General features: G+C 45.6%; 3 protein-coding genes across 18 annotated transcripts; all 3 read right to left on the minus strand.

The window, feature by feature from the left end:
* Window positions 1-2470: 2470 nt before the first annotated feature.
* On the minus strand, window positions 2471-30184 carry CLIC4 (chloride intracellular channel 4). Its single transcript, XM_029619935.1, has 6 exons — window positions 30032-30184; window positions 20014-20123; window positions 14889-15014; window positions 13239-13345; window positions 5136-5317; window positions 2471-2747 (listed from the first exon to the last, which is right to left on the minus strand). Exons 1-6 carry the CDS (start codon window positions 30098-30100, stop codon window positions 2583-2585), a joined length of 759 nt encoding a protein of 252 aa, XP_029475795.1. The 5' UTR covers window positions 30101-30184; the 3' UTR covers window positions 2471-2582.
* Window positions 30185-51011: 20827 nt separating this feature from the next.
* On the minus strand, window positions 51012-169668 carry SRRM1 (serine and arginine repetitive matrix 1). 15 transcript variants are annotated; one of them, XR_003859197.1, is made up of 21 exons: window positions 169551-169668; window positions 165115-165204; window positions 157452-157574; window positions 154899-155069; window positions 145164-145244; window positions 128889-128998; window positions 120401-120595; window positions 119599-119793; window positions 113968-114087; window positions 108156-108433; window positions 101515-101592; window positions 100958-101044; window positions 100303-100444; window positions 94911-94952; window positions 88818-88919; window positions 87706-88185; window positions 86790-87006; window positions 82989-83174; window positions 80448-80542; window positions 76088-76192; window positions 51012-52281 (listed from the first exon to the last, which is right to left on the minus strand). XR_003859197.1 is itself a non-coding variant. In XM_029619829.1 (20 exons), the coding sequence occupies exons 1-19, from the start codon at window positions 169569-169571 to the stop codon at window positions 76088-76090; spliced, it is 2823 nt and encodes a 940-aa protein (XP_029475689.1). In that variant the 5' UTR covers window positions 169572-169668; the 3' UTR covers window positions 51012-52281. The 15 variants fall into 15 exon arrangements, 13 of the variants coding, with proteins under 13 accessions (XP_029475689.1, XP_029475688.1, XP_029475692.1 ...); XR_003859196.1 differs by having other exon boundaries at window positions 76058-76192; XM_029619829.1 differs by lacking the exon at window positions 80448-80542.
* Window positions 169669-177368: 7700 nt separating this feature from the next.
* NCMAP (non-compact myelin associated protein) lies at window positions 177369-202179 on the minus strand. 2 transcript variants are annotated; one of them, XM_029620020.1, is made up of 5 exons: window positions 202123-202168; window positions 189455-189489; window positions 183107-183182; window positions 179705-179789; window positions 177369-178099 (listed from the first exon to the last, which is right to left on the minus strand). In XM_029620020.1, exons 1-5 carry the CDS (start codon window positions 202151-202153, stop codon window positions 177958-177960), a joined length of 369 nt encoding a protein of 122 aa, XP_029475880.1. In that variant the 5' UTR covers window positions 202154-202168; the 3' UTR covers window positions 177369-177957. The 2 variants fall into 2 exon arrangements, with proteins under 2 accessions (XP_029475880.1, XP_029475881.1); XM_029620021.1 differs by lacking the exon at window positions 189455-189489 and having other exon boundaries at window positions 202123-202179.
* Between the last annotated feature and the right edge of the window lie 21097 nt (window positions 202180-223276).

Raw genomic sequence — 223276 nt, forward strand, 5'->3', positions numbered from 1 at the left:
AAGCAGACTGGAGTTAGTTATCTAGTTTTGGCAAGCAGCAGCCCTCCTTCTGTTGGTGTTTGTATTTTTTCCTTTGAGGGAGGAGCTCCAGGGTCACTCAAGGATCCCAATCACTCCCCCCAACCACAAACCCTGGGTTGCACAATGCATGGCAGTGGAAAAAGCACACTCAGCATTTCTTATGATGAAAATGCCCATCCCCCAACCACCGACGCAGCACCAGCAAAGCCACAACGATTTTGGACCTGGTCACGTTATTGGAAGAGCCGTTTCGCAAAGGGGCTAGCACTGTTGACCTGGCGAGCCGGCCTTCTTCAGCAAATTTGGAAACGGTGCTTTTATTTTATGCTCTTAACATGCTTGAAGGTAAGGAAACGCTCACAGCCCTCCTGAAAGTCTGCAACTTTAAGCAGTCGTTGGCCTTAAAATAAAAAAAAAATAAAAAAAAGGTGGATCACCACTGACTTAACCGGGGACTGCGGTGCTGTGGAGCAAACCCTGGACAGGTCACAAAGGCTTGGGGGGTTCTAGGAGGAGCCGTGGCCTGTGCCCCCGGCAGAGAAAGGTCACAGACATGAGAGGCGGGCGCCGTGAACAGGGGGGGGGGGGGGGTGACATTAAAGATAAGAGAAAAACCCCTTGCGGTTGGTCCGAGGTCAGCAGCTCGTGATCTGAGAAACCGTGACTGGAGCCATCCACGGAAGAGCCGCTCGGAACCCAGCAGCAGCAGCCCCCTGAAAGCAGGGGACCCCCCCGAGAAGCTTCCCCACTGCTGACACCACGCGGCGTAGGAAACAGGAAAAGAATTCTCTCTAAGGAGCTTCAGGAGACCTTGGCAAAGGTGCTACGAGGGGACAGACGTCAGTAAAATGTCACCAGTGCTTGCCAAAACTTGCAGTTATAATAAAGGGTTAAGGTTACTGGGGTAAACCCATCCAAACAATTTACAAGGTACACTATTCACTAAGAAAACCACCTATTTTATACACACACACACATATATATGTATAAATATGTTTATGGCCTCTAAGGATGCTCTTGGACATGCTATTTAATGTCATTTTCAAATATTTCACTCGTTTGTTACGCAGCTATACGGTTTGTCTTTTTTTGGCTGGGGGGGGGGGGGCGCGGGGGCAGAGTTCACCTAGAGCTAGAGAGTAAGTTTTCAGTCTGGGTTAGAAAAATGCTATTAAAAGAAATCCCAACCAATCAAATGACCAAATGCTGCTATAATGCAGACAACCTCCTTCAGGGCTAAAACAACAAAACCCTGCTGCTGTTCCTAGACAAGGACGCAGAAAGGGGGTAAAGGAAAGCATTATTTGAAGAAAAAAAAAAAAAAAAAAGAGTCCTCATTCCAGAAAAGCAGCCACACAGCCTCTTCTGGGGAAAACCAGGCTCCATTAACGTGAGCACGATTTGTTTAAAAAGTCACTTACGCGTAGCTCACGAAAGTAAATATCTGTTTGCTGTCTTTTCTACGTTGGCAAATGTGACACCTCCATCTGCATCTAAAGCAACGTCCGGACCACAAGGTTTCATATGATATCATTAAAAATAAAATTAAAAAAAAAAAAAAAAGGGCTGATGGCAGCTGCCGGTTTAGAACTGGAACGGCTGGGCCTCACCGTACTGCAGAGACGGTGACGCTGCCCAAAGCAGCATCTGCCTCCGGCCCGCCGAGGGTTACCATCCGGGTAAGAGAGGGGAAGCCTCTGACGGATGGAGAACATGCAAAAAAAAAAGAAAAAAAAGTCAGAACAGACTTTTATCCCTTCCAGCTGTAGCAGAAAATTACTTTTTTTTTTTTTTTGCATAAAAGATGTGCTCTGCCGAAATAGCGTGGGCTAAGCAACCTGCAGACTTTTACACCTTTTGTTGTTGTCCAGAACGTAAACCTGGCCCTCGCTCTGTTGCTGCAAATTCTCCTTTAAGAAATTTGTCATTCAGTAAAATTCTCTGCGGTTAAAACGAGAGAGAGAACAGTACGAACACGAGGCCCGAACAACAGTGACACCGAAATTATTAAATCTGCACACACAAAGCTTCTACACCACAGGCGTGCGTTGTCCGAAAAACCCAGCAAAGAATAATGGCCTTTAACAAGTAAAACTGATAAAATGACAGGATGGTGCTCTCGATGCGGCTCGGCTGGTGAAGATCTTTCGGTTCAGGGACCCGGGTGCAGGTACCACCCAAAACGTAAGCCAATCGTTAAGGATCTCAGCCCGCGCCCGGTCCCCCCTAAGGCAAAAACGCCCCAAAATATTAAACCCTTTCCTCCTCACACACCACAGGGAAAAAGGTTTTGCACCAGCAAATGAACAAAAAAAAAAAAACGTTCATTGCAGCTCGCCGTGGCACGCATTACACACGGAGCGGAGAGACGACCAACCGGCGCGTACAAATGTTAAAATCCTGCCTCCCTCCCCCCCTCCCCCACACCACGTAACCGCCAGCTCCCCCCCCCCCCCCCCCCGCACAGGCTAAGAATCCAAACGGGAAAGGCTCGTGGACCTGCCCCCAACGTGACAGCGGTTCTGGTGTCTCCCGTGGATCGGGCCCCCAGGGCCTCTTCGCTACTTGCTGAGCCTTTTGGCCACATCCGCGTAGGCAATCTCGATCTCCTTCTCCCCGGGGCAGGTGCTGGTGAATTCATCCCTGCTGTAGGCGTTGCTCAGGTACCTCCAGATCCCGGTCATGTCCTTGGGAATTTCAAAGTCGCGATATTTCTTCACCACCACCTGAAAAGAAAACAAACAACACACAACAAGCAGCCGTGAGAGAAGGGCGATAGATTAAGAGCAGGAACTCTCACGCCTGGAAGATTTAAAAAGTGCTGGGAGGCTGAGCCACTGAAATAGCTGGAAATAGTAAAAAGACTACAACCCAGCCTGAAAACGTTTAAGGAGGAATTGAAAACCTGGTTATTTACCAAAGCCTAACGAGACGCACAATGTCACTCCCGTATCTCCCCCCTCACTCCCTTTAAGGAGCAAATACCATTATTAATGATCTTCGCCGTGATCGCCTGTACATTGCACCACTATCTTTAAGCGTAATATGTGTTAGGCTAACTCTATGATCCGGACTGTAACGGGATCTCACTTTTAGTGCAATGTCTGTAATACGCTTTTATGGATGCCAACTAGATTGGAACTTGTAAACCGTTGTGATGGCAAATCCAAACGATGGTAGATAAAACTCAATAAATAAATACAAATAAAAATAGTAAAAAAACGAGTGAAGGGAGCGGTAATGGAAAAGCAGACCTCTTTTGCAATTTGTGGATTCCCTTGCTTCAGCATACAGAAATTAAGAATTATCATCGATTAGCTTAAATATCAGAGAAATCTTCTGTGGCTGAGATGACACAGGGTAAATCTGTAAAGCAGGAATTGGATGGAAACCTGCTGTACGGAAAAGCATTTGATGCACTGTTCCACAATTATAACACCACTTACTCACATTTGGGATAAGGACCTGGACCTAAGCAAACCATTTCCAGGCAAGCTCAGCTCATTCCCCCCAACAAGATAAACTCCCCCCCCCCCCCCCCCAACCTTCTGCACATACAAAGACCTGGGCGAGTTTGCCCCCCTCCCCAGCTGCTGAGGCAGCCATTTTGTCAGGAGTGGTGATGTCAGCAGGCTCCGCCCACCATGGGAAGGCAAATTCCCAATGAATTAATGATTCGAGCAAATCACTTTCCTAGGGTTGCCCAAGACAATGGGGGAAGATATATTTGGCCAAATGCTCCATTAACACCTTCTGCTTCTGCCAAAAAAACACCCAGCTGCCTAAATACACAGGTGCCTTTTATTCCCCACAGCTTCCTGGGGGAGCGATACTGATCCTGCTAAGGCTTTCGGACCCTCTGGGGTTAAAACAGGAAAGCGAACAAGAAGGAAGCCTCCTATTTCACATCTCGTAATACCACGCATGCCGCACAGCAATAATCAGATCATCCAGGAAGAGACTCCAAACAAGAGACATACGAGGCGGAGTCGATAAGTAAGGTGACTCTCAAGCATTGCTCAAAACTCTTCAAATTCTCCTTATCCACTCCCCTCATACAAAGCAAAAAATCTAATTTACAGCAAAACAAATACAAAAATAAAAAGTCACCCCCTCAGCTGTGTCTGGGTCTGTGGAGGGGATGGGAGAGGCTGGGGGCGCAGGGTAGGCCCCTCTCCTTTTCTGGGGCTGCTGGAGCCGAAGGGAGCCAGAGATATTTCTCAGACAGAGATTTGAGTGAATGGAGCCCCTGCGGACGCACCTTACTTAATTTCTAAGCATTTGATATCCTTGCCTCTTCCTAAACTTAAGCCCAAGGCGGATTAATTAAGTAAGGAGGCTCTGAACGCATGCGCAATGGACACACAGACAGGACAGACAGATGGAAGGTAAAATGTAAGTAAACAGATTAGGCAGGAATAAGGAAGGGACTGCATTCGATATAAATCGGAGGGATGGGCATTTGTTTGAAACAAAAAAAGTCAAAACTGCAACCAATGAGGCCCATTTTTCAGTTTGTTCCGAATATAAAAAACAAAAACAGCCTCCCATGAAATAAAAAAAGAACACATAAGAGGTCTCTGGTGGCCCGGGCTGGACTTCCTGGGCCCAAAAAGAGCTGCAGAACCGGATTTGGGGCCTTGCACAGGGGTTAGGACAGGGGCCGGCCGCCGGGCTCCGTGCTACCTTGGCATCGCCCCCCGGGCAGACGCCATCGGTTTTCACGCACCGGGACCCAGGCGGGAGCAGCTGGAGGGCCCCAGCCCAGGCCAGGGCAGTTTTGGGGCCCGGGAAGGCCCAGCCAGAGCCACCAGGAGCCTCATTTTTTTTTTTTTATTGGCCTTTTCTTTGTTTTGGGGAGATTTTTTGTTTAATGTTTATTTTTTCGTTTCACAAACAAACAACTAAAAAAAAACAAACAAACCAAACGTTAAAATGAACTGAATAAACTCCCCCCCCCCCCCCACCAGCAGCAGCAGCAAAATGGAAAAACCAAACCAAACACTGCACTTATATATTTCAGAAGTGATTTAAGCGGCAGTGGCGCCCGGCGAGTTCCCCACCGAACGCTTTTTGCCGCTGCCTCCAGGCCTGTGCGGGACGCGTTTCGCTACCTTGACAATGTGCAGCTTGGGCAGAAGGTTGCAGTCAGCCAGCGTCATCTCGTCCCCGTCCAGGAACCTGCGGGTGGAAACCCCCACGTCGTCAATGCTGTTCTGGTCGATCTCATCGGGAAGGGGCGTGACCAGATACTCGTCCAGTTTCTGCAGCGTCTTCAGCAGATTCCTCTCCAGGCCTGGAGCAAAGAGAGAGAGAGAGAGGCGCAAAAAAAAGTGCATTTTGAAAAGCAGCCCCAAAAATACGTAACTTTTTTTTTTTTAATTTTAAATATAAGCTTTTAAGTAACTTTTAGCTTTCTTTCTACCAGTCAACAAGTTCCATCACCGATCCCCAATACTTGCCTGCTGCCTTTTGTATATTAATATTTCCTTATAGTTTTTTCCTCGGTGTAAATAAGTAATGGCGGCAAGCGGAGAGCACGGGGAAGACGGAAGGCAGCTTTAATGAAGGAGCAGCGTAAGTGGGGGGCTGGGGAGAGACAGTCTGGAAGGAGAGAGAAGAATTCAGTAGCCCCTTTACATGGGTTTACGGATACAAGAAGGAAGTTTAAAAACCGCCGCACCGCTGCTTGCTCGAAATAACTTGCTTCTTAAGTCTAATGTAATCTTTTTTTTTATCATTCTTAAATCTCCTTTTTTGTTTCCCAATCTTTATTGCACTATTTTTAAAATGCAGAGAGGTCAGGACATTTTACTGCATCCATACAGAAGATAAAATTCCAGTAACAAACCAACAAAAATCCACCCTGCAAAAAAAGTGCTTCTAGAACGTAGACCGTGAGGTCCATATTCAAAAGCCATTTAGACATAACTCACAAGTTATCCCAATAAGTAGCAAATGTGACATAGTCAGCCACTTAACCGGCTAAAATTATAGCGAGATAGGTAGTTATCCGGATAAAAGGGTCATTTCAAGGGAGGGGCTGAGATAGCAACGCAAGTGGGAGGAGTTTGGGTGCCGTTCATGGTGATGAGCAGCATCTAATGTCAAATGTGTGAGAGAGAGAGAGAACAAATCTCTTTTCTATTCAGAGCACTGTAAGAGGGGGCACTTTTACCTCGAAGTAGGGTTTGGGGGCGGGTGGTTTTACATACACAGTAAGAGGTGCGAACAGCAAAGTTGACACCACTGAAGATTTTCTGCTCTTTGAATCAATGAAAGGTACAAGAGGAGTTGAGGTAATTCGTACCTCCTACTCTGTATGTAAAAATGCCCCCCCCCCACCCCGAGTACAAAGTGCCCCCCTCTTACAGTGATATAAATAGTAGAGTGAGATACTGAATATCAGGGCTGTGCAAACTGAATATCAGGGCTGTGCATGTCTTTCTTCTGTTTTGGCGGCCGACTTTCTAGTACACATGGGAAAATGGATGTTATGCGTGTATCTCATATTAAAAATAGACGCATACTGGTTTTTTTGCATGTACTAGGCAGTTGGTGAGGTAGGCGTGTACCCGCTGAAACAGATGTAACGAATGCTCATTCCGACTGAATATTGGCCTCAAAGTATTTTTAAAAAAAATAATTTCTTATAATTCACCAGCAGAGGGCAGCATTGCGAATTAAATAAACAAACCCTTGCCTGCCCATCAGGCCAATGCTCCCTTAACGCGTGCCGATCCACCTCTCCCGGGCACCAGATTTAATATTTACACAGGTGCCGCAGGAAGTAGGAGGCGCGGCACAGGCGTTAATTTTGGCGACTAAAAGTGTGCACATTGGGTGCATTTTTTTTTTGCATTGGGGGGGAATAGATAATAGCCTCATAGACACGCATTTACATGTGCTGAGCGCTCTTATCTACGCACGTGATTGGACACGCTAACCCCCGTTTTGCATCGGGGGTTATGGACGCGCAGCCAATTGCGCATTGAGCCATGTGCTGTGGCCAGCGCACGGTATCGCACTGGCCTGATTATTAAGATGACCCCGGGCTTTTGTCCTGTTAACACCTCCCTCTCCTCCCCCACTAACCAGTCCAGCAAATTTCTCTTAATGTATATTTATTGGGTACCTGCTAAAAACCTGAATGGCAGGGTCACCAGGACAGGTTTCTGAAGCCCTGGGCTAAGCAACAATAATAAAACAGAAGGCTGGACTTTTGTTTTATTTTACAATTTTAAACAGGGATATGCATGTGTCTTCCATTTCAGCGGGTACGCATATACCTCGCCACATTCCAGTACACACGAAAAACCAGATATTCTGTGTGTATTTTTAATAGTGTGTTATGCGCATAATATGCGGTTTTTTCATGTACCCACCAAAACAGGAGAAATGAAACAAATGCACATCCCTAAATTTAAATACTTTATTTTCTAGTTAATTTTGTGCTTCCTGTCAGCAGCTGTGAAACGAGAAATCCTCCATTCCACCACTAAACAGGTATATGGCATGAGCAACAGCAGATGCTCGAGCACTATAATGCATAAATCTTGAGGAAGACGCAGGATGCACAACACACCACAAGAATGGTCTTTCTATCATCCACCAGGACTTAAACGTGGAAACCTGAGGACAGATCAGGGCCCTGACGCCCACGCAGTCGGCCCAACTCGCTTCCTTCTGCAATCCCACAGACCCCAGCTCATCTCTAGTGGTTCTTTCTAATCATAGTAAACTTTTTCTGATTTATCTGCTAACTATTCTGTCCTTCCTCACGTGTACTCAGTCATCTGCCAGAGCCCATGTGCATTTTAGGGGTGTGCATAAGTTTTCAAACAAAATGAAAAAAAGTAATGAAAAACCTGAGATTTCATTTAATTTAAAAATGAAACAGAAAATTAATTTCTTTCCCCATTCGCTTTTGATTTGGAGAGTCTACAAAAAAAAACAAACAAAAAAAACTAACCATAATTTTTTTTTTTTACACACCCACAACCTTCCTCTCTGAAGGCAGCAAGCTCACCCTATCTGTGAGGTCACGGCAGGCCAACTGGCACAGGAGCAATCACCAGTCCCACCTACCCCACCAAGACCTGTGCTTCAAAACGGTGGCGGTAAGTCTCTACCTGTGGGGAGGGCAGGGGGATGAGAAAGGCCCAGAGTTGGGGGTTTTTTGTTTTTATTTGCAGCAGCAAAGGGTGCTGGGGGGGGGGAGGGAGAGAAGGATTTTGGAAGGAAGCTTATTTTTCTTTTTTAGATTTTTTTTCTTTCAATTGTACATTTATTTCGTCTCAATTAAACGAAATGAACATAGACTAAAACGAAAATACAAAGTAAAACAAAAATTGCGTGCATGCATCTCCCTCGTGCATTTACAGCGCTACATGAGACCCAAATCCATGGCATATGGAATAAACAAAGGCATGGTCGGAAATCCCCCTTAATCCCTGCTCCAGAATGGCCCTGGGAGTGAGCGGCAGAGAGTGAGCAAGGACCGGGGTGGAGAGCTCCTTCGCAGCTCAGAGGGAAGCTAAGAAAGCTGTACTTCCGCGAAACAGGGGCAGAGCTCGACAGCATCAAAACTGAGCAACGAAACTGTGATTTCATTACCACGCTCTAAAAATAATGCGTGGCAAGAATTCATTGCACTGGGATGGCAGAACAGGGCAGAAACTGATCTCAGGTGCACGATGCAATTAGCAAAATGGGTTCCTGTCCTGCCAGGGTGATGGAAGAGGCTGCACTCTGCTGAGCTGGGATCTTTGCAGACGGGAACATTTTGAATAAGTCATTTTGCTAATGGAATATGACCAGGGCTTGCTTCATTTATTTATAACACTTCCTTCTAAGGTAGACCCTGGCAGCATGCCAGAGGGACAGATGTAACAGCCTGTGTCACATCTGTACTGCAACCCACAGCCAAGTTATAGATTAAAAGACAAAACACGAGAAAAATAAAGAGGGCCAAGTTTCAAATAACTATTCACCCAGGTTAAAGGGCTCTTTGAGAACCCCTCGCCCCCACCCCACACTGCGGAACTGAGCGGAGGAATCTCGGGGGACGGGGGAAGCAGCAACGCCCTCGGTTTTTGCATTTTCACAATTACACGCGCTGCTTTGAAAAGAAAAAAATAAATAAAGGTGAGGATGTGGTTGCACAGCTCTGCGGATCTCCCTCCACCCCCGAAAGAACGCATGAGAGCTGCTGAGAAGGAAAGGGCACCCCCGGCTATTCCTCCCCGAGTGTCTTGTCCGTGCTAAAGGTCGCCCCGGGAAAGACTCCGTATTTTCTGCGACTTCTACACAGATCTGCTCGATTTTCAAGCGCACCCATCCTCCTCTGCTGAAGATTACCCACGACAGGGAGGGACTCTGCTCTCACACCTTATCTCCTCCTTACGCGCCACTAAAAAACACCGGTGCTTAATTATTTTTAACACGATTTAGGCACAGCAAAACCATTAAATATCCAGAGTAACTGTTGGAGTGCCGTACCGGGTGTTCAGTTGGCCAGGCAGGGTTGATGCAGGAATTTTAAGTTGACTGTTCAGGGTCATACAGAGCCCTTACGGTGATTATCTGCAAAGTGACTTGCGAAAACCCCATTTCAATCTGAGCAGCGAATCCCCTTCCCCTCCCAAAAACTGGATATGTGCGAACCTAACCAGCGTAAGCAGGCCTGGCTAATCTCTTCTGGCTTGAACGCCAGCCATGGATGTGAATCACCCAAGTTACTGCTCATCCTGCCGATCAGTGGACTTCCCCATGATCCCCACTTGCACTATGACGACAAATTCGACCGTCGTGCCTGCTGCGGGATCTCTGCATCCCGGCCACCCTAACTCCGTTTCCGCCAGTCCTTGGCTTCCTGATTTTCTCTGCACCGTAAAGGAGAAGGAAGTAGGAATCCCAGGACTGGCCTAGCTAATCTCTCGAGGGAACGACGTTGGGGTAGAAGGGGTGCTCTGATGCTAACACCGCCTGGGCCTTCCGAGGGCCCTCGTACCTATAGAGATCCAGCCTCAGCGCCGAAGTTACCCACCCCGTCTGCGGCTCTTATGCAGGCCCTCAGAATAAGAGCAGCACAACGCAGAACAGGGTGGAAAGTTTCACCTTCGCACTGAAAGGAAGAAGGATCTCAATGTGGGTTTTTCTGTCAAATGACGCAGGCAAAATCTGATGCAATGGAGTCCGATTGTCGCTTTGGCAATCTGGATGCTTCCTTGTTCTTCATCCTCTGAATCCTTTCTATCTCTCCCCCCCCCCCCCCCCCCCATTTATTGAAATTGAGCTCTGGTTCCCTCCAAGAGCCAAACATAAGAAATAACATGGACTAGAGGAAAAGACACAGGAAAAATAAAAGCATCGCTCTGAATCTTGCCTGTCCCAGGTCCCAGAGAGTGGCGGCTGCTTAGCAACACAGAGTTTCTTTTTTTTTTTTAATTTACCATTGAGGAATGTAAGCCCAGACCGGCATGGTTTGGGCTCAGCGGCCGCTCATCACTAGCGGTGCCCTCGTCTCACTGTCTGAGCAGGGCTGCTGGTTATCCAGACGATGACAACTCAAAAAAAAAAAAGATCCGTGAAACGAAAAGGATCCGCGTAAACGAAACCGAGTGAGCGTTAAGGCTACAGAATCCTTCGCAAGAGTGGGTGAATGAGGATAGATCCTCGGCGCCGAGACTTTCCAAAAACCGGGCAGACTGGATGGAGTTTTTTTTGTGTCGACACAAGGGGGGGGAGGGGCAGGAGACAATTTAAGCTGCCACTTGCTTACTGCCTGCCTTTTAACCCCAGTTCCCTCACCCCCAGAAATCCCTTTGAAAATTGCCCTCAAAGAGTTAGAAGCCACAGGGCTGTGTCCTAGAAGAGCATTAGAGGAAACCCCTCAAAAAGTACCTCACACTTGTTTAAAATTATTATATTGGCACTTAAGCTTTCTCTCTTTTTATTTAGTTGTCTTTACTTTATAAAACGGTGGTTGCAGGGTTCATAAAAGGATAATACTGGACTCCTAGGGTGAAGCAAGCTCAGCTGCCAGTCCCGCACTGACCACCCTTTAAGATCCTTTGCCTTCCCCAGACTGGCAAAGTACGTTCCTAACGCACATCACAGGCCAGAAAGTGATTGCTTACCTCGCGTACCCTGTGGTACCGAGGGTGTACAAGCTGATCTAGATCGCGGACCTTTCATGCACTGGCAAAGGAGCTGAGCTGAGAAACATCACGGGGCATTCAGCAGCCTTTTTCCTGAGCATCTCTCAGCTAGAGGTCCCTCACATTTAGTTCTTAGAATTCAGCTATCGAGGGATTTCAATTTTCTTTATTGTTCCTGGGGGGTCTTATAATATGATTTATTGTATCTGTAGGACTCTCTATTGTGTAACTGCACTCAGAATTTGGCACGTTCTTATGTTGGAGGTAACTTCTAAAAGCATTTGAACACGTAAAACAGTGTTTATGCAGAAAAATGGGGTTTTCTAAAAAAATAAAAATAAAAGTGCGCTAAGTTTAGATGGGAAAACGTACGCGTGCCAGACAGCAGATATATAAAACTCTATCAGGTGCTCTTGGTGGGATAATGTTCAAAGCCAACACTGCCCACTCACGTTTTCTTTGAAATCCAGGATAATTTATGGGCGTATTTGCTGCACAAATTACCCACCCTACTGATACCGCGTTATGATTTCCATGCTTGTGCACTGACTGGGGCAAGGGACAGGCGATTATTTATTTAGTAAAAATGTTCTAAGCCTTTGGCAGTAAACTCTCTCAGGACAACATTAATTAACATGCGAGGTCCTGCCGTAAGGTTTAATTATGATCTCAATGACATCCATGGAGGCATTAGAGGGTGAACACAGGGGTACGAAAAAAAAGCATCGATCAGCGGGCGGGCAGACAACTGAAACATGGACACATCGTCTGTGCCACAAAAGTCGCAGGCAGGAAAATATTCCCAGTTTCAGATGATCTCCGGTTTTCTGTTTCACCTTTCTGGGGCATCGGGACATTGATCTCTTTAATTTTTTTAAAATTTGATTACCTCCCTTCTGTCAAAGATCATCAAGCTGGGATACAGCACATGGCTGTATGACCTCTCTCCGATTCCTCCCTGCCTGCTCCTGATAAGGCATTAGCTATTCACATTATTGCATCTACTGGAGGAGGGGAGGATGGAGCGCCGTGGGCAACTCTTTACCAAAGGGGAATAAACCATAGCTGAAACGTTATTTCAAGCAACTCTGGCTGTGCCAAAAGGATCAGGAAATTAGAGAACAAGAGACAGAGCGAGTCACAGTGCATAACGCATTGAAATCATCGGCTCAGTGTGAAATTGCGATCAAAAAAGCAAACAGAATATTAGGAATTTTTAGGAAGGGAATGGTGAATAAAATGGAAAATGTCATAATGCCTCTGTATCGCTCCATGGTGAGACCGCACCTTGAATACTGTGTACAATTCTGGTCGCCGCATCTCAAAAAAAGATATAATTGCGATGGAAAAAGTACAGAGAAGGGCGACCAAAATGATAAGGGGAATGGAACAGCTCCCCTATGAGGAAAGACTAAAGAGGTTAGGATTGTTCAGCTTGGAGAAGAGACGGCTGAGGGGGGGATATGATAGAGGTGTTTAAAATCATGAGAGGTCTTGAACGAGTAGATGTGACTCGGTTATTTACACTTTCGAATAATAGAAGGACTAGGGGGCACTCCATGAAGTTAGCAAGTAGCACATTTAAGACTAATCGGAGAAAATTATTTTTCACTCAATGCACAATTAAGCTCTGGAATTTGTTGCCAAAGGATTTAGTTAATTCAAAAAAGGTTTGGATAAGTTCTTGGAGGCGAAGTCCATTAACGGCTATTAATCAAGTTTACTTAGGGAATAGCCACTGCTATTAATTGCATCAGTAGCATGGGATCTTCTTAGTATTTGGGTAATTGCCAGGTTCTTATGACCTGGTTTGGCCTCTGTTGGAAACAGGATGCTGGGCTTGGACCCTTGGTCTGACCCAGGATGGCAATTTCTTATGTTCTTATGGGAAAATGCAGGAAGCTAGCGGTAAAAAACCAGGTCAACGAAGGCTCAACTTCATCTCAAAGAAAAACAGGCAGAGTTAAAAGGCACCAAGCAGCACAAAAAACGAAGGTGATTAAACGTCCTGGCTAGATGCAAACAGTGACACTTGTGAGGCAGTGGACGGGTTACCTTCGTTAGCGTCAGGCTTCGAATTCTTGATGTACGCAGAAAATCTGGCAAAGATGTCCATTCCAGCAGTGTTAGATTCGGGGTGCCTCGGTGAAAGTTTTAGATACCTAAATGGGGAAAAATCAATTGTGAAAAACAGGGAGAGGAGGAGATGTTTTCATTATTTCCTTGGTATGGAGCATACTTTAAGCAGAGAGACTAATTTATATCTGCATAAATAATTTGTATTTTTAGCCTGCCTTTCAAAATAATGCTCAAGGCTGCTGACAGCATTAATAGTAATTCAGATACAATAATTTGTTGCCAGAGGATGTGGTTAGTGTAGCTGGGTTCAAAAAAGGTTTGGATAAGTTCTTGGAGGCGAAGTCCATTAACGGCTATTAATCAAGTTGACTTAGGGAATAGCCACTGCTATTAATTGCATCAGTAGCACGGGACCTTCTTAGTGTTTGGGTAATTGCCAGGTTCTTGGGGCCTGGTTTGGCCTCTGTTGGAAACAGGATGCTGGGCTTGATGGGCCCTTGGTCTGACCCAGTATGGCATGTTCTTATATTCTTAATTGCTCCATAAAAATGTCATTTATTCCATCCAGGAGCTTTATATATCTAGCATGTACCGATGATACATTTACCCAGTCAATGTTGGGGTAATTGAAGTCTCCCATTATTACTGCACTACCAATTTGGTTAGCTTCCCTAATTTCTCTTAGCATTTCACTGTCCGTCTCACCATCTTGACCAGGTGGACGGTAGTATACCCCTATCACTATACTGTTCCCCGACACACAAGGGATTTCTACCCATAAAGATTCAAGTGTGCATTTAGTCTCATGCAGGATGTTTATCCTGTTGGACTCTATGCCATCCCGGACATAAAGTGCCACACCGCCTCCCGGGTGCTCCTCTCTGTCATTGCGATATAATTTGTACCCCGGTACAGCACTGTCCCATTGGTTATCCTCCTTCCACCATGTCTCTGAAATGCCAATTAAGTCTATGTCACCATCATTCATTCACCTGGATAAAACTTATCCAGCTATGTCTGGTGGTGCTGGAGAGCAGTCCTGTGGAGCACCTAACCGGCAGTACAGTGTTACATGTCCAATACATCTGTCCCCTCCCCGCACAATGTAATATTGACCTCAGGTTGTACAATCTGGACCCTGATAAAACTCTACTCCTCTCTCCCCCCCCCCCCCTCCTCCTTAAGATAAGAATAATTAATGCACCTTGGATAAAACAAAAATGCTAAGAGAAAAGTATCTGCTCTTCATAGAGCTCGCTTGCTCGCTCGATGAGACCGAGATCTTTAACAAAACTGTGCCTCCCCAGGACAGACTGGGCACTAAAAAGCTCACTTGTAGGTCCCAGTAACCCCTCCAGCTGGCGAGTCAGGATCAGGCTGGCGCAAGGCCCGGCTCACCTCCGGCTGGACGAGTAGGGGTATTTCACCCCCGCCCCCGAGCATGCTGCGTTAAGGGTCAGTGCTTCGGGCCAGCTACATCTGCGTAAGATATATAATCGCAGGTTCGGGGACCTGTGCGGTCTGTCGGTGTCAGACCCCTCCCCCCCCCTCAGAGGCAGCGACCTCTCGGCACAGGCCCATCTTTTATGATGCAAAGCCTAACATCTGTCTGTCTGCGGCACCTACTTGGGAGGACGCAGAACCTCCTCCAGGAACTCCTCTATCTTGTTCACATCTGTCTTCACTTCGTGATTGTAGGTGATGAAGGGCGGGTGCGTCCCGGGAGCCAGGTTCTGCAGATCCGCCGGCTTCCTGATGGGCAGACAGAACACAAGTCAGCGAGCGCGGGTTTCCAAACCCGACCGAACCCAGATCCTGCAGAAAGCGTTCACAGGCATATCCGGCTGCCGCTGCCCACGTCACACACCTGTCCTAAAGCTGCCTGGATACAACTTACTTGTATGTATTTGAGCAGTACAAGACAGCAGATTCATGACCTCACTCGTAATTTACAAACCTCTGGCTAAAAATAAATACATTAAAGGACAGAAAATGCCAAAATATGCAGCAGTCTGAGTTTTCTGTCCTACCTAACGTGACAGAGCAGATCTTCAATTCTCTGCAGGCTCCATCTCTTTAATGAGTTAACAATGGAAACCAGGCAGAAACGTTCCTCGGGAGCTTTCAAGATTATACAGATCCAGTTTCAGATGTCATGATAATCGCATGGAACATTGGTTCCCCCCCACCCCCCCAGACACAAAATAAAAAAAGATCCCCCCCTGCCCCAACGGCCTATGACCGATCACGCCGACGGTTTCCTCTCGGGCGTTAGGAAAGGAACAACCAACTGGCCCGGGCATGTGCTGAATGCACAGCCACAGCGGCAGCAAGAGGAGCCCCCTGTGCGTTCCCGGAGGCCCTCGCAAATGAAACTGAACTCCAGGAGGAAGCTCTCTTGGGGCGCAATGCAAGACTTGAGATCGCATCCTGGCTTAAACGCCAGACTCCTGCCCGGCAAGGTAACGCACAGAATTAAACCATTCGGAGGCTTCACCCCGGCATGCACAGGGCCATAATTAGGGAGGGGGCTAATCAGGGTGACAGCGCTGGGTCCCGTGCACCAGCCCATGGCCACAGCACAGCCCTCCCCCCCCCCCCCCTGCCATCCCGTCTCCGGCAGCAAGCTCGCGGGCGCTGGGACAGTGCCGTCACAGGGAGGCTGGCAGAGGACTGGCTGCTCTCCCCGTGCCCACAGGGGACAAGGGGAGAAGATCACGTCAGCAGGGAAAGGGGGAACGGAGAGAGAACAGCGCCAGTGAGGGAGGAAGGGGAGAGGCATCAGTGTCACGTGTTAGGTGGGCCTCCCATGGGAAGCAGGAATGATCTACACTTATTCTCAAGGCGTCATGAAATGCTATAAGATACCGGAGAGGGTCATTTTGTTAAGGAGCGATCTGCATTGCCCAGCTTGCTGTGTCCTGTCCTGGCATTCAGCAGCTTGCTACCATGACCTTTCCACTGCCCACACCATAACTAACCAGCCACCGGCTATTTATTTAGGGTTTTTTCTATTCCAACTTTCAGGCGCTTCAATGCAGATTACATTCAGGTACTGTAGGTATTTCCCTATCTGCAGTGTGGAGGAGCAGCCTAGTGGTTAGAGCAGTGGCTACGACCCAGGAGACCAGGGTTCGAGTCCCGCTGTCACTCTTTGTGACCCTGGGCAGGTCACTTTACCCTCCCCATTGCCTCAGGTACAAACTTAGATTGTGAGCCCTCTGGGGATAGGGAAATACCTACAGTGCCTGAATGTAATCCACTTTGAAGCGCTGAAAAAAGTGCGAAAAGTGGAATATAAATCTAAATAAATAAACACACAGCTACGTGGCCAGCCTGGGAGGCACAGCTGGCTTATTGGGTCCAGCGGCATTTCACACTGGATTGACCACCGGAGACAGGATGCTGGGCTTGGACGCTCTGGTCAGGTTTCTGGCACAGGATGCAGGACAGAAAGAATGGAATCAGAGCCGAAATTCAGCCGGCGCCCTGCTGAAATGACTCAGTCGGTGGCACCAGAGAGCAACCGGGGTCCGGCGTTCCAGCCTCAAACTCTGCATCCTTTTAAGGGCAGAGAGATCTGCAAAGGAGGACGAGGAAAACCCTTCCTGAAGTGCAGGCTCGTGAAGCGGCAGCTCACCGAGACACGGCGCAGCCTCGAGAGGCCCTACTGGCGCCAGATATTAAAACCAGCAAGCCCAGGAGCGGGGTCCTCTCGGGAAGAGCCCAGCATTCTCTTACCCCTGGATTCATCCTGGGGATCTTTTCCAGGCACCTCTGGCCCTGAGATCTTTCCTTCCTGGCAGCTTCCATGACTTCCATGCTGCTGTTTTTGGTGGGATGTGCCCGCCCCAGATGTGTAACTCAGCAGACTCCTGCCTGGGGCAGCTGGGGGCGGCCTCCTCACTCCCAGCCGTGGCCAGGAAGTGATTTCAGTGCTTCTGGCTCCAGGCCCACGTCGCTGACCTGCTGTACGGCGCATCGCTCGGCAGGAAATTCCTTTCCGTTTAACAAACCCAGCTGAAGCCGCTGGACAAGGCTAAGTGCTTTAGACTATCTTGGGAAGTGTGGCTAATCTAGGGAGCAGACAGATGGAAACACTTGTTAGCAGAAAAACTGGATGAGATGTAAAAAGCAGCGAGGAGGCAGCCCTGACGCTCACAGCAAGGGCCTGCTCTTCACCTTCTCTGGAAGTATCCCATCCCCCAACCAACACACACACTCTCTCTCTCGCACACACACACACACACACACTCTCTCTCTGTCTCGCACACACACTCTCTCTGTCTCGCACACACACACACACACACACTCTCTCTCGCACACACACACACACACACTCTCTCTCGCACACACACACACACACACTCTCTCTCTGTCTCGCACACACAAACGCGTGAATAAACTTCCCCCAAAGTCAGAGAGTGCAAAGTGCTTTAAAACAACAATATCCTATTCACGTTTTGGATTTCCTTTATAGTGCACAAGAAAGCTTCCAAATTTGGTTACACTGAAGCTTTTCCAGACTTCCAAAATGCACGTAAGCAAACCCCTGTTGAAAGCCTCCTCACTCGAAACCGGGGTGGGCAGCTTCACCCCCGGCCAATACAACTGGCCACCTCCAGCAAAAAAGAGAGGGGCAGAGACCCTTCCCGGAGGAAGCGGAAGAGCTGCCAGAAGCACCGGGAATAAGCAAAGAAAAAGGAGCCGTGAAAGGAGACCCACAAAGCAGAGAGGAGCGGTGGTGACATGCGAGGAGGAATCCGTATCGAAATGCACGGGGGTATCAGAAAGTCGGAACCAACGGCGCGTCACAAAATCCTAAGACACAGTCCAGCCCATTCATTCGCTTACCCAACCTAGATACAGAGTTTGAAAGTGAGTTTGCAAATTTATTTAACTCTGAGAACTAGACGATTACCCGGATAAGCCGAACACTGCTCTCCCCCCTCTGACAGTGAAAGCACCCGTGCTGCTTCGCAGCTTAGCCCCTCTTTAAAAAAATTACCCCCAAAACACGAGGGGGGGGGTGAATTTTCACAAGGTTTCAGCGTGCAAAAGTGGAAGTTGCACGTGTCAGCGGCAACGCGCACAGAAAAGCCAGAGATACACGACCACTAGCAGTGTCGCGCGGACACGTAAACAAAATGCCCCAGAAAGGCAGTGTAGGGGTATTCCAGGGTAAGGGGGGAGGGTCAGTAGTTGCTGCTCCCTCAAAAAGCATGCAGTGTGGGCTGGAAAGGGCTGTTTTCCACAAATTTATAGAAAATAGCTATTGTAATGTGCAAGATTGTCGTAAGCTTGCCTGGAGCGCCTGCTGCGGTGAAAAGGCGCTCTGAAGCAAGTTGTTGATGATGATGAAATTATTCTTTAATTTCAGGGAAAAAAAAAAATCAGACTTCTAAACACAAAAGTCCAACCCTGCCAAATGTGTGTGATTGGAATGTCGCCTGCCCCTCCCCCCCCCCGAAAAAAAAAGCCTGAATTTAAAAATAGAAAAAAAAAGCTCTCGCAACGTTCCTAACTGCAGTGGTCGTCAGTTCTGCCACTTTGCTGCTCAAGACCTCCTCCTCCACAGAAATATGCAGACAAAAAAAAAAAAACCCACACCCAGCCGTCATCCAAAACAGATGCACAAAAAAAAAAACCACCCCACGAGACAAGTCTGAGTGAGTCTGTGCGCGAGAGGAAGGCTGTAACTGAACGACCTGAATCACCACTTAGTCTACCAGGCGGAGGGATGTCCCGTGGGTCTTATGTCCGCCGTGTCTCGACTTCTGAGGAACCCAACGCGTTCCTTCAGCCCAGGCATTTCACCAAGTGCACATCTTGCTTGCATCTTCGGCTGGCACGAATAACCCACAGTAAACAGTCCACCGCTCTGTGCCAAGTTTGATACCGCAAGTCTGCGCTCTTCCACGGCCTGTTTACAGGACTTCCTGCTTTGCTCATTTGCATTAGGTCAAAACCCATCACGTACCCTGGCTGGCTGAAAGGCAAATTTTGTTTCGAGATGGAGGCTGAGTCAGTTCAGCCAATTTTGATTTACACCCTGCTCCAAAGAAATTCTGTGTGGTTTCATAGGCTGTTTTATCTTACTTATAATGACAGCTGGCTTTCAGCTATGGAAAGCTTGCAAGAGCATAGAGCTTAATTAGAATCAGGCTCTTACAGCTTCTGTAATTGTAAAAATAAATAAATCAGGTAATAAAATCATGCATCAGTCAACAAGACAAAAGGAGTAAAACTGAAATAGATTCTTCTGCTTATTTTATATTTGAAAATCAAGACAACAGAACTGCGACTGCCTCATATGCATCTTATATTATTTTAATCACATTTTAAAAGTCATCAGAAATGTTGTATATTAAAACCAGGGTTTCTGTGGCCTCCTTCCAGCAAACTATTAGCTATAGAGTCCTTCCCCATCCTCTCTCTCTCAAAGCCAAACAATTCAGCAAAAAACTTGCTGTGTTAAGGGGCTGTTCTGATTCTTCAAATTAAGAATTAGGATGTGGAAAAAAAAAAAAAAAAGACACAAAACAAAATTTGTTTTAAGTCATTTCCAATACGAAATGATACAAACAACTAAAAATTTCATTTCAGTTTTTCGTTTCAGTGTAGGCTAAAAAAAACACAAAACTAACCAGATTAAAAATAAAAAAATTAAATTTAAAAAAAAGATACAAAAGACAAAATGATCCTTTTTATTAATGCACACTGCTAATTAAAATGTTTTCAAGCCTCTTACCTTTTCAAGTCCACTGTTGTGACGTTGAAGACGACGCCCTTCAGCCAAAGAATCATGAAGAGCCTCTGGGAGAAGGGGCAGTTCCCGATGCTCTCGCCATCACTCCCTGCCTATAGACAGATACAGATAAATCGCAGTAAGTGGCGCGTCTTCAGCATTCATTTTAAAATCCATCAGACCTCAGGCACTTCCTAAATCACGCTTGTCCAGTCTCATTCTGCAGTGGGCAGGCCCGCCAACCTCAAACTGGTGCGTATGCAGAGAGCGCTATAACGGCTGGCTGGCACTAGACGCGCATTTAACCACTCCTTTCTTACACCCCTCCCACAAAATGTACACAGTCCATAAAAGGTGTTTTAGTTCACAGCCAAAAAAACACATGTCGAACAGAAACATCCTGAAGCCTGCACCTTCCGAGCCAGATGTGCTCGACGGTGGCGCAGAACACCCCCCCTCCAGCACCAAATCACATCACGTCACTGCTGCCACCGTCACAAACCATAGGCTGGCTAAAAAAAAAAAAAAAAAAAAAAGGGAATAATAATAATGGCTGGTGACTTATTCTAAGCTGTTTCCAAAGAAGCATGGCCCAGTTATGGTCCTTTAGAAAAAGCTGCATTTTCTCCCTATTCAACTTCTGAAGAAGGTGCCTGACCAGCAGTGCCATCTTGTTTGCTGAGTCAGTGAAATGCATTAGAGCCCACAGAGACTCCATCAGCAAGAATTCCAGTGCCTTTACAAGCCATATAAAAAAATAAAATACATGTAGGTGTGTAAAAGTCACTGAAAATGAAGACATTTCTAACCTGATAATTTCATTTTCCTTAGTGTAGACAGATGGACTCAGGATCAATGGTTTATGCTGCCCTACCAGCAGGTGGAGACAGAGTCAGGTTTCAAAGCTGACGTCACCCTACATCCACCCCTGCAGTGATCTCAGCTCTTCAGTATTCTCTTCAAAAGCCACTGTGGACATACTATCGAAAAAGCTTGATTAAAAATGGATAACCGTAACTGTACTCAACCAAACACTGAACCCAGTAAGATTATAGACGCCCTGATCTAGGGACTGGATGACGGCTTACCTGTAATCTCCTGGAATCGATATCCACTCCAGGGGCGAATCCTTGGACCTGTTCTTGGGCAGCCGTGAGCAGGATGAGGAGCCCATCTGTCTACACTAAGGAAAACAAAATTATCAGGTAAGTAATTTCTCCATTTCCTAGCGTGTAGCCAGATGGACTCAGACCAATGTGATGTACAAAAGCTACTCCCGATCGGGAAAGGAGGCTGCTTGCGGTCTGTTAACACCGCCCTTGCAAAGATTGCGTTCTCCCAGGCCTGAACATCCAGGCGATAGAACCTGGAGGTGGTGTGTGAGGAGGACCACGTCGCCGCTCGGGAGACCGCAATCTAGCTTCTGCCCATGAGACTGCATGAGCCCTAGTGGAATGAGCTTTAACCTGAAAGGGTAATGGCTTTCCTGCCTCCACATAGGCACCCGTGACCATCTCCTTAATCCAGCGAGCTATGGTCTCCCGCGAAGCTGGTTCACCCTGCTTCCTCCCACTGTGAAGGATTAACGGGTGGTCCGTCTTTCAGAACGGTTCTGAAACTTCGCACCAAAAGCCTACTGACATTCAAATGACTGAGAGGACGGTATTCTTCCGGGTCCTTGTGCTCATCTAGCATGACATGGACTGATTCAAATGAAGCTCCAAGACTACCTTGGGTAAGAAGGATGGAACGGTAGGAAGCTGTAGCACTCCTGGAGTCATCCGGAGGAACGGTTCCAGACTCGACAATGCCTGCGGTTCAGAGATGTGATGTGCTGAGCATACAGCCACCAGGAACATCGTTTTCAAGGTAAATAAATGCAAGGAAAGACTGCGCAGCGGCCGAAAGGAGGGCCCAGCCAAAATCTCCAATACTAGATTAAGATGCCACAAGGGAACCAGACATCTTAGGGGTGGCCAGAAGTGCTTCACACCTTTCAGAAAAAGGGCCGTGTCCGGATGAGCCGACAGGCGGGTTCCGTTCACCTCGTCCCTGAAAGAGGAGAGCGCCGCTACCTGGACCTTCAAGGAGTTAAGGGTCAAACCTTTATTCAAGCCGTCCTGCAAAATTAGGGGGATTTTGACCGTCCGAGGCGAAACACTGCGGTCCTCGCACCAGGCCTCGAATACTCTCCAGGCTTGCAGATATGCTAGGGACGCAGATGACTTCTGTGCGCAGAGTAAGTTGGCAATTACTGCCACCGAATATCCTCGCTTCATCAGGCGAGCCCTCTCAAGGGCCAGACCATAAGACAGAATAGAGTTGAATCCTCGTGAAGGACCGGAGCTTGATGTAGCAGGCCCCTGTGCGGTGGGACGTACAGGGAGGTCTCCACCAGGAGTCTCCGCATGCCCGCATACCATGGATGCCTGGGCCAATCTGGACCAAGCCTATAGTGGGCCGCTCAACCCACTCAGAAACCCACTACCCCTTACCCCAAAAGGATTGAGAATGACGTCTGTTCGGCACGTCAAGCAAGGAGACCAGAGGAAGTCTTATCGAAACCCCTCGAATGTCTCTGAATCGGGAAGAAATCCTTTTTTTTTTTTTTTTTTAACTTACGTGGGCTCAGCGCTTACCGACTGAGTACAGAGACGGTCTCCAGCTGCGAGGGAAGAGGGCTTTGGCAGTCACCGCCGCGCTCGGGCTTCCTGCACCTGCTGCCTAAGCAACAAAGTCTACGCTGGGAACCGGCTACCGGACCGAGGCTCACCTCTGAGGGATCTCGGAAATCACCTCAGGAATTCTCAACTGGGGGAGGGACCTTTAGGTATCACCGCAGGAGAGCGGGGATCAATCTTTTCTCCAATTTAAATGTAGAATTTCTTCTTCCAAAAGGTACAGCAATCTCCACAGGGAAAGCATGTCCACCATCTACTGGAGACGGAGAAATACTGAAGGGCTGAGGTCGCTGCAGGGGAGTATCTAGGGCGACGTCAGCTTTGAAACCTGACTCTGTCTCCATCTGCTGGCAGGGGAGCATAAACCATGGGTCATGAGTCCATCTGGGTACATGCTAGGAAATTGTATTTCTAGATCCATTTAGGAGCATAAAAGTCAAGAAAAATATGGAATGGCATTGGAAACCATTTTAAAAAATGCAAAGTCCAGGCCTGGTTTTGGCCTCTGTTGGAAACAGGATGCTGGGCTTGATGGACCCTTGGTCTGACCCAGCGTGGCATGTTCTTAAGTTCAAAACGCACAGGTGGCAGAAGAGGGGCAGAATTATGGGAAAAACTAAGGGAGGGCAGACATGTAACGGCTTGGGGATAGCCTGCACATAGCGGCACTTGCTACTACCCTTAAAATAATAATAATTATTTTTTTTTAAAGAAAACTTGCTGGGCCAACGGAATGGACCTTTTTGGTCATCATCTGCCGTCATTCACTAACAGGCCGATACAGTAAAAATCGCGGGAGAGCCGGCGCGCACTCAGGCCACTTCTCCTGTGCGTGGAATTCACAAAAAAAAATTATTCAAATGAGGGCCCGCGGTAAAAAGAGGCACTAGGGACACTAGCGCGTCCATAGTGCCTCTTTTTGGACAGGAGCGGCGGCTGTCAGCGGGTTTGACAGCCGACGCTCAATTTTGCCGGCATCGGTTCTCAAACCCGCTGACAGCCATGGGTTCGGAAACCGGACGCCGGCAAAATTGAGCGTCTGGTTTAAAAATTTTTTTTTTGATTATTTTTAACTTTTGGGACCTCCGACATAATATCGCCATGATATTAAGTCGGAGGGTGCACAGAAAAGCAGTTTTTACTGCTTTTCTGTGCACTTTCCCTGCGCCGGCAGAAATTAGCGCCAGCCTTTGGGTCAGCGCTAATTTCTGAAAGCAAAATGTGCGGCTTGGCTGCACATTTTACTTTCTGTATTGTGCGTGAATAACTAATAGGGCCATCAAACTGCATTTGCATGTTGCGGACACTATTAGTTTCGGGGGGGGGGGGGGGGGGGGGTTTGGACGCGCGTGTCGAAATGCGGGTTAACAGTGCGCTCCACCGGCGCGCACTGTACTGTATCGGCCTGTATGTTACTATGGCCTAAAATAAAGAGGAAACCGCCCAATTGAAAAAAAAAAAAAAGGATAAGACCGAACTTTTTTTTTTAATATAAAAAAAATGTATAAAGGAAGAAATGAAAACCCAAAGGGGAAATCCACAAGACAAACGGAGGAAGTGGGATTTGTGAAGAGGGGGAGCGGCAGAAAGCTTGCATCTTTAAGTTCTTTTGCTCAGCGTTTACAGAAGGGGGAAGGCAGCGGACCTAAGGCAGGAGAAGGCGGTACTGGAAGTCCTCCCGGGCCCTGATGGTTGCATAGCTCCAAGATAGCGAAAGGGCTCAAAGTGCCGACTGCCCCTACAGCGATTCGTCTGAAGGAGTACAGGAGAGGGGATGTGGTCCTGCTGTGCAGAAGTGGGGACCAGGAAGAGGCAGACCCGTTGGTCTCAACTTCAGCAGCCGTGGAAACAGTTTGCAAGGGTAAGGCCCGGTCACACAAACCCGCCCACGTTCTTTAATGGGCTGCGTTACACGCTGCCCTACCTGGACTTCAGTAAAGGCTTCCGACACACACGGATCCACACAGAAAGGTGGCAAGGAAGCTGCAGACTGGGCGAAGGTCTGGCCGAGCACCGGAGCGCAGACGCATTCCCCCTGGCGAAGCCAGCGAGATAGCCCCTAGGATCGAGGCTAGACTCGTTTCTATTCAACCTTATCAGCGGCACCAGGGGGTCAACGTGCTCGCCTGCAGCTGATCCAAGTATCTGTAAGCGTTCCTACGTCCAAACGGGCGAAAAAAATAAAAAGGGGATTGAAAAAAAACCCAACAAAAAACAGCCTTGAAGAACTGTCAAGATGGAAAGTGCCTGGGTTACGTGGGCTTTAGTGAGGGAAGGCACTGAGTGAAGGGGCGACGTTCATACAGATAAAAACTGTCTTCAGAAGCACCTCTGCTTCACAAAGAAAGGCTTTGTAGGAATGCAATGGCATCTGGTTTGTATCCACTGAAGGATATACTTTTATTGCCTGGAATCAAAACAAACAGACCCTATCTGTATGAATTGTTTGCAAGAGGTCACCCACACTGACAGGTTACAGGGGTAGGTTCAATCACTCAGTTATGTGCTTTTCTCCAAAGAGACAGTCGCCAGGTTGGGAGACCACGAGGAGACTGAACAAAGTGGAAGGCCTGCCAGTCAATGTGCGAGGGTCAGTTTCCGCCCTGCAAGTGTCCAGAGTGCCTCATATTAAGGACGGCTTGATGCTGAATAGAGGTCCTAGAAAATACTGATAAAGTGAAAAAATCTCCGCTTGTTTCATTTTCCACGGACCAGACTGCTGTCACCTCGGGATCTGTTCAAGTAGCAGTTAGGAGAAGTCTTGGAAAAACTCAAAGAAGACAGGAGGTCTTGGTCTCTGGTGCAGAGAGAAACTGGAGGAAGGAGCCCACGATACCATCACTACCAGCGACGGCTTGGATCCGTGGCCTTTCTGCTGGCGTCCCATGACGAGATGCTCACATGAGCTACCCTGCTGCTGGTGGTCAAATCCCACTTCCCCTTCTGACACCGTATCTGACATTTCTTCAGGTTATCCGCTTAGATTACAGGCGCTTACTCTACCTGAATTCTCATCATGCTATGAGCCACCTTAAGAATTATTTGGAAAGGTGGATTAAAGAAACAGAAATGACTGTGTCTCAGATAATGAACAGCTCCATCCATGCCATTCTGACTTGTCCATACCTTAAGTCCACTCACACTTCAGTCCATGTATGTGCGTGTGTGTGTGTAAGTGTGCAAAACAAATGTGACCATTTATATCAGCAGGATGGACACAGCTCACAGTGAGTAAGCAAAGGATGTGAAACAGCTTTTTTAGTTTCTAATGTACGATGAGCTTGCAAACTTCGCAGAGATGACCTCAGTGGCTCATCCTCCCGCCCTTCAGAAAAACCTGCCCCACCTGGAACTCCGTTCTACGACGCCTGTAAAGCAGTCTGAGCCAGCGCAGTGCACAGGTACAGTAAGCCTCTCTCATAGCCAGTTCCCATGTTTCAAAATGACATGAAAACATTGACGCCATAAACTATTGTTTTGTTTCCCATCCAAAATGACATGGAAGAAACCCAAAATATCATTTGATGTTTTTTAGTGCAAAAATATAGCACGTAAAGATGAAGCAAACGATACACACGGGAAACCAAAAATAATATAAACTTAAAACCAGAAAGAAAACATAATGAGACAAAATGATTTTCCCCCCAAACACACATCCCTATTGTTTTCTCATTGTTATGGGAGCTAAGATACGTTCACAGCCTGTAAATGTCCTGTTTGCTGGGTTTTTGTAGTCTGGATTGGCCACTGTTGGAAACAAGATGCTGGGCTTGATGGACCCTCGGTCTGACCCAGCATGGCAACGTCTTATTTTCTTACAAAATATCACAGCAACCATTTTCCACATGACGATCCTATTTATAAAAAAAACAAACAAAACAGAACACTGGCCCAGAAATCCACTGTAGCAAACTTGCCTTTAGTTTTTTTTTTTTTAATATGTGTTTTATTAAAACTTTATACCCCAAAACTGCATACGGGCCTGGAGATTACAGTGAATGTCAGTCCCAAAATAAATTTTTTAAAAATGGAAAGGGAGCATTATATAAATACCGACTGAGCTGATGAGCTGTGCTGGTGAAAGTTTACAGATGTGACTTCACTCCTGGATCGCTCTTCTGTATTTAGCTTATCCCTAATATGGGTATTGAGAGAGCAGACAGCAATTTCCTTTCCCTGTACGTAGCTGCCTCCCAATTCTTTAAGTGCAATTGTTTTACAGAATTAATTGCTATTGCAGCTGTACTGGACAGATTCTCAAAGGGAGAGCTGTAATTGAGAGCTCAGATTACACTGCTCCGGCATCAACTCAAACTCAGTGCTGTTTGGTGATGAGAAAGAGAAAATGTCAACTGGTGTATATAATTATCCAATAAAACTAAAAGGACACATAAGTGTGGTCTGTTTTAGGTCTTCAAAATGTACACCTGCATTTTTCTTTCTGATCTGGCAGGTTCCTCCTGCTCCCTTTGGGGTTTTAGCTTAACCAGAACCAGGTTCTGTTGGGCCATGGCGCCGTGAGCCTTTGTTCATAACTACCTGGTGATTTTTTTTCCCCCATGTCATATCTTCTGCCAATTCAGCGCATTCATGGCAACGACTCCCTCACTTTGACCACTAGGTGTCATTATTGTGCAATGACTGGAGCTTCCTACGCCCCTCCCCAGGGTGTAAATGTTCTTGCTGGACTAGGAATCAATCCTAGAAACCTTTTTCTTCAACACTGCCACTGCAACCCATCCCTATAAAAGCATGGGGGGGGGAGGCAGCGAAAACTGAGTTGGGAGGATGGATAAGGCATGGGGAAGGTAGGGATGACCTGGGTGTTTGTTTTAGAGCAGGAATCGGTGTGCTTGTCTACTCAACACATAATGGCAGAAGATGAACTAAATCTAAGATAAGGAGCGATATTACTGCAGGTGGTCAAGCCTGTGCATCTGAGAGCTGGGATGTACCCTTAGCTGGAGCAGTGTCGGTGGCATACGCTCCACCCAAGCAGCCCCTGTAGTGTGGAAGGACCCAAGGGAAAAGGTGGTCCAGGTGGGTCCAGCACTTTCCCAACTGCTGTACATCAGATGCGAGCTTCATTCCCTGCTCCCGGATCTTCGGAGATGGACAGATTCCCCCTGGGCTGAGCCTCCAGAACTGCAGCGAGCAGTGCAGATGGGAAACAAAGCAGGCGGACTGGAAGGGTCGATCGATCTTTTATCTGCCATCGCCTGCTGCGCTACTGCTTACGTAACCTTTTCGCCAGAATGCAGTTACCTGCACATTGGGTTACCTGCACATAACGGCTTTCACTCCAAAAAAAAAAAAATCACCTTACAGCCAGAAGGCGGGGCTGCATCAATCCATAGTGTAAAGAGATACAGAAAAGGGAAGGAGGTACTGGGCGGCAAAGAGTGACTAATGATGGAAGGAATGGGTGAGCAGTTTTTTTTTAAGTGGTGGTGGGGGAATCGCAAATCCAGAGTAGAGTAAGTAATACTATAAACCTTCAGGGCACTGTTTCAGACTAATCTTAAATATGGTTTTGTCTATGTACTGGTAGGTTTACAAATAAATGCTTCTAGTTCGGAATAATTTGCAAGGTGTGCATTTTTGTCTAAATCTGAGCAAGGTCAGAAGAACATTGGCAACTGCTAGTGATTTAAAAAAAATCTTCTAATGACCCTTGCTCTCCAGCTGGCTCTACAAGACAGATCCTCTTCATTACATTTCAGTGCCCGTACTGCTCTCTCTCTCTTCGGCGTTACCACCAGGGGTGTTTTAATGGATGCCGGTTAAACAATGAAAGCATCTCTCTCTCTCTCTCTATCAATAATGCATTCTTCTAGCATCCTCAGTAACAACTCCCGTAGGCGCATGGGGAACACACGGCGCGCACCAATGCGACGTCTGAACTGGTGAAGGAAAGAAGCATTCAGGACAGGCAGAAAAAAAAAACCCATTGTCGTGGACAGATCACAATCACAAGGTGTTCCAGAACCCACCATACCTGCTACATATCTTATATTATTAATGAGCACTAACTAGAAACAATCGTCAGTGGGAACCTTCCAACTTAAATTGCCTGAAAAGGAAGGGAAGCTAGGGGGGATTATCAGAATCAGTTCTTATAGTTACATTTATGAGGGCGATGCCATTGCCCTCTACCCTTCCAAGTGAAGGGGTTAGGGATCAGGGGAAGCTGGAGAGCCTGCCATTAGGAATTACATGGGGGTCACTGTAGGAAAAAGTCAGGGGGTCCTATTTGTAGCTGTTCTACTAAAATTAACATCCAGTACGTTGAAAGTGTTTTGTCACCTCATAGGCAGGTAGAAAGCATTTTCTCTCGGTACATTTTTAGCGCTGGTTATACCAGCACACACTCAGCGACTGAAACGAGTCAAGAGAGAAACTCAACAAAATACAGGAAGACAATAATCGGACAGACAGCATCACTGGAAGCAGAAGAGAGAATCTCACCTCAAATAACCAAGACTAGAAATGCATCAGCAAAAAAGTTATAAATGAGGGGCGTGAATAAGAAAAGCAAGAACATGGCCCATTTCTGTTCTGGGGGTGCGGCTGGTACTGACAGGCTTAGGACAAGGTGGATACCCAGGGTTACTCTTTATCAAGGAACTGCTAAATGAAGGGGTGACACATTTAGGGGTGTGCATGGAAAGTTTTGTTGCATGTTATGCTTCTGTTTTCTGACCTTTTTTCTGGCTTTGTTTTACTAGCTCTCTCTCTATATTTACCTAGATATGCTTTGTTTTAATGCATGCTATTTTTTTTTTTTTACAATGCACGAAAATGTAACTAAATTTAGCAAACAGCAAGTGCTGTATTTTAATTTTTACGACACATCCTGTATTAAGCTTTACTCCAATACGTGTACTTCGGAAAGTTTTGCGCGCAGCGTGTGCTGAAACGCTTTCGCTGAAGTTATTTATTTCCTTAGGGGTTGTTTTTTTTTTTGGGGGGGGGCATCGTTTTGGATAAGAAAGAAGTGCTTAACACGCCAGCGCTTCCCGGGGAAGCCCGAACCGCCGCAGGCTGCTGGGATCCCGGAGGCCTCGCCTTCCAGGAAAGGAGCTGGAAGTTTCTCCAAGAATCTCACGGGGACGGGGCGCAGCCACCTCTGGGACGGAGCCGGGCCCGGGAGGGGGAGGCTCTGCCCGGCCGAGAAGCAGCGGCAGCCGAAGGGCGGGCGCTGCCCCCACATCTGGAGGGGGCGAGGGGCGAGGGGCGCGGCTCCCTGCGCTTCATCTCCACCCGCCCGCCTCCGACTAACGGTGCGGGGGGGAGGGGGGGAGCCGTGCCGTCCCCCCCCCCCGGGGGGGGTAACCTACCTTGACGAAGAGCTCGATGAGGGGCTCCGTCTCCTCCCGGACCCCGTTGTGAGGCACCGACATAGCCATGGCGGCCGCTCCCTCCCCGCCCTGTAAGACGGCAGCGCGCTTCCCTCTCTCTCCCTCTTTCTCTCCCTCCCTCCCCCGGCCTGGGCGCGGCGCTTCCCACTTCCTCCCTGGGGGCCCTCCCAGCGCCAGCTCCCGCCACTTTCAGCCGCGGCGCCGCCCTCGCCTCTCCTCCCTCTCCACTCCGCACCGCGAAAAAACAAAGCCGCACGGTGCAATCCGGGGAGGGAGGGAGGGAGGGGGCTGCAGAACAAAGCAAAAAAAAAAAAAAAGATAAAATAAAAAGGCGGTGGAAACAGAGAAGTTTATTAAGTATGGAAATCCTAAAACCAGCAGGGCTGTGTGAGGACCCCCCCTCCCCCCAATATATCATGCTGCACTTTCATAAACACAGGTTAAACTATTTCAAACCTGCAGCCACCTGAAATAACCCCCAATAATTACAACTAATAAGGATTAAAAAATCCCCCACTCCTCTCTATACCTGGCAGCCTGAGATTGTCCTGAACTGGGGCTACAGAGACACAAAAATACCCTCCCTCTGTCTCACACTCATACAGGCTTGGTGAGAGACAGAGGGAGCTGGAGTGAGTGTGTGTGACAGACACCCACACTCACACACGTTTCCTCCATCTCTCCCACATACTCACACAATCACTTCCTCTGTATCTCACACACGATTCCTGTCTCACATACCCACACACACAGGCACACTCACTGTCTCATATACACACAATCACTTTCTCTGTATCTCACACATGATTCCTGTCTCTCATCCCCCCACACAAGCACACTCACTGTCTTATACACACACAATCACTTTCTCTGTATCTCACACATGATTCCTTTCTCACATACCCACACACATGCTTCTTGTCTCTCACCCCCGGCACACAGGCACACACTCTCATATACACCCACTGTCTCATACACACACAATCACTTCCTCTGTATCTCACACACGATTCCTGTCTCACATACCCACACACATGCTTCCTGTCTCTCACCCCCCCACACAAGCACACTCACTGTCTTATACACACACAATCACTTTCTCTGTATCTCACACATGATTCCTTTCTCACATACCCACACACATGCTTCTTGTCTCTCACCCCCGGCACACAGGCACACACTCTCATATACACCCACTGTCTCATACACACACAATCACTTCATCTGTATCTCACACACGATTCCTGTCTCACATACCCACACACACAGGCACACTCACTGTCTCATATACACACAATCAATTCCTCTGTATCTCACACACAATTCCTGTCTCTCATCCCCCCCACACACAGGCACACTCACTGTCTCATACACACACAATCAATTCCTCTGTATCTCACACACGATTCCTGTCTCACATACCCACACACATGCTTCTTGTCTCTCACCCCCGGCACACAGGCACACACTCTCATATACACCCACTGTCTCATACATACACAATCACTTCCTCTGTATCTCACACACGATTCCTGTCTCACATACCCACACACATGCTTCCTGTCTCTCACCCCCCACACACGCACACTCACTGTCTTATACACACACAATCACTTTCTCTGTATCTCACACATGATTCCTTTCTCACATACCCACACACATGCTTCTTGTCTCTCACCCCCGGCACACAGGCACACACTCTCATATACACCCACTGACTCATACACACACAATCACTTCCTCTGTATCTCACACACAATTCCTGTCTCACATACCCACACACATGCTTCCTGTCTCTCACCCCCGGCACACAGGCACACTCACTCATATACACTCACTGTGTCATACACACACAATCACTTCCTCTGTATCTCACACACGATTCCTGTCTCACATACCCACACACATGCTTCCTGTCTCTCACCCCCCCCACACACGCACACTCGCTGTCTTATACACACACAATCACTTTCTCTGTATCTCACACATGATTCCTTTCTCACATACCCACACACATGCTTCTTGTCTATCACCCCCGGCACACAGGCACACACTCTCATATACACCCACTGTCTCATACACACACAATCACTTCCTCTGTATCTCACACACGATTCCTGTCTCACATACCCACACACATGCTTCCTGTCTCTCACCCCCGGCACACAGGCACACTCACTCATATACACTCACTGTCTCATACACACACAATCACTTCCTCTGTATCTCACACACGATTCCTGTCTCACATACCCACACACATGCTTCCTGTCTCTCACCCCCGCACACACGCACACTCACTGTCTCATACACACACAATCACTTCCGCTGTATCTCACACACGCTTCCTGTCTCACATACTCACACACATGCTTCCTCTCATCCCCCCACACATAGGCACACTCACTGTCTCATACACACACAATCAATTCCTCTGTATCTCACACACGATTCCTGTCTCACATACCCACACACGCGCTTCCTCTCATCCCCCCACACATAGGCACACTCACTGTCTCATACACACACAATCAATTCCTCTGTATCTCACACACGATTCCTGTCTCACATACCCACACATGTGCTTCCTGTCTCTCACCCCCCCCCCCCGCACACAGGCACACACACTCATATACACTCACTGTCTCATACACACACAATCACTTCCTCTGTATCTCACACACGATTCCTGTCTCACATACCCACACACGCGCTTCCTGTCTCTCACCCCCCCTCCCCGCACACAGGCACACACACTCATATACACTCACTGTCTCATACACACACAATCACTTCCTCTGTATCTCACTCACGATTCCTGTCTCACATACCCACACACGCGCTTCCTGTCTCTCACTCCCCCCCCCGCACACAGGCACACACACTCATATACACTCACTGTCTCATACACACACAATCACTTCCTCTGTATCTCACACACGATTCCTGTCTCACATACCCACACACATGCTTCCTGTCTCTCATCCCCCCTTCATGCCTATGAAGATGTTAATTGGTCCGTTAAAAGACTGAGGGGTTAAAGGGGCACTTAAGGAAGGCAAGGCCATAGCAGAATGGCTAAATCTACCCTTAGCAGAAACATGGAGGTAACCTGTACGAAGTGGCAGTTACTATCAGGCTGATACAGTATAGTGCGCTCTGGTGGAGCGCACTGTTAACCTGCGTTTTGACACGCATTTTTGATGCGCTAGCTTTACCACTTATTCAGTAAGGGGTAATAGCATGTCGAAAATGCGTTCCAACCCCCCCCCCCCCCCGAAACTAATAGCGCCCGCAACATGCAAATGCATGTTGATGGCCCTATTAGTTATTCCCGCGCGATTCAGTAAGTAAAATGTGCAGCCAAGCCTCACATTTTACTTTCAGAAATTAGCGCCTACCCAAAGGTAGGCATTAATTTCTGCCAGCGCCGGGAAAGTGTACAGAAAAACAACTGCTTTTCTGTGCACCCTCCGACTTAATATCATAGCGATATTAAGTCGGCGGTCCCAAAAGTAAAAAATAATTAAAAATTTTAAAAAGAAAATTTTAAATCGGCCCGCGGCTTGAAAACTGGACACTCAATTTTTCCGGTGTCCGGTTTCTGAACCCGTGGCTGTCAGCGGGTTTGAGAACCGACGCCAGCAAAATTGAGCGTCGGCTATCAAACTCGCTGATAGCCGCCGCTCCTGTCAAAAAAGAGGCGCTAGGGCCACTAGCCCTAATTTGAATATTTTTTTTACTGAATCGCGCGCACAGAAGAGTGGCCTGTGCGCTCGCCCACTCTCCCGCGGCTTTTACTGTATCAGCCTGTATATAAATGAATTCTCTGCTTTGATGTTTATTGAAGAGGATGTTTGGGAGATACTTGTGCTGGAAATGGTATTTAATGGAGATTATTTGGAAGAACTGAAACAAATCACAGTGAACCCAGATGATGTATTAGGTCAGATTTTACAAACTAAAGAGTAGCACGTCGCCTGAACCAGATGGTTTACACCCCAGAGTTCTGGGATCCAGCAACATAATCCTTCATTTACAACTACCTGGGGATTTTCTTCTCTGGTTTTATATCCCCTCCCAGCTCATCTAGCCAATCATCATGGCAAGAGTCCTTCTGGAACCCTGCCCTCATAGGCCTAAATGTAGCCAGTGGGTGTGGCTGCGGCACCATAGGTGGGACTCCCCTAGGGGCTGAGACCATCGCCTCCGTGGCATCCCTGGGAATCAAGTTGAGGTGCTCGGCGTGGCCACAGAGCCACTGTACCAGCCCCTCTTATGTACCTTTTGATTCAGAATGTCCAGGGAAATATTTCAGTTCATTTGTTTTGGGTGGGAATCTTTTTCATATTTTGGTTCATTTAATGTTTATATTAGTTTCATTTCATGAACCTGAATTAATATTATATTTAAAAAAAAAACCAACCCCAATAAAATAAACTGTTTCCCCCACCTCTCCTCTGTGCTAAAACATCAGAATTAACCTCCCCAGGCCTTTTCCATAACTGTCCAAATGCCTACCCCTCCTTTGAGTTACCTTACTTCTTTCTGGGGTCTGAGTGAATTTGCTATGTAGAAAAGGGATCCCCAGTTGCTCCTGCCCACTGGACCCCAGTTACAAAATGGCACTGGCCTGCCCTGAGACCAACACCACTTTGTATGTACGGGCACCAACCTCTGGGCCAGCCACTCCCATTCTGGAACTGGGATCTAGCAGGCATCTTGTCCCCTTTTACCTTGAGAAGTCTGCGCCAGACCCAGAAAGAGATAAGATACCTCGGGCAGGGGGATGCCCATGGAAAGCGTTCATTTTAATGTTTTGACGGCTCTTATTGTTTTTTGGGTTTTTTTTTATAGTTGTTGACTTTCCAAAATGAATTTGGGGCTTTTGTCACATTTTTAATTTTGTTAAAAAAACAAAACAAAACAAATAGGTATCTGTATTTTTGATCCTCTTGACTGAATGAGGAGGGGACTCTTGAGACTCAGCTGTGAATATTCTGGGACCCGCCAGTTGGTGCAGAGCCACAGTTTGGGTATCTGCACCCTGCATTGCACCAGCTATGCAAATGCAGGCAATTGACATTCCTGGCAGGGAATATCTAAGCGCTTAACCTGCTAGGGATATTATGTGCCATGCGTCTAGCCTGCAAGGTACCAAGGGATTCCCCATCTTAAACCCCTCCCCTCCCTCCTTGAGAGAGAGAGAGATCAGTGACAGTGTTCAGAGGCCTTAAGTGGCGATCGGAGCCCAGAGGGAAAGAAGAAAGCCGTCTTTCTGCTCATCGGACAGATCCTGGGCTTTCTTGCAAAGTTAATATTTAAAAATAGGCTGGAATGGAACCGAGTGCAAGTGGCTGAGCAAAGACGATGACGAAAGGATTGTGCGGCGAACTTTCTCAGTCGCACGGTCCTCTGGGATCTCTGCTCGCCTGCTGCCATGCGGTGACTCATGGAAAGAGTTCCCGCCAGCACCAAAACTGGCTTTGCTTTTTTTCTTTTTTTTTTTTTTTGCAAGTATGCCAAGAGAGATCGCAATGCTCCCCTCCCTAGGCACCACCGCGACTCCTTTCAAAAGGAAAGAATTGGGGGTCCTCTGAAACACCGAAATGTGCCCACATTTTTAATTATAAATGCATCTTTAATTCATCAGGGAGAGCTGAGAGGTCTACAGAGAAATCACAACTGCAAAGGGAGGAAATTGTATTTTTACAGAATATTAGAACTACACTCAGGCAATTTTCTGCCTGCAAATACAGGAGGAAGAGACCAAGCACTTATCAGGCAAAAGATATTTCATATATATATATTTATATTTAAAACTGTAGTTCTTATAGCACAAGTTGAGGAAAACTTGAAGGTTGTATTCGATGTTAATTTTCTGCTGAACTGCAATCTTTTGGAAGTGGAGCGAGTTGCTTTCAGTTCCTCACTGCAGCCAACGTGGAAATTTGAGGTCACCTTGACCCCAAAACTTGTATTTTCTTTTCTTTTTTGAAATTCACCACTATTATATGAAATCGTGCTCAATGGCACGTCCCATCTCCTTGTGTTACCGTGAGCCGTATGATTTTTTCAGTAAATAGGCTTTCCAATGTTAGGTTTTAACCGATTAAACCACCACTGATGCAAATACAAGATGTCCAGAAAACGGTAGAGAAAACGTTTACTTTTAGTTTGGTGATCGGAGTATGTGTACAGTATCTTATATCTTTCTATTTTATTCAATATAGGAGGAAATATATTTCTTTGCATTGGCTTCAGGTTAGCTGGTGCCATTTTGAAATGCCCACAGAGCAGGGAAAGAGCAATTAGGGGTAAGGGGCATCTTGGGGGGGGGGGGGGGTGGAGGCCCAGGCCGTGAATGGCGCGGGTCCCGCAGCATGCTGGTGAGAATGTGTGTCGGGGCAGGGAGGGTGAGAGAGAGCGGGAGGGTGTGAGAGAGAGCATGGGGGGGGGGATGCCGGTGTGAGAGAGGGGGGTGACAGAGAGCATGGTTGGTAAGAGGGGGTGGGGAGGGTGTGAGAGAGAGCATGGGAGGTAAGACAGGGTGGGTGGGGGGGGGATGCTTGAGTGTGGGTTTCAGAGAGAGGGAGCCTATATGAGGGGAGGGGAATGCCGGTGAGAGAGAATGTGTGTGTGAGAGAGGAGAGAGGGGGTGTGGGGGAGTGCGAGAGCCAGCTTGGTAAATAAACTTTGCCAGCCCTGGCTTTAGCAAATGTGTCTCCACGTCCCTTGCCCTGGGTGAAAACAATTTCGTTTTTCCTTTTCAGCTAACGCTTCCATACAAGAGCAGATGTGCCAATAAAAAGGCTCGCCGCCCGGGCGTAGAACGGGTACAGTTGCTAGTCTATAATGGTGCCGTAGGGCAGGCACATATGAATCCTCCTAATATTATCCTACCTTTTCATGTAGACTTTCAGTTGTAATTAATGTTCCCCTTTCCAAAGAAGCTGAAATGTGTTGATGTTTAAAACATTATTGCCGCAGGACACTGACTCGTTCATCAGTTCACACCTTTCCTCCTGAGTTCACAATTTAGAAAATATCCCCTTTTTGTTGAACATCTATAGTTTGTTTCATACAAAATGTAGAGGCAGGGTGAATCCTCCTTTGCCCTCCAAAATTTCAAATCCTGAAGTTGAAGGCAATGTAGGATTGCAGTAGACTCTTTCATCAGTCCCCTGCTTCCCTTCGAAATGAAGCCTGACACACCATTCTCTGTGTTTCGTGACTGCACTACTTGCATCCAACTGCAATGTGCATCCTCTCTCTCATTGTGGGTCCTGCTGGGAGAAACCCTACCCTACTCTCTGAAACCCTAACTGTGAACCTCCGTGATGCAGAGAAGGTGGGACACTGCAGGCAAGGTCTATTGTTCAGCATACCAGAATGGCCCGGTTAGAGGAGATCTAGTAACTGAGCATGAAAGAAGATTGGAAAGGTTGACAGAGGACAACAACCCCTCGAATTTGAGAATTTTGTGCTTTTCAGCTCTGCTCCCAGTAAAGGCCCATCTCATGCCTCTCACATCCGTTCAAGTCCCCAGTTGCTCTCTGGCATTCCTTCACCTCTTTGTCCCAAGCATTCTTGAATTCTGTTATTGTTTTTGTCCCCACCACCTCCTCTGGGAGGCTCCTTCATAAATCCATCACCTTTTTGTTTTAACATCGGCCCCTGAATGAATCTACATCCTTTCAGCCTTATTTACAGCTTCCTGTCCCACCGAAAGAGATCTGCGTCCTCTGCCTTATGTATAATCTTTAATTTAAGAGCCTTGGGATGGCGCATTGGACGTAACGACGCATTCATGCGTGATGGTCGGTGATTGGATAGTCTGAAGTGTGGGGTGTAGTATAAGGATGCCAGTAATGTTGACAAGTTTCACAGCGTCTTGAAATTGAAACTAGAAGCACTTGGAGCAACATCAGAGATGGTGACGAGACCAAAGGAATCAGTTAAGTTTCCGACGGCATGAGTCAGGCTGACATCCCCTGAGGAAAGACCGTTAGGTCTGAAACGTGGCCCTGTTGGGCAGTACGGTAACTGTATCAAAGAGACATCTATTTTCAATGTTTGCATTGGATAAGAGTTTGTGTAACTAATATCAGTTTTTAGCACGATTGTGGCAATACTATCTGACCAGTGTAATCTAAATATTAACATTCTACAAAGAAGATAAAGAAAGGCATTTTTTTGACAAATTATGTGAAGAGTTTCTATTTTTACATTTTGTACGCTGAACAATTATATAGATAAAAAAAAAAAGGGTCGGTGGTGGATAGCTCGTGATTATAATGTGAATGCACATTGCCGGTTGGTAATGGTGATTAAGCAATGTATGAAACTTTCCACTCATAAAAACATGCCATACTGGGTCAGACCAAGGGTCCATCAAGCCCAGCATCCTGTTTCCAACAGTGGCCAATCCAGGCCATAAGAACCTGGCAATTACCCAAACACTAAGTCTATTCCATGTTACCATTGCTAGTAATAGCAGTGGCTATTTTCTAAGTCACCTTAATTAATAGCAGGTAATGGACTTCTCCTCCAAGAACTTATCCAATCCTTTTTTAAACACAGCTATACTAACTGCACTAACCACATCCTCTGGCAACAAATTCCAGAGTTTAATTGTGCGTTGAGTAAAAAAGAACTTTCTCCGATTAGTTTTAAATGTGCTACATGCTAACTTCATGGAGTGCCCATAGTCTTTAGTCTTTCTATTATCCAAATTTGTTCCCAGAGGATGTGGTTAGTCCAGTTAGTATAGCTGTGTTTAAAAAAGGATTGGATAAGTTCTTGGACGAGAAGTCCATTACCTGCTATTAATTAAGTTGACTTAGATAATAACCACTGCTATTACTAGCAACGGTAACATGGAATAGACTTAGTTTTTGGGTACTTGCCAGGTTCTTATGGCCTGGAATGGCCACTGTTGGAAACAGGATGCTGGGCTTGATGAACCCTTGGTCTGACCCAGTATGGCATGTTCTTATGTTCTTAAATAACTGATTCACAACTACCCATTCTAGACCTCTCATGATTTTAAACACCTCTATCATATCCCCCCTCAGCCGTCTCTTCTCCAAGCTGAAAAGTCCTAACCTCTTTAGTCTTTCCTCATAGGGGAGCTGTTCCATTCCCCTTATCATTTTGGTAGCCCTTCTCTGTACCTTCTCCATCGCAATTATATCTTTTTTTGAGATGCGGTGACCAGAATTGTACACAGTATTCAAGGTGCGGTCTCACCATGGAGCGATACAGAGGCATTATGACATTTTCCGTTTTATTCACCATTCCCTTTCTAATAATTCCCAACATTCTGTTTGCTTTTTTGACTGCCGCAGCACACTGAACCGATGATTTCAATGTGTTATCCACTATGACGCCTAGATCTCTTTCTTGGGTTGTAGCACCTAATATGGAACCTAACATTGTGTAACTATAGCATGGGATATTTTTCCCTATATGCATCACCTTGCACTTATCCACATTAAATTTCATCTGCCATTTTGATGCCCAATTTTCCAGTCTCACAAGGTCTTCCTGCAATTTATCACAATCTGCTTGTGATTTAACTACTCTGAACAATTTTGTATCATCTGCAAATTTGATTACCTCACTCGTTGTATTTCTTTCCAGATCATTTATAAATATATTGAAAAGTAAGGGTCTCAATACAGATCCCTGAGGAACTCCACTGCCCACTCCCTTCCACTGAGAAAATTGTCCATTTAATCCTACTCTGTTTCGATTTATTTATTTATTTATTTATTTCAAAGTTTTTTATATACCGTGGCACGTTAATAACATCACCTCGGTTCACAATTAACAGTAAATTAGCAACAAGCTTTACAATCGAAAAGAGAATAAACTCGTGAGTCTTTTCGTGGATTACAAACTGTCTTTTAGCCAGTTTGTAATCCACTAAAGGACATCGCCACCTATCCCATGACTTTTTATTTTTCCTAGAAGCCTCTCATGAGGAACTTTGTCAAACGCCTTCTGAAAATCCAAATACACTACATCTACAGGTTCACCTTTATCCACGTATATTAACTCCTTCATAAAAGTGAAGCAGATTTGTGAGGCAAGACTTGCCCTGGGTAAAGCCATGCTGACTTTGTTCCATTAAACCATGTCTTTCTATATGTTCTGTGATTCCTTCCTTAAAAACGTTTTTCATAGTTTTTTCTGATTTATGAAGTGTAATTGTAGGGTCTCACGTGTCACGGGGTTTAAGGTAATAAGACATAAGGAATATTCAAGGGAGGTGCTAGAATTGAGGCATTTTTTATGCGTATCTTTGACATAACTGAATGTCTCTAGAGTATCTCTCTTCTCCAGAAGAGGATGAAGCCATTGAGTTTGATTGAGGCAAACAGCATGATCAGGAGCTTCTTTTGGGGTGTTATAAGCAATAATGGGGTGTTATAAAGCAGATCACAAATAAAAAGTGGGTGAGCCCCAAAAGTTAAATAATTTAAGAAATAAAAGGAAAAGTGCCACATCTTAGTGCTATCAAGCACTATTATGAGCAGCACTAATGCATCCACTATAACCATACATCAGGTATGTGCACGGCCAAAAATTTGTTTTAATTTTTGGTTCGTCATATGATTTTTTTTCCTGCTGAAAATGAGAACAAAAGTGTTTGTGTTTTGGGGGTCAAATTCACTTCGTTTGATACAAAACAAAAAATGGGCTCATTTTACTAATTTTCCATTTTTGTTTCCAACAAATGGACATCCTTACCATACATCTTACATAGGTTCATAAAACATCCCTCCATTCTTCAGCCTTTAACGAAAAACAAAATACCCTACAAACACACTTCTTTTCAAATAACTGGAAAGCATAAAATCAGAGAAGTTGGCTGTAGAGGCAAAAACTCACAGTAAAAACTTTTAAAAATATATCCGAAGCAGAAAGCCTGTGAGGGAGTCAGTTGGACCGTTAGTTGATCGAGGGGGTTAAAGGGGCACTTAGAGAAGATAAGGCCATAGCTGAAAGATTAAATGATTTCTTTGCTTCGGTGTTTACTGAAGAGGATGTTGGGGAGGTACCCGTAATGGAGAAGGTTTTCATGGGTAATGATTCAGATGGACTGAATCAAATCACGGTGAACCTAGAAGATGTGGTAGGCCTGATTGACAAACTGAAGAGTAGTAAATCACCTGGACCGGATGGTATACACCCCAGAGTTCTGAAGGAACTAAAAAATGAAATTTCAGACCTATTAGTAAAAATTTGTAACCAATCATTAAAATCATCCATTGTACCTGAAGACTGGAGGATAGCCTCTCAAATCCATCCATAATCTTGACTCCCAGAAATCCTTCCATAGCCTGCACAGTGAAATACAAGAATCCAATACACTGGCCTGAAGTATCCGTATAACGCTGAAAAGATGTCCCTTAAAGCCATCAGTAGTTGGATGATGCAGTCAACGGATCTTATGCCAGCATTTTGGCAAAGGAATTACCTGCTTTGAAGGATTGCCTTCAACAGCTTTACCAACTTCAACAAAACTCAATTCAAGCAAGACACAACTTTCACTCCCCCTCTGCTTGGTACAGATAAGACAAAATAATGTGGCCCTGTTTAAAAACAGTTTGCCCACCCCTGAAGTATGCAAATCAAAACCCGGATATGCCTGAATCATTTTGGAGCAAAGTGCATTGGACTACTGAACCTAAAATTTAATTCAGCCACAACCACACAAGCTACATTTGGGGGAAAAAAAACGAGTGAAGCATTTGAAGAAAAGAACAGCTCACCAATTGTTAAGCACGGGGAGTGGATCTCTTATGCTTTGGAGTTGTGTGGCACTGGAAATATTGGACGGGTGGAAAGAAGAATGTATGCAACCAAATATTAACAAATCCTAGAAGCTAATGTCTCACAATCAACCAAGAAACTGAAGCTGCAGAGGTTGGATATTTCAGCAAGACACTGATCCATAACGTACTTTAAAATAAAGCATGAAGTACTTACCAGTCCTCAGAACTGAATATTATTTAAAATCTGTGGGGAGATCTCACACATGAAGCGCATGCATGACTTAAGAATGTTTCTGAGCTAGAAGAGATCTGGAAGGAAGGCTGGGAAAACATTTCAAAAGAAAAGAAAGACTACAGGAAACAACTGGAGGTTATGTCTGCCAAAAGGGGGTTACATACAAAGCACCACCTGAAACAGCACACAACTGTTTGCATGTGAGTCACTGCTTTCTTATTTTGAATTTGTAAAAAACTGCAGATAAATAGTAATTATGCATTAAATATTTGCAGAAAGATATCATATTTAACGTTGTGCCTTTGTCTAGGTTGTGTCAGTTTCTGTTCAATTAGAGATTCACTGACCAGAGTGCCTGAACTTTTGCACACAACTGGAGGCATCTAATAGGCCTTTGTTGGCTTCTCTGGACTCCACTGTCAGACAATAGCTCGCTCCCTCAGTCACAGTAATCTCTTCTTTTTCTGGAACACAGCCCTCATCTTGTGGTCTTGGCGTTTCTTGCAGCCAGGCAGCAGTACTCGCACAAACCATCCATGAGAACGATTTTTCCACAGCCTGCAGCTGCCGCCCGTACATCCTCGCCGCTGCTGCACAGCCATGGCAGGCACACGTGGCCTGACACACAATGAGTTACTCATAGGACACTGTGAGCAACTCTGAACAAAAGGAGCCAGTTACCAGGAGCTCAGTCAGTACTCATTTTATACACAATGACAAAGCAAACAACCGCTTGCTCTCTCGCTCTTTACGAAACAGAGATGACCACTATGGCCAGCCCCTCTGACCATTGCTGCCACTCTCCTTTGCCCTGCTAGTGGGTTCCATTTATGGCCATTGCACACGTGCCTGAATTCTGCCATAGATCTCCATCTGCTTTGCTGTCATTTCTCTCCTTTTGGTTCATTAACAGCCATGCAATAGCTGTGTGTGGAGCATTCTGCTTCTGAATAGCACCTGGGGACTGTAACCCTCTCCTGTTTCCCCACAGGCGATGGTTCCGACCGCAGAGGCATCTCGATACAGCATTATATAGAGACCTTGCCACTTCTGCGCTCTGACCCAGTGGCTTAAGTTCCAATGAGGGGGACCCTGAAGTGAGCATTTCTAAAAAGGCCCCCCCCCATCAGAGGTGGGAAGGGTTTCATCGCAGATCTGGGAATAGCTGCACTGCAGGGGCTGCCTGGACAGAATTTACATCGCTGCTCTGTCTCACGTGGTTTCCCAGCACACTGCAGACTTGTTCTGGACTGAGTCAGAAGTCTCTCTCGCGCAGAGGTAGAGGGAGATGGCTCACATCAGCAGCTTTAGTCATGGAGTGGAAAGATCAGCTCTCCGTGACTTTGTATGCAAAGATCTCTTTCCAGCAAGGAATAGGAGATCGCTAAGGAAACACAAACCACAGAGCGTTGGTACTGTCATGACTGCTCAGAAATTATAGTAAGGTGTGTCAGGGATGCTACCCCTCTTAAAAGTAAGATTTCCTTGCAGTCTTCTTTTTAATGCATTTCGGTGGAATAAAAATACCTTAATAGCAATAACTAGGGGTGTACATCAATAACTTTTATTTTGAGTTTTTTTTCTTCTTACATTTTTTAATTTACTGTATACTGAGTTATACTAGTGTGCACTAAATAAAAATAGTGCACAGTAAACAAAAAAAACCCAAAACATTTCATGAATTATTTATCATTTCAGTTTAGAAACAAAATAGACAATGTCTTTAAAACCAAAAGCACATCTCTAGTAACAATAGATTGATGTGGGCCAGGTTTGATAGCCTCCTCCAGCAGGGCTGGGCATGTTGCAGAGATAGCTGTGCTCAGGCATTTGGAGGAAGGGGCTGTGGAAAGAACCAGCTGCCAACCAACGAATGTATGAGGGACGCACCTTGGGCCAGCAAAGGGGACATCCTTTAAAAACTAAGATTGTTTCTTATAATATACAAGCCTTTCACTCCCACTGCTGCACTGCTCATAGCAACCATGCCTGAAGAGTGGTTCTGCTTTTATTGACTGGCCGGCCTATAGCTTAGAACTCAAGACAGTATTCCAGATCACAGCTGGAGATGTCCTGGTTCTGCTCCCTTCACACCTCACACAAAGTTAGGGGATACGAAATGCAGGCAGTCTAAGCTTGGCTTTTGGTCCATCTATTTCCCCATCTACCAGTGAACAACAAATGTTCTTGTTTTCAGAATTTCTATCAGTCTGATCTGGGGGACTAGGTTAGAACCGTGCTAGGTTCCAGCACAGGAGGAGGTGCTGCCGGTTCTGCTTAAGATTTTCTATCAGTCTGATCTGGGGGACTAGGTTAGAACTGTGCTAGGTTCCAGCACAGGAGGAGGTGCTGCCGGTTCTGCTTAAGATTTTCTATCAGTCTGATCTGGGGGACTAGGTTAGAACTGTGCTAGGTTCCAGCACAGGGGGGAGGAGCTGCTGGTTCTGCTTCATTGCCCAAATCACATGGTACAGAATAGGCAAGTGGCTATGGGTAGCCACCACAGAAATAAAAACAAGATCCAGAAGTTTACTGAAATAGGAAAACATGCCAGGGATGTACTTTCTAATGGTTTTCAAGATTTCTTTCTCAAGTTCTGCTGCAATTGGCAATTATGTTACATGAACTGGGCTCTCAGACAGTAAAAATGAAATAATCAACATAAAAAAAAAACATCTGATCTGATGATGCCTTCCCTATTTAAGTATGCAGGAGTAGTTGAATAAAAACATGTGTGTTCATAAAAGGGGGAGGGAGGAAAAGCACTGGTGGTTATAGGATGGACTGTAATGAAATGGGAAGGGATTACTTTCAGTGACCCATGGGGGGGCTTTTGTACAAATAGAAAATGCCAGAGAATGACAGAGAATGAGACACACGAAACATTAAAGCAGTAGCAATATTGCAACCCAGGGCAAAAGGTACAAAATGTCCCCAAACCCAACTCAAACTCCTGCAATGAAAAATCTGGTGGGGGAGGGTGCAACACCTCTGGCAAGCGAACGGTCTATCACATAAACAGCAGCTTGGTTACGCAAGGAACCCCAAACCAGGACATCGCTAGGGTCCTGCCACACATATCAACACTTTTTTTTTTGTATTCAGTAGGTTCCTTGGTTAGGAAACGCTGCAAGTAATTCTGACATCTAAATAAAATATGTTAAAATTCAAAGTCCAGCGTTATTGATGCTGCATACCCACCCGGAAAGGCCATGGGATAAATAGACCATACTGGGTACGTCTGCCAAGGTTGTGCAGAATTACCAAGGAAACTAAAGCACAACAGACCCAGAAACAGTGGCTCATTTTAAATAATAATGCATGCTCAGACCTTCCATTATGTTGTTACTGAAATAAAGCTAATTAGTATAATAATAGGAGTTTGTTTGCAGAAAAGCAACATAGAGTATTAGAAAAAGATGGAGCTGTATTTACTGAGTCCTTCTCCCCCTCCCATCTCATGCCCATGGGAAAATCCCGAGTAATGCAGAGCAGTGGTGCCATGAGGCAGATAGGAGGAAACTGTTTTAATCAGGCAGCTGCTACCACCGTATTTCTTTACCATGTGATTGGTACAAGATGTTTTCTGAAGACCATCACTTGTATTTGTATGTTTCCTTCTCATTTTGGAAATACGTTCCCCTCACACCCCACTATAGTGCCTACACCCACACACAAAAAAATTAAATTGATTCTTTTATAGGGATGCAAATATAACCATGTCATTAGGAAGAGGTTGAAGCAGTGCTTTTGCTACCTCCATTTTTTTTTTAGGCTATTGAAGGCTTCTTACAATGCTTATCTACTTGTTTACAGATAAAAAATGGTACTCAGATTAGAAGCATTTATTGGTATGCAAAATAAGAGAGTATGGGGAAGGAGAGACAAATGACCTGACCGTCACTGTTTGAGCTCCTTCAGTTTTCTGCCTGCACATTAGCTGTTTATATAGAAAATCTCTCTGTTTACCAGTTTCCTCTTAGCTCAGCATATCATGACAGTTGGACCTGTTTCTTTTCATCTTAGCCCACTATTGCTCTAACAGTATCTGTTCTGTTCCCACAGGTTATCTCCCTTCTATCTGAGTTTGTCTTACCACAGTGCCAGTGGTTTCCACCATGAGTCTCTTTTGTCTGGTTGTTAGATCTCCCCACTGGCAATGTTTCTTTTTCTGATATGGATCATGGGCACCACATCTGTAGTTCTGTGCATCTGTATATCTCACTCTGCAGATATACACTAGCAGAACTGCAAGTCCATGCATGAGGGGGAAGATAAAACCAGGGTTGGATTAGGTTGTCCCTAATGATATGTATTTATCAACAACCACACTGCCACTTCCACAACTGATACTAGAGGAGCATAAGTCAACTTGAGGCAATCTGCCTTTACTTGGTAGTACCTCTCTTGTAGTGTAGTCACCACATACCTGTCATAGGATGGTGATTACAGGATTATCACATTAGACAGCTGCTGCCTGTATTTGTATAATAAGGAGAAAGCAGATTCACATCACTCTTGGGGTGATAACTGAAAAGTTATGAGCATAAATGTTCATAGACTGGGCAATAAAATCCCAGACGTGCAGGCTCTAATGGTGGAAGCGAACTTGGACATGGCTCACAGAGTCACATGACTGATATGGCCATCTCGGGCTATAATTTATTAAGGAAGAACAGGAAATGGGGGGGGGGGGGGGGGGAGAAGAGTAGTGCTTTATGTTAAACAATATCCCAGCAATTGAAATGCAAGGGACATTGAGTAGGGAAGAAGCATTATAGGCTGTCGTAAACAAAACAAACAAAAAAAAAGATGCTGCTGCCATTTACATTGGTGTGGTCTACAGGCCTCCAATTTAGAGAGAAGAGCTGGATAGAGATCTGAACAAAGACATCTAAAAGATGGGGAAGAAGGGAGAAGTGTTGCTCAATGGAGATTTTATCTGCCGAATGTAGACTGGAGAATCCCTTCTGCGGAATCTACAAAAAGTAAGAGATAGTGGATGCCCTCCATGGGGCTCTGCTCAAACAAATGGTAATGGAATCCATGAGGAAGGGTGCGATACTTGACCTAGTTAGTGCTCACAAATGGGGAAAATATCTCTAATGTCCAGGCACCTGAGCACAAGTAATCAGACGATGGTATGGTTTGATATCACGAATAAGACACAGAGAAGGCCCACAAAGACCTGATTTTTGAATTTCAAAAATATGGACTTTGACAAAATGGGGATGTACTTGGAGGAAGAATTAGAAAACTGGGAGAAAATGGGTGAGGTAGAACAACCAAGGGTTAAATTAAAAGGAGCTATTACAAAGGCAACAAATAAATGTTAGAAAAGTAAACAAAAATGCAAGGAAAAAGAAACCAATTTGGTTCTCAAAGGAGGTGGCTACAAAAATAAAAGGCAAAAAGAGAAGTGTTCAGGAAGTATAAAGGATCCCAAAAAGAGGAGCACAGGGAAGAATACCTAGTGAAACTGAGGGAGACAAAGAAAGAAATCAGAAAAGCAAAAGGTCTAAGCAGAAGAAGGAATTGCCAAAGAGATAAAGAGGTGACAAAACATTTTTCAGATGTATCAGAGAAAGAAGGAAGGCCCAAAGTGGTATAGTGAAATTGAAAAGTGATGAGGAGCAATGCATGGAGAGAGACAAAGAAATGGCGAAAATATTAAACAAATACTTCAGTTTGGTATTCACTAAAGACGACCCTGGAGAAGGACAGTTACTGATTGACAAGACCGTAGAAGGGAATGGGGTAGACTTTTCAAAATAGAATGTATGGGAAGAGCTAGGAAATCAGAGAGGACAAAGCCATGGGGCCTGAGGTATACCCCAGGATAATATGGGAACTCATATCCTGGCGGGTCCGCTGAATGACCTTGTTCAATAAATCCCTGGAAATGGGAGTGGTGCCGCAAAGTTGGAGAAGAGTGGTTGTGGTCCCGCTTCATAAGAACAGCAGCAGAGAGAAGACTGGAAACTACAGGCCGGTTAGCCTCAATCTCAGTAGTAGGAAAATTAATGGAGACGCTGCTGAAAGAAAGGATACTGAACTAGCTACAATCTGGTAACTTGCTGGACAGCAGCATGGATTCACCAGGGGAAGGTCCTGTCAAACCAATCTGATAGATTTTTGTTTGATTGGTGACTAGAGAATTGGATTGAGGAAGAGTGCTTGATGCACTCTACTTGGATTTCAGCATGGATTACAAACTGGTTGACTGATAGGAGACCGTGTGTAATGGTAAATGGAACCTACTCTGAAGAAAGAGCCGTGTTAAGTGGAGTGCCACAGGAATCAGAATTGGGACTGGCTCTGTTCAATATCTTTGTGAGCAACATTGTGGAAGGGAGAGAAGGTAAAGTTTGTTTATTTTCAGATGATACTAAGAACCTCAACAGTGTGGATACACCTGAAGGAGTAGAGAATGAAAAGTGATTAACAAAAGCTTGAAGAGTGGTCAAAGATTTGGCAGCTGGGATTCAATGTCAAGAAGTGCTGAGTCATGCATCTGGGGTGCGGTAATCCAAAAGAGCTGTATGTGATGGGGGTGCAAGATTGATGTGCATGGACCAAGAGAGGGATTTTAGGGTATGTCTGGCAATCTGAAGATTTCAAAGCAATGTGACAAGGTGATAGCTAAAACCAGAAGAATGCTGGGCTGCATAAAGAGAGTAATAACCAGTAAGAAAAAGGAGATAATTCCCTTGTACAGGTCCTCACCTGGAGTACTGTGTTCAGTACTGGAGCCTATATCTCAAAAAGAATAGACAGGATAGAGGCGGTCCAGAAAAGGGTGACAAAAATGGTGTGGGGTTAGTATAGGAAGAACTATGAGGAAAGGCCTAAGGAACTGAATATGTATACCCTGGAAGACAGGAGGGTGTAGGTGAGATAATACAGACCTTCAGATACCTGAAAGGTTTTAATGACGTACATGCATTAAACCTTTTCTGTTGGAAAGAAATTAGTAGAACCAGGAATCACAAAATGAAAAGTCCAGAGAGGACATCTCAGAACCAACATCGGAAAATATTTCTTCATGGAGAGGGTGCTGGATGCCTGGAATGCCCTTCTGGAGGAGATGAAGACTAAAATAGTGAAAGAATTCAAAAGGGCATGGGATATACACTATGGATCCCTAAAGGCTAGAGAATGGAAATGAAGAGTGCATGGGGTAACTTACTGGTGCAGCTATTACTATCTTTAACCAATAAGCCTTGATACCTTTAATGCAATTGCAACATTGCACTCTGCTTCAATGGCAAGGGGAAAAGGGGAATTGGATTCAGACAGCAACCAACAAGAGCCCCAACTTTTACAGCCAGGGGAACTGATGTGCAGACAAAGGAAAAAAATACAGGACTGCTTCTATGGCCAAGTCCATAAACAAAGCATGTCAAGCAGCACCGTCTGAATGTTCAAGAAGGCTCATCACGCAATAAAGATGTTTCTAGCAGTACATTTTTATGGGTTATCATAAAGCTTGTGGATAAGTGCACAGAACAGCAGTTGGAACACTTAAGAGAAAGATGGGGTAACCTACATGGCAGATACTACCATAAGCAGGCTTGCTGGGCAGACTGGATGGACCATTTTAGAAATGACAGAAAAGAACCTAGGTTACTAAGTTACAACAGAAACAGCTTCACACCATTAAGGCTAATACAGGAACTAGGATGGCAGTATGGCAACCTTAAATACATCAGACAGGCTTCTTGTTTGGGAAATGAATTGATTCAGCCAACTGCAGGGTTCTATATTCTGTTCAGCAAACCCATTTGGAAACCAGGCTGCTTTCTCTCAGCTGCCCTGACGTTAAATAGCATCTTGAGACACACGTTTTGCTTTCACATTGTGCAAGATGCTGTTTCCTCTGAGGACCATCAATAAAGATCCTAGAGAGCTTAGGTGACAATCTTCCCTTCTTTCATGGCAACATACTACACCACAATCTTTTTTTATTTTATTGCAGGACCTCTACTCAGGGCACTGTATAAAAATCAGTTAATATAACCAATTACCCAGATTCAAATAGTTCAGAATTTAAGGTGTAACTTTGAAAATATTAATGCCTGTAAGAGTGAAATGTCATTATCTGGTAAGGGGAATCCCCGCCCTTCCAGCTGTGCACTTTCATACAAGGAAACACTTGCAAAGTCTACATCCACAGATATTTATAGATGTTGCATGAATTTTTATAGGAGATATACTAGGTAGAGAACTGAATTTCTTAAAACAGACCAGGGCAATGCTTTCAGCAGTCAGAACAGTTTTATTGGCAGAATGGTCACCGTTTTACATTCAGTGCTGTTTTGATGTAGACTAACTAGTTAGTTATTATACATCTTGGTCTTTAGTTTGCAAAATATGGGAATAGCGTTTAAAAAACAAAACAAAAAAACACTGTCCATAAGCACCTTTGGTAAAGCACAACTCCCACCCCACCCTGAAAATAGTACACCAGGCTCAAATTTTCAATCATTTACACAGTTCAGGAATTTTGAAGCACACAGGCCTTGTGTTTTATTTTTTATTCATATTTAGACATATTTACAAGAAAATATTACACTAGTAAACAAAAAACATTCAGCAAAATAAAAAAAAAAGAGAAAAAAGTCTATGTATCTTGTCAGAACCAAATAAGCAATATAAAGAAAAAAACCCCAAGCATCGAGTATTACAAGAAATCAAGAAAGAAAAGTGAGAATGAGGGACAAGTATCAAATTGTATACATAGACTAAACACTTCAACACCATCGCAACCCCTAAACTCAAGACACATCCAACTTTTCAGAATCCAAGAAAAATCTAAGCTATGATAGCTCTAAAACCCTCCCCATATTTAACATTTTGCATTAGCATACTACATTTACAAGGAAAAACCACCACAAATGTTGCTCCAAGAACAAGTCCTTCTTAGTGCATTTTAAGACTTTTTTCCTACCCTCCTGCATGGATCTAGAAATATCAGAAAAATAAAGCTCTTGGCCATAAAATAAAGCTCGCCTATTGTGGGAGAAGAAACAAGGTCACAATCCTTCAAGAATACAAAGGTAACAAGGAGCATCCTCCTAACTAATTCTTCCTCTTAACCCGACTTTTCCAAATGACCCGTAGGGACTCCCTGTGGCCCACCACTTTTCCCAGATGATAAAAAAACCAAGGCTTATGAGCAGTAAGCCCTCAGATGGTACACTTAGGACCTCTAAAAGATATTTCCTAAACAGATCCAGGGGCAAACTGGGGTGGATCTTAAAGTTCAAGACACATGTCCGTGTCGAGCACAGCTCTCCAGACTTTCCACTTTCTGTGCTAGCAGCCAACTGCTCTGATGCAGGTCCCTTTGAGATGGAGATATCTGGGTTACATGTTCTACAAGCCCCATCTTCTCCAGCTACGTGCTCCAGGAGACTTCATCCACAAATGAATGCCTGTGCATAAAGGAACTAATGAAGAAACGCCTGACGCTAAGAGTGTGGGAAAATGAATCTAGAGTTATACTGGGGGCTTTCTCCAAGGTGGGTACGGGGGACAGTCCTGCAAGCACTGGGGGTCCACAACTAGATCTCTCTCGAGCACTAACACTGGCTCCTGTTTGCTCCATCAGTTCTATCCATGGGGCCTTAAACACCAAACTCACGTGCTCATCTTGCTTCTAACCTTGCATTCCCTGAGAACTGGTAGGGGCGCTCCCCCAGGCATCACAGGCAGCCTCTGAAACTCTTACAGACATGCTCAAGGGGGATGGCATTTTAAAAAGGATTTACCAATTGTAGAATATTTAGGGCTCTACCTCTACACAATATCCTGTAGAAAAATATGCTTACAATAAGATGCTGAGTTCTGAACCCAACCCCTGCTGTGCTTTAATACAATTTAAGCATCATGGTTGATAAGGACTGTACCATATGCGAGAGACACCAGGGACCTTAATATGTATACCTTACTGGAAAGACAGAAATAATGCACACAAACATTTTGTCAGTGGAAATGAAGTTCTAGAACAAGGAGTCATTCCTGTATTTATACCCCTGGACCACAAGGAAAGATTTCTTCAGAGAAAGGGTGCTGGATGCATGAAACAGCTTCCCAGTGGAGGTAAAGGCAGTATCAAAATTCAAAAAGCTTGGGACAAGCACAGTGGATCCTTGGTGGATTGAAAATCAGTCTTGGCTTGCTTTGGATTCCCATTCCAATGCAATCTGCAGGATAGAGAGGACCAGAATGCAGTTAGATGAGATTTAGCAACTCAGGAGTGGAACAGGAATCTCAGGACACCATGGGCAAAGTCAACAATGCTGTTATAAGGCAAATGTTATGATCACTTTTTTTTTTTTTTTTTTAACCTGACCACTCTCTCTTCTACCTTTGTACTTTCAGCTCAGTTGAAAGCAGGGTGGGATTTGTCATCACGACACTTCATTCGCAACTACATGAGGGTTTTCTTTCCTCCTATTTTGTATTTTTCCCCTTCCTCAACATATCTAGTCTGGCCAATGAAGTAAGAGTCCTGGCACAGGGACCATGTAGCAGGGCTCCTTCCAGAACCATGGACCCACAAACCAAGCACTAGGTGTCAGCCTTACGCAATGACCATAACTCCCACTCCCCAAGGGTTGTGAACGCTATTTCTGCGATATTCCCAGTCCCAGCAGAACCATGGCACAGAAGACCCAACTCAGGGATCAGTTGGGGGACCTTCCACATGGCACTGTATAGCACTTAAGAAGGTCAGAGTGAACAGCACACACAGAAAGAACATGCAACGTGTTCGCTGCACTGTATAGCACTTGCCAGCTAAGGCACCGGGCCGACAACTGTCACTCTTTAGAGCCAATTTCAGAGAGCAATGTGCTTAGTAAAAATATTTTTAAAAATTTTGAACAGAAGCATCTGACATTTTAGTGCCTGTGTTATACCGTCCTTCCAAAATATCTAGAAGAGTTTCTGCTAGATTAAATTTAAACTTTGAAATACAGTGTTTCACACATGCAGGAGAAATTTAATACTCTCTGATAATTTCCTTTCCTTGAATCCTGCCATTCCAGTCTAGACAAATGAATTACACCTCACTGCCAGGATGTAGAGACAGAACTGGCCACCAGACAGTACATGAGTTGGTGCAGTAGTAAAACCTTGTCCATATATCTTTGGCAAAGCTATCAATTGAACAATCAGAACAGCCAACAAGTTACTTTTATAATTATCTTTTAAAAGATCTGAGTTCTCCTGGCCTTTTATCATCAGTCCCTTCCCTTTCCTCATGTATCCTTTTCCCCCTCCCCCTCCCTCTCTCTTTGTCTTGTGTACCTATATACCTCTCCTCCCCACCTATTTATCTTGTTTATTGCTATGTTACTGAGTTTATTGTTACAAACTGTTCTTTGTAAAGGCTTTGCCTATATATCCTTGTTTGTAAGTTATCTGTAAACCGGCACGATGTGCAAACGGTTGCCGGTATATAAAATAAAATAAATAAAATAAGCCTTTCAACAAATAAAGTGCTAAAATTTCTGTACTTTCACCAACCTGGAAAGGTTTTAGATTGTTTTTAATTTATTTAAAATTTCTTCTATTCCACTGCTTCCTGGTATCTGTTCAGCACGGGTTACAATGTAACAGTCATAGAAACATCACTAAACAAATTCCTTACATAAATAAAAGAAAAGTTAAAAGCACAATAGAAAACTGATTTAAGGAAAAGAAATCATAAGGTAAGAGATTGAGGGAGACTGTGACAGTTCTCTTGCACTCACTGCACACTAAAATGACATCTGCAATCAATAAATAAATAATGCAAGTCCCGTTCCCCCCCCCCCCAGTGCAGCTGGCTGAGCTCTGACTCCTACTCCCAGTGTAGGCTCTCCCTGTGCTTCCCCCATCTCCTGCAGATGCTGCACACTCCAAGCTCACGGAGGAATCCCTGTGGCAGGCTCCACCCATGCACCACTTACACCCTCCATGCATCCCCCAGAACAGCCACAACAGTCACCAGAAAAGCAAGTTTGCTTACTGTAAACGGTGTTTTCCGTAGATAGCAAGATGAATTAGCCATGCCGTCTGGGAGCGCCCCCTGGCGGCTTGAGGTGGGAACTTCTCCTAGCACTAGCAGAGCTTTGCTGCTGCACGCCTGCGCGGTGCCTTCCCGTGAAATTACTGGTCTCAAAGCACAGAAACGGAGTGCAGAATAGTAAGGTAGAGCAGGAAGGAGAGAGGGAACACATAGCTAATTCTTTTCCCCATCTTTTCTCTTAAATAAGGGAGGGAACAGAACCAGAGCCTGCAATATTAAGGGGGGGGGGGAGGGGAGGAGGATAAATCAAAAAGGCCCCATTCCTGAGAGGAAACTTTCAACCTCTAAGGAGCGATTGGAGTCCCTCACAGTTTCAGGAACCCTGAGGTTACTTGCTCAGCACATGTGCTCTACTGGGACCCCCCCCCCCCCCCAAGGACAGTCAATGGGAAGCCCACCAGTATGTCTGCATCTGCAGGAGAGAGGACTGACAAGGTTTACTACTGCACAATCTTGTGTACTGTGAGAAATGTAATGGAAAACTTGTAGTTCGCTCTTCACCTGTTGGCAGGAAGGCATAACCCACCTGTCTGGACTAGAATGGAAGGATAAGGGAGGGAATCGTTTCTGATAAAGTGAAGTTGGTTACCTGTAAAATGTGTTCTCCATGGCCAGCAAGACAAATCAGCCATTGTATGGTGTCAACACAAAACTCAGACATTTACTCAGTCACTTTATAGCTAAGCTTCAACTCCATAGGGAAGAGGATGGGATTGTGTGGCTCATTTGTCTTACTGTCGTGCTTGGAGAATACTTCTTACAAGTGAGCAACTTAGCTTTCTTTACAGATAAACAGGACAAATTCAGCCACACAGATGAGGATTCCCAAGCTCAGGGTTGCGTTGAGCAAAAGGAACCCAGATGAAGGGAGGACTGAAGCTTTTACTAAAATAGTTTAAGAACTGCTTGGCCAAAACTTATCATTGCAAAAAGTCTTCCTCAAGACGGCAATGCTTGGTAAAAGTGTGTACAGATGACCAAGTAGCCACTTTGCAGATATCTTGAATTGATGAGCTGCTGAAGTTCTAGTTCTTCTTACATGATGGATCATAACCTTATTAGGAATGGAATTCTAGGCTTAGCACAGCAATAGGAAATGCAGTCAGAATGCCATGGGAGAAAGGGTTTTCTTTTTAACTGGTGAACCTTGCTTAGCTGGATCATAAGAGAAATAGGTGAGGTGATTGTCTGAAAGGCTTGCATCTTTCCAGGTAAAAGAACAGAGCTCTTCTATAGCCCAAGATGTGAAGTTTGTTCAGCTTTACTGGAATGAGGTTTCAGAAAAAACACTGAAGTACAATGGTCTGATTTAAATGAAATTCAAATACAATCTTTGGTAAAAACATAAGTAGTGTTGAGAACCTGCCCTATTTTTACAAATTTGTGTGACGGGAGCATGGATTCTTAGAACTTATCACTCGCTCAGTCTAAATAAGAAGGTTACTACTACTAGAAATAACACTTTCCAAGATAGAAATTTGAGATCAATTGTTGCTAATGACTTAAATGGTGGACTCACCTATTTAGGAAGAACTAGTCCCATTAAGTAGACAGAAGTTTAGAGGATGAAGATGGTAGAGCCTTTGATGAATTTAGCTACTATGGGATGGCAAGAAACTGGATGATTTAATTGTTGGTGGTATGCAGCAATAGCACTTAAATGGACACTATTGACAGAATTAATCTTTCTAAATCAGGATGGAAGACTAAGATAGTAAAGTAGCATGGAAGTAGAGCAGATGAATGTATCTTCCTTCCTTGACCCATACCAAATGGAGAACCTTGTCTATTTAAAATTATGTGACTATCTGGTAGAAAGCATTCTCTCCACTATTTCTTTTGCCTCTGGGGATAAGGGTAGTTTGCGCTATTTCACTTTCAATACATGCTGTTAAGTAACTAGAGATTGAAGGCTGGAATGATGCAGCAATCCATATTACATCAATAGAATTGGAAACATTTGAAGACGTACTAGTAAGGCTACAGCTAGTCTTTGTAGCCCTGGAAACCAAATTTGATGAGGCCAAACAGTGCTATGGAGGATCATGTTCCCCTTATGCTAACTTTAAAATTGTTTTTGATATAAGATATGGTGGAAAAACATACATTAGGTCTTTGATCCATGGAATTGAAAAAGCAGTTGACACTAGTGAGTTGGGCACTGGTCTTTTTTGAGCAGTAAAGAGGAAGATTGTGGTTGCAAAGATAACTACTTATGGCTTTCCCTAGAGTCAGAAGATAAAGTGCATGATGTTGAGATGGACAGACTGTCCAGGAGGTTGAAGGTGACAACTTAAGGGAATCTGCCAAAGTATAATGCTTTCCTGGGAGATATAAAATTTAGATCAGTGGTTTGCAACCTGGGGTCCGCCAGACCATAACAGGGGGTCCACAAGCTCTGGAAGAAAGAAAAAGCCCTCCACAAAGAAGAGACCCAACAGGCTGCCGCTGGAACCCATCCCTTGGCAGCAAAAGAATAGGCCTGAGAGGCCGTCAACGCATCCCATCTCGCTGGCAGCTGAAGGTGGAAGAAGGCCGCAGGCTGCTGGCACACTTCATCTCACCAGTAGCTTAAGACTCAAGGAGGCCATGTACTGCTGGGTGCATCCCATCTTACCAGCGGCTGAAGAAAAGACTGAAGGAGGCCGTGGGCCTCTGGCGCACCCCATCTTGCTGGCGGCTGAAGAGAAGACTGAAGGAGGCTTTGGGCCATTGGCGCACTCCATCTTACTGGCAGCTGAAGAGTGAAGAAGGCTGCCAGGCCACCGGCAGCTTGAGTGAGGAGCAGGCCATAGGACCGTCTCTCCCCTGCAGACTCCAGGAAAAAGATGTAAATCCTTATTAGTTTTAATTATTGGCTTTTTGATGCGTCTGATGTTTTGAAATACTTTGGAAAATTTAAAAATAATTTATATTACTTTTATATTATTGGATATTCTATGCCAGTTTTGAAATATTTTTTGTATTGTTTTAGTATGATTTTACTGTTATTGATGTTTTACATTTCTTGATTGCATTTGATGCTATGAGGAACAGTGATCTTTCTGTTTTTTTTTTTTACAATGTATACAGTAAGGCTTCTTGCGGTTTCCAGCTCAGTTTGTTTGCACGATGGATTTATACTTTTGGTCTCTGTATTTGATGAGGGTCTGTGTTTTCTGTGTGACTTAGGTGAGATATTCTGCTAGCATGTAGTTTCTACATAGGGATCTATAGCAGTCTGACTTGTTCTGTTTTCCTAATAGGAAGTGTATTGGTGTTTTAAGGCCTGCTGTAATATTTGCAGTGTTGCCTTGTCATAGGAAAGGCAGTTACTGTTTGAATCTCATAGTTAGGGTATGGCAGATTTCCTCAAGATTGAATACATTTTTTTGTAGAATTTTGTATTATACAGTGTTAGAGGTAGTAGGAGTAGTTTATGAGGCGACAACAGAATTTGAATATTTTTTTGTAGTAAGGGGAAATATCCTTGTGTTGTTGTCACACGTGATTTTCTTTAAAAATAGTAATAATTTTCAAAAAAATACCATGTTGGGGGGTGGGGCTGGGAGAGAAATATTTGCACCAAATCTCTCTCCACATCTCCCTTTTAGTAATGTGGGTCTATCTCAAACATCCCTCACTCTATGATCCACAGTACATCCCAACCAGTCCTCCTCTTTCCCTCCACCAGGTTCATCCCAGTCTCTCCCTCTTCACCAATCCATCCCTGCCCCTTTCTCTCTCTCCTTCCACCAGTCCATCCCCACCTGTCTGTCTCTCGCTCCACCAGTCCATCTCCACTACTCTCTCCCTCTCTCCCAGTCACCCACCAGTCTCTCTCTCCCTCCATTAGTCTATCTCCACCTGTCTCTCTCTTCCCATCTTTCCAGTTACTCTCTCCCCCTATTCGCTTCCATCAATGCATTCCCCCAGTCGCTCTAGATCCAGTTCTGTGGGTACCTGTAGTTACAACGTTACAAAATAAGAGTACATTCTTCTATAATTACTGATGTGCTTTGCAGTTATATGTATTGTTTATATCAGTAAACATTTAATATGTTTTATATATTTTGAATCGTTGGTTCAGTGTGCTGCAGCAGTCAAAAAAGCAAACAATGTTGGGAATTATTAGAAAGGGAATGGTGAATAAAACAGAAAATGTCATAATGCCTCTATCGCTCCATGGTGAGACCGCACCTTGAATACTGTGTACAATTCTGGTCGCTGCATCTCCAAAAAGATATAGTTGTGATGGAGAAGGTACAGAGAAGGGCTACCAAAATGATAAGGGGAATGGAACAGCTCCCCTATGAGGAAAGCCTAAAGAGGTTAGGACTTTTCAGCTTGGAGAAGAGACGGCTGAGGGGGGATATGATAGAGGTGTTTAAAATCATGAGAGGTCTAGAACGGGTAGATGTGAATCGGTTATTTACTCTTTCAGATAATAGAAAGACTAGGGGGCACTCCATGAAGTTAGCATGGGGCACATTTAAAACTAATCGGAGAAAGTTCTTTTTCACTCAATGCACAATTAAACTCTGGAATTTGTTGCCAGAGGATGTGGCTAGTGCAGTTAGTGTAGCTGGGTTTAAAAAAGGATTGGATAAGTTCTTGGAGGAGAAGTCCATTACACCTCCTACTAAGTTGACTTAGAAAATAGCAACTGTTATTACTAGCAACAGTAACATGGAATAGACTTAATTTTTGGATACTTGCCAGGTTCTTATGACCTGGATTGACCACTGTTGGAAACAGGATCCTGGGCTTGATGGACCCTTGGTCTGACCCAGTATGGCATGTTCTTATGTTATGAATGAGCCTGGTGTGTATATAATATCTTTGTTCGATATGGCACATAACTGCAGGTCAAAATGAAAGAGAAGCATGAGGGGGGTTCACCAAAATTTTGGAACTTGAAAAGGAATCCATGCTCCGAAAAAGGTTGATAACCCCTACCTTAGATATATTCTTATGACTACCCAATTACATATTTTGATTGCCTCTTTGAAAAGCTGTGAAGATCCTGTACCTCCTTGTTTATTTCAGCAATACATCAATACTTGATTGTCCTTCTGTATGTGAACTACTGTTCCTTTTAACTACAACTCAAAGACAGCTTTGAATATGGCTCTCAATTCACGAAGGCTGATGTGAAGACATTTCTTTTGAACAATCCAAATTCCTTGGGAACACACTGTGTTAAGATGGGCTCCCTCATCAATATCTGCCAATATCTATGAAGTATGAAAAGTCTGATCACAAAGAAGATTTGAAGACTGAGTCCACCTTTATAAGGAACAGATGATGCTTATTTTGTGAGATATTGACTGTTCATGCTGGATCCAAAGAAGCCTCAAATGCCACTGAGCTTCCTTTATATGTTACCACTATGTCACCTGGGGACATAGTAGTAACATATGAGTGACATGTTACCACTATGTCACTGGGGATTAGTCATTATCTTTATGCGGACGATAGTCAATTGATTTTACAAGTAATGGATAACCTAGACAAAATGTTGAAATTGGCAGCTATGTATCTAAACATAATTAAACAGCTTTTTAACACAGAGGAAACTCACAATAAACATCGAGAAAACTGAATTTATACATTTAGAAAGAAAAGCTTCAAAAATTATTCAAACACCAATAACCATTAATGACAATCTAACAACCCAATTGGCTGAAAAGGTACGGGATCTGGGGGTAATTGATAATGAACTGTGCTTAAAACAACATAACACAAAAGGTCAAAGAAAGTTACGGAAAATTAATGATTTTAAAACGATTAAAACCGTTAAGCCATCAGGAGTTTAGAACCATCCTGCAGGCACTTATATTTGCAAGTATTCACTACTGTAACACACTTTTATTGGGCTTACTGGATTGCACTACTAGACCTTTACAAATATTACAAAATACGGCGGCAAGAATATTAACAGGAAGCAGAAATAAAGACCACATTACCCCTATACTAGCGGAGCTACACTGGCTCCCTGTAGAATACCATGTACAATACAAAGTGCCAAGTATACTACATAAATTGATATATGACTAAAATGCTAGCTGGCTTAATACCACAATACGATCACATACTCCACAGAAGGCCCTACGATCGGCAAACAAAGGCTTACTACCAATCCCGTCAATAAAAACAGCCTGTCTTACTCAGGTCAGGGAAAGGGCTATTTCACTAGCCGGACCAAAAGTCTAATGTAATGCCAACTAATCCGAGGCTGCAGCAGGATCATGAGCAATTTAAAAAGAAGCTGAAAACATGGTTATATACACAGGCATTTAAACAAATGGAAGGAGAATTAAAAAGCAAATAAATGGCAATTTACCAGGTTTTTTTTTAGGATTTACAATGTCATTTTATTAGGATTACTTTCTTTTATATTTTTTAGAGATTTTATTTTATTATGAATTAAGTTTTATTTGGATATTAGTATTTAAATGGCTATTTTTACTATTTTAGTGTTATTTTACAATTATTTGATTGATAAGATTGATATTTATATTTTTATTAAGTGAACTGTAAACCGTTGTGATGGCATCCCATACAACGGTATACAAAAATTGTCAAATAAATAAATAAATATGCAGATGTGCCAAGAGTATAAACATGGACAGTGGATGGTATATGGCCTAACATTTCCATAAAGGTCCTGGCTGCCACTGATGGTCAGTTGGACAAAGATTTAACTATGTGAATTAAAGTAGTCATCCTTTGACAGGGAAGAAAAGCTTTTTAGGGTGCATCCAGCTATGCTCCAATGAACTCCCATAGACATGCTAGAGTCAGGTGGGACTTCTGAAACCCAACAAGAGTAGGATGTCCCATATAAAAAGATGTGGTTTGCTTTGCCACTGGAGCAATGGAGAGAGGTGCTTGCCAAGTCTGATGGAAGATCTTGAACTGCTTTGTGTATTAGGTCAGCCAGAGCTTTGCTTAGGCACTTATCTATTAGGAAACTCTTCTTTAGGTTGTATTTCTTCCTCTAACTTACAAATGGTAGTTAATGAAGATAGGGTAGGACATGCCCTCCAGTGCAATACTACTCCACGCTGGCTCTGGTGAAGGGTCAGATGGCAATCAGATGAGCTCTACAAAAGACTTAAAGGAAGACCCAAAAGAGGAAACAATCAGAAATTAACATTGAAGCCTCTTTTAATGATGGTCTGTCTTTGGAGAAACAGTTAAGTGATTACTTGAAACTTTTTCTAAGATCGGTTCTTGAGTAAAGGAGTAGTAGATGTTATTTTCTTCACATAATTATTAAGTAGGCAATTAGTAGCAAGACCAGTGCAGAATGCTTTCTAATAGTAGGATTAAAAACAGATTTTCCATGCTGAGTAGTAATATTGATGTCAAAAACAGTTGATGCTGTAAATCTGACATCAAGGTAGCTGCGGTGGATGACAGTTGTGAAGTCTGCAGTGCCACAACGTCAGCATAGGAAGCAGATGGCACCATCTTGCTCTGCGCTAATGGAGATTTGCCACAGTATGTTTTGATGGCTGATATCACCGAAGGGGATCTTGTCTCCCTTTTAACATGGGAGCTAACATGCTCAGGAGACACTGACCTCTTCTTTTTAGGTACTGGTCTGTCGGAACCTTTCCTGTTTTCTGACAGGGGGGACAATACATACTTCAATGTACACTTCCTATATTAAGGTGTCTGGGGTGGACATTCTTACACATGCTATGCAGTTAATTATGTCATGAACTGGGCCCAAAACAGGGAAGATAGCCTTCCTAAAGATCAAGACTGGACTTCTTGTGCCAACATTTTGAACAAGTTTTAAAAAGTGTTTACTGACATAGAACTTTGCTCTGACATGGTAAATGGAAGATGACTAAGATTTCAATTTTTTTAGGAGACTCAAAATCAGATAAAGAGAACACTAAGGAAAAGAAATAAAATATTGAAAAAAATCCAGCAAACAACCAACTAGAAATAGCAAAAAGATCTTTTTGCTTTAATGGAAGTAAAAATGAAAGTCTTGCACAGCATTGGCTGTGTGAGAACAGCCATGCATGTTCAAAAGACTTCTAGGTCTCTCTGAACTGAGAGCGAGCATGCTGCGTCAGCACCGTATGATTACATCACCCAGTTCTATGGCTGAATTCATTCTGCTAGGCCATGGAGAAAAGTTGTTACTGAATACAAATGCCAGCAATCCCTTTTAGAAGTCACTACATGTTCAAGAAAGGTTATAAGGAGCAGAAATTAGCTCTTACCTGATAATTTTCTTTCCTTGAATCCAGTCAGACCAATCCAGATGAATGGGTTATGCATCCCAACCAGTAGACGGAGACAGAAATTAACAGGCTTATTGACGTCACCCTTTCATGCGCCTGCGTGCTGACCTCAACTTGCCAGTATTACCTGTAACAAGCTAACGGGAAAAACTAATTCCCTTAATTCATAACAAAATGCTTTCCCCCCCTTATTAACTAGAAGGCTTCCAAGTCTAAGAAAGCCCTACCAAAACAAAACTTACAGCTGTATCATAACATGCTTGCTTGTACATCAAGTACACAGTCTCTTCTTGTACTGTGACTATAAAAAGAACATACGTTTGGCAGTATGAGGAGGATTCAAGGAAAGGAAATTATCAGGTAAGAACCTTTCCTTCCTCTTCAACCAATCAGATCACTCCAGATAAATGGGACATACCCAAGTTACTCATGAACAGGGCAGGTCACTGCCAAACCCGCTCTCAAAACCTTCGCAGTGAAGGAAGCCTCCTGCCTGGCCCCTATGTCCAAATGATATTTAGAAAGAATGTAGTGTGGACCAAGTTGCAGCTTTGCAGATATCCTGCAGAGAAATGAATTGTAGCTCTGCCTAGGAAGCTACCTGAGCCCTAGTGGAATGTGCCCGAACTTGCTTAGGTAAGAGCCCACCACTAGCCACATATGCTGCTGTGATGGTCTCCTTAATACAATGTGCTATTGAAGCCTTAGTTGCAGCCCCACCTTTCCAAAGATGATCTGACTTTCTGAAAGCATTCATGACCTTGAGATACAACAAAAGTACTCCTTGCATGTCTAAACAGCACAGTAACCTGTAATCTGCTTCTTTTGTATGTTTATTAAACAAAAAGCAAACAATCTGTTTCAAATGAAAGGCAGAAATCACTTTTGGAAGAAAGGAAGGGACTATATGAAGTTTGACCATATCCTATGTGAACTCCAAACAATGCTCTCTGCAAGACAATGCCTGCAGCTGCAAGATTGTTTTGGCTAAACAAATAGCCACCAGCCTTCAAAGTAAGGAACTTTAGCAAAATATCCCTAATAGGCTCAAATCTTGGACCTAACACAAAGGACAATACTAAATTAAGAATACAAGATGGACGACATCCTTACCGGAGGCCTAATATGCTTTACTCCCTCCAGGAAGTGTAAATCTGGATGAGATAACAAGGGTTTACCCAATACCTTGCCCCTGTAACATGCAATTGTTGCAACCTGCACCTTCAAAGAATTAAGTGCCAATACCTTAAAAGTCCCTCCTGCAATGATGTTTTCATAGGATATAATTGCTTACTGGTGCAGTACTGTTCAAATACTCCCCATATCTGCACATACACCAAAGAACTGGAAGGCTTCCTAGCATTTAAGAGAGTATTTGGTACCTTCTGGGAATAACCTTGCTTAACTAGATAAGCCAAAACCAAGCTAGATCCTTGTGAAGAGCCAGATCCGGAGATTGCGATTCTCTCAGCACAGAGAATTTCTATGGTTTGTTGTGCAACAAACGCATTAAATCCGCATACCATGGATACCTCAGCTAATCCGGAGCCACCAGAATTATGAGACCCACATGCCCTGATATATTTTTTTAATTGCTTACCCTATCAATGGTCATGGAGGAAACATACAAAACTGTCAGCCAACTCTACACACTCCCCTTTGGCTATAAAATCTGCTTCCCTTTCATATTTGTGAAAGTCGCCATCAAATCCATCAGCAGAATTTACCATCTAGGTACTACCTGATCAAATGCAGTCTGAGCAAGCCCCACGCCTCTGGAATCACTGCATGTTGACTGAGGAAGTCCAATTGAACATTCTCCACTCCTGCTATATGAGCTGCCAATATTACCATCAGATTCCTTTCTGTCTAACAAAGCAACACTTCTACCTCAACTGCTACATGGTTCACATATATTGTCAAACATGACCCCAACTGCCTGAGCCTTTAAGAGTGGGCCAAAATGCAGCAGAACCAGCCAAATAGCCCTGGTCTCCAATCGACTGATAGATTACTTTGATTCCTCCTCCAACTACTGACCCTGAGCAATTTGTTCCAGACAATGAAGGCCACACACCCCCATCCTGCTAGCGGGCATTCGTCACCCACTCTGGGGGCTTGAGGTCCACAACTAACACTAAATCCTTGGAATGTAATCACCACTATAAGCTTAAGAACATAAGACTTGCCATACTGGGTCAGACGAAGGCCCATCAAGCTTTGCACATAAGCAAATTAAAACCGGCAGAAGACCTCTACCAGAACCAGATACTCCTCAGTGCAAGTGCCTCTCTGCACCTCCACAGGACGGGGAACCGCCGGTGATAGTAGAGGAGGAGGTTCCCGATTCTCCCACCAATGCTGCTAGAGAATAAAAAATGGCTGCTGTTTCCGCACTGAAGGGACCCCTGAACGCCATGCTGCTTTTGCTGCATGCATATGCTGTTCCTCTCCGCACCCACAGCACCACAGGCACCTTAACGACAAGGGAATAGTCCTTCAGCACCATGGAGCCATCATCCGGTCTTCTCCGCTGGCAGAGAAGCTGCTGAAAAACCCCATCGCTGAGCTCCCCGAGCTAATGTTTTTTTTTTTACTCTGAGAACAAATAAAGATACATAGAAGTCAATACTTTCCAGTTCCGCATGGCAGATCAGAAGAGAGCCAGACCACTGGCTATATCTGTCTCCTTTCCCAAACTTTAGCAACCCACCCAGGGCAAGCCATATAAAAGGGATATTTCCTTCCTCCACTGGGCTTGCTGCTGTCTCGTGGGGAATGAGAGATATGAACCACCAGATGTCCACTCCATGGACCTCTGGACCGAGCTATCAGAAGGGTCACCAACCCCCTGCTCATCTGCCTCAAACCAGGAGGGGATGGCTCCACCAGGACCTCAAAACCTCCCGGGAGGATCCAGAAATTAGTTCCTCTTTCTCCGGACTGCAGGTTTTATACCATCTACCATCTGCTGGAGACTGAGAAATACTGAGGGACTGCACAGTGTCAGTGAAACTTTCTCTGGCTCCATCTGCTGGCAGGGAGGCAAAACCCACGATCTGGGTACGTACAGGGAATCAAATTTGCTTTTCCATGGTCATTTATTCCATCACTATTTAAAAATGGGAGCCAGCTTCACATTGTGCTTTAAAATGTATCGTGTTGTGGTTAGTTTCAAGCATAGGAATTATCAGGCAATGTATTTACACCAGGTAATTTAGAAGAGAAAGAAATCATCAATTTAAGGATTATTGCTAGAATGATCAGGTCATATTAAAAAAAAAATTATATATATATATATATAATTTTTTTTTTTTTTTTTTACAAAGCAGCTAATCATTAACTGGTGATAGCTTCACACCAATGTGCAACAGCAGCTTAAGGCAACTTGTCAGGAAGTATACTGTACTCAAGAGCTCTCAAACCTCATGGAGATAAGTTATGAAATATGCATTATTTCACAAGACCAAGTCTATTAATATGAGATGAAAATACCACTAATTCAGGCTTGGCATGGACGTCAGTAGGGGAAGGAATTCTATTATTTAGGTTCCTCTGCCCATAAAAAAAAGGTTACACTGTTGTGTGATCCTACTGACATCTACTGTCATTCAGCCTGCATGAAACAAAAAGCTATTCCATTTCATAAATGTAGAGACAGACAAAACCCAGACATTCAGTTTTGTCACACAGGAAGTGTTCAGCATGAATTCTGCCTGTCTTTAGTGAGGCATGTACATAAAACCCTGGAAAACCATGCTGGTGTCTGTTGGAAATAGGCAACAGTTGATGCAAGATAGCGATGATTCTTTAAGCTTGTTACAGCTTGTGCATAATCCTGGCCTCTACCAGCATTTAGGAGCAACTTTCAACCAAGATGGCATCAGAAAAAGCTTGAGCTCTGTATTCCATTTACAACCAATAAGCATTTTAAGGCAGGGAGGGAAATCCAATTTAGGTAAAAACCCCATGACTTAGCCCAACCTGCTTTGTAATTTGTTTTAATATGTAAGCTCCATGTTCCCAGCAATCATTTAAGAGAGGATTGCTGCCATTTTGTGCCTTGAGTAAAACCTTCAACAACTACTCTGAACCGCACAGGAAAGTCAGTAGCGGCCTATTGCTCTGGATTTAGTTCTGTGCCTTTCCATATCTATGCTCAAACTAAATTATAATTCAGGTACACTAGGTATGTCCCTGCCCAGAGAAGGCTTACAATCTAAGTTGACTTGTCCCAAGGTCACAAAATGTCAGTGGGAGTAGCAGAATTTGATCCCTGGCTTCTGTAGTTGTCAGCCTGCTGCTCTAACCACTAAGCCACTTCTCTTCCTGAAACTTGACATACAAACTGGAGTGGGGAAGGCAGAGGAAAGGTACTTGGCTGTTCAGAGTAATAAGCATGTGCAGTCCTAGCACAGAAACCACAGACACAGTCCAACATTACATTTTACTGTAAAAGGAATCTATTAAAATTAACTAGAACATACCAAATTTAAACAGCAAACATGTCATACTCCCATTCCTCTTCCCTGTGATAGCCATAAGAATCTCAAAAGTGCTCTACTCTTGAGCATGACAATGGCCAGGGTGGACTGGGTATTGTCAATCTGTCGGGGTTTGGCACCTTCTCATGGTACTGTGACTTTAAATGTGCTTTTAAGGTAGGAATGCCTCCTATTTTTGTTCCTCAGATATTGTGGTTGCCATCCTCCCGGATGTCATCTTGTCTAGTAATTCCTTCCACTTCTTGGTTTGCTATTGATAAAAAGGATAGGGATGTGCATTCGCTTCATCTGTATCCCCTGCTCGTCCTATACCTTCAACCAGGGAGAATGGTCCCACCAGGACCTACCAACTCCCTAGGAGGCTAATATCTTTAAAAAAAAACCAAAAAAAACCCAACCCACATTATTATTTCTTCAACTTGGGTTCAGAACTGTAGGTTTTGCACACCTCCATCTGCTGGAGACAGAGAAATACTGGAAAGTAGCAGGTGGCACACCGGGTTGAGGCAGTACCTGTGAAATTCTCTCTGTCTCCATCTGCTGGAAGGGAGGCAAAATCCAGGAGTCTGGACTGATCTGGGTACATACAGGGAAACATGCATACTATCCATTTTTACCCATGTACCATAAAAGTCGGCAAGATCATGGGTACCACTGAAACGGATATAACGAATGCACATCCCTAAAAAAAGATGGCCATTAAGGCCTCAATAATGAACAATGGCCAAGATGTCATTTCCTGCCCCAGGAGCTGTGAAAGGAAATTTGTACTTACCTGCTAATTTTCGTTCCTGTAATACCGCAGATCAGTCCAGACAAATGGGAACGCAAGAGGAGTGATTCAGAGGTTTTATTCATCCCTAGCAGTAGATGGAGGTAGAGAACAAAACTTTGGGCACTGCCACATATCCGAGAGTGCCACTTGCAGTCCCCTCAGTATTACTCTACCCAATCCAAGATAAGTAACCCTAATTGAAAAGGCAAACGAGGGTCCAACTGGATACCCCTGACCAAAAGGTAACAATAATATAACAGCAAAAAAACCTGAGACCAAAAACAATGACAACTCTGCTTTGCAGTCAATATACAGCAGTCTTTCGGTATAGATCCTCAGGGCGGGCCTCTGGACTGATCTGTGGTATTACAGGAACGAAAATTAGAAGGTAAGTACCAATTTTCCTTTCCTGAACATACCTAGATCAGTCCAGACAAATGGGATGTACCAAAGCTTCCTACAGTGGGCGGGAACCCGAAAGACCCGCTCGAAGAACACTCTCCCCAAAAGGATTTGTCTCTGGCACCCGCACATCCAAACAGTAATGTTTGGTGAAAGTATGCAACGAAGACCACACTGCAGCCCTACAGATCTCCTGTGGAGACACTGACACTCAGCCCACGGCGTTGCTTGAGCTCGAGTTGAATTTGCTCTAAGACCCACTGGAACTGCTCTTCCTTTGGAAACATAAGCCGCCAAAGATAGTCTTTCAACCATCTAGATAACGAGGATTTAGACTCCTTCTCTCCCTTTTTTGCTCCCCTGAAAAGCACAAACAAATGATCAGAGCGACAGAAGGAGTTAGTGACCTTCAAGTACCGTACCACCACCCGCACATCCAAAAGATGAAGCTCACAGCCAATCGAGGGATCCGGAGTCCAATCTAGAAACCCCGGTAACTCCACTGTTTGGTTTACATGAAAACTTGACACCACCTTGGGGAGAAAGGAAGGCACCGTTCGCAAAGTCACCTTGTCAGATGAAATCTGGAGAAACAGATCACGGCAAGAAAGCGCCTGTAATTCCGAAATCCTCCTGGCCGAGCATATTGCAACCAAAAAGACAATCTTCAGAGTAAGGATCTTCACAGACATGCGACTCAGAGGCTCAAAAAGGAGCTTCGCAAAGAGCCCTCAACACGATATTGAGATTCCACGCTGGACAAATGCTACGCAAAAGTGGACGAAGATGCTTGGCTCCCTGCAGAAACCGAACCACATCCGGATGGGAAGCCAAGGTCCTCCCCCTGCACTTTACCTCTGAGACAACCCAAGGCTGAAACTTGGACTCGAGAACTGTGGGCCAACCCTTTGGATAATCTCACTTGCAAAAAAGACAATGTGGGAAACAGAAACCTGAAGAAGCTCTAAACCCTGTTGCCCACACCATGTCTCAAAGACCTTCCATACTCTGAAATAGGCCAAAGATGTAGAAGGACGCCACGCTTGCAGAAGGATAGCAATCACTGGCTCAGAATACCCTTTTACACATAATATCCTCCTCTCAAAAGCCAGGCCGCGAGACAGAAGCGATCCTCCCAATCCGAATATATGGGTCCCTGCCAAATGGTTCAGATGCAGCGGCCTGTCTACCACCAGTAGATCCGCGAACCACGGACGAGGCCATTCTGGTGCCACCACCACCACGGATCCCAGGTGCGCTTCTATTCGTGTCAGTACTCTTGCTATCAGTGGCCAAGTGGGGGAAGACATACAGCAGAATGCCGGTTGGCAACGGACACACTAGGGCGCTCTAGTTCCACCGCTCCGGACTCCCGACAGCTGAAGAATCACTGAGTCTTGGCATTGAGACTCATTGCCATAAGATCAAACAAAGGAGATCCCCACTGATCGCAAAGGAGTTCCCCACCGATTGCAAAGGAGATTCCAGGCTCCCAGAGAGAGTTCCCACTCCCCCGGATCCAACTGTTGCCGGCTGAGATAGTCCGCCTGGACGTTGTTGACTCCTGCCATGTGTGACGTGGCAATCCCCTCGAGATGGAGTTCTGCCCACTCGAACAACAGTTGAGCCTCCTGCGCTACCGCTGGATTCTTGGCCCCCCCTGTCGATTGATGTAAGCCACTGTGGTCGAGTTGTCCGAGAAAACTCGCACCATCCGATGGCGGACCAAGGGAAGGAATTCCACCAGAGCTCTGCTTACCGCTCTCGTTTCCAGACAATTGATGGACCACGCCGGTTCTTCTGTCGACCACAGGCCCTGTGCAGACCTGCCTAGACAAACTGCCCCTCAGCCCCGAAGACTGGCATCCGTGGTCACCACCACCCAATCCAGGACATCGAGAGGCATTCTCTTCTCCAGGTTGCTGCATGTCATCCACCAGGCCAGACTGTTCTGTGCCGACTCAGTCAGGGATAGAAAGTACTGCTGCGACCGCGGACTCCAACGAGACAGCAACACTCTCTGTAGGGGCCTCAAATGAGCAAAGGCCCATGGTACCAGTTCCAACATGGACGCCATAGAGACTAGGACCTGCAAGTAATCCCAGACCTTTGGCATCGGCAGACGCAGGAGACGAGCAATTTGTTCCTGAATTTTGTTCATCCTGTTATCCGTGAGAAACACTCTGCCCTGAGTGTCGAACCAGGCCCCCAAGTACTCGAGGGACCGAGAGGGTGTCAGATGACTTCTGCATATTGATGATCCATCCCAGCGATTTCAGGAGGGACCGCACCCGGTCTACCACTCGTACACACTCTTCTAGGGACTTCGCCCGGATCAGCCAGTCCAAGTAAGGGAGTAACAACAATCCCTCCTGTCGCAGGGCCGCAGCCACCACCATCACCCTTTGTGAAGGTGCGCGGAGCGGTGGCCAGACCGAAAGGAAGCACCTGAAACTGATAGTGCTGCCCCAGCACCATGAACCTGAGAAACTTCTGATGTTCTCGCCGGATGGGGATATGGAGATAAGCCTCGGTGAGATCCAGAGACGCCAAAAACTCTCCTCTCCTTACTGCTGCAATGACTGTTTGCAACGTCTCCATCCAGAAGTGCGGTACCTTCAAATTCTGACTTACCTTTTTTAGGTCCAGGATAGGCTGGAAAGTGCCCTTCTTTGGCACCACAAAATACATGGAATACTGGTCTAGTCCCCGCTCTGACGCTGGCACTGGTACCACCACTTTTAGACTAACCGAAGCAGCGTTTCCTGGACAGCTGCCCATTTGCTTCGGGAAAGACAACGCGATACCAGAAAGGCAGGCCTCAGGGGACGAGAAAACTAAGGCATAACCTTCGCTCACTACGCTCAACACTCAGCGATCGGACGTAATCTTGGTCCACTCCTCGTAAAAATGGGCTAGCCGGCCCCCAATTATCAGAGACGAAGAGTGGACCTGCCGGATCTCATTGGGAGGACTTACTGCCACCCGCCCCCTGGGCGGCCCTGCCTGTTGAAGACCTTCCAGTTCCCCGAAAGGACTGCTGTCTATACGAAGCCTGACATGGCACGGAGCCTCCTGAGGATCTCGCCGGACAAAAACACCTGGCCTCCTGAAAATGAGGCTGAGAGGAAAAAGGCTTGCGACCCGACTTCCGATCTTCCGGCATTCGATTGCCTTTAGTCTCACCGAGAGATTTCATCAAGCGGTCCAGGTCTTCACCTAACAGCTTCCCCTGAAAAGGTAAATTACAGAGCTGCGACTTCGAAAGATCAGCCGACCAATTACGCAGCTACAAGTGACGTCTAGCCACTACCACCGACACCATACCACGGGCTGTGGCACACACCAGGTCAGGAAGTATTTCTTCACGGAGAGTGTGGTGGATGCCTGGAATCCCCTTCCGGAGGAAGTGGTGAAGACAAACCGAAGGATTTCAATGGGGCATGGGATAAACATTGTGGATCCATAAAGTCTTGAGGATGTGAATGAAGAGAAGAGGCATGGGGTGACTTGCGGGAATGACGGCTACTACCTGGTGATTAATACCCTTATTCAATAAACATACACACGGTTAATACGACTCCAACATTGCTCTATGCTTCAACGGCAAGAGGAAATGTGGGACAAAGGATTTGCCTTCACAAATAAGTGTGGGAGTAGCTTGCTTGTTGCGGCGATTACTACACTGAACCAATTAAGCCTGATACTTCACTTTGAATACATAAACAGCACAGCTCACTGCTTCAACGGCAGGGGGGAATGAAGATAAGAGGATTTGCATTCAGACAACTACCAACTAGGGTTGAATTGCATAGTCTGGGTAAACAAATAAGCGTGGGAGTAGCTTGCTTGCTGCAGCGGTTACTACCCCTAACCAATTAGGCTTGATACTTCACTTTTATGCAGCTCCTGCACTGCTCTCTACATCAATGGCAGGGGTGGAATGAAAATTAGAACCTAAAAGTTACCAATAAGGGCCCTGACCTCAGCGGTCAGAGTAACAGATAAGTATGAGAAAAATAACTGTGAAAGCTTGCTGGACAGACTGGATGGGCCGTTTGGTCTTCTTCTGCCGTCACTTCTATGTTAATATAATGCATCAGCTCCATAGGCAATCCCCGCTTCCAGGCGAGCCGCTTGGATCGGGGACAAAGCCCCAGAGGCTGACTGCTGCTGCGGCTTCTGAATCCAACACAAAACAGGCTCGCTGCACGAGACTTGCATAGACCGCCACCCGCAGACTGAGCCCCAGAACCTCGAAGGCTCACTTGAGGTGCACCTCCAACTTCCGATCCTGAACATCCTTCAGAGCGGAAGCTCCAGCCATTGAAATAGTAGTTTTCCTGGTAACTGCTGAAACTGCCGCATCCACTTTCAGGGCCTTGAGGACATCCAAATGTTCCTGCAGCAACGGATACAGCTTGGACCTTGCTCTGCCAACTCGCAGCCCCAAGTTGGGGGTGTCCCACTCCCTGGTGATCAATTTCTGGATCTTTTTTGGAATTGGAAATGCACTGAGAGCCCTTCAAAGGCCATCCAGCACCAGATTAACTCCCTCCGCGTCCGAATCCTGCAGAGTAAGCTTGATTCTCTATTTCTCCAACACCTGGGGGATGAGCAGGCGAAGCTCCTCTCAAACAGATAAATCACACGTGGATCACCACCTTCCGCCTCCGGAATGTCTGCTCACCCCAGATCCAATCTAGTATTTAGGGGATCCAGCGGAGGGTCTCCTATCTGATCTGCATCCTGATCGGCTCCCAAGGAAAGAACATCCGCCTCCTGAGAGTCCACTGAATCAGACTCCTCTTGCGTTCCCCATTTGTCTGGACTGATCTGGGTGTGTTCAGGAACACTACCTTCACAGCATCCCCAGGGAACTCTGGGAGCAGAAACCCGGGCCCAAGATTTAAATCCAGGTACTCTTCAGGGCAAAACACTGCCACCGAGTCACCAGGCCAGCCCTAGTTTTGTTAAATCAGAGCTTGATTTTCAACAGGAAAACATGCGACCTTTTATAATGCTTCAAAGATGAAGGTAGTTTATGGGTCTTTTCCTTATTCATGTTGGCATTATTGGATATTTTGGCCCTTTCACTGACCTGATGGTAATTTAGGGCATATAATGTTCAGTTCAGGAAGAAGCTTGTAGGACAGGAAAAGGATGTAACTGTCACAACATGCAGCTGGTGTCCAGAGAAGAGAATCGACAAGCAGTGGCAACAGAAACTGCAGAAGATGCAAGTCAAGTATGTGGCCAGTGCTGGTACCATTCAGAGCTTTACAGCCTAGGGACTTGCAGATTCTGGAGGGACACTTTTAGAGATGGGTTACGTGGGAAAGAATAAGGAATGAAAAGAAAACTAATAAAGAGTTACATAAGAAAATCAAGTGACGTCATTCCTTAAGTAATGCTTTTTTATTTTTTGATTATAAAACAGAGGTATGCATATCTACTATATTCAGAGTTCTACAGTCTTATCTAACTGTATAGACATTTGTTATTGGGAGTTCCCCTGTTGCCCAATTTCTAAAAATATTTACCTTCCATAAGGTACTAGAAGGTAGCATTTTCCATAGAAAACAAAGCTCAAGGACAAGGAGATCACACTAGGACGTTAGGATGACCAGAAAAAATGAGACTGCTTCAAGAAGAGAGCACAGGAGATGTCTGGAATCACCTACCCATAGAAGGAGTAGCAACCAAGACTATGCCAGAATTTAATACTGCATGAGAGATGCAGAAAACGTAATAAATAGCAAGATTGGGGGGGGGGGGGGGGGGGGGGGGAGACGAAGACTAGAGAGCCCATTGAAGTTTCTAACAGAACAGCTAAGAACAAGATAGGCCTCCACAGCTAAGGCAGGTCAGCATCAAGGGTGTATCACATACACTGAAAGTGCTAAGACACTGTGAATGAACAGGGCAAATTTTGTGTTGGGTAGATGTCAGAACTCACACATTCCTTCCCAAACTGGGAATTTCCCAGTGCTCGGATTGTGCTGAAAGTCACAGAAGTGATTTTTCCTCCTTCCCCACACGTTCAATACACACGCTAAATCACCCCACAAGTGGATTCATTTTAAAAGCACCAGCTTTCTTTTGTAGGAGCGATCCCAACTCTGAAAAGTTGCTTTAATTGCCTCCTGGGACCTTAGAATACATCAGCGCACATCTTTTGCTGGAATTAGAATTGCTCAGTAGTGCCACCTCCTGAAAACAGAACACTAGTTTACTGTATCCATTCCCCTCATGGAAAACAGTCCAGTCCCAGCTAGTGAGTTAAATATCCACTACATACAGTAACTGAGAATGAAAGCTAAATCCAAATCAGCTCTCTCATCACTATATATCTTAAGTAACAGATATTTGCCACTCTGTTTTAAATGCCTTAAAAGAAAAAAAAAAAGTTGGGTTTAATTTTTTTTTTCAATTAATAAAAAAAGGATTCAAGCATTTCCAAATGTTACTACTATGGAACAAAAAAACCCCCAAAAAAACAGCTGTTGCACAAAAGTGATGCTCTGGAAAACAATCTGCTTAGAAATTAACATGTTTCTTTTGCAGTTATTACAGAATAAAGAATCCGTCTGGGTCTCTTTGTATCACATCTCAATACCAAAGCACAGAAGCTGCCGCACAGTAACGGCGAGGAAATTCTCCTCTCAACAGGCATCTTAGAATGCGAAGAATACAATGGAAAGTCAGGCCACAGGAATAAAGTGGGAAGGTTTTTCCCCTTTACATCTATAATATATATTAAGGAAGCACTGGCATGAGGAGATAAGATCTCATCTTTAAAAAAAAAAAAAATAGATGAGTGGTGGCATGGAGTCCCCATCTCAGTCAGCAACTCCTTTCAACAGGTTGCTGTGCTTGGGAAAGAAATGAGAAAAAGCTACTGAGCAGATTAGGAACTGCCTCAGAGATCCGCAGGAAATCAAGACAGGACTCTTAATGCACATGGGGCTGCAGCCACAAACTACTGAAGCTCCTAATCCAGGAGAGGTCCATGGCTACAGCCAATCTTGGACTGCAGGAACAGATAAAGACCTAGATGGGAAGTTTCACGTATAACCTGAGATCAAAGGCATGAAATAGACTTGCACTAGAAAACAGAGGCAAAGAAAAATCATTGTTTAATCCACAAGGTTTTTTTTTTGTTTTTTTTTTTATAGCCTTTGTTTAAAAAAAGAAATTAAAAAAACAAAACAGTGGAATAAAGATGACAATATGCAAGAGTCATGTCCTTTGATCTTGCAAAAGATTACTTCTGAAAGACACTTATAGCATCCCAAAGAACCATGAGGCGGTAGAATTCACACAACTGAAGGAACATTTCTTTGGGACTTTCAGGCAAACCCCTTTTTCCTCCCTTAAAAAACCCCCATACTCCTTTAATAGAATACAAATGAAATTCCAGTGTTCCAAATCAATGTGTTACATTAATACAAATCCACAGTGTCCTGGCAGACATGTATCCCCCCTTCATATAGTCCTACCTAGAAGCAAAATCTGGATTCACTTGAATATAAGCAAGTTAAAAAAAAAAAGTGTCACTGATATCCATAGGCAGTCTTCCAGGTACTGTAAGCAAGGGCTTTACTGTAGAGCCAGATGATAAACCACAAAGATAAGAGAAAGATGTAGTGCGGTGGGAACTGTCAAAAAATGAAATGAGCAAAAGGTGTTTAAATGCATCTTGGTATTTTTTTTTTCAATAGGGCCTGCAGAGTTCTTCAGTTTTTTGTTTTTTACAATGGTCCAAGTTAATGGGGAAAAAAATGTCAACTGAACGAAAATGTCACAAACACACTGTGGACAGCTTTGCAATGTAAATCCATGCCCTTTCTGCTTGTGTCACATGGTGAACCTCAACCTAGCAGTTATTACAACAAATGTTATATCCTAAAGCTCAAACACAGTTTAGCAATTTTGAAATTGAAGTCAGAGTACAAACCAAATAAAATGTACATTATAGCAAGTGTTCCGGCCAGAACGTGCCTATGACTGCGGAGAAACTTGAGCCTTCCTCATTGACCGCAATGCCTTCTCCCGCAGGTGCTTCTCCAAATCATCTAGGTTCTCTTCTGCCTCGCTCTCGGACTCCTGCAACACGGATCAGAGGCTGCACTTACACAAGCAGCAGACAGCTTCATACTGCAGAGCAAAGGTTGCCTCCTCACACAGTTATCAGCACCAAATGCTGAACGCTTAACACAGAGAAGTTGTTTTTTGTTTTAAACAGCAAATGACAACCAATGCATTAGGCCTACAACGCTATTCTGATCTTTCAATTGCCGTAAAGCAGAGTTGCTTGGTATTCCGAGGACAGCAGGATGTTAGCCCTCACACATGGTGACATCATCGGATGGAGCCCGGCCTGGAACTTCTTGGATCTCAAAGGTTCTAGAGCTTCCAAACATGCCCCACTGAGCATGTGCAGCTGTAGTCATCACCCTGTCCCCTAGGCTCAGTCCATGATATAGCTCATACATGGAGAAACCAACTCCCAGGGGAGGCGGATGGGTTTCGTGAGGACTAACATCCTGCTGTCCTCAGAGAACACCTGTTACAGGGTAAGCAACTGCTTTCTCCTAGGACAAGTAGGATGGTAGTCCTCACACAGGGGTGAATCCGAAGCTATAGACTCTGAACAGGACAAAGCAGGAAAACGCACCGTGCTGAAAGCATCACCTCTCCCTTTTCCTGTGAGGCAGTCGACCCACAAGAGGGTCTAGATGGGAAACGAGTTGGGTTCTACAAAGAGAAAACCATAGAAAAGACTGAGACACAAAACCCTGATGGGTAGCAGAGGCCCCTAAGGCAGGGGAGTGATGAGAGTGCCAAGAAGAAACATGCTCCGCATAATGGATCAGTATTTTGGATCAGTAAACCCCAACAGTAGGTCTAGAACCCCGTGGATTCAGGAAAAAGTCTAGAGATGTAAACAAGAGAACAATTCTTGGACAAAGACTGCACAGTTTTCAATGTTACAAGACAACCAAAAAACCAACTGGGGCTCAAGAACTCCCCAGAAAGAAACTGCGGGCCACTGACATCCAAAAGACAGAATGCATCTGCAGAAGTTGCCCATGTTTGGCTAATAGGCACAAAACCCAAGCAACGCAAAAATGGCAAACCTACGAGCCAAAGCATCAGACACAGCTAACCAGCAGGACAGCACCAAGAGTTTAAGGGAATGAAAGACAATCCCTGAAGGGGATTGTTAGTCTAAACCCCCGGGCAGGGAGATACATTAGGCCTGAAGCTCACCCACACTGCACCCTTCCAAGGGCAGGGCTATCCATCCTGTCTGCAGGATAGTTCAGGTGAGCAGGAAGGCACTATGGACAACCTAGTGAAGGAGAAAAGCTAAAGGCAGTATTGGCCTGCAGGTATACACTAAGATATACCACGAATGCCTTAGCTTTTCTCCCCTTCCACCTGACAGGAGAAATTACTTACCTGATAATTTTGTTTTCCTTAGTGTAGACAGATGGACTCAGGACCAATGGGTTTATGCTGCCCTGCCAGCAGATGGAGATAACTCAGATTTCAAAGCTGACGTCACCCTAGATACAGCCCTGCAGTGACCTCAGCCCTTCAATATTCTCTTCAAAAGCCACTGTGGACATACTATTGATTAAAAACAGATAACTAACTTTACTCAACCAAAAACACTGAACCCCAGTAAGATTATAGATGCCCTGATCTAGGGACTGGATGACAGCTTACCTGTAATCTTTTGGAATCAATATCCACTCCAGAGGCAACTCCTTGGCACTGTTCTAAGGCAGCTGTGGGTGGAATGCTCAATCCATCTGTTCTGGCCCCTGATGCGGTCCCGACATCAATGCATCCGATCAACAGTGCGCTGGTCACAAATGTGCATGGGCAACTGTTATTGGGCATGGCAATGAAGGTGCGGCAGCAAGCTGCTTGCCCAGGCTCCTGCTCACCCTCTCTCACAAGGAGACTGCACTGCCATACACTGGCAAGGAGGGGAGGCTACGTCATCCAGGGCTTCTGCTCATTGAATGTGGGAAGGATGAACTCTCCCCCTACAGGAACAGTGTGGTCCTCGATCTCTGCACTGTCAACCTCCATTCCAAGGTTTTTGTTCTCTGACTCCATCTGCTGGTAGGGATACACAACCCACTGGTCTGGAATGATCCGAGTATGTACAGGAACACAGATACTGAACCGCGGGTGCAGTTTTCTCAATAGCAGGCCCAAGCCTCTGGAATTTGCTCCCAAGAGATCAGAAACTTGAAGGAACTCAAGTTTTTCAAAAGAGCCCTAAAGTCTCACCTCTTTAAACAAACCTATGAAGGCTAATTTGATTTTGTGTTCTTATTCTGTTTTGTTTTTTGATTTTTCATGTTTTAATGTGGTCTGATAATTTGCTATATAACCTTTACTTGTGTTTTGATATCTTTATTTGGTATTATTTTATGTAAATTAACTATGAAAATGATGCTGTAATCTGCCCTGAATATAGCAAGGGCAGGCAAGAAATGTTTAAAATAAATAAATATTTAATAAGGGATAGAAATAGACTCTGCCAGACTGCACAGTGACTAAGGCCCGCAGAGGAAAGAAGAAAAACAGAAAAGAAATAAAAAAATACCATAAGGTAAAGGAAAGAAAACAGTTACAGCTCTAGAAAAAAACACTTACAAAAACTGTGAGGGGAGAGCAAAGCTGAATACCGCGAGACACATGGCTCCGTGTCTGAGCCTAGGGGGCAGGGTGATGACTACAGCTGCACATGCTCAGTAGGGCATGTTTGAAAGCTCTACAATCTTTGAGATCCAAGAAGTTCCAGGCCGGGCTCCATCCGATGATGTCACCATGTGTGAGGACGGCCATCCTGCTTGTCCTCTGAGAATATGTAATGCAACAAGACCAACTAGAAAAAGCACTATCACTACCGCAGGTAACTGCTTTAGCTATGTTTTATTCTTTATATACATGAATCATCTAAAACTACAATACTTTATTTTATAATTAAAAAACCACGAGACCTTGACATGACCTTACAGAATGGATTAGGTAGATTATGTACTTTTGTTTCCTATCACCAAAGAGTTAACATATCCTTAATGGAGTTTGCTAGAATTGAAGTTAAATTAGAAAAATAAAATGCAATGCTGAGTCAGACCGTAGGTTCGTCGAACCCAGCATCCTGATAGTACCCAGATGATCAACTCCTTAAATGCTTATTCCCAGGTGTAGGTGGTGACAATCCCTCAGGGTTGATACTAATGTTTAGCATATTCAGAAGCAACAAATTTCACGATTTAGTTGTACAGGGAGTGCAAAGTACTCAAAATTTGTTTTCAACCATCTACCAGTTAGGACTAATGCCATGCAACTATCCGAAAGGGTAAATAGCTGTCTCTTATTTAACTATGTCACTCATGATTTTATAAGCCTCTTGTATCCCCCTTCTCAGTTGTCTATTCTCCAAACTGAAAAGTCCCAGCCTGTTTTAACCTTCCTACATAAAAGGACTTATCTCCTTTAACAATTTTGTTGCCCTTCTCTGCACCTTTTCTATTTTCAGTATATCTTTCTTGAGAATGGGCAACCAGAACTGCATACAATACTCAAAGTGTAGTTGCACCATAGATCAGACATATTGTGATCCTCAGTTTTATCCTCTCTTCCTTCCTGAATAATTCCTAACATTCTATTTATTGGTTTTTTTTGACTGCACATGGAACTGAGGATTTCAGCATATTGCCCACTGTGACTCCAAGATTTGTTTTCCATCAGGTGATGCCACCTAGTGGGGAGCCCAGCTGGTTTCTTATGTGTACCACATTGCACTCAGCATTGTGGACATACAGTTTGGATTTTTCTCCATGTTCCCCCACTCTTCCAAAGTCCTTCTGCAGTTCCTCAATCTGCTTCTACAGAAGTGTCCAGTGATATCAAATCAATCCAGTGCCACTTTTGCAAGTTACTGTACTACAAAACAGCCCTTGCTGGAGTTGGCTGACCTTTTCTCACCATGAACCTCACACTTTCAACTTTCCTCTAATAATCTGATATAGTAATGGAGAAATTACTTACCTGATACTTTTGTTTTCCTTAGTGTAGACAGATGGACTCAGGACCAATGGGTTATGCACCCCTGCCAGCAGTTGGAGATGGAGTCAGATTTCAAAGCTGACGTCACCCTAGATACACCCCCACAGTGACCTCAGCCCTTCAAGTATTCTCTTCAAAAGCCACTGTGGACATACTATCAAAAAAACTTGATTAAAAATGGATAACCATAACTGTACTCAACCAAACACTGAACCCAGTAAGATTATAGATGCCCTGATCTAGGGACTGGATGACAGCTTACCTGTAATCTCCTGGAATCGAAATCCACTCCACGGGCGAATCCTCCACATCGTTCTTGGGCAGCCGTGGGTGGGATGTTGAGTCCATCTGTCTACACTAAGGAAAACAAAATTATCAGGTTAAGTAATTTCTCCATTTCCTAGCGTGTAGCCAGATGGATTCAGGTCCAATGGAATATACAAAAGCTACTCCTGATCGGGGCAGGTGGCTGCCCTCGGTCCGGTTAACACTGCCCTTGCAAAGGCTGCGTCCTCTCGGGCCTTTACGTCAACACAATAGTGGGGCTCAGGCGGTCTCAGCTTTAACCTAAGGTAATGGCTTTTTTGCCTCCACAGAGGCTCCTGTGACCACCTCCTTAATCCAGCGAGCTATGGTAGCCTGTGAAGCTGGTTCGCCCTGCTTCCTCCCACTGTGAAGGATGAACAGGCAGTCCCATCTTTCGGACCGGGTCTGAAACTTCCAGATACCGCACCAAAAAGCCTGACATTCAAATGACGGAGGCAGTGGTATTCTTCCGCGTCCTTGTGCTTATCTAGGATGACAACAAAATGGACTGATTCAAATGAAACTCCAAAACTACCTTGGGCAAGAAGGATGGAACGGTAGGAAGCTGTAGCACTCCTGGAGTCATCCGGAGGAACGGTTCCAGACTCGACAATGCCTGCGGTTCAGAGATGTGATGTGCTGAGCATACAGCCACCAGGAACATCGTTTTCAAGGTAAATAAATGCAAGGAAAGACTGCGCAGCGGCCGAAAGGAAGGCCCAGCCAAAATCTCCAATACTAGATTAAGATGCCACAAGGGAACCAGACATCTTAGGGGTGGCCAGAAGTGCTTCACACCTTTCAGAAAAAGGGCCGTGTCCGGATGAGCCGACAGGCGGGTTCCGTTCACCTCGTCCCTGAAACAGGAAAGCGCCGCTACCTGGACCTTCAAGGAGTTAAGGGTCAAACCTTTATTCAAGCCATCCTGCAAAAATTCCAGAATTAGTGGGTTTTTGACACCCGAGGGTGGAACACCGGTCCTTGCACCAGGCCTCAAATACTCTCCAGACCCATACATATGCTAGGGACGTAGAGAACTTCCAAGCTCGGAGTAAGGTGGCAATTACTGCCGCAGAAAATCCTCGCTTCATCTGGTGAGTCCGTAAGACAGAATAGAGTTGGATCTTCGTGAAGGACTGGTCTCTGCTGTAGCAGGCCCCTGTGCGGTGGGAGGCATAGGGATGTCGCCACCAGGAGTCTCTGCATGTCCGCGTAACACGGATGCCTGGGCCAATCTGGAGCTGCTAGTAGGACTAATCCCCTGTGGTGCTCGATTCATATAGCAACTTTTCTTCCAGTAAGGTCTGAATGAGAGCATCAATCCCCAGGGTCAACTGATCTCTTCTGCAACTGAAGAATTGGGGAACCTTCGCATTATGGGATGCAGCCAGCAGGTCGATGGAAGGGAGACCCCAGCGATCTGCTATCAGCTGAAAGGCTTTGGCTGTCAACGCCCACTCGCCTGGATCCAGGCTCTCCCTGCTTAGAAAGTCTGCTCTGACGTTGCCTTTTCCTGTGATGTGGGAGACTGAGATCACCTGCAGATGTATTTCTGCCCATTCCATAAGGAGATCTAACTCCTGTGACACTTGCTGGCTCTTGGTTCCAACCTGGCGGGTGATGTAGGCTACCGTCGTAGAGTTGCCCCGCTTGACCCTGCAGTCTGTGGCTGAATTGTAGACATACCAATCAGACTGCCCGGGCTTCCAGGCGGTTGATGTTCCAGAGGGCCTCTTCCTTGGTCCAACGTCCCTGGGCTCTCAGTTCCTGACAATGAGCTCCCCAGCCCCTGAGGCTTAAGTTTGTTGTGAGGACCAGCCAATTCGGGGAGGACAAGGGTACACCCCTGCTCAAATGAGCTTCCTGCAGCCACCACTGGAGCCGAGAGCATATTCCTCATCGGTAAGTGGAGGCGCCAGGATTCCTTCTTTTCTCAATGCTGCCATTACCAGCACCATAATTATGGAAAATGATCTCGGGGTGGTGGCTAGGCCCGGAACTGATAATGGCGAGCCAGTACTGCAAAGCATAGGAAACTGTGTTCTTGACAGATAAGGCACACCTCTGAAGGATCTCTGAAATCGCCTCAGGAATTATCAATTGGGGGAGGGACCTTTAGGTATCACCACAGGACAGCGGGGCTCAATTTTTTCCTCCAATTTAAAATGTAGAATTTCTCCTTCCAAAAAGCACAGCAGTCCCCATAGGGAGAGGTACATCCACCATCTGCTAGAGATGGAGAAATACTGAAGGGCTGAGGTCTCTGCAGGGGTGACATCAGCTTTGAAACCTGACTCAAGTCTCCATCTGCCGGCAGCGGAGCATAAACCCATTGGTCCTGAGTCCATGTGGCTACACGCTAGGAAATTACCCATTGCCAGTGTCAACAGATTGGTTCAGTCCTTCACCAAATGCTTTTCTGACAGCTTTGCACTCAGTCTGTCGACACGGACATGGCTCAGTTTTACTTAGGGAGTACTATTTTGACAGTACTCACCTTTTTGGGCACTGCCTCGGCTTCCTGATCTATCTGTTCAGAGTGCGTTACTGCGGCAGCAGCAGCGGCAGCAGCAGCCGCCTTCTCTTTCTTATGCTTTTTGTGTTTCTTGTGCTTTTTCTCTTTTTTGTGTTTCTTATCTTTCTTTTTCTTCTTCTTCTTGCCCCCACCTTCCTGGTCAGAAGTCTGGAAGGAAAACCAAAATTTTCAGATCACACACAAAGCTTTTGCCAGCATTTTTGGCTTCAAGCAAATCCTCAATGGTACATTAGCAAAATGACATTAATACCCAGCCTGGCAAATTATTTTACATCATGAATAATATATCACTCAAACCCATCATCATCCTAGGTGACTTCAACATACACTGACTCACTCAAAAACCTGCCAAACCATCATTGATGCCCTAACACCACTACATCTAAAACAAATAATTGAAACTCCAACTCACAAAGCAGGTCACACCATCGACCTCATATTCATCAACAACGAAGATTGGCAAATAAACACAATCCACACCACAGATATACCTTGGTCTGATCACCACCTAATCCAAGCCAATTTAATTATCAACTTCAACCTCAAATCACCTCAAAACACACTAAGAAAAATATCATACAGTCGTCCTCCATTCAACACTGAACTTCTACAGAAAACTCTTCAAACAAAACAAACAGATTTATCAAACTCAGAATATGCCACAGCATCATGGCTAAACATCACAAAAAAAGTAGCTGAGAGCATCAACCCCACTGTTACAAAAACATTAAAGCAATCAAAACACATCACCCAATGGTATAACAATAACATCAGATCAGCCAAACGTATACTCCGGAAAAAAGAAAAAGAATGGAGAAGGAACAAAAATGCAACCACACTAAATATATATCAGAGCTGCCTTGCTCAATATAAAAACACCATCAACAATGCAAAAAAAGAATTCTTCTCCAACAAAATCACCAAATTTCATCGCAAACCCAGAATGTTATTCTCCATAGTACAAAGCCTCACTAAAACTGCCCAGGAAACTACATGCACCAAACACGGAAGTAATGACTTTGCAGAATTCAACAAGAAAATATCAAACCTAATACAAACCAACCTAATTGACAACAACCAAAACATCAGATTGAACATTAAGGTAACCTCAACATGGAAAAACTTTGACACCGCCTCCACCCTTGAAATTCAATCAATCATAAAAAAAATGAACCCCGCCAACCACCCCTTAGACAGCATACCCATAACAACTCTCAAAGCTATCGAACCCACCATATCTAAAACTCTCACTAAGATCATCAATTTATCCCTGACTGAAGGTAATTACCCCAAATGCCTCAAGTATGCAGTAATCATACTAAAAAGATACTAAAAAAAAAATCACACTAAAAAGATAATAAAAAAACAAAACACCCAACTTGGACCCTGAAATCCTAGCTAACTCACGCCCTATTTCAAATCTACCTTCATAGCCAAGATCATTGAAAAAGTCGTACACTCCCAACTTGATTACCTTGAAACAAACATCCTATCACCAACCCAATATGGATTCAGAAAGAACCTAAGCACTGAAACTCTCCTACTCTCATTGAACAACCCAATACTAAGAGGATTCGACAAAGACAAAAGATACCTACTCATACTCCTTGACCTCTCAGCTGCCTTCGACACAGTAAACCACAATATACTCCTAGAACTGCTGACTGAAATTGGTTTAACTGACACCACCTTACAATGGTTCTCATCCTACCTATCAGACAGAACCTACCAAGTATCAATTAACAACCCGTCCAAAAAGATTAGCCTCAACACTGGAGTTCCCCAAGGATCAGCGCTATCGGCGACTATTTAACATATACCTTCTTCCTATATGCCAACTACTAAAAGACAGTGGAATCACCCACTTCCTCTACGCTGACAACATTCAACTTCTAATTCCCATCCAAAACTCAATTGAAGAGACGTACAAAGAAACATCTGCTCTACTTGTCTCAATTAAACATCTTCTAACATCCCTGAAACTCAATCATCGACAAAACTGAAATAATCCTCATGGATAGAAAACCCAATCCAACACCACCACTCCAACTCATACTCGGCAATCAAATGAACCCAATACTCCCTGTCACCCACACCAGAAACCTAGGAATAATTATTGACAAAGAACTTTCATTCAAGAACCATATATCAAACAAAATCAAAGAAGGATATGACAAACTACTAATCCTAAGACGTCTGAATCCATTTCTTAACCCTTATGACTTCAGAACTGTTCTACAGCTACTCATATTCTGCAACTCCCTACTGATCGGAATACCATCTACCAATCTCAAGCCTCTCCAGATTCTGCAGAACTCAGAAGCCACAATTCTGACTGGAACGAAGAGGAATGACCACATAATGCCAATACTGATTTCACTACACTGGCTTCCAATTAAATCCCGAATTGAACACAAATCCATGACCATCATACACAAATTACTAAACAATGAACATCAAGGTCAAATTGGTTTAAACATAACCCCCCAGAATCCCCAAAGAAACTTACGTTCAAACACAGGCCGCTTAACAGTGTCCCCGTCCCCCCCCCCATCAGAGATGCTCACTTGACAGCAACCAGAGAAAGAGCATTTTCCATCGCCTGCCCTAAAATATGGAACTCCCTCCCAAAAGATTTAAGAACCCAACCTAACCTCAAAACATTCAAAAAGGATCTAAAAATGTGGCTGTTTTACAAAATCTACATTGACCATCAAGCATCACAACATCCAAACATCCACGCAAAAACAAGTCATCAACCAGCACCAAACAAACCCTTCTCATTCAAAAATGATTTTATTCTGGACTATAAAAAAGAATAACTTTACGTTTATAATATGTATCTTGTTATACCCTTAATTCACATTTGTTAAGAGAATGCCTTTTGAATCTTGTAAACCATTGTGATGGCTTCACCGAATGACGGTATATAAAACTCAAAATAAATAAATACATTTTTAATAGAAAGCAATTTAATTTGCTCATTTTCTGAAACTTGAGACTTGTAATAACTTAAAGGACAACTTTGGCTATAAAAAATACCAGAAAACTGGAACAATTCTTGTCCAAAGCAAGAGAATCCCTCATTAATTTAAACAATTTTGGGGGTTTCTTTTGAATCCCTGTCACTATTTTCAGCAAATACAGTAACTGCTTCAAAACAGCAATACCAGCAACAGAAGGTCGTTAGGTAAACATTCTTCCCACTTTCCCCGTTTCTGAAAGCTCCTACTTAGCTGCTCCTGCCAATAAGGATTTTTTTTCCACTTTAAATACTCACCTTACCAAACCCCTGCTCAAAATGCATTATAGCTAGGATACAGTGGCTATTTCCCTGCCTCAGAGGGCTTACAATCCAAGTTGGTACCCAAGGCAATAGAGGGTGAAGTGACTTGTCCAAGGTCAGTGGCAGATACAACATTTGAACTCTGGCTTTCCCTGTCCTCAACCTGCCACTGTAACCACCAGGCTACTCCTCCCACTCAAGGTGGAGATTTGAGGTGGGCCCCATGGCTCGGCAGCATATTTATGACTCGCCCCTCTCCAAAGGCCCAAAGCGAGTACATAAACCATCAAATACAACCCCCAGTCCAGTTCTGCTCCTTGGACCAGCTAGGGCAGGGGATGCTTCCCCAGACATTACTCAACATCAAGATGGATGCAAAACCCATTCGAATTCTTGCAGTGGATCAAGTTGGATATTTCTTCCCTAATAATAGATGCACATTCAGACAATTGCTTTACTTAAGGAATTATACAGACCCTCACAGGAGATGGACTTGGCGAGGCGCTTTTGGCTTTCTTCACAGGGGCTGGAGGGGACCAGCTGGCTGAATGAGAGCAGGAAGGGGATGCTGCGGAGGGAGGTGGTGCTGGCAGCTGCTGCTGTGGTGGCGGCTTTTTAGGTGCTGGCTCGGGTGACCCTGATGGAGACCTTGAAGAGGACACTCTCCTTACAGGTGGTGGACTTGGTGATGTCCTTCAAGAAGAAAAAAAAAACAGCTTTGAATGCAGATTCAAATTTGTATTACTTTACTGCAAGCATTAGTACAGAGTTTAAATTGCCTAAAATTATTTTCATCAATTTACAGGAAAATTCATGTACCACTTGATTACATGTAAAGAAATGCAACATTATATTCACTAGCTGTAGGTACTGATTTAACAGGCTATACAGTGGATTTAATTAGTCTTCAGGGGAGTAGGGGTGGGAGAGAAGTTTTGAAGAGAAGGCAAAATGTATCACTTTCTCCAACATGGCTATAAAATAAAATAGATAGGAGTTTTATTTGTGTGTGGGATTATGTGACCTTATCAATGCACAATTATCTACCTTATTTTATGTAATATTCTCTATCTACCTACCATGTATATGCAATATTGATAATCATTTTTTTTAATATTTAAATCTTTATTATCTAACAAATAGGTATTTATGCACAAAACTAGTCACTCCCGCTGAGGAGCAATAGGAGATTCTATACAGCTCTCATCCACTCTGTACTAAGATTTGCTAATATCACTAAATGTATAAGAGCGCACATTTATCCAGAATGTACAACCCTCCTTTTAAAATAAATAAATAAACTTTGCTGGGAAACCACACAAAACTTAGTTGAGGACCCTCCAATTCCAGGTGAAGAGCCACTTCTAACAAATGCATCTACAAATATCTTACTTGTTTGTCTTCTTAGGCTCCGGAGTCCTCGACACTCTGCGGATAGGCCTGGTGCTGGGAGAGGGGGATTTCTGTCTTCGCGGTGGGGATGTGGATGACCCCCGAAGTGGTGGCGGTGTTGCTGAGCTTCGTAGGGGCCTAGGCCTTGGAGAGGGTGAATGCCGTTTATTCTGGGGTGGAGAGCGAGTTTCCCGGCTGGGCCTGCTTGGTGGGGACCCTTTCTTATGCTTTGAGGACACAGAGGGGGAGCGTCTCTTTGTCACCGGAGGGCTTCTCTGCTTTGGTGGTGGTGGTGGTGAGTGTGAAACACGGCGCTTGGCTGGTGGAGAGGGAGATGATCTTCGCTTAGGAGGCGGAGGAGGGTGATGCGGAGGTGAAGATGTTCTTCTCTTAGGAGGCGGGGAAGGCGAAAACCTCCTTTGAATTGGAGGAGAGTATCTCCTAGGAGAAGGAGAGCGTCTGCGTGGAGGAGATGGAGACCTATAGCACCAGAATTCAGGAGTCAAGAAGGGAGAAAAATACTATTTAGGAGATTTTAGTAAGGCAGAGAAAGAACGCAAAACTCAAAAGTTCAGCAGTTTTTCATGAAAAAAAGAGCTCATACACAGCAGAGGAATTCTTCTCAGAAAAATACAAGCATCATGCCAAGTGAAAGAAATTTGTGTTATGTAAAGAGACTGCACAGCTATTTTCTGCCCATTTTTCTATCTAAAAAAAAGTTTCACAGTTGTCACAAAACAGTGAAAGACTTTGGCAACAGGGGAATTTCCATTAAAACCCCTGCAGTGCACTACACTGTTCTTTAACAGTGGATGTGAACTTCACTAACTGGGACAAACAGAGGTTCACTTGAATGCTCATTTATTTTCATGCAGGCCACAAACAATATTTTCCTTAGCAGAACATTTAAGTAACTTGAGCTATTAACATGGAGAAAAGCAGCTTGCTAAATAGTTTCTTTAGGAAACTATTAGGTTTGTTAAAAAGCAAATTTTATTTCTCCCATGTACCAGATCAATGCAAATAAAAACTTTTCAATCTGCATTAGTCTTCTTAGGGCAATGCAACAGTATGCAGCCAAGGTTTCCAGTACGGACGGTAAAGGCACTCACCTGCGCCTTGGTGGCGAGGGCGTTCTACGTCGCCTAGGAGGAGGGGCAGGGGAGGGAGTGCGCCGTCGTCTGGCTGGAGGGGGCGACGGGCTTCTTCTCCTCCTAAAGCACACAAATAATGGATGTACCACTACTTAATATTCTATTGCAAGTCAGCAAATGTTGCTTACCTATAACAGGTGTTCTCACAGGACAGCAGGATGTTAGTCCTTATATATGGGTGACTTCACAGGATGGAGCCCAATCACGGAAAACTTCTGTCAAAGTTTCCAGAACTTTGACTGGCCCCTACTGGGCATGCCCAGCATGGCACTAACCTTGCAGCCAGCAGGGGTCCCTCTTCAGTCTTATTTAAAAGCTACAGGTAGTGCCGAAAAATAAAACAAACCCAACAACGCGGGGTGGCGGCAGGGTTTCGTAAGGACTAACATCCTGCTGTCCTGTGAGAACACCTATTACAGGTAAGCAACATTTGCTTTCTCACTGGACAAGCAGGATGGTAGTCCTCACATATGGGTGAGTACCGAGCTGAGGATGTCCAAGTATGCACCAAATGTACCAAGGTGTGCAAGGCACTAGGACTGGGGTGAAGTTTGGCCGAGGGCATCCTGAACCCCATTGGGCAGGCAGAAGGGTGTTGGTACGTCATCCTGTAAACAGGTTACGAAGGACAGACTGGCTGAAGATGGAATCTTGTCTTCCGGCTTTGTCCAAGCAATAGTGGACTGCAAAGGTGTGGAGAGAACTCCAGGTGGCAGCCCTGCAAATGTCAGGAAGCGGCACCGATCGTAGGTGCGCTACTGAAGTTGCCATGGCCCTCACAGAGTGCGCTTTAACACAGTCTTGAAGTGGAATGCCCGCTTGCTGATAGCAAAAGGATATGCAGTCCGCCAACCAGGAGGAGAGAGTCTGCTTACCCACAGGCTTCTCTATCTTGTTAGGGTGGAAAGAGAAACAATTGAGTGCTTTCCCTGTGGGCAGTTGTACGGTCTAGATAGAATGCTAGAGCCCGTTTACAGTCAAGGGTATGCAGAGTCTGTTCTCCTGGATTGGAATGGGGCCTGGGAAAGAAGGTAGGTAGTATAATGGATTGATTAATGTGAAACACTGATATTAACTTAGGCAAGAACTTTGGGTGAGTGTGGAGTACTGCCCAGTCCTGCAGGGAGTTTAGTGTAAGGCGGATAGGTAACTAGGGCCTGTAATTCACTAACTCTGCGAGCTGAAGTGATTGCCAAAAGGAAAATCACTTTCCATGTGAGATGGCGAAGATCACAGGAGTGAAGAGGCTCGAATGGTGATTTCATGAGCCGACCCAAAACCAGGTTGAGGTCCCAAGAAGGGGCCGGAGGACGCAGTGGAGGCTTGAGGTGAAGCAAGCCTTTCAGAAAACGTGTTACAAGGGGTTGTACTGATATAGGAATACCGATACCTTTATGGAAGCAGCTACCGCCCTGACATGCATTCTAATGGAGGAAGTTTTTAGACCTGACTGATAAATGCCAGAGATAGTCCAAAAACTTCGTGATTGGACAGGTAAAGGGGCCAAGGGACTGAGAAGAGCCCCATGACGTGAACCTGTTACACCATTTGTAAGAGTAAGCTTTTCTTGTGGAAGGCTTCCGTGAAGCAATCAAGACACGGGAAACTGGTTCAGAAAGGTTAAGTGGCTGAAGGATTAACCTTTCAACATCCATGCCGTCAGGGACGGTGGAGGCACCAGTCATTTTGAGTAATCAGAAGCGGGTCCTTTCCCAAGGGAATGTGCCTGCGAATGGAGAGATCCTGAAGTATTGGAAACCACACTTGGCGTGGCCAGTGAGGTGCTATCAGGATCATGGTTCCCTTGTCCTGATGTAACTTCACGAGAGTCTTCGAGAGAAGAGGAAGTGGAGGGAATGCGTAGAGTAGACCGTTTGCCCACGAGAGGGAGAATGCGTCTCTGGGCTGAGAGTGTTTGCTGCGAATGAGAGAGCAGAAGTTCTCTACTTTGCGGTTTTGAGGAGACACAAAGAGGTCTGAGGATATCCCCATTGTTGGAAGATGGAATTCGCCACCGAGGGGTTGAGAGACCTCTCGTGCGGTTGAAAGATGCGACTCAGCTTGTCTGCCAACACATTGTCCATTCCCGGCAAGTAGGTGGCCCTGAGGTTCATCGAATGTGAGAGCACCTCCGCCCATATCTGTGCAGCTTCCTGACACAGAAGGAAGGAGCCTGTGCCTCCCTGTTTGATGATGTACCACATGGCCACCTGCTTGTCTGTCTGGATCAGGATGACTTGATTTGAGAGGCAATCCATCGGTGGTGAGAATTAATTGAGGGTCTGCAGCCTGAAAGGGCAAGCCGTGGAGGAGACTGATCTGATTTTTCCACCAGGCTAGAGATTGACGGATTGAGTCTGTTATGTGGACAATGGTCGACAGGGGCTGAATGCTTTGAGTCCATTGAGACCTTAGAGTCCACTGCATGACTCATGGCCAAAAGGGCCATTGGTGTGACATGAACTGAGGACGCCATGAGTCCCAAGAGGATGAGAAAGTGGCGTGTAGTCGCGGAGTACTGAGACTGCAGCTAGTGCGCAAGAGACACGAGGATGACAGCTTGCAGTCGAGGCAGAAAAGCCTTTGCCTGCAAGGTGTCCAAGTCTGCCCCAATGAACGACAAGGTTTGAGATGGGACTAAGTAGGATATGTCGTAGTTGACTAGAAATCCTAATGAAATTAGAGTGTGTAAGGTTAGATTGAGGGACGACAGAGCAGTTTGCTGAGTGGGAGCCCTAATTAACCAGTCATCTAGATAGGGGTAGACATGTACATCTTGGGTCCTGAGGAAGGCTGCAACTACTACGAGGCACTTTGTGAAGACTCGTGGCACAGATGCTAGGCCGAATGGAAGCACTCGGTATTGTTAGTGCTTGGGGCCTACTAGAAACCTCAGGTATTTGCAATGAGATGGCGTTATCGCAATATGAGTGTATGCGTCCTGGAGGTCCAGAGAGCAGAGCCAGTCTCCTCTTTGTAGAAGAGGAAGAAGTAAGCCTAAGGTTACCATCTTGAACTTCTCTCGCTGGAGGTACTTGAGGGTCCAGAATAGGATGAATGCCTCCTGATTTTTTGGGGATTAGAAAGTACAGGGAATAGAACCCTAGGCCATGCTGAGAGCAGGGTACGGGTTCTATTGCCTTGGACTGGAGAAGGAGGGAGACCTCTTGATCCAGAAGGATGGAGTGATCGGAAGTTCTTCACATCAGTAGAGGAGGGGAGTCCGGTGGACGGAGAGAAAGTTCAGATGGTAACCCTGAGCAATTATCGCCAGTACCCATTGGTCTGAGGTCATTGAGTGCTATATGTTCTGGAAGTGGCACAATCAACCTCCCACTGGGGTGTGAGGCAGTGGAAGCTGGCTGCTGCTCTCTAGGTGAAAGTCAAAAACCTGAAGCAGGCCCTGGTTGAGGAGCTGCTTGTGGTTTTTGTTTATGTGTTTGACGAGACTGTGCTTTTTGGAAAGGTCTCGTGGCACGGGATCTGGTTGGTGACGGGTAGGACTTCTTCGGGCGGAATAATGACTTTTTAAGAGTCCTTTCTGAAGGGCTGTTTAGAAGAATAGTCAGAAGGCATCAGAGAGCTGTCTTAGGGTCTCATGATGGTCCTTAAGTTCCGCCACCGTCCATTGAATCTGTTTGCCAAACAGATTATCTCCTACACAAGGCAGGTCGGATAACCTGTCTTGTACCTCAGGGCGAAGGTCAGAAGACTTGAGCCAGGCCCACCTTCTCACCGAAATAGCAACTGCAGATACCCTAGTAGCAGTATCAAAGAGATGTCGTTGATGCCGGACGGTCACCGACCGGTGAATGATGCTGGCGAGAAGTTGACTGTGCCGGTTCAGACGACGTCGATGCAATGGACGGAGTCGGGGTTTGAGCCCGGAAGAGAAGTTCCATCTTCTCCATTCTGGCCTTGCGACATTTTGGTGTCATTAGGGCACATTTGGAGCAGGTCAAGACATCGTGCTCTCGTCCAAGACACATTACACAGACTTTATGGGGGTCTGTGATGGACATGGTGCGACTACAGTCCGGGCACCGATGGAACCCCGATGCCATGGCAAAAAATTGAGCCGCGGTACGGTCGAAGACCAGTAGGCCGTGAGGGCCAAACTCTATGGTAATAGACGGAAAAACGGGTAAAAACTTACCGGAGTACCGCAGCTTGAAAAAGTTAAGAGGAGGGACCCCTGTGGGGCAAATTAACTTTTAGTAATTCCATGAGGAAAATTCCTGTCAGGAATCTCTGCAGAGCTCCTTAACCGCGAGGCTACTGCTGCGTGGAAAAAAGAAGACTGAAGGGGGACGCCTGCTGGCTGCAGGGTTAGTGCCATGTTGGGCATGCCCAGTAGGGGCCAGTCAAAGTTCTGGAAACTTTGACAGAAGTTTTCCGTGATTGGTCTCCATGCTGTGATGTCACCGATATGTGAGGACTACCATCCTGCTTGTCCTGTGAGAACCTTATAACAAGATCACTCAGGTAAAGGCATCAACCAAACATCAAGCTAGAAAAGCTATCAGTCACTAAATTCTGAATCAGATCCAGTTTACATGGCAAAAGGGCTTCAAGTCTTTACACAAGGTGTGGCCCCTATGGGAGACAGAGGTTTGATTCCGGGGACCAGCTTCAGCTTCTCATCAGCTGGGGATGCCTTAGAGGTGTTCATAGGCCTCTTCCCCTAGTGGATAGAGTGGGAGAAGGGAGGGGGTAGAACTTGGTGGAACAGCAACCACCCCCTCCCCAACCCTAAGCACTTATCTGCATATGAGGAAATGATCTCCTTCCACACCAATATACTACAGGAGGTTTTTTTTTTCTAGAAGTTTCTTGCGTTTTCATTCTTTATGTTGTCTTTTCCCTCCAAAAACAATAGTTTTGGGCCCATGACAGCTTATTTTAACTGAAGGTTGAACTCTCCTCCCTAATATTTTTTTAAACTAATTCCTAAAACCCACTTGGGAATTAATACAAAATCACCAGACAAGAGAGAAATGGAGACATTACTTATCTGATAATTTTGTTGTCCTTAGTGGAGACAGATGGACTCAGGACCAATGGGTTTATGCTGCCCTGCCAGCAGATGGAGACAAAGTAAGGTTTCAAAGCTGACGTCACCCTAGATACACCCCCTGCAGTGACCTCAGGCTTCAGTACTCTCTTCAAAAGCCACTGTGGACATACTAGTGAAAAAACTTTATTAAAACAGTTAACCGTAACTTTACTCAACTAAACAAACACTGATCTAGGGACTGGATGACAGCTTACTCGTAATCTCTTGGAATCAATATCCACTCCAGGGGCTCATCCTACTCAGAAGCCCATTTCCCCTTACCTCAACGGTATCAGGAATGTTGTCTGTATGGCACGCCAAGCAAGGAGACTGGAGGAAGTCTTAGTGAAACCCCTCCAGCATCTCTGAATCAGGAGGAAATACTCTTCACTTTTTTTTTTTTTTTTTAAACCTGGGCTCAGCGCTTTCCTGGCTGAGTACAGAGACGGTTTCCGGCTGTATTGGGAGAGGGCTTTGGCCGTCACTACAGCACTTGGCTTCCTGCACCCGCTGCCTTTCAGCAGCAAAGTCCACACCGGGAACTGGCTACTGGATCAAGGCTCACCTCCGAGGATCTCGGAAATCACCTCAGGAATTCTCAACTGGGGGAGGGACCTTTAGGTATCACCACAGGAGAGCGGGGCTCAATCTTTTCTCCAATTTAAAAGTAGAATTTCTTCTTCCAAAAGGTACAGAGATCCCCATAGGGAAAGCATGTCCGCAGATGCTGGAGACGGAGAGAGATACTGAAGGGCTGAGGTCACTGCAGGGCTGTATCTAGGGTGACGTCAGCTTTGAAACCTGACTCCGTCTCCATCTGCTGGCAGGGGAGCTTAAACCCATTGGTCCTGAGTCCATCTGGTTTCATGCTAGGAAATTGAGGTTTTTGCCATTTTAAGCTTCAAGCAAAATGGTTTGTAAGAAACTTCTTTAAAACCAAAGGAGGTCTAAAAAAAAAAAACAACCCAAAAACAGAAAACACATCTGTTTCTAACCTTTTAGCAACAGGTGACTGCCATCTCTTTCCTGACTGCATCCTGAAAGCAAAGAAAAATGAAAGTCTATGACAACTTATGATGAAAAAGGAAAATTGGTTCTTACCTGCTAATTTTTGTTCCTGTACCTCCACACATCAGTCCAGACTCCTGGGTTTTGCCTCCCTTCCAGCAGATGGAGACAAAGTTTCATAGGCACAGTCTCTTAACCCCGTGAGCCACCTGCTTCTCCTCAGTATTCAGAACCCAAACATAAAATATTTAACAAAAAACTTTTAACCAATTAACTCTACTATATCCCCAGGAGCAAGCACAGGACAAAGGAAATTCATAATTAAATTTAGAACATTTCTTAAATTGACTAATGGGAAACCTATGCCATTCTTCAAAAGTAATCAGAATTAAAGTAGAAAGATCGCACGGACTCTCCAACACTCCTCTCCACCATCGTGCGGGACTCTGGACTGATCTGTGGTACTACAGGACCAAAAATTAGCAGGTAAGAAAATGTTTCCTTTCCCTGTATGTACCCAGATCAGTCCAGACTCCTGGGATGTACCAAAGTGGGACTGTGAGAGTCCCGCTCAAAGAACACTTCCATCAAAATTGCCAACGTCTGGGGCCTGGACGTCCAATTGGTAGTGTCTGGCAAAGGTTTGTAAAGACTCAAGTAGCCGTCCTGCTAATCTCTTGCGGCAAAACCAGCAGGCACTCTGCCCAGGAGGCTGCCTGCAAAAGGGTAGAATGAGCCCTTAACCTCTCCAGGATGGGCCGACCGCAACAGATTTTTGTGGAACCAATAGCCTCCTTCAACCAATGCGCTATTGTGGCCTTTGCCGCTTTGTGACTTTTTTTGCACCACTCCATAGCACAAAAAAGTGAGCCAACAACCTGAAACTGTTAATGACCTCTAGATACCGCAACAAAGTCCTTCTGACATCCAAACCTCTTAATTCCTTTGCATGAGGCTAATCAATCTCCAGATTTGTAAAGATTGTAAGCTCTACTGACTGACTTAAGTGGAACTCTGAAACTACCTTTGGCAGAAAAGACGGAACCGTCCTCAGGGAGACTGGAATCTAAAATCTGCAAAAAGGGTTCCCTACATGACAGGGCTTGAAATTCAGACACCCTTCTGGCTGAACAAATCGCCACCAAAAAAACCACTTTCAAAGTCATATCTTTTTTGTGGCCCCCTTAAGAGGCTCAAACTGTGCTTTCCACATGCCCTTGAGGACCAAGTTAAGGCTCCAAGAAGGACACCTTACGAACTGGGGGTGCAAATGCTTCGCTCTGCGGAGGAAACGCACCACATCTGGATGCACTGCCAGAGTTGTTCCATGAACCTTGCCCTGCAAGCAGCCCAAGGCCGACACCTGAACTCTCAGGGAACTAGAGGACGAACCTTTTGTTAGGACTCTCTAAAAAGGCCAGAATCTACGCCACGGATGCTCGCCAAGGATCAACCCCCTGGCTCCATACACCAAGACTCGAAGACTCTCCAAAACCGGGACATATGCCAAGGAAGTAGAGGTCTTAACGAGCTTGCCACAGAGTAGAAATAACATCCTCTGGATATCCTTTCTTCCTTAATTGCTTCCTTTCAAAAGCCAAACCACCACAAACAACTGGACCTGGTGAACTCTGCATGCGGTAGCAAAAGATGAAACTGCTCTGAAATCAGATCCCATTGGGAAAGCAACGCTTTCTGTAGTGGTCTCATATGAGCAAACACACACAGGACCAGCTCCAAGGTCAAGGCCATGGAACAGAGAACCTGCAAGTAATCCCAGACCCTGGGCACTCGGGTGTCCAAAAGGTTCCAAACTTGCACCTGCAGCTTGATAATCCTTTCCTCCATAAGACCTTGCCCACATGGGTATTGAAGAGTGTGCCCAAGAGCTCCAGAACCTGTGAGGGAGAAAGGCAACTCTTAGCCAGAATCACAACCCAAGGATCTCAAGAAGTGCAAGACTACTTCCACAGCCTGTCTGCAAAGGTCCTCCGAATTCGCTTGGATGAGCCAGTCGTACAGATACGAACCAGCATACCCTCCCTCCTGAGGGCTACCACTATCACCACCATTACTTTGGTGAAAGTCCTCGGAGCAGTGGCTAGACCGAACAGAAGAGCACAAAACTGAAAATGCTTCCTGAGTATCATGAATATGAGGTATCTGATGATCCCGGCAGATCCCAATGTTTAATATGCTTCTGTCAGATCCAGGGAAGCCAAGAACGCCCCGCTTCGCACCGCTGCTATGATAGACCTGAGAGTCTCCATTTGGAAACAGGGAACCTTGAGAGCCACTATTATTTTCTTCAAGTCCAGAATTGGACAAAAGGTCCCTTCCTTCTTCGGTACCACAAAATAAATGGAACATCCCATCCCCTCTCCTCCTGGGGGACAGAAACAATGGTCCCCAGCATTCTTAGTCTTTGGATGGTCTGCTGAATAAGTTTCTTTGCTGGCGAAGCACAGGGAGATACCATGAATAGGTTTCTTAGCAGCCAAGCAAATTCTAAAGCGTTGCCTTGTCCTATCACACTTAGAGAACCCACTGGTCTGATGTGATCTTGGCTCACTACTTGTAAAAAAAAAAAAAAAAAAAAAAAGTCATCCATTCCCCTATGGCTGAGGAGTGGGTCGGCCTCACTTCATTGTGCGGATTTGGCTCTGCTAGACCCTTGGCCAGAGCCTTCTCTTCAATTCGCTCTGCATCCATGAAAGGACTGGGACCAGGACTGAAACCTCCCCGAGGTCTCCCTCTGAGCCTGCGCCCGGAGCTCTGCTCTGATGGCAACACCTTTGGCCTTGAAAGTGAAAGCGAACTGGCAGAAACCCTTTGGGCTTGTCTTCTGGTAGCCTGTGCACCTTATCTCTGAGCAGCTTTATCAACTGCTCCAACTCTTCTCCAAAAAGGTGCTTGCACCGCAAGTTGAGCCTTACATGAACCAGTTTTGCAACCACAAGAGCCTCTTAGCCGAGACCGCAGACACCACTGCCCTAGAAGAGGTGTGAATAAAATCAGATAAAGTGTCGGCCCCATAAGCTACAACTGCCTCAAAGCGTTCTGCCTGCTCGGCTTCCTGGGGTGAGAGATCCCTGGCACTAACTGCTGCACCCATCTCAGTCTTGCCCGAAGCATAAAACTGCTGCACACTGCAGCTCAGATGCCCGGAGCAGAAACTTCAAAAATCTTCTTGAGGTGCACCTCAAGCTTCCTGTCCTGCAGATCCTTCAGAGCTGCCGTGCCAGCTACTGGAATGGTGGTTCTCTTTGTGACCACAGACACAGAAGCATCTGCCTTCGGCACCCTCAAGAGCTCCAGGGTCTCCTCAGGCAAGGGATAAAGTTTATCCATAGCCCTACTAACCTTAAGACCAGTCTCCGGAGTGTCCCACTCCCTGATCATCAATTGCTTGACCATCCTATGGAACGGAAAAGTCCTGGCAAGGCCCCTCAAACCAGCAATGACTGTATCCACTCTTTCCTGGTCCAGCTCCTCCTGCGGAACTGCTATTCCAAACTCTGCCAGGACATGAGGGATCATAGGTCCCAGCTCCTCTCAAACAAGCAAACAACCTTAGGATTGTCCCCTTTCATTGAAGGAATCTTCCCAGGCTCCCCCCCCTCCTGATCTGGACCACTGTTGGGTGGATAATCCTCACGGTGTCCAGCCTCGAGGGCAAACTCTAGTCGGACTCCTCCGAAGAAAAGTCATCTGCGGTTCCCTGCACCGCTGGATCTCTGGCCTTACAGATCCTTGTGGTCACTGCGCCTGGGGGAGCAACTCCACTTGACCTTACTGGCCAGATATGCTTTATGCAATGAAAGGATGAAATCCGTGGAAAAATGTAAAGGACCACACAAGATGCCAAACACAACAAACAGGACCGGGAGCCACGGGACCAGTTTGGCTTGAATGCCTTATCCCCAGCGACGGGACAAGTGCCAGAAAGCCAACCACTTTTTTTTTTGTAAAATCTTTACTAACAATAAAAGTTTACTTTCCTGTAGAATGATGGCAGAGGCTTCCCACAATCCTCGCTGAAGGGGAGGGAGCTGGACCACCAGCTGTCACCCCTGGCGTTTCCGAAAAAGCAATTCTGGGGTCCCCAACCCATGCTCGTCCTTAACCTACTACCAGGAGGGATGGTTCCACCAGGACCTGCCAACCTCCTGGGAGGAAAGTCAAAACAATGTTCAAAAAAACAATTCTTTTTTTTTATTTTTTTTAACTCCGTTACAGAGCCGCAGGTTTTGCACCACTCCATCTGCTGGAGATAGAGAAATACCAAGGAGATGCAGGTGGCACACCGGGTTAAGAGACGGTGCCTATGAAACTGTCTCCATCTGCTGGAAGGGAGGCAAAACCCAGGAGTCTGGACTGATCTGGGTACGTACAGGAAACAAGCACTATTAAACGCTGTAGACTAAAGAAAGGGATGCTCTTATAACAGAGAACACAACTGCAAGGCCCAGCCTGACTGTGCATTCTGTTTTCCTACCACACACAGGACAGCATCCCACAAAAGTTTCTCTTTATTGGTTCGGGCTTTTCTGAATTTTTGGTCTAGCTGTTCCATGCATCCACCACTCCTTTCTGTGAAATGTTTAAAAAGAAAATGTCCACCGCCCCCTTCCCCCAGCTAATATCAAAAGCCTTGCTCTAAAAACGTCTCCAGTGAAATGTGTTTCCCATATCTGCATTATTCATATCTGAGCGAAGCAGATAGGTTTATTGTACTTCCCACTCTAATGCATCAAGCTAAAGGCTACAGAGCCAGTAATAGGGCAAGACTGGAAGTCTCTTTACTAGAAATATTCAGAAAATATAAGAATGAAACTGCTGGGTGCTGATGTGGAGGATCAGATTTTTCTGTTCCCTGGACCATCAAGAGGCACTGAAATGGTGACACTAAGAGGGTCAACAAGGCCCATGGATGCAGGGTTCCAGGATCCCTGCCTGTCGCCCTCAGCCAAGGACAGCTGAAGTAATGTCTGTGCTGAGTGAGTAGGGAGGGGGATATAAAATGAAGGCCAATACCCCTAGTAATTGCAAAAGAAAAGCTAACAGTGCAATCACCCAAAGAAGCAGGAGAAAACTGCAGGGTCAGAAAAAACAAAAAAAGCTTTGCATTAAATTGCAAAGTTTCACCTGTTCCTGTCAAATAGGATTTTATTAAAATCTCCACCCATATGGTTAGTGTACATCTAGAATCAGATTAAAGAGAAGCTTTTCAGTCAATATGCTTGCCAGTATCAAACTCAATGCTAATACAGTGCACCTCCCCAAGCATCGGTCAAACCTCAGCTTTCATTCAAGTTAACACAAGACTAATATTTTGGACATAAAGTGACAGACATGCACATAAAAACACCGCATTACCGAGGAGAAGGCTCTTTCTGCCGTTTGCGCGATGGCGATGGACTTCGTGAGACGGAATGCCGTCTACGTCTTCCTACTTCACCATTCTTCACGTTTGATTTTTTAGGTCTCTCATCTTCTGAGGAAGACGTTGAACCAGAATCTTAAAAAAAAAAAAAAGAGAAAGCAAAACAATTAAGTTGGAGAAAGTTTCACTGGAGTTTCCCAACTGATGAGAAAAGAGGTAATGTGAGGCACCTCTCAGTGTTACAAACAGACAAGCTCTGTTAAAAATTGCCATTTTCTTTTTCTGAAAAAGAGCCACAGGTCAAAGTGCCTGCAGTTTCAGAGTCCTTCATGCTGCATTAATACTCAGCAAAACATTTGTTTGTCAAACTAATCAAGTGATGAGGTATCTTGTGTTGACTTTTTAATTAATCAAGCTATAACAACTGCTGTCCCCCGAGGCTCTTTTCTTAAATACTCTGAAGTTGTTAAATTTGGGAGCTGAAAAATGTTCAGGAATAAACCCAGCTTTTACTTTGTTACCCTGTACATTTTTCTGGCTTCTCTAGTGGTGCTAATATATTTTTAACTGCACTTCAGATCAACAGTGCAATGTCTGCTGTCTACCCGGTCACTTACAAAGCAAACCCCATAAAAACTTATCCCTTACCAGAGGAGGACTGCTGATTCTGCCTTCTGTACTGTCGCCTCTGCTGCACAGAGTCTGCTGCTGCCATTTTGCCACCTTTCTCATCTTCTGAAAACCAAAATTTAGGAAACATGAACTATTTTAATGTACTATCTACAAGCTAGCACCTATTACACTCACTGTTGCTGTTATATTGACGTCCAATTACAACATACTATCCGTGATTCACAATATACTATCTATTGTTTAAACTTATGATTGGTTTTATTGTTACTGTTAACATTATCTAATGTAAAAGTTGTTACAACTGTAAACCAGCGTGAAGGCTTGTACCAAACCTCGGTATAGAAAAACTCACAAATAAATAAATGAACTGCAGAGTAAAAAAAACAGCAAGAAGAGAAGCGATGTATTTGAAGGGAGAGCTTCAGTAGGGCTCCATGCTAATGTCCCCTGCTACCGTCACGTGATAAAACATCCCTTTCTAGAAAAGCAACACAGCTTGCGGAGCTTTTCAAGTTCTGTCTGCGGTAAGCATTCACTTCCTTTCATTTGAAGTAAGTTTGGCAGTGTCTTACCAGACTCGGAGAGGTCAGCCTTTCTAAGTTTTGGGGCCGGTGAAGGAGACGCCCTTTTCTCAGTAACTCTGTGTTTTGCTGCAGAAATGGATTGGTAGCACAGATAAGAATCTTCCAGGGCAAGGTATTTATTTTATTTAAAAACTTTTCTATACCGTCGCTAAGTTATATACCATCGCAACGGTTTACAAATAGGCACATAGACTAAGGTAAGTAAATGTAGGATATCGTACATTCTAACAGGTGCCAATAAAGTTCGGTTACAATTTCATAAATAAAATCATTATTTGAGTAATGTTGGTCAAGTCCAGGTATATTATTGAGTTACTATCGCTTTGAAATATTACTTCTTAAATGTAGGATTGAGTAAATTCATTCTCATCTGCATTACCCTGTACTTTCATTCTCTACCCTCCAGACTCTTTAGTGAAGGCTTTTTAAAGAGCCATGTTTTTAGATTTTTCTTAAAAGTTTTGAGATTATTCTGTAATCTGAGTTCAGGGGGCATCGTGTTCCATAGTATGGGCCCAGCCAATGATAAAGCCCTTTCTCTCACTTGGGTTAATTTTGCTGACTTTACTGAAGGAACGGTTAGCAGTGCTTTGTTTGCTGAGCGGAGGTTTCTTTGTGGAACGTGTACTCATAAGGCTGTGTTTAGCCAGTCTGCTTCTTTATCATATATTAGTTTGTGTATGGTGCATAAGGCTTTGTATTTTATCCTGTATTCGATGGGTAACCAATGTAAGTCTGCTAGAGTTTCGGTTATATGGTCCCTCCTCTTTTTTCCCGTCAGTATTCTGGCTGCAGTATTTTGAAGTATCTGGAGTGGTCTTATCGATGTGCTTGGGAGTCCTAGTAAGAGTGCGTTGCAGTAGTCAGTGCTAGAAAAGATAAGTGTTTGCAATACTGTTCTGAAGTGGGCAGGTGTGAGTAATGGTTTCAATCTTCTGAGGACCACAAGTTTTGCGTAGCCTTCTCTTACTTTTATAGATATGTGTTGCTTCAGGTTGATTTCTGGGTCCATTATTACTCCCAGATTCCTTACTTTTTCGGCTAGCTCAATTTTTTGGTTATTTCTTAGGGTTATCGGTGTTTGAATGATTTTAGTATGTTTTCTCTCAAGGTGAAGGAATTCAGTTTTGTCAATGTTGATAACCAGTTCCATCTGGTTTAGTAGTTGTTTAATTATGTCTAGGTACATGTTAGCTAGACTTAATGTTTTTTAAATTGTGTCGTCTATTGGTAGAATTGAATGTTGTCTGCGTAAATGTAACGTATTATCCCTAGGCCTGCCAGCAGATGACATAAGGGTAGCATATATATGTTAAAGAGGGTAGCAGACAGCACTGAACCCTGAGGTACTCCTGTTTCAAGTTTAAATTTTTCTGATAATGTGTTTATCTGGACTTGAAAGAACCTGTTGTTTAGGTAGGATCTGAACCAGTTTATTGTTTTGTCACATAATCCAATTTCTTCAAGTCTTTTTAGTAGTATTTTGTGGTTTACTGTATCAAAGGCTGCAGATAAGTCGAGCATTATAAGGATGTAATGTTTACTGTTATCAAAACCTCTTAGTATGTTGTCTGTTAGTGAGAGAAGTAATGTCTCAGTGCTGTAGTGTTTTCGGAAGCCATGTTGTGAAGGGTACAGTATGTTATTGTCTAGGTGTTCAGCTAGCTGTTTCTATACTGTTTTCTCTATTAATTTAGCTAATAATGGGAGGTTTGAGACTGGGCGGTAGTTAATGAGGATTAATGGGTCACTTTTTCTTTTCGATGATTAGCTTAATGATTGCCCCTTTTAGTGTATCTGGCATTAATCCTTCAGTTAGGGATAGGTTTATGATATTAGTTAGTGTTGGGGTTACTACATTGGTAATCTTTTTTATCTCAGTTGTTGGTATTGTATTGATTTTGTGTGGAGCAGGGTTTATATTTTTTATCGTTGATTCAACTTCTTGTTCTGATATTTCTATAAATGAGGACCATATGTTAACATCTCTTTTTTGCATTACGATTGCTTGTTTGCTGTTTTTTGGGAGTTTGTTTCTTAGGTTTAATATTTTGTCACTAAAAAATTTAGCTAATTCATTGCATTTTGATTCAGGAAGACTGAGGTGATTCTTGTTTGTCATTTGTGAGATTCGTTACTATGGAGAATAAGGTTCTTGGGTTATTGGCAAACTTTTCTATTTTATTGGAATAGTATTCTTTTTTAGTATTAAGGATCAGTTGTTTGTAGAAAGCTAGATGTTTCCTGAATTTGGTTAGGTTTTCAGTTTTGTGTTTTCTCCAGTTTTTTTCAAATTTTCTGAGCTTTCCTTTTGCATCTTTTATTTTTGCATTATGCCAGTGGTTATTTTGTTTTGTTTCTTTGACAGTTCAGGTTATTATGGGAATAGGCACTTTGGATAATTTATTCCACAGCAAGTAACTTCACAACCTGAGCTTTGCACATCTGGAAAGTCCCTCACTACTTAAGATAAATTTAGAATGATCATATTCTGACTGTACAGGATATATTATTCCTCCGTTCTGAGCATATTTGGGGTTGATTTTTTCAGTTATTTTAATTTTGCAAGCCACAGAAGCTGGAACCACTGGTGTGTGCATGCAAAAAGGAGAAAGAAAGGTGTGCGCAATAAATGTATTTTGTGTAATTTGGGGGGGGAAAAATAAGCCACACACTTTGAGGGGAACACATAGCAGCTTCAAAACAACTTAAAGAATTTCTTTCCTCAAGAACTTCAGATGGCTATGCTTTGCATCTTCACACCGATCCTGCACTTTAAACGGATCTCCCTTTCACGATCTTCAACAGACCTGAGCAGTGTTCACCCCTGCCCATGTATCACTGGTGACAGTGTTCCAAAAGTTAACTTCAGTTTTGGAACATGATCTATATTAAGCAGGGCATTGCCTGGGGCAGACAGCATTCTCCTAAAGCTGCACAGCAAGGTTAAAAGCGTCTTAAACAAAAGTCATCATTAGCACATAAGACCGGCTAACATCCATGTAAAAACTGAAGTGCAGGAGTACAGATGTGCCCTCAGCTCTGTGCCCCTTTGCTGATGTATCGGAGGAAGAAGGAAGGATAAACCAAGGATGTAAGTAGTAGCCCCTCAAGAACACAGAAAAGGGAAATGTATTCTTACCTGTTAATTTTTGTTCCTTTAATACCACAGATCAGTCCAAACAAGTGGGTTTTGCATCCCTACCAGCAGATGGAGACAGAATAAAAACTTTTCAGGCACTGCTACATAACAGAGTGTGCAACCTGCAGTCCCTCAATTCTGACCTGTACCCAAGCCAAATGTCCAAATCAAACTCCAAAAAATCTCTGGGCGAGCAGAGACTCAAAGTTGGAGCCCCCTCTAACTAGGACCTCCTGTCTCGAACAAGGAATATAGTAACAACCTATGTACACTTAGTAATTCTGCACATGATAACACACTGTCTCATCCACATCCACAAGCGAGGAAATCTTTCAAAAGAAGGGGATGGGTCTCTGGATTGATCTGTGGTATTACACGAATGAAAATTAACAGGGAAGAACAAATTTTCTTTTCTTGTGCATACCCCGGATCAGTCCAGACAAGTGGGATGTATCCAAGACCCTCTAATCTGGGCGGGAACTCAAAAGACCCATATGCAACACTTTCCCCAAAACCGTCCTCCTCTGGCGCCCGCCCATCCAAGCGGTAATGTTTGGAAAAAATGTGAAGAGTCAACCGTGTTGCTGCATGACAAATCTCTTGCAGAGAAATTAACTCTGGTGGAATGTGCCCGCAACCCTTCCGCACAGACAGACCCTTACAGATGTAAGCTGTATTTATCGTTTCCTTCAGCCATCTTGCAATTGTGCCCTTGGAAGCCTTATTTCCCTTCTTTGCTCCACTGAACAGGACAAAAGAATATCTGATTTTTGAAAGGCATTTGTTATCTTAAGATATTGCAAGAGGATTCGCTGCACATCCAATAAGTGAATCTCCCTCACCAGAGGAGCATCTGGTGACAAATGAGGAAAAGCTGGAAGTTCAACCATCTGGTTAAGATGAAACGAGGAAAGAACCTTAGGCAAATGACAGCTTCCTCTGAAATTCATAGGAAAGGGTCCCTACAGGACAATACTTGCAGCTCCGATATCCTCCTAGCTGAACAAATGGCCACCAAGACAAGTTTAGATACTTCAAAGAAGCCCTTGCAACGCTCATCCGGATGTGCCATCAACAGTCTTCCCTGCACCTTACTTTGAAGACACCCCAAGGTGGCCACCTTAACCCAGAGGGAATTATAAACCAATCCCTTAACCAAGCTGCATTGTAAGAAGGCTAAAACCTGAGGAACATCCACCTTTGGTGGTTGCAACTTGATCTGCAAACATCACAACTTGAACACTCTCCAAACCCGAATATGAGCCAAAGATGTGGAGGGCTTCTTTGCCTGAAGCAGTCAATCACAGGTTCTGAGTATCCCTTCAAGCAGAAACGCCGCCTTTCAAAAGAGAAACTCTAGACAAAAGCAATCTGCCCGGTCTGAAAAGATAGGTCTCTGCCGCAACAACCCACGCAAATGGGTCAAGCAAAGGGGACAGTCTACCATGAAATGAACCAGGTCTGCAAACCACGGCCAGCATGGTCACTCTGGTGCCTCCAGAATCACCCTGCCCAGATGAAGTTCGACATGACGCAACACCCAAACTATGAGAGGCCGCAGGAGAAATGTACAGCAACAGCTTTGTTGGCCACTGCTGAACACAGGCATAGATGCCCTTGGAGCAGACCTCTCCTGCAACTGAAAAAAGTTGAACCATCTTCGCATTTCCTGGAACCACCATGAGATCCAACTCTGGCCTGCCCCATCTGGCCTGTATAAAGGCAAAGGCCTCCACCAACAGCTCCCATTCCCCTGGATCCAGACACTGCCTGCTGAGAATCTGCTTGCATGTTGTCCACTCCAGCCAAGTGTGACGCTGCCAATCCCATTAGATGGCTCTCCTCTCAAACAAACAGTTCCTACGCCAATTGACTTCTTTCTGCCTTGCTGATTGATGTATGCCACTGTCGTGTTGTCCAAGAACACTCGTACTGTCCGTTAAATGAGATGGAGAAAGGCAAGCAAGGCTTTGCAAACTGCTCTGGTCTCCAATCAATTGATTGACCAGGACACCTCTTCTGGTGACCACCTTCCCTGGTGAGTTTTCCTTTGACAAATCACCCCCACTCAGTTGGGTACCTCCAAGGTCCATCCCTTTCTCAAAATTGGGATAAGAGAAACACCATGAGAGACGATTTTGAAGCGGTAAAGGAAGCTGAAATTCCACTGATAGCGGATTCCAACAGGATAAAAGGGCCCTCTGAAGGGGGTCGCATGTGAGCAAAGCCCCCATGGAACTAACTCCAGCACAGACACCATAGAACCCAGGACCTGCAAATAGTTCCAGACTCTGGGAACCGAAAGTCACAGAAGTCGGAGCACCTGATCCTGCAACTCGATCACACTCTCCGTGGTCAGAAACACCTTCCCAACCCGGGTATCGAATGGAACTCCCAGATATTCCAAAGACTGAGTCGATTCCAAGTAACTCTTCACCAGATTCACCCAGCCCAATAAACACCAAGAACTGCATGACCCAAACTGAATGACATTCCATTTCAGACTTTGCTCTGATGAGCCTATCATCCACGTACAGGTGTGCCAGGATTCCTTTCCTGAGTGCCGCTGCCACTACTACCATCACCTTCATGAACATCTGCGGCTCTGTCGCCAACCCAAAGGGAAGGGCCCTAGGACCATGAACCTCAGGAACCTCTGGTGGTCGGCTCTTATGGGAATGTGAAGATAGGCCTCCATCAAATCCAAAGACGCCAGAAACTCCTCCTTGCGCATCGCTATCACCATTCAGTTTCCATGTAAAAGCGTGGCATCCGGAGGGCCACATTGAACCTCTGAAGATCAAAGATGGGGGCTGAAAAGTCCCTCCCTTCTTGGGCACCACGAAATACACTGAGTACTTTCCCTGTCCCTGCTCCTGAGAAGGAACTAGAACAATTGCATGCAGGCGCTGTAACTGCTGTAAGGTGTCCCGCACCACCTCCTGCTCGGACAGGGAGATGCAATGGGAGACCACAAAGGCTTCCCTGAGCGGATGAAAAATTTCTAAGCCATAACCGTCTCTCCAGAATCCATTGGACTGACGTGATCCTGGTCCACTCCTCGCAAAAGAGGGACAGTCTCCCTCCGATAGCCTCACTTGTCTGGACTGATCTGGAGTATGCACAGGAAATATAAATCTGCAATTCAAAGTTTTTATGGATTATACTTGCAACTTTAATTCTCCCTCACTGGTGCAGCTGTGCCACAGACCGTAAACACTTAGTCACTATTATGTCTGTATTTTAAAATGAGGCATCAAAATTGCACTTCTCAAATGAATTTATATGAAGCTTGAGTTACAAAAATTCAACATGCATAGAAGGCAAAAATATCTAACAAGTTGTAATTATATTTACAAGACTGTCTCCACGTTGCTTCTATTAGCAAATTATAGGGCCTATGTTCTGCACCTACCAGCATAGAATGAACTACGTGTGTTGTGCCAACATAACATTTTACAGGAAACACACAAAATAAAAAGAGTACCTGGGGCTCTTCCTGGAGATACTGAGCCCCGACTTTTCCTCATTCGATTTGACTGCTGTGGAGTCGGAGAGCGGCGTGCTTTTGGAGGTGGGCTTGCCGGTGGGGAGGGCCTGTGCCTTCTTCTGGGGGGGCTGACAGAAGGAGAGGAGCGGCGAGGCTTGCGGGGTGGGCTGGAGGAAATTCTCTTGAGTGGTTTCTTTGGGGGTGGGGGAGTCCGTGAGCGCGAGGATGAGGAGGAGCTGCTGCTGCCAGACAGAGATGCTGACGAACGGCGTCTTCTACAAATGGGACAAACATTTGTTACCATACTGAGAAAAGTAACTTCTTCAAAACATGTATATTCTGCAAAGCAGTTGAACACAAAATATTTAAAATTTTGAACTGCCCCTGCATTTAAGCTCAGTGTCCCACCCTAGTCAAAGCACTCCCTAGAGAACTGGATTCAATAGGAGAGGCATCTTTCAGAAAGCAGCTAAACTGCTTATCCTCAATTTATTGAGCCTGTATTTCATTAATGCAAACAGGTCTGAGTGTTTTACCTGGCTCGAAACAGCTCCAGATACATTTGCCTTTGCTAGAACTTGATGCCACAAACTTAGTTGCAGTGCCTTGAGAAGTTTTTTCAGGGTACTTACTACTTGTGTACCCTAAAGAAAATGCCCGAGAAGAACTGCAGCACTGGTTAATGCCCTGCTTTGTTTATATGCTAGATCCTTGGCATGCTAAAATGTAGCACGTGCCAATTTAAAAACATCTACATTATAAAAAGACAGCAAGTCAACTTATAAACACGGTATTTAATTTGTGTACCACACTGGAGTGATGGGATAGGAAAAGTGGTTCTTACCTGCTAATTTTCATTCCTGGAATACCTCAGATTAGTCCAGACAAGTGGTTTTGCATCCCTATCAGCAGATGGAGGCAGAGAACTAAAAGATTTTCAGGCACTGCTACTTAACCGAGAGTGGTACCCTGCAGTCCCTCAGTACTGACTTGTACCCAAGCCAATAGGGAGTCAACTACCTCAGAGGGACATCGTGGGACAAGACCTATTTCTGCTAGCACTGGTGAGCTTGGCGCCCTTTTCAGACATCTTCCGCTGCCGTTGCAGTGTCCGACCCGCCATTTCGCTCCCGAGACAAGCGTGAGGAGGCCCCGACCCAGCCGCCCCCTCCAGGCCGAGTTCGGGCCTACCCTTCGAGGCCCCTGCGTGAAGCACCGCCGGCATCCGCCCAGTGCCAGCCCACAGCCTATCGCTGCCCTCCTACCTCAGAGGGACGTCGTGGGACAAGACCTATTTCTGCTAGCACTGGTGAGCTCAGCGCCGTGCAACTAAGGAGCGCAACTAAGGAGCCTGCCCCTTGGCACACCCCTTAGCATGTCCCCCGCACAGAGCTCAACGCAGGCCCCGGACTGGCTCCTATTATTACCTGATCCTGCCGGGACCCCCTCGCTCCCTGGCAAGAAGACCTCCTCCCCCTTCCTGACTCATATTCCTCACTGAGGCCTACCGAGAACCATTCGACTCAAGCTTTAACTCTTACCTCCTACCAACTGCCAGGATCAGAAGCCTCCAGGATCAATAGCCTACTGACCTCTTGTTCCGACAAACGGGCCCACCTCTCAGCGTCCCCTGTGCTGCCCGCTCGCAACATCTAAAACTCTAATGCTACATCTAAGACTCTATGCCACTTCTACAATCTAGACACCATTGTCACCTTCATAATTTAATTGCTAACCATCAAAAAGCATTAATAGACAGTTTAGCTCCCTTCTCATTGCCCTTGCCCGATTTACTCTCTCTCACCCCCTCCCCGCTAACTTCGGCCTTCCAGCACTAGGTATCCCTCTCCCCTTACCACCACCCCCCCCCCCTCTCTTCACCTATCCACAATGCTTCCAATCCCCACCAACATAAGACAGGCCATAGAACCTACCACCTCATTTACAATGACACACCCAATACCAACACTCAGATACCACCAACGAACTGCACCCCCCCTTACCCACTCCCACTATCAGGCCAGATCACTATTACCGATCATGCTAAATCCTCTCACCCAACTCCTAGGCCTTGCAACCTTCACACACATCCTAGTCAACTCACAATCCCTAACCAAAAAAACCCCCCTATTCTCAATGACATACTACTCGACGAAAAACCTGACATGTGCACCATAAAAGAGACCTGGCTTAAGGACACAGACTCTGTTCTACTAAACCAACTCCCTAACCATCCTACGATATATCTTTTCTATACACAGACCCAAGAAAAGAGGCGGAGGCATTCTACCCGCACTACCTGTCCATAAATAACCCAAAAGTAAGGGCCTGAAACTGAAAATGCTGCCCCAGCACCATGAAGCGAAGAAATCTATGCTCCGCATGTATAGGGATATGCAGATTGGCCTTCGTTAAATCCAAGAAGGCCAGAAATTCTCCCTGGCAAACACCTATCACTGTTCACAATGTTTTCATATAAAAACACGGGACCAGCAACATCGCATTGACTCTCTGCACGTTGAGAATGGGCCAAAAGGTCCCCTCCTCCTTGGAAACCACAAAGTAAACTGAGTACCTTCCCCATCGCTGCTCTTCTGCCGGAATGAGAACGATTGCACCTAACCTCTGAAGCCGGAGCAATGTTTCCCAGACCGCCTCCCACCTGCTGTGGGACGTGCAATGAAACTCCATGAAAGCTTCCCTGACGGGGCGAGAAAATTCTAAATTGTAGCAGTCACTTCTAGAACCCACTGGTTTGAGGCAATCTTTGTCTACTCCCCATAAAACCGTGCAGACATCCTCTGATCGCCTCCCCGAAAGAGCGGACTGATCTGGCTTTATTGTAATGACTTGGTGTTTCTGGTCCCCTGACTGCCCCAACTCTGGCAGCTCTTCGGTGACCCCGAAAGGGCTGCTGCCTTCCAGATCCTTGCTTCAGTAATGCCGAAGAACTCTTGTTGGGACAAAAATGTCTTACATCCCGGAAACGTGAGCGAGGGGAAAAGGTCTTCCTGGCACTTATCCTGAGGCAGCTTGTTTCCCTTTGACTCCCCCGCTTCATTAACTGCTCTAGGTCCTCTCCAAATAGTTTTCCCTTAAAGGGGAGATTGCAGAGCTACAACTTGGACCACATGTCCACCAACCAATTCCGCAACCACAGCAGACGGCATGCCGAAACTGTAGATACCATACTCCTAGCCAAGGTCTGTATCAAATCATACAAAGCATCGGTCATATCCGCGATCCCAGCCTCTAACTGGGTGCAAATTGTCAATGGAGTTCCCAATCTTCTCCTGGGATTTCTATATCCAGCACAAACAGGTTTTTGCATCAAGCTAGTAGAGATGGCCGCACTAAGGCTTAAGGCCGAGACCTCAAACATCCTCTCCGACTGTATCTCCAGTTTCCGATCATGAACGTCCTTTTAGTGCAACCGGGATGGTTGTCTTCTTGGTGACTGTTGACACCAAAGCATCTACCTTGGGCAGCCCAAAAGCAGCAAAACATCCTCAGTTAAAGGATAAGTTTCACCATTGCCCTTGCCACCTTCAGCCCTACTTCTGGAGCATTCTATTCTCAGTCCACTAGCTTTTGAACCTTCTTGGTAAGCAGGAAGGCCTTAGGGGGACCTTGAAGGCCATCCAGCACCAGATCCTTTCCATTATCAGACTCCTCCTGCAGCACCTTGACCCCCAGCCCCTTTAAGGATGTGAGGATTAAGAAGTCTCAACTCCTCCTTGTGGAAAATCCAGACCACCCCTCGGGTCATCCCCCTCCACAATTTGAATCTTCTCTGGTTCCCCGACCCAGTTGTTTGTTGTATCATCCCCAGGATCGTCTGCAGGATCCGTACCTGCAAGATCACCCCCTGGATCATCCTGCAAATCCTCAGAATCCTCTGATTCACCAGTCGAGTGCCATCAGAATGGCTAAGTCCCAACTAGCAGAGAAGATCCCCCGAACCCTTAGCTGGGGATGCTTTTGACCTCTTTGGGTTCTGCTGCAATTTGTGACTCAGGGACTATTTACCCCCTGCACTTTTCCTGGCCAAATAAGCCTTGTGCATGAGTAAAACAAAATATGTGGAGAATTCCTCCCCATCACTGTCCCTACAATCAGGCACTTCCAAGGAGGTTCCTCCTTCTGATCCTCGATCCCGGCCTGACCACCAGTGAAATGGGGAGGGGAATCTTGAGACTCCTGTTGGCTGTCATGTGTAGCCCTCCTGCCTGCCACAGCAAAATCTCCCCTGGCGGCTTCTGACAAGTCCTTGGGATCAGGTAGCCCTCCTGTCAGCTAAAGACCCCGAGGCTCCCCCTCTCCCCCCCCCATGGCACAATCAGTACAACTCGCAGCCAAATAAAGCCACAAACGGGCGCCACCATAGACCAGACAGATTAGCACATTAATAAGGACATGCGGCGCGGTCTGCTTGCCGTGCCAAAAATACAATCAGCCACAGCTCAAATCACCTCAACTAGCATCCAATGCAGGCAACCCAGGACACTTCTCTCCCCTTCATCTAGCAGCAGCTTGTGACGCTGAAGACCGGTCAGCTTAGGCTGTCAGAATTTTTTTTTTTTTAAATTAAAAAGACAGCCCAGAAAAAGATCAAGAAGAAATACTGCCCTCCTATAGGCTACTGACTCCTTGGGGGAGAAGACCTCAGAGGAAGGAGGGAACCAATACCCTATGCTTTACCACTGGATGTTACCGGCTAAAGATGAATAGGGATTGTCAACACCCCCCCAACTCGCCCGGAGGCATGGCCAAAAAAGGAACCTAGCAGCCTTGGGAGCTCTTCTAATCTTTTTTTACTTAATTTCTAACTTTTTTTTTTTTTTTTTACACACACTAGACTGCAGCTTTGCACCTCTATCATCTCCTGGAGACAAAGAAATACTTTGGAACTGCAGGTGGCACTCTCAGGTAGCAGTGCTTAAAAAGCTTTTTAGTTATCTGCCTCCACCTGCTGGTAGGTTTGCAAAACCCACTTGTCTAAACTGATCTGTGGTATGAGGAGGAAACCTGTTTTTTATTCTACAAGGAACATGGTTATATTTAAGTAGCACAGTTCAGATTCAATTTTAAGACTATATAGAGAAGGCAGAAAATAATGCTCCCATTCTTCTTCTCTCACAATTAAGATAGTATCTTTACACATCTGACAGTTTTGCCACACATGCTAGAGTACATTCACTGTACTCCAAGATCTTCCCCATACATCCTTCAAGTAGTGGGACAGACCTTAGTGAATGCCACAATCAGACAAGTGAACCAGACATGTAGGCCATTGAAATATCCCAATTACAATACAATTTTTGCAGGAATCAAAATCCTGTGTGCCAGATCTGTGCTTGAGCACCCCCAAATACTGAGCAAACTCTGCCACTGTCTCCAGGGAGGGGTAATTTGTGTTGAGTTTGAAAAGTTAGCACCTATGAATAAAATAAACTTTACAATAAAACAGATTGTCCATTGGCTGTTATAACTGTTCCTAAATCATCTATTTCTGTAAAAACATTTTTTTTATACAACCATCTATCATCAATTTGGCATTTTATAAAACCCTCTAAAAGGCCACTTTCTGCCTGTCTGCTAATAAAACCTCATTAATACTAGGCTGGACTTATGCTCCTAGGTTCAGAAAGCCCTACATAATACTTGTAGCAATCAATTCCCTAAAATTTCACTCTTACTGAATTCAAAGCTTGACTCATGTTGCTCCTAAGACAAAATGTTGTGCGCTCAAATTTCATACACACGTAAGAAACCTTTAGTTGAAAGTATTAACACACTTGAATCCCACCTATGAACTGGAGTTCTACTTCTCCTGTGTCTAGGTGGGGGAGGCATGCGTCTTGGGGGACTCCTTCTCCGCGGAGATGACCTCCTTCTTGGACTCGGCCTCCTTCGAGGGGAGTATGACCTGTCAAAAGTAAAACAGCAATATTTTCCCTCTAAAAATATTCAAATGTACATAAACCTGCATATGGGGAGGGGCGGTCAGGGTAAAAGCCAAACTCTAGTTTGAAAATCTTCAAAAAAAAAAACCTCTCTCCAAATAAGCAAAATGACTCAGCATGGTCTGCCAAAACCTGATCGATTATTCTGGCTTCAGAAAGTAAACCACCTCCAATACACATGCGCATGAACAGCAGCCACACAGGAACGTTGGAAGCCCACAGAATTCTAAGGCCTATACTTTAGTGATCATTGTTAATTTTCAACAGTTATTGCATTAAAGTAACAGCAATACAAACAAGAAAAAAGTACAGTGACCAGCATAAAACGAAAACAGAATGCAAAAGCAGATTTACAAAAAAAGTCAAACCAAATAAGAGAGTCCCCCCCACAATTAAAAGGAAAAAGAAATGTTCCCCATCCTCTCATCTATCTATTGAGCTATCAATTAAGACTGTATCAAGCTCTAAACCACATATCCACAAAGACAAATCAAAGACAAAAAAAGGGGTAAAAACAAACAATACAAAATAGAATGAGTACAAGGTACTGGAGAAATTACTTACCTGATAATTTCGTTTTCCTTAGTGTAGACAGATGGACTCAGGACCAATGGGTATTGTGCTCTTCTGCTAGCAGATAGGAGACAGATTTCAAAGCTGATGTCTAGATATACCCCTGCAGTAAACTCAGCTCTTCAGTATTCTCTTCGAAAAGTCATTGTGGATATATCTTTGCTTAAATAACTTGATTAAACTTGAATAAAACGAACTGGTTCAATTAATTTCCAAACTGGAGACATCAGTGCATTCAACCAATTAACACAGACACCGGACTAACTGTGGGTGTCTTGAACTAGGATTTAGGCTGCTGCTTACCCATATTTGCTTAGTTTCGAAGTTTGTTATCTGAGGTTCTCCTTTTCCAGGGCAGCTGTTGGCGGGATGCTGAGTCCATCTGTTTACACTAAGGAAAATGAAATTATCAGGTAAGTAATTTCTCCATTTCCTAGCGTGTAGCCAGATGGACTCAGGACCAATGGGATGTACAAAAGCTATTCCTGGATAGGGCGGGAGGCTGCCCATGGCCCACTTAATACTGCCCTTGCGAAGGCTGCGTCTTCCCGGGCCTGAACATCCAGGCAGTAGAACCTGAAGAAGTGTGTATGGAGGACCACGTCGCCACCCGACAGAACTCGGCGGGCGACAGCAGCTTGGTTTCTGCCCAGGAGACTGCCTGAGCCCTCGCAGAATGAACCTTAACCTGTAGAGGGTAAGGGCTTTCCTACCTCTGTGTAGGCTGCCTTGATTACTTCTTTGATCCAGCGGGCTATGATCGCCCACAAGGCTGCTTCTCCTTGTTTCTTCCCACCGTGAAGAACGAATAAGCGATCCGTTTTGCGCACTGTTCTGATCTTTCCAGGTATCGCACCAGGAGTCTGCCGACATTCAGCTGGCGAAGAAGGCATGAGTCTTCAGCGTCCTTATGTTCATCCGGAGCTGGTAGCGAGATGGTTTGATTCAAGTGAAACTCGAAAACCACTTTCGGAAGGAAGGAGGGGACAGTGCGCAATTGTATTGTTTTAGGTGTGAACCCGAGGAACGGTTCCCAACAGGATAGAGCCTGTGGTTCGGAGATGCGACGAGCTGAACATATTGCCACCAAGAATGCAGTCTTCAATGTCAAGAGGCATAGTGACAGACCGCGTGTTGGTCTGAAGGAAGCCCCAGCTAGGAAGTCTAATAGTACATCGAGATTCCATAGAGGCACCGATCACTTTAGGGGTGGTTGGAGTTGTTTAACCTCTTTCAGGAAGCGGGACAAGTCTGGATAGCTTGATAGCCGGATACCATCCACTTCTGCTCTGAAGCAAGTCAATGCAGCTACTTGGACCTTGAGAGAGTTCAGTGACCTCTTCTTCATACTGTCCTATAGGAACTCCAGAATCATGGGAATCTTGGCTGTCCGCGGGAGACTCCCACAGTCCTCACACCAGGCTTCGAATACTCTCCAGATCCGTATGTATGACAGGGATGTGGAGAACTTGTATGCTAGGAGTAGGGTGTCAATCACAGCCTTTGAGTAATCGTGCTTCTTCAGGCGAGTCCTCTCAAGGGCCAGCCCATAAGAAAGAATCGAGACAGATCTCTGTGGAGAATCGGGCCCCGCCGGAGAAAGTCCCTGTATGGTAGGCACAGAGGGTTCCTCGCAAGGAGTCTTTGCATGTCTGCGTACCATGTTAGTCTTGGCCAATCCGGGGCCACTAGTACAACTAGTCCCCTGTGATGTTCTAATCTTGCAGATGACCCTGCCCAGTAGTGGCCAAGGGGAGAAGGCATACAGTAAGTCTTCCTCTGGCCAAGTCTGGATATGTGTGTCAATTTCTTGGGATTGTGGCTCTTGTCTGCAGCTGAAGAACCTGGGGACTTGGACAATGAGACGGATGGCCAGTAGGTCCAGGGCTGGGAGGCCCCAGCAATTTACTATCAGTTGGAAGGCTGTGGTCGACAGCAGCCATTTCCCCAGGTCCAGGCTCTCTCTGCTCAGGAAGTCTGCTGAGACGTTGTCTTTTCCTGCGATGTGGGAGGCTGAGATCCCTTGTAGGTTTATCTCCAGCCATGCCTGTTGGCTCTTGGTTCCTCCCTGGCGGTTGATATAAGCAACCGGTCGTCACGTTGTCCTACATTACTCAAATTGCTTTGCCTCGGAGTCTGTGGCTGAATTGCAGGCACGCTAGTCTGACTGCTCGAACTTCCAGGCGGTGTATGTTCCATTCTGCCTCTTCCTTGTTCCATTATCCCTGGGCCGTCAGTTCCTGACAGCGGGCTCCCCACCCTCGCAGGCTCGCATCCGTGGTGAGCAAGATCCAGTTCGGTGGGGATAGGCTTACACCTCTGTTTAGGTGATCTTCCTGTAGCCACCACTGGAGCCGAGAATGTACCTCTGCTGGTAGTTGGAGGTGAATTGAATAGTCCTGGGACAGTGTGTTCCATCGTGACAGTAAGGAGCGTTGGAGCGGTCGCATATGGGCCCTTGCCCAAGGAACGACTTCCAGGGTTGATACCATGAGGCCAAGGACTTGAAGATAGTCCCATACCTTGGGGCATGCATTGGTCATCAATTGTCGTAGTTGTTCCATCAGTTTCCTTCTCCTCGGGGGAGGGAGGAAGACTGTTCTGTTTGGTGTCGAAACAGGCCCCCAGGTACTCTAGCGATTGAGAGGGCTGCAGACTGCTCTTGCCCGTGTTAACGACCCAACCGAGTTCCTGCAGTAGGCTCTTGACTCTGCTGGTCACCTGCCAGCTCTCTTCCGAAGACTTTGCCCTGATTAGCCTGTCGTCCAGGTAAGGGTGTACCAAGATCCCTTCCTTCCTCAGTGTTGCCACCATGACCACCATGATTTTGATGAAGGTTCTGGGGGCGGTTGCTAGGCCGAAGAGTGGTGCTCGGAATTGGTAATGGTGACCCAGTATCACAAAGTGCAGGAAGCGCTGGTGATCCTAATGGACTGGGATGTGAAGGTAGGCTTCAGAAAGGTCCAGGGAGGTTAGAAACCCTCCCGCTTCTACTGCCATTATTACGGAGCGAATAGTTTCCATACGGAAGTGTAGAAGGTCCACTGTAGATGGACTGGAAAGATCCTTCCTTCTTGAGAATGATAAAATAGATGGAATAGCATCCCGTATTTTGTTGGGGTATGGGAGCCGGAGTTATTGCCTTTCAGACCGAGTTGTCTTGTTACAGTGGTTTCTACTGCCAGTCTCTTGGAATGGAAGTGGCAGGGTGACATCATAAATTTGTCTCTAGGGATGCTGCAGAACTCCAGAGTAACCTTCTTGAATGTTAAGAACATAAGAACATAAGAAATTGCCATGCTGGGACAGACCAAGGGTCCATCAAGCCCAGCATCCTGTTTCCAACAGAGGCCAAAAACCAGGCCACAAGAACCTGGCAATTACCCAAACACTAAGAAGAACCCATGCTACTGATGCAATTAATAGCAGTGGCTATTCCCTAAGTATAATTGATTAATAGCCATTAATGGACTTCTCCTCCAAGAACTTATCCAAACCTTTTTTGAACCCAGCTACACTAACTGCACTAACTACCTTCTCTGGCAACAAATTCCAGAGCTTTATTGTGCGTTGAGTGAAAAATAATTTTCTCAGATTAGTCTTAAATGTGTTATTTGCTAACTTCATGGAATGCCCCCTAGTCCTTCTATTATCCGGAAGAGTAAATAACCAAGTCACATCTACTCGTTCAAGACCTCTCATGATCTTAAAGACCTCTATCATATCCCCCCTCAGCCGTCTCTTCTCCAAGCTGAACAGCCCTAACCTCTTCAGCCTTTCCTCATAGGGGAGCTGTTCCATCCCCTTTATCATTTTGGTTGCCCTTCTCTGTACCTTCTCCATCACAACTATATCTTTTTTGAGATGCGGCGACCAGAATTGTACACAGTATTCAAGGTGCGGTCTCACCATGGAGCGATACAGAGGCATTATGACATTTTCCGTTCTATTAACCATTCCCTTCCTAATAATTCCTAACATTCTATTTGCTTTTTTTTACTGCTGCAGCACACTGAGCCGACGATTTTAAAGTATTATCCACTATGATGCCTAGATCTTTTTCCTGGGTGGTAGCTCCTAACATGGAACCTAACATCGTGTAACTACAGCAAGGGTTATTTTTCCCTATGTGCATCACCTTGTACTTGTCCACATTAAATTTCATCGCCTCCTATCCTAACTTTTTAGTTTTCTTAGAAACCTCTCATGAGGGACTTTGTCAAACACCTTCTGAAAATCCAAATACACTACATCTACCAGCTCACCTTTATCCACGTTTATTAACTCCTCCAAAAAAAATGTAGGAGATTTGTGAGGCAAGATTTTCCATGCTAGCTGTATCCCATTAAACCATATCTAAATGTTTTGTGATTTTATTCTTTGTAACAGTTTCCACAATTTTTCCTGGCACTGAAGTCAGGCTCACCGTCTATAGTATCCTGGATCTCCCCTGGAGTCCTTTTTAAATATTGATGTTACATTAGGCACCCTCCAGTCTTCAGGTACAATGGATGATTTTAACGATAGGTTACAAATTTTTATTAATAGGTCTGAAATTTCATTTTTTAGTTCTTTCAGAACCCTGGGGTATATACCATCCGGTCCAGGTGATTTACTGCTCTTCAGTTTGTCAATCTGGCCTACTACATCTTCCAGGGTCACCATAATTTGGTTCAGTTCATCTGAATCACTACCCTTGAAAATCACCTCCGGACCAGGTATCTCCCCCAACATCCTCTTTAGTAAATACAGAAGCAAAGAAGTTTAATCTTTCCGCAATGGCCTTATCTTTCCTAAGTGCCCTTTTAACCCCTCGATCATCTAACAGTCCAACCAACTCCCTCACAGGTTTTCTGCTTTGGATATATTTTAAAAGTTTTTAATATGAGTTTGTGTCTCACCTTGATCGTGACCTATGACGCCTTCTAGGTCTGGTATGAGATGGTGACCGCGAGCGAGATCGTGATCTAGATTTGGAGCGGGATCGAGATCGTTGCCTGGGCCTCTCCTTTTCCTTTTCTTTTTTGGAATTCCTTTCTGGAGATGCTTCCTTCACATCTGGTACAGGCTCAGGTTTGGGAATCTTGATTATATCACTGTGGAAAGGAAGGATTCCAGTGCTCATTTAGAAAAAGCCTGATCTTGTGTAAATGAATATAAATGCATAATATTAAGTGCGGCAAGGGCAACAGATTAACTTCCCTAAATTTCAAAAACCTGATGGATTATACAAAGTCAAAAGGCTATTTGATGGTCTGCACCATACTTCTATGAAGAGTCATTTAACTCAGAAAGCTGTTCATTACATTTTCACATACAAACAAGGATCTCCAACAGATTAGTCAATCTTTAAATTACTAATGATCCAGAGATCTAGGTGATAAGGATATGCACTCATTTCTTCCATGTTGGTAGATATGCACGTACCTAGATGACGTTTTAATACAGATATCATACGTGTATTTTTATGAGTTATGCAAATATCAGTTTTTTTCTCGTGTATTAGAAAGTCAGCAAGGTATACATGTACCTGCCAAAATGGAAGGAACAAATGTATATCTCTACTTTGTGACCATAAATAGGTTTCTGCATCAATGTATGTCACAATATCCTTGGTATACTACACTCCAAGCATGTTTGATCTTACTGTCACTCGCAACATTGAAGCCTTTTAAAGAGGGCCCCTAGTTCTCTGAAACTTGCCTGGTTGATGTTGCCTCTTGTATAGAAGACTCTCTAACTTTGACTGAAGGCTCTGGTTCAGGCATCTCCTGTTTTTTCTCAGGTACTGGGGATGCACTGCGGCTCTTAGCTTTGTGGGGAGGAGATCGAGAATGGCTGCGCTTTCTCTCTCGTTTGACTGGGGATCTTCTCCTTGATGAGGACCTAGACTTGCGCCTAAATCAAAACCAAAACACCACAATCTTTCATGGCCTTCACACAATTGTTTTCTCCTGGGTAAGTATCAATCCCAATCTAAAATGAATAAAACCTCAAGTGTAAAGATTCAATTAAAATTTTTCTTGATGAAACTGTAGACACCACCAATTTTTTACATTACTAGAATGCAAAAGTTGGCAGCACCTTTTTAATCAGGTTTTCAGAATTAATCCTTTCTTCCACATAACCTGCCTTATGCTCCATAGAAGTTATTACTATGATTTGTATATTATGTAAGACTGTAGTTTTCATTTGTTCAATTATGTTTTATTTCATATGTTTTAAATTTTAACTAATTACAATTTTGTAAACCATTGATTTTATTCAAAAGGTAGAATGACAAAATTATTAAACTAAACCTCTTTTCAAATTACACTCCAGTGCAGCAGAGTTTCCTTTGAAAAGAGAAAGGTAGTTAGAAAAAAAACACTAGCCAGTGTGTTCTAGGCATATTTTCATGGAATACTAGAGTGGACAAATGATCACCTGCAGATGCAGCATGTCAGAGAAAAGGTCTCCAGCCTGATGTGCTATATCCCACTGGTACTAGCCACAGGGAATTGCAATAGGAATTTTCGCTTACCTTCAAATTCCCATTCTATTACCTCCTACATCAGTCGACTAACCAAGAGAATGTGACTGTACTAAATTGATGTAATATTAGGTGAAAAGGTCTGTTGGAACTATTTAAGAGATTTCTGCTTGGCTTAAGATGGAGGAGTACTCAGACTAGTGGGAAGGACCATAGTGTGTAGAAGGGGTTTAAGAAAGGAAGTTGTGTTGCTTCTTGCCACTGGTCTATTACACTGCCAAACAACAACAAAGGATGGAGACAGACTAGAAACCCATATAATCGTGAAGACAGTGACAGATTTCAAAAGATGTAAATAAAATGGAATAGAAAGGTGTCAGCAAGCTAGCTGATGTATATTAAATTCAAAACGCCCGGACTAATCTATCATCCACCCTATGACAATCTTATGTCAAAATCTCTGGTGGGTTTTTTTTCCCCTGAAAGCCTTCTCTTACAGTTTACTCTAGGGGCACTAATTTAGGCAATATACTGGTTTCGTCTGACTTTTCCAGACAAGGGATTGATACATCGCCCCGTGATTTCCTGACTTGGACTGGCCATAAGCCATATGTTTCTTGCTCTGTGTGTCTAGCTTCTATGCACACTGACACTATTTGTGCCGACTGATCAAAGAACCATTACACTACTTGCCAATCCTCTTTTGTAGTGTATATCATTCAATGACTTTGCTTGAAATTTTATGTAAGCAAGAACACTAGGGCAGCAAATATCACAACAACTGAGCACAAGAACTGCTTGAAACAGTAAAGCATAACAGTTCCTTTTGGTCTCACATTGCTTGAAATTTGGTCATGATTTTCGATTTATCAGCTCGTCTGAGACTGGTGTGGTGGTGGTGTCCCTGGGAAACCACTTAAATATAAATACATAAAGCATTGCTTTAATCTATGTACTGTCATCACTGAAAATGTTATGGATGTTTAAAGATTTGTAATACACCCTGAATACAAAGTAGAAGTGGCAGATTTAAAAAAAAAAAAAAAAAGTAAAATAAGCAGGCACCTTGGTTACTGATGGAATGAATGCAAAATGGAAAAATTATTTACCTGATAATTTTGTTTTCCTTAGTGTAGACAGATGGACTCAGGACCAATGGATTTATGCTCCTCTGCCAGCAGATGGAGATGGAGTCAGATTACAAAGCTGACGTCACCCTAGATACTCCCCCGCAGTGAGCTCAGCCCTTCAGTATTCTCTTCAAAAGCCACTGCAGACATACTACCGAAAAAAACGATTAAAAACCTGATTAAAAATGGATAACCATAACTGTACTCAACCAAACACACTGAACCCCAGTAAGATTATGGATGCCCTGATCTAGGCTTACCCGTAAACTACTGGAAGTGATATCCACTCCAAGGGCGAATCCTTGGCTTCATTCTTGGGCGGCCATGAGCAGGATGCTGAGTCCATCTGTCTACACTAAGGGGCCAAAAGCTACTCCCAATTGGGGCAGGAGGCTGCCTGTGATCTGGTTACCACCGCCCTTGCAATGGCTGCGACCTCCTGGGCCTGAACATCCAGGTGATAGAACTTGGAGAAGGTGTGCAAGGAGAATCACGTTACCGCTCAGATGTAGTCAGGAGTCAGTCTAGCATCCGCCCATGAGACTGCCCTGAGCCCTAGTGGAATGAGCTTTAACCTGAAGGGGGTAAGGGCTTTCCTGCCTCCAAACAGGTTCCTGTGACCATCTCCTTAATCCAACAAGCTATAGAGCAAGTAAAGCTGATTCGCCTTGCTTCCTTCCACCATGAAGAACAAACAGGTGGTCCGTCTTACGGACAGGTTCTGAAACCGCACCAAAAGCCTACTGACATTCAAATGGTGGAGGCGGCACTATTCTTCGTGTCCTTATCTATGGATGGCAACGAAATGGACCGATTCAAATGAAACTCCAAGACTACCTTGGGCAAGAAACATGGAAAGGTACGAAGCTGTAATCATGCAGGGAGTTATCCAGAGGAACTGTTCCCGACACAATAATGCCTGTAATTCAGAGATGCAACGTGCTGAGCATACAGCCACCAGGAACACCGTTTTCAGGGTTATTCAATGCAAGAATAGACTGCGCAGTGGCCGAAAGGAGGGCCCTGCCAAAAACTCCAATACTAGATTAAGATTCCATAAGGGAACCAGACACCTTAGGGGTGGGCGGAGGTGCTTGACCCCTTTCAGAAAATGGGCTATGTCTGGATGAGCCGATAGGCAGGTTCCGTTCACCTCGCCCCTGAAACAGGAGAGTCACTACCTGGACCTTCAAGGAGATAACGGTCAAACCTTTATTCAAGCCATCCTGCAAAAATTCCAGAATTAGTGGGATTTTGACCGTCCAAGGGGAAACACCGAGTTACTCGCACCAGGCCTCAAATACTCTCCAAAACTGCACCTACACCAGGGACGTAGTGAACTTCCATGCACGGAGTTAGGTGGCAATTACTGCCGCTGAATAGCCTTGCTTCATCATGCAAGCCCTCCCAAGGGTCAGACCGTAAGACAGAATAGAGTCTGATCCTTGTGAAGTCCCTGCTGTAGCAGATCCCTATGCAGTGGGAGGCACAGTAGGATCTCCACCAGAGGTTTCCACATATCCACATACCATGGACCCTTGGACCAATCTGGAGCTACTAGTAAGTCTAATCCCCTGTGGCGCTCGATTCTACGAATGACCCTGTCCGGGACGGGCCATGGAGAGAAGATGTATAGCAGCTCCTCTTCTAGCCAGGTCTGAAGGAGAGCATCAATGTTCTGCAACTGAAGGCTCTGAGAACCTTCGCATTGTAAGATGCGGCCAGCAGGTCAATGGACAGGAGACCCCAGCAATCTACTACCAACTGAAAGGCTTTAAGAACATAAGAACTTGCCATACTGGGTCAGACCAATGGTCCATCAAGCCAAAGCATCCTGCTCCAACAGAGGTCAAACCAGGCCACAAGAACCTGGCAAGTACCCAAACACCAAGATCATCCCATGCTACACCCACTTTTCTGGATCCAGACTCTCCCTACTTAGAAAATCTGCTCTGATGATGTTTTCCTGCAATGTGGGTGGCTAAGATCATCTGTAGATGCATTTCTGCCCATTTCATAAGGAGATCTGTCTCCTGAGACATTTGCTGGCTTTTGGATTCCACCCTGGCGGTTGATATAGGCTACCGTTTTTGCGTTGTCCGACATTTACGCAGACCATTTGACCCTGGAGTACGTGGCTGAATTGTAGACATGATAATCTGACTGCCTGGACTTCTGGGCAGTTAATATTCTAGAGGCCCTCTTCCTTGGTCCAACACCCCTGGGCTATCAGTTCCTGACAGTGAACTCCCCAGCCCTGGAGGCTCGCATCTGTCGTGAGGACCAGCCAGTTCGGAGGGGACAGGGGTACACCCCTGCCCAGATGAGCTTCCAAAGCCATCACTGGAGCTGAGAGCATACTTCCATTGCTAAGTGGAGGCGAATCAAATCATCTTGAGAAAGTTGGTTCCATTGTGACAGAAGGGAGTGTTGAAGTGGCTGCATGGGTGCCCTTACCCACGGGACTACTTCCAGGGTTGCTGCCATCAAACCGAGAACTTGAAGACAGCTCCACACCGTCGGGCATATGTTCATCAACAGACCCACTTGGGCCATCAAAGAACATAGAAACAACAGCAGAAAAAGACCAAACGGCCCATCTAGTCTGCCCAGCAAGCTCCCACACTTATTTTCCCATACTTATCTGTTTCACCAACCAAGTTCAGGGCCCTTGTTGGTAACTGTTTGATACGAATTTCCTGCCATACCCTGCCGTTGATGCAGAGAGGAGTTGCATCAAAGGTGAATCATAAGGTGAATCAAATTCCTTATCCATGTGGTTGGGAGGAAGACCTTGCCCTCCTTCGTGTTGAACCAGACTCCAATATTCCAAGGATTCGGATGGTTTGAGACTGCTTTTGTCCAGGTTTATGACCCAAATGAGTCCTGAAGCAGTGAGGTCACCCACGTGGTCACCCGGAGACTCTCTTCCATGGACTTTGCCCAGATTAACCAGTCGTTCAAGTATAGGTGCACTAGGATTCCCTCTTTTCTCAATGCTGCCGCTATGACCACCAGGCCAAAGAATACTGCCTAGAACTGATGAAGACGACTCAGTACCACAAAGCATAGGAAACAATGTTCTTGCCAGATTGGAATATGTAGGTAGGCCTAAGATAGGTCCAGGGAGGCAAAGAACTCTGATTGTACGGCCATCATCACGGAGCTTAGGGTTTCTATGTGGAAATGAACTCATAGATGTCTGTTGACTGGCTTAAGGTCCAGGATGGGATGAAAGAAAACTTCCTTCTTGCTTACAATGAAATAGATGGAGTAACACCCCATATTTTCCTGGGGTGCAGGTACTGGGATTATAGCCCTCAACCTGAGGAGCCTTAACAGGGTAGTCTCTACTGCCTGCTTCTTGTGCTGGGAGTGGCATGGAAATATCATAAATATGTCCCGAATGCGGTCAAATTCCAGCGCATATCCTTCTCATATGACCTCCAGTACCCATTTGTCCGAAGCGATCTTGATCCACCCATGGGTCGGCAAAACTTCATTAGGGAGTTCAGGACAAACCTGAACCAAAAGTTGACCCTCTCTTGGTTTACCAACTGTGAAAGGACTGAGACCTCTGAAATGTAGGGTTTCTGTAGGGGGTGAAAGCGTTGGGAGCTCCTGGATTGACCTCTCGTGGGCAAGGGGTGCTGTAACTGCTCTCATCTTCTGGTAGCCAAAGTACTGGAGATTTGCCCCATTTACTGGCCAGCTTTTTCCAATTCGCTTCCAAAGAGAAGTGATCCTTTAAAGGATATATTTGTGAGATTTGCCTTGAAGGTTGCATCAGCTGACCAATTCCGCAGCCATAGCCACTGAAGCCACTCCTCTGGCCGAGGTAAGGACTGGGTCTGAGCCCACGTCAGTTAAAAAGGCGGTGGCGGGTTCCATAACTGCTCTGGAATTCACCCATCTACCAGCAGAGAGAGGAGTAGCCACAAACGAGCTACCAGAGCACAACAAGAAGCAATTTGTAAGGTCATTGCTATTGCGTCAAAGGCCTGTTCAAGGATGGACTCCATCCGCCTATCGTGCGCATCCTTAAAGGCTGCTCCTCTCTCCACTGGGATAAGTTGTTTACTTGGAGATGGCACAGAACAGCACATCCACTTTAGGAAAATACAAATGTTCTCTTGCTGCCAGATTCAGTGGGTATAGAGCTTCTAAGGCTCATCCACCTTTGAAACTTGCTTCTGGGGCATCCTATTCCAGGTCAATCAACTCCTGGATGGCTTCCAGTACTGGAAAGTAGCTAAAGGCTTACCGTAGGGAAATTAGAATGGGCTTCTTTGGTTCCATCTGAGTCCACTCCAGGAACTCCCAGCATCTTCAGGAACTAGAAAAATCGTAACATGGTCTGATACGGTTCTAAACCGGGGGGGATTTCCCCCTCTTACAAGGAATCTGGATCCTCTTCTTTGTCTGTGCCTTCCAGGTCCCTGCCAGGGATACCCTTGGTGAGTTGAGGCATGCCTTGTGGTCTGCCGATAAGACTGGGAGAGGGAGGGCTTACCAGCTGAGGTTCTGTCCCAACAGGGGCAAGTGAGGTGGCAGAATGCGCCTGTAAGAAGGCTTGAAGGCCTTGAGAGAATTCCACCCAAGAGAAGACACCCGGGTCCATGCCCAGCCCAGGAGGAACAGGGGTAGATGCTGCTAAATTTCCCTCTCACACGGATGACTCAGTCTCTGTTATTCAGGTCCGGGGTACTTCCGGTTAAGGCTGTGGCTGACTCATCCCCTGAATGGGAGGAGCCGGGCTTAGCAAAAACTGGGGAGGCCAACTCTCCTGGGCTTCCTCACAATGCTGACATAAGCAAGAATCCAGGCAAGACTGTGCAGCCTTGGTGACGTTAACTGTGTGTTCAGATGGTTCGTGCTTAAAATTTTATGCTCACAGATTTTGGGAGTCTCTGCTGGCTGCAGGAAGGCGCACGCACAGTCCATATGTCCAGCTTTACTTGTATTCTGCGCCTAGTAAGTTGTATGTGTATGTATGAATGTGAAGAACAGACATGCACTGCGCATACCGAAGCTCTATGGTGGAAAATACAGACACGAAAACACGCACAAGATGGCGCCACCGCAGCCTACCATGCAGTGTTCTAACCAAGCCTAAAGTGGGGCCTAGCCCACCGGTGGGCCGCTCAACACTCAGAAGCCCATTTCCCCTTACCCCAACAGGATCAGGAACCATGTCAGTACGGCAAGCCAAGCAAGGAGACCACAGGAAGTCTTACCGAAACACCTCTGTCTCTGAATCAGGAGGAAATCCTTTTTTTTTTTTAAACTTACCTGGGCTGAGCGCTTACGGTTGAATACAGAGACAGTCTCCGGCTGCCGGGGGAGAAGGCCTTGGCCATCACCATCGTGCTCAGCTTCCTGCACCCACTGCCTTTCAGCTACTCTGAGGGATCCTGGAAATCACCTCAGGAATTCTCAACTGGGGGAGGGACCTTTAGGTATCACCGCTGGAGAGTGGGGGTCAATCTTTTCTCATCTGCTGGAGGCGGAGAAATACTGAAGGGTTGAGGTCGCTGCAGGGGTGTATCTAGGGTAACGACAGCTTTGAAACCTGACTCCCTCTCCATCTGCTGGCAGGGGAGCATAAACTCATTGGTCCCGAGTCCATCTGACTACACGCAAGGAAATATGATTTTTCAGCATTTTTGTGAATTTAGCTTTTGGCCTTTTTCATAGAGGCACCATCTTAATTTTAGCATTATTATTCTTTGGGACTTCTGTTTTTAAATTCAGCGGTCCCTTGGAAGATCCCTCTTGCTGCAAGTTTTGTGAGACTGCAGTCTGAAAGAAAGGCTTTTCTGATAAGTTGTAATATCCCCCAAAGCAGAATAGAGGCAAATCATCAGCTGATGTTGGGGGGCGGGGGGAGGGTTGTATTTGCAACAAATAAAAAAAATCTTACTATTCAGTATTATTTACTGTAATTTATCATTGTCTTCACATTTACACAAGTTCCTATTCCTGCTCATTCTTTTATTTGACCATGCTAAGGGAGCATTTTCACTCTTTTTGCTATTGGGGCCAATGCAATACAGCACGCTCAGCCGATCGCACTGTTTAACCTGTGGCTGGATGCTCGTTGTGAACACACGTCCACAACCCCATATTATAAAGGGGATTAGCATGTCCAAAACATGCGTCCAACCCACTCCCATGAAATTAATAGCGCTCATCATACGCAAATGCATGCTGATGAGGCTATTCGCTGTTCTTCCCAGATCCAAAAAAAAAATGTGCACCCAACCCGCAGGTGTTAATTTCTAAGCAGCCCAAAAAAGCCGATTTAATATCGTGGCAATATTAAGTCGGAGGAACCAAAAGGTTTAAATAAATAAAAAAGTATGACCGGGTGGGGGGGGGGGTGTCAGGAAAAAAAGAATTAACGAGCAGCCATTTTCCCACCTGAGCCTTTTTTCAACACTCAGCGCCCGCTTTCCGCGCTGATTTATTGCATCGGGCCCCACTGCCTATTACATTTCCTGACAGGCAATACCCAATTGGTTCTGATCACAACGAGTAACGAACATGTCAAAAATATCATCCATGTGTCATGATTACTAAACAATACCTTCTGGGGCTTCGGGATCTGTCCCTTTTCTCTCTATCCTTATCGTCTTTGTCTCTCTTTTCCTTGTCGTCATCTTGTTTCTTTAAAGACGCCAGTTTCTCTTGTTCGATCTGCAAAATGAATTACATGGACAAGCCAACAATGTTGTGGCCTGCTAATATTCTACTTGCCAAAATACACAACTGAGTCAGGGGAGTTTACACATTAAATTCAATTCTACCAGCAAGGCAAGTAATTAGCATTAACAAAACTTGCTCAACCGAGCAATGGAGAACTTACCACCTGCTAATTTTCTGTAATTAAAGTTTTTTATTGAAAGTGTGCAAAAAATACATACAACTGTAGCATGAACGTATAAACCATGTACAATAAAAGCATGTTAACAAAACAAGAGATATCGTTCCGGTCCCATCACAATTCGCAACAACTCCCTTATCTGCAAGATCCCCTTCCCCCCCACCCCCCTCCCACCCTACCATCTGTTTAGGAGGATAAGGAAAAAACCGGGTGCAAAGAGGACATCACCAAAACTGGGTATTGTGTGTAATAGTGTAATAATGGAAAGGCTCAAAGGCCCTGTTGCGCTTGCCAATCTCTATAGGGTTGCCACACTTTCCGGGACATGGCCACCTCACTAGCCTTGAATGAACCAACACTATCATGCAACAAACTAAGGATCCGCAGGCGGCCATGGATTTTCTCAAAAGCAATAGGACCTGGCAATTTCCATTCCAGGGCAACTTGGCATTTATCAGCTGCGACAACATAAGTAGCCAGTTTCCCTTGAAGTGCTGGCATGTCAAACGGCATATTCAATAACACCTGTTCAGGTGTGAGGACTATCTCACCCCCCAACACCCCTCGAAGAAGAGAGGTCAAGTCCGCCCAAAATTGCATTAAGTAGGGGCAAGTCCACCACATATGGTAAAACGCGCCGTCCTCCCCGCACCCTTTCCAGCATCGATTATCGTAGGTTGATTTAAACTTATGTAGTCTAGCAGGCGTATAATACCAGCGAAGTAAGATCTTATATCTATTCTCCATTAGCTGTGAGTAGGGGAGACCTTTTTTTGTGCAATCAAAAACCTGGTCCCAGGCCTCATCCGACAGGGATCGTGTCAAATCTCTCTCCCAGGCTTGCATATACGCAGGCTTAATTTTGGGGTCTTTATTAAGATAATTATAGACACCTGCTAATTTTCTTTCCATGAATCCCTCTACACTAATCCAGTCTGTACAGGTGGTTATGTTCCCTTACCAGAGTACACATTTTCTTTGTGACATCATTGCCACTATATAGATGTGGTGCAGCACAGAGGAAATATAGTATTCTTATGATAAAGCATTGAAAGACGTCATTCCAATTTTAGAACAAAATTTGTAACACGTTTGAGGAGAAAATCTTAAAACCAATCATCTGTCCAAGAACTGTAAAAGAATAGGAAGAACAGTAAGAAGGGCAGAAGGGAGCCACAGAGAGCCACAACCGTGTGGCTCTCTGTGGCTCTCTTGCTCTTTACGAATGTCGTATGTTCTTTGTTTTGCCTATTCTGTGGTGGTGCATTCGTGTTATAAAATGAATAAAAATTGTCAAATTCAAAAAAAAAAAGAAGGGCAGAAGGGAGACAACAGCCTGAAAGAGGCCCTGAAATATTTATACAGGACAGAAATCTGACTCTTCCAGTAATTAAAATGGCCCAACTTCCTGGGAGGGTCTTGGATTGGTGCAGCAGGATTCACGGAAAGAAAACTAACAGGAAAAGTGTTTCCTTCCTTGTCATCCTACTACACCAGTCCAGTCCATACAGACAGGAAGTACCAAAGCCTCCCTAATTAGGGAGGAAATAAGGGCTGCTTTGATTACACCAGCTCCATCAGCTGTGTCCTCCTTAGCAAAAGCATCCAACCTGTAATGTTTCACAGAGGAATGCAAGGACGACCTGGTTGCAGCTTTGCAAAATGTCCACTGGCACCACAGCAACTGCCTCCACCCAAGTCTGCCTTCTCATAGAATGAGCAAAGTCTCTAGGGCCTATTGGTCCTTAAGTAAATGAGCTGACAATCATATCCTTGATCCATCTAACCAGAATAGCTTTAGAGGCCATTTCACCCTTGTGCAGCCCTCCAAACACCACACAGCCTATTCCTATGAAAGGAATTAGCTCTCTCTAAATACCTTATGATTACCCAGACCATTCAGGCACCCTAAAGCCACACACATTTTGAAAGGGCTGGCAGATAACAGTTATTTGGCATAACAATATCTTCGGTAGGAAGGCAGGCACAGATCGAAGGTAGACTGAATTGGGACAATTTTCAGGAAATGATCTCTGCAAGATAAAGCCCAAATCTCTGAAATACGGCAAACTGATCACATCACTACCAGAAACGCTATCTCCAACCTGCTTCAGAGGCACAAAAAGGTGGTATAACTAACACTGAGAACTAGATAAAGGTCCCACTGAGGAACCAAAAGCCTGAAAGGAGGCCGTGATCTTAACTCCCTGAAGGAACCTGGATACTTCCACAGGAACATCACAAATTCGACTTTCAGGGAATTCAAAGGCAATCCCTTTATGAAACCCGTGAAGAAAAGTCAAAATGCAAGGGATATCAGAATGCCAGGCAGAAACTGAGAAATCACTACAGAATTCCTAAAAAAATGCACCAAACCTGAATGTAAGCCAGAGAAGTTGAAGTCTTATGAGCTTTCAGTAGGGTGGGAACAAACGAAGAAAAGTAGCTGCTCTTCATAAGACATGACCAATCAAGAGCTAAGCCATAAGATCCTCTATCAGCAGACTGAGTGGATGGTAGACATAAGGTGCTGATGATCTAAAGTCTTTACCAGATCTGCATACAATGGGTCTCTAAGGCCAATCTGGAGCCACTAGGATAACATGATTGCTCTCCAATTTGATTCTGTGGAGATTCTGAGGAGGGAAGCCAAAAGCTCCCCTAATGACCAAGACTGGACTAAAGTGCCTATATCTCCAGTTTTGGGCTCCCTGCGACGGCTGAAGAACCGACAAACCTTGGCATACCTTCGTAATGCCATTAAATTCATGTGAAGCAAGCCCCACCTGATTGTGTTGTAAAGTATCTTGAGCTCAGCTCCCATTCACCTGGATTCAGAAGATTCTTGCTCAGATAATCGGTCTGATCATTCAGAAATCCTGCAACGTGAGCTGCTGACAAAAAGCTGCAGATTCTTTTCTAACAGAAACAGATTTGTCTCCTCTGAAACTCCTAGACCTCTGGTACCACCCTGCCTGTTCATTTATGCCATCTCAGCTGCATTACCAGATAAAACCCTGACCGCTTTTCCTCTGAGAAAAGAAGAAAATGATACTGGTTTCTAGACTGTTGATGGACCAGAGCTCTCCTGGACCATTTGATCCACATCATATAGGCTCCATCATTTTTGGGTAACACAAGATGGACTGGATATTAGCCTTGGCCCTGTTCAGTAAGGGAAACAAACTACTGCCTGCAACAGTTTGGCCACTGAAGCACAGGGAAAAGTTATAAAGGCATTCGGTATGGGGGGGCGATGAGATCCAAAACGTAACTATGGCAAACCATATCTACCACCCACTGATCTGATGTTATTCGGGTTCATTCCTGATAAAACTGCCAGAAGCCTACTAGGAGTGAACCTGCCATGTTTCACTGAGAAGACTGACCACCTACTGAGGAGGCAGCAGAGTCAGACTTGGGCTTATGAAAGTCTTAAAAGGACAGACCCCTTCCTCTTGCAGATTGGGATCCCCTTAAGCAGAAGTTTGCCTAATCAAGATTTAGACCAAGAGTCTGCAACTCAGTTACAAGGCCAGAAGTTTTCTGGCCATCACAAGTGAAGCCACTGATCATGAAGAAATCCGAAGATCATCATGCAAAGCATTGGCTAAAAAGCCCACAGCCAACTCCATCCTAAGCACATCCTCATTTTCCAGGAACTGATGAATCCAGCTTAAGAGTGCCTGAACCACGAAGCTGCCACAAACAGATGAAAGTGAACAGATGCTGCAAAAGAAAGTTCAATTTTCCTATCCTGAGGATATTAAGTGAAGTACTCCCCTCCACTGGGACAGTAGTATGTCTAACAATGGCAGTAACCACAGCATACACCAATGGAGTCAAGGACATCAGAACTGCCTCTGAGGGAAGAAGGTACAACTTAAGAAGATTTTTAACCCATTGAAGACTACTCTCCAGGTTCTCCCATTTGGCTAGCTCCATCTTTTCTACCTCAGAGTGCCTCTGTGGATTTGGTGACCCCTTAATAGGATCTCCAATTGGAGCCTTCTTTACTTTTGTATCACTTATCCGGAGGCAGGAAACAGCCTAGTCAATCTATGCAGAGATCTTGTCCCTCGGAAAAGCTGAATAATAGAATAGTCATCTCTTTCTGTACCTTGCTTTGCCCCATGGAAATACAGTTAGAATCAGGATCTTCACAAATCTTTCTGGACCTCCTACCAATCAGATGGGGGAATCAACTGCTTCCCTAGGATGTTTACTAGGAGCAAGGTCCACGGGAAGGGGATTAATTAAACCTACAGAGGATTTGTGCTTCCTTTCAGGCTTCTGGATAGCACAGAAAGCCTTGTGTAGAAAATGAAAACAAGTTACTGGAAAAATCATCTTTGGCTTGACCCAAAGGAGCCCATTTTAGAGGATCTTCCAATGGAATCAGAACTGGTGGATCATCGAGTACCAATACAACATCTGAAGGCCACTGCAGGAAACAGATGCCCATGGAAGACAGAGAATATGGCCACCATTCCCACTAAACATCTGAGCGCCTGAGACCTCTTCAAGACACGGGATCCGCCTATGCAACGGCTCCTCTGAGGCTTTCCTTATCAAGCCAGGACCTGCAGCTACTGAACTGGGGGGGAGGGGCGGGGGCAGAAGAGGATTTTTTCCTCAGAGCTAGAAAAACAAAGGAGGAAAAAAAATTGCCCTTCCCAGCCTCTACCTAGTCCCTTCTGGGTCTAGGAATCCTTTAAGGAGGCTCACACTCCTGAAAATACAAGTGGCCTGGCCCTATGCCTGCATCAGCACCAGTATGTCCTACCACCTGCTGGAGGCAGAGAATACTGGCTGGTGGACATGAGGATCGCTTGTAAGTTGCCTGCCTGGTGCGAAGGTGGAGGACTTCATGTGTCACATAGATAGGATCTTAGATAATGTTGGGGAGGAGCCGACTGTCTTTGTACATGTGGGTACCAATGACACAGGAAAGTGCAGGAGGGAAGTTCTGGAAGTCAAATTTAGGATTTCAGGTAGAAAGTTGAACCTCCAGAGTAGCAGAAATGCTCCCCGTTCTATGTGCAGGACCCCAGAGGCAGGCAGAGCTCCAGAGACTCAATGCGTGGATGAGATAATGGTGAAGGGAAGAGGGTTTTAGGTTTGTTAGGAACTAGTGCTGCTTTTAAACTAGATGATGGAGGAAAGCAGACAGTCGCTAAGAAGTACATGGTTCGGAATAATGCATCTTTGGGAATACTAAGATCAGGGAAATTAGGACACCCCAGTAAACAGGTTACAATAAATGCTAAAATGGACATAGTGCCTTTAATTAAAGAACAGACAGAGCAGAAAGATTCCCAATTATCCCTGCCAAATGATAAGCAGGTTGTTAATACAAAGGAAAAAACACTTTGAAATGTCTGCATACAAATGCTAGAAGTCTAAAAATAAGATGGGATAGTTTTATTTATTTATTTAATGGTTTTTATATACCGCGGCACGTTATGAAACATCACCTCAATTTAGGATAGTATATAGTACTGAATGAAGACGTAGCTCTAACTGGCATCTCAGAGACCTGAAGAAAGGAGAATTAACCGATGGGACACTGATACTAGAATACAAATTACATTGAAATGATAGGATGGATCAAATTGGTAGAGGGCTGGCACTATATATTAATGTATTGAGTCACAGGATAAAAGTCCTGCAGGAAATTGAATGCAACTTTGAATCTTTATGGATAGAAATTCCAGGCGAAAGGGGGAATTAAATAGCAGCGGGTGAGTATTATTGTGCACCTGGCCAGAATTAAGAGACAATGAAATACTAAAAGAAATTAGGGAAGCTAACAAAATCAGCAGCACAGTAATAGTTGATTTCAATTACCCCCATTTCTTTGTTTTTCTTTTTCATTTAAACATTTTATTCAGGTCAAAATCAACAATAAAGCATAAACAACTCAACATCCAACTTCGGAATGTCAAATACCTAGACCATACATTTTAACATTTTTCATATCCTCCCTTCCCTCCCCCTATTTGGTCATCCATCGCTATACCCAAAATATTTAAGTACTATACAAAATAATATAGAGCGACATAAGATAAGACAAGATATGGTATTAGAGGATTTCCAATATCAATCCACAGGCAATGATTCTATTTTGCAGCTGATTTCTCCAGCTAGTTCTCATAAGCTTGCCAGACTTTAGAAAATTTGTCCATAGCATCGAGGCGAATCATTGTCAGCTTATTTAAATAGTAAACATTAGCTAATTTTCGTAAGACCTCGGTAATAGAAGGGTAAACTTCTTGTTTCCACGCTGCTGCAATTACCCCAATATGACTGGGTGAATGTCACATCAGGACATTCTAGAGAAGTAAAGTTCCTAGATGAAATAAGTAACTGCTTCATGGAGCTGCTGGTACAAGAACCAACAAGAAATCTACAACAGCAGCATTTAACTTTCAAACAGGTAACTATGATAAAATAAGGAAAATGGTTAAGAAAAAAACCGAAAGGAGCAGCTGCAAAGGTTAAGAGTTTATATCGGCCATGGACATTGTTTAAAAATACCATCTTAGAAGCTCAATCCGGATGTATTCCATGCATTAAAAAAAATGGAAGGAAGGCTAAATTACGACCAGCATGGTTAAAAAGATGAAGCAATGTATTTTTCCTTCTCAAAATGATTGTAAACCGTTGTGAAGGCTAGTCCGATACAACGGTATATAAAACTAATAAAACCATAAAAGGCTATAATGGCTAAAAACATCTTTCAAGAAATGGAAAAGGGATCCGAATGCAGAAAACATGAAACAGCATAAGCACTGACAAGTTAGATGCAAGGCCTTTTATAAGGAAGGCAAAGAGATTTGAAAAGAAGCTTGCCATTGAATAAAAGGGATGTCAAAACCATAGAAAAGAAACTAAATGAATTCTTTACTTCAGTCTTCACTGATAAAAATATAAGAGATACACATTCCAGAAATGATAATTAAATGTGAAGATTCAGGAGAACTGAAAAATCTCAGTGTAAGTGCAAGATAGCACAGGGCAAATAGACAAACTAAAGAGTAGCAAATCACCTGGACCAGATGGTATACATTCCAGAGTACTGAAAGAACTGAAAAATGAAATTGCAAGCTTGTTAGTAATTTGTAAACTATCATTAAAATTATCTATGGTACCTGAAGACTGGAGGGTTGCCAGTGTAATGCCAATTTTTAAAAGGGATCACGGAATGATCTAGGAAACTACAGACCAGTGAATCTGACATCTGTGCCAGGTAAAATGATAGAAACTATCGTAAAGAACGAAATTGCTGAACATATAGATCGGCATAGTTTAATGGAACAAAGCTAAAGGAAATTTGATTCTTACCTGCTAATTTTCATTCTTGTAGTCCCGCAGATCAATCCAGACTCCTGGGTTTTACCTCCCTGCCAGCAGATGGAGACAGAAAATTTTACTGACAGTGCTACATAACCTAGTGTGCCTCCTGCAGTCTCTCAGTATTGACTTGTACCCAAGTCAAGATAACCACACTAAAAAAAAAAAAAAAAAATTTAACAGCTAACGCCCCAACAAACCAGTTGATGGGGATACCGTAATTCAGTGGAAAACTCCATCCCAGAAGTTAACGCTAATAAAAAGTGTGACAAGCGTGCAGAACTACTAACTCTCCTACCCTCACTGGGCGGGTCTCTGGACTAATCTGCGGTACTACAGAAACAAAAATTAGCAGGTTAGAATCAATTTTCCTTTCCCTGTATGGACACAGATCAGTCTAGACTCCTGGGATGTACCTAAGCACCCCTAAATCGTGTGCGGCCTGGAGAGTCCCACTCACAGAACTCTCTCAAAGTCCATGGGAGCTGGAGCCCCGACATCGAAGTGACAGTGTCTGGCGAAAGTGTACAGCAACACCCAAGAAGTTGCTCCGCAAAACTTCTGTGGAGATACCTGCTGAGCCTCAGCCCAAGAGGCCGCCTGAGAACATCTCGGGTGAGCCATCAAAACCTCAGGCACCAAACAATCTCTAGTTATATACATTGAACCAATCACCTGATCTGAACTACAAAACTCATTAGTAACATTCAAATAGCTCCTCAATGAATGCCTCGCATCCAAAAGCCTTCGTTCTCTTGCCTAATGTGTGTAGGAATCCAATTCTGGAAAGAAAGGGCATGAAGTTCCACAATCCAATTAAGAAGGAACGTCAAAATCAGCTTAGTCAGAGAAGAGGGCGCCATATGTAATGTCACCCCCGCCTGAAACATACAGAAACTGATCTAGACACGATAATGCTTGAAGCTCCGAAATCCTCCTGGATGAACAAATAGCCACCTGGATGAACAAATAGCTTGAAGCTCCAAAATCCTCCTGGATGAACAAATAGCCACCACAAAAACCACCTTTAAGGTTGCCCTTCTCAGTGGTTTAAACGGAGCCACAGACATTCCTATAAGAACCAGATTAAGGTTCCAAGAGGGACAGATTTTTCGCACCAGAGGATGCAAATTCTTTTCTCCCCAAAGAAAAAGCAGTACACCTGGATGCGCAGACACAGGATATCCCTGTACTGTACCCCGAAGACAGCCCAAGGCTATCTGCACTCGCAGAATTAAAGGCCAGATCTTTGACCAAACTCTCTTGCAGAAAAGTCAAAATATGCAACACCGTAGCCTGAACTGGCTGCACTCTGAACGGTACAGCAGGACCAAAAAAGACCACCCTCCAAATCCTTACCTATGCTGTGGAAGGCCTTATGGCCTACAATAAGGCAGTAATCACCTCAAACTTATCCCTCTGTCTCAGCCGACCCAAGTGCATTAGCTACTGGGGGACAAACCAAAAGGCAGAAGATCTTTTGCCCAGCAGGAGCCAAGGAGGCAAGACATATAGCAACTAGTTATCCAGCCAGATCTGGATGAAACCGTCGATTATCAGGGACCACAGATCTCTTCAGTGACCGAAGAATTGAGGAAGCTTCGCATTATGAGATGCAGCCAGCATGTCGACCGACGGGTGGCCCCAATAATCTACTATCAGTTGAAATACTTTGGCCGACAATCCCCACTCTCTGGATCCAGACTCTCTCGCTTAGAAAGTTTGCTCTGATGTTGTCTTTTCCTGCAATGTGGGAGGCTGAGATCATCTGTAGATATGCTTCCACCCACTCCAGCAGGAAATCCCTCTCCTGTGACACTTGATGTAGTTTACCATAGTCACGTTGTCTGACATCACGCTGACCGCCTGGCCCTGTGGCTGAACTGTAAACACACCAATCTGAGTGCCCAGGCGATTGATGTTCCAAAGGGCCTCTTCTGTCCACTGTCCCTGGACTGTCGGCTCCCCAGCCCCAGAGGCTCGCATCTGTTGTGAGAACCAGCCAGCCCGGGGAGGACAGGGACATACCCCTGTTCAGATGAGCTTCCTGTAACCACCACAGGAGGTGACCGCAGACTCCCATCAGTGGAGATGAACTGAATAGACTTGCTACTGTGGGTTCCAACATAACAGACTGCGCTGAAGAGGATGCACGTGCGCCCTTGCCCACGGCACTAATTCCAGAGTTCCATTCAGACATCATCCAACAAGGCATTGATCTGTGCAGTCTGGGTAAACAAGCATCAGGGTAACTTGCTTGATATGGCAGTTACTACCCTTAACCGTTAAGCCTTATGCTCACCTTTGATGCAACTCCAACATTACTCTGCATCAATGGCAGGGGGTGGCAGAAAATTTGAATCAAACAATTACCAACAAGGGTCCTGAACATGGTGGTCGGTGAAACAGCTAAGTATGGGAAAATAAGTGTGGGAGCTTGCTGGGCAGACTGGATGGGCCTATTGGTCTTTTTCTACTGTCATTTCTATGTTACCATCAACCCGAGAACTAGCTCCACACCATTGGGTGTACCAGATTCACTAGGTGATATACCAGGTATATCAACTTCTGTATTCATGTGGATTGAAGAAAGACTTTGCCCTGTATGGTGTCGAACTGGACTCCCAGATACAAGGTCTGGGAAAGGCTTCAGTCTGCTCTTGGTGAGGTTTACTACCCAGTCGAGTTCCTGTAACAGAGAGATCACCCTGTTGGTTACCAGGAGGCTCTCTTCCACAGACTTGGCCCAGATCAGACGAATCATCGAAGTATGGGTGCACCAGAATCCCTTCTTTTCTTAACGCTGCCACCACGACCACCATGATTCTTGGAGAAGGTTCTGGGGGCGGTGGCTAAGCCAAAGGGTAACACCCGAAACTGATAATGGCGATCCGGCACACACAGTGTAGAAAATTGTGTTCCTGCCAGATTGGAATATATAGGTAGGCCTTGGACAGATCCAGGGAAGTTGGGAACTCTCCCGGTTGTACGGCCAATATCATAGAGCTTAAGGTTTCTGTGTAAAAATGAGTTACTCGCAAGTGACAGTTGATGTTCTTGAGGTCAGGATGGGGCGAAAGGAAACTTCCTTCTTGGGTACAACAATATAAATGGAAATCATTGTGACTACTGTGCTCACCCTGAGGAGTCTTAGAAGTGTAATCTCCACTGCCTGCTTCTTGTGCTGGGAGTGGAAAGGAGACATCATGAATATGTCCCGATGAGTGCTGTGGAATTCCAGTGCATATCCTTCTCATATGACTTCCAGTGTGTTTCCGCCCATTCCATAAGGAGATCTATCTCCTGTTATACTTGTGGGCTCTTGCTTTCACCCTGGTGGTTGATGTAGGCTACCATTGTTGCATTGTCTGACATTACACGGACCGCTTGACCCTGGAGTGTGCGGCTGAACTGTAGACATGCCGATCGGACTGCCAGGGCTTCCAGGCGGTTGATGTTCCAGAGTGATTCTTCCTTGGTCTAACGCCCCTGGGCTGCCGGCTCCTGACAAGTGAGCTCCCCAGCCCCGGAGGCTCGCGTCTGTCGTGAGAACCAGCGGCGGAGACAGGGTTACACCCTTGCCTAGGTGAGCTTCCTGCAGCTACCACTGGAGCAGAGAACATACTTCCATCAGTAGGTGGAGGCGAATCCAGTATTCTTGAGACAATGGGTTCCAATGTGACAGCAGGGAGCACTGAAGAGGTCGCATATGTGCCCTCGCCCACGGTACTACCTCCAGGGTTGATGCCAAACAGAGGATCTGAAGATAGCTCCACACTGGGTATATCATATTTGTCAACTGACGCACTTGGGAAATCAACTACCTTATCCGTGTGGACGGGAAGACCTTGCTCTGCTTGGTGATGAACCACACTCTCAGATAAATTCCAAGGACTGGGAGGGTTTGTGACAGCTTTTGTCCATGTTTAGAACCTAACAGAGTTCCTAAAGCAAGAAGGTCACCCTGCTGGTCACCTAAAGACTCTCTTCCATGGACTTTGACCGGATTAGTCATCCAAGCACGAGTGTAACCAGGATTCCCTCTTTTCTCAGTGCAGCCGCTACGACCACCATAATCTTGGAAAATGTTTTGGGGGCAGTGGCCAGGCCAAAGGGCAGAGCCAGGAACCGATAATGGCAGCCCAGTACCGCAAAGCATAGGAAATTATGTTCTTGCCGGATTGGAAACTGAAGGTAGGCCTCAGAAAGGTCCAGGGAGGTTAAGAACGCTCCCAGGTGCACGACCATCACCACGAAGCACAGAGTTTCCATGTGGAAATTACTCACTCATAGATGTTGGTTGAGACTCTTGAGGACCAGGATAGGGCGAAAGAAACTGTCCGTATCTGCTAGGAGACGGATAGATACTGAGGAGCTGAGGTCACTGAGGGGTATATCTAGGGTGACAGCTTTGAAATCTGACTCAGTCTCCCATCTGCTAGCAGAGGAACACATAACCCACTGGTCCTGAGTTCATCTGGCTACAATCTAGGAAAACCCTCCTTCTTGGGCACGATGAAATAAATGGAATAATGTCCCTTATTTTCCTGGGGCACACGTTCAGGAATTATAGCCCTCAACCTGATGAGCCTTACCAAGGTGTACTCCACTGCCTGCTTGTGCTGGGAGTGGCAAGGAGACATCATGAAAATGTCCCAAGGAGTGTTGCAAAATTCCAGCACGTATCCTTCTCGTATGACATCCAGCACCTATTTGTCTGAAGTAATCTCAACACATCGCTGCTAGAAGAGAGACCGTCGACCCCCTATTTCCTCGTTCCGAGGGCGAGTTGGCAAAACTTCATTGGGAGGGGTTCTTGATGAACTTGAACCTGTCCCTTTCTTGGGCTGTCGACTCCAAAAGGACCGAGACCTCTGAAATGTCAAGTTTCTGTAGGGAGTCCCTGGATTGACCCTTCATGGGCGAGGGGTGCTGCAACTGCTCTCATCTTCTGGTAGCCAGGGTACTGGAGATGCACCCCATTTACTGGCCAGATTTTCCAATTCGCAGCCATAGATGTCTTTTGGCTGCTACCACAGAGGCCACTCCTCTGTCCGAGGTACGGAGTAGGTCAGAGCCTGTGTCAGTTAAAAAGGCAACGGTAGGTTCCATAACCTCTCTGGAATTCGCCCCCAAGTCATCCACCTCCCAAGTGAGGAGCAGGCATGAACAAGCTACCAGGGGACAAGAAGCAAAATCTGTAAGGGCATTGCTATTGCATCAAAGCCTTGTTTAAGGATGGACTCCGCCTATCGTGCACAACCTTCAAGGCCACTCCTCCCTCCACTGGGAAGTCAAGAGACACCCATCAAAATTAGCTTCAGACACCACCCACTCCAAATCTATCAAATCCTGCCCTGCCTGGTGTAATGACGACCATTAAGGGGTCTTCCTCTGCGGTAGAGTCCCCCTCCTTGTCCTCATCAATACACCAGGTACAAAGTGACTGAAAGATTACAACTTGTCCCTCTGAAAGAGAAAGAATATTGAAAAATCTCCCCCCACCCCCTTTTCAGGGGGGTCATTCTCCTTCCTCCAATTCCCTTTCACTATTGCCCTGTGACAGCTCTTAAAGCCATCCAAGGAATCTTCTGAAGAAGAAAAATCTTTTCCACCAGATTTTTTTCACACTACCCTGGGTCCTCTTTCTGCCTCGAGAATCTGAGGAATCCAAAGCCAGATTGAAGAAGCATCCTGCCACATTCAAAAGGCCTACAAGCTCTTTAAAAAATTCTCTAGGGATAGCTATCTATTGCAAGAAAGCATTCTCTGCTTTGCTGCTACTGAAACAGCAGCAGTTGTAGGAGCTGCTCTGGACCTAAGAGGAGGTCAGAGTTCCCCCTTCACTACCGTTCTGATGTGCAATGGCCGCCGATGAATCCTCCAAAAACTGCAGCCCGGAGAATTATTAGTTTCTCTTCCCACTGTGTGAAATTCCCGCTTGAAGTCTCCTTTAGCTTTTGCACACTCATAGCACAACTTATGGCCACCCTCCCCCTTCCCTTAGGTTGCAGGCAGAGCAGATAGCGGTCTTTCCTCACACTCAACACCGTTTCTAAGCTTCCCTACCTTTTCCAGCCTGGCCTCTCCGAACCCCCCCCCCCAAAAAAAAGTCAGCAACTCACCCAGGCCATTCAAAATCAGTCCCCATCTCCCAAGTCTGGCTCCTCTCTCTGCTGTAATTCTGACCGCTAAGCCAGACAGATCTTCCATTTTGTGTTTTTTTTTCATTCACGCTTCATTGCCAGTCACAGTAAAAGCACACCAGGGTCTTAAGTGATAGACAGTTGGATTTTACAGAAACAAGGGTGGGGGTATAATTTGTGGCAATAAGATAAGGAAGGTATGCTGCCAGCCCCCCGGTCCTGGATCACTCCACTAATGGAGGGAGCCCAAGGCTCTCCCCTCAGAAGCTGACATCGGAAGAATTTTTTTTTTTTTAAATTGGAAGCCCAGGTATCTCACTCAACTGAAGAAAAGAGAACAAGTCTTTAACCTTATGCGCCTTAATTGCCTTTTCCTATTCAGCCTAGCAAGCTGCAGTCCACCGCACAAGATGCTTGTCAGACAAAGAATGCTGGCAGGCTGGTGCAGGCACAGATGCTCATAAGGAGTGACATCAGAAAGCCTGTTCATCTTTGTCTCCATCTGCTGGTCGGGGTACACAACCAATTTAGTCTTGCCTGGATTGATCTGACTGAATAAAGAGGAAGTTCTGGTTTACTCAAGTCTGAGGAAAAAAATGAATCAGGACTGAAATACGCAAACTGTTACAAGCACATAGACCACTTCAGTGAAGATAAACATGCCAATCTTAAATATTTTTATAGTTAACATGCTAACTACCTCTCACCGTTAACAAGATCAGTTATCTCCCCTTGACAACAATAAAGCTATTCTAGGTTGGTTTAGGAAAATCTCAAATTGATATATTTGTACTACAATGTAAACACTTTACAGCCTTATAAAAATTCACATACAGAAGGTTGGGGTTTTTGATTTTTTTTTTTTTAAACAAACATAGCCCACAAAACCATACAGCAACTACCGTGATGTGTCGACATGGTTAGTGAAGTTTTTCCTGTAGACAGCAAAACAAACTGCCACGCTTGATGGGCAACGTCACTCACTAGTGCCCTCTGTCTTTTTCCAAGCTGTACAAATTTCTCTGGGAGGAGGAAGAGGGGATTATGTGGCTGCTTGTTTTGCTGTCCATGGAGAACACCTGTTACAGATGAGCAACTTCGCTTTCTCCGTGGACAAGCACAACAACCTACCATACAGGATAGGAATCCCCAGCTGAGGGTTGCTCTTAAATAGTTTTACTTCTGATTGGTTTCTTGCAATCCAGTTTGTATTTTACGGGAAGTTTGGTTTGATTATTTTAAAACTTTTTTTTTTTTTTTTTTTTTTTAAACAGCACTGCATGTCCAAATACACTATCTTTACCCGAGTCCTTATCCAGACAGTAATGCTGTGACAAACCAGTGCAGTCACATGTTAGACCAGACTAAAAGGACAGGACAATTAGGGTCCCCAGTAGATAGGAGGCGCTCCAATGGAAAGCCTATGGGGAACCCAGTGCCTGAAGAAGAAAAAAAACCTAAACCAGAGGATGATAAAAGAAGGAAGAACAAGAACCATGGGGCTGATGGGAAAGGTAGTCTGGTAAGCTCTGGCAAGGAACCACTAGCTATTACAGAGAGCTGTGCCGGTGATTGGGAAACACAGCTAGAGCTAATTAAGAAGCTGTTACTGCAATGCCTTACCTCTACCTGCTGAGTGAAGAGTCTGAGAAAATAAAACCGCACTGAGCTTTTTTTTTTTTTTTATACAACCAACTTGCTGTAGCCAAAGGTGTTAACTAAATCATCCAGAGCCTTAGAACTCTGTAAAGAAAAAAAAAAAAAAAAGTAAATTTAAAGAAATTGAAAAATCAGGACAGCAGGTTCTGTCAACCCTTCTGCTGAGAGTCAGAGAAAATACTGAAGGATCGCAGGTAGCACACCAGGTTAAGATGGGTGCCTTTTCAGTTTTTTTCTCTGACTCCCTCTGCTGGAAGGGAGACACAACCCAGCGGTCTGGACTGATCCTGGTACGTACAGGGAACTACCCTTACAGTGGAAGAAGGTGGAGAGTCAGGAGAGGTAACTTGCCCAGGAGCAGCAGTGCTCTGGCTACTCATCAGTTACACAGGAGCTACAAGAGGTACGTAGGGAAGTAGGCTCTAGGGTGGGAGTGGCCAGCTCCAGTCCTCGACAGCCACAAACAGGCCAGGTTTGCAGGATATCCACCATGGAGGTAGTGCATATTCACTGTGGATATCCTGAAAACCAGGCCTATCTGAGGCTCTCGACTGAAGCTGGCCTTTCCCTGGAGTCCACTGGGGACTGGTGCTTACGGTTATTACCCAAATGCTGTAGAGTAAACCTGGTGCTGGAAAGCTGGAAATGTGAAGTGATCGCTGGCACTTAGAATAACGTGGCTTTTCACTGCAAAGAGCGGTCTCCGAGCAGGGATCCCACAAACTGTCAGCAGCTGCGCAGTGACCTCTGACACGGCTGTGTAAATGTATATATAGTTGATCATGTATCAGCTTTGCGGATATCTTAGATTACTAACAGATTGCGATGGGTCATCGATGCGGCCACGGCTCCAACCTGATACGCTTTCACTTTGAGTGGTACTTCCAAACCCACGGTCCTACGATAAGAGACACTGCGTTAACCATCTGGATAACGTCTGATTTGACAGCTGAACCTTTTTAAGCTGGGTCGACTTCATGAGTGTTTGAGTTCTGCCCAAGTAGAAATTTATTGGCACCTGTTAGAATGTACGATATCCTACATTTACTTAGTCTATGTGCCTATTTGTAAACCGTTGCGATGGTATATAACTTAGCGACGGTATAGAAAAGCTTTTAAATAAAATAAAAATAAAATAAATAAACAGAAGGGCTCTTCTGCGGTCTAGGGTAGATAACATGTGCTCACAGTTGTGATATGTGGCTTAGGAAATAAAAGTTGGTGTTACTGTGATATTACTTTAGGTAGAAAGTTTGGGTGCATTCTGGGGAGTACTCTGTTTTTTAATATATCAAATATAGGTTACTAAGGCCTGTAACAATCTTCCTGCTGATGTGATTACTATTAGAAAAAACATTTTCCATGCCAGGAACTTCCATTTCCGATGATGCCAATTATTCGTATGGTGGCTACGTAAGCTACACGAAGACAGTATTTATGTCCCATTGAGGTGCTGATTACTTTATGGAGGTTTAAGGTTGAACAGACCTTTTATAAACCTAGCTGTTAAAATTTATAACCCACTGATCTAGCATTCTCAGCAAGCAAATGCATACATAGTACATAGCCACCAAACAAAGCAGTCACAATATTACTGCTTGCTGCGAAACTGAATGTCACTGTTATAAGCCTCCATTGTGCTCAAAAGAAAATTGTTCCTGTAGTACCACGGATCAGTCCAGACTCCTGGGTTTTGCCTCCCCACCAGCAGATGGAGACAGAAGTTTGACCGACTCTGCCCTATATTCTGAGGTGCCACCTGCAGTCCGTCAGTATTTATATGTATCAAAGCAGAACTAATAAACCATCAGAACAATTTTAACAGCCCCATAGGAAAATTTTGGGGAAAGAAACCGGTAGTTAACCTGCTCACTGACATGACAAACAGAACCCCTGAGCATATAAAAAAGTCTAAGTAATTCTGCACAAAAAGTCTTCTTAAAGTGGACTAGCGGACTCAAACAACGAATATTGGAAAGAAACGGGTGGAACTCTGGACTGAACCGTGGTACTACAGGAATGAAAATTAGCAGCTAAGACCCAGTTTTCTTTCCCTGTACGTACCCGGATCAGTCTAGACTCCTGGGATGTATCAGAGCTCTCCTAAGTTAGGGTGAGACCCTGAGAATCCCACTCGGATCACAGCTTCCCCAAAACCTCTAGAGTCTGGGGCTTGGACATCCAACCGGTAATGCCTCGCAAAAGGTGTGCAACAACGTCCATGTAGCTGTCCTACAAATCTCCTGTGGCGACACTTGTTGAAATTCCACCCACGAAGTTGTCTGCAAACGGGTGGAATGTGCTCGAAGCCCAACCGGGAGCCTTCGGCCTTGAAGCAGATACATCGAAGCAATAGCCTCTTTCAACCAGCGAGCACCCGTAACCCTGAACGCCTTGTGTGCCCCTGGTTGCGTCCACTCCACAACACAAATAGATGATCCAACATTCGGAAGCTATTAGTAACCTCCAAATAATGCAAGAGAATGCGACGCACATCCAGCTTTCTCAGATATCTCAACTTGGGATCTGTACAATCTAAGCCCGGAAAGGACGGGAGCTCCACCGACTAATTCAAATGAAGAGAGGATACCACTTTCGGGAGAAAGGATGGAACCGTTCGTAATGAAAATTCCATATCCGAAATCCTCAAAGAAGGGTTCCCTGCAGGATAACCCTTGAAGCTCAGACACTCGATGAGCTGAGGAAATAGCCACCAGAAAAACGGTCTTCAACGTAAGATCCTTTAGCGTGGCACTCTTCATTGGTTCAAAAGGCGCCCCACACAGAGCCTTGAGTACCAGGTTCAAACTCCACGATGGACAAGGGTGCCTGACTGGCGGACGTAAATGCTTAGTGCCTCAGAGAAAACAAGCGGTATCCGGATGCGCAGCCAACTGTGCTCCACCAACCTTACCGAGGAAACAACCGAGAACTGCCACCTGCATACGCAAAGAACTGCATGAAAAGCCCTTCGTGAGACCCGCCTGCAAGAAGGACAAAATATGCGAAATTTAGGCAGCAATAGGAACTACCCCCTGATCTATACACCATAATTCAAAAATTCCCCAAACCCCAACATAAGACAGGGAAGTAGAGGGCTTCCTAGACCGCAAGAGGGTAGCCACCACTGCATCTGAGTAGCCCTTGCTCTTTAAATGCTGCCTTTCAAAAGCCATTCCGTTGGACAAAAGCTATCTGCCTCTTCTAGACAAATGGGCCCCTGCCGAAGGTTTGAGAGGTCTCTCAGCCGGAGGGGTCCGTCCACCACGAGGTTGACCAAATCCGCAAACCATGGACGCCGCGGCCACTCCGTAACTACCAAAATCACCTCCAATGGATGAGATTCTATGCACTGCAGCACACTGCAGATTAGAGGCCATGGCGGAAATACGTACAGAAACACATTCTGTGGCCAGGCTAGAACTAGGGCATCCACTCCCTCCGCTCCTGTCTCGCAGCAACGACTGACGAAATGAGGAACCTTGGCATTGTGACACATCACCATGAGGTCCATGCTGGGTCTGGACCACCTTTTGCAGATGAGATTGAATGCCTCTGGAGAGAGTTCCCACTCCCCGGGATCAAGCCAGTTGCGACTGAGGAAGTCAGCCTGAACATTGTCGACCCCTGCAACGTGAGAGGCCGCCAGGCTGACTAAGTGTTGTTCCACCCAGAGTATCAACTGCTGTACGTCGCTCGCCACTGGTCGACTCCTGGTTCCCCCTTGCCAATTGATGTAGGCTACTGTGGTTGCATTGTCGGACAAAATTCTGATTGACTTCCCTTGCAGTCTCGACTGCAGAGCTAATGTGATCACTCTGGTCTCCAAATGATTGATCGACCACTGAGATTCCTCCTTCAACCACTGGCCCTGTACAGACTTGTCCTGACACACTGCTCCCCAGCCAGAGAGATTGGCATCTGTAGTGACCACCGTCCAATCGGGAACTTCCAGGAGCACCCCGTGGCTCACATTGACAGAGTTGAGTCACCAGTCTAGACTGGAACAAGCAGAGTCTGCAAGAGGCAGAGGGAGATGAAATTACTCCGATACCGGACTCCAACGGGAAAGCAACACTGACTGCAGAGGCCTCATATGAGCAAAGGCCCAAGGGACCAACTCGAGGATGGACGCCATTGATCCAAGGACCTGCAAATAATCCCAGACTTTGGGAGGATGCTTGTCCAATAAATTCTGAACCTGCTCCTGCAGTTTGGTAATGCGTTCCCCCGTCAGAAAAACCCGGTCCAGCTGTGTATCGAACCGGGCCCCTAGAAATTCCAAGGACTGAGAAGGAATCAGGTGACTCTTGGCAAAGTTTATCACTCATCCGAATGATTCCAATAAATGAACCACCCAACGAAGCGCCGCGTGGCATAGCACTTCTGACTTTACCCGAATTAGCCAGTCGCCTAAATAAGGAAGAACAAAGCAACCTTCCTTCCGCAGCTGTGCTGCTATGACGACTATCAGCTTGGTAAAGGTCTTGGGTGCCGTAGCGAGGCCGAACGGCAGGGCACAAAACTGGAAATGTCCCAGGATGGCGAACCTCAAACTTCTGGTGGTCAGACCGGATGCCGATGTGCAGGTATGCTTCCGTGAGATCCAGAGACGCCAAGAACTCTCCCTTTCACACCGATGCAATGACCGATCTCAAAATTTCCTTGCGAAACCATGGAATAGGGAGGCGTCCGTTTACTCTTCAAGTCGAGAATGGGCCGGAAGGTTCCCTCTTTCTTGGCCACCACGAAGTAAAATGGAGTAAAGGCCCTTGCGCTGTTCCACTAAGGGAACCAGTACAATTGCCCTGAGGTCGAGGAGCCGCTGTAATGTGTCCTTTACCACCCAGCGCTTCTCGACATACAAGCATGGGGAGACGAGAAACCGATCTGGGAGGCGCTGTGCAAAATCTAATGCACAACCTTGTCTTATCACAGGGAGGGTCCACTGATCAGAAGTCAGAGTGGACCATTCCTTATAAAATTGAGACAATCTGCTTCCCACCACTGGAGCCGAGGAATGGACCGGCCTCACATCATTGGGAGGACTTGAGTCCACCAGAGGACTGCTGAGCCCCTGGTCTGCCGAAGCGCCGGCCTCGAAAGGACTGGGACCAGGACTGTTGCCTTCCCGATGGCTGTCGAAAGGAAGATCCAGAAGACTGGGACGAACGGAACCTCCGATTCCCCCGGAAGCGAGAGAGCCAAAACCGCGCCCCTCGTCTTTGGCCGATCCTCAGGTAGACTGTGTACCTTGTTCTCAACCAAGGATTGAATCATGTGCTCCAGGTCTTTCCCAAAAAGCAGTTTTCCTTTAAAAGGCAAAGAGCCCAATTGAGCCTTCGAGGACACATCCACAGACCAATTTCTCAACCAGAGAGGTCTTCGGGCCGAAACCGCTGAAACCATAGACCTGGCCGAAGTACGCAAAAGGTCATAAAGAGTATCTGCACTATAAGCAACCGCCGCTTCGAGGCATCCCGCTTGTACCACTTCCTCCTCTGTTAGGACAGTGCTATTTTATAGGTGCTGAACCCAGCACAGGCCTGCTCTCAAGGAGAAACTACTGCACATGGCAGCTCTGACACCAAGCATCAACACCTCAAAAATCTTTTTGAGCTGCACCTCCAATTTCCGATCTTGGAAATCCTTGAAAGCTGTCGCCCCCATCACAGGGATCGTGGTCTTTTTCATGACAGCCATTACCGCCGCATCTACCTTCGGAACACGGAGCAGGTCCAACGCCTCCTCTGATAAGGGATACAACTTGTCCACAGCCTTACTGACTTTCAGACCCAGGTCAGGAGTGTCCCACTCTCGGAACAAAGTCCGTAATGGAGATATGAAAAGGGAACAACTTGGTCGGACCACACAGGCCCAACATGACCGGATCCACCAAACCCATCCGAGAATCCTCCGGAGGGGTTTCAATGCCCAGCTCCTCCAGAATGGCAGGAATTAAGGGACCAACTCATACCTGCAAAAAAGGTGGACCACCATAGGGTCATCTCCTTCCACAATTTGTGGACCCCCAGGATCGGTGGGTAGATCTTGGTCCTTGTCCGGCTGTTTCTCCTGAGATGCCCCGCTAGGTTCTGGGGCGCCCTGTTCCGAATCTTCGGATGATGAATCCTCCCACGGACAAGTCCATAGCCCTCTCTTGGCTTTCGGATCCCCTGCTGCCTTTGTTGCTCAAGACCTCTTGCCCTTATGGCTACCTAGACCACTGGGCTCCTGGTCCACACACCCTCCAGAGTGCTTCCGAGCTGCCCTCCTGGCTTTAAAGGCTTTATGTAGTAACACAAATTCAGAAGAAAAGGAATCAGAGGAGAACCTCTTTTTTTTTTGTAGGATTTGCACCTCCACCATCTGCTGGAGACAGAAATACTGACAGACTGTAGGTGGCACCTCAGGGTATAGGGCAGAGTCGGTCAAACTTCTGTCTCCATATGCTGGTGGGAAGGCAAAATCCAGGAGTCTGGACTGATCCAGGTACGTACAGGGAAATGTATTTACATGTTTTATATACTGTCGTCCCAAAAGATCAAAATGATTTACAGTTACAGTATTAATATTCATGATCTGATCATACACTGTGTGTCCACATTCAACTGCTAATTCAACACCACCACAAGTACATATTCTTGTTCATACTTATACATATTCTAGAATATCAAGGTAGCTACCATATAATTTAATTTAGATCATGGTGATGCTTTTCTAGTACTCTGATGGAACTGGTCAGTCCAGAGTCCATGAGATAAAGCATTTATCGGAGTATTTTAGAAGTTGGATACATGGAAGGTTGTTCTCCTTAATGTGTGCACCATTTGAAATTATACGATCTTTTTCTAGATGCGAGCAGAATTTAATTTACTCTTCCTGGCAACTGAGTTTTGATTATGTTGCTTTCAATATCTATGCTGTTAATGCCAGAGACAGATGCAGGACCAAGCTCAGAACTGTTGGTAACTTTATAGGGGTATCTGCTGCTAGCCTGATTTAACCACACAAACCAACAGGGCTAACAGGATCATTTTTTCCTTGTCCTGTCTCAACTTTAGAATGGTTTTTGCTAGTAGTATGTCTTCATTCCATAGAATTAGAAAGGCATCCTGCGCTACTATATCTTGTGATGGTCTTTTCGAACCATACAGTGATAGTTTGTGATTGAGTAGAGATATGAATAGGTTTATTCCAGCTATTATGTTGTTCTTCCCTGGAAGGTATATTGCTGAGATAAGTCTTGTCCAGATCCATAGCACCATGGACTCTTTGCAGAGCTGGTAGAAACCAGTTACTCCCCCATTTATTAAAAAAAAACGTAACCACTTGATTGTTCTGCTTTTCAACTACAATGCAAATGTCTTTAAAAGCACTGAATAATGCTCTCATTTTTAGAAGACCGATATGAAGCATGGCTTCTTCTTGCAACCATTTACCTTGTGCACAGATTATTGAAATGTGTTCCCCCATCCATGATGTGATGCAGCTTTTGTTTCTATAGTTTGTATAGTTGGTCTTTAGCTGCTCTTTAGAAACCATTGCGCTTGTCTCATTTTCAATCGTGATAATGCGTTACATGTAGTATTGAAGCCATGTGTTCTAATAGTCTCATGAACTTGGTTAACATTTCCTCAATTTTCTCTCCTGTGCTTGGCTGACATTGAAAGATATGCTTTCGCTTTTATCATTCAACTGTGAATCTACGAACTCCAGATGCCGCTCCCGTCTGCATATAGATTTTTTATAATTATCTAGGAATCCGAGGTAGTGCACTGTTGATATAAGTAGGTTTGTGTTTTCTATTCTGGTGACACCCTTTCTATTCTGGTGACACCCTTTCATTAATAGTCTCATGAACTTGGTTAACATTTCCTCAATTTTCTCTCCTGTGCTTGGCTGACATTGAAAGATATGCTTTCGCTTTTATCATTCAACTGTGAATCTACGAACTCCAGATGCCGCTCCAGTCTGCATATAGATTTTTTATAATTATCTAGGAATCCGAGGTAGTGCACTGTTGATATAAGTAGGTTTGTGTTTTCTATTCAGGCTTCATAGGATGGAGTTGACATTAGCCAACTAAGTATGGGCTGCTACAACTGCTAGGCATTTGGAGACTACTGCAAGTCCAAAACTTAGCACTCTGTATTGGTAATGTCTGTCTTCCAAGGTAAAAAAAAAAATTATTTTACAGCCAAGGATATTAGCCACTCCCTTTTTTGTAGGAGTTTTAATACAGCTATTGAATTCATTTTGAACTTTCTATTTTTTAGAAAGATGGTCAATTTCCAAGATCTAATAAGATCACTTGTTTTTTTGTTTTTTTTTTAAATTAAATTAAGAAATATTTTGAATAGAATCCCATTCTTCTTTGCGATTTGGGAACAAGTTGAACTGCTTGAATGAAGAAGTGATTGCAACTCCTTCTGTAACATGTAGAGCTGTTCTTTTGAGCTTTGCTGGCAAACTGTTGGGTTTGGCGACAGCAAACTTTTAAGATTTAGAAAGCATCCTTTATTATTTTCAAAACCCATTTGTCTTATTTAACTTCAGTGATGCTTGAAAAATTGTAGTCTTGACTTACTTCTATCTCCAGAAATGGGTTTTGTTGGTGGATTGGACTGGAGTCAAAAGAACAGTAGAGCTCTGTGGAAGCTTTTGCTATGTCTCTGTTGGGATCTGCGATTTTGTCGTGTTTGAGGCCGCTGATCTTGTGACTATGGCTGGTGTTGCTGCTGTAGGAGGATTGGGCATTGCCTGCAACAGTAGTAGATGTTATGCTGTCTCCTTTGGGAATAGTAATATTGCCTCTTGAAGGTTTTTTGCTTGAATCTTCTCGGTGTTGTGCATTCTTGGTGAGAAGATGAGACTGTAGAGGTATATTTTGATTTTTTTTAATTGCTTCTACACTTTCCTTCACCTTATCCCCAAATAAAGTATCTCCTGCACAAGGTATATCTATCTGCCACTTTGTGGATATCATCTGAGACCGGATGCCTTTGGCCATGCTAGCCTGCTTGCTGCTGCAGATAAGACTCCTTCACTATAACTACAAGGGTAAATTGACCATGTTTTGCCATGATTTTGCTGAAAGATTGTTGTTTTTCTGGCAAATTTTTAGAGTGAACATGGAGGTTTTAAAAGTTATTAAAAAGATATTTCATTCTGATCTGGTGCTCAGCAGTCCTTGCTTGCAAGATTGTTTCCCTAGAGGGGAATCAAGAGGGTGTTGTACCTTCTCATGCCCTTGGCATTCTTTATTCTATACTTTACATCAATGTTTTGGCTATTGGAGATCTAGAGAAAGGTGTTTTCTAGATTTTAGTTTGGGCGTTCATTAATGTGTCATATATTGGTTGCATTTTGAATTGTTTTAGTGGCTGGATGAATCTTAGCATACCTTGTAAATCAATTATCTTCTGAATCCTACTCTAAACTGAATGGCAATACCTCTGACATCTTTTGTAGAAAATATGGGTATGTGGAGTCTGGTAGTATTAAACTCCTGGGTTATTCTGGTGTTCAGTCCAAAAGATATTTGGGCACAGTATATCTGATTCTACTATAATGGATTCATGTGAACTGCATAACATGTCAGAGAATTTGCATATATGAAGCCATTTCAGATTTGTGTTGCTCTTCTCTCTATTCACAATATGAGGATGGAAGCTTTAATTGTAGATGCTTCTGCCACTTCTCCAATATGGGGTGAGTTGAAGATTTTTGTTGAGTAGGCACCTGTTTCATGTATGTGTTTAGGAAGGTGTTCCCATAACCTCTGTACAAGCGCGTGACATTCTTGTAAAAGGCTGCTGTAGAAGAATTTCAGAACATTAAATTTTTGACAACTCCTTTTGGTGTAGGAAGTGAAAACATACTGCATGATGTTTCTGCATGCTTCCTTCCCAAATAAGCTCTGAGTAAGAGCTCTCTAATGAAGGTGTCTCTGCGCCAGTGGTTCCCTGGTGCGTTCTTTCAGTGACTCTTGGCTCAGATTCTGTATTTTCCCTCTTGCGGTGACAGTTCTTGGCTCCAACTTGGTTCGGTACTGTACCTCTTTGGAATAGCTGCTCTTGTATTTTTTCGGTGCCGTAGACAACTCTCAACTTACCTAGCCTGGAGTTGTTTTAAGTCTTTTCTGATGAACTTGGGTGCTATATGATACAAGAGTTCTCTGAAAATTAGCAGCCTTGGGGACATTTGTCCACTGGGCCATAGCTTGAAGAGCCATAATCTGGACCCAGGCATGTAAGACAAAGGGTATGTAGATCTAGATCTAGTTATGGACACTGTGTCCACGCTAATAGACCGAGGAGACTCTAACGCGGGCATGCTGGCACAGGAAAGCCCACTGCATGCTCAGAAAGCTAAATTGAACTTTCTGGTGTTTGAGAGAAAGACTAACTCACTCACTCTCGGAATACGTCGCCTACCTTGTGCTTATCTACGGAGAAACAATGCTACCACAATCTCAAAACGTTGTATGCTCAACGCATCTCAGCTGTTTTTATTTAAAGCCGTACTAACATGCAAAGAAGCCACCTACCTGTCTCTGCTTTATTTCCTCTTTCTTTAGCTCTAGAAAAGCAGAAGGAATTCCAGCAATGTTTTCCTGTGCACTTAAGAGCAGGGGCCACAGCTCTCCCATAAATTCTCTGGCATTTTTCCCATTTAAGAAACCAGTCAAGTTAATCTGCATCATTTTGGAGTCTGGATTCTGTAAAGAGAGAACAAAAGACATACAGGTTACTTGGAACACAAAGGTCCTTAAGGTTTTAAGATAAATTTAGTTTCAAAAATATCTACCACAATGACTAGAATATACACAAATGCTATCTTAAAAGTTTCCTCCGTGATTTCAGTAGCACAGCTCTAGCAAGAAAACTATCTCCACCTCTTATCTTACAGTAAAATCAGTGGCCTGTTAATCCTTTGTGGATTTCATAACTACTTGTTGGACTGTGCAGCTGCTACACAAATGACCGAGGGCCCAAAATTTGAATAGGGGCCATATAAAACTACTTAAAATCTTTTGCAAATATGATCTCCAAAAGCCTTAAAAGATAAAAATGTGGATCTTGCTTACTTCAAAAACAGACCAAAGCCATATAAAATTCTCTACCACTGCAAAAGTAGCTGAAGTATTTGCTGAGGTACAAAACCAAAGAATTTTGCATGCATTTGAGTAGTCACCAAAACACAAGATAGAAGATGTCAAGACTGCACTCACTACTACATGGTAAGATAGTTACCACACAGAACTGTAGACCACCATTATGTATTTTCCACAAAGGGTTAAGAGGTCAAAGTCTCGTAAAGGAAGTAGGCTTTTAAATTTTAAGGGGTTTTTTTTTTTCCAAGCAACAAGATCCAGACAAGCACAGCGCAACAGTACAAAGTACAGATTCCAGGTGTCTTCTGTTTCTTCATGGACCCTTGGGAGGGGGGTTTGGAATCGCCAAGTCCCCTGTAGAGAAAGATGTTCCCTTGGCTTGCTTCCGACTCCCTACTGCAACTCAACCACCTTGAGTTTAATGTTATATCATTTATCTAAATTGTAAAAGACGAACAAGCAATAATGAGTACACAACCACAAAGAAAAACTTTGTTCTAAATCAAATGTTCAAAGTTTTAAATCTCATGCTCTGTATACAGGGAAAACGAAATCACTTAAAATGGACTAATACACAAGCCACTAAAGACAGTCTCATACGAACCTTAGCTTTTATTCAACTCATTCCAGAAAGATATGTCCTCCCCCGACCCCAGTTGCATATCCTGCTTATAAGAGGCAAGAGGGCCCCCAGAAGAATTTTCTGTTTACTAAAATATATTTTCAAAAAAAGTAACATTTGAAATAGTTTCCTTTGAAAAGTATTCCTAAGAAGATTGAACTCCAAGCAAACTATACAGGACAATACTAGCATGGACACTATCTAGCCAATTAGTGTAATTCACCTCACTTGGGCTGCAGTGGTAAAGACAAATGACTATTCCTTTAAAGCAGCAGCACCAAGTAGAGTCCTCAAAATAAGTTGGTTATTTTCTTTGACTTTTTTTTTTTTTTTTTTTTTTTTTTTACACACAATTTTTTATTATTTTTATTTTTTTTTTTTTTTTAAGTAAAACGTTGAGCGCTATGCCACATCTTTTCTTCCAAGTTCTGATTATTCAGGCATTGCAAGGACAAGCATGGCACCTGCAAGAGGTTCTGCCAAGAACTGGTACAGACTCATGCTGATTTACTTGGCTTTATGATGTGGTTCGTGGTTCAACAGGAGATGTTCACATACTATTGATTCAGGAATAGATACAAAACACTTAAGAGATTTTGTTTGTTTTTTTCAACAGTCCATCGATTTATAGCAACAATAAAAATAAATGGATTTTGGGAGTACTGCTGCTTTAAAAAAAAAAAAGTATAATTTACTCTGAATAAGCTACACAGACCAATTCTAATATTATTTAAACTACATTAGATATAATCCCCACCAAAAATTATTCTGAACAGTCTAACTTAACCACAGTACTATGTTCTACGGTAAGATCTTCCACTTCAGATCTCTAGTGCTTCACACAACTTGGTCTATAATAGTTATCCCCAGAGCAGTGTAAAGCTTTGCCTGAGTGCTCATTGCTGGAATTTTGTTTTGTTTGGCCACTTTACACAACTCACCTCCAAAACACACACTGCATCATCAAGAGTGTTGGGTCAGAGCGACATTGGACACGCACTCTGCTGTGACCTAATAAGGTGATGGTGCTATACTTCAGACGCAAGGAATAACTTCCATTTTGGTTCAGGCCTTTTAAATCATAAATCACATCATCATTAGAAAATTGCTGTCAAAGTAACTTAGCATGTAACAGCAAAATTAAAACAGTAAGTTTGAATTTTTTTTTCACCTGCGTAGCTTGCAAACTATCACCTTCACTAAACTTCCATCCTTAACAGTTTACAAAGTGAATTTATGCTGACAATGTATTGCAAATTTAAACCCTCCTTACTGTATCATGTGTTCATACAGAAATTCACATTTTTGAACAAAATAGTTTTAACAATGTCATACATTTAGATTCATTATCTTCTCTGTATTACCTTCACTTCTAACTGATTGAAGATAAACTCAATCACAACATCATCCTCGAAACCCAAAATTTCTGTAACTCGTTTTGTTATCCATGGTTTGATCACTTCCAAGTTTACTTTTCCCATATCTACCTGTTTACAAAAGTTACAAACTTATGTTAATGGACAGATTACTTTAACCAAGTGATATACATAACTTAAGTATCGTAATATTTCTGTGTACTATTTTCATTCAATGCCACATGCACATTTATGAGAAGTTAGTAAGGGGAGAGTACTTCTTTCTGATAAAGTAGAATAAATGTTTAATTAAATTCAACTACAGAAGGATTTTAATTACAGATGAGTGGCAGTCCTTTTTTTCTCTTTTAATAAAGTGCTGTTTCAATAACTTGCTTGATCTGCATTAGGCAATTATACTAGAAAAAAAACCCTTGATTGTAATAAAACTTTTTTTTGTGTTTTTTTTTTAAGCTAGGGGACCACAGGTTCTGCCACCTTCATCTGCTGGAGACAAATACTGAAGGGACGCAGGTGGCACACCGTGTTAAGAGGGGGTGCCCTTCACGTTTTTCCTCTGTCTCCATCAGCTAGAAAGGAGGCATAACCCAGCAGTCTGGACTGATCTGGGTGCTTTAGAAAATTCAGACCTGTTCTTCTTAAAAGGTAAAGGAAAATTGGTTCTTACCTGCTAATTTTCGTTCCTGTAGTACCAAGGATCAGTCCAAACTCCCTTCCAGCAGATGGAGTCAGAGAAACAAACCAAAAGGACACCCCCTATATAACCTGGTGTGCCACCTGCAATCCCTCAGTATAATGAATATCAAAGCAGAACGACGTAAATTTCAATAACCATTGACTAGTGCAATCCAAACTGTAACTGACAAAAAAAAAACAGAAAAGGAAAAACCCATGCCATAAAACAATCTTGGCGAAGTGTCGGTACCTAATGTTGTGAAAAAACTCTGCAAAGAGGAAATACAATCAGCTGAACGGACTCTCACATACTCATGGGCAGGCGTCTGGACTGATCCTTGGTACTACAGGAACGAAAATTAGCAGGTAAGAACAAATGTTCCTTTCCCTGTATTTACCAGGATCAGTCCAAACTGCTGGGATGTACCCAAGCTGCCCTAAGAGGGGTGAGACCCAGAGAGGCCCGCTCGAAGTACACTGCCATCAAAAGTATCCACGTGTGGATCCCTGACGTCCAAACAGTAATGCTTAGCAAACGTGTGCAAGGATTTCCAAGTGGCTGCCCTGCAAATCTCTTGAGGAGACACGCATTGGCTCTCTGCCCAGGAAGTCGCTTGCGACCTGATGGAATGCGCTTTAAGACCGTCTGGTACCTGTTTTCCGTGACATATGTAAGCCGAGGCAATAGCCTCTTTCAACCAGTACGCAATGGTAGTCTTAGAAGCCTTAGACCCCTTCTTTGGACCACTCCATAAGACAAACAAATGGTCAGAAATATGGAAAGGATTTGTCACCTCCAAGTATCGCAAAAAGATATGACGAACATCCAAACGCCGCAGATCCTGGTACCGAGGTGAAGTTCTATCCACTCCTGTAAAGGCCGGCAAGTCCACTGTCTGGTTGACGTGAAAAGCTGAAACCACCTTAGGCAAAAAGGAGGGTACCATCCGAAGCGAAACCAGAGTCTGAAATCCGTAAGAACAGCTCGCTGCACGATAATGCCTGAAGTTCGGAGATCCGTATGGCCGAACAGATAGCCACTAGAAACACTGTTTTGAGTGTTAAATCCTTCAAGGTTGCCTGCTTGAGGGGCTCAAAAAGGAGAACCTCAAAGACCACGGAGAACCAAATTCAAACTCCACGAGGGACAAACCGCGCGCCGTGGCAGTCTCAACCGTTTGGCTCCCTTCACAAAACGGATTACATCCGGATGGCCCACTATAATAGAACCAAACCACCTTACCTCTCAAACATCCTAACGCCGATACCTGGACCAGGAGCGAACTGTACGCCAAATCTTAAGCCCTCCTGCAGAAAAGCAAGGATATGACTGATGGAGGCCTTCCGCGGGGAAACCTTCTTCCCGCTACACCAAGAATCAAAGACTTTCCAAACCCGAATATAGGAGCGAGAAGTCCTACACGCTCGAAGTAAAGTGGAAATCACTGCCTCCGGATAGCCTTTCTTTCTTAATTGCTGCTGTTCATAAGCCAAGCCGCAAGACAAAAGCGAGCTGCCTGATCGAAAAATACTGGACCTTGTCGCAGTAGATTTGGTAGGTAACCCAGGCGTAGAGGGCCCTCGATCGCGAGGTTGATCATGTCTGCAAACCAAGGTCTTCTCGGCCACTCCGGAGCTACAAGTATGACCGGATCCTGGTGGGATTCTATGCGCCTTAACACCTTTCCCACCAGTGGCCACGGAGGAAACACAATGAGGAGAATGCCGGGGGGCCAAAGGAGGACCAGGGCATCCACCCCTTCCGACCCGTGCTCCCTTCTGCGACTGAAATCGAGCCGCTTTCGCATTCAGACGGGTCGCCATTAGGTCCGGCCGAGGCGTCCCCCAACAGCGCACCACAAGATGCATCTCCTCTTCGGACAATTCCCACTCTCCGGGTTCTAGTCATTGGCGACTGAGAAAATCCGCGTGGACGTTGTCCACTCCAGCTATGTGAGATGCCGCTATGTGGCTCAGATGGCGTTCCGCCCAGGACATTAGCAGGTCTGCCTTGAAGGCTACTGGCCGATTCCTTGTTCCTCCTTGTCGATTTATGTAAGCCACAGTGGTCGCGTTGTCGGAGAGGATCCGTACCTCCCGCAGTCGAACCAATGGAAGAAAATGACGCAGCACTAGGTGAACTGCTCTGGTTTCCAACCGATTGATGGACCACTTGGCCTGCACAGCCCCTGCGCTGTGTGCGATTGACAGACCGCCCCCCCATCTGGAGAGGCTGGCATCCGTTGTCACGATTAGCCACTGCGGATTCTCGAGGTCCACCCGCCGAAGCAAGTGGTTCGGCACTAGCCACCAATCCAGGCTGACTCGAGCAGTCTCCGGTAAGGGTAAGTGGAACTCCTCTGACCTGGGATCCCAACGGGAAAGCAAGGCCCTTTGTAAAGGGTCTCATATGAGCAAAAGCCCAAGGAACCATCTCCAGGGTAGATGCCATAGAACAAAGAACCTGTAAATAATCCCATGCCGTGGGAACCAGGAAGGCCAATAGACAGCGAATCTGAGTCATAAAGCTTTTCCATTCTCAACTGAGGCAGGGAGACTTTGCCCTCCGATGTGTCGAAACGAGCGCCCAGAAACTCCAAGATTTGAGATGGGACCTGCTGGCTCTTGGCATAATTGACTATCCAATTGTAATCAAACACAAGACTGTGAAAACCTATCATAATTTACCCCAGGTTGTTAATCACTGTTAAAAATTATACTTTATTAATTTCAACAATATTTTATAATTAAGAGACAAAGACCTCAGAACTGGCAAAGAGAGGTCTGAATGACCGCTGATTTTATAGCCAGTAAGTTCAATCACTTGTCTTTGTCTTTCTTTTCTAAAAACGTAGTTTCCCATTTCTTTCAGGAAATCAATATCAAATAATTGACACAAAATTGTTCAGAGTAGTTAAATCACAAGCAGATTGTGATAAATTGCAGGAAGACCTTGCGAGACTGGAAAATTGGGCATCCAAATGGCAGATGAAATTTAATGTGGATAAGTGCAAGGTGATGCATATAGGGAAAAATAACCCATGCTATAATTACACAATGTTGGGTTCCATATTAGGTGCTACAACCCAAGAAAGATCTAGGTGTCATAGTGGATAACACATTGAAATCGGTTCAGTGTGCTACAGCAGTCAAAAAAGCAAACAGAATGTTGGGAATTATTAGAAAGAGAATGGTGAATAAAACGGAAAATGTCAAAATGCCTCTGTATCGCTCCATGGTGAGACCGCACCTTGAATACTGTGTACAATTCTGGTCGCCGCATCTCAAAAAAGATATAATTGCGATGGAGAAGGTACAGAGAAGGGCTACCAAAGTAAGGGGAATGGAACAGCTCCCCTATGAGGAAAGACTAAAGAGGTTAGGACTTTTCAGCTTGAAGAAGAGACGGCTGAGGGGGGATATGATAGAGATGTTTAAAATCATGAGCGGTCTAAGAACGGGTAGATGTGAATCGGTTATTTACTCTTTCGGATAGTAGAAAGACTAGGGGGCACTCCATGAAGTTAGCATGGGGCACATTTAAAACTAATCGGAGAAAGTTCTTTTTTATTCAACGCACAATTAAACTCTGGAATTTGTTGCCAGAGGATGTGGTTAGTGCAGTTAGTATAGATGTGTTTAAAAAAGGATTGGATAAGTTCTTGGAGGAGAAGTCCATTACCTGCTATTAAGTTCACTTACAGAATAGCCACTGCCATTAGCAATGGTTACATGGAATAGACTTAATTTTTGGGTACTTGCCAGGTTCTTATGGCCTGGATTGGCCACTGTTGGAAACAGGATGCTGGGCTTGATGGACCCTTGGTCTGACCCAGTATGGCATTTTCTTATGTTCTTATGACTACCCAGCCTAGCAAGTGTAGACGGCGTTTGACCGACTGAACTGCCTCCTTGCAAAGTTCTGCTGATTTCGCCCGAATGAGCCAGTCGTCCAGATACAGGTGCACTAGGATCCCCTCTCGTCGGAGTCAGGCCGCAACCACTACCATCACCTTGGTAAATACTCGAGGAGCAGTCGCGAGTCCAAACGGGAGAGCACAAAACTGGTAGTGCTCTCCCAGCACCATGAACCTCAGGAATCTCTGATGGTGCTCTTGAATTACTATATGAAGATAAGCTTCCATCAGATCCAAAGAGGCCAAATATTTCGCCTCTGTGCACGGCTGCTATGACGGACCGTAACATCTCCATACGAAACAGAGGGACTTTTAAAACCTTGTTGACCTCCTTTAGATCTAAGATAGGTCAGAACGCGCTTTCCTTTTTGGGAACCACTAAGTAAATGGAGTATCGACCGGTTCGACATTCCTTGGTGGAACTGGAACAATCGCTCCTAGGGCCTTCAACCGAATCAGAGTTTGAAGAATCACCTGATTCTTTTGCTGGCGCCCCGCCAGGAGACAAGAAACAAATCCCGAAGAGGCCAAGCAAAATCCAAAGCGTAACCGTGATTTATAATATCTAGTACCCATTGGTCAGACGTGATTTTGGCCCATTCCTTGCGAAACCAGGACAGCCATCCCCCTATCCTCGGGATGGAGGAATGGGCCGGCGGGTCTTCATTGGGGAGCTTTGTTGGCGGTGAAACTCAGAGGAGCCACTGTGGGGAGGCCGTCTGCCACAAAAGGAATGAGGCCATGCCTGTGACCGTCCTGCCGGTTGCAGAGTGGCAAAAGAAGCACACCTGCTAGACGTTGCCCCAGAAAACGACCCCGGGCGGAGCCGAACGGCCGATATGAACAGGGCTTATTCTCCGGAAGTTTGTAAACCTTGTTATCCCCTAAGGCCTTAACAAGTTGCTCCAGATAGTCACCAAACAACAATTTCCCCTTGAAAGGAAAAGAAGCTAACAGACTTAGACGAGGCATCAGCCGACCAATTGCGGAGCCACGGTAGCCTCCTCGCGGAAACTGCTGAAGACATAGTACATGCAGAGGTCGTATAGGGCATCCACCGTATAGGCGACCGCCGATTCCATGCGGTTCGCCTGCTCCGCCTCTTCCGGCGGGAGTTCCTGGGAAGTGAGCACCTGTTGTACCCAGCGGAGGGTAGCCCTCTGCATAAGGCTGCTACAGATGGCGGCACGGACTCCCAAGGCAGATAGCTCAAAAATCCGCTTAAGCAAAATTTCCAGCTTCCTATCCTGCAAATCCTTAAGGGCAGCTCCTCCCGTGACGGGAATCGTGGTATGCTTAGCTATGGCCGTGACCGCCGAGTCCACCTTCGGGACCTTAAGAAGCTCCAAGGTCTCATTTGGCAACGGATAAAGCTTCTCCATGGCCCTACTGACTCGCAATGTGGCTTCAGGCGCATCCCATTCCCGGGACAGAATTTGGGACAGCTTTGGATGCAAAGGAAAGGTCAGAGGAGGGTCACGAAGCCCCGCTAAGACCGCATCTCCTGGTGAGGAATCAGACGCTGCCTGCAGGGCTGGGATCTCCAGCTCCTGAAGAACAAGTGGAATTAACTGATCCAGCTCCTCCTTACGGAACAGGCGGAGCACCTGTGGATCGTCTCCCTCCAGTGGGCTGGTACCATCCACACCATCGCCTGCATCCAATGTGGGGGGTGTCCGGCTGTACTGGAACTAAAGGCATGAAGGGTCCCGACAACCGTGCAAGCTGTAGCGAGGAAGAGAGCCAAGGTCCAGCACCCCCCACGTCCTCAGCATGTCTGAATTGCTTTGCAGGAGCCGTCTCCTGCACCTCCCAGTCAGCCTCCGCTTCCAGATAGGCTTTATGGAGCAGTAACACAAATTGCAACGAAAATGGGTGTCGTCGCTTTAGGGCGCCCCCCCAGAGGGAAAGCAGCGGGAGGGTCTGCGTCTAGCTGCAGACCGCGGGGGTTGCTGGGGGCTCAAATCCAGCAGGGACAGTGGAGGGAGATCCTCTCCCTCTAAGTCTGGCCCTGCATCTGCTCTCTGAGAAGACAAAATGGCTGCCGCTCCCAAGTCATGCGGTGGGGAGGCAGGCCTCTGCCTGTTAGGTGCCGAATCGAACTCGGAGCCGCGCGATCGCAGCAAAACTCCCCCCACGCTGTGCATACGGTCTCCACGATGGTCCCTCGCCCCCGGGAATACACCGGGAGCAGAGACCATCACGCGAGAGCCGAGACACCGGCTCTCCAAAAGCCCCACAGCAGGAATCACGCGGCATTTCAAGCACGCGAAAAAGAAAGGAAGGCAGCTGAGTGAATAAATACACCACGTCCGGAGGCCCGGGAGAGACGGCAGGCAAGTGCTAGTCAGCGGGCAGGGACAAAAAGGAAAAAAAAAAATTTAACTTCCCTGCCAGTAGAAATGAAAAGGTAGCACCTTCCAGAGGAATAAATAGTCTCCGGGAATCAGGGGGGGTGATCAGCCCACTGATGAATACTCCCCCCAACTCACAGGGCAGCAGCACTAACTTCAGGAAAACGGGTCTTAGGGCATTGCCCTGCCCTGCCTGCAGGACACTCAGTAGCCGCTGACAAAATCTTTTATTATCCTTTTTCTTTTTTTTTTTTTAAGAAATTGATCTAGTCAACAGAAGATCCCCCCAAAATCAAACTTGGTACCCCAGATAGGGAGTAATATGGCGAGGATCAGGACCGCAGGTTGTGTCTCTCTCATCTGCTGGAGTCAGAGATATACTGAGGGATTGCAGGTCACACACCTGGTTATATAGGGGGTGTCCTTTTGGTTTGTTTCTCTGACTATCAGCTGGAAGGGAGGAATAACCTGGCAGTCTTGACTGATCCTGGTACGTACAGGGAACTTGAAATCACCCAATCCAAAACGTATTTCCAGTTCTCTCCCAAAGTCTCAAAAATAATATTCAGGATTCCCCTCCACTCCATAAAAGAATAAACTTAAGACAATCAGGCTGCTGACAATCAAGGACAACTGATTTAAGCAAAATGAAATGCACTCAGAATCAAGATACAAAATCACTGGAACATTAAAGCCAAGAAATACCTTCTTTTCGAGGCATTCTGCAAATTTCAGCTGTTTCAAAAGTTTCTTCTGTTTATTGCTGAAACGATTGTCCTGCTCTGCACTCGTACCCTAAACAATATAAATATCAAATTATAAACAAATCATTAAAACCCAAAAAGCATTCTAACAGCAGTGTCATGGGGAAGAATGGAATACTGGGCTTGTGAAAAGCATTCTTTCAAATCAGTTCCTCAGCAGTCAACTTAATTTTTCTGAAAGTGGACAAGTTTTAAATTATCTAAAAATAAAACTGTGTGTCACTTCCAATTACATACTGCTTGATATTTAGATTACAAATTTAAGAAGCCTAGTTTTAGTTATATCCCCCCTTGCAATTCCCTTTAATTCTGCTGTCTTCGTGCTATCCAAACCCAAGTATTTAAGTTTTTTAAAAACGTATGAAGCAGAAGTCTGACAGCCATAAAAGTGCACCCAAGATTATTTAAGGTAGCTGACAGACATTTTTTGGCAGGTGAAAGAATAAGCATGAAGACTGAACATCAGAATGACAATATTCTTATTGGTTTTAAATATTGTCATCCTTAGCTGCATTCCTTTGTTTACAACAGATCATTCCAACATGATAAATACTAAAGAATATCAGACTGAAGAAGACTGGTTAACACTTTATAGAGGATTAAATTACACAGGGTAGTGGCAGATACAAATGGAAATTAAAATATTCTATATGCAAACATTCTGAATAGTATTTGTGCTTAAGATCCCCTTAATCACCACAGATCCATTTAAGTATATAATTAATCTGCAAAATAGCATGTGAATGCATACCAAAGGAATTTTAACATATTCAATCATAAGGCTTGATTTCAAAGAAAAATCATTTATTTTACACTTTTCCAACTAGAGAGCTCAAAGTGTGTTTCAACAGGTTAGGATCTGCATCCCAGACAATATCCATGTTTAAAGTCATAAGAAATGCCATATGGGTCAGACTAAGGTCCATTAAGCCCAGCATTCTGACTCCAACAGTGGCCGGTATGGGTCACAAGTACCCACCAGATCCCCAAAATAGATCTATTTCTTGTTACTTATTCCCAGGGATAACAATAGTTTTCTTTAATCTACTTGGCTAATAATGTTATGGACTTTTCCTCCAGGAACTTGTTTAAAACTCTTTCAAACTTAGCTATGTTAGTCATCTTGACCATAATCGTGGGAAAACATGATCAAAAAGATTGTAGTGAGCTATGTTCGTCTGCAAACAAAAACTACAAACAAAAGTAAAGAAATTCTGAGAAAAATGAACCACAGTATAATGATAAACTGAAAGAAGCTAAAAAACCATTAAGAACATTAGAAAAAAAGATGGCGAAAATACCCTACTAATGAATCTTTAAGATACAAAGCTCACCTGTCCCATTATCAAACAACAACGATAAAAAAAAAAAAAGAATATTACGCAAAACAAATACATGGAGTAATTTTTGATTCAAAACTCATCTAATTAATGACTTCTGTTCATCACTCACTGGAAACTAATTTTACAAAAACTTAATGTAATGATTTCGCAACAGCACTAAATCAAAATGCTGAATCAACAAATCATCTATTCCTACCCTATGATAGCAACAGAAGATCGGCACAAGATAATGATCATTTGACAGAATATCGAAACTGGAGATAAGCAAAATTATTGCCAAACTAAAACCTGCTACACATCCCCTTGATCGATACCAGCAACTTTACTGTCAATAACACCTACAATCACAACACTAGTCAACCTTGCCATTGCGGAAGTTTAGATGCCCCTTGGTCTAAAACAAGCAATTATAAAACCAATTTAAAAAAACAAATCTGGAAGTCCTGATGATTGGAATAACTACCGTCCAATCTCCAACTTATCATTACGAAAATACTTGAAAAAGCAGTCCTGACCAACTTGAAAACCATCTTGAAGACAATAAGACTTTATCCTAACCAATTTGGATTCCATAAAAATCCTCAATTGAAACTCTTCGCCAATCCTTAACTGAACCAATTTTACAAGGTTTTGATTCAAACTAATCATACTGCCTAGTCCTGATTGATCTAACAACTGCCTTCGACACTGTGGACCATAACCTGCTTTTGCCAACAACTGAAACGCATTGGGATTGATGGAATTTTCCTCACAGACAGATCATTCCAAATAAAACAAGAATTATTCGTCCGACATCTTCCAAAGCACAACTGGCGTACCACAAGGATCCACACTATTTAATATCTACATGCTGCTCATATGCAAATTAGACAGACCTGGGTTTAAACTTTTTTCTTTATGCAGATGATCTACAATTCTATATCCCCCTAACAAAATCTTGCTCAATGAAACTCTCAATAAACCCCAATAAAACAAATAATTTGGTTGAACCGCAATCTACAAAAAACTATACACCCAGGGATAGATATTGGAAGTTGCAAAGTAACACCAATTCAAGTGAGAGATCTAGGGGTCCAAACTGATGAAAACTTGATGAAAATCTGGTTTCCACAAGCTTCGGATTTTGAGCCAATTAAAACCTCTTACAGATTTCAGAACAGTTTTATAATCCCATATTTTCTCTAACCTTGATTAATGTAAGTCATTACTTCTAGGTCTTCCAACTAGTCACCTAAAACCCTTGCAACTTCTGCAAAATTCCACAGCTAGACTGTCTGGCACAAGAAAATTTGACCACATCACCCCAATACTGATGGCTAGGCACTGGCTTCCTGTACAGTCAAGAATTCGTTATAAAGTTCTAACAATAACATTCAACAACGATCCACTATGAATAAGCTTTAAACCCAACAACCCCTGCAAACCCTCAGATCAAAGAATAAAGGCCTCCGCGAAATCCCAAACTTGAGACTTGTCACCTAACGCCAACTAGAGATAAAGTGATCTCAATTGCTGGCCCAAAACTTTGGAATTCCATGCCAGAACTTCAAACATTAACAGATAACAAAATTAAAAAATGGTTTTAAAACTTAACTATTAAAAAACACCTTCTGCTTGACTGAAACATCCAGTTCCCCATGACTTAGATAACCTATATTACTTGTACAATAACCCCCCCTTGCAATTCCCTTTAATTCTGTCGTCTTCATGTTTGATACCTTGCTTTGTATTTCTTCTGTTTCTATGAATGTTTTCCATCTTGTAACACACATTTTGTTTTATCTGTTAACCGTTATGAACTAGTGATTCTCACATGGAATGACAGTATATAAAACATTTAAATAAAATATCCTCTGACAACATATTTCACACTTGATTGTGCACCAAGTAACGAGCACTTTCAACAATTTATTTTAAATCTTAGTTGCATGGCATGCCCTTGTTTTAGTAGCATTTGAAATGGTGAACTATCCTATATTTACCCATTCCACCCCACTCAGGATTTTATCCATTTCTATCATGTCCTACCCTCAGCTATCTTTTTCACCAAACTGGTGGAGAAAACATTACTATTGCAAAGACTGAGGGAGTAAGAAACAGGGGACAGGCATAGAGTAGTGGATGAACCATGGGAACTTGTATGCTTATCTATCCACTATGGTACACAACCAAGTGCATGGTTTAAAAGGAGCAATATTCTAGCATGGCAAATATATAATTAGCAGTGTAAACTAGAAAAACCGAACAGATCGAATTGGTCTTTATCTATATTTATGTATTCTAACATGTAATATTCTAACCAATGTAAAAATGTATTTAAAACAAAAAAAACCATAAAAAGGTAAGTCCATAAGCCTAACATATGTAAATAAAAAAAAACTTCCTTAGAAAAATTAAGCCATCACTTATTAGCTTGTTTGCATTTCAGGACAAATTAACATTACTGAAAACCCTCTATTGCAATACATTTAGTGTAGAGTAGTTTTAACTAGGATTTGGAGTGAAATGACCAGAACAGGGCAGAGGGGAAACACTTGGGCCACCTTTGCGGCGGATCCCACGACTGCACGGCCGGCGGGATGGAGGACAGAAGAGGCGGGCAGGGCTTCCCAAGCTCGGCGGAGGCTTGCTAGACCACCCCAAGTTGCAGTACTCCCAGGAGAAAGGCGCCAAACCTCAGGGCCACGAGCGTGGGCCTCTGGCCCGGGCAGTCAACGCCGAGGGAAGAACTCGGGCTTATTCATCATGATCACTAGTGCTGGGAATACCACACACGAAGGCGCGATAAAAAGACCCCGTCCGACTGACCACCCTCCCGCCGCCATTTTCCGCGCCGGGGTGGAGGGGGTGGGACAGGAAGGAGCGCGCAGGAGCCGAGCCACCAGCGTGTTGGCGCCGTACTCCCCCCTCCTCCTCCTCGAACACGACACACCGCAAGCTCGCTTCTTCGTCCTCCTCCTTCTCCGCCTCCCTTCTCCCGCCAGCCCCGACCCTTCCCTCTTCCCATTCTTTTCCCCTGCCTAGCTTTGCTTACGCGGAAGAACCCCGCGTCCATCTTGCTTCCCTCGTTCGTTCACTCGGCCTTCCCACAATGCAGCGCACCGGAAGGGGCGGTGAGAGGTGGAGGAAGTAGAAAGGAGCCTGGGAAAGGGGGGGGGAGGAGGAGGAAGTTGCATACCACGTGACGCGACTTCCGAAAGGGGCGGGGCGCGTGAGGTCGGAAAGACCCTGCGGAGAGAAGAGGTGTGGAAGTGGGAGGGTCGTGCGATGTAGGACAGGGAAACTTGTACCAGTGGCTTCTCGGTTAATCTTCATTTATTAATAAGAAATTGCTGTACTACTGGGTCAGACCGAGGGTCCATCAATCCCAGCGTCCTGTTGCCAGTCGCGGACACAAGTACCTGGCAGGATCCAAAACGATGTAAATATCCCCTGCTGCTAACGCCCAGGGATAAGCAGTGACGTTTCTCAACCGTTAACAGTTTTTGGACTTCTCTTTCAGGAGCTTTTTCAAACCTTTTTTAAACCCAGCAATGCTAGCTGCCCTAACCACATCCTCCAGCAACGAATTCCAGAGCTTAATCGTGCATTGAGTGAAACATAATTTTCTCCAATTTAATTTAAATTCGCTACTTGCTAACTTCATGGAGTGTCCCCTTGTTTTTGAATTTTTTAATAAAGTAAACAACCAAGTCACATTTCCGCATTCTATTCCACTCCTGAGTTTATAGACCTCTAACATATCCCTCCTCAGCTATCTCTTCTCCAAGCTGAACCCTCTAACCTCATAGGGGAGCCATTCCATTTCATTTATTATTTTGGTCACTCTTCTCTGTACTTGTTCCAGTTCAACTACAAGTTTTTGAGATGCAGCAATCAGAACTGCACACATTATTCAAAGTGCAGTTTCGTTATATAATGGTACAGAGATATGACGTTCTCCATTTTATTTGCCATTCCTTTCCTAATAATTAACATTTTCTTTGCTTTCTAAGACTGCCACTGGGATTTCAAAGTATGGACCAGATCCTTTTCCTGGGTGATAATGCTTAATATGGAACCTAGCATTGTGTAATTACAATGTGGGTTATTTTTCCCCACGTACTTCGCTTTTACCTTGTCCATATTAAATTTCATCTGCCATTTGGATGCCCAGTCGCGCTAGGTCTTCCTGTAATGTCATATAATATGCTTGTAATTTAACAACGCAGAATAATTTTGTGTTGCCTGTAAATCTGATCACCTCACTTGTCATACCCTTTTCCAGATCATTTATAAAATACATTAAAAAGCACCGGTCCCCGTACAGATCCCTGAGGCACTCCACTGTTTACTTTTTTTCTACTCGCTCCTTCCTATTTTTTTAACCAGTTTGCAATCCACAAAAGGACATTGCCTCCTATCCCATGACTTTTTTTTTTTCTTCAGGAGTCTCTCATGGAGGATTTTGTCAAATTCCTTCTGGAAATCCAGATACACTACATCCATCAGATCACCATTATCCACACGTTTAATGAAGTAAACCTCAGAAATGAAGAAGGTGAAAGTGTTGAACTTACACTGTTTCTTCCTTTTATCTTCTGCATCCTTCTACTTTAAAATGTATGTGGTGAGAGGACTGGGGGGGAGGGGGGTCTCTGAAACATTCAGAGCAGAATTTGGTTGTAGGCAACTGCCTTGGGCTGCCAAATTTTGAAGGCACCAAATAATCCAGACCAAAGAGGAGCCTGCATCTGTTTGCTTTAAGACCATGTACTGGCAGAGCATCAAAGGACTGCCATGTCACTGTCTAGGAGCACCACATTTTGCAGACCAAAAAGGAGCCTACTTCTGCTTGCTTTAGGTCTAAATTCAGCCCTGGAACCATTGCAGACTGAAGTTGGTGGTTAAGAGTACCCATGAATCACTCCCCAAGAGCTCTCAGCAAAAGTTTTACTCTACAACACAATGAAGACTATGGTGCGGGTCTTCATTCAAATGTAATGCCGCGCTCCAAGCTGTGTTACATTTCATAGAAAGGGGCACAGAATATGATGCCAGATATAAAGACCGCAAGGCCGAGGCAGTCTCTGCCCATTTCCCTTTCCTGTTGTGCGCCACGACTCTACTCAAAATCCGGCTTTACCTTCACTTCCCCCACAAATAAAGATCTGCTGTGCTTATGCCATGATTTCTTAAATTCAGAAACTGGTTTTGCCTCCACTGCTTCCAGCGGGAGGCTCTTCTAAATATTCAGACCAAAGAGGAGCCTGCCCCTTTTCAGCGAGGAAATAGTTCCTAATGTTACCTCTGAATCTGACCCTCAGATCATGATCCTCTTGTTCTAGAACTCCCTGTCCTTAGAAGAATGACCTCTTCTTGTGCCTCATTTATACCAGTGAGGCATCTGAATGATTCCCAGGACTTCTGATCCAAACTCTGCACTGGAACAATGTAGGGAAGGCATGCATAACTTGATAAATAAACAGTCACCTCATTTCCCTGGGCTCATTTTGACTTTAAACAGCTTGAGAGTCCTTATAAATTTAGGCACATACGATTTATTGACCTCTTTACCACGATCTAGAGAAATATGTGTGCACAATATGTAACAACTATTTTCTGCAGTGAGGAAGATTGTGTTAACCTCACATCTCTCATACTTCTCATCCATTAATGTGTGAGATTTAATGTGTAGATTCTAACAGTGTAACACTCTTTGAGATCAATGATATGGTTAGGAGAATGAATTTGTTCTCTGTGGGTATCACCCTTACAATGACAGCAATATGCAGCTGCATGGTCCCTTAGTTCTTTATGGCAGCAGATTTGTATTATTTTATTTAAAATATTATTGCCAGTCTGTTGCAGCTGAGGATGGTCTTCTATGATTATCCTATTTGTGGGTCCAAAGATGGAAGATTAGTTTAATCCAAGACTGACAGACTGTCACCTAGAAGATGTGGTAGGCCTGATTGACATACTGTAAACCATTTTGATAAATTTTTAAATAAACAAACAAACAAACAAACTGAAGAGTAGTAAATCAGCTGGACTGGATGGTATACACCCCAGGGTTCTGAAGGAACTAAAAAATGAAATTTCAGACCTATTAGTAAAAATTTGTAACCTATCATTAAAATCATCCATTGTACCTGAAGACTGGAGGATAGCAAATGTAACCCCAATATTTAAAAAGGGCTCCAGGGGCGATCCGGGAAACTACAGACCGGTTAGCCTGACTTCAGTGCCAGGAAAAATAGTGGAAAGTGTTCTAAACATCAAAATCACAGAACATATAGAAAGACATGGTTTAATGGAACAAAGTCAGCATGGCTTTACCCAGGGCAAGTCTTGCCTCACAAATCTGCTTCACTTTTTTGAAGGAGTTAATAAACATGTGGATAAAGGTGAACCGGTAGATATAGTATACTTGCATTTTCAGAAGGCGTTTGACAAAGTTCCTCATGAGAGGCTTCTAGGAAAAGTAAAAAGTCATGGGATAGGTGGCGATGTCCTTTCGTGGATTGCAAACTGGCTAAAAGACAGGAAACAGAGAGTTGGATTAAATGGGCAATTTTCTCAGTGGAAGGGAGTGGACAGTGGAGTGCCTCAGGGATCTGTATTAGGACCCGTACTTTTCAATATATTTATAAATGATCTGGAAAGAAATACGAGTGAGATAATCAAATTTGCAGATGATACAAAATTGTTCAGCGTAGTTAAATCACAAGCAGATTGTGATAAATTGCAGGAAGACCTTGTGAGACTGGAAATTTGGGCATTGAAATGGCAGATGAAATTTAATGTGGATAAGTGCAAGGTGATGTATATAGGGAAAAATAGCCTATGCTATAGTTACACAATGTTAGGTTCCATATTAGGAGCTAGCACCCAAGAAAGAGATCTAGGCGTCATAGTGGATAACACATTGAAATCATCGGTTCAGTGTGCTGTGGCAGTCAAAAAAGCAAACAGAATGTTGGAAATTATTAGAAAGGGAATGGTGAATAAAACGGAAAATGTCATAATGCCTCTGTATCGCTCCATGGTGAGACTGCACCATGAATACTGTGTACAATTCTGGTCGCCGCATCTCAAAAAAGATATAGTTGAGATGGAGAAGGTACAGAGAAGGGCGACCAAAATGATAAAGGGAAAGAAACAGCTCCCCTATGAGGAAAGGCTGAAGAGGTTAGGACTTTTCAGCTTGGAGAAGAGACGGCTGAGGGGGGATATGATAGAGGTGTTTAAAATCATGAGAGGTCTAGAACGGGTAGATGTGAATCGGTTATTTACTCTTTCGGATAATAGAAAGACTAGGGAGCACTCCATGAAGTTAGCATGTGGTACATTTAAAACTAATAGGAGAAAGTTCTTTTTCACTCAACGCTCAATTAAACTCTGGAATTTGTTGCCGGAGGATGTGGTTAGTGCAGTTAGTATAGCTGTGTTTAAAAAAGGATTGGATAAGATCTTGGAGGAGAAGTCCATTACCTGCTATTAATTAAGTTGACTTAGAAAATAGCCACTGCTTTTACTAGCATCAGTAACATGGAATAGACTTAGGTTTTGGGTACTTGCCAGGTTCTTATGGCCTGGATTGGCCACTGTTGGAAAGAGGATGCTGGGCTTGATGGACCCTTGGTCTGACCCAGTATGGCATGTTCTTATGTCAAAATATGGGGCAGATGTTTCCAAGTGAAATGGATAGCCCTAGGTTTTGGACTGTCCATGGCCCACAGTTTCTGCAGTCTTGCTTTTCTACCTCTTGTTGCAATTATAGGTTTTTGAAATCCTCAGATTGTTATACCAGCTCTTTTCTTCATCTGAACTGGTCCTAGGCAATGGACTCCTTCAAGCAGGTATCAGGGTTGCAGTTCTTCACATTAGCCTTGAAGTACCTTCTTACAGCTCATCTCATGCTCTCCTCTTGAGCGTATGCCTTGATTTGAGCTGGGAGAATAAAACTTCGGGAGTCTAACATCAGATAATCCAGATGCAACGGGTGACTCAGAGACATTGTGTATTGCACTATAGTATGTAGGCCTGAGCAGAAAGCAAGGAGTGAAGTCATCCTTGCCAGGGAGGAAAGGAAGAAGTGAAAAAATGCAGCTCGGGGATTGAATAGTAATATCTCGGAGCACGATGAATGCAACGGATACTGCTAATCAATTAGGTCAACAAATGCTCTCTCTTATAATTGTGCTTAATAAACCCCTTTTAAACTAAATTATATACAGTATGTAAGTGATTGTGCAAAGAGATTCCAGATGGACAGCTGATTCTCACTTTCCTCATGCCCCATGCAAAAAAAAAAAAAAAAAAAAAAATGGGACCTGGCAACACACTTAGAAAATTGGTTGCTTGTGTTAATTCAACCATTTTCTAACCTATGACAATCTGTAGGCAAAATGATTAAAAAGAAATTATTTCACTTTCTGTTTCCTTAAGACCAGAGGCCTAGGAGGTATTCGGAAGTCACTGATTTGTTCACACTTTCCTAGAAAGGGTAGGGAGACATAAACCAGTTAAGATGGGGTATGCGTGGCTGAGAAACTCTCTCTGAGCTAGTCTTGTCTCTTCTATTTTCTGAGACCCTACATTTCTGAAGGTAAGCTAGGGCCTGAATAAGAAGATGCAGAAGACAGGTTTAATGACAGATATCAGTATGAATATAAGAAATAAAATGGAAGCATACAGGTAAAATACAGTAGAAAAAAAAGTTTGAATCAATACCACAAATACAAGTCATCAATGTATCTTGACACTAGGTGGCACCACATTACCCATATATAAAAAAATGTTAGTCCATTCACATAGAGATAAAAGTCAATTAAAAAACATTTTCTGTTGATCTTTATTTCTGCATATTCAAATAGACAAAAACTGGATAGCATCAAGGTTATTTATTTATTTGATTTATATTTCACCTTTCAGACACTTGAGTGGATTATATTCTTATAGTGGCATGAACAGGAATAACTGGGCATAGTGGATGCACCAGTTGGTCTTTTTCTGCCATCATCTATTGCATTACTAATATGGCACTCATACCACTTTTTGCAGCTTGAAACTGCGCTTTATCTGGTATGTTACTTTTTTAAATCTTTGGATGACATTTTTGATTGTAACGGGTATTGTTACAAATTATAATCAAAACTCTTTACAGCAAGAATCACACTATCTAAAATTATATTTTTAAATTTTCCTTTACAAATGCTAGGATCCAGAGAACTTTCCGTCCTACATCTACATCCCCTTTAGAAGGCTGCAGGTTCAAGATTTTGCCAGAAAAAAAAAATAAAAATCAGCATTCCCTGCTCCCCTTCAAGCAGCAGGAAGCAGCCTGCCATTGCACTGCACAACTTTTGCAAAGTCCCATGAGGAGCAGGGCCCAAATTTGCTATCGCCACACCCCTAAACAGGGAAGGTTCTTTTCTGACCTGGCAATGGAGTGCACCTCTTGCACACCTGTGCGAACCTGTTCTCTGCAGCGTGCCTCCTACCTCTAACCAGGCCAAGCAAGCTTCCTCTTCTCAACAGTGCTCCTCCTCCTGTCACAACAGAAAACTGAAGATGTGTGCATGGCGGAGGCTGGCACCTCCTAGAGGAGTGCCCGCTTCACCTGACCAGAATGCTGGGAGACGTTCTTCAAACTGGCAGGAGCTGGGGGACGCTGCAGAGGCAGAAAGGATCAACGTCACATGCCATGGGGTCCAAAAGGGCCAACGGGTGCCTTGATCCCTCCCCCCCCCCCCAAAAAAAAAGTTTAATGGTGAAAAATACAAACGGCAGCCGACGTAAGACAGTGCAGCTTATAGAGTTTCGGCTAGTTGGTTGAGCTGTTATACCAGAAAGGTTTGCTGATTCTGGTCTTGGCTGAGAGGTTTCCTCACAGTCACTGCTATGGTGTGGCTTATAGGGGGAGGAGGGTTGACGATGAAGGCTCAGAGTTCAGGAGCCTCTAGCTGGGGCTGGTTCTGATGAAGCTGCAAGCCCAAAGGAATGGGAGAAGCTGCCAGACCAAAAAAAAAAAAAAAATTGCCTTAACTCATACTTCAGTGTCTCCCTCAAACCCTCCGCACCCTAAGAATAGCAACATTTTCTGACCCAGTGGTTTTCTACTCTTTTTGGGCCTCCAGCTGGGATTCGGTGCACTAAGCCTTCATTAAGGATTCCCTGAAAATGTTTCCTCTATTTCGCATCTCCTCCCCACTTCCTTTAGTGCTGTCATTGTAGCAGAATTCCTCAGCCCTAACTCCAGCCGCAAGATCTCACCACTACTTAATGACTGGGACCCCCTTTCCCCGCGGGGGGGGGGCTAGGAAGAGCCTCCACTCCGTTCCCCAGGCACTAACAGCTTGGGCGGTGGAAGACCTAGGCTGGGATTCAAACTGCAGCCTCTCTGCACGGCCACGTACAACACAGCCCCTGACCCACCAGCGAGCCGCTGTCTTGTCTATTCATCCCTGTTGCACAATTCATGGTGGAAAATTGGAAACATCCCCAACTTTACTTACCTGAAAAGAACAAGAAGTGATACCGTAGGGGCTGGTCTAGTAGTTGTACTGCGCGTGACCACTGCAGAAGGAGTCCAGTTAGATCCCCAGCTCACGTCTTCCCCGTCCCATGTTGGCTGTTAAGGGCGCTATCTAGTGGTGGATTCAGAGGCCACGACTGTAGGGCTGGACTAAGGATAAGCTGAAGGGGATAAATAGGGGGGGAAATTTCCCAGGGGGGAAGAGTTGCAAATGAAGGCTCGTGGCACCAGATCCCAGCCCTGGTTGTGACTGAACTGGAATTTACAAAGCACGGAGTGGAAACTGATAGGTGAAAAAAAAAAAAAAAAATTACAAGCAGCAGCAAAAGGGACTTTCAAAATGACACATTTATATCGTTTAATCGCATACGTGAAAAGTCAAAAAAAGACTTATTAGAAACACAAATATCACTTTAAATACAGCTTTGTTGCACAATTCAAATAATGCCTAGTGCTAAAAATAATGACCATTTCATATCCCACAGAAGTGAAGTGCAAGTAGAAGGGGCCTTGATATCTGGTCCTTCTGCGGCAAGGCCAGGTGGCGCTGCCTGGAACTTACCTGAGGAGCAGCAAGGGACACCTGGCACCCAGGAGATCTACGGCAGCATGGGTTAAGCTTCTCTTTGCTGTTCCCTAGTACACCTTATGAACAGAAAGGATCTCTACCTTTCCGGTACAGTTTATGTAGCAAGTGTAACGTTACACTACAAATATAAATATTAAAAAGGGGGAGGGGAGGAGCTCCAGGCTGGAATAGTTTGCCCCCCCCTCCCCCCTCAAACTGTTGGGCTGTTCCTTGTATCACAAACATGAAGAAAACAGTCGATATTCTAATGCAGGCCCAGCTCTACAAAAAAAAGAGAGTCAAAATGCAGTTTAAACATGAAGAGCAACTTCAGTCAGGGTTTTGGGATGGTCATCTGTTTGCCAGGTGAACGTCTGGTGGGATGGGCGTTAACGATATCGGCTGGCTGTTGAGACTGTTCTGTCCTGTCGAACTTGGGATGGTCACCTTTTTGGTGCTTTTTGACGTCAGCTCCATCTCTGTTCTTGTGTGCCTGCAAACAAGACGTACGCAGTGAGGCACTGCCTGCCGTATGATGACAGCCCCTTTCCTCTCCCCCAGGGAGCTTCTACAATAGCCCGGGTAGCATTTCCAGTTCATTAGAAGGAGGGAACTAATATGAAGGTCTTCAGTGGCAGGGCATGCCAACAGCAGGCTACAACCCTCTTTTTCCCCCCTCTTATAAAAACATGCTTCCCTCACTGCCGCCCCCCTCTCTTAAATTTCCAGCAAGGATGAGGAGAAAGCAGAGAAAACAAAAATATTCCCCTGGATCTGTCTTCTCCTACTGCCTCTGCAAAACCGAAGAAGCAAACAAAGGCTGCATTTTTGCAGAATTGTTTTAAGATCCGTGAAATGGATGGGTGGAGTGTCCATGGCGTCACTCCTCTGCCTCCTGGCGGTCATCAGACTGCCAGTGGTCCACAGATCGTCGAGAGCCCCACTTCTCCCCCCCTCCCTGTTTCCAGTGCACCGTGTCTCCACACACACATTTCCAAAGACTTGAGCACCTTTTGCGCAGGTCAAAAAGTAGAGTTAACTCCCCTAAGTCAGCCATATCCAGCTAAGTGGATTTCTAGGCACATTAAAGTTCATGCATACCTTTCTCTGCTTAGATTAGAAACGTGTTTGGCAACTACGTATGTGTATTTAATTAAAAAAAAAATGTAGGCCCGTAGCAGATGTGCTACCAACACACGTACGTTACGCCTTTTTTAAACGCCGCATCAACCCAATATTCAGTGTTGTTAATGAAACGGAGTGTGAAGAGGAGAGCATTTCAGTTCCAACATTATAAAAAGTAGGGATTTAGCCAGTATGGTGTGGATCCAGCCTGACATAAATATAATGTATTATGGGATCTAAACATGTATACCCTAGTGGAAAGGCAGGATGGGGAGATATGATAGAGACATGTAAATACCTCCACGGTTTCCATGCACAGGAGGTGAGCCTCTCTCATCGGCAAGGAGGTTTTGGAATGAAGGGTCATGAGATTAGGATGAAAAAGGGATGTAAAGGAAATGTTTCTTTACAGGGAGGGTGGTGAATGCACGGAGCGGCCTCCTAGTGGAAGTGGTGGACACGAGGACAGTGTCTGCATTCATGAAAACATGGGACAAACAGGGGGTCTCTGAGGGAGTGGGAGGGATTGCAGAGCTGAGCAGTCGGCGTGTATGGGCAGACTAGCTAGGCCATACGTTCTCTTTCTGGAGTGGAGGAGCCTAATAGAGCAGCAGGCTGGAAGCCAGGGTTCAAATCCTGCTGATGCTGTTTGTGACTTTAGACAAGTCCCTTCGCCTTTCATCGCCTCAGTTGCAAACTCAGAAAATCCCTACAGCTCTCAATGGAAAGATGTGAAACTAAATCTAAACTTGATCAAAAACTGGCTTGTTTTCAGCCGCTGTTATAACACATGCCTACCATTTATTTAATTAAAAATAATTCTTCTCCCTCTTCCTCCCGCCCCCAACCTGAAGAAAATGAAACAAAACCGGCTCTGGGTCTACTTAAAAGCAAACCCCCACCAAACCGGAGGCCTGTCTATTTACTGAGCCTTTCTGAATGCAAATCGGAGCGCTGCGGCATTCTTACAGACCTGTTGTACATTTTCAGTGTGATCAGAATCAGTGTGAAGATGATGACCACCCCGACGACGATAGCAGCTACTATAGCTCCAGAACCTGCAAAAGAACAACATTTCATTTTACCACAGTGCATTCCCTCACTTGCTGTTCTCTCTGTTTTACCAGAACATTTCATTTTCCTAAATGCTTACACACAACAGAAGGATTTTGGCTGGAAAGCTTGAGGTGCTTAACTCCATTGCCTGCATTCTGTTCCACTTGATCATTATAAAACCTAATCAGGCGTTTGTGAGGTCTAATTACGTAGAGCAGTGAACTACAACATCAGGAGAAGTCTGAGGTTTTAGGATGCAAGTTCAAATCCCCCTTCTATCACTGACCCTCTGGATGTCCTTGGGCAAGGCACTTTGGGGTGAATTTTCAAAGACTCGGTTGCCTTTTGCACATGTAAAGAGAGAGTTTATCCCCTTAAGTCAGATGTATGCGGGACAGTGGATTTTCAGCTGCCTGAATACTTTCATAATAGGTGCACGCTAGCCTGCATAAAAAAAAGACCTGTTCCAGGGTGTGTACAGGCAGGCATACCTTACATTTTCAACAGGTGTTGTATGGAGGAATCCTGACATACTGAAAATGTGCCTAGCCTTACGCCCCTGCTTTATTTTATCTAAATGTCTGCCTGTCCCACTACGCAAAGGTCCATTTAGCATATTTCAGTCAGGGATATGGTGGGATACATAGAAACACATTTTTAAAACAGACATCGTGATCCTTTTGTTGAAGCGACGAGGAGTTTGGGAAGGAAAGGTCATGTCCCGCCTTCGAGCGGATCGTCCTTACAGGACTGGAGGCTGCATTCTCAATGCCATTGCAACACTATAAGGCACCCTAGGTAAACCTTCAGTTTTGCGTGGCCTCCCCCTCCTCTTAACTTTCAGAGCCTTAGACCACTCTCCCCTCCTCTGAGATTTGATCATGATGACCCCCCCACCATCCCTCCATAACTGGATACATGAAGACAATTTTCAAGAGCCAAATACCAACTTACCCTGGCAAAAGGGCTTTTTAAAAATTGCCCACTCTAAATAAACCTAGAAGTGCTCTTGGTTCAAATGAGAAGTGTGCTACTACCTTCTCTGAGAGCTGGTGCGGAGACCAGAGGTAAAAGTACCTGGGACTTTGAACCAAAAGGTTCCGTTTTTAAAATTGCCCCACCATAATTTTAACTGTGTTTCAGAAATCATATCGCAGTGTCTGCTGAATGGATCATTTGTGATTTTTTGGGGGAAGAATGAAAACAAAAGATCAAGAAATAGATAATGTTTATAAATTAAAAGAAATATCTAGCACATTGGCAGAAGGTAGTCTTTGAAATGGCTGACTGAGCTGAACTGGGATGTCTCCTCTAACTACACATACAAAAAGATATTTAAATTATTTTGTCACTTCAATAGCAGGGGCATAAACTCCTTCCATTGTCAGGCATTTTGTGAAATAAACACAAAACCCTGAAAAAAAAAATGTCACTCAGAGCCTATATAGCAAACCTGCCACACTAAAACAACACCAACTCCCAGAACTCAAACAGCAACAACCCTATCTCTGAAAAGGCAGCAATGCAAATATTAAACTATTACACAGCGTTTCCTAATCCTCTCCTGGAGGCACACTTATCCAATCAGGTTTTCAGGATTGCCACAATGATTATGCATGAGATAGATTTGCATACACTGGAGACCCAGTGGAAAATAAAAACATTTAGGGATAGGGTAGGATCAGGGGGCGGGGAGCAGAGGGGAAGAGGGAGGAAGGATAGAGTTAGGGGTAGGAAGGGTCCCTCCCAGTCTATTCCTTAATTGGAACGGACTGGGCGGGAACTGGGGGAGGCCTGATTGCATCGCTGCGCGCATTTTGCTAAATTCCTCCACCCCTGCGCACAGAGTTGACCACCTGCCCGCGTATGCACGCGCGGACAGGAAAATCCGACACGCATATGCGTGCAGGACCCATATTTTATAACGTGCGCATTAATGCATGCACGTTGTAAAAATCAGCGCGTCCATGTGCTCGCGCCAGGAACCACACGCACATGGATGCGCACGGGTCTTAAAATCGACCCCTTAGTGAATCAGGTGCTTAGACTGTGAGTTCATTTGGACAGGGACTTATTGTACCTGAATTCTAAAAATGCTGTAAGCCATCTTGAGCATTAAGTGGAAAGGTAGGCGAAAATTTGAAATTTATTAACAACAATACACCTGCAAGTTGGGAAAACAGAACTAGCTGGAGGTCACTTAGAAATTATACCTTAGCAGAATACCTCATGTTGGTCATACAGGTAGAACAGAAAAACCTCTCATCACATACAGAGTAAGTGATCACAAATTCTAAATAGAAATATGCATTAAAAAAACGGAACCTTTGTCCACTCCAACCTCACCCATCCCCTCCTGTTCCTTGCGAGACCAGTGGGGAAGTTTGAATTATGGAGCAGAGTGGCTCTTCGTTACTGGTTTCCCTGGTTCCTTTGCTTTGCTCTGTCCACTCTCGCCCTCCCACCCTGCTTTCTGCTGGAGGGAAAGTGAGTAGAGAAGCAGGAGAGGTGGTGTTGGACTAGGGAGCAGAATGGCTCTTCCTTGATCTGTTCTGTGCTCCTCCCCTCCTGCTCCCTGCAGCCCGAGGTTCAGGCCCTGACCAAGAGAGTCAGCCAGCAAAACCCCGTGTGCTGCCCCAAACACTGCCGCGCTCTGGGCGATTGGGGAGCCTAAAGGAAGAACCGACCTCAAGAATCAGAGTCAAGTGGAGAAAAGTGGGTGCTTGAGAAGTACAAAAAAGTAATTAGTGCAATGTTTTTAAATGTTGCATGCTTAACAACCCGATTTTAAACTCAGTGGATGCGGGTACCATGTGTTTGCAAAATTAACTTCTGCTGTGCAGGCTTTTAAGTGTGTGCTTAACTTTGCAGTTGGATGCCTTACTGAAAGTGTACTTCCTTTATTTCCCTGTGCTACATGGTTTACCTGGCTGCTGAGGTATTCCAGTAAACATAATACTGAGTCGGAGTCTATCAATTTCTGAAGGCCACAAAATTCTGACTAGTTAATTGCTCAGCAGATTGACGGGCATGGAAGGACCTCAAGATGTTTGCACAGAAGGATCTTACAGTGAGGAAATGTCCACTGTATTAGTAAAGTCTAAAAAGCCAACAGTTATAACTTCCATGCCAAAAAAAGAAGTCAGTAAAGTTGAATTCATCTGTGAAGCATTCATGAGAGATCCCATTATTCATGAGAGATCCCATTATTCATGAGAGATCCCATTATTGCACGTGACACCCTAACGTGCCTGTCTAAAGGCAGGGTACAGAATACACAGCGCCACGGGTCTAGCAGAGGCTGCTAGGCTGTGCTTACTTTGGTATAAAATTTGTTCTGGAGACCTCGTGGTGACATTCACGGCCTCTGTTGAAGCTGACATCTTGCCTGTGTCCTAGAAAAGAAAGAAAGATTAAGTCACAGTTGAACTCTCTGCTCCTAAACAGAGCAAATTCTATTCAATTTAAGGTGAGTTTTAAAAGCCCACCGCACGCATTAATTAGGGGATGTGCGAATAAGCTGGGCTAGCCGAGGGGATTTTAAAAGTCACACGGATACGCGCGTATCTCCCGCAGCGCACACGTCTCCAATGTTTTCAACAAGGGGTGGGCGTGAGCCAGAGATGTGCACATAAAACACTTGTGCGCCCAGCGCGTGTCGAGGTCCCCTGCAGCATAAGTTTATGTCTGCTACGGCTGGTGTGGAAGTGATAAAATAAAGAAAACTAGGCAGATCTGCAGGGTTTTAAGGGTCAGGGCTAACCGGGTGAACTGGCGGATGAACTGCTAAACTGGGAATGGCATGGGCGTGCATGGCTTTTAAAATCCTCCAACTCATGTGGCAGAAGCGGGATTTGTACACACACACATGCCTGCGCCCACGTGCAGGCGGCCAGACTAATTTTATAACAAGCGTGCTCGTGTCATAAAACGGCCGCGACCCTGGCCGTGGGCTGACATACGCGCGCAAACGTGCACACACACACACACGCCGGTTTGAAAGTTCCCGTCCCCGGAAGCACTCCCTGTTTCAAAGGACAAGCTTACCAGTCAAAGAGCTCCAAGCAAACTAGGGAACAATTCAATGTCTAAAGGTTTCCATAAGATAAGGAGGCGGCTTTTTTTTTTTTTTTTTTTTTTTTTTTAAAGAAAAATAAAGCTCCGGCACAAGTAATTGTAATCTGAATTTGGAAAGAGGGGGTGGATGCCTGGAAAAGCCCCCTAGCAGCAGAGAAAGTAGCAAACAAACCAGAGACAAGATTCAAACAGGACAACGACAGAGGGAAGCCGTAAGGACGAGGGAGGAGGGTGACTGAAGATGCAGCAGGACTTGCAGTGCCACAGGATGGGGACAAACCGGGTGCTCCTTTGTCTGCTTTACGATGCACTGTATGAACGAGGCGGGATTTGTACTGGGACAAAAAAAGCCCTGTTTCTCTACATTACGCGGGAGAAGTGTACATGGTGCCAACAGGGATCACAACCATGCTGCCCTCGAAGCTGAACACGGGAGCAGTCGCCCACAGGTTTTACACGGTCGCTCACACACATTTTTCTTTGTTCTATATTCAGAAATGCAACACTAATACTGGCGCTCACGAATTGTTGGTTTAAAGTAACTGATGCTCACATAAAAAAAAGAAAAAAATGTACACACACACACATAGTCGCTCCTTGGAGGGGGCATTGGTCAAATTCTGCAGAGGGACAGCATTTTCATTCGGCAAATTCTCAAAGTGGCTTTTTTCCTGTTGCCTTCGTCTAATTTTCATAATGAACTTGCATGTGTGTGTCTAGGATTTTACATACAGTATATGGTACATGAAACATTTGTTAATGGTGGGACCACTTATTTCTGTATGAAAGAGAAAATGCATGGCCAATGGCAGTGGAAAACTGGGTGCAATGAAGTAAACAATAACTCTCAAGCCACAGTTTTCTGACTTTTAAGCATTCTATCTATAGATGAGATTTTTTTTTGCGCTTGGCTTGACTACATTTTATTCCAGCTGTTTCTTCTATGGCAACTTCTGAATATGTGCACTGGATCATGCTCCGAGCTATCTGTCCTCCCTCAAATTGAGCAGACTACTGGGGAGACGACGACCTTCTCCCCTCGAAGCTGAGAGAAGGCTGGATCACGACATAGACCAGAGTAAGCAGAGCCTTGCAGCATCTGGTAGACTTGAGGCGGATTCTCCGCCTCGCTTGTAGACACAGCCTGTTTAGTGGGAGAATGCTAAGGCCTGTGACAGTCACGTTTTATGGGAGACCAAGGGTTGGGATATTTTTATTTGCTAAATTATTGGGGGTCCATATTCAGCGGCATTAAGCCAGATAACTTGTGAGTTATATGGCTAAATGTCAACTTATGAATATTTCTCCTCCTCCCTTATCTATTTAAAGTTTAGCAGATAAAATATTGCGAGGTAACCTCGGGTTCCAGGGAGGAGTTAAGTTAGCCGGATAACTTAGGTTCTCTGCACTGCTAAGTGTCCAGCTAACTTTGCAAGCTAGTCAATGACTGAATATTACCGCCCCCCATACTATATTGTTATTATATGATGTTTTAGAGCCTTAGTGTGCTGTCTCTTTGTTGGAGCGATATAGATTGAGCATGTAATAAAATAAAGGGACATCTGGCTGATAAGTTCCCCCAACTCCTTTGTAATGAAAAGTTCAACAAAATAAAATACATTTATTCTTAAAATGCCTTCAACATTATTCAGAAAGGTGGGCTGAAATCAAAATTATTAGCAACCTACCTGCTGCCCAGGATATTTTTTGCTTTCCCTCTGTGCTGAGTTTAATTCAGCAGGCCTCCCGTATGATTGTAATATTGTTCTGTCTGACACAGCATATTTATTATATCTTTAGCTTTTTTTTTTTTTTACTTTTATTTAGATTGCGATTTTTATGATTGTTTTATATTGTTATCTCCCCAAGAACTGCAGAAAGTGTGGGAAATACATTTTTTAAATAAAATAAAATACAAATAAAAATACCTCCTATTGGGAAAATAGAGCAAGCTGGACTACATAGAAACTACACATTAGCGGAATAACTCATGATGGTCACACACACACTGCGAAGACAGAAAAACCCTCACCAAATATAAAATAAGAGACTACAAATTTTAAAACACAAAGATGCAGACAAAACCTTTTTTTTTTCACTCCCAGCTCTCCCACTTCCTGCAGGACTGAGGGGAAGGAGAGAGAACAGGAAGGGAGGAGCTGGATTAGGGAGCAGAGTGGCTCTTCTTTACTTTGCTTTGTTCTGTCTCCTCTACTCTCATCCTCCTCACCTCCTATTCCCTGCAGACTGCCTGGAGTAGGATGCAGAGGACTGCTCTCTGATCATCTCAGCATTGGGCAGAGCCCTGTGAGCTCATGCAATACAGAAACCCTTGGTGCTACTCCCCGAAATGGCAATAGAAAAGCCAGCCCTGGACCCACCACTAAAAGAATAGCATGTACTTTTGGCTACTGAAGGGATGGCAATTTTCAGCCCTGGGAATTTAGCCAGGTAACTGCAAATCTGTTTTGAAACTTGGTCCTCCCCATGAGAAAAAAAAAGCCTTAGTAAATCAAGCCCTTTATTTGAGCAAACAGGTAGCACATGATCTCTGCAGGAGTTGTGCATGCACCATAGAAAAGCAAACCAACAGATGCATCTGTGTTGGCAAAGATTTTACCTTAACCAGCACAGAAGATATCTACAGCAGTACAAGACATTGCTAGGAATAAATTCTGCCACCTTTCCCCATACTTACTTTAAAACTATCCAGAACAGAAGCATGGGCCTATCTTTCAGCGCTGCTTAGAATCACCTTTGGCGCTTTGTTCTGTATTCTCACTGCAAGGACACTTTATCCATCATCAAGTTCCTTTCAGCCTAGCACAGAAAGCCAATGGGTTTGCCAACAAGAAACCACAGACATGAAATGTGCTGCTTCCATTCAGCCAAGAACCCCCGCCCATTAAGAGGGTTGGTCCGACTGAAGTCTCAGCTGAAATTCCACTCTCTCCATATATAAGATGACACATTAGGTAACAGGAATGAAGTTGGAACCACTTTAGCTAAGGTTCAGCGGCACGCACTGGAGACGGAGGCGGCTGCTTCCTGCTGACTTAATTGCTTTGATTGCATGGTAAGGTTATACTTTTATCCCTAATAAAGTCACAAGTCTTGCATTTGTGTTAGGGAAAATGCTAATTCTAGGTGCATTTCATCAGTGCGTGCAAAGCACCTCGTGTCGCTAGGTCTGTCCATCCGTTTATGCCCTTCAATGGATGATACAAATTGCCATCCCTCTATGGCCAGATGTGGCTGAATTAAGGAGCTCGCATCACTACTACCAAAATTTTAGCCAAATCCATACAGGGGGGCGGGCCCCCCATAGTTGTGCCGGGAGATTGGGGCCAGCTGAGTTCTCTGGAGCACGCGGATACCAGTGCATAACACACCAGATAATTTGGAAACACACCTTCCTTGTGTTGGAGAAGTTTTTAAGCTTCTAGCCCCGGGCTGGCGTAAAATTTGCCGCGTTGCCATGGGCACATTGGCTCTGCAGGAAATGTTTTGAATCGCAGGGATTAGCTAATAGCTTCATCTACATGAAATTTACATGTGATGAGCGCTATTAGTTACTCGCTCGACTGCATGCCCGTTTTGGATGCACTAATCCCCTTATTGCATCAGGGGTTATAGACGCACATCCAATCACATGTTAAGCCATGCGCTGGCATCGGCCTGCATGAGCATACAGCTTGGCTGCAACATACACACATGTACAGGGCCTAGATACTAAGGTTTTCCCCCATTCAGTGTCTATGGGAAAAAAGCTTAGTGACCTAGGCCCATAGGTGACACTTTTCACTGCTGCCTAGCAGGAAAAACATTCGGGTCCAAAAATAGTTGCATACTTTGTCCCTGCTATATATTTCAGGATGGGGCTTAGGTGGGCGGAGAAACTATGTGCATATATTTCAATATTCAATGAGCAGGTCTACTCTTCTCCCCAACCAAGTTATGCTCCTGGGAACGCTGTATTTAGAGCTGCTAAATACATTGCCTTTTTCTTTCTTTCTTAAAGGACTTGTAAGACCTCCTTCTTAAATCTCGAATTTGGGTTCCCTGTTCTATAACCTCCTCCTAGACTGCCCAGAAATTTGCGATCCTAGTACCACGATTTGGTTTGGAGATGCATTTTTAAAAAGAGCACAATCGGAGCTAACGTGAGAGTGGCCACCACTTGTTCACCACTCTGCCACAGCAGCACATGTTATGCAAACTACAGAAAGGAATTGGCTCATCAGGAATTGGCTCCTCAGGATGGGTAAAACCCTGATGCACCTCTTTGCATGTCTCCGCTGCTACTGCACCACAGAAGACAAGAGGACATTCAAGCAAAGGCGTGAAGCAGAGACGTAATGCACAGCTTACAGAGGTGATCGGGTCACTTTCCCAAGCTTTATCCCCATCCCCCACTTAATTTGCATCTTCCACTCTGGTGCAAAGATTAGCTGGATAAGTTATCCAACATTCAGATACCATATCCGGCTAACTCTGGTCAGTCCTAAAGTTAGCCAAATAAACTTATCTGGCTAACTTTATGATAGTCGGGGATATTCAGCGGTGCCACTGAATATCCCACCAAAATGTTGTTAGCCAGTTTATCCAGCTAACTTTATTGGCCAAACACAGCTGATAATGGGCTCCTATAATAAGGCCCTGCAAAAAAAAAAAAATGCAAGGAGCATCTAAAAAGGGACAAGATTCTCAACCAGGATTCCCGGACCCACCCTAAAGGGCTCCTAGCAATTTTATATCTTCAGTGGGAGAGGGGCAGAGGAGGGAGCTGGGGGGTTCCTCGGAACCTCACAATATATGGTGATAGGGTTCCTTAACCAAAAAAAAGGTTTGAAAACCACTGCAACAGAGCACCAGGAGTCTAAAAATCTTTTTCTGCTTATTATCTCATTACCAACCTCAGGGGACCCTGGAAATGATCCATTCCGACACTCACGTGTGTACAGCACACAAATTCCTCAGCCCCTTTGAGCCTCCCGGCCCAGGCACACAGCCTTTTTCTTCATTTTAAAGACAAGTTTCTGGCTGTTCACTGGACAGATGCAAACCTGATTAATAGATACTGGCACGGTTCCACTTGCAATAGGCCACGGCATACAATGGGCCTGTTGTTTTGGCCACCACTGGTTACTGGAGCTGTTTTAGGAACCAAAATGCCACGCTGAAGTCTATAGTTGGGGAATATACAGTAACTACAGAGCCCGCCTCACGGATAATTTGATCTGAATCTGTCTTTGGTCGCCTGATCGGCATTTGCTTTGCCATGTCCTGAAAATCTTTCTTGCGAACGGCAATAATTTGAGGGGTAGTTTTCCTGAAAAGGATGAGAAAACCTATAATGTCCAGGAAGAAAATGGGGTGCACTCGAGAAATAGTGAGGAAAAAATAAACTGACTGGCCCCCTTGTAATGCTCGTCAACACTATCAGCCTGCGGCAAAAAAATAGGGATTTTGCAAATAATTTTTTAATGGCCACCTCCTTATCTGTACGGTTTGCTTTAAATGTGGAAATATTTCACCAGCCTCAAGTTGGGAACCACAGCAGGCAAAATATAAATTAAAATTCACTTACAAAACGTGGGAGACTATGAAACAATCTCTTTAAATCTGGAAAGAAATTAAAAACACTGGAACAGGAACTTTGCTGGAAATACTTAAGAATAAATGAGACAGCCTCAGGATTACAGGGAAGCAAGGAGCAGGATGGTAGCCCCACAGCAGAGCCCCCGGGAGATCATGCAGACAGTGGCCATCAGCTGCAGTGCTCAGAGGAAATCCCTTCCCAGGACAGCCAGAATGATCCAACCTGTCTTTTCTGAGATTCCTCTCTTTCTGTCACCGAGCAAGCAAGGAGAGTCACTTAATGCAGTCTCCAAACAAGGGCAGAGCATCGGCATCGGCAGCACCTCTGAATCACCACGTTAAACAATGCGGTTCTGCAGCATTTTCTTGAGGCTCCTAGCGTGCCTCGTGGCTTTGCGTCATGTTTATGGTAAAGCCGAGGATCATGGGCTGAAGCACACCCAGCACCACTGGAAAAGGTGCTGTTGGACCAGCAGAGTCCAGGTGCAGCGCCTTTATATGCTGGGGAGGCAGAGCGTGTCCAGTGCTGACGCCAGTCTCCACTGCACACAGACCCAAGCAGCAGGGGTTTACCAGGGACCCTGCCTCTCTTATTCATATTTATTTATTTTCAGAAAAGCCAACTACAGAATAAATTAAGTTTCACTTTTGGTTGCATGGATGGGTTTTAGTTTCAACAATTTTTTTACTGGCAAAAATAACAACATCATCCCCCCGATGGATTCTGGGTCCAGTATGGGGCACATTTTCTTTGACTAGACCTAGCATAGTAGGATTATGAACCTTTTCTTGGTTTTCCTTCTGTTATCTGGTGGCAGTGTGCAGGTCTCTGATTTGCTTCCCGGGCTGGATCAGCTGGGGCCTGGGAATGCTGCGGAGGCAGTGCTCGGAGCCCATCAGGGAGTGAAAGTCATGGGCATTGTTGAGGACGGCACCTCCGCAGTTGGATTTAAAGCTCGGGATACAGGAAGGAACTCGAATGCATGGCTCCTGGCCTCAGGTCTGTGGCTGCAATGTCCTGGGGGGGGGGGGGGGAGGAATCCCCTGGCAGTTGCAAATGAATGGCTGGTGGCACCAGGATCCCAGAGCTGGTTCTGACTAAGCAGGAGAGGAAAATGCTACCCCGCCCCCGCAAAAAAAAAAAAAGTAAATTGAGCCAACTGGATGGCCCAGCAGCAGCAGCAGCAGCAGCAGTGCTGGCCGGGGAGACTTGGACTCCATTCCCAGATCTAGCAAGGGGTATCTCGGGCCGGCAGGAGCTCCGATGCTGTGGAAGGGCAGAGGGAGAGAGTGTTAGGCCCTGGTCATGAAGGGGGTCCTGCTCCCGCCTCAAGCTCGAGTGCACACTCGTGTTGGCATCCACAGACAGTTAGTGTAGCTGGGTTTACAAAAGGTTTGGATAAGTTCCTAGAGGATACATCCATAAACTGCTATGACGGTAATTAATAAGCAGTGGTAGCTTGAGATCTGATGTTTGGGTAATTGCTAGGAACTTGTGGCCTGGATTGGCCACTGTTGGAAACAGGATGCTGGGCTTGATGGGCCCTTGCTCTGACCCAGTGTGGCATTTTCTTATGTTCCACCCAGAGTCTGTGAATCTTAACAGGAGGAGAGAGAGAGAATAAAAGAAAAGGTGGGTGGGTGGCTGAAGGCTCGTCAAGGTGCCGTAACCCAACAAGGGCACCGATCAACTCGAAAGTATAAAGGAGGAAGAGGCCAGGCCCCAAATAAAATGAAAAGCCAGAACCCAAATTATATTTGAGCAAAACTATTGTATACCTGGAATGGGCCTCAAGTTGTTGGCCAGTTAAGATTTATAAAAAAAAGAAAAATAAAAAATAAAACTCAGACAACGTCTGAAGGTCCACGCCAGGGCAGCCTTAGGGGGCAGTGAGCTGGACAAATGCTCCTTGGCCACCCTCACTTCACTGGGGCTTGGCCTGCTCCGGTCATCCGGTGCCTCTCAAAGCTCGGAAGAAAATTGTTGGAAACCATGCGGCAAATCCTCCAGCCGAGCACTGCAGCGGCTCCAGGGGAGACAATGGAGCTCTGTGCTACTGCCTGAGCCTTCACGCCATAAGAGCGTCTTTGTGAGCGAGCACTGGGAGCAGGAACTGGCACCAGGCTGGCCAGGTTTAGTGCTTGCACAACACACAGGAGACTATATATGTACATATACATATACAGTCTTCTTCCAGGGCATTTCCAGCAATTAAGTGTACTTTTTTTTTTTGGAGACAGTGGAGAATATTCCTGTATAAACAACAAAAAATATAAATAATGTTACGTCTCTGGTGTCTACTGCTGTGCGTCCAAGCCAGCGATGTGAGTTGCTCGGCCACAGTAAACTCCAGCTGTGCTCCACGGAACCTCTGGGCGAGTCCATTCAAGTTATTTCGGCTCTCTGGGGCTTGGTTTGCTCAGCTACCATCGGGCAGGGGAATGACACAACAGGACTGCTCCTTCTCCTAAGAAGCACTCGGGGGTTGGGTCAGAGCTCCAGAAATCTGCTGCTGGGCCATCCGCCCCAGAAGGAGGGGGGGCCAAGTTTGAAACCCTCTGGGCCTCCAAGACGCAGCTAAGGACGCCAAAGAGAAAAGCTTCTTTTCCTTCAGAAAGTAAGCTAAAAAAAAAACCAAACCCCAACAACAACAACGCTCCCCCCCCCACACCACCCCCAAAACGTGCGGTTAGAGGGAGATCCAGGACGCGTGTCCCTGCCCGAGCCACGCGTGTCAGTGCCGACGCGAGGGTGTCCAGCCGCCCTAGGCAGTGACATCACCACGAGGTCATATTCTCCCCCCCCCCCCCCCCATGTGGCCAGAGCTCCCTCACCTCACCGACCGACGCATCGCAAAGCGCGAGTCCTTCACGTTAAAAAAAAAAGCATGCCGCCCTCACGTCCAGCGACTGCGCCCTGCCCACTTCCGGCACCCCGGGCGACGGCATGGTCCACCCAATGCCTGGCGCCAGCCCTGCATAAAAAGCGCCTCATCCCTTCCTCGCCAGTTCGGCTGTGGGAAAACTCCTCGCGCCTCCCTCCAAAACGCTGCACTCCAGTGGCTTCAGAACCCCCCCCCCCTCCCTGGCTGCACCTTAACTGCTGGGATTCACTCCCCTCCTCCAGCTGATAAACCTTTGGCAGGGCAGAGTCCAGCAGTCCTCCTGCCTGCTTTTTTTTTTTTTTTTTATCTTTGCAAAACTCTCGTCTCTGTCAGGGCGGGTGCTTCCATTAGGAAAATTAGGCGGTTGCCCAGAGAGCCCCGACTTTGGGGGCAGCAAAATCCTGCCAGAGTGATGTCTAGAAGGGAAGCAGTACCAGAGCCAACACCATCAAAGATGGAGGTGCTGCGCTGGGGCCACTGCTAGGGGGGGAGGGGAGGAGGAATAACCAAAGGTTCGCCTAGGGCGCCAAATATGCTTGCTCCGGCCCTAATCTCTGTCCACATTCATATCCCCTTCCTCCCACCCTCGCCTCCCTGACTTGTGCCCCACTGGGCGTGCACAAAACTGAAAATATATAAATAAACCTACAGACACCCCCCCCCCCCCCCCCGGGGATTTCCATCCTACCTGCAGCCTTCTCTGCAGATCAGATTTATTAAGGCTTTGATCAATGGCACCTAATGAAGCTGTCAGGGAAGCCGGGATTGCCTGCTGCACCTTCTGCTTTTCACAAGACAAGGGTGGGAAACATGAAATGCATTTTCCTAATCTGGAAAATTCTCATCAGGCTACATCCAGGGGCACCTTGGCCCTCAGTCCATTCCCCGCTTGGCTACAGCCCAAGGATGCTGCGGAGCCGTCGCCCTCACCGCCTCGGGGAGAGAAGAAGGGAGACGTCCCGGCACTTACGGGAGGAAAGGGCAGGGGAAGATGCAGCCCTCCCCCATCCTCCCGCTGGGGGTGAGGTGGGGGAGAATCACCCCGACCACCCGAGGGTAAATTGAAAGGTGTTCGGATTTCTTCCTGCTCCAAAGGAAGGGGAAAATAAATATCCTGAGCCGCTTCAGTCAGTCTAAAGGGGGGGGGGGGGGGGGTGATCCAGTCCCGGGGCTGGAGAGGGAGCTGAAGCTGCAGTCTCCCCAAGAAGAAGCAGGGGGGGGGCCACATCTCTGTGCATGCAATCGCACAAAACAAGGGCTGGGCTAGCTTCTTCATGGGCCGGCAGCCCCCCAGTTCCACCAGGAAGTCAAACGGCGAGGCACAGCAGTAACCTGAGGAAGTGCACTGCCAGTTCTGCCCTCCTCACTAACCAACATACCCTGGGAAACCAAGAAAGCTCCCTGATGAGAGCCAGCTGGGAAGAAGCTAAAAAGAGGCGCTTGATGAGTAGGTCTTAGTGACTTTTTGTTACTGGGCCTCCCTTTGTCATTCCTGGGCTGAGAAAAACACACATTTTTTTTTCAAAAAGTGTTTTTCTAAATCCCTTGCAGCTCATTTGGATTTTTATCCCATCCAGGTCACAGTGACCGCTTATTTCCACCTCTCTGTGCGATGTTTTTCTGGTTGCCCGTGGGACAGGAGGACTTTCACATTGCAAAGGAGGCCGCGCCACCGGTCCACTCGCCGGCTTCAGCGGGGGGTGGCTTTGGGCCAAACTGATCTTCCTGAAATTCCCCGAGAGGCTTCGTCCCGACCTCTTTAAACTATAAACACGCGCCTGCAACACTGGCCGAGAGCCTGGGTGCAGCACTTCTTCCGGCACAATACGCACGGCAGGCCCAGCTTGGACTTATCCCCACGGGGCCCTTTTGCTGCTGCGTCCGGGGGCCCAGCACGGAGGAGCTTGGTAGCCGGGCAGCGCCGCCTGCCTGCCTGCCTTCTCAGAATTTGCCAGGTCCAAGATACAATCTGCTTAATCTCTGTGCCGTCCCACATTCAGGCAAAGGCAGCATAAGCAGCTGCCGCGGGTATCCGATTCTCGGGCCAAAGAGAGGGGGGAGGGGCTGTGCGTCAGCGCCGCTGTGGCACTCCCCTCCCCCCGCCGGCCACGTTCTCTCTGTCCCCCGACTCCTCCAGCTGCTGAAGGAGACGGCATTTATCAAGGCCGTGCGCCAACGGCGCGGCGCTCTCCCCAGACGTCCGGTGTGGGTTGCCTGAAGCACTACAGTTTAGGGTTTCCTCATTGTGAGCAGATCAACCACGCGACAAACCCCGGGCCATCCGATACCGGGCAGGAAGACACCGCCTCGCTCTGAATCTCCCCGGGACTTGCAGCTGGTTGACCTCTGCCGAGCGACTTTCCCATGCCCTTTGTCCCTGCTGAAACAGCGCTTTGAAAGTAGGCTGAAGAGGATATCGTTACATTTCCGGCCTCCCCGCACGTGAAGGAGCCAATAATGGCCTTTCGTGAAACTCAAGTCGTCAGGTCGCGGTTTGCCCCCCCCCCCGTGTAGACGGTGGTTAAGTTGGGTTATAAAACTTCCGTAAGTCAAAAAACGAAGAAACTCCAGGTATCCTGCTCTGGAAGAATTCATTTTGAAAGAAGAGCGATAACGCCCCCATCCCCCCCCCCAATGTTTAAAGAAGAAAGCAAAAAAAAAAAAAGCACAAAGTTTAGAAGTCGAGGGTATCAATTTTCGTGTTCTTGGAGTTTCTCCAAAATAAGAAAGGTTTTCTAATTGGAATGAATTCTCAGCTCTGCCGCGCTGCAGGCTCATTTCTCGCCAACCGCTGACCAGTTCTACCTTGCAGTTCCTTGCAACAGAACCCACATTTCTGGCCTGGTATCGGCAAGCTAATCAGGTCCAACACGGACATTTCTTGGCTCTATAGCACCATCAGGGTACGCGGTGCCGGGTACCCAGTTAGCATCGGCCATGCGTCCGTGTGCACGGCAGCACTTACTGTCAAAATGGCCTTTTCTTGCTATCAAACGTCACGCCGTCTGTTCGGTATTGGTTTCTTTAAATGCAATGATTTAGAAACATGGAAAAATGACAGCGCATAAGGCCTGGCAGGCCCTGCCTGCTCTTCCCAAATTCCTTCCTTTGGCAGTGATTTTTGCATTGAGGGATCCTCTTTGCCTTATCCCAGGCCTTCTTGTTTTTTTGTCTTCTCACTTCCCCAGGAGACCCTGCCACGCATCCACGCATCCTCTGTGTGAAGAAATGTTTTGCACTATTACCTTTGCCTCGCTCCTCGCTGAGCCTCATCCTGTGACCTCCTGTTCTAGAACTTCCCCCCCCCCCCCCCCGAGAAATATTTGCTTCTTCTGCATTATTTACACCTTTCAGGCATTTGGAGGTCTGTAACTATCTTCTCTCTCCTCTCAGCAGAGACGGGTTTCGGAGTTTGCCACCCCTAGGCACTGCTGTTGCGGTTCTGCCTCCCCTCACCCCCGGTAACGTCGGACAGCGGTGAGCAGGAGGTGTAAGGCACAGTCCCACAGTTTTTGATGCGGAAGCTCAGGCACAGATTCTGTGACAAAAACTGGAAAACATCGGCGAACATGTTGTCCATATTTTATAGTAGAAAAATGAAATAATTTTCCAACCCTGCTTCTGTCTGTATCATTTATTTTTTTGGGAGGGGGAGAGGAAAAGGGGACTTAGGTATCAGTACAGGGAAGAGATGTCAGGGATGGGCACAGGAGGAGAGCGAGAGAGGAGCAGGGATGGGGAGAGGAAAGGAGGAGATCTAGGAATGGGGTGAGGAGAAGGTGTAAGGACTGGGGATAGGAGGGAGGGGTAAGAGAAGGAAAGAGGATGGAGGAGGAGAGAGGACTGGGGATAGGAGGGAGGGGTAAGAGAAGGAAAGAGGATGGGGAGGAGAGAGGACTGGGGATAGGAGGGAGGGGTATGAGAAGGAAAGAGGATGGGGGAGGAGAGAGGACTGGGGATAGGGAGGGGTATGAGAAGGAAAGAGGTCTGAGGATGGGGAGGAGAGAGGACTGGGGATAGGAGGGAGGGGTATGAGAAGGAAAGAGGTCTGAGGATGGGGAGGAGAGAGGACTGGGGATAGGAGGGAGGGGAATGAGAAGGAAAGAGGTCTGAGGATGAGAGAGGAGAGAGGACTGGGGATAGGAGGGAGGGGTATGAGAAGGAAAGAGGGCTGAGGAAAGAGGACTGGGGATAGGAGGAAGAGAGGGAGAGAGAGGAAGGTTCTGGGATTGAGAAAGGGGGAGCGGGAGGAGGTCATGTTGGGGGGTGGGGGGATTCCAGGATCTGACTGCAGTGGGTGGGGAAGGTGGAAGGAGAGGAGGAAGGTGCCCTGCTGTGCCCTGGTCCTGCTCCCCCTTACACCTCCTCTCTGGTGCCCACAATCCCTTCTCTCTCACACACACACACAAACACTGCCCTCCCCCCCCCCCCCCATTCAGCCCCTCCTAATCTTACCAAAATGATCTCCCTGTGCTCCAGGCTCTCACCCTCCTCCCATTTTGCTCCCTGCCTGCTGCCCAGGAAGAGAGGGGCTGGATCAGGAAGCAGAGGGCAGATTCAGCACAGCTGGGAGGCAGTAAATCTTCAGCCAGTCTGCTCCCCCCCCCCCCCAGGCACAGGCCCTAGTGTGCCTATTGCCCAATCCAGGCCTGCTCTCAGGGATCCCATGTGCTGCAAACCAGCACCATTACTTGTCCAGCTGTGCAGGGCCCCGAAAGCTCGACATTACTAGTGCGGACGCAGACCTGAAGGTCTGTACAGCCACCGGGCTCAGGCAACGCAAAGGAATCAGCCCCATCGCGTCTGCCAGGCGATTTGGATTAGGCGGAGAAGGCAAGGGAAGGCCTAGGTCGTCTCTGCGAGACTCAGAGATGATTCGGGAAGGGAAATTTAGCAACCCCTCTCCCCCACTGCCCAAAGGTTTCCAACCCCAATCCTTATCCTCTATGCTCTGACTCACAATCAGGGATAAGGCCACCCTGGCTCGTGTTGGCTCAACTGGCCCACTGTATGCAGCCAAAAAATACAAATAAAAAATCCCCCTTCCAAAAGATTCTGTTTGTTTATTATGCAAACTTGCCCATTTAATAAAACTCCGTCTTGAACTCAGGAAAGAATATCGTGCCCGTGACTTTGAGTGACCTTGGGTAAACAAGTAACGCTCTCTTTTGCCACAATTTACTCAAGCGTAGCAGATCCTAATAATAATATATTTGTCTTTCTCCCACTCCTACGTCAGACGCGGTCATGCATCGTCCACGCCGGAGACTTCAGTAACCGTTGGCTTCTCCGGGTCAGAAACGGCTGCCGATCTGCTCCTGATGTGCGACTCAGGTGTGGATGAAATGTGTTAGAAAGATCCAGGGTACAGGTTTTTTTGGGGGGGGGTTTCCCCCCATGCTGTGCGCCATTCAGAGTTTATCAGCGTACCACAGGCTTATCTCCATGAATCTGATGCAGCCCCGATAGGACAGGGTTCACAAAAGCTCGCTCTCTGTGTCTGTTAAACACCCATGAGTCATCTGCCGTTAGCTAAGGTGTCCTAAATCCATTGAAGATTATGTGTCCCAACCTGACATTCAGGGTTAGCTGGCCGAGCGACACGGTACATCTCATTCCCCGAATGTCAGGCACCAGGCCTTACTGGAGACAAGACCATGCAGCTGAACCGGGTGAAACCTTCCCACCTACTAGCAGCCTTCCCTCCACCCCACATCCCTGCTTCCCAGTCCTCCCCCACAAATCCGATCCTCCCTGAGCAGCAAATCAGTCGGTTTGGAGGATATCCAAAATGAATATGCATTTGCATATTCATTGCATGCAAACATACGTCATGCGTAGTCATGAAGGAAAGTCTAAAACCAGGTTTGGTTGCGGCACTCGAATTTGTGGATCCCCTGAAATAGCGTTGCCCACGGGCTCTGTTTTGTTTGGATTTTTTTTTTTTTTTTTTAGCAAGGGGAAGGGAGAAGAGGAGATAGGAGGTAGGGGATATTCAGGACGGGCTGATCCAGTCCTGGTTTTACTTCCATGACACGTATGAACGTATAGCGCCTGCTCTCCTCTTAGGGATATCGGAAGTACATGCGTGCAGTGAGGGGCGGACGGCCAGGACGAGATCAGCCAGCAGAGAGCCTGGAAGGATCTTTGCTCAGTATATGGAAAGCTCTGGAGAACAGCGGTTTCCAGAAAGATGGCTTTTACAGTCCCAGCAACCCACTCACTGCTTGGCCCTATAGGATCCTAGCGAATGTTCTGATCATGTGCATCACAGAACCGAACCAAAATGCCACTCAACTGTGTCCCATTTCGGCTGCTGGACATTAGTGAGGGCCTGATCAGGATGGCAACCAGCACAAAAATCGTATAATAAATTGGTAAAAACAAATAGAAAAGATACAAAAATGAAGGTAAAAATCTATAAACTGAATCCAACAATATTAAATTAAAACATCTGGATGTGCTAAAATCCACAAGTGGCTATGGTTCGGAAACTATGTCTGTATCACAGGAAATCCTACACCAACAGTCACCTAAAAACACATTGACGAAGAGAAAGGCCCTTTCCAAAAATGCTTGTGGTTTAGCAGACTCTCTCATCTGCTATCATTTCGGCTGCTGCCTTTTGCTCTACGGCTCGGTTTCCTCTGTTTTGGGGGCCCTGGATCTCAGCCTAATCAAAAAGAGATGGTCAAGCCCTCGCCAGCGTGCTCAGCCAATCAGAGGGCAGGGCTGACCGAACATTCCATGCACTCTTATTCTATGGAGAGCGTGCTCTCAGGCAGGACGAATAGCTCTGGACCCTCCCACTGCACCAGAGGAAGGCAAACAGAACCATTTACAACATGTAAAACTGGAATCGCACATGGGTCACTTAATGATTTACTATACCAGACAAATTTATTAGATAATGTACAGGACCAGATGTACAAAAAGGGTTTTCCCCATCTTGAGAGTAAGGAAGAAGGTATTAATTATAATATGCTTATTAGGATGTTTCTTCAGGTGCAGCTTCGCCTGTCTGTTGCACTGATGCATGAATGAGTTTATCTGCTCTTCCAGTAATTCAGTGCCCGGTTTCAGCCCATCCTGAGCTTTGGGTGTCAGGAATGGAATTCTGGGTTGAGCAGCGACTGCACCGAGATGTCCTCGTTTTGCACATCGTTAATCCGGCCCAAGCATACTGCGCTTCCTTTGTGTGGCATGCAGCAGCACATGGTAGTTTTAATTTGCGTTTGTGTTGCCCAGGCCGGGTTTAAACACAGGCAACATAGACACGTGCCTAGGGCGCCAAATTCTGAAGGCATCCCAAAAACTGGGACCCTCTCCCTTCTGCTTTACCTCCAGCCCTCTGCCTATGGGCGCCATAATCTTAAAGCCGGCCCTGTGCGTTTCCTATATTTGGTTGCCTGGAGCACCCAGCTTTTTTTTTTTTTTTTTATCTGGAGTTTCTCCTGCTCCTTTGTGCTTCCAGCTCGTTCAGAACCAGGGCAGGAATGTCGCACCCACAGCCTTCATTCCCAACTACCAGGGGATTTTTTTTTCCCCACTGCAGTGCACCTATGGCCCCGGGTAATAAGATTCGAGAAAAATGTTTGCGCTGAATTTCATGTGCTAAAAAAAAAAAAAAAAAAAAAGAGTTAACCCCCAGCGCAGTGCAGGACCACGCCGGGGCACAGCACATAGAAAATACTTGCCCCAAAAACGTGAGTTCTCTCTGAGCAGGAGTTACATTTCCAGTGTTAGGAAAACTTGCATAAAATAGAGAAATAAATTCAGGGCTTTAAAGCACCTCCCTGCACTGGGGAGTAATAGTAAAATGCCATCAGGAGCAGGAGATTTGTTGATACATTTGGCGGTCCCTCCCCAGCCAGGCCCTCGCTGCTGACTTCCGATGTGGCTCCACGCGGCGGGATGCTACGCTCCGACACGGTAAGATACCACCGACCCCCTTCCTGCCGCGCTCCTCCTTAGGCACCCACCTTCCCTCCATTTAAAGGGCTCTCAGCGGGAAAAGCTCCTCTGTGCCTGCTGCCATCACACGCCAAGCCCTATAAAAGGGCTCACTCTCTCCTTCCCTCAGTGCCTCAGGGACAGGTCCAGCCACCTGCTAGAAGTGCGCGTTGCTTCCCTTCCAGTCCTGTCCAGCTCGTCTGGTCCTTGTCCATCCTGTTCCTTCACATTACCTGCTTGTTCTTGTCCTTGCCTGCCTGCCTGCCCTGCCTACCTATCCCTCTTCTCTCTTGGACGGATACCTGATTTGACCTCAGCCACACTTGACTGCTGCCTGGACCTCGGATACGCCTGACTGCTGCCTGCCTCTGACCCCAGCTACTAAAGACCACCTCGTCTGCCATCAGCAGAGAACCCCACCTACGTCCTGCTGGCCCAGGCACCCGAAGGCTCGACCTGAGGGGGAACCAGGGCCGGGATGGGCGAAGGTCCTGAATGGCTTCAGCTGGGTCCGCCTGCCGACGGTGGGAACCCGCGCTGCAGGTAGCACCGACCCTGCCTCGGCCCAAGCGGTGCTGATGGTGCAGACCTCCTTGTTACACAGCAGGAGTAAAGCTGCAAGCACAGGGGGGGACCCTGCAACTGTGCGATCCAAATGCAGCCAGCAGACGTCGCCCTTAAACAGCGGCCACAAGTCCCTGCCCTGCAACCTGAGGGGCGGGGATCCAGCCAGGGACCTCCCTCCCGGGCCGGCCTGCAGCACCACACTTTGTTTTCTCTCGGGCTCTGAACGCCTGGCCTGCATTTTATGGATTTCCCCTCCATCCCCAGCGGTTCTTTTCCTTGATTATTTATTACAGGGGGGAGGGCGGCCTTAAGCAAATGCAGAATGTGAGGAAAGTATTCAAACTTTCTGCCAGAACCGCGTCCTCAGGGGCGATTATGAAACCGGCGCAGGCCGCGTGCAGCCACCTTGGTACCCACAGATCTGAAAGTTCATTTTCAAAAGGAGGGGGAGGGGCAGCGGCGGGGAGTCCTGCGGAGTCTGCACCCTGCCACGACCTTAACCCTGCCCCGTTTCAGCGCCGCGTGGACTTTTAGCTGCGATTTTCAGCTCCGGTGAATTTACCCGGGCAGGTCCTTCCAACCGTGTCCTCTCTAAAAAAAAAAAAAAAGAGGTCTTCCCCACAAAAGTGCAACTTAAAAAACTGGAAGCTGGTAGCTCCTCTCTCGGTCAACGTTTCCACTGGATGACAAGCGGCTCCCGAGTCCCTACAGGGCTAGCGCACCAGGGGTCTGGCAGTCGTCGGGGGTCTGGTAACCCCCGGTAACCCCCCCGTTCCCACAGGTCCCACGATCTCAACGTTCTGTCTGAAATCATCGCTGCGCCCCCTGCAGCCTGGGTTTCCTCTGCCATATCCCAGCCGCCGAATCAATGGCGCTGGATAAGAGGCAGCAGTAGCAGTAATCAGGATCCGGATCGGATTCCTCGGGCTGGGCAGTGCTTGTGCTTTAATCTGGCTTTTTGTCCTTGCAGCTGCCGGCTCTGCGGCCTTAAACTGCACGGCACACGGACGAGACTGCGATTTCGCCGGCTCTTCCTGGGGGGGGGGGGCTTTGCTAACTCCGCACAGTACTGGCAAACAAAGTGCAAAACGTGTGCCCTGTGCACGGAAACCATTACGGTATCAGAAGCACGGAGGTATCAAAATATTTCTGCTGACTTCCCTAAGTGTCCTGCCCTGTCTTCGCTTCCAGCCCCACTGTACCGTCTGTGGAAAAGCCTTTTTTGTAGCTTGATAGAAAAAGGGTAACGTACCGGGAGCATCGGAGGGGGTCTCGGTCTGCATTATACAAACGTCTCCCCAAAAACTCTAGGGTGCAAAAGCCTCACCAGCCTGGATGCGTCTCACAGAGTTTTGATGCCTCTCTCTCGGGAATCAGGACGATGTTTTGGCTTTGTTTGTTTGTTGTGGGTTGTTTTTTGTTTTGTTTTTTTTAAATCTGTCACAGGGATATTTATAATTCAGGGACATTCTTAGAACTGGTTTCTATAAATAGAATGATGTCATAATTATTTAAAAAAAAAACTTTTAGCAGCTTCCGTTATAGGGAAGTTATTGTCTGTTGCTTTTATTAGCTTTGTAAATTGTATGTGGTTAGGCTTTGCTGTTACTGTTTCCAAGTCGGCGTGCACAGATTTCAGAATGAAATGAAACGGAGCCACTCCAGCAGCACAGCCATCGGATTTGGCTTAGTCTGAAAGAAGAGCAAGGGTCACTGGAGCCTACCCTTCTTCTGCAATTGCCCGACAGCTGCCGCTCTGAAAACTCTCTCTCGGTCCTCGGGAATAAAGTTCCAAGTCTGCGGTAGGCGAGGCCTCATGGCTTTTCTTGCATCACCTGACCTTCTGCCCTTTGGATGGCACCTGCCTTAGTTCTCCTGCTATTTATTTTCCAAGTACAGAACCACCATGGCCAAAAACAGACTGTGTTTATTCCTTTCCAACAAGTAGTTTCAATAAAATAGAAAATACAGCTGGGTGTTATTGTGAGGCACAGGAAGAGATCACTCATTCAGAGAATCTTGGGGGTTTTTTTCTAATATTTCTTATTTGTGGGGAATTAGAAAACTAATGGGGTCCTGAATGGCTCAGAGAACAGGCACAGGGGTACAGAGCCCATCATCTCTAGGAGTGGAAGACTCGGGATGGGCACAGAATACATAGCCCACCTCCACTAGGATTGAATAACTCGGGGGATGGGCACAGGAGTGCAGAGCCCACCTCCACTAGGATTGAATAACTCAGGGGACGGGCACAGGAGTGCAGAGCCCACCTCCTCTAGGATTGAATAACTCAGGGTCGGGCACAGAGGTACAAAGCCTGTCACCTCTAGGATTGAATAACTCAGAGGATGGGCACAGGAGTGCAGAGCCCATCTCCTCTAGGACTGAATAACTCAGGGGACGGGCACAGGAGTGCAGAGCCCATCTCCTCTAGGACTGAATAACTCAGGGGACGGGCACAGGAGTGCAGAGCCCATCTCCTCTAGGACTGAATAACTCAGGGGACGGGCACAGGAGTGCAGAGCCCATCTCCTCTAGGATTGAATAACTCAGGGGACGGGCACAGGAGTGCAGAGCCCATCTCCTCTAGGACTGAATAACTCAGGGGACGGGCACAGGAGTGCAGAGCCCATCTCCTCTAGGACTGAATAACTCAGGGGACGGGCACAGGAGTGCAGAGCCCATCTCCTCTAGGACTGAGTAACTCAGGGTCGGGCACAGAGGTACAAAGCCTGTCGCCTCTAGGATTGAATAACTCAGAGGATGGGCACAGGAGTGCAGAGCCCATCTCCTCTAGGACTGAATAACTCAGGGGACGGGCACAGGAGTGCAGAGCCCATCTCCTCTAGGACTGAATAACTCAGGGGACGGGCACAGGAGTGCAGAGCCCATCTCCTCTAGGACTGAATAACTCAGGGGACGGGCACAGGAGTGCAGAGCCCATCTACTTTAGGATTGAATAACTCAGGGGACGGGCACAGGAGTGCAGAGCCCATCTACTTTAGGATTGAATAACTCAGGGGATGGGCACAGGAGTGCAGAGCCCATCTCCTCTAGGACTGAATAACTCAGGGGACAGGCACAGGAGTGCAGAGCCCATCTCCTCTAGGACTGAATAACTCAGGGACGGGCACAGGAGTGCAGAGCCCATCACCTCTAGGACTGAATAACTCAGGGGACGGGCACAGGAGTGCAGAGCCCATCTCCTCTAGGATTGAATAACTCAGGGATGGGCACAGGAATGCAGAGCCCATCTCCTCTAGGACTGAATAACTCAGGGGACGGGCACAGGAGTGCAGAGCCCATCACCTCTAGGATTGAATAACTCAGGGACGGGCACAGGAGTGCAGAGCCCATCTACTCTAGGACTGAATAACTCAGGGGACGGGCACAGGAGTGCAGAGCCCATCTACTCTAGGACTGAATAACTCAGGGGACGGGCACAGGAGGGCAGAGCCCATCTCCTCTAGGACTGAATAACTCAGGGGACGGGCACAGGAGTGCAGAGCCCATCTCCTCTAGGACTGAGTAACTCAGGGACGGGCACAGGAGTGCAGAGCCCATCACCTCTAGGACTGAGTAACTCAGGGACGGGCACAGGAGTGCAGAGCCCATCTCCTCTAGGATTGAATAACTCAGGGGACGGGCACAGGAATGCAGAGCCCATCTCCTCTAGGACTGAATAACTCAGGGGACGGGCACAGGAGTGCAGAGCCCATCTACTTTAGGATTGAATAACTCAGGGGACGGGCACAGGAGTGCAGAGCCCATCTACTTTAGGATTGAATAACTCAGGGGACGGGCACAGGAGTGCAGAGCCCATCTCCTCTAGGACTGAATAACTCAGGGACGGGCACAGGAGTGCAGAGCCCATCTACTCTAGGACTGAATAACTCAGGGGACGGGCACAGGAGGGCAGAGCCCATCTCCTCTAGGACTGAATAACTCAGGGGACGGGCACAGGAGTGCAGAGCCCATCTCCTCTAGGACTGAGTAACTCAGGGACGGGCACAGGAGTGCAGAGCCCATCACCTCTAGGACTGAGTAACTCAGGGACGGGCACAGGAGTGCAGAGCCCATCTCCTCTAGGATTGAATAACTCAGGGGACGGGCACAGGAGTGCAGAGCCCATCTCCTCTAGGACTGAATAACTCAGGGGACGGGCACAGGAGTGCAGAGCCCATCTCCTCTAGGACTGAATAACTCAGGGGACGGGCACAGGAGTGCAGAGCCCATCTACTTTAGGATTGAATAACTCAGGGGACGGGCACAGGAGTGCAGAGCCCATCTACTTTAGGATTGAATAACTCAGGGGACGGGCACAGGAGTGCAGAGCCCATCTCCTCTAGGACTGAATAACTCAGGGGACGGGCACAGGAGTGCAGAGCCCATCTCCTCTAGGATTGAATAACTCAGGGGACGGGCACAGGAGTGCAGAGCCCATCTCCTCTAGGACTGAATAACTCAGGGGACGGGCACAGGAATGCAGAGCCCACCTACTTTAGGATTGAATAACTCAGGGGACGGGCACAGGAGTGCAGAGCCCATCTCCTCTAGGACTGAATAACTCAGGGACGGGCACAGGAGTGCAGAGCCCACCTCCTCTAGGACTGAATAACTCAGGGGACGGGCACAGGAATGCAGAGCCCATCACCTCTAGGACTGAATAACTCAGGGACGGGCACAGGAGTGCAGAGCCCATCTCCTCTAGGATTGAATAACTCAGGGACGGGCACAGGAGTGCAGAGCCCATCTCCTCTAGGACTGAATAACTCAGGGGACGGGCACAGGAGTGCAGAGCCCATCTCCTCTAGGACTGAATAACTCAGGGGACGGGCACAGGAGTGCAGAGCCCATCTCCTCTAGGACTGAATAACTCAGGGGACGGGCACAGGAGTGCAGAGCCCATCTCCTCTAGGACTGAATAACTCAGGGGACGGGCACAGGAGTGCAGAGCCCATCTCCTCTAGGACTGAATAACTCAGGGACGGGCACAGGAGTGCAGAGCCCATCTCCTCTAGGACTGAATAACTCAGGGGACGGGCACAGGAGTGCAGAGCCCATCACCTCTAGGACTGAATAACTCAGGGGACGGGCACAGGAATGCAGAGCCCATCTCCTCTAGGACTGAATAACTCAGGGGACGGGCACAGGAGTGCAGAGCCCATCACCTCTAGGACTGAATAACTCAGGGGACGGGCACAGGAGTGCAGAGCCCATCACCTCTAGGACTGAATAACTCAGGGGACGGGCACAGGAGTGCAGAGCCCATCTCCTCTAGGACTGAATAACTCAGGGGACGGGCACAGGAGTGCAGAGCCCATCACCTCTAGGACTGAATAACTCAGGGGACGGGCACAGGAGTGCAGAGCCCATCTCCTCTAGGACTGAATAACTCAGGAGACGGGCACAGGAGTGCAGAGCCCATCTCCTCTAGGACTGAATAACTCAGGGGACGGGCACAGGAGGGCAGAGCCCATCTCCTCTAGGACTGAATAACTCAGGGGACGGGCACAGGAGTGCAGAGCCCATCTCCTCTAGGACTGAATAACTCAGGGGACGGGCACAGGAGTGCAGAGCCCATCTCCTCTAGGACTGAATAACTCAGGGACGGGCACAGGAGGGCAGAGCCCATCTCCTCTAGGATTGAATAACTCAGGGGACGGGCACAGGAGTGCAGAGCCCATCTCCTCTAGGATTGAATAACTCAGGGGACGGGCACAGGAGTGCAGAGCCCATCTCCTCTAGGACTGAATAACTCAGGGGACGGGCACAGGAGTGCAGAGCCCATCTCCTCTAGGATTGAATAACTCAGGGACGGGCACAGGAGTGCAGAGCCCATCTCCTCTAGGATTGAATAACTCAGGGGACGGGCACAGGAGTGCAGAGCCCATCACCTCTAGGATTGAATAACTCAGGGACGGGCACAGGAGTGCAGAGCCCATCACCTCTAGGACTGAGTAACTCAGGGGACGGGCACAGGAGTGCAGAGCCCATCTCCTCTAGGACTGAATAACTCAGGGACGGGCACAGGAGTGCAGAGCCCATCACCTCTAGGATTGAATAACTGAGGGGACGGGCACAGGAGTGCAGAGCCCATCACCTCTAGGATTGAATAACTCAGGGGACGGGCACAGGAGTGCAGAGCCCATCTACTCTAGGACTGAATAACTCAGGGGACGGGCACAGGAGTGCAGAGCCCATCACCTCTAGGATTGAATAACTCAGGGACGGGCACAGGAGTGCAGAGCCCATCTACTTTAGGATTGAATAACTCAGGGGATGGGCACAGGAGTGCAGAGCCCATCTCCTCTAGGAGTGGATGTCTGGGGACGGGCACAGGAGTGCAGAGCCCATCACCTCTAGGAGTGGAGACATCAAGGGTTGGACACAGGGGTGCACAGCTTCTTACCTCTAAGACTGGGATGCTCAGACTCAGCTGCACAAGGATTACAAAGCTGTTACTTCTTGATCAGGAGGGCTTGGGGAATGGACGCAAGGAATCACAGCCCCTCACCTCTGGGACTGGATACCAGAAACCAGATTTAGGTATTATCTGAAAACCGTCCAGTTATTTATGTGAACATCAATCTCCAGCACGGTTAAAACTCACGATTAAAGCTGCATGCATGATATGAAATTGGCATTGGGGCCTCTAATAAAAAACCACATACCAGATAACCCCCGTGATACAAGGTGTAGTAACTCCATGTTATCAGGACAGCCACAGGCTGAATCCAGAAATCAAAGCATGCAAACAAGCAAAAACACGATGAAATATCTTTGTCCTCTCTGCAACATCCATCATGGGAGAGGACAATGAAATCAAAGGTATTTTAACTAACCGTGGTGAAAGGAATATTTGAGGGCAAGGGAATCTCTTGAGCAATTTATACCCAAAGGGTATAACAGCAGCTTTTAAGACTGGAAAGCATCAACATGGCTGCCAAAGACTTTGCTATTGCAGTCAGAGTAAGTCAAATCCTAGAGGTAGTAGGGAACTGGGTCTAAGTACTAAAGGTCTTTTCTCATTTTTGCCTGCAGGAAAAAGCACACAGGGCCCAAAGAGATTTGATAGGGGTGAAAGTGCGAGGGCTCGAAAAATGCCACCTACTTCCTGGACAGGTAGGGGACGCCTGCTCCCCTCTCACGTTCTCCTTCCCTTCTAAACCCGAACCTGACCAAACTGAGCCCTAGGGCTTAGCATTCCCTCTGGCGTGTTTCACACTTTAATACTTGCCAGCTGCATTAGCCTCCGCGCTAGTGAACTTGGAAACACGCAGCAGGTGCCTGCGGGAGCTTTGCTGCCTCTGAATCAAGTCAGCTTTTGTTCCGATGGCCTAAACTGAATTTCTGCCCTGCAAAGGATGGATGGTCCCCCGTCCTCAGCCCCAGAACATCCAGATTTTTTTTTTAACTCCTTTTTCGATCCTATCTTTTCTGCCTCTTAAGCTTGAAATATTACTATGAGGCTAGGAGAGTATTTTCATTCGTAAACCCCCTCCTCCCAGCTAAAAAAAACCAACCCCAACACATGCCAAACTGGAGATAAATAAAGTAGACATTTAATCTTATATGTGTAACATCATTGTCCCCTGTAATGAATGAGAAAATTGTTGAAGATTTTTAAAAAACAAGTTTTCATTCCAACCTTCATCCCCAGAGAAAAGGTCATGTAGCTAGCTCAGTTTCAGACTGAGAAGCATTAGTGGTTTCTAAAGGAAGCAGGAGAGACTCTGACTCTGGCAGAAAAGCATCTTGTTCTGGCTTCGGATCATGTTTCTTTGATGTTCTAAAGAGCAGGTTACACAAAGGGGGACAAAATAGTCCCATACGTACAGTAATCATTCCCCTAATGAGGCCAACGCAAGGCCTGGTTTTGTACAAGAAAGAAAATACTGCTAAAGACAGAGCCTACTGACAAAGGGCAAGGCGAACTGAGTGTCAAAACTGCAAGATGGCAAAACGGATCGGTTCGGCAGCATTTCGTTGGGTTGAAAACAGAAAGAGCACCACGACCGGGCGCAAAAAATGGCTGCGGTCACCCTTTCCCACCCTCTCGGTCAAAACCTTTTTCCATTTCCATTTTTTTTTTAATTCTCGGGAGGAAAGGTTCCCCGAAGCGCCTGGACACGCATTCCGTACTTTCACGGGAGCTGGAGGAAACGTTGCCGGCAAGGGCCCAGCTTGGCTGCGCAAGCTGGAAGGTCGGTGGAGCTCTCGGCTCCTCGTGCGGCGCGGGCGGTCGGACGTCCGCGCCGGCAGCGGCCCTTTTTCCCCAGCCCCGTGACAAGGCCGTGGCCGCCACCAGCAACCCGCAGCATCTCCAACAGCCAAGCTGTCACCGTACGGGCCGGAGGTGCTAAAGAGTTTCCCCCCATGTTGTATCTAGGAGAAAAGTGCTTCCTGTGCTGCATTAGCTCCCTACTCTTTTCGTTCCCGGTGGCGGTTTTCACCGGTATCTGCTCTCCCGCCGCCTTGCGCTCCGCCACGCACAGCACCGCTCCGAAAGCCACAGCTCACAGCTTCCCAAATGACAAACAGGATCAGCACTTTGGGCTTTCCCAGGGAAGCCGAGTTATAAGGAAAATGAACATGAAATGAAATCGCCCCATCAGTCAAATAATTCTAGGTAATGGTTTCATGAAAACCCGAGCTTGCCCCGGCTGGAGAGTGCAGTAAGGCACCAAAAGGGTTACATTTGTGCGCAGCTATAACAGGGGCATCATTTTAACCTACAGCTTACTGTTGCCATAAACGTTTTGTTGAATGTTATTTTGCTTCCCCCCCCATAATTTATGACATTGCTCAGAATAAAATGAAAGGAAAACTTGCATTTTGAAGGGCCTCATAATAAAAGTCATTGTAGAAAAGCTCTTGCAGGCTGCTCTGAGCCTTCCAGACCACATCTGCTCAGTCCGAGGGTCATAAAGAGCGGGGCCCGTTTCGTCCTGCGCTGGACCGAGGTGCCCCGAGTCCTCATTTACAATCGTCTCCCCCGCCCTCGCGGACTCGGATTTACTCAGGACGGAACCAGAACGCAAAGCTGAGGTCATCAGACCCTGACTATGACGTCACGAGCAGCTCACCCCAGAGCCTTGCGCACCCCCCCATAGGGCGCGCGAACTCCTTCACGCTCTCCCCGATAGTTTTGGAAAGTTGGCTCCCCTGCTCCGCGTCAGGCCCGGGGATCCCAATCTGCCGCGGCGCCTTTAAATCGCCCTCTCACCCCCTCCCCTCCCCTCCCGACCGACGGCAGGCAGAGGGGGCTCCGGCGCGGAATCTCTGGCGGGAAACTGCCCAGTCCTACCTGCGCGATCGGCGGATGCGTGCGGCCCGGCCCTCAGCAGCGCTTCCTCCTCCGGGACATCGCCAGTCGATTGCCGCGGCCAGGAGAGATCCCCCGGGAGCTCCCGAGAACCTCCGAGGGGAAAAGTCGCTTCGCCTTTTTTTTTTTTTTTCTCGTCCCCGGCCCCCCTCCCCCTCCCCGGGATCCTGTTTTACAGGCTCGGCCGCTGCAGGTGATCTAATCCGAGCAGCGCCGACCTTTTATTTATTTATATGGGGACTTTCGCTTCTCCTCCTCCTCCCCGCCTGGGAGGTTTCTCCGCCGCCCTCCTCCTCCTCCTCTGATCTAGCCCAGGGAGGGAGGAGAGAGAGACGGTGTCACTGCAAATCCAGTCCCTAAATCTGCCAGCCTCCCCCCCCAGCAGCAGAGATGGATGGGGAGGTGAGGAGAGCAAAACCAGAAACCTGCAACCTCAGGCGATCGCAAGTGCGTTGCAAAGCCACGGATTTTGTGGGGAGAGTTTCAGCGCCCGGGGAGTGTTTACAGCTTGCATTTCCAACCACAACCTCTACCTCTTAATAGGAAAGACAAAATAGGCACGGAGAAGTTGTAATTACGCTTTCTCTTTCCCGGTGGTTTGGGGAAGGAAATGAGCTTGGCAGTGGGGATTCTGTTACAAATCCGAGGCGCGGGAGCTGGGGTGGGAGTTGCAAGTAGATGATTTGTGATTCCTGATACGAAGGGGGAACCCCCCTCCCCTCCTCCCAAGCGAACTATAAAATAAAGAAGCCCTTCAGCCGGACTGACTCGGTCTGCAGTGCCCGGGAGATGCCGTTTCCATTCCTCCTCGGCTGCAGTGAGAGAAGCTGAAGGCAGATCCGGGGAAGTCTCGCTGATTGAGCACAGTTTACGAATACTGGGGGGGGGGGAGACAGAGCCCTGGATTTTTAATCTTCACTGAGCTACTTAGGAGGGAAAAGAAGATCCAATGTGGGGGAACCCTCCAGCTACATACAGGCAAGTTCTGATTGAACTGGAAGCCCCAAAGGAGCAGGAAAAAAAAAGTCCTTGGGAGAGAGAACAGGGAAAACAAGTGACCCTTTTCTCAAGGTCACAAAGTGAGGCAGGATTGGAACTTGGGTCTCCAGTTTTACATTTGCCAGTTTGTTGGGTCTTTTATTGCAGATCTTTCCTGCCAGGCGGCACAGAGCCCTGTCTCTTTCACTAGGGTAAAAGCTCTTTAGGGATGCTGGAGAATAGGTAAACCAGGGAATACTGCGGCAGATCTGAGCCAAACTGCAAATGATCAGCCAGTGCACTCCTCGGGCTAACCTGTGCTGCGGTAAAGTTGGTGGGGGTGATGCAAGTGACTTGAGAAGTTCTGCCCCACAGACACTGCTGCAACAAGGGACTTCCTGGGTGACCTCCTTGGTATTTGGGTAGTGAGCAAGGCTACTTTATGGGCTCCAGCCTTTCCTGACTCACCTCTCAGACACGTAGAAATTCAAGTGGCAAAGGAAGCCTTGTTTTCTCAGTAATTTGCAGAGAGGAAGACAAAAGGAGCAGAGAACTGGCCAGCACTTGAAAAGATTACAGGCATTGAGCACTTTTTCCGCTCCATCCCTGCTTTCACGCTCCTGAAGCTCATTTCATTTTTAAGCAGCTGAGAGGTTTTCTTTTGCTGTTTCAATATCACCATTCATAATAAATTTAGTGTAAGCTTCCCCCCTCACACTGCCTGGCCATGGGACAGGTACCACACCCACAGATAGCCAGACGGACACGCATGCAAGCTTCCTGTACGGTTTAGAGTGGGCCAATCCAAGAGCCATGCCCTGGCAAACACTGACAACTACTCAAGATGCAGATTTTGGGGAGGAGAGAGAAAATGTGTTGATCAATAGATCATCCAATCAACCGAACATGTCTTTCTAAAGCCACCGGAAACTGAGGTTCCTCTGAAATAAGGCTCATTGGCTCTGCGGATGACAGAGGAACCTCAGGCCCGGATTGAGTCACAGCTAGGCAACCACTAGGGCGCCAAATACCCAGGCCTAAATGTTGGAGTCACTTTTTGTTACTTTTGCTGATGATGCATAAAGAGAGGATGGGCCGTATGGCTTCAGAGTTTTCATCCAGACACAGACTGGTTTGAAGGCCTCTGAGTGAATTCATATTTACTGTTTTGCACTGTGAAATGCTAATGAACAGGCAAGAATCCATTTATTTTAGTTATTCCAGTAGGTCTATGATGGGAAAACAAGCAGTTAACTTATACTAAAGCCTGAGAGAGAGTAAAGGCCACGCAGCTGTGCCTGAAATAGATAAGAGCTCACAGGGAGGTAACATCGCTGCTTTTCTCAAGCATTGAAGGCTTTAAAAGGCCTGTGTGCATAAAATTCGGGGGTTACGTGCCGAAGGGCCGGGCAAGAAGGAAGGGGCGGGCCAGGGGGTGGGGTCTAGGTGGTGAGGGATGCGGGCTGGGACAGCGCCATTAGCCGCTGTCCCAGGGAAGCGCGTGCTGGCAGCCAACCGGCGCACAGAGATTACTTCTGCTCCGGAGGAGCAGTAAGCAAGAAAATAAAAAATTTGGGGTCAGGGTAGTTTTAGGGGGTGGGGAGGAGAGGGGAAGAGGGAGGAAGGATAGAGTTAGGGGTAGGAAAGTTCCCTCCTTAATTGGAGCGGACTGGGAGGGAACTGGGAAAGCCCCTATTTGCGTCGCCACATGTAATTTAAAAAATCATCCCTGCTGCGTGCAGAGGAGGGCACCCACCCACACGTGCGCAGATATTAAAATCACGGAAATTGTGTGCGCCGGCGCACGCGTGTTATAAAATAGCCACGAGCACAAGCCCTCGCGGGTTTTAAAATCCACCCCTTAGTGTATTAGGAGAAATAACGAAGAGAGAGTGAGAGCGCACTTCTGGACATGATAGCACAGGCTGATCTTTTGGAAACGTATAAGCTTTTTATATCTATGTAGCAATTGTTATTAACTCCCATTACTTCTGTATGATCTGATTTTATTTGTTCTATCCTCCTATTGCTCAAATAAACCACCTGGAACCGTGATGTTCTGAATTAAAGTTTGTGTAGAGAATACGCTCCTGGGTTCAGGCCCCCAGGTATAATCCCAGTAATTGTGTGCATTTATATTGGGTAAGCCCCCGAGGTAGTCCTGTGTGCACGCAGGTGATAAGCCCCTCAGGTAGCCCCCAGTGTAGACCTCAGTGAGATTAGCCCCCCAGGTCAGAGCCCCTGGGCAGAATGCCAGTGTGCACGGGCTGAACCCGGAACACTAAGAGGGGTCTTCTCCCACATACTTTGGGGCCATGTGGCACTGCCACTTCAAAGAGGTACACCAAGGAGGCAGTCTGGTCGAACGCCCCCCTCCCTGCTTTCCAATCTCTGGTGGTGAAATCCCTGCTCGCTCAGCTCCTGGGTGAGGGAGGGGGGAGGGTGACTCCTGTCCTCCCCCTCTAATCTTTCCTGCGGGCACAAAAATCTAAGCGGAACTGAAGAAATTAAGAAGTGGATATGTCCTGGTTTCAGGCACTAGGTGGTACCCCAAATCCCTGTGCATATATTGGTAACAGACACAAAAAAAGGGTTGCATTAACGTAAGTTTGAAGCTTGTGAGTGGTAGGTTTCAACTATAGCTACTGTCCATTCACACATCTTCCAGAAATGTTCACATTTCCATCATTTTAAGAAATAATCTCTCCCATTCCTGATCTTTGCATCAGGTAACTTCCATACATCACTGTCCCCCACTTTTGCTATAAGACATATGAAAAGGCACCTCGCAATAATCTGTGATTCTGATATAATTTGTCATGTATGTGGCACCTGGACCTACATTTCGTTGGTTAAGAATAAAAGGAAGAAATCAAAAAGGTCATTGGTAACACTTCATTTTTAGTTTAGATATATGCATCTTATTTTCAGTCATTAAACTTTAAACAAATTCTGGGGGATGGGGGAAGAGAAGGGGTTAAATTACAGATCATTTAAAAATCTGTATATGATGTTTAATGTGAGGAATGTATCTCCAAGGCTTGAATGAGAAATGGAAAATAACATGAATCAAATGATTCCGATTGGAAGATACATCACCCTAGTGGAAAGGATTTAATTAGGCATAGGTTGTACCCCCATGCCTGAAATAAGCTTTGCAAAGTGCATTGTGCATAGTGCATGGGACACAGACTACAGCATCTGTCATCTTTCAGTGAAATTCAAACTGGATGATCAGCTAAGGGACTCCACACACTACATAAACCTTCCTCATTTTCTCACAGAGCATTTAGATAGACATGGTTTAGTGGGACACAGCATGGATTTACCCAAGGGAAGTCTTGCCTCACAAATCTTCATTTTTTAGAAGGGGTTATTAAACGTGGATAAAGGTGAACCGGTAGATGTAGTGTATTTGGATTTTCAGAAGACGTTTGACAAAGTCCCTCATGAGAGGCTTCTAAGAAAACTAAAAAGTCATGGGATAGGAGGCGATGTCCTTTCGTGGATTACAAACTGGTTAAAAAACAGGACACAGAGAGTAGGATTAAATGGTCAATTTTCTCAGTGGAAAAGGGTAAACAGTGGAGTGCCTCAGGGATCTGTATTGGGACCCGTGCTTTTCAATATATTTATAAATGATCTGGAAAGGAATATGACGTGTGAGGTTATCAAATTTGCAGATAATACAAAAATCACAAGCAGAGATTGTGATAAATTGCAGGAGGACCTTGCAAGACTGGAAGATTGGGTAACCAAATGGCAGATGAAATTTAATGTGGACAAGTGCAAGGTGATGCATATAGGGAATAATAACCCATGCTGTAGTTACACAATGTTAGGTTCTATATTAGGAGCTACCACCTAGGAAAAAGATCTAGGCATCATAGTGGATAATACATTGAAATAATCGGCTCAGTGTGCTGCGGCAGTCAAAAAAGCAAACAATGTTAGGAATTATTATGAAGGGAATGGTTAATAAAACGGAAAATGTCATAATGCCTCTGTATCACTCCATGGTGAGACCGCATCTTGAGTACTGTGAACAATTCTGGTCGCCGCATCTCAAAAAAGATATAGTTGCACTGGAGAAGGTACAGAGAAGGGCAACCAAAATGATAAAGGGGATGGAACAGCTCCTCTATAAGGAAAGGCTGAAGAGGTTAGAGCTGATCAGCTTGGAGAAGATACGACTGATGGGGGATATGATAGAGGTGTTTAAAATTATGAGAAGTTTAGACGGGTAGATGTGAATCAGTTATTTACTCTTTCGGATAATAAAAGAACTAGGGGGCACTCCATGAAGTTAGCAAGTAGCACATTTAAAACTAATTGGACAAAGTTCTTTTTCACTCAACGCACAATAAAGCTCTGGAATTTGTTGCCAGAGGATGTGGTTAGTGCAGTTAGTGTAGCTGTGTTTAAAAAAGGATTGGAGAAGTTCTTGGAGGAGAAGTTCATTAACAGCTATTAATCAATTTTACTTAGGGAACAGCCACTGCTATTAATTGCATCAGTAGCATGGGATCTTCTTGGTGTTTGAGTAATTGCCAGGTTCTTGTGGCCTGGATTGGCCATTGTTGGAAACAGGATGCTGGGCTTGATGGACCCTTGGTCTGACCCAGTATGGCATATCTTATGTTCTCTGCATCTCGTAATCCTTGCTCTAGTCTACAGCTTTATAACTTTGAGGTGCTTCAGAGTTTAATATGATGGTTTATATCTCCCCTTGTGCCCCTCCTCTGAGCACTGTACAAAGCTCTCTGTCCCCAAATCCACCAACAGAGGAATGAAAGTTGAAAACTTCCTCAGCTGGCTCTGAGGGACATTTGAGAAGTTTCTAATTAAAGGACAAGCTGCAGGTAACAGGGTTTTAACTTTTCCTACGACCAGGTGGTTGTCTTTACTACTGCTGCAAATTCAGGGGTTCTGTGCCCTCACCCTGCCAGCCCACATCCACTGCGGTGCAGAAGGGGTCTTTGTTTTTCTAGTGCAGTGCAGGGCCCATCAGAAGTTCTGGAGGCCAGGAAATGTCCGACCCGGAAGAGGAATGCTTTGAAACAGGCAGGTCTCCTTTACACAATCCCATGAATACAGATTGATTGGAAGGCAGGTCTCCTATATACAGCACCATAAACACAGTTTGAATAAAAGGCATCGTGCCTTTAAAAGGAAGACGGTGATATTTCGCTTTCCTGCATCATCAGCCAAGCAAGAAACAAGTGCCAGATACTTCAAATGTGTCATTTCTGTCATGAATTTTTGTCCACAGGGGAATTTTTCACATTTTTACACTGTGTAAACATCAGTAAACAATTCTGTGCTACACTTAGCCAATTCCATGGAAGGTTTAATTAGAATGAAAGACCTGTTAAGCGAGAAGAATCCACTTGTCAGCGGAAGGTTATGCTGTGCTGGAAAACGTGTGTGTGTGTGTATGAGAGAGAGAGAAAAATAAAAGCCCAGAAACCTTCTGGCAAGTAAGGTGAGAACAATGGGCTTTATTCAAAGGGCAGCTGTAGAAATTAACCCAGTGCCTGATGGTTGGCAAACATTTTACCCTTCCTACTGCTCAGCACTAGCTGACCGAAGGAGGCAGGTGTCTAGTGCACCAGATTTGGAAGGCATTAAAAAAAAACAGGAGCACCGGGGCCCCCTGTTCTCTGGAGGAATCCCTCCTCCCCCTGCTCCCTACCATTGGTCCTCATATGGGCTTCATAATCTTGAATCTGACCCTGGAAGGAGAGGGCGGGTAGGGGGATCCTGCTAGTTCTTATGCTTGAGGGGGGAAGCTAGAAAGAGTGACCTGGTGTAGGTGTGCATTGAGGAGGGAGCTGTCCCTATGCAATGCCTGTGGATGGTTGGGAAGCAGTGGTTGTGAATGGGATTCTTGCTCTAGATGTAGAACCACACTTTGGCTGAGAAATAAATCTCGGCCTTGGATCTGGAGCATACCCTTGCCACTGCTGGGCTTTGTGGCCTGGTCTCGTTTGTTGTTCATAGAGTCTAACATGGACCTAGGCTTTCACTCGCCCTTGATTCTGAACCTTGAAAGAAACAGGAAGTCATTTGGAAACAATGAAAGTGACAGCCCAGGATGAATTGGTGCCATCACTTTCTGTCCTGTTGTGGTGACAGGGCCCTTGCTGAAGGCTGCAGTCTTGATGAGAGAACAGACAGAGGCACCGATGGACAACGAGGCAAAATAACAGATGAGATAAGTGAATCAAAGAATAGATCTGTGGTTAGTACAGTTAGTGTAGCTGGGTTTAAAAAAGGGTTGGATAAGTTCTTGGAGGAGAAGTCCCATTACCTGCTATTAACTAAGTTGACTTAGATAATAACCACCACTATTACTAGCAACGGTAACATGGAATAGACTTAGTTTTTGGGTACTTGCCAGGTTCTTATGGCCTGGATTGGCCTCTGTTGGAAACAGGATGGTGGGCTTGATGGACCCTTGGTCTGACCCAGCATGGCATGTTCTTATGAGCTGCTCTTCAGGACAGGAGCATGTAAGACCTGTCAATGATCCGACTTGGATATATGTTTGGATTAAAATAGCCCAATTCAGACACTGGTTCAAGTTATACTGGACCAATATGAATACTGATTGAGATTATATTGGCCCAGCTTGGCTACTGATTGAGGTGATACTAGCCTAACATAGATTTCCTACTGATTCCCAGAGCTTCCTTAAATTTGGTCTAGATTGAAATCTGATCTTTTCTAGGCTGGATCACATTTACCTGGTTCAGCTCGGTTTGGAGTTGTTAAGGGACACATTCTTGACATTTACAGGAGCCAGCCTGGCTTTCCAAAGTGAGCACAGCGACAAGAGAGATTTGTCATTGTCTGAGCCCACCTGAGGACGCTGGGCAATACCAGAATGGTCAGGTCTCACCCCCAGGGGGGCACTCAGAGAAATATTTTCAGGGGTATAGGGAAATATAAAAAAATAAGAATATAGAAATAGTTACAAAAACAACTGGTCATTAAAAGGGGGGGGGGGGGGGTTTTGAGAATCAAATTTTAAAGAAAAGAGTCTTGTTTCTACGTGGAACAAGGCGGTCTCCTGGGGCACTGTCGATGGACACGAGGGCACCATTTTTTAAATGCGCATAAGAGAGATGATGAGAGTGGTTGTGGTGTGTGCGACATGGAGATACGCGATTTCGGAGATTCAGAGAGAGAGAGACACCTGACACGGATATCACCGCCTACGGCGGCTGGGCACTTCACATCGCGCTGCTTGTTTCCTAGTTTGCTTTGCGGCTGCCTGCGTGACTGGAACCAGGTCTGGGAACTGGCAAAGTGAGCCTGCGTTCATAACGACCCATGGATCTTTTTTCCCTCTCTGTCATATTCTCTTCCACTTGACTTCATCCACTCATTGCCACCAGAGTCCTCCTACCATGGGCCCTAAATCCAGGAACTAGCCTAGGTGTCACCATCACCTGATGACTACAACTCCACCCCCAAAGGTCCGTGAACGCTGCCTCTGCATCATTCTCCCCCCTCGACACCATGTCTCCCCTGCTGGCCCAGAGAGAAGTCAAACTGGACCCAGTATCAAACCCAGGTCCTGCTGCATGGCAGTGCATAGCACAAAAAAAATCTTTTGTTGGGAGTTAGTGATTTTCAGCAGGCAGGGTTTGAGGATTTTATACAATTTGCATTAAAAAAAATTTACAGAAAAGTGATAGCCTATTAATCAATCATGGTTCCTCTTACAGAACCCTCCTCCTCAGTTTGGCTGGGGCTAGCTCTGGTCCTAGAGAGCCACAAACAGGCCAGGTTTTCAGGATACCCACACTGAATATGCATGAGATAATTTGCATGCACTGCCTTTATTGTATACAAATCTCTCTCTCACGTGCCCATTCATTGTGGATCTCCTGAAAACCTGGCCTATGTGTGGCTCTCAAGGATAGGATTTGGCCACCCCTGGAGTAACTGAACAATGGGACCTAATCTCGTTGGCAGTTGCAGGAACAACCTGAGCAGCAGCCCAAGTTAATGCACACCATACATTTTCAAAGGATAACACCACAGCACTCAATGCAGCTTTCCCATTAATTTTAAAACAAAAAGATGTATAGTGAGTCCTGCAGGAGCACAGTCCTCCCTGCCATTCAATTCCCTTTCTCCGTGTATCAGGACAAAGTGGGGTGCAGCAGCTAAATTAATTGGACAGATAGTTCAACATCACCATGCAGTCTTTTTCTGCCATCCTGTTTCTACATTGCTACTCATGTAACTGCAATCAATTCTGAGCGAACCACAGAACCATCTCCAGTTGCCACCATGGGTGATATTAAGCAGTCAAAGAGACAAGAAGCTGCTGCTGCAGTGTACAAAGGGACTTGCAGAAGGACACTGGGAAAGGAGAGAACGAGAACAGCAGTAGCAAGGGTACCCTCCAAAGCCAAAGGCCAAGATTTATTTCTCAGCTAAAGTGTGGTTTCACACCTAGAGGAAGAATCCCATGCACAGCACTGCAGTTCTGGTGAAACACACACTGCTTCCTAAGCATCCACGGCCAGTGCACAGGGTCAGCTCCCTCCTCAGCACACACCGACCTGGTTGCCCTTTTTAGGTTATGCCAAGCAGCTGACCAGAGCACTGGCAGCCGAGGCGCCAACCACTTCTACACCTAAGAAGAAAAGTCAGGAACAAGCCACACATGAAAATGTGTACAAAACTCATGTTTAAGAGTTTTTGTTCCTGTCAGGGACTTCTCTACACGTAAAAACAGGAACCACCACACAATAAGCCCAGCAATGTATTTAAACATGCAGACATTACATCAATGCAACTCAAGTTACGTTTCAATAGCAAGGAGCCTACAGCACTGTTTAAGAGGACCCTCTTACAAATTTGTACTACAGTTTCGGGAAGTCATATTAAACTATGCAGCATAGCGGCTTCTGGTGCCCTACCTAGGTCTTCATTTTTAATTGGCATTACTATAATGTAATGATGTTTTTGTTGTTATATTTTGTGCTGTGCAGCAGTATTTACAGAACACAGAGAGAGAAGGAGCTGCGAGAGCACTGGCCTGAGGACAAGAGCCATGTGCATGAAGGATATCCCTGTCCAGGGCCTGGCACTGGTGGAAACACACAGTCTGAGATGGGGCTGGGAATGGGCCCCGAATTCTCTCGCCGCTATCTCTCTGGAACCACGTGATAGGGTGCTGCAAATCAAATTCATCATCTGGAATAAAATTGCAAAACATCCAACTCCACCTGCCTATAAACTTAAAAATCATATAATACTCTAATACAGACAAGCAATGCCCAAACAAGGTGCACTGTCTACAGTGCACATGCCCCAAGGCAAGAAATATACATTCACCCCTATAAGAGGAAGGGAGCCCCTTATCTTAAAAACAAAGGACGGGGGCGATAGTGAGCAGGCGGCTGCAACTCCCACATCCTCATTCCCTACCTCTGCTGCAGCGGAAGGAGTTCCCCGCTGTAATCCAGTGTGAACTGACTGCCCATAGTACATCCACACCACATATGCAGGCTCCTCCTTTATTGTGCGACGTGCCAGTATCGCACGCGGTAGGCCCTCATCGCACATGATACCGGCCACATTGTGGCGGTATTATTCAAATTAGGGGAAGGGGGGAGGAGTTATCTCCCGGCAGTGCTGCGGGCGATTATCGTGTGCGATGAGGGCATACCGCGTGCGCTACTGGCACATCGCACAGTAAAGGAGGCGCCTGCATGTGTGGTGTGGATGTACTATGGGCAGTCAGTTCACACTGAATTACAGTGGGGAATTCCTTCCGCTGCAGCAGAGGTAGGGAATGAGGACGTGGGAGTTGCAGTATCTGATGCTGCTGTCCTAGAAGGTTTCACGCAGTGCAGACTGGGAAGGAGTGGCTGGAGAGGGGCATTGCAAGGGACTTACCTGCTGTACGTCACCATCGTTGGATTATGCCCTGGAGCCTCAAGCCAGCTACAATTAATTAAAGAAGATTAAACATTTAGGGAGCACTATAAATCACAGCTGTCCATAAATAGAGAAGCCTTTCTTTTTTTTTTAGATGAATGCTGTAGATTGGTTCTACTTTTGTTATTTTATTGTTATGATTTTGTATTTAGGCAATTCATTATCTGTTGCACAGCATCTGAAGCTCTCCTTTAAAACTGGGCAGCTTGCCGTTTTACTTTTCTTCTTTTACCTTGGTTATCATCCCTTTATTGTATGTTAAACAAGCAATGCTTGTATTTTGTAGAAATTGGGCAGCTTAGAAATATAAGCCCATAAAGAGATATCACAGCCTGCAGCGGATCCAAAAGACAGAAAGCCTTTCCCTTTAGCAACATTTTCAGAGAATGCACTGCCCATGCATGGATTGTTGTGGGGATTTATGACCAAATAAGACAGGTACTTAAAAATACTTAACCGTTATTAAAAACTGCATGCCATAGGAGCAGAACCAACATTTTAAAATAAATAAGCAGCCAGAACTGTGTTACAGCAACTATCTGGACCTTGCCTACGTGTAAAGACTCGAGCTCCTCTGCCCTGAGGCTTGGCCGTGCCAGTGGCTTTAAGGCTGCACAGGGTTCCATGTAATGGTGGTCCTTTGATTTGCACAACAAACTGAAAACAATGTTAAAAACATCTCTTAGAACAGAGGTTTCCAAACCTGTCCGGGGGACCCCTAGCCAAGGATATCCTCAATAAATATGCATGAGATAGATTTGCATGTACTGCCTCCATTGAATGCATACATATTCATTGTGGATATTCTGATTGGCTAGAGGTCCCCCGAGGACAGGTTTGGGAAGCTATTTACACCCTGCATCGTGCCGTCATCCTCTCAGCTTTCAGGGATGACGTTCTCAAATCTAAGCAGGCTGTAACATAAATAAGCCAAGCCTGTCTGCTACCCTGCAGTGTTAAAACGTCTTCAGCTGTGACCTCATTCAGTGTCCAGGAAAACTTTGTTCAGGTTGGAAAGCGGAACAGATCGTGGTGCAGCCAACACTCGAGCACATACGCATCCCAGTTTTCCGCCCGAGCTTTTTCTTTTGCAGAACAGGAGCACCCTCTCCCTTTGCTCTGTACCTTTTCCTAGAATCCAGTCCTAAAGAAAAGCCAGTGTAAGGAGATTCTGAGAGAAACTAGAGACTAACGCATGAACAGAGAGAGAGCACAAAAGGCCATGCGTGCCCCTGGAGTGGGACAGCCTGTGGGACTCAGAAGCAGAACGCAGGTAACATGAAACACCCTCTGCTCACAGGCAGAACTTTGCTCTACTCCAGCTTCACCAGGACTTGCATTGTAACTCAAGCCCACACTCCTGCTCTAATACAGAATGAAAGGTAGGTGTGGTCTTAGAAAGTAGCAACCCAATGAAAACGGAGTGGGACCTGTCCTCTCCCCATGACTAGAGGCCTCCTACTCTTAGCTCAGACCTGTCCTGACAAAGAAGGCTGAGATAAGGGTACCACAGAGCTCCGATCATCACCACCACTTCCAGCCACGAACCCCTATCTAAAGCAGCACCCCCTTCTCACACGACTGGATGCCCAGCGCACCAGTTTGGAAGTGGGCTTTCCAAAGCAGTCCCGTTAATGAGAGCATCAATAATCTTCATTAAAACACATTTATGTTTCAACAGCATGGACTGATTGACTGCAGCTGGAATGATAGGGCAGTGCGGGGATCACATGGCAATTCTTCCTCCTCCTGTCTGCCCAGCTAGGGTCATTAACTTTTAAGTCAATGTAAATCATTAACAGGAACAGAGTTCTGTTTTACCTATGTACTATCTGGAACAGACAATGAGGTTAAGTAATAGCTCCAAGTCTCTAACAATATGCTGGGAAAAACGCCTAGATCCTGTGAAACTGAGAGAGGACGTTTGTGCAACTCTGTGGGGCGTTTGGTTAGGCCCTTATGGACATGGCAGAAACGTCTTGTTTTACAGCAGCAGACTATTTGCAGTGACACCATCGATTACTTGTGTATTATCACAGCTAACACTAATCATATCTCGTCCCGCCGCTTCCCCTATTCCACACTGCCCAACAAGCACAGGTTTCCCACCATGAGAAGAAGTCCCGTTCCAAAC

Source organism: Rhinatrema bivittatum, chromosome 11 (genome assembly GCF_901001135.1).
Source record: "Rhinatrema bivittatum chromosome 11, aRhiBiv1.1, whole genome shotgun sequence".
Taxonomy (NCBI): domain Eukaryota; kingdom Metazoa; phylum Chordata; class Amphibia; order Gymnophiona; family Rhinatrematidae; genus Rhinatrema; species Rhinatrema bivittatum.

Excerpts from the sequence above, each read along its gene's own strand:
- CLIC4 (XM_029619935.1), bottom strand. The coding sequence starts at position 30,100 with ATGGCTATGTCGGTGCCTCACAACGGGGTCCGGGAGGAGACGGAGCCC. Across the intron at positions 13,346-14,888 it reads GAGGTTCTGCGTCCTCCCAA|GTATCTAAAACTTTCACCGA; the intron begins GTAGGTGCCGCA and ends TTCCCCATTTAG. Across the intron at positions 2,748-5,135 it reads CCAAGCTGCACATTGTCAAG|GTGGTGGTGAAGAAATATCG; the intron begins GTAGCGAAACGC and ends TTTTCTTTTCAG.
- SRRM1 (XM_029619824.1), bottom strand. The coding sequence starts at position 169,571 with ATGGACGCGGGGTTCTTCCGC. Across the intron at positions 101,593-108,155 it reads ATCTCCAGGAAGAGCCCCAG|CAAAACACAGAGTTACTGAG; the intron begins GTACTCTTTTTA and ends CCATTTCTGCAG. Across the intron at positions 101,045-101,514 it reads GGCTGACCTCTCCGAGTCTG|AAGATGAGAAAGGTGGCAAA; the intron begins GTAAGACACTGC and ends TTTGGTTTTCAG.
- NCMAP (XM_029620020.1), bottom strand. The coding sequence starts at position 202,153 with ATGCAGACCGAGACCCCCTCCGATGCTCCCG. Across the intron at positions 179,790-183,106 it reads AGAACAAATTTTATACCAAA|GTTCTGGAGCTATAGTAGCT; the intron begins GTAAGCACAGCC and ends GTTCTTTTGCAG. Across the intron at positions 178,100-179,704 it reads ACACTGAAAATGTACAACAG|GCACACAAGAACAGAGATGG; the intron begins GTCTGTAAGAAT and ends TCTTGTTTGCAG.